We start from the raw sequence: 285,531 nt of genomic DNA, 5'->3' as shown, positions 1-285,531 counted from the left end.
ATTGAGGAGGATGAGGCAGGAGAATCGCTTGAACCTGGGAGACGGAGGTTGCAGTGAGCCGAGATTGTGCCACTGCACTCCAGCCTGGGCAACAGAGCGAGACTCTATCTAAAAATAATAATAATAATAATAAAAGCCATCCACTATTAATTAGGTCTTATAAAGCCACAAAATAATCATGAACTCTTGTAGACCATACAATTAAAAATTTTTTTTTTATTATGGTAAAATACATGTAAAATTTATCATCCTAATCATTTTTTTTTTTTTTTTTTTGAGACAGAATCTTGCTCTGTTGCCCAGGCCGGAGTGCAGTGGCGCAATCTCAGCTCTCTGCAAGCTGCGCCTCCCGGGTTCAAGCGATTCTCCTGCCTCAACCTCCCAAGTAGCTAGGACTACAGGTGCATGCCACCGCACCCGGCTAATTTTTTGTATTTTTAGTAAAGATGGGGTTTCACCATGTTAGCCAGGATGGTTATCTCCTGACCTCGTGATCCACCCACCCTGGCCTCCCAAAGTGCTGGGATTACAGGCATGAGCCACGGCGCCCAGCCCATCTTAATCATTTCTAAGTGTAGAGTTCAGTAGCTTTAAGTGCATTCACATGGTTGTGCAACCAACCCTCAGAACTCATTTCATCTTGCAAAACTGAAACTCTATACCCACTGAACAACTCCCCATCCTCCTTCCTATTACCCCCGGCAACCACCAGAGACTTTCTGTCCCTATGAATGTGACTATTCTAGGTGCTTCTTATATTAGTGAAATCATTTGTCTTTTTGTGCAAGCGAATGCTTTTTTTTTTTTTTTTTTGAGACAGAGTCTTGCTCCATTGCCCAGGCTGGAGTGCAGTGCCCAGGCTGGAGTGCAGTGGCGCGATCTCGGCTCACTGCAAGCTCCACCTCCCGGGTTCACGCCATACTCCTGTCTCAGCCTCCCGAGTAGCTGGGACTATAGGTGCCTGCCAACTTGCCCAGCTAATTTTTTGTATTTTTAGTAGAGATGGGGTTTCACCATGTTAGTCAGGATGGTCTTGATCTCCTGACCTCGTGATCCACCTGCCTTGGCCTCCCAAAGTGCTGGGATTCGGCCTTTTTTTTGTTTTGAGAGAGAGAGAGGGTCTCATTCTGTTGCCCAGGCTGGAGTGCAGTGGTGCGATCACAGCTCACGGCAACCTCAGTCTCCGGGCCTCAAGCGATCCTCCCGCCTCAGGCTCCAGAGTAGCTGGGACTACAGATACATGCCACCAGCCCCAGCTAATTTTTAAAAAATTTGGGCTGGGCGCAGTGGCTCAAGCCTGTAATCCCAGCACTTTGGGAGGCTGAGACAGGCGGATCACGAGGTCAGGAGATTGAGACCATCCTGGCTAACACGGTGAAACCCCGTCTCTGCTAAAAAAAATACAAAAAACTAGCCGGGCAAGGTGGCGGGCGCCTGTAGTCCCAGCTATTCAGGAGGCTGACGCAGGAGAATGGCATAAACCCGGGAGGTGGAGCTCGCAGTGAGCTGAGATCACACCACTGAACTCCAGCCTGGGCAACAGAGCGAGACTCCGTCTCGAAAATAAATAAATAAATAAATAAATAAATAAATAATAAAAATTTTGTGTAGAGATGGGGGTCTCACTATGTTGCCCAGACTGGTCTCAAATGCCTGGCCTCAGGCAATCCTCTCACCTTGACCTCTCAAAGGGTTGGGATTGAAGCAATGAACCATCATGCTCGGCCAGCAAATATTTTTAACCATAATTGTGTTGCATCAAATTCACAGCGAGAAAGCAGAAATCTGAAAATTCGAAGCTTAGCAATAAGTACGTAAACCACACACACACTCACACATACACACATTCACACATGCATACACACATTCACACATATACACACACACTTCCTATAGAACTGAGCTCAGGACAAAATCCAACTGTGGGGGCCACTGATAAGGCCTGTTTTGCAAAACGTCTGCTCCAGTTTTTTTTCATCTTGATGAGCAGAAGAGAAAGACATGCTTGTGGGCCAGGCATGGAGGCTCATGCCTGTAATCCCAGCCCTCTGGGGGGCCTAGGCAGGTAGATCACAAGGTCAGGAGTTTGAGATCAGCCTGACCAACATGGTGAAAGCCTATCTCTATTAAAAACACAAAAATTAGCCAGGCATAGTGGCGCACGCGTGGAATCCCTGCTACTCAGGAGGCTGAGGCAGGAGAATCGCTTGAACCTGGGAGGCAGAGGTTGCAGTGAGCTGAGATTGTGCCAGCGGACTCTGGCCTGAAAACAGAATGAGATTCTGCCTCAAAAAAAAAAGTTAAATAAAAAATACAAAAATTAGGCCGGGCGCGGCGGCTCATGCTTGTAATCCCAGCACTTTGGGCGGCCGAGGTGGGTGGATCACCTGAGGCCAGGAGTTCAAGACTAGCCTGGCCAACGTGGTGAAACCCCGTCTCAACTAAAAATACAAAAAAATTAGCTGGGCATGGTGGCAGGTGCCTGTAATCCCAGCTACTTGGGAGGCTGAGGCAGGAGAATCGCTTAAACCCGGGAGGCGGAGGTTGCAGTGAGCTGAGATCGTGCCACTGAACTCCAGCCTGGACAGCAGAGTGAGATGTGCTCGTGGCCCCTGGGAAAGGTCAAAGTCTTTCATGGACCTGCAGAGAGGGTTCTCACGGCACAACGTGGAGCTGAAACAGGACGTGAAACCAGATCAAACCCAGGGCCAAGATGTGCAAAGGAGGCCTTGGGGCTCAGAGCTCTCGCCTGGGAATTTCACACAAGACTCGTCCAGTTCTGCAGGTTTGGCTTTGAGGATTTGTTCCTGTGCTTCACCGGTTATCTGAACATCGGTGCCAACTGGCAAAAGTCAAGGTAGCCTGGATCCAGGCTGGAACCAGCAGGTGCCCTGAGGACTGCGACAGGAAGCCAATTAGGAACAACTTCTTATTGTCTCCTTGCTGAAAACCACAAGAGTTCTTATCTTCTGAAAACTTTTGCTCTGGGCTGGAAGGCGTGGCTCTGGGCTGGAAGTCTTGGCTGGTGTCAGGGCCAGAGTGGGGACCAGTACTGGCCATTGGACTAAGCGTCCTTTTTTTAATTTAAAAAAGAAAGTTGTGTTATTATATTTTTAAAAATTTTATTTTATGTTAATGTGTTTGGCAGAGTCACCCAGGCTGGAGTGCAGTGGCATGATCTCAGCTCACTGCAGCCTCCATCTCCCAGGCTCAAGTGATTCTCTGCCTTAGCCTCCCGAGTAGCTGGGATTACAGGCACCTGCTACCACGCCCAGCTAATTTTCGTATTTTTAGTAGAGATGGGGTTTCACCATGTTGGCCAGGCTGGTCGCAAACTCCTGACCTGAGGTGATCCACCCACCTCGGCCTCCCAAAATGCTGGGATTACGGGCATGAGCCACCATGCCCAGCCCTCCTGGCTAATTTTTACGTCTTTAGTAGAGACAGGGTTTCACCGTGTTGTCCAGGCTGGTCTCGAACTCCTGACCTTAGGTGATCTGCCGGCCTTGGCCTCCCAAAGTGTTGGGATTACAGGCATGAGCTACTGCCCCTGGCCGAGAGACCCTATCTCAAACAAAACAAAACAGAGAACTACCAAACTCTTTTGGGGTGGGGAGAGTCTCATCACAGACATTCAGCTTCCCTTGATCAGTGGGAGGAATGATGGTGGGAGAAAGCAGTGGACTGTCTGGAAGTGGGTAGGAGGCACATAGGGGGCGTCCCCACATCACTTATCCACATCCCCACAGCTATGTCAAAGCCCAAATCACCATGGCCCCCACTGGCATTCTGAGGTCCCCTCTGTCCCCAACACGTGGGCCAGTTGCAATATTACATGGAACCTGAGAAGCCTTGATGATAATATCCCAGCAAGACAGGGCGCAGTGGCTCGTGCCTCTAGTCCCAGCTACTCAGGAGGCTGGAGTGGGAGGATCACTTGAGCCTGGGATGTCAGGGTTGCAGTGAGCTGACATCTTGCCACTATACTCCAGCCTGGGCAGCAGAGCAAGACCCTGTCTAAAAACGAAGCAAAAAGAAGAAAGTAAGCAGGCAAGCAGGTCAGTGATTACCAGGGTCTGGGGTGGTGGGTGGGGAGGAAAATTAACTAATGAAGAGGGGCACAGGAAACTTTCTAGAACAATGGAAGTCATATATATATATATATATATATATATATATATATTTTTTTTTTTTTTTTTTTTTTTTTTTTTTTTTTTTTGATGGAGTCTTGCTCTGTCGCCCAGGCTGGAGTGCAGTGTTGCCATCTCGGCTCACTGCAACCTCTACCTCCTGAGTTCAAGCGATTCTCCTGCCTCAGCCTCCTGAGTAGCTGGGATTGCAGGCATGCGCCACCACGCCCGGCTAAGTTTTGTATTTTTAGTAGAGATGGGGTTTCACCATGTTGGCCAGGCTGGGCTCAAACTCCTGACCTCAGGTGATCTGCCTGCCTCAGCCTCCCAAAGTGCTGGGATTACAGGCGTGAGCCACTGCACCCAGCCCTGTATCTTGATTATGGTGGGGGTGACACGGGTGAGTGAAAATATTTGCTAAGGCTCCTTTAAGTAAACACATAAAAACGAATGCATTTTATTCTGTGTAAATAAAATACTTGAATAAAGTTGTTAAAAAAAAAAAAAAAAAGCGACTGCTTAGTCCAGCTTCCCTGAGTGGGTGGTGTAATTTCGCCTGGAAGCGGAGGCTGGAATGACAGGCATCTTGGCCAACGTGTTCAGCACGAAGCAGTCAACTGGCACAGAGGGCCCATTGTGATCAGACCACAGACTCTCCAGACAGAGCTGCACCTTCCCCTACGCCCCGGCCAGCCAGCGCCGGCTGTTTGCCATTCCCTCTGCACCCTGTGCACCTTGACTCGGCAGATCTCGGCACAAGCCCTTCTCTTTGCTTCCAGTACCCCCTAGCCCCCACCTTCTTCACCAGGAAAGTTCTATGCATTGTTCAAAGCCTGACTCAAATGTCCCCCCTCCCCACCTCCTCTGGGCTCTTTTTTTTTTTGAGACAGAGTCTCGCTCTCACTCTATAGCCCAGGCTGGAGTGCAGTGGCGCAATCTCCGCCTCCTGGGTTCAAGTGATTCTCCTGCCTTAGACTCTTGAGTAGCTGGGACTATAGGCATGTGCCAACACGCCCGGCTAATTTTCGTAATTTTAGTAGAGACAGAGTTTCACCATGTTAGCCAGGCTGGTCTCAAACTCCTGACCTCAAGGGATCCACCTGCCTCAGCCTCCTAAAGTGTTGGTATCACAGGCATGAGTCACCACGCCCGGCCTTTGGGCTCTTATGACAGGTGCCCTAGTCAGACTGTATTATGGCCTGTTTACAACTCTGTCCCCTAACAAGTCTGTAAACTTTTTTTTTTTTGGGGCAGGGGCACAGAGTCTCGCTCTGTCACCCAGACTGGAGTGCAGTGGCACGATCTCGGCTCACTGCAAACTCTGCCTCCGGGGTTCATGCCATTCTCCTGCCTCAGCCTCCCGAGTAGCTGGGACTACAGGCGCCTGCCACCTCACCCAGCTAATTATTTTTATTTTTGTATTTTTAGTAGAGACGGGGTTTCACCGTGTTAGCTAGGATGGTCTTGATCTCCTGACCTCGTGATCTGCCTGCCTCGGCCTCCCCAAGTGCTGGGATTACAGGTGTGAGCCATCACGCCCGGCCTACTTTTTTTTTTTTTTTTTTTTTGGAGACGGAGTCTCACCCTGTCTCCAAGGCTGGAGTGCAGTGGTGTGATCTCGGCTCAGTGCAACCTCTGTCTCCCAGGTTCAAGTGATTCTCCTGTCTCAGCCTCCTGAGACTACAGGTGCCTACCACCACGCCTGGCTAATTTTTGTATTTACAGTAGAGATGTAGTTTCACCATGTTGGCCAGGCTGGTGTCAAACTCCTGACCTCAGGTTATCTGCCCACTTCAGCTTCTCAAAGTGCTGGTATTACAGGCATGAGCCACCACGCCCGGCCTCTGGGCTTTTATGACAGATGCCATAGTCAGACTGTATTATAACCTGTTCACAACGCTGTCCTCCCACAAGTCTGTAAACTTCTTGAGGTCACAGACAGTAGTACCATTTTTGTCTCTGCATCCCCAAAGCACCTAACACGTTCCCTGAAACACAGCAATAAAACATTCCTTCCATCCTTGTCAAGCAATGGTGTCAGCCCTTTACACGCTTTATTTATTTGCTTATTTATTGACAGAATTTATTTAGAGACAGCCTGTCGCCCAGGCTGGAGTACAGTGGTGTGATCACAGCTCACAGCAGCCTCGAGCTCCTGCGCTCAAGCAATCCTCTCACTTCGGCCTCCTGAGTAGCTGGGGCCACGGGTGTGTGTCTCCAAACCCAGCTAACTTAAAAATTTATTTTGTTGCAGACAGAGGGTCTCCCTATGTGGCCCAAGCTGGTCTCAAATTCCTGGGCTCAAGCAATCCTCCAATCTCAGCCTCCCAAAATGTGGGGATTATAGGCATGAGCCACTGGGACCAGCTAATTTTTTACATTTTTCTTTTTTGTAGCGATGGGGTCTCCCTGTGCTGCCTGGGTTGGTGTCAAATTCCTGGCCTCGAGTGATCCTCTTGCCTTGGATTCCTAAAGAGTTGGGATAACAAGTGTGAGCCACTGTACCTGGGCAACTCAAGTCCCCTTTGCCTTCACTCATTCAGTCAACGAACACCAAATACTTGCTCCGCACTAGGCATGTCCCAAGCTAATGAATGAGGCTTGGTCCCTGACCTTAGTGAGCTTAGACTCACTTAGAGGAAGACTCACAAACAGTGAGTTTTTTGGATGGAAACATGAATTAACGATGAATGAATGAATGAGTGAATACAAGCTGCCTCTCCTCTGCCCTGCTGTCTGGGTGATCATGCAGTATGTGCAGCAGGTGCCTATCCTGTCCCATCCCACATCCACTCTGGAGGGTCCTAATCTAGGACACCTTAGCATATCTCATGGATGGCCAGCTACGGAGCTAAGATTCATTGGGCCAATGGATTTATACTTTTTTGGTGGGCTTATAGTCACAGCTGTATTTCTGTATTTTATTTTATTATGTTATGATCTTTTTTTTTTTTTTTTTTTGAGACAGAGTCTCGCTCTGTCGCCCAGGCTGGAGTGCAGTGGCCGGATCTCAGCTCACTGCAAGCTCTGCCTCCCGGGTTTACGATATTCTCCTGCCTCAGCCTCCCGAGTAGCTGGGACTGCAGGCGCCCGCCACCTCACCCAGCTAGTTTTTTTGTATTTTTTTTTTAGTAGAGATGGGGTTTCACTGTGTTAGCCAGGATGGTCTTGATCTCCTGACCTCGTGATCCGCCCGTCTCGGCCTCCCAAAGTGCTGGGATTACAGGCTTGAGCCACCGCGCCCGGCCATGTTATGATCTTTCATTTTGAATTTGTTTTGAGACAGGGTCTCATTCTGTCACCCAGGCTGGAGTGCAGTGGTGTGATCTCAGCCCACTGCAACCTCTGCCTCCTGGGTTCAAGCAATTCTCGTGCCTCAACCTCCTGAGTAGCCGGGACGCCTAACTAATTTTTGTATTTTCAGTCGAGACGGGGTTTCGCCATGCTGGCCAGGCTGGTCTTGAATTCCAGACATCAAGTGATTCACCTGCCTCGGCCTCCCAAAGTGGCAAGATTACAGGGGTGAGCTACTGCACCTGGCCTGTTTCTGTATTTCATTATCAAAATCTAGTGGATTTTAATAACTAGGCTTATGTTGAGGTCTGAGTGCAGTGCCTCATGCCTGTAATCCCAGCACTTGGGAGGCTGAGACAGGCGGATCACCTGATGCCAGGGGTTCAAGACCAGCCTGGCCAATATAGCGAAACCTCGTCTCTACTAAAAATACAAAAATTAGCCTAGCATGGTGGCACGCGGCTGTAATCTCAGCTATTTGGGAGGCTGAGGCAGCAGAATCACTTGAACCTGGGAGACAGAGGTTGCAGCAAGCCGAGATTGCGCCACTGCACTGCAGCTGGGGCGACAGAGCAAAACTGCGTCTCTAAAAAAACAAAAAACAAAAAACTAGGGTTATGTTGGCATCACTGGCATTTTTTTTTTTTTTTTTTTTTGATACAAGGTCTTGTTCTGTCACCCAGGCTGGATTCCAGTGCTGTAATCGTAGCTCGCCACAGTCTAAACTCCTGGGCTCAAATGATCCTCCCACCACAACCTCCTGAGTAGGTGGGAATACAGGTGCACCCCACGACACCTGGATAATTTGTAAAATATTTTGTAGAGGTTGGGGGTCTCACTATCTTGCCCAGGCTGGTCTTGAACTCCTGGCCTGAAGCGATTCTCCTGCCTTGGCTTCCCAAAGTGCTGGTATTACAGGTGCACCACACCAAACCTGGATTTTCACTTAAATTTGCATTGGGAGTATATAACCCCCATACATGTGGGTAAAGAACCAAACATAAGTTTCCCTGTCAGCTTCTTCTTCTGTTTTTATTTATTGATTTTTTCTTTTGAGATTGAGTTTCACTTTTATTACCCTGGCTGGAGTGTAATGATGAGATGTCAGCTCACTGCAACCTCTGCCTCCTGGATTCAAGCAATTCTCCTGACTCAGCCTCCCGGGTAGCTGGGATTACAGGCACCTGCCACCACGCCCATGCTAATTTTTGTATTTTTAGTAGAGAAAGGGTTTCATCATGTTGGCCAGGCTGGTCTCAAACTCCTGACCTCAGATGATCCACCTACCTTGGCCTCCCAAAGTGCTGGGATTACAGGCATGAGCCACTGTGCCTGGCCCCCTGTCAGCTCCTAAATGTAACGGCTTTCCTGATTCATTGGTGCCTAGAACAGTGCTGCAATTTCTCATGTATTCAGATATCTGTTGTGAATAAGTTTTGTTCATTTTGTTTGCCAAAACTTGATTTTCAGGCCAGGTGCAGTGGCTCATGCCTGTACTTCCATCATTTTGGGAGGCCGAGGCAAGAGGATCGCTTGAGGCCAGAAGTTTAAGACCAGCATGGCCAGCTGGGCGCGGTGGCTCACGCTGCTAATCCCAGCACTTTGGGATGCTAAGGCGGGCGGATCATGAGGTCAGGAGTTTCAGACCAGCCTGGCCAACATGGTGAAACCCCATCTCTACTAAAGATACAAAAATTAGCCTGGTGTGGTGGCAGGCACCTGTAGTCCCAGCTACTCGGGAGGTTGAACCCGGGAGGCAGAGGCTGCAGTGAGCCGAGATCGTGCCATTGCACTCCACCCTGGGCAACAGAGCGAGACTCCATCTCAAAAAAAGAAGACCAGCTCGGCCAACATGATGAAACTCCGTCTCTACTAAAAATACAAAAATTAGCTGGGCGTGGTGGTACACGCCTGTAATCCCAGCTACTCCAGAGGCTGAGGCACGAGAATTGCTTGAACCCAGGAGTTGGAGGCTGCAGTGAGCCTAGATTTCGCCTGGGTGACAGAGTGAGACTGTGTCTCAAAAAAAAAAAAGAAAGAAAGAAAAAAAAAAGAACTTGATTTTCAGGGAATGAACTTTCCTAGTGAGGTTTCTTTAAAAATCTTTAATTTCCTGTGTCTGTCTGCAGTATGTCAGGAGCTGGCTCACAGCTCATTTCACTTTACCTGAAACAAAGTATAAGTTTTCAGCTGGGGAGGAATGTTGCTTGTTTACTCGTTTTCAATTCATTAACAGAAGAGATAAAATTGTGCCTTAGGTTTTACTTCATGGTGCCACCCAGAACAATGCAATTTGGAAATGAGTACACGTTTTAATTATTTTGAACTTTTTGTGTATGTGGAGACAGAATCTCCCTATGTTGCCCAGGCTGGTCTCAAACTCCTGGGCTCAAGCGATCCTCCCACTTCTGCCTCCCAAAGTGCTGGGATTACAGCATGAGCCACCATGCCCAGCCTATATTTTACTATTTTACTTTATTTAGTTTAGTTTCTTTTTTTCCTCTCTTTAAATTTTTTATGCACAAGTAGATTTTTTTTTTTTTTTTTTTTTTTGAGACAGGGTTTCTAGCGCCAGGCTGGAGTATACTGGTGCAATCATAGCTCACTGCAGCCTCTAACTCCTGACCTTAGGCAGTACCTCCTACCTTACATTAGTAACATAATATAGGTTTTTTTTTTTTTTTTTTTTTTTTTGAGACAGTCTCGCTCTGTCACTGAGGCTGGAGTGCAGAGGCGATCTCGGCTCACTGCAAGCTCCGCCTCCTGGGTTCACGCCATTCTCCTGCCTCAGCCTCCCAAATAGCTGGGACTACAGGCGCCCGCCACCACACCCAGCTAATTTTTTGTATTTTTAATAGAGATGGGGTTTCACCAGCTTAGCCAGGATGGTCTCGATCTCCTGACCTCATGATCCGCCTGTCTCGGCCTCCCAAAGTCCTGGGGTTACAGGCATGAGCCACTGCACCCAGCAATATAGGTTTTTATAAGAATTAGGCTGGGCTAAAAATACAAAAAAAAAAAAAAATTAGCCAGGCATGGTGGCAGGCGCCTGTAGTCCCAGCTACTCAGGAGGCTGAGGCAGGAGAATGGTGTGAACCTGGGAGGCGGAGCTTGCAGTGAGCTGACATAGCGCCCCTGCACTCCAGACTGGGCAACAGAGTGAGACTCCAACTCAAAAAAAAAAATCTATTATCAAGCTAGGCGTGGTCACTCATGCCTGTAATCCCAGCACTTTGGGAGGCCGAGGCGGGCGGATCCCCTGAGGTCAGGAGTTTGAGACCAGCCTGGCCAACATGGTGAAACTCTGTCCCTATTAAAAATACAAAAATTAGCTGGGCACGGTGGCAGGCAACCTATAATCTCAGCTACTTGGAAGGCTGAGGCAGGAGGAGTGCTTGAGCCCAGGGCGAGGCTACAGTGAGCTGTGATCACATCAGTGCGCTCCAGCATGGGAGAGAGCTTGAGACCCTGTCTCTCAAAATAAACAAACAAACCACCAGGACTGAATAACAAAGACAGGCAACCCAATTACAAAATGGGCAAGATATGCAAATGACTAATGAGCAAAAGATGCTCCACTTCGTCTGTTATTAGGGTAATGCAAATCAAAATCACAGTGAGATGTCTTTCGTCACCCATCAGCAATCAGACAGGAAAAAGTAAAAGCGGAAAATAAGTATTGACGCGGATGTGGAGACACTGGAACCCCAGTGCATTGCTGGTGGGAGTGGAAAAATCGTGCAGCCACCGTGGCATTTTGATGGTTCCTCAAAAAGTTAAATATAAAATTACCATGCGAGGCTGGGCACAGTGACTCACGCCTGTAATCCCAGTACTTTGAAAGGCCGAGATGGGAAGACTGCTTGAGGTTAAGAGTCTGAGACCAGCCTGGCCAACATGGTGAAATCCCGTCTCTACTAAAAATACAAAAATTAGCCAGGCGTGGTGGCACATATCTGTAGTCCCAGCTACTTGGGAGGCTGAGGCAGGAGAATGGCGTGAACCCGGGAGGCGGAGCTTGCAGTGAGCTGAGATCGTGCCACTGCACTCCAGCCTGGGCGACAGAGCAAGACTCCGTCTCAAAAAATAAATAAATAAATAAATAAATAAATAAATAAAAGAATTAACATGACAATTCTATGTCTAGGTATATATCCAGAAGAAAGGAAAGGGGGTACTCAAAAAGATATTACTTGTACACTCATGTTCATAGCAGCGTTGTTCATAATAGCCAAAATGTGGAAATTTGACCGAAGTGTCCATCAACAGATGAACTGATAAACAAAATGCGGTATATACAGCCAGGCGCAGTGGCTCACGCCTGTAATCCCAGCACTTTGGGAGGCCAAGGTGGGTGGATTACCCGAGGTCAGGAGTTTGAGACCAGCTTGGCCAATACGGTGAAATCCCGTGGCTACTAAAAATACAAAAATTAGCTGGGCATGGTGGCGTGCACCTATAATCCCAGCTACTCCAGAGGCTGAGGCTGGAGAATCGCTTAAACCCTGGAGGCGCAGGTTGCAGTGAGCCGAGATCGTGCCATCGTACTCCAGTGTGGGCGACAGAGTGAGAGACCCCGTCTCAAAAAAAAAAAAAAAAAAAAAAAGTTAAAATGGCAAATTTCATATCATGTCTATTTTGCAAAAAGGAAAACAAATCCACACCACACTGAGGCTTTTTCTTCACTAGTTAGAGTGAGATTAAGTTAGAGGGAAACCTTTTCACCGTTTACTCTGGCTGGCTCAACAGGACTGAGATCAGGATTAGGGAGTTAACTCATGCTTACCAAGCTCCTACAGACTGAACTAGAAAACTAGGGCCCCTCTCCCCCTATGCACGGTTTATAAGGGGAAGCAGAATTGTCAGCTGGACTCAACAGAGCTTTGGTTCTAAGCTGTTTACGTTCTGTTCATCTGCAAACTGCATGCATGGAAATCCCCATAGGGTGGCAGCTGCCCAGGGAAGGGATTGCATTAGGATTTAGCAATGGCATCGGTCCTGTCCCCTGCCTCCTCAGCCAGTACTGGGGTACCCTCCTGAACACTCCCTCGCTCCACATACTTGTAGGATTTCAGAACCAGTGGGGAAGGGCAGGGCTCTGAGTGCAGGGCTGAGGAGGACTTCCACCACCTGGAAACCTCGGGCCTGGGGCTGCAGGGGAAGTGACCAGTGTCTGTGCTGCCAGGGGGCCCTGGGAGGTCGCCGTTTGGAGGAGAGCAGTGGCGGGGGAAGGTGCCCCCAGGCCACGGAAAGCCACAGCAGGCGCAATGGCTTGGGGCCAGGAAGGACAGCCCTAAAGCCACCGTGAAAAGGACAGCCCCAGACAGCCAGGCTGACGCAGGGAGAGAGAAAAAGATCTCAGTGTTGGCAGAGAGAGAGAGAGAGGGAGAGAGAGAGAGACTAATTATTGGGGTGGGGAGGGCATTTCTCACTATTGATTTTTAACACCAAAGACATTAAGAAAAAAAAAATCGTACTCCAGCTTGAGCAACAGTGAGACTCTGTCTCAAAAAACAGGAAAAAAAAAAATTGGTAAGTTTCACTATATAAAAATGAAACTTCAGTATAACAATACAAAAGAAGGCCGGGCACGGTAGCTCATGCCTGTAATCCCAGCACTTTGGGAGGCGGAGGTGGGAGGATCACCTGAGGTCAGGAGTTCGAGACCAACCTGGCCAACATGGTGAAACCCCGTTTCTAATTTAAAAATACAAAAATCAGTTGGGCGTGATGGCAGGCACCTGTAACCCCAGCCACTTGGGAGGCTGAGGCAGGAGAATCACTTGAACCCGAGAGGCAGAGTTTGCAGTGAGCCGAGATCACGCCACTGCATTCTAGCCTGGACAACAGAACGAGACTCTGTCTCAAAAAAAAAAAAAAAAAAAAAAGCCATAAAAAGTCAAAAGACAAACAGCTACACATAACAAACAAAATGCTTTTTTAAAGACAGGGTCTTGTTCTATCACCCAGGCTGAGTGCAGTGATGCAACCTCAGCTTACTGCAGCCTCTGCCTCCCAGGCTCAAGCGATTCTCCTGCCTCAGCCTCCCAAGTAGCTGGGATTACAGACATGCACCATCACACCCAGCTAATATTCCTATTTTTAGTAGGAATTTAGAGGTTTCACCAGGCTGGTCTAAAGCTCGTGACCTCAGGTGATCCGCCCACCTCGGCCTCCCAAAGTTCTAGGATTACAGGTGTGAACCACCGTATCGGGCCTTTCTTTTTTCATTTACAAAACGCTTATACAAGAGAATAAGGGAAAAAAGCAAAAGACTGGGCCGGGCGCGGTGGTTCACACCTGTAATCCCAGCACTTTGGGAGGCCGAGGCAGGTGGATCACCTGAGGTCGAGAGTTCAAGAGCAGCCTGACTAACATGGAGACCCCTGGTCTCTAGTAAAAATCCAAAAACAGCCAGGTGTGGTGGCACATGCCTGTAATCCTAGCACTTTGGGAGGCTGAGGTGGGTGGATCACGAGGTCAGGAGATCCAGACCAGCCTGAAACCCCATCTCTACTAAAAATACAAAAACAAAATTAGCTGGGTGTGGTGGCAGGCACCTGTAGTCCCAGCTACTCAGGAGGCTGAGGCAGGAGAATGGTGTGAATCTGGGAGGCGGATCTTGCAGTGAGCTGAGACTGTGCCACTGCACTCTAGCCTGGGGGACAGAGCAAGACTCCGACTCAAATAAAAAGAAAAATAATACAAAAATTAGCCGAGCTGGGTGGTGCGTGTCCGTAATCCCAGCTAACTCGGGAGGCTGAGGGAAGAGAACCACTTGAACCCAGGTAGCAGAGGTTGCACTGAGCTGAGATCGTGCCATTGCACTCCAGCCTGGGAAAGAAGAGCAAAACTCAATCTCAAAAAAAAAAAAAAAATCACATTCATAGCTGGGCACAGTGGCTCATCCCTGTAATCCCAGCACTTTGGGAGGCTGAGGTGGGCAGATCACTTGAGCCGAGGAGTTCTAGACCAGCCTGGGCAACATGGCAAGACCCTGTCTCTACAAAAAAATACAAAAATTAGCTGGGCATGGTGGTGTGCACCTGTAGTCCCAGCTACTTAGGAGGCTGAGGTGGGAGGACCACTTGAGACCAAGAGGTAGAGGCTACAGTGAGCAGTGACTATACCCCTGCACTCTAGCCTGGGTGACAGAGCCAGACACTGTCTCCAAAAAAAAAAAAAAAATAGAAAAATTAAAATAATATTCATCTTATTTTGTTTTTTAAAAATTCATTCATCTGGCCGGGCGCGGTGGCTCAAGCCTGTAATCCCAGCACTTTGGGAGGCCGAGACGGGCGGATCACGAGGTCAGAAGATCGAGACCATCCTGGCTAACACGGTGAAACCCCGTCTCTACTAAAACTACAAAAAAAGTAGCTGGGCGAGGTGGCGGGCGCCTGTAGTCCCAGCTACTCGGGAGGCTGAGGCAGGAGAATGGCATGAACCCGGGAGGCGGAGCTTGCAGTGAGCTGAGATCCAGCCACTGCACTCCAGCCTGGGCGACAGAGCGAGACTCCGTCGCAAAAAAAAAAAAAAAAAAAAAAATTCATTCATCCTAGGATGGGCACGGTGGCTCACGCCTGTAATCCCAGCACTTTGAGAGGCCGAGGCGGGAGGATCACCTGAGGTCAGGAGTTCGAGACCAGCCTGACCAACATGGAGAAACCCCGTCTGTACTAATAATACAAAATTAGCCAGGCGTGTTGGCACATGCCTGTAATCCCAGCTACTCGGGAGGCTGAGGCAGGAGAACCACTTGAACCTAAGAGGTGGAGGTTGTGGTGAGCTGAGACTGCACCACTGCACTCCAGCCTGGGCAATAAGAGCGAGACTCCGTCTTAAAAAAAAAAAAAAAAAAATTAGCCAGGTGTGGTGGTGCACACCTGTAGTCCCCGCTACTCGGTGGGGGGTTGAGGCAGGAGAATTGCTTCATCCTGGGAGGTGGATGTTGCAGTGAGCCGAGATCATGCCATTGCACTCCAGCTTGGGCAACAGAGTGAGACTTCGTCTCAAAATAAATAAATAAATACACACGTACATAAATAAATAATTCACCCATCCTTTACTTCTCATTATAAATGCTACCTTCTTTCTTTCTTCTTTTTCTTTCTTTCTTTCTTTTTTTTTTTTTTTTTTTTTTGAGATGGAGTCTTGCTCTATCGCCCAGGTTGGAGTGCAGTGGCGCTATCTCGGCTCACTGCAAGCTCCGCCTCACAGTTACACGCCATTCCCCTGCCTCAGCCTCCTGAGTGGCTGGGAATACAGGTGCCCACCACCACGCCTGGCTGATTTTTTGTATTTTTAGTAGAGACAGGGTTTCACCATGTTAGCCAGGATGGTCTTGATCTGCTGACCTTATGATCCGCCCACCTCGTCCTCCCAAAGTGCTGGGATTACAGGCGTGAGCCACCGTGCCCAGCTGCAAATGCTACTTTCTCCATGAAAAATTGTCTACTTTGTGTCTAGCTTTCTTGTGCCATCTTGACACCTTTACCTGAGTGCATATTGTATTTGATTCATTTGTCATGTCTGCTTGAATCAGATGGTTATTGCTGGTGAATGGACAACCGTAGTTAAGAATTCAGGCTTTGGATCCGAGCAGGTTTACATCAAAATCTGATTGTGCCATCTGTGTATCCCAGGCTGAGTACTGAGCCTTTCTGAGCCTCTTTAGCATGGGAGTGGAGGGGCATTCGGTGCACTTGCCACAGAGGCAGCAAGCAATGAGATAATCTATTAAGTGTCGAGCCTGGTGCGTGGCTCTGAAGGACTGCTCAATACATGTGAGCCATGATCGCACATTTCTGGAGGGCACAGATGGTCTTGTAGGCTTTCCAGAATATAGTAGGTGTTCAGATTCTTTCCTGATACTCATTGGTGCCCCTCACTTCCTTCCATGATCCGGGTCAGTCTGAGTTCATCTGGGATTGGAAAACACAGCAGGCTGGTATGAATGAAGTCAGCCTACAGCCCCAGGTACAAGCCAGAGCTTGGTCAGCCCCCTCCCTAGGTTTAGGGGGAAGGCAATGGATAATTAACACCTTCTCACTGCTGGGAAAACAATGAAAAGTACTTGTTACACTGATAGTGGGTTAATTTCTTTTTCTTTTTTCTTTTTTTCAGACAGTTTCACTCTGTTGCCCAGGCTGGAGTGCAGTGGCATGATCTCAGCTCACTGCAACCTCCACCTCCCAGGTTTAGGCGATTCTCCTGCCTCAGCCTCCCAAGTAACTGGGATTACAGGCACCTGCCACCATGCCTGGCTAATTATTGTATTTCTAGTAAAGACGGGGTTTCACCATGTTGGCCAGGCTGGTCTTGAACTCCTGACCTCAGATGATCCATCCACCTTGGCCTCCCAAAGCGCTGGGATTACAGGTGCGAACCACCACATGGCCCGGCGAGATGGTGGGTTAATTTCACTTTGAACAGCATCGTTCTGATTGGCTTTCCCTCCCCCTTCCAACCCATTGTTCAAAAATTCCCTTTATTCTTTGATGAAAACTTCCCCAAGTGGGTCATCTACCTTAAGTATAATAAACACCAGGTCTTGAAGGGGTTGAAAAAGGCTGCTATGATTCACCAGAAAAAGAGGAAAGGCTTGGTAAACGCAATGCTAAAGAATCAAGAAACTGGTGGTTAAGTCCACGGTGGAAACAAAAAGAGAAAAGGAAGGATGCAGGTATTTGTTGTCAGCATTTAACCTAGATTTTTCATCTCTTGATTTTATGAGTATGTTGCAAGGCTATAGGTTGTCTCTATTATATATATCTATAGATATAGTCATATGGAATTGTTCTAACATCTATAACAATATACTGTAATAAAAGTTATGTGACTATGGTCTGTCTCCGTCTCTCTCTCAAAAATATCTTCTTGTACTGAACATAGCTATTTTTGGACCGCGGTTGACCGTGGGTAACTGAAACTGCAGAAAGCGAAACTGCAGATAACAGGGGGAACTACGGTAGACGCCACCCACCCGTTAGTCACTTGGGAGCCGTCTGGGTTATCAGATCGACTGTCTGCAAGTATTGCAGTGTTTGTGTTCAAGTCACCCTTATTTTCTATCATAATGGCCCCAAAGCACAAGAGTAGTGATGCTGGGAATTTGGACAGGCCAAAGAGAAGCCGTAAAGTGCTCCCTCTAAGTGAAAAGGTGAAAGTTCTCGACTTAATCAGGAAAGAAAAAAAATCCTATGCTGAGGTTGCTAAGATCTACGGGAAGAATGAATCTTCCATCCGTGAAATTGTGAAGAAGGAAAAAGAAATTCGTGCTAGTTTTGCTGTCTCACCTCCAACTGCTAAAGTGACGGCCACGGTGCGTGATAAGTGCTTAGTTAAGATGGAACAGGCACTGCATTTGTGGGTGGAAGAGATGAACAGAAAACGTGTTCCCATTGACAGCAACGTGTTGTGCCAGAAAGCCTTGAGCCTATACCATGACTTCAGCAAGGGATGCTCTGAAACTGACACCAAGCCATTTACTGCGAGTAAGGGATGGTTACACAGATTCAGGCATAGATTCTCACATCATTACAAGAAGAAGAAGAAGGGTGAGTACAGTACAAGTTATTTTGAGAGAGAGAGAGAGAGAGAGAGATCACATTCACCTTAGTACTTGCTATACTTGTTCTATTTTGTTATCATTGCTGTTAACTTCTTCCTGTGCCTAGTTGGATTTGGTATTATCCAAGGTTTCAGGCATCCACTGGCAGTCTTGGAATGTGCCCCCCACAGATAACAGGTGACTACTGTATTTACTCTCTCTCTCTCTTTTTAAATTTTTATTGTAGGTTCATGGGTACATATGCAAGTTTATTATACAGGTAAACTTGTGTCACCGGGGTCTGTTGTACAGATTATTTTGCCACCCGTGTACTAAGCCTATCCAATAGTTATTTTTTTTCTGCTCCTCATCCTTCTCCCACTGAGGCGGGCGGATCACCTGAGGTTGGGAGTTCGAGATCAGCCTGACCAACATGGAGAAACCCCGTCTCTACTAAAAATACAAAATTAGCCAGGCATGGTGGCGCATGCCTGTAATCCCAGCTACTCGGGAGGCTGAGGCAGGAGAATCGCTTGAACCCAGGAGGCAAAGGTTGCAGTGAGCCGAGATCGCGCCATTGCACTCCAGCCTGGGCAACAAGAGCGAAACTCTGTCTCAAAAAAAAAGAAAAGAAAAGAAAAGAAACATGGAACATGGACTTTTTTCATATTTAAAAAAAGTTTTGAATGCTAAATAATACCATCTAATATTTATATAACACGTACCCAAGTTCATAAAGTATTTTCATCTACGTATCATCTGATTTCCCCAAATCCCTGAAGGAGGCAGAGAAAATACTATAGAGGTTTTATTTTTAACAACTTAAATTTAGAGCTTTATATTTAAAAACTTAAATTTAAAAACTTTAAAAAACGACAATGTTAACATAATCCTAAATAGCAGATAAAATTCATCTAAATCCTGCTACCCCAACAAAGAAAACTGTTCATTTCAACTGGTGCAACATGAATATTCGTTTTACTGTGTCAGCCAGATGCTCACACAAAAGGCAGAGCTAGAGCTGGAAGGTCTATTTAGATCACATCTACATTATTAATTGTTATGAATAAATTATAACTTGGATTTAGTTTTTTTTTTTTTCCACCTTTGGATGAATTCTAAGAACCATACATACTGGAAAAGGTAGTCATTCATTCAGGATTCAAATTTTTCAAATTATTCAAACAAAAAACTGTTCAAAAACAGTGTTTTATAATCGGTATTAAAAAATATCATTGTGGTTGGATATGCTGGCTCATGCCTGTAATCCCAGCACTTTGGGAGGCCGAGGCGGGCAGATTACGAGGTCAGGAGTTCGAGACCAGCTTGACCAACATGGTGAAACCCTGTCTCTACTAAAAATACAAAAATTAGCCGAGTCTGGTGGCACATGCCTGTAATCCTAGCTACTCGGAAGACTGAGACAGGAGAATCACTTGAACCCGGGAGGCAGAGGTTGCAGGAGCCGAGATTGCACCATTGCACTCCAGCCTGGGCAACAGAGTGAGACTCAGTCTCAAAAAAAAAAGTATCATTGTAAGAACAAAGGAGTTATCTGCTAGAGTGTAGACACACATGTGACAGCCAAAGAGGTCTTGTGACCCCACTGAAGTGATCCGGACAGGATTGTGCAAATCATAAATTGGAACAACGTCTACAGGATCAAAGTATTATCTTACAAATGATATTTTACATCCTGTTCTCTATATAAAGAATGTATAGTGTACTATGTACATTGTAAAGAAAAACCAAGAAATTGGACTTAGAAGATATTGGGCCTGTATCAATCAGAGTTCAATGAAAAAGACCTCTGGTATTCATCAAAAGTCATGCTCTGCTGTGGAATACAGATCTGCCAAGAGTATCTGGGCCAGGCCTGGTGGTTCACACCTGTAATCCCAGCACTTTGGGAGGCTGAGGTAGGCGGATCTCTTGAGTCCAGGAGTCAAAGACCAGCCTGGGCAACACGGTGAAACCCTGTCTCTACTAAAAATACAAAAAATTAGCTGGGTGTGGTGGTGTGCACCTGTAGTCCCAGCCATTTGGGAGGCTGAAGTGGGAGGACTGCTTGAACCTGGGAGTTTGAGGCTGCAGTGAACCGAGATCTCGCCACTCTACTCCAGCCTGGGCAACTGGAGTGAGAGATCCTGTCTCAAAACAAAAAGCAGAAAACAGAAAAACAGAGTATCTGAACTTTCACCAGAATTATGGTTTTGGGCAATCTGAAATATATGACTGAGGGCTGGGTGCAGTGGCTGAAATGCAGTGGCAGCACTTTGGGAGTCTGAGGTGGATGGATCACCTGGGGTTAGGAGTTTGATACCAGCCTGGCCAATATGACCAACACAGTGAAACCCCGTTTCTACTAAAAATCCAAAAATTAACCAGGTGTGGTGGTATGCACCTATAATCCCATCTACTCGAGCGCCTGAGGTAGGAGAACCACTTGAACCCGGGAGGTGGAGGTTGTGGTGAGCGGAGCTTGTGCCACCTCACTCCAGCCTGTGCGGCAGAGTAAGACTCTGTCAAAAATAATAAATAAATAAATAAATAAATAAATAAATAAATAAATAAAATAAATAGAATGTATGAGGGAGGGTGGGTACAAGTGCTCATGCCTGTAATCATAGCACTTTGGAAGGCTGAGGCAGGAGGACTGCTTGAAGCCAGGAGTTTGGAACCAGCCCGGTCAACACAGCAAGACTCCATCTCTACCAAAAAACAATGATATAACAGAGTCACCAAAAGATTATTCAGTTTGGATTCAAAAGAGCATCTTTAAAAAGAGCATATGATCCCAATAACAGAGATCTCAACAAAGTGGCATAACCATCATTGAGTCACCATGGACTTTCAGGGGTTCCTTTCCAGGGTCCCATGATCACATGCTATTTCTTTTTCTCTTTTTTTTTTTTTTTGAGACAGAGTCTCGCTCTGTCACCCAGGCTGGAGTGCAGTGGCATGATCGCGGCTCACTGCAAGCTCCGCCTCCCGGGTTCATCATGCCATTCTCCTGCCTCAGCCTCCTGAGTAGCTGGGACTACCGGCGCCTGCCACCACGCCTGGCTAATTTTTTATATTTTTAGTAGAGAAGGGGTTTCACCATGTTAGCCAGGATGGTCTCGATCTCCTGACCTCGTGATCCGCCCGCCTCGGCTTCCCAAAGTGCTGGGATTACAGGCGTGAACCACCATGCCTGGCAACGTGCTATTTCTTTTTTCTTTTCTTTTCTTTCCTTTTTTTTTTTTTTTTTTTTTGAGACGGAGTCTCACTCTGTCTCCTAGGCTGGAATGCAGTGGGGCCATCTCAGCTCACTGCAACCTCAGCCTCCCAGGTTCAAGTGATTCTCTGCCTCAGCCTCTTGAGTAGCTGGGATTACAGGCGTGCACCACCACGCCCAGCTAATTTTTTGTATTTTTAGTACAGACAGGTTTTACCATTTTGAGATGGAGTCTCGCTCTTTTGCCCAGACTGGAGTGCAATGGCGTGATCTTAGCTCACTGCAGCCTCTGCCTCCTGGGTTCAAGCGATTCTACTGCCTCAGCCTCCCGAGTAGTTGGGATTACAGGCACATGCCACCATGGCCGGCTGATTTTTTTTGTATTTTTAGTAGTGATGGGGTTTCACCATGTTGACCAGGCTGGTCTCAAACTCCTGACCTCGGGATCCACCCACTTCAGCCTCCCAAAGTGCTGGGATTACAGGCATGAGCCACCGCACCAATCATGTGCTATTTCAAAGCAGTCAATGAAGCTCTAAGCCCAGAGTCTAAGCAAAGATGCATTTGAGTTGGTGGAAGTGCTCACGTATGGTCCAGATCCATCTATAGCTTAGCCAAGGCCCATTTGACTTGGCTTTGTCTCCCACCATACAGAAGAATGGAAAAGTAACATCATATGGACGCTTATTTGAAGGCTAAGCTAAACATTAACAAAAAGAGAGGGGGAAATAATGGAAATAACATGGATGGTTCTGCCAGCTGTCAGACTCTGCACTTATGTCCTGACTGACCATGAGCTGAAAGCTGCAAATCTGCTCTTGCTGAAGCCCCAGTCCAGTGTGCATCTCTTAGTATATGCATCCTGTGATTCTAGTCTCTCTCTCTTTTTTTTTTTTTTGAGACGGGGTTTTGCTCTTGTTGCCCAGGCTGGAGTGCAATGTCATGATCTTGGCTCACCGCAACCTTTACCTCCTGGGTTCAAACGATTCTCCTGCCTCAGCCTCCTAAGTAGCTGGGATTACAGGCATGTGCCACCACACCTAGCTAATTTTATATTTTTAGTAGAGATGGGGTTTCTCCATGTTGCTCAGGCTGGTCTCGAACTCCCAATCTCAGGTGATCTGCCTGCCTCGGCCTCCCAAAGTGCTGGAATTATAGGCATGAGCCACCGTGCCCATCCTGATTCTAGTCTTTAAAGGAGGATTTCCTGGCCACATGCAGTGGTTACGCCTGTAATCTCAGCACCTTGGGGGCTGAGGCAGGCAGATCACTTGAGGTCAGGAATTTGAGACCAGCCAGACCAACATGGTGAAACCCTGTCTCTACCAAAAATCCAAAAATTAGCCGGGCATGGTGGTGCACACCTGTAATCCCAGCTACTTGGGAGGCTGAAGCAGGAGAATCGCTTCAGCCCTGGAGTTGGACGTTGCAGTGAGCCAAGATTGCACCACTGCACTCCAGCCTGGGTACCAGAGTGAGACCCCATCCCCCTGCAAAAAAAAATCAATAAATGAAATAAAAGAGGATTTCCTATGACATTATTTTTAGACACAAATCAACTATTATTTTTCATCTGTCGCTCAATCCCCAAAACAGTAATGTGATCCTACATTTGAAAAAAAACCTGGGCCTGGTGCAGTGCCTCACGCCTGTAATCTCAGCACTTCGGAGGCCATGGCAGGAGGCTCATTTGAGCCCAGGAAGTGAAGACCAGCCTAGGCAACATAGTGAGACCCGTCTCTACAAAAAACGAAATTAGCTGAGTGTGATGGCACATACATGTTGTCCCAGGCATTCAGGAAGCTAAGGCGGGAGAATGGCTTGAGTCTGGAGTTGGAGGCTGCAGTGAGCTGTGATCGGGCCATTGCACTCCAGCCTGGGTGACATAGTGAGACCCTGTCTCAAAAATAGGAAAAAAAAAAAAAAAAGTAAAACAAAACCCTACGTTCGCAGAGAGATGGCATCTAAAGTGATTTATAACAATGGCCACAATTAATGTAGCATCTATACCACTAAGATGAAGGAGAAATTGGTCAATGAATAGTGACAAGTGTTCCGACGAGCTGCGAAAGCGGTGAGCCAGACCTTAATGAAGAGAGAACACGCAAGATCTTTTATGACTGTAACACATGAATTTGAGGGTTACAAGCCTTGATGGCAAAATGCTCAGAAAAACGCTTTGTCTGCATACACATTGCCTCAACAGAGACAGCGTTCTGACTAGAGGTAATTCAAAACCAGCTAATGTTGACCTAACCGTTTTAGGAATTGCTTCAGTCTCAAAGAAGTTGGAGTTGTTTATCAAGAGGCAGCAAAATTCCACTGTGGGCCCGGCGCGGTGCTCACGCCTGTAATCTTAGCACTTTGGGAGGCTGAGGCAGGCAGATCACTTGAGGTCAGGAGTTCGAGAACAGTCTGGGCACTATGGTGAAACCCGTCTCTACTAAAAATACAAAAATTAGCTGGGCGTGGTAGTGCACGCCTGTAATCCCAGCTACTCGGGAGGCTGAAGCAGGAGAATGGCTTGAACCCGGGAGGTAGAGGTTGCTGTGAAGATCGCACCACTGCACTCCAGCGTGGGCGAGGGAGCGAGGCTCGGTCTCAAAAAAACAAATTCCACTGTGAACCACTAAACAAATTCACAGAAGAAAGGGACTACCTTCCAAACGTTTTCACGATGATAAGGATCATCTTGGCTAAATACACTTCTGCCTTACTAACTCACTTTGTAACACCCTCCCGAATTCTACTCCATGACTCCACTATACCCAGGAAATCCTTTCCCTGACCCCTCCAGGTGGAGAAACCACTCTCTCAACAAAACATACTCACCGAAGTCCACAGCAGCTGAAATCTGCATCTCACAGGCTGGCTGTTCTTACTAGAGTTATAGGCTTCTCAAGAGTTAAATTTGTTCCTAAATATATGTCAGTGGCACGTGGTATTGGGAATAGAGAATTTAATTAAATATTCCTAAACGTCAATGAAACACAAGTGCAAAAAGAAAGTTGCTCTTGGGCAAACTTAATGAATGGCTTTCGAGACAATCGACAAAGGAGAGTCACAATCTTTTAGGCAAGGACCGAAGGGATCCTAGACATTGTCGGGGAATTCGCAAAAATTCAGGCTGTCTGTAATCAGATTGCTTCTCCGGTGAGCTTTACGCTTTTCATGTATTTTTTTAAAAATCCAACACGAAAATTCTAGAGGAGGCTTTATTGGGTGCGGTCTGTGCAAGAGAGACGATGGGGAATGCCAATCGGAGAACCCAGATTCAAAGGAAAGGTTTTTTGGACCCACATCAAAAGCCTGGCTGCTCGGAAAGTTTTCTCGCTAGCGACAAAGACTTGGAGGCTGGAAAAAGCGTCGTGGTCGCCACCTACCGAGAAGCGGCGGGTCGGGGGAGGATGACTGTCGTGGCCCGAATCCCCAGTGGGTGGTACTGGGTGGGGGGATCAGAAAAACCACTGAATCTCGTGCTTTACATAAACATCTAAAAATCGTCGGCCTCGGGGTTGTAAAGTTTTGGAGTTTAACTTAGGTGAACCGTAGTGTCTCACCATTTTCAAAACCCACCGGCTAATGCAAGTTGAGAAGCAAAAAATAATGGTAGGGGGAGGAGTTTGAGTTAAATCGCATCGCGGTTGACAGAACAAAACAGGAGCTACGAGTCAGGATTTCTGCTCCCACTCCCTTGCAAGTTTCCTTCCAAATCCTGAGGGAGAACAGAGGCGGAGGGTCTGGGGGAGGAATTAAAACACAAGGCCTCCTCCCCTCTCGCCTGTCCAAACTTGGGGGCAACGGTTTCTTTGGAGGACAGCTTGGAAAATACTAGAGAGGAGTTCTTTGTGTCCTGGAGGGTGGTGCAGGGCGGGAGGACTCCCCTTGGCAGAGCACGGAGGGCGACGGGCCGGCCCGGGGCTCCCCGGCTTTTGCAGCGTCCCGGTCTGGCAATTTGCAAGGAATGTGGGGTGCAAGAGCAAGTGGGGGACTTGGACGGCGGCTGTCGCGCGGTGGGGACGAGGCCGGAGCCACCACCCGTCCAGATTTCCGTTTCTGCACCCCGGCTCCCCTCCCCCACCCGAGCGGCCGCGCAGGCCCCAGGTGCAGCCATGTTCTCGCTCCCACCACCCTCGCCTCCATTGACAGCCCTTGCTGGAGAGGGCCGGGCGCCGCGCTTGCCTCGTCCTCGGGTTCGGGGCTCGCTGGAGCGGTGCTTCCTGGGAGTTGTAGTCCCCTGTCCCTGCTGCCGCGTTGATGGGGAACGCATCCGAAACTACAACTCCCGCTGGGCGGCGCTGCGGGTGCGCACGCGCAACGCGCCTTCGAGGAACAAAAAAAAAAGAAAAGAAAAAAGAAAAAAAAAAAAGGAGGAGGAGGAGGAGGGTGAGAGAGAAGCTGGGAGAGCAGAGAAAAGGGGCCACCGGTCGCCCCCCCGCTTCCCCGCACGCGCTCTCCAGCCGCGGCCGCCCGCCTGCCGCGGTCACCCCGGCCTCTGCCTCTGTCCCCCAGTGATCGGATCAAGGCGCTGAGCGAGGCCCTGCCTGCGGGGCGGCCATGCGGCGGTGACAGGAGCGCGGCCGACACGCACGGGCCCCTCGCCCCCTCTCGCCTCCCGCCCGCTCGCCAGCTCCCCTCAGCCGAGGCTGCTCCGCTGCGGCCGCAGCGCGCGCGCGGCCCACACTCGCCTCCCCTCGGCACCCCCGGCCCCGGCGCTGCCTGGAGGCAGCCGCACTCGGGTGAGTCCCTCTCGCCTCATCCCCGTGCCCCCTGCCCCCGCCTCGGGGGGCCATTGCGAGCGGGGGCCTTTATTGGAGACTTTGCCCCGCTGGGGCCTGCAGGGACAGGGGCCTGGGAGCCACGGCCCGCCGCGCGCGGTGTGGGGCCTTGGGGGGGCACCCGTGCCGCCTCCCTTTACCCCCACCCCCACCGCCTCGCCGGGTCTCCAGCCCCGCCGGCCTTGGCAGTGGCCGAAACCAGGCGATGGGGGTGGGGCGGCACGGACGCGGTCGCGGGGGACGACAGTGGCACGCGCGCGCCTCGGTGCGCGTGGGGGAGGGGCGCGCGCGCCAACCGGCGTGGGGTGGGGGGGCGCCTCGCGCGTGCGGTCCCGCGCACGAGCGAGCGAGCGGCCCCGCTGGCTGCGCATGCCCCGCCGCGCTGATTGGCCGGCTAGGCGGTGCGGGGGCGCGCGCGGTGCCAGGCCCGAGCCGCCGTGGGGTCGCGCTCGCCTGGTGTATCTGGGGCTCCTGCGCCGGGGCAGCAGACGCGCGGGATTGGCCGACCGGCGCGGGGGCGGGGCCGCGCGTTGCCTGGTAACTGCGGCGGGCGGGGGAGCGGGAGCGCAATCCCCCGCCCCGCCCCGCTCCCAGGTGGAGCCCGCAGTGGGCTTTGTCCCGGGCCGGCCCGGCGCGCCTGCCCCGCGGGGCCTGTTCTTTGGGGGAAATAAACACAATGACCGGAAGGAAAACCTCAGCCTTAGGCCATGAAAATTAAGCCGTCTGGGTTCGGCCAGCACCCAGACGACGGGAGTGCAGAGGAAGAAGGAAAATGAAATGGAAAAAGCTGTTTTCTTGCCGCTCCCTGGCTCCTCCACTTTTTCTTAATCCAACTTTTGCCTTTTCGTGTAGCGAATTTTGTCCTCCTTAGGTTATGGATTTGCGCTGATTTGCGGCTGGGGATGTTCAGAGGTGGGGTGCTGTTGGAGTAGTGTCCACTCTTGCGGATGCGCAGCTCTTGCCGACTACCGACCTCCTCCTTTTTTAGAAAAAAAAAATTAAATTATTTGTGGAGATGCGTTCTCACTATGTTGCCCAGGCTGGTCCTGAACTCCTAGGCTCAAGCGATCCTCCCACCTTGGCCTCCCAAAGTGCTAGGATTACAGGTGTGAGCCATCGCGTTCGGCCTAGTTTTCTTTTTTTTTTTTTTTTTTTTTTTTACAAACAGGGTCTCTCTGTGTTGCCCCGGCTGAAGCGTGCAGTGGCGCAATCATAGCTCATTGCAGCCTTCAACACCTGGGCTCCAGCGATCCTCCTGCCTCAGCCTCCCCAGTGGCTGGGACTACAGGCGCATGCCATCATGTCCGGCTGATTTTTATTTTCTATTTTTTTATTTTTATTTTTTGAGATGGAGTCTTGCTCTGTGGCCCAGACTGAAGTGCAGTGGCATGATCTTGGCTCATTGCAACCTCTGCCTCCCCGGTTCAAGCCATTCTCCTGCCTCAGCCTCCTAAGTAGCTGGGGTTACAGGCGTGCGCCGCCACACCGGGATAATTTTTGTGTTTTTAGTAGAGATGGAGTTTCACCACGTTGGCCAGGCTGGTCTCCAACTCCTGAACTCAAAGCAATCGGCCCCCCTCGGCCTGCCACCGAAGAACTGGGATTACAGGCGTGAGCCACCGCCCTGGGTCACGCCTGGCTAATTTTTAATATTTCTTTAGAGATGGGATCTTCTTGTGTTGCCTAGGCTGGTTGGGAACTCCTGGCTTCTGGTGATCCTCCCACTTAGGCCTCCCAAAATGGTGGGAGTACAGGCTTGAGCCACCACGCTGGGCCTCATCTCTTTTAAATTCAACTTTGCCGCAGACAATGGCTTGATCAGCCAACAGTGCAGAGGAGAAGTCTCCAGTCCTTCAGGGAACAAAAGGGGAAGTTAGTTTGCAAATGAGAATGTGCAGGTAGAGTGCCCTGCGGAGGCGGGGTCTTCTCCCCTGGCTGAGGCCTATGGTGTGGGATGACCGATTTTATTTCCTGCTACGGGATTTTTGGGGGGCTGCTGCCTTGGCTTTCCTTTCTCTTGCTTCTTGGGATCTTGGCCTTTTGGCTGGAATGACGTTTTTCAGGCTATGGAAATCAATCTTGCTCATATGCAGCTGCTTCATTAAGGTCTTCTCTCTCTCTCTCTCTCTTTTGTTTTTTTTTTGTTGTTGTTAGAGTTTCGCTCTGTCCCCCAGACTGGAGTGCAGTGGCGCGATCTTGGCTCACTGCAACCTCCGCCTCCCGGGTTCAAGCGATTTTCCTGCCTCAGCCTCCTGAGTAGCTGGGATTACAGGGGCCTGCCACCACGCCTGGCTGATTTTTGTATTTTTAATAGAGACGGGGTTTTGCCATGTTTGCCAGGCTGGTCTTGAACTCCTGACCTCAGGTGATCTGCCTGCCTCGGCCTCGGAAAGTGCTGGGATTACAGGCGTGAGCCACAGCTCCCGTCCTGAGGTCTTATATTGTATGGTCAGAGTTTGTTTCTTACTAATCTCCCAATCAACTTGTGTGTCCTTCCTCGCAGGGCACCTTTATTTTCTCATTTCTTTTTTTTTTGAAACGGAGTTTCACTCTCGTTGCCCAGGCTGGAGTGCAATGGCGCGATCTCGGCTCACTGCAACCTCCGCCTCCCGGCTTCAAGCGATTCTCCTGCCTCAGCCTCCTGAGTAGCTGGGATACAGGCGCGCTCCACGACTATTTTCCTCTGCATCTGGCCAGTCACTGGGTGTAGAGCTCATAGGGGCAGGAACAAGAAGCCTTTTCCTCCTTTGTGTTTCTCCCTCCACTTCCCCTTCCAGTTTGGCATCGTCCTAGTGCCTTGCCTGAGGTAACAATGCTGCTTACATTTGAATGTCTTCCTTGCCCCCCATGGCTCTTGAGCGCTTTCGATCTACAGTATTTTTCCTATTTAATCCTTGTGACGAGTCTGTAATTCTATTCTATAGAGCGGAGCAAGTCTAGAGAAGTTGGAGAGTTCTGTACTCTTGCTTACCTAGCACATGAATCTGGCCGGTGTGACTCAACCCTTAAGCCGAGGTTCTGAAACCGCCGAGCCCGGGCGTCCCCAGGAGCGCTGGCATGTGCAGACTCTGCTTGCTGGGTCCTAACTTCCCAGGCTGAATCTGCACGTCTGGGGAGTTGCCCGAGAATTTGCATTTTGATTAGCTCCCCGGGTGGTGTTGATGGTGGCTGCTCCCCGGACAGCCCTTTGAGAACCATTCACAATGGTGCAAAATGAAGGGAGGGAAATTTATCGGAGATGTTTGCTTTTCCTTACTTTAAAATTAGATCTTGGCCGGGTGCGGTGGCTCACACCTGTAATCCGAGCACTTTGGGAGGCCGAGGTGGGTGGAACACCTGAAGTTAGGAATTCGAGACCAGCCTGGCCAACGTGGCGAAACCCCATCTCTACTAAAAATAGAAAAAGTAGCCGGGTGTGGTGGCGTGCGTGCGTCTGTAGTTTCAGCTACTTGGGGAGGCTGAGGCAGGGGAATCTCTTGAACTCGGGAGGCGGAGGTTGCAGTGAGATAAGATCTCACCACTACACTCCAGCCTGGGTGACAGAGCGAGACTGTCTCAAAAAAATAAAAATAAAAATAGAAAATAAAAATAAAATTAGATCTTAAAGAATCAAAAATAATTCGGACGCCTGACCGTAGATTGCTCAGAAAACTGGCTGAGAGTTGAGAATTCCTGTTAGCCATGATTAGAAGTTAAAAGTTGCGTAAATCTCCAGTTTAAAAAGGGGCCATGGTTTAAGTGCGGAATAAAATGGGAAATCTATGGAAGTTTGACTTTTTCCCCACTCTGATTTATTTATTAATTTAGTTGCAGCATGGGCATTTGTTACATTATCTTCTTCAGATGCCCAAAGTCTGCCACACCCACCACACAGAAGGTTTGAGTGATAGGACCACAGCTTGTAGTTTTGGTCCTTGGAGGTATGGGGGTTGGGGAGCATTGTGTGCTGAGGCTCCCCTGGCCCCTCCAACAATTCAGCTTACTCAAATATGACTACAGAGGCTGGCATTTAAATGTAGGCTTTGGGGGTTCTTTTTGCCGGATGGGATTGAGGGCAATTCTTACTGAGAAAGATTTTTAGGTTTTTTCTTTCTTTCTTTCTTTCTTTTTTTTTTTTTGATGGAGTTTAGCTCTGTCGCCCAGGCTGGAGTGCAATGGCACAATCTCGGCTTGCTGCAACCTAACCCACCCCCGCCCCGGTTCAAGTGATTCTCCTGCCTCAGGCTCCCGAGTAGCTGGGATTACAGGCATGCGCCACCACGCCTGGCTAATTTTGTATTTTTAGTAGAGACGGGATTTCTCTGTGTTGGTCAGGCTGGTCTCGAACTCCTGACCTCAGGTGATCCGCCTGCCTTGGCCTCCCAAAGTGCTGGGATTACCGGCATGAGCCACCGCTCCTGGCTGGTGTTTTGTGTGTTTTTTTTTTTTTTTTTTTTTTTGGAGACACAATCTCACTCTATCGCCTAGGATGGAGTGTAGGGGTGCGATCTTGGCTCACTGCAACCTCTGCCTCCTGGGTTCAAGTGATTCTCCTGACTCAGCCTCCTGAGTAACTGGGATTACAGGCATGCACCACCACACCTGGCTAATCTTTTGTATTTTTAGTAGACATAGGGTTTCATAATGCTGGCCAGGCTGGTCTCAAACTCCTGACCTCATGATCCATCCACCTCAGCCTCCCAAAGTGCTGTGGGGTTACCAGCTTGAGCCACCGCGCCTGGCGATTTTTAGGTTCTTAAAATTATAATGTATTTCTTTCTGGGGAAAATAACCGCAGATTAGGTGGGAGGAATGGTTTTAGTTTACAGTTAATGACCCCCCTCCTTTCCCCAGCCTACACCCTTAGGCGAGTTGTACACACTCCTTAGGGGACCCCAACTTCCATGGCCACTGACTGTCCTGCTATATTCTAGTATGTTCGATGACCCATAGGTGGACAGGTTATTATTATCAAAAGGAGCTGAACACTGAACAATTACTAAACACTTAACCTTTTCTGTTATTACTAGTTACCAGCTATTTGCATTGCATTTCACCTAATTCATTTCTACCATTGTTTCATTCTTTATTGAGGACATGAATGTTTTATATAAACATGAGTTTTTGCAGTACGCTTCATAACTGGGGTGGTATAATTAACATGAAATTGTCTTACCACTGGCTTAAATAGATGGATGTCAAAACATTTTTATGTCAGTCTAAGGGAAAGTATGTATGTATGTATGTATTTATTTGAGTCGGAGTCTCACTCTGTGGCCCAGGCTGGAGTGCAGTGGCGCCATCTCAGCTCTCTGCAACCTCGGAGTCCTGGGCTCAAGTGATTCTTGTGCCTCAGCCTCGCGCATAGCTGGGATTACAGGCGTGTGCCACCATGCCCAGCTAATTTTTTGTATTTTTTTGAAGAGATGGGGTTTCACCACGTTGGCCAGGCCGGTCTCCAACTCCTGACCTCAAGTGATCCACCCGCCTCGGCCTCCCAAAGTGCTGGGATTACAGGCATGAGCCATTGCGCCCAGTTCATTTATTGAGTGAAGCTTATTCATTGTTATAATTGAAAGAAAGTAGAAAATACACCTAATCAGTTGCTTATTCTAATTGTAGAGTTGAGATACCTGGGAATCAGTAGGCTTAAACTGGCAGCATAGCTCTATGAAGACTCATACTCATTTAACTAAAGTGTATTGGGGCTACCTACCTGGGGGAGCGAAACGCCTTAGTGTCTTAGAGGATGTGTTTTTTTTAAATTGTATTGTATTTTATTATTATTATTATTTTTGAGACAGAGTCTTGCTCTTGTCACCCAGGCTGGAGTGCAGTGGCGCAATCTGGGCTCACTGCAACCTCCGCCTCCTGGGTTCAAGCAATTCTCCTGCCTCAGTCTCCTAAGTAGCTGAGTCTACAGGCACCCATCACCACACCCGGCTAATTTTTGTATTTTTAGTAGAGACGGGGTTTCACCATGTTGGCCAGGTTGGTCTCAAACTCCTGACCTCAGGTGATCTGCCCGCCTTCGCCTCCCAAAGTGCTGAGATTACAGGCATGAGCCACGGTGCCCAACCTAGGATGTGTGTATCCTGTAAAAATTGCGTGGCTACGTTATTGGAAGAGGTGAAGGTATTTATTGTCTTGATAATTCTTCGTTCTCCATTCTTCCCCTGTGGCCCTTTACTGTTGTCCTTTTGTTCTGGAACTTTCCTTGCCGTCTTCCTGTTTGTTTTCTCCTCTTTCTTTTTTTTTCCTTGTAAAATTCTTGTTTTGGTATTCCATGCCTGTTTCTGGCAGTACTCATTTGCTTTTTACCACTTTGGCCTACTGAGAATGTAAGAGAAAGTTCAATATCGCCAGGAACTGTCAGAGTTGTTGGAGGATTGACTCATTCTTCTTTGGTTGTAACTTGAGTAAAAACTCTATAGGATTTTTTTTTTTTTTTTTTGAGAAGGAGTCTCCCTCTGTTGCACAGGCTAAAGTGCAGTGGCACGATCTCTGCAGTCCCCACCTCCCAGGTTCAAGCAATTCTCCTGCCTCAGTCTCCTGAGTAGCTGGGGTTACAGACACGTGCCACCACACCCCGCTAATTTTTGTGTTTTTAGTAGATGGGGTTTCACCACATTGGCCAGGCTGGTCTCAAACTGCTGACCTCAAGTGATCCACCTACCTCAGCCTCCCAAAGTGCTGGGATTATAGGCGTGAGCCACTGCCCCTGGCCAACACTCTGTGTAGGATTTTTAAAGAACTAATATACTTAAAAAGTATATCATGAGAGGGAAGACAAATTTATAAACTGAGGAGAGGGTTTATAGCTATGACTAGCGACACAAGCTTGAAATCTGACTGCCTGGATTCCAGTCCTGGCCCTTGCCATTTCCTGGCTGTGCGACCTTGGGCATTTCACTTCATCTTTGTGTGTTTCCCTTTTTTTTTGTTTTTAGACAGAGTTTTGCTCTTGTTGCTTAGGCTGGAGTGTAGTGGCGTGATCTTGGCTCACCGCAACCTCCGCTTCCCAGGTTCAAGCGATTTTCCTGCCTTAGCCTCCTGAGTAACTGGGATTACAAGCGCCTGCCACCACACGCCTGGCGTATTTTGCATTTTTAGTAGAGACAGGGTTTCTCCATTTTGGTCAGGTTGGTCTCAAACTCCTCACCTCAGGTGATCTGCCCACCTCAGCCTCCCAAAGTGCTGAGCCACAGCGCCAGGCCTATTTTTTATTTTTATTTTTATTTTTCGAGACAATGTCTTGCTCTGTTACCCAGGCTGGAATGCAGTGGCATCATCTCGGCTCACTACAACCCCTGCCTCTCGGGTTCGAGTGATTTTTGTGTCTCAGTCTCCCAAGTTAGCTGGGATTATAGGCGTGTGCCACCACACCCAGCTAATTTTTGTATTTTTAGCAGAGACAGGGTTTCACCATGTTGGCCAGGCTGGTCTCCCAACTCCTGAACTCTAGTGATCTGCCCACCTCAGCCTCTCAAACGCTGGGATTACAGGCCTAAGCTACCGCGCCTGGGCCCTGTTTTTAAAAATGGAGTTGATGATAATAGAACATGTTTCGCTTCTAAGAGCTGTTGTGAGGATAGAGTTTAAGTGCTTAGGTTGCTGTCTGACATGTAGTAGACACTCAAGAAATAGTAGTCAAAAAAAGTCTATACTATTGTAAAGACTTTTGGGAAATTGAGGAAGTGAAAATTTTACTAGTAATATTGATTACAATGTTAATCTCCAAGAACTCTGGAGAATATGAATTGCAAGGGCAAGGACTTGTTCCTCTGTGGGATTTTTCCCCTGTGACTGTTACATTGTTTTTGTTTTGTTTTGTTGAGATACAGTCTCGCTCTCTCACCCAGGCTAGAGTGCTCATTGCAGTCTCCACCTCTGCCTCGCTGGTTCAAAGGATTCTCCTGTTTTAGGTTCCTAAGTAGCTGGGACTACAGGCGTGCACCACCATGCCCAGCACATTTTTATATTTTTTAGTAGAGAAGGGGTTTTACTATATGTTGGGCAGGCTGGTCTGGAACTCCTGACCTCGGGTGATCTGCCTGCCTCAGCCTCCCAAAATGCTGGGATTACAGGCGTTAGCCACCACGCCTGGCCAGAGCTTGACAGTTTGATTAATGAAACCTGAGAATGTATGCTTTCTATGTATGGTTCATTTGTTATATGTAGATATTTAGCTCTTACTGTTGACTATAACACATACATGACGTGAGCAGAATTTTATCGAGATTGAGTTTTCAGACGGTAATTGGTTTCAAGAAAATAAATAAGGTATTGGAAGTGAACTAAAATTAGTCACTGGCTTTGGCATTAGACTTTATATTGCACTTAAATTACATGATCTCATCTGTGAAATCATTTGACAGAGGATGATGGCATGTATTATATCCATATGAGGAAAGGGCAGACAAATAGACCCTGCAAGATTCAATAGTTTCACTCCTTCCTCCTGTTCATTTTCTTTCTTCTTTTTTCTCCATGGTAAGCATTAAAAAAAATGTTTTTGTTTGGCCGGGTGTGGTGGCTCACTCCTGTACTCCCAGCACTTTAGGAGGCCATGAATCACTTGAGGTCGGAAGTTCCAGACCAGCCTAGCCAACATAGTGAAACCCGTCTCTACTAAAAATATAAAAAAATTAGCCGGGCGTGGTGGCGTGCACCTGTAATTCCAGCACTTTGGGAGGCTGAGGCGGGTGGATCACGAGATCAGGAGTTGGAGACCAGCCTGGCCAACCTGGCCAACATGGTGAAACCCCATCTCTACTAAAAATACAACAACAAAAAAATTAGCCGGATGTGGTGGTACACGCCTATAATCCCAGCTACTTGGGAGGCTGAGGCAGGAGAATCACTTGAATCGAGGAGGCTGAGGTTGCAGTGAGCCAAGATCACGCCATTCCACTCCAGCCTGGGCGATAGAAGAAGACTATGTCTTGAGGAAAACAAACAAACAAACAAAAAAACATGTCTCTACTAAAAATACAAACATTAGCTGGGAGTGGTGACAGGTACCTGTAATCCTAGCTGCTTGGGAGGCTGAGGCATGAGAATCACTTGAACCCTTGAGGCGGAAGTTGCAGTGTACTGAGATCTTGCCACTGCTCTCCAGCCTGGGTGACAGAGCACAACTCCTTCTTAAAAAAAGAAAGAAAGAAAGAAAGAAAATCCTGTAAGATGAATTTGTTCCTTTATGAAGAATAAATTTGTGGCTGCCATTTACACTGTGAATGCCTTTCTTTAGAGTGGTTCCTTATAGTGTTTTTGTTTTTTGTTAAATTGTGGTAATATATACTTAACACAAAAATCACCATTTTAACCTTTTTTTTTTTGGGAGGAGGGATGGGATGTCACTTTGTTGCCCAGGCTGTAGTGCAGTGGTATGGTTTTGACTCACTGTAACCTCCCTCCGTGTCCTAGGGTTAAGACATCCTCCCACCTCAGCCTCCCGAGTAGCTGCGACTACAGGTGAACGCCACCATGTCTGGCTAGATTTTTTATTTTTTGTAGAGATGGGGGTCTCACTATGTTGCCCAGGTTGGTCTCGAACTCCTGAGCTCATACAATCTGCTTCCCAAAGTGCTGGGATTAGAGACATGAGCCACCTTACCCAGCCTGATTTTACCAATTTTTTTTTTTTTGAGATGGATTCTCGCTTTGTCACCAGGCTGGAGTGCAGTGGCACAATCTCGGCTCATTGCAACCTCCGCCTCCTAGGTTCAAGCGATTCTCCTGCCTCATTCTCCTGAGTAGCTGGGACTACAGGCACACACCACCACGCCCAGCTAATTTTGGTATTTTTAGTAGAGACGGGGTTTCACCATGTAGGCCAGGATAGACTCAATCTCCTGACCTCGTGATCCACCTGCCTTGACCTCCCAAAGTGCTAGGATGACAGGCGTGAGCCACCGCACCCAGCCTCAACCATTTTTAAGTGTATCTATATAGTTCAGTGGTCCCGAACTTTTTCTTTTTCTTTCTTTCTTTTTTTTTTTGAGACAGAATCTTGCTCTGTTGCCCAGGCTGGAATGCAGAATATTATCAGGTTCATCTGTGTGTTAGAATTTCCTTCTTATTTAATCCTTTTGGTGGTTTTTGGGGTTTTTGTTTTGTGGCATGGCACAGCACATTGTGTGTGTGTGTGTGTGTGTCTGTGTGTGTGTAAGAAGTATACATAATTATATTATGGTGTACTTGGAAGAGTGTGATCTATAATATAACTGGTTATGCTGAACCTTGTTTAGCAGACAGAGCCTAGGAAGTTTTCTGATTGTATAGGTTCTATGCTTTTGAGAATTGCTGCTTGTGTTTTGATCTCATTTCCATACATAATCCTTAGAAATCATAGTTATTTATTTATTTATTTATTTTATTTATTTTTTTGAGACGGAGTCTCGCTCTGTCACCCAGGCTGGAGTGCAGTGGTGCGATCTCGGCTCACTGCCAGCTCTGCCTCCCGGGTTCCCGCCATTCTCCTGCCTCAGCCTCCTGAGTAGCTGGGACTACAGGCGCCCACAACCGCGCCCGGCTAATTTTTTGTATTTTTAGTAGAGACGGGGTTTCACCATGGTCTCGATCTCCTGACCTTGTGATCCGCCCGCCTCGGCCTCCCAAAGTGCTGGGATGACAGGCGTGAGCCACCGCGCCCGGCTGATTTATTTATTTTTTGAGATAGAGTCTCACTCTGTCACCCAGGCTGGAATGCAGTGGCATGATCTTGGCTCACTGCAACCTCCACTTCCTGGGTTCAAGTGATTCTCCTGCCTCAGTCCCCTGAATAGCTGGGATTACAGACGCCGACCACCATGCTTGGATAATTTTTGTATTTTTAGTGAAGATGGGGTTTCACCGTGTTGGCCAGGCTGGTCTTGAACTCTGGACCTCGTGATCCACCTGCCTTGGCCTCCCAAAGTGCTGAGATTACATGTGTGAGCCACCGTGCCCAGCTAAGAAGGGATCTTTTAAATTTTTAAAAATACATTATTTTTATAGAGATGGGATCTCGCTGTGTTGCCCAGGCTAGTCTCAAACTCCTGGGCTCAAGCGATCCTCCCACCTCAGTCTCCCAAAGTGCTGGGATTACAGATGTGAGCCACCATGCCCGGCCCAAAAGAAGAGATCTTTTATCACGTCGGGAACAGTAACTATTTATTCATTTATTCAACATACTGATGGGCTCGTCATATGAGGCCTCAGAACACAGCATGTTTCTTGGAAAATACTGGCATGGGCAGATGACATTGTTGAGAGCTTCAGGATAAAGAATCTTTTAGTTTACTTTGCATATCAAGACTAGTTTACTTTTTTTTTTGGAGACAGTCTCGCTCTGTCTCCCAGGCTGGAGTGTGGTGTCACGATCTCAGCTTAACGCAACCTCCACTTCCCAGGTTCAAGACATTGTGGTGCCTCAGCCTCCTGAGTAGCTGGGATTACAGGCGTGCATCACAATGCCTGGCTAACTTTGTGTTTTTTGGTAGAGAACGGGGTTTCATCACATTGGCCAGTCTGATCTTGAACCCCTGACCTCAAGTGATCCGCCAGTCTCGGCCTCCCAAAGTGCTGGGATTACAGGCGTGAACCATCGCGCTCCCCCGGAAGGTGACTTTTTTTTTTTTTTTTTTTTTGAGACGGAGTCTCCCTCTGTTGCCCGGACTGGAGTGCAGTGGCGCGATCTCGGCTCACTGAAACCTCCACCTCCTGGGTTCAAGCTCTTCTGCCTCAGCTTCCCAAGTAGCTGGGACTACAGGCGCATGCCACCACGCCCAGCTAATTTTTGTATTAGTAGAGACGGGATTTCACCGTATTGGCCAGGCTGGTCTTGAACTCCTGACTTTGTGATCCACCCACCTCAGCCTCCCAGAGTGCTGGGATTATAAGCGTGAGCCACCGTGCCCGGCCAAAGTGACTTTTTAAAGTTAAATTTTAAAATGATCTTTGAGGAGTAAATTTGACATAAGCAGGTGTTCATGCACAAATGCCTTAAAAGGTACACATATTTCATTTCACAGTAGTTACTTATTTTGACACTTGTCTCATTAATTTTCCTGTTCTCTCAGAAAATAGGTTATTTTATTTAGCAGTGATAATTAAAGCAGTTTGTTGGGAAATAAGCTATTTTCAATTTACCAGGCTTGGATTTGGTGAGTTTTTATGTAAATTAATAGATATATACACATATATTTTAAAAATAACTATTTTAGTGAAGTTTAAATTATAAATGCTTGCTCAGTTCAGTGAATGCTTTTGTGATGCACTTTATTAAGTATTGACATGCATTCTGATAACAACTTTGTAAGGTAAGTATGCAGACTATTGTCATTTTCCAGACTAGTAAATTTGGGATTAAAGAATTCCAGGGTCACTTGTAAGATTGGAGACAGAACTTGAATTCAGAACTTTTGCCTAATTGCAAAGCTCACCCTTCCTAATAGCTTTGCTCTGTTGCCTGCCTTCTGTGAACAGTGCTTTTAAAAAAGTAAAGATAGCCGGGCGCGGGTGGCTCACACCTGTAATCCTAGCACTTTGGGAGACCAAGGTGGGTGGATCATCTGAGGTCAGGAGTTTGAGACTATCCTGGCCAACGTGGTAAAACCTCGTCTCTACTGAAAATACAAAAAATTAGCCGAGTGTGGTGACAGCTACCTGTAGTCCCAGCTACTCGGGAGGCTGAGGCAGGAGAATTGCTTGAACCTGGGAGGTAGAGGTTGCGGTGAGCCAAGACCATGCCACTGCACTCCAGCCTGGACTACAGAGTCTTTCTCAAAAAAAAAAAAAAAAAAGAAAAAAGAAAAGAAAAACACCTCAAGAACAAAGTAAAGATGGACCTTTAGATAATAGCTACTTGATTTTCATTTTCTCTTCCAAAGGGTTTTTCCAAATCCAACTGAGTTTTAAATTTGGAGTCATGTCAAAGGGACATATTCCTTGTGTGCTGGCAGAGCAAGCTGCTGCTGTTTAAAAATCTGGGCTATCAATTTAAAACTATAATTAATACACATGCAAAAATGGTGTCTTAAACTGTACTACAAGGAAAATGTCTTTCTGAATAGCTGATAAGATTTTTCCTTGTTTGTTTTTTAAGGATGTTGTTTTGGCTACTGTGAAACTCAGAACTCAGAGCTGAGCTTGTGATCCACTGATTGGGCAGATCCTTTTTTTTTTTTTTTTTATTTTAATTGAGACAGAGTCTTGTTCTGTTGCCCAGGCTGGAGTGCAGTGGCATGATCTCGGCTCACTGCAACCTCCGCCTCCTGGGTTCAAGCAATTCTCCTGCCTCAGTCTCCCAAGTAGCTGGGATTACAGGCATGTGCCACCACACCTGCCTAATTTTTGTATTTTTGGTAGAGATGGAGTTTCACCATGATGTCCAGGCTGGTCTTGAACTCCTGACCTCAGGTGATCTGCCCACCCTGGCCTCCCAAAGTGCTGGGATTACAGGCATGAGCCGCTGTGCCCTGCTAGATCCTTTCTTTATTATTTCGTCATTCTTTCCTTCACCTGGCTTTTTTAAAGAGTTAAATTTAGCTATTAGCTGTCTGAAGTTTTTTGTTTTTTGTTTTTTGTTTTTTTTTTAATGGGGTCACCATACTATAAAGCTTTAAGTATGAATACAACACAGTTGTAAATCATTTCAAATCTTAACCCTTCAAATTTATTTTTTCTTGAGAGATATTTGTTATTTACTGAGGTAAGTGCCAGCTTCATTTCAGCAGACAGAGATGAACAATTTAGTATCTTAAAATGTCTGCATACGCTGCTAGAAAAATTTCACAGCCGGCTGGCCATGGTGTCTCACACCTGTAATCTCAGTACTTTGAAAGGCCACGGTGGGAGGACTGCTTGAGCACAGGAGTTTGACACCAGCCTGGGCAACATAGTGAGACCCTGTCTCTACCAAAAAATCAAAAGGATTAGCCGGGTGTGATGGTGCATTCCTGTAGTCTCAGCTACTACGAAGGTTGAGGTGGGAGGATTGCTCGAGCCCAGGAGGTTGAGCTATAATGAGCCATGTCCCTGCCACTGCATTCCAGCCTGGGTGACAGAGCAAGACCCTGTCTCAAAAAAAAAAAAAAAAAAAAAAAAATTCAAACCCTTGAATTAAAAATCAATCCTGGCCGGGCACGGTGGCTCACGCCTGTAATCCCAGCACTTTGGGAGGCCGAGGCAGGTGGATCACAAGGTGGATCACAAGGCAGGTGGATCACAAGGAGATCGAGACTATCCTGGCTGACACAGTGAAACCCCGTCTCTACTGAAAATACCAAAAAAATTAGCCGGGTGAGGTGGCGGACGCCTGTAGTCCCAGCTACTCGGGAAGCTGAGGCAGGAGAATGGCGTGAACCTGGGAGGCGGAGCTTGCAGTGAGCTGAGATGGTGCCACTGCACTTCAGCCTGGTGTCAGCGCAAGACACCGTCTCAAAAAAAAAAAAATCAATCCTGATCAAAGATTTGGCTTAGGGATTTCTTATTTTATTTGTAAGTACTTGCCATATATATATTTTTTATATATATATAATTTTTAACTCATATCTGTATCTATGTAGATACAGATATGAGTTAAAAATTAAAGTCAAATGAACTAAAATGGGTTCTTTGGCTCTATTTCTTGTCTGCTGAAGTGTATATGTTAACATACATTAATATAAATTGTGATAGTTTATATCCTGCTATGAAATATTTGTAAAACAGAACCTCTGGCCAGGAATGGTGGCTCACGCCTGTAATCCCAGCACTTTGGGAGGCCGAGATGGGCAGATATTGCCTGGGCTCAGGAGTTTGAGACCAACCTGGGCAACATGGTGAAACCCTGTCTCTACTAACATTACAAAAATTAGCCAGGCGTGGTGGTGCACCCCTGTAATCCCAGCTACTCGGGAGCTGAGGCAGGAGAATCGCTTGGACCCAGAAGACAGAGGTTTCAGTGAGCCAAGATCGTACCACTGTACTCCGGCCTGGGCGACAGAGTCTCACTCTATCTCAAAAACCAAACCAAAAAAAAAAAAAAAAACAGAACCTCTGAATTGCTGACCTAATTTATTTTCCTTGGGAAAATACCTAGTAAGCCTGTGGAGATAAACTCTTAGAATTAAAGTATTGTTCAGTATAAGCAAGGCATACAGAAGTCCTGCCTATTCCAGGTCTAGTGTAGTCTCTGGTGAACTTATCTTTTCTAAGATATTATGTACAGCAAACAGGAAGCTCTCTGTTAGAGAATATGTCAGAGCTGGAGATTGGACTAGAATACCGAAGACAATATCAACAACAATAACTGACATTTTTTGAGAGTTTATGAGTTTACTGGGTTTTTTTTTTCTTTTGAGATGGAGTCTTACTCTTGCTCAGGCTAGAGTGCACTGGCACAATCTCAGCTCACTGCAACCTCTGCCTCCCGGGTTCAAGCGATTCTCCTGCCCCAGCCTCCCTAGTAGCTGGGACTACAGGCGTGTGCCAGCACATCCAGCTAATTTTTTTGTAATTTTAGTAAAGATGGGGTATCACCGTGTTAGCCAGGATGGTCTTGATCTCCTGACCTCGTGATCTTCCCGCCTTGGCCTCCCAAAATGCTGGGATTACAGGCCTGAGCCACCGCCCCCGGCCGAGTTTACTGTTTTAAGTTTTAAGTGCTACCTGCATTAACATATTTAATCCTCATAGCCATCCTGAGATGTGAGGTAGGCACTATTATGATCCCATTTTAAAGTTGAGAAGAATGAGGCTGACAAATCTGAAAAATATAGTAAGGGACAGTGTTAATATAAAACTAGGCAGCCAGACAACTCCTACTCTCAACTGCCATGTGGTTTTTGGCTGTTTGTTTGTTTGTTTGCTTGTTTTTGTTTTGTTTGAGATGGAGTTTCGCTGTTGTTGCCCAGGCTGGAGTTCAGTGGCGTGATCTGACTTTGGCTCCCAGCACTTTGGGAGGCCGAGGTAGGCAGATCACTAGAGGTCAGGAGTTGGAGATCAGCCTGGCCAACATGGCAAAACCTTGTCTCTACTAAAAATACAAAAATTAGCTGGACGTGGTGGCAAGTGCCTGTAATCCCAGCTACTCAGGAGGCTGAGGCAGGAGAATTGCTTGAACCCAGCAGGCAGAGGTTGCAGTGAACCGAGATCGTGTCACTGCACTGCAGCCTGGGTGACAGAGCAAGGCTCTGTCTCAAACAAACAAAACAAAAAAGAAAGAGAATGGGGAATTGAGGTCATCCAGTCAGTTGGATAGATCTGGATTCTATTCTTAGTAATTCTGTGATCTTGGGCAATTTACATTGTCTTTTTAAGTTACCAGCTTTTCTTAGGTTATAAAAAGATCCATTTTGTAAATTATGTCAAGCAGATGTCGACCATTTATAATAAACATATCAAGATACGAAGTTAATTTCTTTGCTGTCATTCGAAAGACAAACTAATAAGGTCAGCAAACTACCTTAAACATGTTCTCATTAAAAAAAAAAAATTAAAAACACGTCTCCTATAGCCAGAGGTGGTGGCGGATGCCTGTAGTCCCAGCTAATTGGGAGACTGAGGTAGGAGGATCCTTTGAGCCCAGGAGTTTGCAGCCATCTTGGGCAACATAGTGAGACCCTTATCTAAAAATAAAAAAACAAACAAAAAAAACCCAACAAAGCACATTTTCTATAGAAGCTACTCAGTGGACATAATTAGAACAAATGGTAATATGTTGAAAAAAGTAAGACACTTAGTGTGAACCACATGTCCAGAAAAAAATTAAATAGAAAACATTAAGACATTTACAAAGTCTGTGTTTACAATCCAAACTGATTATATTAAATGTATACTGACATTTTAGGGATGAATAAATTTCCTTCTGAAAAACAGATTTTAGTTTTGGCTTTTAGTACTTAATAATTATAGGGAGAACATGGAAATATTAAATACCAACAATTTGGCTGGGCGTGATGGCTCATGCCTGTAATCGCACCACTTTAGGAGGCTGAGGCAGGCGAATCACTTGAGGTCAGGAGTTCAAGACCAGCCTGGCTAACATGGGGAAACCCTGTCTCTACTAAAAATACAAAAAAAATTAGCTGGGTGTGGTGGCAGGTGCCTGTAATCCCAGCTACTCTGGAGGTCCAGCCAGGAGAATTGCTTGAACCCAAGAGGTGGAGGTTGTAGTGAGCCAAGATTATGCCCCTGCACTCCAGCCTGGGCGACAGAGTGAGACTCCATCTCCAAAACAAAACCAAAATAAAACAAAAAACCAAAAAAACTCCAACAATTTCAGAGATAAAAAAATTTAGGTGGCCTAAAAGATAATCTAAACTAGTTTTAATGCAACTGAATCCTGGTTTAGAATAAAGTCAGCTGATTCAACTGTTAGTATTAGATCTTTTGCATTTATTTTAAGCACCATTTTAGGACAAAATATCTAACATTTTACTTGATGAATTTTAACTTTTACTTATCACTCATTGTTTTGAAGAAATTACTTTTTAAAAGTTTGTGATGTCACTAATTTTTCCCTTAGCATTAGGAGATACATGAATTCATTTTATTCTTCTGACTGAAAATGTTTCTGTTAGTGTATACATTCAAGAATATGATATGCCATTAGTCATTTGATTTTGTTGAAACTTGGCTTTGGTGGCTGTTAATAAAATGAATTGGTCGGCCAGTTGTGGTGGCTCATGCCTGTAATGCCAGCACTTCGGGAGGCTGAGGCGGGCAGCTCACCTGAGGTCAGGAGTTCAAGACCAGCCTGGCCAACATGGTGAAACCCCGTCTCTACTGAAAAAAAGAAAATTAGCCGGGCGTGGTGGCAGGTACCTGTAATCCCAGCTACTCGGGAGGCTGAGGCAGGAGAACTGCTTGAACCCAGGAGGCAGCGATTGCAGTGAGCCGAGATTGTGCCACTGCACTCCAGCCTGGGTGACAGAGTAAGACTCCGTCTCAAAAAAAAAAAAAAAAAAAAAGTAAATTTGGGTTTTACAGTTTTTCCTCTTATACAAAAAATAACTGGAGACTAGATCTCAAAGAATGACGACAGCTGGAAAGCTAGAAGACACTAGAAAACCAAGAAAGAGAGAACTTCCCTGAAATACTGGCCCAGGCAGAAGCGCATCCATCAGTACTGCAGACTCACCACTGTAGTCCATTTTTTTGGAATAGGGGGTCAAAAACCTAAGTTTGGATGGAAAATTTCTCTGGTAAAAGTATTCTTTCTTTCTGTCTGTCTGTATGTCTGTCTGTCGCTCTCTTTAATGGACACTGGGGCTTGCTCTGTCACCCAGGCTGGAATGCAGTGGTGCCATCATGGCTTACTGCAGCCTTTACCTCCTGGGCTCAAGCCATCCTCCTGTCTCGGCCTCCCAAAGCGCTGGAATTACAAGTGTGAGCTACTGAGCCTGGCTTTTTTTTTTTTCTAACTCTTAAGGCTGTTGAGTAATTACAGAATTGAATATTATTACCTGTCTTAAATACTGTCTTCCAGGGACAATATTCTAATGGTAGTTATTTTAGCTAATTTTGAAGGCTTTTCTCAGTTTTTATTCATCTAAGCATCTGGGGGTTTAGTGATTATTGTTTGAATGCAAAACATTGAGTTAGAAAAGATGCTGATTTCTGCAGTCTTGAAGTTTATCTCGCCTTCCTTAAGTAAAGGTACAGTGTAGATCTTCATTGCTTATTACAAGTAAAAATAGCCTGCAGAAATTTGTGCAGAAGAAAATAAAATAATGGGCATTGTGTTTCTCATCAGTTTAAATCCATTTCACCTTCGTTGAGACTGAGTCTTCAGTCTTTTAGGTGGTGAGTCAAGGTTTTACTAATTTAAACTATTGTCTCAATTGAGGGTTGTCTTTCATTGTTAAAAGATAGTTTGTCTGACAGTACCTGGAAGCAGTTTTTGTGACATAAGTAATGTGTTCACCTAGATAATCGGTCTGTAACCTACTCTTTTTGTTTTGTTTTTTGTTTTTGTTTTTTTGAGACGGAGTCTCGCTCTGTCACCCAGGCTGGAGTACAGTGGTGCGATCTCAGCTCACTGCAACCTCCGCTTCCCGGGTTCAAGCAATTCTCCTGCATCAGCCTCATGAGTAGCTGGGATTACAGGCGTGCACCACCACACATGGCTAATTTTTGTATTTTTAATAGAGATGGGGTTTTATCATGTTGGCCAGGCTGGTCTCGAACACCTGACCTTGTGATCTGCTCGCCTCGGCCTCCCAAAGTGTTGGGATTACAGGCATGAGCCAACATGCCCAGCTATATTTTAAAAAATTTTTTAGTTTTTTGAGATGGAGTCTCACTTTTGCCCAGCATGATCTTGGATCACTGCAACCTCCGCCTCCCGGGTTCAAGGGATTCTCCTGCCTCAGCCTCCTAAGTAGCTGGGGTTACAGGTGCCCACCACCATGCCCAGCTAATTTTTGTATTTTTAGTAGAGATGGGGTTTCACCATGTTGAGCAGGCTGGTCTCAAACGCCTGACCTCAAGTGATCCATCTGACTTGACCTCCCAAAATGCTGGGATTATAGGCGTGAGCCACTGCCATATATATATATATTTTGAACCAAATGCCTTATTTTCTTAGAATGTGATACAGAAAGTTCAGTGTCCACCATCATTTTTGCTTTCTAATGAAAAGTATGTTTATACTTTTGCTTCAGTCAGTTCGTTTATGGTGAGTGGCAGTTAATTCTCTGTTGAAAAGACTGCATAGTATTATAGTTGCAATCACTGTCTAATTATTTACCTTGTGTTGATTCTGTTTTTAAAACCTGCCATTCTTTGATTGTTATTATGCATTAAAAAGGCAGTTTGGTCTTGAACTCTAGACCTCAAGTGATCCTCCTACCTTGGCCTCCCAAAGTGCTGAGATTACAGGTGTGAGCCACCACACCTGACTGTAAAGAGGCAATTTGGAATTTAGAGATTCTAGTCCTTTGTTAAAGAACTAATTGTAGGCTGTGCACAGTGGCTCTCGCCTGTAATCCCAGCCCTTTGGGAGGCCGAGGCAGGCAGATCACCTGAGGTCAGGAGTTTGAGACCAGCCTGGCCAACATGGTGCAACCGTGTTTTTACTAAAAATGGAAAAATTGGCGGTGGCGGGCACCTATAATCCCAGCTACTTGGGAGGCTGAGGCAGGAGAATCGCTTAAACCCAGGATGCGGAGGTTGCAATGTCCAGCCTGGGTGACAAGAGCCAGAGTTCATCTCAAAAAAAAAAAAAAAATATATATATATATATACACACACACACACACACACACACAATTTTTATATATTTATATCTTACAAACATGAAAAAAAAAGGACATGAATGTAATTTAAATAAAAGAGTGTTCTAGCACTTCCCCACTTACCAGTCTGACTGGAACCTTGTTTTGAAGCAGAAATGTTCAGAAGTATTTCAGAGAACAGTATCTTTAAAAATATTAAGAATCTCAGTTTTTGTTAGAGTAATGATAAGGTTTGTAAAAATCTTCAACACGCTCTTCCTTTCACTCACTATAAAATATATTTTTTTGTCTGGGTGCAGTGGCTTATGCTTTTAATCCTAGCACTTTGGTAGACTGAGGTGGGAGGATCATTTGATCTCAGGAGTTCGAGACCAGCCTGCGCAACATATTGAGACCCGATCTCTACTAAAAATACAAAAAATTAGCTGGGCATGGTGCTGCGAGTCTGTAGCCCCAGCTGGTAGGGATGCTGAAGTGGGAAGATCGCTTGAACGCAGGAGGTGGAGGCTGCAGTTAGCGGTGGTGGTGCCACTGTACTCGTCCAGGCAACAGAGTGAGGCTTTGTCTCATAAAACCCAAAACTGGATGTTTTTGTGTGCTGTTTGGTATTAACAGCAAGGAATCACTTAATTAAAGCAGAAGTGGAGTCAAAAAGAAAATTTTTATGGAATTAGTTATTGGCTTATTTTGAGGAAGAATGGATCAGAATAGCAAGGACACGGATAAACCTAATACCTGAAATGTATCTCCAACAGGAAACTCAAGAGGATTTTAAAGAATGGCTAGAGTCTGGTTTCAGAGATAAAGAAGGCATCACGTATACAGTAGCCGACCAGAATCAGAGATAACCAGTGAAACGGCAACAGGCCAGTTGAGTTCATCTTTGAAACTCATGAAGGAGAGTTAAAATCAAATCAGGGAAACGAAAGGTGAAGTCAAAAAACCTTCAGAAGAGAAGAACTGAGGAGATTGAAAAAATGGGAGGCCGGGTGCAGTGGCTCATGCCTATAATCTCAGCACTTTGGGAGGCTGAGGCGGGCAGATCTCCTGAGGTCAGGAGCTCAAGACCAGCCTGGCCAACATGGTGAAACCCCATCTCTACTAAAAATACAAAAATTACCCCGGTGTGGTGGCGGGCGCCTGTCATCCCAGCTACTCGGGAGGCTGAGGCAGGAGAATCGCTCGAACCCGGGAGCTGGAGATTGCAGTGAGCCAAGATTGCACCACTGCACTCCAGCCTGGGCAATAGAGTGAGACTTCTTCCCCCCATCAAAAAAAAAAAAAAAAGTAAAAATCATACCTAGTTGCATTCCTTGTGAGCACAGAGCAAAATGTCCTCATTTTACCTGGTTTAATTCTGTTTGTTTTTTGTTTAACAGCCTCTTTTATTGGGAGACCTCTGAGTTTTGATGTGTCATGACAGATAGGACAGGTCATATCCTGGTGATTTGTGGTTCATTGCTGGTGACATCAGACAGTAAAGTCAACCAGGAAAAGACTCCATGGGCCCGGCTCAGGTGGCTTCTGAAGCACCATCTCCATCAAGGAGCTCTTCCTGGGGTCCATGTGGACTCCATGTTGCCTGCTGTCCCACTCAGGGTTGCTGTGCTTATTATACAAGATGGCCAATAAAGCATGACATATTCAATAAATGTTCATTTCCTTCTCTTTGTCCAACCCTTCTTAAGTTGAGGGGATTCATAAAAGGTATTGAGCATTTCCATTTATAGACGAGGCGACTGAGTACAGCCCCCGAGGGCACGCAGCGAGGTGGTTGTCTGCTGAACCCATACCTCAGCTCTCTCTCTAGGTGTGTGGTCCCGTGAGGACCAGTGCATCAGGTGCTTCCTAAGCTGGCGTCACCTGCCTGGCCCGATGCCTCCTCAGGTGTTCATTGTTAATTAATGCCACCTCCTGATGGCAGTTTTTTTCTGGGAAGAGGAGAAAAGGGAGGGAGCCGTCCCCAAGTGAAGGGTGCAGCGAAGACTCCACGAATAGTTTCAACTAAGGACTGTCCCACGAAGGAACTTCGGGACGAGCAAAGAACAGTGAACTTCCGGTGTGACCCGGATGCACCCATTTCCAGAGAGCAGGAAGCACAGAGAAGGCCCGTGGGTCGCCCCCAGGGTGCCTTCCATCCTGCAGGGCTCGCTGCCTGCTCTGTAAGTTCTGATAAAGACATAGGACCTTCATCACCAGGGGCACCCCATGGGCTGTTGCTGTGGCGTCTGTCCCCCATTTCTTACACACATGGAGTGTGATCGTTACTAATGGAGCGTGTCCAGGTTCTTGGCATTTTGAACAAAGAATTGGACAAAAGGCACAAAGCAAGGAATGCAAGAAGCACCTAAAGCCGAGATTTACTGAAAGTGGAAAGTACACTCCACAAAGAGGGGAGGGGCTAAGCCTAGGGAAGATCCCCTTTACAGAATTTCCTGGGGTTTAACTACCCTCTAGAGGTTTCCCATTGGTTACCTGTTGTACACCCTATGTAAATGCAGTAGTGGCCTGCAAGCAGTCTGATTGGTTGTGAAAAGCAACCAATTAGAGGCTGACTTGAAGTTACAAAGGTTATACCCTATGCAAGCATCTGGTTGTGGAAAGCAACCAACCAGAGACTAAAGTGAAGTTACAAAGTTACAGTTGATGCAAATGACGACTTGCCCTGCCCGGCTCCTATAATCCCAGCACTCTGGGAGGCCGAGAGGCGTGGATCACCTGAGGTCACAAGTTCCAGACAAGCCTGACCAATATGGTGAAACCCCAGCTCTACTAAAAATACAAAAAATTAGCCGGTGTGGTGGCAGTTGCCTGTAATCTCAGCTACTCGGGAGGCTGAGGCAGGAGAATCGCTTGAATCTAGGAGGCGGAGGTTGCAGTGATCTGAGATAGCACCATTGCACTCCAGCCTGGGCAACAGAGCCAGACTCTGTCTCAAAAAAAAAAAAAAAAAAAAAAAAAAAAAAAAAAAAAGGCCGGGTGTAGTGGTTCACGTTTGTAATCCCAGCACTTTGGGAGGCCCAGGTGGGTGGATAACCTGAGGTCAGGAGTTCCAAATCAGCCTGGCCAACACGGCGAAACCCCATCTCTACTAAAAATACAAAAATTAGTTGGGCGTGGTGGCGGGCACCTGTAATCCCACGTACTCATGAGACTGAACAGCAGGAGAATCGCTTGAACCCGGGAGGCCGAGGTTGCAGTGAGCCCAGAACGTGTTGCTGCACTCCAACCTGGGCGATAGAGCGAGACTCCATCTTAAAAAAAAAGAAAAAAAGGCCGGGTACGGTGGCTCACGCCTGTAATCCCAGCACTTTGGGAGGCAGAGGCGAGCAGATCACGAAGTCAGGAGATCAAGAACATCCTGGCTAACACGGTGAAACTCCATCTCTACTAAAAAATACAAAAAATTTGCCGGGCGTGGTGGGGGGCGCCTGTAGTCCCAGCTACTCCGGAGGCCGAGGCAGGAGAACGGCATGAACCCGGGAGGTGGAGCTTGCAGTGAGCCGAGATCGCGCCACTGCACTCCAGGCTGGGCGACAGAGCGAGACTCCGTCTCAGAAAAAGAAAACGAAAAGACTTGGTCGCAGTCAGTCTGATTGGTTGCGGGAAGCAACCATCAGAGGCTGAAGTGAAGTTACAAAGTTACGCTCCTGTGCAAATGTCTGATTGGTTGCAGGAAGCAACCAATCAGAGATACTTTCAATTTTCCGTCTGGGACGCAGCAAAAGTGGGAGTGGTGGTTTGCAAACTGAGTAGCCTCCCATCCTTTTGTTTGTTACTTAAGTGTGGAAAGTTAGGGTTTTCCTGTTGATTTAGTTCTGGAAGTCAGCATGAAAATTGGCCTTAGGTTCCCTGCCTCCAGACCTTATTCTCCCGCCTCATGATGACTTGATAGCAGATTTATGGCGATTAAAGATGAGAAGAAATGGTAACAGCAGTAGGCAGAAAATTGCCCTAGTTTCATGTTCTGACTGTGATAGTGGCTACATGACCTTGACAAATCGCTGCATTTGTAAAATGAGAACACATCTCTGTTTCCTTTCGCTGGGGAATTAAAGGAAAAGTGAGATTATGAAGAAATACCATGAACTTTCAGAAATAATGAAAGTGTATGCTAAGTGAATGTCTAATTATAGAAACATATAATGCCTTTGTTGTCCATTTTGCCCTGAGCCACATTTTAATGCAAATTTACTTAGACTTTGGGGAGAGGGAGAGGGAAAGAAAACCAAACAAATTCACTTAGTCTTATCCAAGAGAAAAAAGAATGGGACCTACCTAGGCTGTTAGACCAAATAATTTCTGTAATTTACCTATTCACTTGCTTGATAACTGCTGTTACTTCCGTCTCTAGTCAGGGAACCTTGTTTTGGGAATCAGATTTGCTTCCGTTTGTTCAAATATATGGGGATAATTGTTTTGTTTTTTTGTTTTGTTTCTTTTTTAGAGTCTCGCTTTGTTGTTCAGGTTGGAGTGCTGTGGCACGATTTTGGCTCACTGAGACCTCCACCTGCAGGACTCAGGTGATTCTCGTGCCTCAGCCTCCTGAGTGGCTGGGATTACAGACGGTACGCCACCATGCCTCGCTGATTTTTGTATTTTTAGTAGAGACAGGGTTTCGCCGCATTGCCCAGGATGGTCTGGAACTCCTGGCTTCATGTAATCCACCTGCTACGACCTCCCAAAATGCTGGGATTACAGGCATGAGCCACTGTGCCTGGCCAAGTGTCAATTATTTTTTGACTGTTGTTTGTATTTATTTATTTATTTATTTATTTATTTATTTATTTTTGAGATGGAGTCTCACTCTCGTCTAGCCTGGAGTGCAGCGGTGCAATCTTGGCTCACTGCAACCTCTGCCTCCTGGGCTCAAGCAATGCTCCTGCCTCAGCCTCCCAAGTAGCTGGGATTACAGGTGCGTGCCACCATGCCCGGCTATTTTGAATTTTTAGTAGAGACAGGGTTTCACCATGTTGGCCATGCTGGTCTCGAACTCCTGACCTCAAGAGATCCACCTGTCTCGGCCTCCCAAAGTGCTGGGATTACAGGTGTGAGCCACCACGCCCAGTCGATAATGGTTTTTATTATAAAGCATAACTTCCTAAGTGTGTATGCTTCATTACTTGTTGATGGGTAATCTGGGCTAGCAATTAATTCACATGGTAACAGATGGTAAAGCTAGATCACAGTCTTTAATAATAGTGAAATAGAGCATCCTCTTTAATAATAGGGAAAAGATTTACTGACATTTTTAGGCATAACAGTTTTCTGCTGACAGCTCCTCAATAGCTTGTCCATGTTCTCCAGAATCCTGGGGCTTTCCTTAAGGAATACTCGGGTGTTGTCAGTAAATTAATTTATGTTTTTACAGTTACTATTCTTGTTTCCAGTGTTTAATTTTTAAATTTTTCAGTTATCCTTCCATATTAAGTTTATTTAAATAATTATTCAATACCTCCCTAAAAGTAGAATTAATTCAACTAAATTAAAAGGGACAGTTTTTAATAGGCACCTAATTTGCATGCTATTTACAGAAAACCTTTTTAGTATTTCAGTTTCAGAAATTTGCTTTAGATTTTGCCATCTTAGTATGTCTTTATGTGGTGTATTGTTCTGGTTTTATTTTGGTAAAATATACATAATTTTTTTTTTTGTTTTTTATTTTTGTGACAAGGTCTCACTCTGTCACTGAGGCTCAAATGAGGTGGGATGATCTCGGCTCACTGCAACCTCTGCCTCCTAGGTTCAAGTGATTCCCCTGTCTCAGACTCCTGAGTAGCTGGGATTACAGGTGCCCACCACCCTGCCTGGCTAATTTTTGTATTTTTAGTAGAGACGGGGTTTTGCCATGTTGCCCAGGCTAATCCCGAATTCCTGACCTCAGGTAATCCACCTGCCTCGGCCTCCCAAAGAGCTGGGATTGCAGACATGATCCACCACAACTGGCCAGTATGTTTTTTTATGGTGTATTGTCTTGGTTTTATTTTGGTAAAATATACATAAGATAACGTTTACACTACTAACTGGTTTTTTTGTGTGTTTTGGTTTTTGTTTTTGAGACGGAGTTTTGCTCTTGTCACCCAGGCTGGAGTGCAATGGTGCGATCTCTGCTAACTGCAGCCTCCGCCTCCTGGGTTCAAGCAATTCTCCTGCCTCAGCCTCCGAGTAGCTCGGATTACAGGCGCCCGCCACCACACCCAGCTAATTTTTGTATTTTCAGTAGAGATGGGGTTTCGCCATGTTGGCCAGGCTGGTCTCAAACTCCTGACCTCAGGTGATCTGACTGCCTCAGCCTCCCAAAGTGCTGGGATGACAGGTGTGAGCCAACGTGCCTGGCCAGAATATGCTGTATTATAAAGAATCTTACATGTTACTTGATGCCTGTGATCTGCTTTCTTAGAAGAGGAACTCTCCACTCAGCCTCAGTTCACTGCACCCACTCTTTTCTGTGTCAGGATGTTCAGGGGAGAAGAGAGCTTGGCACCTCTTTCCTGTGTTGAGTTGTGGTTGCCTGTCACTGGGTTTTAAAGTGCCTTGCCTCCTCTTCCTGTTACTTGGGAGAAATTTCACTGATTCTGGGTGCTACCTGGATTTATTTGGGGTGTGATATTGACCCAATTTTCTGGAAATAACAATACATAGAAAGTTAGGGGGTGGATTCTTTATCTTATGAGGGTGTGGGACAAGTCAAATACTTAGTTTCTGAACCTTATTTTTTTTTTTCCAGTGCAAGAAAACTGCAAATTAGGCCACCCATGAGGGGCCCTCACAGCTTTGGCTGTGGGTTTAGGACACCGATTTTCTACCACTCACTTTCTTCTTACTTCTCTTGCACAGGGATCATGGCCCAAGTTGCAATGTCCACCCTACCCGTTGAAGATGAGGAGTCCTCGGAGAGCAGGATGGTGGTGACATTCCTCATGTCAGCTCTCGAGTCCATGGTGAGGCCTTGTGTTCCATTATTCCATAGTTGGGTAGGCCTGTGCTGTAGATAAGGTTGATTTGTTTTTGTGGAAGATAGAATTTTATGGTGTTTAGTTTTAATGAGTAGTTTTTCTTTTTTTTTAATTTTGAGACAGAGTCTGACTCTGTCGCTCAGGCAAGAGAGCAGTTGCAAGATCTCAGCTCCCTGCAACCTTTGCCTCCTGGGTTCACACGATTCTCCTGCCTCAGCCTACCGAGTAGCTGGGATTACAGGCACCTGCCACCGCACCCAGCTACGTTTTGTATTTTTAGTAAAGATGGAGTTTCGCCATCTTGGCCAGGCCAGTTGGCGTGGTCCACCCGCCTCAGCTTCCCAAAGTGCTGGGATTATAGGCATGAGCCACCACCCCGACCAATGAATAGTTTTTCTTCTTGAATAATAGTTACGGATTTAAGCCTTTCACATCACGTTTTATTATTTATTTGTTTATTTGAGACAGAATTTTGCTCTTGTTGCCCAGGCTGGGGTGCAATGGCACGATATCGGCTCCCTGCAACCTCCGCCCCCTGGCTTCAAGCAGTTCTTATGCCTCAGCCTCCCAAGTAGCTAGGATTACAGGCGCGTGCCACCATGCCCAGCTAATTTTTTGTATTTTTAGTAGGGACGAGGTTTCACTATGTTGGTCATGCGGGTCTCGAACTCCCGACCTCAGGTGATCTACCCGCCTTGGCCTCCCAAAGGGCTGGGATTACAGGCGTAAGCCACCGCACCCGGCCGAAATCACATTTTTATTACCATGCTTCAGAATCTTCTTAACTTACCTAAATGTTTAATTTTCCTATTTAATCTCAAATTTTTTTCTGCCATCACCTTAGGCATTTGTTTTGCAAGTGTTAGCTTTGAATTTATGTATAATATTAGCAATTACTCAGAGTGAGATAGTATACTAGAATATGGTGCTTGAGGTTTTTTGTTGTTGTTGTTAATGTTTGTTTTTTTTTTGATACGGAGTCTCACTCTGTTGCCAGGCTGGAATGCAGTGGCGTGATCTCAGCTCACTGCAACCTCCATTTCCTGGGTTCAAGCGATTCTCCTGCCTCAGCCTCCCAAGTAGCTTGGATTACAGGCGGCTGACTGCCACCACTGCCGGGTAATTTTTTGTATGTTTAGTAGAGACGGGGTTTCACCGTGTTGATCATGCTGGTCTCGAACTCCTGACCTCCGGTGATGCGCCCACCTCGGCCTCCCAAAGTGCTGGGATTACAGGCGTGAGCCACTGCGCCCCGCCTATGAATCTTATTAGGAAGCAAATTTCAGTAGATTTTGAGAATTCAGAGTATTTACTGTCAATGTGTTTTGTTTTTGTTTTTTTTTTTTTACTCTCATGTCTCTGTATCTATTTTGAGAAAGTCATTCAAGATGCACATAAGGCCAGGCGCGGCGGCTCATGCCTAATCCCAGCACTTTGGGAGCCCGAGGCGGTGGATTATCTGAGGTCATGAGTTCGAGACCAGCCTGGCCAACATGGTGAATCCCTGTCTCTACTAAAAATACAAAAAAATTAGCTGGGGTAGCAGCATGTACCTGTAGTCCCAGTAACTTGGAGGCTGAGACAGGAGAATTGCTTGAACCCATGAGGTGGAGGTTGCAGTGAGCCGAGATCACGCCACTGCACACCAGCCTGGGCATCAGAGCGGAACTCCGTCTCAAAAAAAAAAAAAAAAAAAAAAAGCCCATAAATATTTTGTTCCCAGGTTATTATGGTGGTGTTATTTTTAGGGGGGAAGATTGGAATCACCAACCTTTTAAATAATGTTATCAGTAAATGATCCAAGGTATATTCATTAAATAGAATACTATATACTCTATAACGTTTTTAAAGAATATTTAATCTTATAGAAATATACTTAGTCAAAGTCAGTAAATACTCTGCCCACCTAAAAGTGATTCTGGCTGTGTGTACACAGGGGAATACTTCTGGAGGTAGGGATTATGTAATGAATGCTGTAGTGTGGGTTTCAGACCCCTCCTCCTTTTGTACTGATGGCACTTATTGCCGCAGGTGCCATGACTGTTTGAGCCACCTTTCACAAGTTTCTACTCTTTCCTTGGGGAGGGCCACACCAGCTCCTAGCTCTGGATGCAGCTACATCAGTGTTCAGTGCTTCCGCCGTCCAGCCCTGCCTGCATCGCACCTCCCAAGAGCTGTAAGACAGTGACCCCCAGCAAGCCTGTGTAAACTCTCAGTCTGCTTCTCGGGGAATCTGATCTATAAGAGATTACAAGGGAATTCTGCTTTTTTTCCTTATAAATTCTGTGTTGTCTTTTGTTTAAAATCAGGCCAAAAACTATTTTGAAAGCAAAGTACCTTTAAAACATGTTGTTAGATTTTTTTAATTCATCGAGCAGAAACGGTGCCCTTAAATGTCTGCATGTAACATAATATTTGCTGTTTGTATTATAGTGTAAAGAATTGGCCAAGTCCAAAGCCGAAGTGGCCTGCATTGCAGTGTATGAAACAGACGTGTTTGTCGTCGGAACTGAAAGAGGACGTGCGTTTGTCAATACCAGAAAGGATTTTCAAAAAGATTTTGTAAAATATTGTAAGCATTGTATTTTTATCTTTTGCATTTCATTAATTTTAAGCCTAAATATTTATAGGTAAGACAAGTTATATTTTCTTTCTTTCTTTTTTTTTTTGAGATGGAGTTTCGTTCTTGTTGCCTAGGCTGGAGTGCAGTGGTGCAATCTCGGCTCACCACAACCCCTGCCTCGTGAGTTCAAGCGATTCTCCTGCCTCAGCCTCCCTAGTAGCTGGGATTACAGGCATGCGCCAGCATGCCCAGCTAATTTTGTATTTTTAGTAGAAATGGGGTTTCTCCACGTTGGTCAGGCTGGTCTCGAACTCCCAACCTCAGGTGATCCGCCCACCTCGGCCTCCCAAAGTACAGGGATTATAGGCGTGAGCCACTGTGCCTGGCCAAGTTATATTTTCTTCTAAAGCAGGATGAGGTTTAAACTAGAAAAGATTTTCTGAAATGTTTATGGAGACATTTCAAAATGCTCCAAAGGAATCACTGAAATATGTCAGGATAGATACTGAAGAGTTAAGAAAAATGGTAATGTTTATTGTCCAGTGTTCCTTGCCTGGCTTTACTCTGGATTAATGAGATACATTAAGAGAGAAGGTAATGAAGATAGAGAAATTTTGAATAGATTAAAAGTTTTACTTAGGTAAGGAGTTACTTTCTTTTTTCTTTCTTTTTTTTTGTGAGACGGAGTTTCACTCTTATCGCCCAGGCTGGAGTGCAGTGGCGTGATCTCGGCTCACTGCAACCTCTACCTCCTGTGTTCAAGCAATTCTTCTATCTCAGCCTCCTGAGTAGCCGGGATTACAGGTGCCCACCACCATGCCCGGCTAATTTTTGTAATTTTAGTAGAGACAGAGTTTTGTCATGTTGGCCAAGTTGGTCTCGAACTCCTGACCTCAGGTGATCTGCTTGCCTTGGCCTCCCAAAGTGCTAGGATTTCAGGCATGAGCCACCACTCTTGGCCTTTTTTTTTTTTTTTTTTAGAGATGGGGTCTCGGTCTGTCACCAGGCTGGAGTGCAGTGGTGCGATCTCAGCTCACTGCAACCTCCACCTCCCATGTTCAAGCAATTCTTCTACCTCAGCCTCTGGAGTAGCTGGGATTACAGGTGCGCACCACCATACCTGGCTAATTTTTTGTATTTTTTAGTAGAGACAGGGTTTTGTCACGTTGATCAGGCTGGTCTTGAACTCCTGACTTCAGGTGATCTACCCATCTTGGCCTCCCAAAGTGCTGGGATTACAGGCTTGAGCCACCACGCCCAGCCAGGAGTTCTTTTCTAGATAAAAATTTGGTGTGTTGAAAATCATTATTTACTGTGCAAATGAGTTTGTTTAAGCATATGCAAAATTAAACAGTTCTCCTCCATTCCCTCAGTGGAATCACCTTATCACAGTCTTCAGTGAGTTTTGTAATTCTCATTTAGAGCAGTGGTGAGGTTACCTGACGTTGGAACACAGTGTTGAAATTTACTATAGGGTGTTAATACTCACAGCCTTTCACAGTATGACAATTTTCATATCTGTGTTTAACCTAACACTGTTTGTAGGTTTTATGTTAACTGATTGATACAGCATTTTCTTTTTTTTTGTGTTTTTGTTTTTGAGATGGAGTCTTGCTCTGTCGTCCAGGCTGGAGTGCAGTGGCGTGATCTCGGCTCACTGCATACTCCGCCTCCCAGGTTCACGCCATTCTCCTGCCTCAGCCTCCCAAGTAGCTGGGACTACAGACACCCGCCACCATGCCTGGCTAATTTTTTATATTTTTATTAGAGACAGGGTTTCCACCGTGTTAGCCCAGATGGTCTTGATCTCCTGACCTCATGATCCACCTGCCTTGGCCTCCCAAAGTGCTGAGATTACAGGCGTGAGCCACTGTGCCCAGCCTGATACAGCATTTTCTTAAAAATATGGAAAGGGAACAAAAAAGCTAGGGTATCTATAGGCACATAATATATATAAGCATACCTCGGTTTTTTTTGCTGTTGTTTTTGTTTTTTTGAGATGGAGTTTTGCTCTTGTTGCCCAGGCTGGAGTGCAGTGGTGCGATCTCGGCTCACCGCAACCTCTGTCTCTTGGGTTCAAGTGATTTCCTGCCTCAGCCTCCTGAGTAGCTGGGATTACAGGCATGCTCCAGCATGCCCAGCTAATTTTGTATTTTTGGTAGAGACGGAGTTTCTCCATGTTGGTCAGGCTGGTCTCGAACTCCCGATCTCAGGTGATCTGCCCGCCTTGATCTCCCAAAGTGCTGGGATTACAGGGGTGAGCCACTGCGCCCGACTGGGCGTACATCATTTTTTTTTGTGCCTGGCCTGGCAGATACTGCGGTTTGCATAAATTGAGTATTTGTGGCAACCTTTTGTCAAGTCTGTTGGTACTGTTTTTCTGGCAGCATGTACCCACTTGGTTCTCTATGTCACATTTTGTTAACTCTTGGCATAGCACTAACTAGTTCAGACTTTTTCATGACTATTGCTTCCGCTGTGGTGGATATTTTTTTTTTTTTTGAGACGGAGTCTCGCTCTGTCACCCAGGCTGGAGTGCAGTGGCCTGATCTCAGCTCACTGCAACCTCCGCCTCTTGGGTTCACGCCATCCTCCTGCCTCAGCCTCCGGAGTAGCGAGTAGCTGGGACTACAGGCGCCGGCCATCTCGCCCGGCTAATTTTTTGTATTTTTTAGTAGAGACGAGGTTTCACCGTGTTAGCCAGGATGTTCTCGATCTCCTGACCTCGTGATCCACCCGCCTCGGCCTCCCAAAGTGCTGGGATTACAGGCATGAGCCACCGCGCCCGGCCTTTTTTTTTTTTTTTTTTTTTTTTTTTTTGAGACGGAGGCTCGCTCTGTCACCTTGGCCAGACTGCAGTGGTGCGATCTCGGCTCACTGCAATGTCTGCCTCCTTGGTTCAAGGTATTGAGATCAGTGATCTTCGATGTTAGTATTGTATTGGGAGTCCTCAAATGCACGCATATAAGATGGCAAACCTAATTGGTAAATATGTGTTCTGACTGCTTCACTAATCGCCTGGTCCCCCATCATTCCCTCTCCTCAAGCCTCCCTGGTCCCTGAGACACAATATTGAAATGAGGCCGGCCAGGGCAGTGGTAATCCCAGCACTTTGGGAGGCCGAGATGGGTGGACCACGAGGTCAAGAGATCGAGACCATCCTGGCCAACATGGTGAAACCCCGTCTCTACTAAAAATACAAAAGGTGTGGTGGCGCGCACATGTAGTCCCAGCTATTTAGGAGGCAGGAGAGTCACTTGAACCTGGGAGGCGGAGGTTGCAGTAAGCCAAGATTGTGCCACTGCACTCCAACCTGGGCGACAGAGCGAGATTCCATCTCAACAAAAAAAAGAAAGAAAAGAAAAAGAAATTAGGCCAATGAATAGCCCTATAGTGGCCTGTGAGTGTTCAAATGAAAGGAAGAGTTGCAGGCTGCTCACTTAATATCAAAAGCAGAAATGATGAAGCTTAGTGAGGAAGGCATGTCAGCAGGTGAGGTAGGCAGCTAGCTAGCCAGGTGGAGAATGTATAGGAAAAGTTCTCGAAGGAAATGAAAAGTGCTGCTCCAGTGAACACGCAAATGATAAAGCAAAACAGCTTATTGCTGACAGGAAGAAAGTTTGAATGGTCTGGATAGAAGATCAAACCATCCACAACATTCCCTTAAGCCACAGCGTAATCCAGAGCGAGGCCCTAACTCTCTTCAATTCTGTGAAGGCTGAGATGGGTGAGGAAGCTGCAGAAGAAAAGTTGGAAGCTAGCAGCGGTTGACTTATGCGGTTTAAGGAAGGACACAGTCGGCTGGGAGCAGTGGCTCGCGCCTGTAATCCCAGCACTTTGGGAGGCCAAGGCGGGTGGATCGCCTGAGCTCAGGAGTTCAAGACCACCCTAGGCACCCTGGTGAAACCCCGTCTCTTCTAAAATACAAAACATTAGCCAGGCCTGGTGGTGTGCACCTGTAGTCCCAGCTACTCTGGAGGCTGAGGTACAAGAATTGCTTGAGCTCAGGAGGCGGAGGTTGCAGTGAGCTGAGATCGCGCCATCGCACTCCAGCTTGGACTCTTGAGACTGTGTTTCAGAAAAAAAAAAGGAAAGACACAGTCTCTATAACATAAAAGTATAAAAGTGCAAGGTAAAGCAGCAAGTAGCTTGATGTAGAAACTGCAGCAAGTTCTTTAGAAGATCTAGCTGAGTTAATTCATGAAGATAGCTACACTCACAAAACAGATTTTCAGTGTAGACACAACAGCCTTATATTGGAAGATACTGTCTAGGACTTTGCTAGCTAGAGAGAAGTCCATTCCTGGCTTCAAAGCTTCAAAGGACAGACTGAATCCCTTGTGAGGGGCTAATGCTGCTGGTTACTTTGAAGCCATGCTCATTTACCATGCTGAAAATCCTGGAGTCCCGAGGAGTTACACTAAATCTGCTCTGCCTGTGTGTGCTCTCTTGATAGAACAATAAAGCCTGGATGACAGCATATCTCTTGATAGCATTGTTCACCGAATTTTTTTTTTTTTTTTGAGACGGAGTCTCGCTCTGTCGCCCAGGCTGGAGTGCAGTGGCCGGATCTCAGCTCACTGCAAGCTCTGCCTCCTGGGTTTACGCCATTCTCCTGCCTCAGCCTCCCGAGTAGCTGGGACTACAGGCGCCCGCCACCTCGCCCGGCTATTTTTTTGTATTTTTTAGTAGAGACGGGGTTTCACCATGTTAGCCAGGATGGTCTCGATCTCCTGACCTCGTGATCCGCCCATCTCAGCCTCCCAAAGTGCTGGAATTACAGGCTTGAGCCACCGTGCCTGGCCTCACCGAATGTTTTAAGCCCACTTTTGAGACCTACTGCTCAGAAAAAAGATTGCTTTCAAAATATGACTGCTCATAATCACTCACAGAGTCCTGATAGAGGTGTATAAGGAGATGCATGCCATTTTTATTTATTTATTTATGTATTTTTTGAGACAGAGTTTCGCTCTTGTTGCCCAGGCTGGAGTGCCTGGCGTGATCTCAGCTCACTGCAACCTCCGCGAACATTGTTGAAATGATAACAAAGGATTTAGAGTATATGGCAGGGTTTCGGAGGATTGACTCCAATTTTGAAACAAGTTCTACTGTGGGTAAAATGCTATCAAATAGCGTCATACTACAGAGAGATCTTTCATGAAAGCAAGAGTCCATGTAACTTTTATATGCATTGGGAAACCAAAATATTTGTGTGACCTTACTTTATACTTGCGTTATTGTGGTGGTCTGGAATTGAACCTAACAATATCTCCCGCAGATGCCTGTATGCCACTCAGGTCTAAAGTTAAACTTCTGATGTCAGTTTAGATTAAATTGGGATACATTCAGCAAATTATTAGTGAATAAAAAGTTTTGTTAATTCACGAATTTTAATTCCCAATTGTATTTTTCATTTCTTTTAAAAACTATCCCCTGCCACTGTATTCCTCCCTCATCCCCCACCCCCATGCTATAATCTTCTGAGCTTTATGTTAGTAACCTATTTTTAAAATGTCAATATTATAATGTTGAGAAATGTTCAGGCATTGATTATGTTTCTGTGTTTCTTTATATTAATAATGCGGTTTTGATTGTGTGTGTATCAGCTGCCATCTGCCCCACCGATACCATAAGCCTGCCCGCAGCTGTGCTTATTCTCCCCTTCCCTGTCCTGCCTGGCTTACATGGTTCTCCACTGGTTAGAAGTAAGCATTAAGGGCGCTGTCCTCAGTTGCAAGCTGTGGTCACTGTCCATCAGTATTCATACTTTGTTTTCATTGCTAATAATTTTTTTTTAAATTTTTTGTATTTTTATTTTTATTTTTGAAAAGGAATCTTGCTCTGTCATCCAGGCTGGAGTGCAGTGGCGTAATCTTGGCTCACTGCAACCTCTGCCTCCCAGGTTCAAGCGATTCTCCTGTCTTAGCCTCCCGAGTAGCTGGGATTACAGGCACGCAGAGCTAATTTTTGTGTTTTTAGTAGTAGGGTTTTACCATGTTGGTCAGGCTGGTCTTGAAATCCTGACCTCAAGTGATCCACCCGCCTTGTCCTCCCATGGTGCTGGGATTACTGGCGTGAGCCACCATGACTGGTCTCATTGTTAATAATTTGATCCATGGAGAATGGTTTTTGTAATTCTCCTTTTTCTCTCTCTCTTTTATTTTTTAAATTCTTCTTTTTCTCTTTTTTTTGAGACAGAGTCTCACTATCGCCCAGGCTGGGGTGCAGTGGGGCGATCTTGGCTTATTGCAACTTGTACCTCCCAGGTTCAGGCAAGTCTCCTGCCTCAGCCTCCCAAGTAGCTGGGATTATAGATATGTGCCACTACACCTGGCTAATTTTTGTGTGTTTTGTTTGTTTGTTTGTTTGTTTGTTTAGTAGAGACGGGATTTCACCATGTTGGCCAGGCTGATCTTAAACTCCTGACCTCAGGTGATCCACCCTTCTTGTTCTCCCAAAGTGCTGGGATTACAGGCATGAACCACTGCATCCAGCCTAATTCTCAAGTACCTCTTACTTGTTTGTATAAAGTACTTTGCAGATAAAGAGCAATTACTGGCCTTCTGAACATAATCAATAGGTTTAGGAGGCAATCACGGAAATTCTTCAGGAGAATTCTGAGCCCTTTTCTGAGATTTAGAAAAGCGTTGTTCAGCAGAAAAAAGTGTCATGTGAGTTACTCACATAATTTAAAACTTTCTAGTTAGAACATTAAAGAAGAATAAAGAAAAACAAGTGAAATTCATTTTACTGGTAATACTTTAACTTATCTAAAATATTTCAAATGTAATCAATTTAAAAATTATTAATGGGCTGGGTGCAGTGGTTTATGCCTGTAATCCCAGCACTTTGGGAGGCAGAGGTGGGCGAATCATGAGGTCAGGAGATCGAGACTATCTGGCCAACATGGTGAAACCCCGTCTCCACTAAAAATAACAAAAATTAGCTAGGAGTGGTGGTGCGCACCTGTAATCCCAGCTACTCGGGAGGCTGAGGCAGGAGAATCGCTTGAACCTGGGAGGCAGAGATTGCAGTGAGCTGAGATCGTGCCACTGCACGATCTGGTGCCTGGTGACAGAGCAAGACTCTGTTTCCAAAAAAAAAAAGAAAAAATTAATAGATTATTTGTCATACTTTTTTTGTACTAAGTCTTCAAAATCCATTGTGTATTGTACACTCATGAAACATCTGAATTTGGACCAGCCATGTTTCAAGTGCTACTTGTATCTATTTGTTATCCTGCTAGATTTTGTAAGCCTAGAATTTTTGTGTGTTGATAATCTTCTCATTTAAATTTGTAACCAATACAAATTTTCTTTTTAAAACTAGTACAAGGGTACTAGTATGTAGTATTTTTAGCTATAGCTACACTTATTTCAGAGATGGTCACCATTTCATATTACTTTCATTCATCTCATTTACGTATTTTAGATTTTTATTTGAAGAGTTCCCTTTTAAATCTCTGTCTCCCTGCCCTTTATTTTTTATTTTTTTGAGACGGAGTCTCGCTCTGTCACCAGGCTGGAGTGCAGTGGCGCAATCTTGGCTCACTGTACCCTCCACCTCCCGAATTCAAGCGATTCTCCTGCCTCAGCCTCCCAAGTAGCTGAGACTACAGGTGTGCGCCACCACACCCAGCTAATTTTTGTATTTTTAGTAGAGACGGGGTTTCACCATGTTGGCCAGGATGCTCTCGATCTCTTGACCTTGTGATCTGTCCGCCTCGGCCTCCCAAAGTGCTGGGATTACAGGCGTGAGCCGCACCTGGCCTTTTTTTTATGTTTTCTTTTTTTAAAAATTTACGAGACAGTCTCTCTCTGTCACCTTGGCTGGAGTGCAGAGGTATGTTCTTGGCCGGGTCATAGCTCACTGCAGCCTTAAACTTCTAGGCTCAAGCAATCACTTCAGCCCTCAAACAGCTAGGACTGCAGACACGCACTGCTATACCTGGCTAGTTTCATTTTTTTGCAGAGATGGGTCCTTGTTATGTTGCCAAAGCTGGTCTTGAACTCCTGGGCTCAAGCAGTCCTCCTGCTTCAGCCTCCCAAGGTGGTGGGATTACAGGCTTGAGCCCTTGGGCTTAGCCTCTTTTTTGCTTTTATAACAAATCACAAATGACTAATAAATGTTAAAGAATAGTTAAGAAGTATTTTTTCCTGTTAGAATACATGTTAAAAATAGTTTTCCTTGTTAGAATACAGGAAAACGATTTTTACTAAAAAACAAATATTAAGGTAATGGATATGGATCTTTTTATTATTATTATTATTATCGTTTTTTACAGGTGTTGAAGAAGAAGAAAAAGCTGCAGAGATGCATAAAATGAAATCTACAACCCAGGCAAATCGAATGAGTGTAGATGCTGTAGAAATTGAAACACTCAGAAAAACAGTTGAGGACTATTTCTGCTTTTGCTATGGTAAAAACAATACTTAATTTTTCTAAAAGATGTATTATATAATTGAGTTTTCTAAAGGGGAGATTAATTGATTTGAAAATTATATGACGCACATTTTCACTGATTGAATGGATTAGCAATAAATAACCTTACTTTCTTTTTTTTTTTTTTTTTTGTTTTGAGACGGAGTCTCACTCTGTCACCCAGGCTGGAGTGCAGTGGCGCGATCTCGGCTCACTGCAAGCTTCACCTCCCAGATTCACACCATTCTCCTGCCTCAGCCTCCCGAGTAGCTGGGACTATAGATGCCCACCACCACACTTGGCTAATTTTTTTTTTTTTTTTTTTTGTATTTTTAATAGAGACAGGGTTTCACTGTTTAATAGAGATGGGGTTTCTCCTGACCTCATGATCCGCCTGCCTCGGCCTCCCAAAGTGCTGGGATTACAGGTGTGAGCCACCGCGCCTGGCCCTAGCCACCACGCCCGGCCGTAGCCACCGTGCCCAGCCCTGCAATAACCTTACTTTCTTCCACTTCCATTTTGAAGGAACCCAGGAAGAAATGTCACCAGTAGAGCTGTTTCTTTCTTTCTTTCTTTCTTTCTTTTTTTGAGATGGAGTCTCTCTCTGTCACCCAGGCTGGAGTGCAATGGCATGATCTCGGCTCACTGCAACCTCCGCCTCCCAGGTTCAAGTGATTCTCCTGCCTTAGCCCCCCAAGTAACTGGGATTACAGGTGTCCGGCACCATGCCCGGCTAATTTTTGTATTAAATTTTAGTAGAGATGAGGTTTCACCACATTGGCCAGTCTGGTCTTGAACTCCTGACCTCAGGTGATCCGCCCACCTTGGCCTCCCAAAGTGCTGGGATTACAGGCGTGAGCCACCATGCCCAGCCTAGCTGTTTCTTTCTAATATGCATGCTCATCTCTCCAATTCCCTGCAAAGCCACCTTTTGTTATTCTTGTCCCATCATAAAATGAAGCTCTTAACACGAAAACAGTCAAAGGAGGAGACTGAGGTTTTACTGTGGGGTCATAGGTGCAAATCAATTCTCTGGAATGGGATTTTCAGTATGTGTGAGGCTCACTGCCCAATAGGTTGACAGTATATACTCATTTGTGAATGGGAAGCCTGTGTTTACCTGATAAGTTTTCAATGAGAATATTAGCTGAAATATTCCTGATATTTTATGGTAATGGTTGGATGTGCTGGGCTTCTATATTCTGAGGCCAAATTGTACCTGAGAATATGCCAGGAGGGGCCATCTTCAAGAAAGGCAATAGTGCAAGAAACCAGCCATTGCTCTCTCTGTGTAGTTTTTAAAGTAAAATATTGTATCTACTTTTCATTTTGGCCCTTTGGATCAGTTTCAGGTTTAGACCTTCTGCTGATATGGGGAGCTAGAATGCTGTAGTATTAATTAATTTCGAAATCACATATTATAAGAAATCATGGATGTCCTTATTAAGCCACAATAAGCTAGCGATGATTTCGTTTTTTAATCTTACCATTGAATGATGTTCATCTGCTTTTCACCTCCCCCAGGGAAAGCTTTAGGCAAATCCACAGTGGTACCTGTACCATATGAGAAGATGCTGCGAGACCAGTCGGCTGTGGTAGTGCAGGGGCTTCCGGAAGGCGTTGCCTTTAAACACCCCGAGAACTATGATCTTGCAACCCTGAAATGGATTTTGGAGAACAAAGCAGGGATTTCATTCATCATTAAGAGGTGAAGTGCTTTCTCCCTTTGTAGCCATCATCAGTTGATTCATGTAAATTTGAATATTCAGCTTATGTTAATAGAGTTTTAAAATTCATATTTAACACAGAAGTCATTTAAATGTATGTGCTACAATAATTTTGTGTATTCATATGGAGTTTTGTTTTGTTTTGTTTTAATGCAGACCTTTCTTAGAGCCAAAGAAGCATCTAGGTAAGTAAGAGATTCACTTCCTTGATAGCTGGCTGGCCTCCGTTTTGCTAGATTTTAACACACTTCAATGGTTTCTGTTTTATTTTCTTTGAGAATATGATATCAGACATTTTTGGATGGGCTGTTTAGATGTTTATATAATCCACGAAAGGTTCATTGAGCTACAAAAGTGGAGACTTGTTTTTTTGTTTTCTTTTTTTTGAGATGGAGTCTCGCTCTGTCGCCTAGGCTGGAGTGCAATGGTGCGATCTCGGCTCACTGCAACCTCCGCCTCCCGGGTTCAAGCAATTCTCTGCCTCAGCCTCCCGAGTAGCTGGGATTATAGGTGCTCGCCACCACACCTGGCTAATTTTTGTATTTTTAGTAGAGATGGGATTTCACCATCTTGACCAGGCTGGGTTTGAACTCCTGACCTCATGATCCACCCACCTCAGCCTCCAAAATTTCTAGGATTACGGGCGTGAGCCACCGCGCCTGGCTGTTTTTTTGTTTTCAGCTCTGCTGCTTGTTTTCTATAGAAGATCATGTATCTGCCCTCACTTAGCAGAATTATGAGTAGGATTTAATTGACCTAATGTCATTGACTAGGCAAGGCATTGTTGGGCACAGCATTGGGTGGGGAGGGGATACGCATCTGTGTATCAGCATTACAACTTTTGAGAGCTGAGAGTCTCACGGAAGAGAGAAAAGTCTGTAAAGTGAACATGGCAGGAGCATCACATCCCTACTGCAAGAATGGTTCTGAGAAAGGGCTGTGGATGTTACTGGAGGTTAGATTCCTTTATAGTTCAGGGAAGAGTTCATGAGGAAGAGAGCATTTCTATGGGCCCTTGAAGAATGATGAGGATTTCAGCTTCCTTTAGGGAAGTCTAGCCATTTCATGTGAAGGGAAAACAGGATAAAGAGTGGTATCCTTTAGAGCCAGGTTTATTTGAGACTTTCGGAAGTAAATAACCAGTATCACTGGAATACTCTTAACCATGTAAGGATGAAAGGAAAAAATTATATATACATAAACATACACATTGTATTTTCTATTAACCTTTGTTTTATTCTCATTGTGGTGAAAAGATTAATTTTTTAGCAGATTTATTGAGGTATAATTGATATACCATAAAATTCACTTGTCTTATTTTATTATTATCTTTTTGAGACGGAGTCTTGCTCTGTCGCCAAGGCTGGAGTGCAGTGGTGTGATCTCGGCTCACTGCAGCCTCCGCCTCCCAGGTTCAAGTGATTTTCCTGCCTCAGCCTCCAGAGTAGCTGGGATTACAGGTGTGTGCCACCACGCCTGACTGATTTTTTTTGTATTTTTAGTAGAGATTGGGGTTTCACCATGTTAGCCAGGATGATCTCAAACTCCTGACCTCAAATGATCCGCCTGCCCCGGCCTCCCAAAGTGCTGGGATTGCAGGTGTGCACCACTGCGCCCAGACAAATTCACCTGTCTTAAGTATATAATTCACTAATAGTAGATTTATAGTCTTAAAATGGTTTTAAGGGTTTTTCACCCTTCATCACAGTCTAATTTTGGGATGTTTTCGTCATGCCTATCTCTCTTATTTCATGAATGTTGTAGAAACGGAATACGTAGTATGTATCCTATTGAAATGAGCTTTTTACACTGAGCATCATTCATTCAAGGCTCATCGAGCTTGATGGGTGTATCCGTAGTTTCTTTTTATTGCTGAGCACTAATTATTCTATGACAGGAACATATACCGCCTGTTGATCCAATCATCAATTTATAGATATTTTGGTTGTTTCTACTTTTGGGTATTGGGAATAATGTTACAGTGAACATACTTGAGCAAGTTTTTGTCTGGACATATTCCTTGATATCTCTTGGATTTACATAGGAGTGCAATTACTAGGAATAGGGTAAATTTATGCTGAACCTTTTTTTTTTTTTTTTAATGAGATGGAGTCTCGCTCTGTCACCAGGTTGGAGTGCAGTGGCACGATCTTGGTGGCTCACTGCAACCTCCGCCTGCTGGGTTCAAGAGATTCACCTGCCTCAGCCTCCCAAGTAGCTGGGATTACAGACACGTGCCACCATGCCCGGCTAATTTTTGTATTTTTAGTAGAGATGGGGTTTCACTATGTTGGCCAGGATAGTCTCAATCTCTTGACCTCATGATCAAGGGAGGCCTCCCAGAGTGCTGAGATTACAGGCATGAGCCATCGCACCCTGCTACACTGAACTTTGAAGAAACTGACAAGCTGTTTTCCAAGGTGGCTATACCATGTTATATTCTAGCAGCAGGATAGGAGGGTTACCCCCACATTTCTGCCAACTTACTTCTTGATTTTAGCCATTGTAATAGGTGTGACGTGGTATCTCATTTTTGTTTGACTTTTTAAAATTTCTCTAGTGATTGTTGATGTTGTGTTATCTTTTACCTTCTTTTTTGAGACAGGGTCTCACTCTGTTGCCCAGGCTAGAGTGTACTGGTGCCATCTCAGCTCAGTGCAGCCTCAACCTCCCAGGCTCAAGCAATCCTGCTGCCTGAGCTTCTCAGTAGCTAGGACTACAGGCGTGCACCACCATACCCAGCTCATTTCTGAACCTTTTTTGGTAGAGACAAGCTTTTGCGTGTTGGCCAGGCTGGTCTGGAACTCCTGAACGCAAGTGATCCACCTGCGTCGGCCTCCCAAAGTGCTGGGATTACAGGCTTGTGTTATCTTTCATTGTGCTTATTGGTCATCCATACATATTTTTTGGATAAATATCTATTTAGGTCCTTTTAGGTCCTTTTCCCATTTAAAAATTGGGTTTATTTGTCTTTTTATTATTGAGTCTTAAGAGTTTTTTATATAGTCTTGATATAAGTCCCTAATTGATGATTTGTTAATTTTTTTTTTTTTTTCTTTTTGCGATGGTGTCACTCTGTTATCCAGGCTAGAGTACAGGATTTGGGAATATTTTCTCCAATTCTAATAAATCTACATTATTCTTACTGTATAACTTGTCTTTTTCACCTGCTTGGTAGTATCTTTTGAGGCAGAAACGTTTTAAATTTTGATAAAAACCAGTTTATTCTTTTGTCACTTATGCTTTTTTGTTGTTGTTGTTGTTGTTTTTGAGACAGAGTCTCACTGTGTCACCCAGGCTGGAGTGCAGTGGCGTGATCTCAGCTCACTGCAACCTCCACCTCCTGGGTTCAAGCAGTTCTCCTGTCTCAGCCTCCTGAGTAGCTGGGACTACAGGTGCCCACCACCATGCCTGGATAGCTTTTGTATTTTTAGTGGAGATGGGGTGTCACCATGTTGGTCAGGCTATTCTCAAACTCCAGACCTCAGGTGATCTGCCCACCTTGGTCTCCCAAAGTGCTGGGATTGCAGGCATGAGCCACTGCGCCCGGCCCTCACTTATGCTTTTGACTTCATATGTAAGAAACCATTGCATAACCCAAAGGCATGAAGATTTGACTTCTATGTTTTCTTCCGCAAGTCTTATAGCTTTGGCTCTTATATTTAGATCTATGGTTCATTTTGACGTCATTTTTGTATGTTGCACAAGGTAAGGGTGTAAATTCATCTTTTTGCACGTGGATGTCCTTTGATTCCAGGACAATTTGCTGAAAAGACTGTCCTTTCCCTCGGGATATCCTTGTCATCTTTGTTGAAAATCATTTGACCCTATGTTTATTTCTGGACTTTCTGTGTAGGAGATCATGTTGTGTGAGAATCAAGACAATTTACCACTTCCTTTGCAATCTAAGTGCCTCTTATTTCTTATTCTTTTTTTTTTTTTTTTTTTTTGAGAGGGAGTCTTGCTCTGTCGCCCAGGCTGGAGTGCTGTGGCCGGATCTCAGCTCACTGCAAGCTCCGCCTCCCGGGTTCCTGCCATACTCCTGCCTCAGCCTCCCGAGTAGCTGGGACTACAGGCGCCCGCCACCTCGCCCGGCTAGTTTTTTGTATCTTTTAGTAGAGACGGGGTTTCACCGTGTTAGCCAGGATGGTCTCGATCTCCTGACCTCGTGATCCGCCCATCTCGGCCTCCCAAAGTGCTGGGATTACAGGCTTGAGCCACCGCGCCCGGCTCTTATTTCTTATTCTTGTTGCTCTGGCTAGAATATAAATGTCAAATAGCATTGGCAATAGCAGACATCACCTTGTGATATTAGTAGGAAAGTATTTTGACCATGAACTATGATGTTAGTGGTAGGATTTTTGTGTAAATCTCTTTTAAGATGGAGAAATATTTATTTATCATGTTTATGTTAAATTTCAGACTTAAAAGTTTTATTATTTTTATTTATTTATTTATTTATTTTGAGATGGAGTCTTGCTCTGTCGCCCAGGCTGGAGTTCAGTGGCGCGCTCTTGGCTCACTACAACCTCCGCCTCTGGGGTTCAAGCAAATCTCCTGCCTCTGCCTTTCGAGTAACTGGGATTACAGGCACCTGCTACTACACCCAGCTAATTTTTATATTTTTTAGTAGAGATGGGGTTTTACCATGTTGGCCAGGCTGCTTTCGAACTCCTGAGCTGAAGCAATTTACCGATCTCAGCCTCCCAAAGTGCTGGGATTACAGGTGTGAGCCACCGCGCCCAGCCTAATCTCAGCACTTTGGGAGACCACAGTGGGAGTCTCCCTTGCGTCCAGGAGTTCGAGACCAGCCTGGGCAACATAGCAAGATCTAATTTCTACAAAAAGTAGAAAACAATTAGCTAGGAGTGGTAATGCATGCCCCTGTAGTCCCAGCTATTCAGGAGGCTGAGGTAGGAGGATTGCTTGATCCTCGGGAGTTGGAGGCTGCAGTGAGCTATGATCATGCCACTGCACACCAGCCTGGGCAACAGGGTAAAACCCTGTTTCTAAAAAAAGAAAAAGAAAAATGTGTTCGTCATTTATACGTCAGCAGAGTCATTCTCCATTTCCATCTTACTAGACAAATGGTATGTGTCTGCATTTCTCTCACTGATGAAAATAGAGCTTTTTCATTCAAGGAGGGTGTGGTTGGGTGAAGGGATGAAAAGCAATGTTTGTTCTGGTGTGATCCAGAGCTGCAAAGCCTAGTTCTACCCCATTCATTCTATATTTAAAGGCTTTAGAAGTATGATATTTGAAATGTTGCAAAACTAACGCCAATTTTTTTTTGTACGTAGGTGGTCGTGTGATGGTAACAGATGCTGACAGGTCAATACTATCTCCAGGTGGAAGGTAAAACCTAATTTCATTACTGCTGTTTAACTCCCACATCTCACAAAGTTTTAGTTGTTAGATAATTGAAATATTAGAATATTAAAAAGGCCTTATGTCACACATCTTAAAGTTTAATAGGTAAGGATATCATTTGGAGATCTTGTGAATATGCCCTCTTTGACTTGGTATTTCTGAATAGTAGAGTTCCTGGGAAAAGCCAGTGGCATTGGCCGCACTGTGAATTGGCCTTAGAGTGGTATTTGGAAGTTAATATGCTATTCTGTAGTATTGTACTGTTTTCCCCAAAAGATAGATAGAAATTAAAGTACTAAGTTCAGTTGATAACTCTTTTTTTTTTTTGAGATGGAGTTTTGCTCTTTTTGCCCAGGCTAGAGTGAAGTGGCGTGATCTCGGCTCACTGCCACCTCCGCTCCCCGCTCCCCTGGGTTCAAGTGATTCTCCTGTCTCAGCCTCCCAAATAGCAGGGACTACAGGCATGTGCCACCACACCCGGCTAATTTTTTTCTATTTTTAGTAGAGACGAGGTTTCACCATGTTCGCCAGGCTGGTCTTGAACTCCTAACCTCAGGTGATCCACCCGCTTCCACCTCCCAAAGTGCTGGGATTACAGGCGTGAGCCACCGTGCCTGGCCCTATAACTCTTAATATGTTACTCTGTAGTATTTTATAGTACTTTTTTCCCCAAAAGATAGATAGAAATTGAAGTCCTAAGTTCAGTTGATAACTTTTTTTTTGGAAACAGAGTCTCCCTCTGTCACTCAGGCTGGAGTGCAGTGGCATGATCTCAGCTCACTGCAAGCTCTGCCTCCTGGGTTCAAGTAATTCTTCTGCCTCAGCCTCCTGAGTAGCTGGGACTATAGGCGAGCGCCACCATACCTGGCTAATTTTTGTATTTTTAGTAGAGACGGGATTTCACCATATTGGCCAGGCTGGTCTTGAACTCCTGACCTTGTGATCCACCTGCCTCAGCCTCCCAATGTGTTGGGATTACAGGCGTAAGCCACTGCGTCCGGCCCAATAACTCTTATTTATGCAAGAAATAAATATGCCAGTTTTAAGCTGAGTCAGGTTGGCACCTGCCTTGGTCAAGGGAGGGATCTTACACTTTGAGACCCAGAGACTTTGAATGTTGTGGGTGTGACTGTCACCAGCACATGGCTTGATCAGGGCTTTCTTCTCCTTGCAGTTGTGGTCCCATCAAAGTGAAAACTGAACCCACAGAAGATTCTGGTACGTACTAGTGCTTTTAGAATCAATGGTGAAATTAAGGAAGACTTTTCCGTAGTGTAGAAGGTTATAGTTTGACTCAATTATTGCTTTGTTTTTGATAAGAAAGAGGCAGTCACTACTAATGTATTCCAACTGTGACACTGTTTGTTAATGTTATCACATTAAGACCCAGAAAGGTAATTTGCTCAGTAAGTGGTAGGCAGAGTTCTTTGCCAGTTACACGTTTGTAGATAAAGTGTATTGTCTTCTTTTCCAGTTATACAGACATATAATATAAGAGGTCGGCTGTTCTGTAGTGCTTTTTACAAAAATCAATAGAATGCCGCCTTTGTCTCCTCCTTCCCTCTGCACTTCCGTTTTCCCCTCTCCAAGGAGACCATTTTCAATTCTCAAATAAAAGTGCTATTTAATGCCTTATTTGTTTGTTTATTTTTTGAGACGGAGTCTTGCTTTGTCACCCATGCTGGAGTGCAGTCTTGCAACTTCGGCTCACTGCAACCTCTGCCTGTGGGTTCAAGCGATTCTCCCACCTCAGCCTCCCGAGTAGCTGGGATTACAGGCATGCGCCATCATGCCCGGCTAATTTTTGTATTTTTAGTACAGACGGGGTTTTGCCAGGTTGGCCAGACTGGTCTTGAACTCCTGACCTCAAGTGATCCGCCCGCCTCAGCCTCCCAAAGTCCTGGGATTACAGGCATGAGCCAGTGCGCCCGATCCCCTGTTTATAATTCGGTTCTGTCCTAGAACCATGGCATCCAGATGTCCTCAGCATATTTATTTATTTCATCATTTCCCCAGTGTTACTCTGTGTCCCAGTGCCACTGTCAAGCCTCCCGCTGCTCGGCCCTGTGCCCCTTATTCACACGAGATGCTCCTTAGTGGGCTGTCACCACCCTGCTGGCCCCCTCATCTCCCTCTGTCTGCCCAGGCCCTTGGCAGCTTCCCCAGCCCCTTTCCCGGCCCTTCGTCAGCCTTCTCATTCTGCCATGCTTTCTGGGCAGCCACCTACCCTGCTTGACCCCATCTAAGGGCATCTCGAATGAGTTGTTGGGGAGGCGGGAAGGGGGCGTTAACATGTGTGCGTGCATGTGAATGAGAGCTTTTATGTGTGTAAGTATATTTTGGGAGAGCTGCAAGAAAAGTGTTGAATTATCCTTTTTTGGAAAAGGTATTTGAGTCTTTTACACTGTTTGCCGGTTTTACAGAAGGTTTTTCTTTTTTCTTTATTTTCACTCCATAGGAAATCTCACATTTTTGTGTAGTTTTTAGTAGATTGTGCCAAAAAAAAATCATCATTTTGCAAATTTTTCCCCTTAATTCATGTATTCATCTCCTGAATATTTAGTTTGCTTCCAAAAAGAAACATGCTGAATTGGGAAACCCCATGTATTTAATCGAATTCTTTCAACTGTCTTTATGTACGCATCAGCATCATTATAGGTTTCTGTTTTCTCTTTTACACTTTGCATCTTTATATTCTTAATTTATCCTGCAAAGAAGATTTTATTTACATGTATAGCCAGGGTGCAGTCAGGAGACAGAAACCATATCAGTTATTGGAACAGAGAAAATTTAACATAAAGATTGTTGGCCGGGTGCGGTGGCTCATGCCTATTATCCCAGCACTTTGGGAGGCTGAGGTGAGTGGATCACCTGAGGTCAGGAGTTCGAGACTGGCCTGGCCAACATGGGGAAACCTAGTCTCTGCTAAAAATGCAAAAAAATTAGCTAGGCGTGGTGGGCGCCTGTAATCCCAGCTACTCAAGAGGCTGAGGGAGGAGAATTGCTTGAACCCAGGAGGTGGAGGTTGCATTGAGTCAAGATCGTGCCATTGCACTCCAGCCTGGGCAACAAGAGTGAAACTCTGTCTCAAAAAAAAAAAAAGATTGTTAATTAGTTATAAAGTTGTTTAACTTTGTAACCTAAAAACCTAAACGAGAATACTAAAGTTTTCTTTAAAGAACAATTCTAGGCAGTGACTGCCACCCCGTCAGCTTTCCATCTGACTTCTGAGGTGGGGTAGTGTTTGACTGGTGCTGGTGGCTGACAGGCGTGGCGAGGCTGCTTCTGGTAGTGTCAGAGACATTGCCAACCAGGCACAGCTGTTGTGATGGGAGGGCCTGCTTTGGCCAGGCTGATTGAGGATACCGAGGAGTCACCTTTTTGGGATGAGAATGCAGACAAGGAGCCAAAAGGAAGGCCCAGATCCCTTCCCCTCCTCTAGCCTGTCTCTCTGTAGTGTATCCTTGTGGCAGAGACTTACACAGAGGCAGCTGCTGTGCAGAACTCAAGCTTCAGCAGAAACCCAGAGGATGGGTTTGCAACTGAGAGACATCAGTTTTGCGGCTGGCCCAGGCTGTGTTCTCTTTGGCTACTCAGCATATATACACACCCTTCCCTGCACATTTGACCTCCTATACAACAACGAGACAACTCTTCCATCTAAAGAGATGTAACGTGACTTCCTACAAAGAAATCCATTTTTACCCTCTCCTCAAAATGGGGAGACACAGTGTTCCAGCAGTCACACCCATCACTGGGAGACTGACTTAAAAGTCGCGAGCTATATCACCTGCTCTTTAAATGCAGCCCAAACCTAATTGAGTAATCTCTAGTCTAATGGACAAATGGAAAGGAAACCTCCAACCAAACTATTGTGAAATACTACTGCACAGAAGAGAATAGTTAGTATATGCAAACGCATAATCTTTACACAAACACATTTGTAACAGACAAGAAAGAGAGTAGGCATAGTTGCCACAGTCTACGCTTCTGCTGCTTACCAGACTTTTTTTTGGATTTACCTTTTTACTTTATTTATTTATATTTTTTGAGACAAAGTCTCACTCTGTCGTCTAGACTGGAGCACAGTCGTGCGATCTCGGCTCACTGCAACCTCCGCGGCTCAGGTTCAAGTGATCCTCCCACCTCAGCCTCCCGAGCAGCTGGGATTACAGGCGTGTGCCATCCAGCCAATTTTTGTATTATTTATTTATTTATTTTAGTAGAGACGGGGTTTAACCGTGTTGGCCAGACTGGTCTTGAACTCCTGACCTCAGGTAATCCATCCACCTCAGCCTCCCAAAGTGCTGGGATTACAGGCGTGAGCCACTGCACCCAGCCAGTATGTGTGGGGTTCTGCAGCCGATTGGAGTGACCCAAATTTTTATCCCTGAAGGGTCTGAATCCCCAGTGGCTCTGCCTTTTTTGTTAGCTATAATGCTGTAATTTATTGCCTGCCTGCCTGCCTGCCTGCCTTCCTTCCTTCCTTCCTCCCTCCCTGCCTCCCTCCCTCCCTCGTCTTGCTGTACCACCCAGGCTGGAGTGTAGTGGCGCCATCTCTGCTCACTGCAACCTCCGCCTCTTGGGTTCAGGCGATTTTTATGCTTCAGCCTCTCGAGTAGCTGGGACTACAGTTGCGTGCCACCACTCCCGGCTAGTTTTCGTATTTTTAGTAGGGATGAGGTTTCACCATGTTGTCCAGGCTGGTCTTGAACTCCTGACCTCAGGTGATTCGCCCGCCTGGACCTCCCAAAGTGCTGTGATTACAGGCATGAGCCACCATGCCCGGTTGTTAGCCGTAATTTTCTATTCGCTTTTACTGATGGACATGAAAGTGCTAAGTTAGCCCAGAGAATCGCAAAGGTCTCAGATGCAGTGTTGTCTGCCACCACTGTGTAGCAGCAAAACACTTTCCCCTTGGTGATCGAAGGCAGTGGAGTAACTCCTTTGTTTGCTTGTTGCTTCAGGGATGCATACCCTTTGTGTATCAGTTTAACTCTCTTTGAGCTCTTTCTCTAGAGTTGAAAATATTCTTTACAAAGTTGCCCAAGTCAGAGCTCACGATTTCATTCGTGTTAGGGTTGGTATGACTGTGGTTGAATATTTCAGCCTGAAACGTGTATGTGCACCCATGCATTGTTCATTTCCTTTTCTTTCTTTTTTTTTTTTTTTTGAGACGGAGTCTCGCCATGTCACCCAGGCCGGAGTGCAGTGGCACGATCTCGGCCCTTCCCAAAGTCAGCTTTTTAATAACATCGATTGCTTTTGCCTGTTTTGACCTTCCTACGAGTGGAATTTGCACAACATGTACTCTTTTGTATCTGGCCACAAAGGTCTGCTTCAAATCACCTGTCCTAATTGTGGACAAAGCCTTGTGCAGAAAGGTGTGCTTTGTACCCTGGCACAAATCCTTGTAATAAAAGGGATTTATTAGGCGAAAAAAAATCAATGTATTTCGTTATTGAAATTGTTAACCATGATGCTGTCTCTCCTTTGGAATACTGAGTTATTAAAGCTGATGTTTGTAAGTGTGTTTCAATGGTTTATAAAAGTATTTTTAACATTAAGTGAAAAGGGAGTGTGGCAAACTTTTCTTTGATTCTAAAGATAAGAATTTGCTGGCGAAAAGAGCAGCAAATAATTGCAGAATATTAATGAATGGTTAAAATTTTGCGCTGGCTGGGATTATAGGTGATTTTTACCTTCTGCTACCTACTTTTGTCTTTTCAAAGACCTAAAGTCTTTATTTAAAGTAAATACGCATTGCTGTATTTATTGGGAGGGCAAAGAGGATTTCCCTACACAATCTAGCTGTAAGTTCTGACATGCAATCATATCATTGCATTTGCTTTTCTAGGCATCTCCCTGGAAATGGCAGCTGTGACGGTAAAGGAAGAATCAGAAGATCCTGATTATTATCAATATAACATTCAAGGTAAATCGAGTTAATGCAGTTTTTCATTCTAAAAATTATTTGTGGTTAAAGTTAAAATTTGCTCATCAATTGCTTTAATTTCTTAAATAGTATTTTATTGATCAGTTCTTGATTAACATATATATTTATAATTCAGTCACTGGCATAAAACATTTTAAAAATGGGGCTATAAGATCGACTCAGACAATCCATAGGGGATATGTAAAATAGCCATTCATGTTCTTAAAAAGGATGAGCAAAAGTTGTGGCACAATTTAGAATTCAATCCCAGGTTGTAGTGTTGCAAAATAAAATAAACCTATTAGGCAAATGCAGATATATCATCAGCTTAATTTTTTCTCACTGCATAATTATAGTATATTAAACACTTAAAAAAACCTGGTTAGCTTTGCCATGTACATACCTAATACATCATCTTCACTGCATCCAAGATAATGAAATATCTATAACCCCAAAAGTTTCCTGTGTCCCCTTGTCATTCATTGCCCTGCCCAGTATTCAGGCAACACGGATCTGTTTTCTGATTTAGGTTAGTTTGCATTTTCTATAAAGTCTTATGAATGAAATAATAAAATATGGACTATTTTCATAGGGCGGGGAGCAGTGTGGCTTCTTTGATTTCACATGATTGTTTTGAAATTCAAATTCATCCACAGCATTGCATGTATCGGTAGTAGATTCCATTTGATTGTTAATTTGTGTTCTTTTGTATGCCTGGGTCAAAATTTGTTCATCTCTTTGTCTGTTGATAGCCATTTGGGTTCTTCCAGTTTGGGGCCATTACAAATACAGGTACTGTGAACATTTGTGTACAAGCTTTTGTGTGGACATAGGCCTTCATTTCTCTTTTTTTTGTTTGTTTTTTGTTTTTTGAGACAGAGTCGCACTCTGTTGCCCAGGCTAGAGTGCAGTGGCGCGATCTTGGCTCACTGCAACCTCTGCCTCCCGGGTTGAGGTGATTCTGTTGCCTCAGCCTCCCGAGTAGTTGAGATTAAGATGTGTGCCGACACACCTGGCTAATTTTTGTGTTTTTTAGTAGAGATGGGGTTTCACCATCTTGGCCAGGCTGGTCTCGAGCTCCTGACCTCAGGTGATCCACCCGCCTGGGCCTCCAAAAGTACTGGGATTACAAGCGCTACCATGCTTTTTTAAAATGAAATATTTAAAACCTAAAAGTATAGTATCAATCTGCCCAGGTTTAGGGAACCATAGTATTCGTCTCTTCTCTCCTCCCTCCAAGAAGTAACGTGTAACTATTTCATTGAAGCCCTTCTTTGGGCTCTCCCAAATTCCCACTTCTCTCTCTATTCTTCTTAAGTTGACCATGATCTTGAAAACTGAGAATTGTCCTTCCTGATGGTGGTGTTGTGGTTTAGTATGTAAATATTCTTGAAGGACTCTGTGTGGTACACTGTATATGTTGTTGAGTATAGTCTGTCACTCAATTTAAGTTTTCAAGATTTATCTTTTTTTTCTCGGGGGTAGGGGATGGATTTTTGCTCTGTTGCCCAGGCTGGAGTGCAGTGGCGCAATCTCAGCTCACTACAACCTCTGCTTGCCAGGTTCAAGCAATTCTCTGCCTCAGCTGGGATTTATCTATTTTGTCACAACTAGATTTAATCATGTCATCATGGTAGTTACACTGTGTGATTATAATACAGTTCATTTATTCGTTCTTTTACATAAGGACATTGATGTTTTCTTCTAAAACCTTTTGTATTCCAAAATAGGCTTGGATATATTTCTCTGTGCACCTCAGTGCTCCTGTAAAATAGTGGCATTCAAATGTGAGTGTTGGGAATGTGTTGGTTTTCTCAATGATTGGTAGGCACCTCAAGCATTTGAGAGGTGGAGGTTAAGTATGTTTTAGGGTGAATAAAATCAAGTACCATTTTTAGGGTGAATAAAATTCAAATACGTGACATTAAAATAATTTGGAAGTATAGTGATACATGAAGGTAGGCTGAGTAAATACCAACTAAAAAATATATCGTTTAGCAATATTGGAGGCCAAAAACAGTAGCAGCAGGGGTAGAATAAGACTACGTAATATTTAAAGGAATCAGTCACTAAGTTGATACAACAACCATTAGTTTGTATGTGCCTAACAATGTATCCTCAAAGTAAAAGTAAAAATTATTTACAAGTTATAAGTCTCTGTAGATATGTACAGTCATGTGGGAGATTTTAACCAATGATATATGTCTAACTGATGAATACTTTTATAACATTTATATGTTACATAGAGTATTTTAACTATAGTTAATATATTTAAGCTAACTAAAGAAAACTGTGTACCCAGGAAATAAGTTTATTTACAAAGCATGAATCATTTATAAAAATTGACTGTATACTTGTTCACAGGTAGTCTTAATACATTCTCTGAACATACTGAAATTAAATTATTAATAGAAAACATAATACAGTGGGAATCCTAGGAAACATGCTTATAATTGACTTAATGAGGGCCTCATTAAAAATATTTAGACCAGAATATCGAGAATGCCACATAAACTTGTGAGAGCAGCTAAAGCAGTACTTAGAGGTCAATTAGTAGCCTTCACTAACATTGCATTTTTAAATCCTGTAAATAGCACATCTTCCTTTTCACGAGTTCTGTATGTTTTACTCAGAGTCAGAAGACTAGGAAGCAGTGGATCTAGCATTTGAATTTAGGAGTCTACATTCAAAGACTTGCTGTCCTTTGAGATTCCAAATAGAAACTATTTCTTTATTTCTCATGCAATTGATTTTTTTCTCTGATGTGTCCTTTGCCTGTAATGTGTAGTGTGGTGCATCTTTGTGAAATTTCTTAGGCTTTAATGAATGAAGCATTTCAAACGACTTAGGATGTTTTCTCAGTTCTCTTCAGAGATAGTTAACTGATTTGTAGTCTTATTAATGCCAAAATGTGTTTTATGTTAAATAGCCATTGAAAACACCATGTTTTGTTTTCTACTTTAAAACTATTACTACTTTAATCATTAAAAAGTTTGATGATAACATTTAAGTGTGTTGTCAAAATATAGCAGTTTGTGAAGTTAAATTTAACTCAGAGTACGTTCTGTTTTTTGGAAAGAATCTTATTAGAAAAAATGCCCGTGGTGCTGGAAGAAAGGGAAAATGAATTAATAGCTGTTAGTTTGTCACATTTCTATTTGAGTAGACATGCAAGGAGATGGTTTACGTTATTTTAGAGATTCTAAGGAAGGTATATAACATTTGGTTCTGCATTTTTCTTCAGTATGACAAAAGCGTAAGCAAATATTTGCCAAAGAAGAAACATATACACCTGTGAGATAAACCTGCATTTGTAATCTCTATGAAGTAAAAGTTACAGTTTACTGTTATAAACATTGTACTGTTTTAAAAAACCCATATCTTCCATTTTAGACATACCATTCCCATTCAATCCATATGTCCAGTCATCTTCAAAATTTCTTTTGACTGTTTACATATGAATTTACCTGATTACATTTTTCCATTCACCAAGATCATGAATTGACATTGCTCATTTTGTCAGTCTTCTTTAAAAAATTTTTTTCTTTTTTATTTATAAAAAGGCCATTCCATGTATCTCACCCAAATTTGTTGACTGAAGTCATCCCACATTTTTTGGGGGGGGCGGGGGATTACTTTTGAAGTATTATCTTTGTATCCCAAAGCAGGCCCTTCTGAAACCGATGATGTTGATGAAAAACAGCCCTTATCGAAGCCTTTGCAAGGTATAATCTTTTCACTCCCGTTCTCCCACATACTGCTCATATTTAATGTTTCCTTATATTGCACAGACTGTGTTTTAATATTTATAAGTATCGTGTTACTTTTCTAAATGGAAAAGGAAAAAAAATGTATTGGCCTTTTTTTTTAACATATAAATGAACTTCACAAGCAACAATTTTTCAAAATCAATTTTCCCTTTTGTGAATCTAGTAATGAATCTCGAAATGGGTACATGACACACTTTCCTATTGAAGGTAAAGTACACATTTATACCTTATCTCAGAACAGTCAGAAGCCAGGTTACTGTTGTATTGGTTAGCGATGCGAATATTGATAAGGTCATGTTGATACTTAGTATTTAGAAGAATTCTGAAATAGCACTTGTTAATCTGTAAGTTTCAAGTTGATTGCCTTTTTGGCAATTTTTTATAGTGTTCCGAAACTTGATACTCATAGGCTATTAGTAATGGCGTTTACTTCTATCTATTCTGGCTTTGAGTGCATAAGATGTATTATCTTTAGGCTTAGCATATAATGTAAATGTAATTGTTTATTTTGGATTTTAAAAGACATATAGAATTGTTGCTTACACGAACAGTCATCTTAACTGTTACTCTTTGCTGAAATTTTCCTTTTTACCTACTGACCTTGTCGTTTCGCTCTCATTCTTTTGACCTCACATCCCTTTTTTCTTTGACTTTTACAGTCAAAGAACTTAATGCTCCATAAATTCAAATATTAAGATTAAAAAAAGAGAAAGGAAGTATGTAGAGAAAGCATATTTTAAAAATGAATTGAAGATTGACTCGTAGGTATAGGTTTATAGATTTACGTACAGTTTTGAGTTCAGGTGAGTTTTCACAATGCAAAGGAAGTGGAAAAGAATCCCCAGATAATTGTGACATGCTAAAGCTAGATACTGAGAACCAAAAAGATGTGACCTCAGTATGGTACTTTGAATTCAAGGATATTAGCCACCAAATGACAGTTTTTCAGACTGTAAGGATTGCTCTTTAAAAATCAAGATAAAATACATTTATAACTTATATCTTACTTTCAGTATAGCTTCTGAACTTAGTTCTCAATAGATAAGACAAAATAGATGAGCATCTGCTTCCTTTCCCCTCAAGCGATGTATTCTTACTGATAGGTAATATGTTTTTATTGGTACTTAAAGGCAATGTTTTTCCATCTTTTCCATGTTAGTAGCTCAGATCTTTAAGGACAGAGGATACCAGTTAGGGGGCAGCTTGCGTTCTTAATCCTAAGTGGCTCTCTGATGGCTTAGATTCTTTCTTTCCTTTTCGTGAGTAAAACTTCTGCTCTAGTAGGATGAGCCTGTTTACCTTGTGACTGCCTAACTGATCATGCTTTATGTTCCAGTTTTTAGAAGCAGGCAGATTATATTACCTGACTTAAAATGCTTTTGAGACTAAAGGTAGTATCTTAAATTTTAACTTACGAGTTTCCTTTAAGTACAACTTTGATGAAATGACGGGGATTGAGTTTCCATGGCTTTCGCCCTAGTGAAAATGGAAAGCATGAAACGTTTTCCACAGCAAACCCTGAGCTTCCTTACAGAGAGTTAATTACGTGTCTGAGCACAGCAAGCATTGACTCTGATCCGTGTGTGTATGTGTGTCACTGTCAGATGAGCCTGGTGCTTGAAGCATAAATCTACTTCCTCAGATTCCAATATCTAGTAATTTTATCATGTAGTTATAGTAACTAATATTCAATCCCCAAACCTACTTAGGTCTGCTCTGTATTTGTGTTTTAAAACAGTTCTTTTTGCTTCCAAATAGAAGCGTTGTATTCTTTTCTGAATTAGAAAACATTGTTTGACTTAATGGCTAAAGAGTTAGACAACCATTTTGCATATGTTCATTACGTCTTACATTGTTTGCATTGTTACCTAGATTCTCTTTCATCTTTCAGTGTCAGTTTTTACTGGTTTATTATACGTTGTCTATTTTCTTTTTAGGAAGCCATCATTCTTCAGAGGGCAACGAAGGCACAGAAATGGAAGTCCCAGCAGAAGGTTAGGAGAAAAAGAGATTGCATATTTTACACTATTTGTTGTATGTTTATTCTATTTTATAGATTCTATTATCCTTAAAACACCTCATTTGGAAATAAAAGGTGATTCCTTTGGTATGCCTTCCTAGCCAACAGGTTATTTTTTTTTTTTTTAAGTTCTAAGATGTAATATGCTTCTTTGACCATACTGATTAATAAAGCCTATGGGATTGAAAACTAAGTGGTAAGTAAAGCTCTTACATGATGCAAAATGCTACTCTTTTTTTTGTCCTGGTTTTCGTGTGCCATATTAAAGATCTTTTAAGGAAGAATAGCTTCAGTGTTTCAGAATTACAATGACTAGCTCCATTCGTATTTTATTTTCAAACGTGCTGTTTAATACTTCTAGTCTTTCAGTAGGGTAAGAATATAGTCTACATAAAATTTATAAAGGAGAGAGTTTCTCCCTTTATTTTATACCCACAACTACTCCATAAACGACTTTGTCAGTTTACCAGCTCTACAACTTTGGTTTTAGGATGGAACACCTGACTGAGGTACAGTTCTTTTTCTTTAGAATCCTGAGTTAAACTTATCATACAGGGTGACTTCTTACTTCCAAGGGGTTTAAACAGTTCCACACAAATTTTTGTAGATTTCCCCCAAGGAAAATGACTGGTAAGGTATCCGAATCTTGTTTTAGGATTATTTCTCTCATAAATCGGTCACGTTATACCTTATTTTTCTAGAATGAAAAGAGGGGTCTACTGTGTAACTGCTTATATTCCATTGTATTTACATTTGTATTTTAATTAAAATAAATCATTTGTTTGATCTTTTACCTTCTTTGAGGGAAAAGACAATCTTAAAAGTCCCCCAGTAGAGGCTGGTTTCTCCAAATTCAGTTACAGAATTAGGGTTTCTCCCTGGAATACATTTCTCTCAGAAATACTGATATGCTCATTTTAAACCGTTGGTTACATTTCCCTGTCAGCTCTTTTTATAGAAGATTGTGTGGGTGAATGTTGTATGCTTTACCGTGTGGAGGTGGGTATTTTCTCTGTGACAGAGTTTTCAGTTTTGAATAGGCGGGATTTAGAACAACAAGACCTGGGTAATAGATCACAACTTTGCAGTACGAGGGCTCACCGCCTTGCAGCCCCGTCGGCAGGTACTGCATCTTGAAGACTGCGTTTTTAGGACATTTTTACTGTCATCTTCCAGTGTTAACAGAGTGGAATCGAATCTGGGTTCTGGCCTTTATTCCTTTACTAACAAGTAAACATAATCTTTGGCAAATCAATTAATCTCTCGACCTTTGCACAACGAAAGAGAACTAATGAAAATACTCTCTAAGCTTCTAGCACTAACATTCTGATGTACGTTTGTCTTGTGTAGGAACAAATATGAATGAACGTTTTAATTTTTGAAATACGTTGCATACAAAGCCAGAGGATATAGTCCTGTGTGCACTTGTGACACTCAGTCTCTTGATAGGAAAGTCTCCATTGCAAAGCCTGGGTTGTGGTTTTATTGAACAGTAGAAACCACTCCTCACATTTCTGAAAGGAGAGGAGAAATTCTAACCCAAGTAGAAAGCATTTGTTTCTATCCGAGCATCTTCTAGCTGTGGCAGGAAATTCATTTGTGACTTTGTCAGACCCTCATTCCTCCAAGACTATGGGATTTTTTTTGAGCCAATTTCTGCAGGTAACATGTTATTATCTAAATTTTTCCAGAGTTTTTCTAATTTTTGTTTTCTTTTATCCCTATTTATAATGAAAAGGGTCAAATTTTAATTTCATTAATATGAAATGAATTAAAATGCCAGTGAATTTTTATAGTAGGCTGCTTCTGGAGTTATCAAATCAGTAAAATGTTGGAACATATGGAAAAATGCTTAATAATGAATGTCATTTTAGAATTTTATTTTTTTCAAGATTCTACTCAACATGTCCCTTCAGAAACAAGTGAGGACCCTGAAGTTGAGGTGACTATTGAAGGTTAGTTATCTAAAAGCCTTGATTCCAAAGTTTACTTCTGGTCATAAAAATATTTGTCACATTCACATTGCTAAATATGCATTTCATTCATTTTGAAAGGAGACTTGTGGGACGAATACATGTGTTTGTGTGACCAAAGCAGCCCACTCCCCAGCAGTGCACCCCAGTGCTCTGGGAGTTTTAGATGACAGAATGAAGCCGTGAGAATTAGCACTGGCCCACAGGTGGCCCAAGCTATCCTTGCTATCAGTGGGAATTGAGAAGAGTAAAAGAAAATTATGACCAGACTTGATACACACAGAAACAGATTCTATAATCTATGGGGTTGTGATAGAAGAAGACTTATTTGGAGCTGGAATCCCTAATTTCTAATTAAAAGTAAAGTGGAGGAGAAAGTGTTGATAGTTTAGTAAGTAATTTTTAAAGCAAGTTCCCCCCGCCCCGACCCGCAAATACTACTTAAAGGCTGACATACAATTTATCTTTCAGAACTGTTATTCTACAATATTCTTCTATAGCTAAGATTGCTTCAAACCTAGTTTTGTTTTTTTCTCCAAAGATAAGCATGAACTTGATCAGCTGAGACAGTTTATCCTGAATTATTTGAAAATTCAGCTAATAGAATTATTAACTATCACTTCATATTAATAATTATTAAATGAGCATTGCGTTTTTCCTTTTAAATTAATGTCTCACGGCTGGGCACGGTGGCTTGCACCTGTAATCCCAGCACTTTGGGAGGCCAAGGTAGGCAGATCACTTGAGGTTAGGAGTTCAAGACCGGCCTGACCAACATGGTGAAACTCCATCTCTATTAAAAATACAGAATTAACTGAGTGTGGTGGTGTGTGCCTATAATCCCAGCTACTTGGGAGGCAGAGGCAGGAGAATCACTTGAACCCTGGAGGCAGAGGTTGTAGTGTGCTGAGATCACACCATTGCACTACAGCCTGGGCGACAGAGTAAAACTCCATCTTAAAAAAAATAATAATAAATTAATGTCTCACAGTACTTTGGTAAGTTTCTTCCCCTCAAAGTACTTCTTTCTTATGGTAAAATGTGAAAATGGTACAGTAAATTGCACAGTGGAACGTCTTCTTCACCCTCACTCTGCTCCCAAGTCCTAATACCGAGGGATGTATGTCAGCTTATTGTGTCTACTTCGAGAAATAATTGCAGTATATATCTTGATTTTTGCAAAAATACACTGATGTTTTCAGCACACATTACAAAGCAAATTTTAAAATATCACATATTCCATAGGCCTCCCCCTCCCATAACTGTACATCTTGGTGCTTTATTAGTTTTTTTCTAGCTGCTGCGTAACCTTTCTTGGTTTGCTGTCTCTCTCTCTTTCTGTCTTAACAACCTGTCGCCTCCTGATGTCACTTGGTTATTTCTAGTGTTTGACTACTCCAAACTACTCAACGTGTCTGTCTTCATTGCTTCTAAAATATAAGTCCTTTAGTAGCTTCCACCTAATATAAGACATCTTTTCATACTTCATGTGTTAATATACAGATTTCTTTTTTCATTAATATAATTTTTCTAATCGAAAACATTTTGAATTGTTTACAGTCTAGCAATAAATAGTTTAAATTTAATTCCTTTTTAGTTAGAAACCTTATTAACAGGAAAAAAATTTAAGAACATATAAATATTATAAATACTCAGCTGTGCCCTATCTATGGAGATATTAATATAGGAGGTTATTAAAATTATAAAAATAAAGCTTTTAGGTGGGACTAATAACCATTTTGATTTGTCAAATCTTAAAGCAGATAGAGGCTGTATTAAAATGGTTTAGAATGTAAATATTTTAAGAAAATCCAGAAATAAATGGCTCATGAACCTGAAGTGTACATCAGTCTTTTTGAACTTTAACTGTTTTGGATGGAGTAATAAATCTCATTTATTTAATTTAATTTAATTAATTAATTTATTTTTGAGACGGAGTTTCACTCTTGTTGCCTAGGCTGGAGTGCATTGGCGTGATCTTGGTTCACCGCAACCTCCGCCTCGCAGGTTCAAGCAGTTCTCTTGCCTCAGCCTGCCTAGTAGCTGGGATCACAGGCATGCGCCACCACACCTGGCTAATGTTGTATTTTTAGTAGAGACGGGATTTCTCCGTGTTGGTCAGGCTGGTCTCGAACTCCCGACCTCAGGTGATCCCCCCCAACCTTGGCCTCCCAAAGTACTGGGATTACAGGCGTGAGCCACCACGCCAGGCCATTCATTTCTTTTAAACTCAGACGTTGTGCCGGACGCCTGATTTAACGTTCACATTTGTGATTAAGTAGCAGAATTTTGCTATGTAGACTTCTTTCTTTTCAGAAGACCAGTGAAATACCAGGTCTGAGTAAAGTAATTCTTTTAAAAGGTAGCATTTTCCATGTCATATGTGCTTACACATATACACATTTTATATATGTACATATAAAAGACATGTATATTATATAGAAATTATATCAACCATTGTATTCCTAATTTTTTTAGGAAGATAAAAAATTGTCTTGATACAAGGTCAAGTGAGAACTTAGATGCACACCTCTGGTTAATAATGTGTATTGTATATTCTTTCTGAAAAAGTTACTTCCAGATGGTGGGAGCTATTTAGATAGCCATAGTTGGGAAATAAAATTTTGGTATATCTTCATAACAGAAAAATTTATAGCCATTGAAATGCTGATAATGTTTTCAATAAGCTGCAAAAAGATCTCTAATATAAAATGTTCAGTGGGAAAAAAAAATCCTGCCTTAAGAACAAGGCAACTTGAAAAGCAAAAGTGTATCTAGAGAATAATCTTAGTTTTGTTTTGGAAAATACTCGTGCTTGATAGGAAGATGGACAGAAATAAACTGAGATATTCCTACTTGCCTGGAGACGACTTAATTTTAGATATAAATCTTTTCACATTTCCCAAATCATTGATAGAAAAGAAAAAAAAAAACAACAGAACTTTGTCATCAAATAAGTCTGTCCAGGCTGAGCGCGGTGGCTCACGCCTGTAATCCCAGCACTCTGGGAGGCCAAGGCGGGTGGATCGCGAGGTCAGGAGATCGAGACTATCCTGGCTAACACAGTGAAACCCCGTCTCTACTAAAAACTACAAAAAATTAGCTGGGCGTAGTGGCGGGCACCTGTAGTCCTAGCTACAGGGAGGCTGAGGCAGGAGAATGGCGGGAACCCGGGAGGCGGAGCTTGCAGTGAGCCGAGATCGTGCCACTGCACTCCAGCCTGGGTGACAGAGCGAGACGCCATCTCAAAAAATAAATAAATAAATAAGTCTGTCCGATTTTTCACAGTGTTTTTAACCTGGATATCTTCATTTGCAATTATGTGGAGTTCTGAAGTGGCTAATTTGACACTGACATGGACGTGTTCGTGGATACAGGGTCATCACTTAACCCCTTGCTGGTGCGCTCTGAGCTGTGCGCTTCCATTTGTGGCGTTTTATTTGTACTTGGAGTCGGTGGTAAACATTGAAAACATACGTGACTTAGGTTTGGGAAATCAGCCTTGGACTGATAGAACCGCATGCCTCAGTTTTCGTAAACACCGTGACTACATTTCTGGGTTAAGGTGAATTGCTGTCAGGTATGTTATCTCTGATGTGTGCAGAGAAAACCTTATCAGACTTGTTTCAGGTCTGGCTGTCCGGGGAGCGCTAAGAACGGTGTAAAAGAGGTTTCTTTCTTAAGGCCTAGCTTCCCAAACCTGAGTCACTTACCTGTTACCTGTGTGCCTTCTGCTGTGGCCTAACTCTCTGTTCATTACTTAACCTGAATTTTTTCCCTTAAAATGATTTTAAGTAAATTCATTTTGTGATGAATTTTACATCTTCCTAATAAGTCAAACTCTTTGACTTTTTAAATTTCTCATATTTTGAAAGGTGTATGTAAATAATTTCAAATATAATTGACTCACGTGACCACACATGGCACACTTACTGCAGCTGGTACTGTAGGTTTTTTAGGATCTCTGTAACTGAGGAGGTTAGCGTTGGAAAACTTTGTGTTTTTTTATTTTTATAGCTGTGAATCAGACACTTAATGAATACATAATTATATATGTGAAAATAGGAGTTTCAGAGGAATTATGTACTAAGATTTGAATAACACTTTTTTAGAGTTTCAGTATTTCAGTAGGGTTTATGATGGGCAGTTGGATTACCTACCATCTCTTTTTTGTGGAATTTATGTTTAAGATAGTGGCAGATACTTGGCTGCTGCATTTAATTAAGGACTATACTATTCATATATTCATTTAATCACTCCACAAATACTGAGCACATTGTATGTGCCAGGTGCTAAGAATTTTTTGTTGTTGTTTTTTTTGAGATGGAGTTTCGCTGTGTCGCCCAGGCTGGAGTGCAGTGGCTCAGTCTCGGCTCACTGCATCCTCTACCTCCCAGGTTTAAGCAATTCTCTGCCCCAGCCTCCCGAGTAGCTGGGATTACAGGCGCCCGCCACCATGCCCGGCTAATTTTTTTTTTTTTTTTTTGTATTTTTAGTAGAGACAGGGTTTCACCATCTTGGCCAGGCTGATCTTGAACTCCTAACCTCGTGATCCACCTGCCTTGGCCTCCCAAAGAACTGGGATTACAGGCATGAGCCACCGCGCCTGGCCTCTTTTCTTTTTTCTTTTTTTTAAAAGACGGAGTCTTGCTCTGTTGCCCAGACTGGAGTACAGTGACATCATCTCAGCTCACTGCAGCCTCCGCCTCCTGGGTTCAAGGGATTCTCCTGCCTCAGCCTCCTAAGTAGCTGGAACTACAGGCACATGCCACCATGCCCGGCTAATATTTGTATTTTTAGTATAGACAGGGGTTTCACCATGTTGGCCAGGCTGGTCTTGAACTCCTTATCTCAGGTGATCTGCCCGCCTTGGCCTCCCAAAGTGCTAGGATTACAGGCGTGAGCCACCATGCCTGGCCACGGTGCTATGAATTTAGTAGTGAATAATTTAGTAGCAAATCCCCAGGAGTGTTTTGAAAATACGAGTGACACTTTCCTTCACTTCTAGGAACCGTAGCGACTATGTTGAGAAAAGGGGGGGAAAAAAGAAAATACCTACAGCAGTCAATAGTGTTGACAGAAAACTAGCTTGGGGACCTCTTGGAATTACCTAGGGCACAGAGAAGGGTGCTTTAGAGCAGGTTGGTGGCAGGGGAGATAAGAAGTGGTTGATTCTGGGGAGATTTTGAAGACAAAGCCATCAGGCTTTGCTGTTTATTGTTTAATTCTTGTGTTTTCTTAAATGTCCCTGCAGCACTTTTAAAATTGATATAATTGTCAATTTTAGTGCCTAGTTTAGCACTTGAACACTTTGTTTAAAAATTTTTATTGCTGCCAAATAGTCATTTAATGAATACCCAATTGTTTATGTAAAGAGTTTTAGAGGAGCTGTAAGTTGTATCCATGGGTGAAAGAATGCATCCATTTATTTGAAATGTGTAGGGTAATTAATGCCTCCGGGTTTTGAAATAGATACAGTACCTGGTTTTGATTGTTTTTTTTTTTTTAACTTTGAATAGACATCAGATTGTATGATAACACATTACCAGTCTGATTATGTTGAAGATAAGAGTGTCAGAAGACATTGTAACATAGTCTATTTAATTGAGTCACTGGCCAGAATGCAGTGAGAAACAGCTTTCGCTCTGAAGCCTGTATTATCTGTAGGCATATTCGTTAATATGTTGCAAAAAGGAAGTTGGTGTTTTCTAAATACAAATTTTGAGTTAGGGATGGTGTTGCCAACTTGAAGGTATTGGCGGAGCGCTTTTATTACTGTGGGTAGCATAACTATTGTAAATTCATGAATAGCACCTTTTGCATATTAAAATATCTTAAAATGGGCCAGGTGTGGTGGTGTAATCCCAGCACTTTGGGAGACTGAAGTGGGTGGATCATCTGAGGTCAGGAGTTCGAGACCAGCCTGACCAACATGGTGAAGTTCCATCTCTACTAAAAATATAACAATTAGCCAGGCATGGTGGTGGGCGCCTGTAATCCCAGCTACTCCGGAGGCTGAGGCAGGAGAATTGCTTGAACGTGGGAGGTGGAGGTTGCAGTGAGCCAAGATTGTGCCACTGCACTCCCAGCCTGGGTGACAGAGCGAGACTTCATCTCAAAAAATAAAATGAACTATCTTAAAATGAATCTTAAAATCTTTACATTTTGATTATGGAAACACTTAAGAGTTGGGGCTTGAATTTGAAGCATGCTGAAACGTGTGTCTTGTTACACAAAAATGGTTGTTTATACTTTGGAAACAGCAGACTAATTGGAAGAGTAATGCCCAGTATGTGAGGGCAGGCCCTAGAGCTTTAGGTGATGTTTTATGCTTCAGAGTAAAAAGTACTTTTGATCCTTTGTGGAAAGATTTTAGGTCGAGAAACACATTTTTTCTTACTTTCTCAAAACCAATTAATTGCAACAAAGAGTTCATTGCAGAAAAAATTGAGGATGTGGTGAAGTTTATAGCTGTTCTGATGCCTGAATGCCATGTTCCATATGACTTAAAACACCCAAAATTAGTTAAAAAGTTTATGAAACAGGGTTTTTAAAATAGAATATATGGTGTGATGTTTTATCAATAACTACGTTCAGCTGGATGCGGTGGCTCACACCTATAATCCCAGCACTTTGGGAGGCCAAGGCAGGAGGATTGCTTGAGGCCAGGAGTTCAAGACCAGCCTGGGCAACATAGGGAGACCCCCATCTCTATTAAAAAAAAAAAAAAATGGCTGGGCATGATGGTGCAGGCCTGTAGTCCCAGCTATTTGGGAGGCTGAGGTGGGAGGATCACTTGAGCGTGGGAAGTCGAGGCTGTAGTGAGTATTGCCGCTGCACTCCAGCCTGGGTGAAAAAGTGAGACCCTGTCTCAAAAAATAAAGTAACGACATTCATCTCTGGATTTGTTAACATTTAACAGATTGAACTTTATTATTTGTCAGTGAAGAAGAAAATGTGATATCCCTGATCTTTTCAATATTTTATAGTCTTTGTTGTATTAAAAAAGCACTCTAGGAGATTTGCCTTTTTCTCTCTCTCTTTTTTTTTTGTTGATGATCGATTGGATTACCTTCATAAAATATATTTATGCTATTAAATCTTTTGTGTTCTAAAACGTTTGCGTGGCTGAAAAAGTGAAGTCTATTCAGTAAGGAAAACCCGTCTTCCCCTCCCCTGGGCCTCAGCTGTGAAGTTTGGATTTGGACTGAGATTCATGGGATGGAGCTCTCCAGGTGTCCACTCCATTCCATCTACAGCTGTGTTTCCCTTCGCATGTCATTCTACTCTAGCAGCTTTCAGTTTGTCATTCAATGAATGGTCAGTTTAAATGATGATCTATGAGGATACTTAGGAGACCTTAACCTATAGGGGAAATACTTTTATTTTAGAAGTTACTACTTAATGTTTGTAAAAAAAAATAATAACAACAATATTAAGCATTTATAATGCTTTGACAGTATTCATAGGTGAAATGAGTGTATTTTGTTTTAACCTTTGGAAGCCAGCATAAACATACTCTTAAGGTTTCTAAAATATGTATGGGAGTTGGAAAATAGGGTTTTTAAAAAAGTATATTTTCAGAATTGAGGTCCAAACTTATACACTTCTGTTTTCCAGATTGTTTTTACTTAGGGTGGAACCTTAATCTATTTATAGGGTGTCTCGACCATTTTTCATCCTTACAGTAATACAAACCCAGGTGACAGCCAAATCTTCTTTCACAGGTAGTTTGTCATTTTAAAATTGTTTTCTGTCCTAGCCCCATGGCTCATGCCTATAATCTCAGCACTTTGGGAGGCTGAGGCAGAAGGATCACTTGAGGCCAGGAGTTGCAGACCAGCCTGGGCAACATAATGAGATCCTGTCCCTACAAAAAAATTAAAAGAAAAATAGCCAGGTGTGGTAGTTCCAGCTGTTCGGGAGGCCGAAGCAGGAGAATCATTTGAGGCCGGGAGCTCGAGGCTACAGTGAGCTACAGTCATGCCACTGCCTTCCAGCCTGGGCGATAGAATGAGACCCTGCCGAAAGATAGATAGATAGATAGATAGATAGATAGATAGATACCCTGCCGATAGATAGATAGATAGATAAATAGATAGGTAGATAGACAGAATGAGACCCTGCCGAGAGAGAGAGAGAGAGAATGAGACCCTGCCGATAGTTTTCTATCAGAAATTTTTTCCTAGATTTGAACATGTTTTTCTAAAGTAGCGTTCAACACATCAGCATTTTATAGCGTCATTAATTGTTACTATGATTATGTTTTTCTGAAATAGTATCGTTTACAAAAGCACTTTTGTCTTTCTAAGCACATAAATAGGTCCTAAAATGAATTTGTCTGATGTTGGTGGCCTCGGTACCATTTTCTCCAGTTGATTGGCATGGTCAGCCCAGTCAATAATTTCAGGTCACTGTTGGCCTTAGAGGAAGAGCCCAAAGGCAGCATGCAAGGGTGCTGGTGTCCAGTCGCCTTCTAGAAGCATTTTTACCTTCCCTTGATTAATACAGAAGTGTCTACAGAAGTGACCCAGTGCGAGCCCGGGCGATGTTGTATATTAGGCCGAATTTGCATTTCTTACCTTTATGAGACGCACCCTCATAGGCTAGTGGAGTTACACACACAGTCTGGTCTCAGCTGTGCTCTCCAGAGCTACAACACGGTCCAATCAAATAACATTCTCTGAGCGCATTTCTTTAGCTGTAAAACAAGAATAACAATTACACCCATCTAAAAAGATAGCTTATTTTACTCACGTGATCTTTTTTTCCTATGATACTGTCTTTAACACAATAATTATTTTCTTTACCATACCACATTTGTTTTTAAATAAGAATTTCTTAAAATGATGTTTTCAGTATTTTATAAATGATGTTTGAGCAGCAATATTAATAGCATGTTACCTGACACTTTGAGGGACTAGAGATGACAGTGGCAGCTGATTTGACCCAGATGTCTCTAATCCTAACGTGAAGTGTATTGAAGGGTCACAGCAGAGTGAGTTGCTGGTGTGTATCCACAAGGAAATGAACACGGAACTCTCACGACAGCGTGTGTGCTGTGCGCTGTGCTTGAATAGCTGACTGCTCCTTTATACGCAGCCTCTGTGCGGACTGAATCAACAGTATCCATTTCATAATAATGCAGCCCTATTTCTTTAAGCCCATACATTTTGCACTTGTTAAAAGTATTTGAACAGGCCGGGCGCAGTGGCTCACACCTGTAATCCCAGAACTCTGGGAGGCCGAGGTGGGTGGATCACTTGAGGCCAGGAGTTTGAGACCAGCCTGGCCAACATGGCGAAACCCCATCTCTACCAAAAAAATACAAAAATTAGCCGGGCGCGGTGGCGGGTGCCTGTAATCCCAGCTGCTCTGGAGGCCGAGGCATGAGAATCACTTGAGCCCAGGAGGTGGAGGTTGCAGTGAGTCATGATCGCACCTCTGAACTCCAGCCTGGGCAACAGAACAATTCTCTGTCTCAAAAAAAAAAAAAAAAAAAAGTATTTGAACATAGTTACCCAGTTTCCCTTGCTTATGCATGCTTAAATTTTGTATAAGCTTAAATATCTTTTCCATCTAAGCTTTATTTTATCCCCTTTTACTTATTTGTATAACTTTAGGTGGCTGTCTTCATTAAAAGTTTTTTCTTGAAAGTCTTAAAACAATATAGTTCTTGGCAATTTGAAAGTTATTTGAGAAGGGGAAATTTATAATGACAATTCAAATGAAGCAAACTAAAAAATAATGAAGAAAGACAGAGGAAAAAGCAGTATTCACTTGAACACATTCCAAACAAATACAATTTCAAATGTGACTAGGAAAAAGCCTGCTAAAGCTCACAATGCAGAAATAATTATTGATACTCAAAATAGTTTTCAAGTCCCGCTCACCTTTTCAATGTTGGGAATTGACCAGGAGGTGACTGTAACTCTAAGACGGTTCTTCCAGTGATGACCATTTTCTTTTTCAAGATGATGATTATTCTCCACCTTCTAAGAGACCAAAGACCAATGAGCTACCACAGCCACCAGTCCCAGAACCCGCCAATGCTGGGAAGCGGAAAGTGAGGGAGTTCAACTTTGGTAAGTTCTCAGCGAAATACGTGACCTTTTCCTTCATCTTCTGGACTCTCAGTGTGACTGATAAATGTTGCAACACGCTCTGCAGGGGGAAATGCTTTAGCCTGTATTACTGCATTATAATCTCATCTTTGGAAAGCCAGGAGCATTTTGAAAGTTACATTACAGACATTGTTTAAACATAGTTTGGATTTACCAAAGCATAGGACATTGTCTTGTCTGATAATAATTAGTCGGCTCAAGATTAGTGCTAAAGACTTAGTAATTTATTTCTCTTAGCTTTAAAACCTTTATTTCAGAACTATTTCACCTCTTGGTTTTCTGTTTTTGCACCGTGTCCCTGCGGCTGCTAATCTGTGAGCTCCCAATGGATGATGTATCCTAGCAAGCGACTGAATGAGATATTAGTGGCAAATAATGTTGATGATTCATATTTTGAATAAATGGAACATTGAGCTTGTATACATTTTGAAAATAGTACTTTAATATTCCACTGTGTCATAGTCACAATGATTGGATGTGAATTGAATTTTTGTACTTTTTAAATACGTTTTTCTTCTTTATTTTTAATTTTTATTATTATTTTTTTGAGACAGAGTCTCGCTCTGTCACCTAGACTGAAGTGCAGTGGCCCGATCTTGGCTCCCAGCAACCTCCACCTCCCGGGTTAAGTGATTCTTCTGCCTCAGCCTCCCGAGTAGCTGGGACTACAGGCGCCCACCACCACGCCCAGCTAATTGTTGTATTTTTAGTAGAGATGGGGTTTCACTGTGTTGGCCAGGCTGGAATCAAACTCCTGACCTCCGGTGATCCGCCTGCCTCAACCTCCCAAAGTGCTGGGATTACAGGCATGAGCCACTGCGCTTGGCCTGTTCTTTAGCATTCTAAGTTGCAACTATATATCCGTAAAGTCTTATTTCCACACAATTAAGACATGTTTTAGGAAGTATGTTAAAAGACCCCTGGAGACCTCTTTATCGTGGGCTCCCTTTTGCCATGTTTAATTCACTTGATCTTTTCTGCCCGCCTGCTTTTCAGAAATTGAAAGGCTAAAAAGAGGCGCTAAATGTTAAAACTTCTCTTCTAGTCTCCCATGACACTATTAAAAGTAATGGCAAAAGCCACAGTTACTTTTGCACCAACCTCATAATTCTAAGAACCACCAGAAAAAAAGGGAAAGGTCTTTGGAAAGCAGTAAAATGATATGGACAGTTGGGATGTAAAAATGTAGAAAATATGTCATTGTATGTTCGGTCAGCCCAAGACCCTCGTGCTGCCCCGATGGCAGGGACTTCTTAATGGGAATTAACTTTTGCTCAATTTTCAGAGAAATGGAATGCTCGCATCACTGATCTACGTAAACAAGTTGAAGAATTGTTTGAAAGGAAATATGGTATGTCTAAACAGGAAAATTCCTGTAATGCTTTGTTCATGAGCATTTACACAATGGCGTTACTGTTCTCCATGGGGGTGATGTGGACAAGCCCAGCCCAGGGCTGCCAGTGAACCGTGCCACACTGACTTACACGTCTCTCATTGTAAGGTCCTTAGCGGTGTCTGTCTAAATATTAGAAACAGTCTTTGTTTCTAGATTACAGTAGAGATAAGGAAAAGTTGTATTTCTGTAGTTATCAGCTAACATTTCTTTTAAACTTTCAGCATGGATATTTGGGAATGGATTTACGTATTACAAAGCTCCGGATCTTGGGGATTTCATTAAAAATTATTTTTTTAATTGATAGTTTCTCTTAATCTACTGTGTTAAATCCAGTATTCGCTGAGATCCCCCTATTGTCTCTACTTTTACCTTTTTTTTTTTTTTTTTTGAGACAGTCTCTGCAGTGCAGTGGTGCGATCTTGGCTCACTGCAACCTCCACCTCCCGGTTTCAAGCAATTCTCCTGCCTCAGTCACGCAAGTAGCTGGGACTACAGGTGCCTGCCATCATGCCCTGCTAATTTTTATATTTTTAGTAGGGGTGAGGTTTCACCGTGTTGGTCAGGCTACTCTCAAACTCCTGACCTCAAGTGATCCTCCCGCCTCGGCCTGCCAAAGTGCTGGCATTACAGGCATGAGCCACCATCCTGGCCACTGCTTTTATCTTGATGTATAACTGAGTTGATGCTAGATTTCAGTTCCTTCTTTGTCCTTTTACTATTCTATCCTACAGCCACCTTTATATAATGATGAAAGAAATTCGCAATTTATCATTTTTATTTTTTTACAAAATATTTAAAATGATTTAAAAATAAGTCATTTTATTTTTATCATATTTGTTATTTTATTATCATCTGTTAATATCATTTTTATTTGGATGACAACTTTGCCATTAACTAGCAAGCTGTAAAATTGTATGATTGCAGTTTTAACTGAATTGCTATAAGTGAAAATTTAAACACAGTAAGCCATATTGATGGTATTTGTGTTAATAAATTTAAAATGAGCATTTTTTCTTCATCATGAGTAATATGACCTACCCCTCAATGAAAAGCTAGAATTAGAGTAAATTTGCTAATGAATTCAACAAATTTTCCATATTTTTAGCGATTTACTTCAGGTTCTCTTAGTGTTTCTCCCAGTTTTTAATAGCTTACACCTTTTTTGCCCCCTTTTTTGGTTTTGTTTTTTTGTTTTGTTTTTTTTTGAGATAAGAGTTTCCCTCTTGTCACCTAGTCTGGAGTGGCGCGATCTCGGCTCACTGCAACCTCTGCCTCCCAGGTTCAAGCAATTCTCCTGTCTGAGCCTCCTGAGTAGTTGAGATTACAGGTGCCCGCCACCATGCCTAGCTGATTTTTGTATTTTTAGTAGTGACGGGGTTTCACCATGTTGGCCAGGCTGGTCTCAAACTCCTGACCTCAGGTGATCTACCCACCTCGGCCTCCCAGAGTGCTGGGATTACAGGCATGAACCACTGCGCCCAGCCCCGTGTTCTTTATTGGTTCATTCTGAAGCAAAAACCTCATAGCATGTGCTACCTGGAAGCAATGTAACCTAGTGGTAAGATCATAGGCTCTAGGGGGGGTCGGGCGCAGTGGTTCATGCCTGTAATCCCAGTACTTTGGGAGGCTGAGGCGGGCGGATCACGAGGTCAGGAGATTGAGACCATCCTGGCTAACACGGTGAAACCTCGTCTCTACCAAAAATAGAAATTAGCCGGGCGTGGTGGCGGGCGCCTGTAGTCCCAGCTACTTGGGAGGCTGAGGCGGGAGAATGGCGTGAACCCGGGAGGCGGAGCTTGCAGTGAGCCGAGATCACACCACTGCAAATGTACTATATCAGTTTCATAAATGTCAGTGCTTTTCATGAAATCAAACAGGTTATGTTGTGGGGCTTTTGTTGTGATGGTGATTTATTAGATTATTTTGTATACAAGACAATAAATAATGTTCACCAACTGTTGTGAAATTATAGAAACATCTTCACATTGTATAATTTCAAAGCAATATTAATGGTAATTGCCTTAGGGAGTGATATTTTCATTGTGACATATAAATACGATATTCAAGTTTAGTGTACAACAGAGGATATTGACTCTAACTCAATGCTAATGTGTAATATGGTACATTTGAAGTTTCAGTACAAAGATTAATGTTTAGCAAATAGACTTTTACACACAATTATGGCAAAAAAAAATGGAGCTTTTCTGATGGGAGTGCACATGTTGTGTTTGATTTTAATACTCCCCATACTCTTGACTGTTTATAGCTGTTGTATTATTTTACTGTTGGGTAAATAAATGTTAGCAGAGATGTTGTAGTTCAGGAGAATCTTCTGCTTCTGTTATTTATTTATTTATTTATATTTATTATTTGAGACGGAGTCTTGCTCTGTCACCCAGGCTGGAGTGCAACGGCATGATCTCAGCTCACTGCAACATCTGCTTCACAGGTTCAAGCGATTCTCCTGCCTCAGCCTCCCGAGTAGCTGGGATTACAGGCGCCCACCATCATGCCCAACTAATTTTCGTATTTTTTGTACAGACAGGGTTTCACCATGTTGGTCAGGCTGGTCTTGAACTCCTGACCTCAGGTGATTGACCTACTTCGGCCTCCCAAAGTGCTGGGATGACACTCATGAGCCACTGTGACCAGCCTGCTTCTGTTATTTAACAGAAATTATTTTTATAAGTCCAGTAAGGTTACACTGATGTTTATGTTTTTAAAATACTGCTTCTTCCATTTAGTACTATACGTATTAAATGATATTACCTGGTGTGTTTTTCTGGCTTTGTAATATGGTTCAGATTTCTGTAGAAAGTCTGGCTGTATTCACATTGCCTTAAAGTAATGGGATATTTCACTGCAGGCTTTGATAAACAGAATATTAGAATTTTTGGTGTTCTTTCTATTACCCTCATAGTATTTTTCTTCTGATTCAATCACAATAACAAGTAAAGATCAAATTATAAAAGTTAAAGAGCAATACAGATTCAATGATTTATTATTCTTTTCTACAAATCGTGTTTAAATGGTATCTCCTTCTCTTTTTGTCCTTATAGCTCAAGCCATAAAAGCCAAAGGTCCGGTGACGATCCCATACCCTCTTTTCCAGTCTCATGTTGAAGACCTTTATGTAGAAGGACTTCCTGAAGGAATTCCTTTTAGAAGGCCATCTACTTATGGAATTCCTCGCCTTGAGAGGATATTACTTGCAAAGGAAAGGATTCGTTTTGTGATTAAGAAGTAAGACTCTTGTTTCTTTTCTGAGTAATACGTCTTTTTTATTGTTGACAAATATTCATTCACCACTAGGGTTCTATGTGATAAAGTTTGAGTTATTTTGTGTATTTTTATCTTCTCCTTTTTAGCTGATGTGGGTCCAACATTGCATCAGTCATCCAGGGTTGGCATTTGAAGCATGAACAGTGCCCGCACTGGACTGGCATGCAACTGACATTTTCTTTCACAATTTTCTGCTACTTTTGCTAAAGAACATAGAATCCACGCCTTTTTTTTAGGCCTGAGATTTTTTTTTTTTTTTTTTTTTTTTTCCTGAGATGGAGTCTCACACTGGAACCCAGGCTTGAGTGCAGTATCGTGATCTCGGCTCACTGTAACCTCTACCTCCCAGGTTCAAGCGATTCTCGTGCCTCAGACTCCCCAGTAGCTGAGATTACAGGCGTGCGCCACCACGCCTGGCTAATTTTTGTATTTTTAGTAGAGATGGTGTTTCACCATGTTGGTGAGGCTGGTCTTGAACTCCTGACCTCAGATAATCTGCCCACCTCGCCCTCATAGGCCTGAGATTTTTAAAGCATGTGTGGGAATATATGATTGTTTATATAGATATGTGGAGGAAGATGGTCTTGAATGCAATGTGACATTAAAGGATCCCATTTAAGATTTTTGTAATATGCTTCAAAGAGCTGTGGGTTGCAAAGTTATGTCTTTACTTGTGAGGATACCTGCTCCATGAAGCATCTTATTAGACAATTTGCAATTATTATTTTGCATTTTACTCTGTAGAAACCTCAAATTAAGCTTTAGTTGTGGGCTGGGTGTGGTGGCTCACAACTGTAATCCCAGCACTTTGGGAGGCCAGGGCGGGTGGATCACCTGAGGTCAGGAGTTCGAGACCAGCCAGGTCAACAATGGCAAAACCTCATTTCCACTAAAAATACAAAAATCAGCCAGGCATGGTGGCGGGCACCTGGAGTCCCAGCTACTTGGGAGGCTGAAGCAGGAGGATTGTTTGAACCCGGGAGGTGGAGGTTGCAGTGAGTCGAGACCCCACCATTGCGCTCCAGCCTGGGAACAAGAGCAAAACGCCGTCTCAGGCAAAAAAAAAAAAAAAAGATTTAGTTGTGCTCAAGCATCCAGATTATCTTTTCTTTTCAAAACCAGCCTTGCTGACTAAATGTTAAATATGTACTAGTGGTTATTAGTTTGCTGAATATTGCCTAGTGAATATTGAGTATTTATTCTCACCTTTCAGACATGAGCTTCTGAATTCAACACGTGAAGATTTACAGCTTGATAAACCAGCTTCAGGAGGTCGGTCTTCAATCTCAAGGCAGATCAGAAGATTATGTGCAATAATTATTTCACGCTTGACATTGATTTCTTCTTTATGTTACCTTCCATATGAAATAATATGTCTCTAACTATTAATTATGTGCCATTACAGGAGAATTCATGTTGTCAAAATTCTGTCTAATAATTTCTAGAAGAATAGTGCATCTTTTTATTAACCCATTGTAAATACATGTAAATATTGCATTTATGGGTAGACAGAAGTAAAAGAAGAATATGTGTTCTATTTTTTTTTTTTTTGTCTGAGACGGAGTCTCGCTCTGAGGCCCAGGCTGGAGTGCAGTGGCCAGATCTCAGCTCACTGCAAGCTCCGCCAACCGGGTTCACGCCATTCTCCTGCCTCAACCTCCCGAGTAGCTGGGACTACAGGCGCCCGCCACCTCGCCCGGCTAGTTTTTTGTATTTTTTAGTAGAGACGGGGTTTCACCGTGTCAGCCAGGATGGTCTCGATCTCCTGACCTCGTGATCCACCCATCTCGGCCTCCCAAAGTGCTGGGATTACAGACTTGAGCCACTGCGCCCAGCCATGTGTTCTACTTTTGATGCAAGATTTATCTGGCATAATGCATTGAACAGTTTATTATTGAAGTCTACACGAGTCAATGGAACAAGCATTCACTGAATGTCCATGATGGACAGGACATAAGGTTTCCTTTTAGAGCATGGAGCCATTTATATCATCTCTTGATTGTCAGATGTATTTGGTTTTGTTTTGTTTTTTGAGACAGAGTCTTGCTCTGTCACCCAGGCTGGGGTGCAGTGGTGTAATCTCAGCTCACTGCAACCTCCCGCCTCCTGGGTTCAAGTGATTCTCCCGCTTCAGCTTCCTGAGTAGCTGGGATTATAGGTGCCCGCCACCATGCCCAGCTAATTTTTGTATTTTTAGTAGAGACAGGGTTTCACCATGTTGGCCAGGCTGATCTCGAACTCCTGACCTCAGGTGATCTGCTCGCCTCAGCCTCCCAGGATTACAGGCATGAGCCACCGTGCCCAGCCTGTTAGATGTGTTTTAAAAGAAATAGAAATAGAATTGATTTTCTTGCGTGCTTTTGCTCTGGAGTGGAGTGGAGTGGGGACAAAACAGAATGGAATCACACTGTTGATATTTAGTAAGGTGGAAGGATTTCAGCAAGATCATCTCTCTAATCTTCCTGTAGCAAGTGTTACCTGCTAGCTGTTCCTGAATACACTTGAGTTTTGCTTTTTCCTAGCTTTAATGGATGTTCCGTTCTTCCTCTTTTGTACAGTGTCAGCATTGTTTTAGGAATAAATACATTCTAGAATCTTAAGAATAATTAAGAATAATTTTATTATTATGCTGTCTTTTTTGTTTGTTTCTTTTAAAGATAGAGTCTCACTCTGTTGCCCAGGCTGGAGTACAATGGTGCGATCTCAGCTCACTGCAACCTCTGCCTTCTGGGTTCAAGTGATTCTCCTGCCTCAGCCTCCCAAGTAGCTGGGATTACAGGTGCTTGCCGTCACGCCTGGCTAATTTTTGTATTTTTAGTAGAGATGGGGTTTCACCATGTTGGCCAGGCTGGTCTCGAACTCCTGACCTCAAGTGACCCGCCTGCCTCAGCTTCCCAAAGTGTTGGGATTACATGCATGAGCCATCACGCCTGGCCACAAATCTTAGAAATAATTTTAGTCACAGGAAAAGGAAAAGTTATACCTCTTATTTTATAGTAATAATATTTAATATTCAAAGTTAGTAAACCCATTAAATTGAGAAAACTTGTATTACTGTTATTTTGACAGTAAAGGAAGAATGGTATGCCAGAATCACTAAATTAAGAAAGATGGTGGATCAACTTTTCTGCAAAAAATTTGGTAAGTCTGTTTTTTTAAATTACCACTTCAACTAAAATGTATTACTGAGTAATGCTTTTTAAAATGTTGTTTTATTTTAGGAAAGTAAATACAGTGAATAGGACTCAGCTCTAGTATTCTCTGTTTTTTGTTTTGTTTTTTTTTGGTGAGGGAGTCTGGCTTTGTTGCCCAGGCTGGAGTGTAATAGTGCTATCTCAGCTCACTGCAGCCTCCTCCTGGGTTCAAGTAATTCTCCTGCCTCAGCTTCCCAAGTAGCTAGGATTACAGGTGCCCGCCACCACGCCTGGCTAACTTTTGTATTTTTAGTAGAGATGGGGTTTCACCATGTTGGCCAGGCTGGTCTCAAACTCCTGATCTCAGGTGATCCACCCGCCTCAGCCTCCCAAAGTGCTGGGATTACAGGCGTGAGCCACCGCACCCGGCCCCCATTCCATGAATTATTTGTGGGAAGTTATTTCCTTTAAAATGGCATGCTCATGAGTTTGAAGGGGTAAAGAACATTGATCTGGCTGCCATGCAGATGAAACTGTAGTCTGAAATGTGCCAGTCTGCCGCAGCCGATGGAGGAGGGTAATTACGGTCCTGAACAGTTAGTAGCAAAAGGCTGCTTCCAGGTAGTATTTAGGTTGTGTCCTCTATTGTCCATGATGATTTTCTTTCTCTTTTCTTCCTAAGGATGTTGAAAAACAAAGTTTCATCTTTTAACGATCTCAGAGCTATTAAGATTGTCTTAGGACCAGGACACTTAAATCTGCCAAAATCTGGCTGTTGATGATCTGTCATCTCTACTTGTCTTTGCTGCATTAGTGTATTCAATAGTTAATAAATATGTTTCTAGAAAGAGTTTTTTTCAGTTAAAACAAAACGGACCTGTGCCTTTTTTTGGATTGTGCTAAAATCTGATTTCCATACAAATGTAGTCTCCTGAATTGCTTTGATTTTTGTCCAGCGGAAGCCTTGGGGAGCACTGAAGCCAAGGCTGTACCGTACCAAAAATTTGAGGCCCACCCGAATGATCTGTATGTGGAAGGACTGCCAGAAAACATTCCTTTCAGAAGTCCCTCATGGTATGGAATCCCAAGGCTGGAAAAAATCATTCAAGTGGGCAATCGAATTAAATTTGTTATTAAAAGGTAAGAAATAGTTTACCTTTTAATCTGCAGAAATAGTTTCGGTGTCTTCCCTGAGAAGAGGTTAATTTGATGAAGAAGGGCCTTTTGTTTACCGTATCATGACTTCTTTATATTGACAATGAAGGCATTAATATTTAGATTCACTTAGTGAACCAATATTTATTAGTATAAGCATCAGATGTGCAAAATTGGGTCTAACAAGAACGCTGTCATTGGGGCCTTCATACAAAGAAATATGCACTGAAGGCTGGGCGCAGCGGCTTACGCCTGTAATCCCAGCACTTTGGGAGGCTGAGGTGGGTGGATCACTTGAGGTTAGGAGATCGAGACCATCCTGGCTAACACAGTGAAACCCCTTTTCTACTAAAAATACAAAAAAAATTAGCCAGGCGTGGCGGCGGGTGCCTGTAGCCCCAGCTACTCAGGAAGCTGAGGTAGGAGAATGGCGTGAACCCGGGAGGTGGAGGTTGCAGTGAGCTAAGATGGTGCCACTGCACTCCAGCCTGAGGGACAGAGCGAGACTCCGTCTCCAAAAAAAAAAAAAACCTAGCCTGGCCAACATGATAAAGCCCCATCTCTAGTAAAAATACAGAAATTAGCTGGACGCAGTGGCGCAAGCCTGTAGTCCCAGCTACTCGGGAGGCTGAGGTTGGAGAATCGCTTGAACCTCGGAGGCAGAGGTTGCAGTGAGCCAAGATTGTGCCACTGTACTCCAGCCTGGGCAACAGAGCGAGACTCCATCTCAAAAAAAGAAAAATAGAATGAAGTGTTATTGAGCATCTTTAGGGGAGAAGGCGAGGATGGCACACCCAGCTCGGTCACTTGTGCATCCGGAAGGACGGATGGTGTTTCAAGTGAAGGAAATCATATGAGTAGGGGCAGGAGGTGGCGAATATGCCCACATAGCCACATAACTCCCCCATTGTGTGTGGAGTGAGGAGTGCCACGTGGGCGTGATGGGATTGCGTGGATCGGCTTGGGTGGGCAAGTAGAGGAAGGCCTCAGATCCTACGAAAGCAGAGGCAGTCACGAAATGGTCTCGAAGCAGATCCCTCTGAAAATAATTTGGATCCACCCGTTAGAAAGGTAATTCTGGCTTGATTTTGAAGGGCAACACAGTGGGTAGTTTGGGGGCGGGAGTAGGAACAGAAGGCCTCTCTCCACTCATTGAAGGGATGTGGAAGGGTAAACCTTGCTTACTGATTGGGGCTGTGCCTCTGTGTGTTTGTTGGGACTGAGTTATAAGGGATAGGAAACGTTTAAGATGCTATAGCAAGCTGCTTCTGGCTGTGCTAGACAGTTCGTCTAAGATTCAGAAACAGAACTGAGCTGGTTTGGGGGGAAAGTGACTGTCACCTGTTTATCTTAAATATAAGATGACTTTGAAGGTCTCACCCGAATATCTGAAAATTGCCATTTTCAAAATAAACTCAAGTCACAGAAGTGATTTTTTCTCACTATAAAATGAAGGCAGAATGCACCATATTTAAAACGAACTGGCAATGCACAGCTGTGTGAGAAAGGCCCGTGAGTTTCTTCCAAATGCTTTATTACTAATATCAACTCTGTTTTTACAGACCAGAACTTCTGACTCACAGTACCACTGAAGTTACTCAGCCGAGAACGAATACACCAGGTAAACTAGTTGTGAAATCCTTTTTTAAAAACACAGATCAGCCGGGCGCGGTGGCTCACGCCTGTAATCCCAGCACTTCAGGAGGCTGAGGTGGGCGGATCACGAGGTCAGGAGATCGAGACCATCCTGGCTAACACGGTGAAACCCCGTGTCTACTTAACATACAAAAAAATTAGCCGGACATGGTGGTGGTCGCCTGTAGTCCCAGCTACCCAGGAGGCTGAGGCAGGAGAATGGCGTGAACCCGGGAGGCAGAGCTTGCAGTGAGCCGAGATCGTGCCACTGTACTCCAGCCTGGGCAACAGAGCGAGACTCTCTCAGAAAAAAAAACAAGCACACATCAATACTTTTTAAGCTTTTAAAAGTTCATCTTTTAAAATTATGGAAGTCTTCCTTTCCCCGCCTCCCCAAAAAATGGTCTGCAGAAGCTCAGTCCGGGCATTCCTTGATTTATCAATGTGAACACCTGCAGTGCGCGGATAACTCAAGCTTTGACCACAGACCACTGCTGTCCACGAGAAAGACAGTGTGCCCCACAAATGCAAGCCACGCATGTAATCGCCCATGTTCTAGTTCAGCCTGTAATCATTATAAAGAAATACACGAGGAAGTATTTCACGGTCTTTATTTCATGTTCTTTATTTAACAGTTGGCACGTCTTTCATACTCACAGCATATTTCAGTTCCAAGTAGCCACATTTCAGACACTTCAACTGCCCGGGGATAGTACCTACTATATACATTTAGACCTTAATGTTTATTCGTGTGTATCCTGTTCCTAAAATGGCAAAGACTGTAACTCTGACCTGCACACAAATATCACAGCCTAAAGGAAAGATTTAAGAAGTCTGTTCAATGAATGATGTTATTTTCTTTATTAGAGCTCTAAGTGTGCCTTTATTTCTTTCCTTTTTTTTTTTTTTTTTGAGATGGAGTCTCACTCTGTTGCCCAGGCTGGAGTGCAGTGGTGTGATCTCAGCTTATTGGGGCCTCCACCTCCTGGGTTCAAGCAATTCTGCTTCATCCTCCCATGTAGCTGGGACTATAGTCGCAAGCCACCACACCTGGCTAATTTTTGTATCTTTAGTAGAGATGGGGTTTCACCGTGTTGGCCCGGCTGGTCTCAAACTCCTGACCTCAGGTGATCCACCTGCCCTGGCCTCCCAAAGTGTTGGAATTACAGGCGTGAGCCACTGCACCTGACCTCTGTCTTTTTGTTTGCCATTGTGTAATGTCAGAGTAAGTGACCACAATTTGTAGATCATCAACCACCTTAGGACCTTCTGTTGTCAAGAACCCATAAATGGCTATACCCTGGAGTGTGAAGGTTTCTGTTGTCAGGAAATAAGTGTTTGGAATCAAGTATGAAATTTTTGTGTGTATCAGGTGTTTACAGATTTGTACAGTTAAACATGCTCATGAATACTAAGGCGAACAAATGTTTCAAGTTGGGTTCATGGCTGTGCCCTAAAATACGGCTCCTTGAGCTCTCACAGTACCTCGTGGCCATTAGTGAAGGTCAGTCAGTGTGCCAAATAGATGTTGTGTGGATTATGGCATGGAAAGTGGCTGAGAAATTCTGTAGTAGGGTCACAAAATTATCTTGGTCCAGGAGTCCTGCAGTGGAGAAGATAAAAGTCAATGCTTAACTCATAGGTTCACCTCGGCATGCTTTTGATTTGGTCAAGGAATCAAAGTATTGGTGAAGAATTGAAGATTGGAAGTGACACATTTTTTGCTCAGGGAAGTAATGGAGAAAGAAAAATCTTCCTGGAGGTAGATCTTCAGTTTGGATTAATCGGAACGTGATGAAACCTGTAGAAACCCTCATTTCTCAAGACAAAGCTCAAATTCAAGGTTGTGAGGAGTGCAGTCACTGCTTTTGTCAGGGGCGGTTTTGACAGTGACTGCAAAAACTGAGAATGTGAAGCCTGTATTATATAAAGAATGTGCAAGCACCACAGAAGTCACTGCAAGGATTGGGTACCGGAGCAGTGCCGGACCGCCATCGTCACCAGATTGCAGCAGCCGTCACCAGAAGGAGAATCTCCACTCTCGCCATCACTAACAGCACTTGACTTTGTCCCATTCATAAAAAATCTTGGAAGGAATTAGAGGTGCTTAGTGGTTCCTCATTCCAACACCTTACTTGGCCTGCCTGTGTGGAACATGCATTATGAGTCTTTGGATAGGACAATTCAAGTCACAGACCACATGACAAAAGAATTTTGTGGCCATCGGAATTGTCTGCTTAAACCCACCATAGGTGCACATTGTCCTCAGCTTGGTGAAAGGGAGATATCACACACAAGAAGACAGTGGAGCCAGGCACATGATGGAGTGGGAGGTGGCACCTGGCTCTGTGAGGAGGCCATGAAGTCCTGCATGGGAGGAGCAAGGTGGGGAGTGGGGAGCAGGGTAGAAGAGGAGGCTGAGCAGGTAATAGAGGCGCTCGACCTTTGCAGAGGAAGAGTCCGAGGTCTTTATTGGTGGTATTCAAATGTGGTTCATACCAGAGGTATTTTCTGTGGCTGAATGGACTACTCTGAAATCCACAGGGAAAAAACAACTCACATTCAACCCTTGAGATGCTAAGTTTTCTTTTAAAGTAAAGGAAATGCTGCAAGATTTTCTGAAACCACCAGCCTTTAGCGATAACGTCAGACCTTCTCCAACATTTTCCAGCAGTTTGTCAGCAATCAGAGATGACCTCCACACCGAGACGAACCCTCCACCCCCCCGACCCCTTTCCTCTTTCTCTCTTTCCCTCCTTTCCTTATCCAGGAACACTCCAGTCAAACTGCAGTGTCTCCAAGTTGACCTCCGTCCTCATCCACACCTGAACATTCTGTCCACATCAGCGATATTCTACATGTCTTTATAATAACTTTTTTAAAAAAAATTTTCACGTTTAAAAGGTAAAGGTTGTCTTCTGGGTGGGAAAACACGCCCCACTGTCACTGTGGGTGATGCTGAGTGACATCTCCTAGGTCTTTTACCATTGCTTTCTTTTTTTTTTTTTTTTTTGAAGTGGTGTTTCCTTTTATGTCCATTGCTTTAAGCCATTTGTGAAATTACAGTGATTTCTGGGGCGGGGACAGAGGGAAGGCGGTGGTAAAAGTCAGTGGTGCTGTGGCCCGGTTAGGTGGAGGAGGTTTGGGGCAGGGCGGCCTTCACTGGGGCACCTGGAGGAGCACGGACGGCCCTGCGGGCAGGTGGGTGAGTTCTGAGAGCTGGAGGGCTGGTATGTAGCGTCCTCCATGGTTCCAGCTTGTGGCCTTGATCAGGCCGTCACCTGCAGTGGCCACTGAGCTGGTGATGAACTCTGCTGCCCTAGAGTTGCCCTTGGCAGAGACGATGGCCGCCGCCCTCTGCTGCTCAGCCTTTGCCACCACGGATCTGGCCCTTTCCTTCCTGCTGAGCCACCTCTTTGGTTCCACTGCTTCTACCAACTCCTTCCTGAAGGTCAGATCCAAGGTCATAGCATCCAGGAGGAGCCTGAAGGTTGCTGCTTGCTCCAAAGTCTGAAGGTCAGATCCAAGGTCACAACATCCAGGAGGAGCCCAAAGGTTGCTGCTTGCTCCGAAGTGAATTGCTCACGTATCTGGAGCCCAGCTCTCCCTGCGTGATCAGTTCTCCGGCGTCAGCCCAAGCCACCCCCGGCTTGAGGAGCTCTGCGGTGATGGACGGCAGCACACTCTCATTGGCTTCTCCGATAATTGGAAGATGGGAGAACCTGGCCGGCAACAGGCGGGAAGAGGACGCCCAGTGTGATGGTGACAATCTTTGCTCACGGTGATGACTGACGCCTTATGTGTTCAAGAGCAGCAGTCAAAGATAATTGGCTTCTTTTCCCATGGGATGAGAAAGTGAGTTCCTTCCCCTATCACAGTGTCCTGAATGCCATGGAACTGGTCGAAGGTGACAGACAGCTCTCCGTCCAGCACCACATCGTAGAAGGCAGAGTTCCTCACGCCTCCTGCAGCAGCAGCTAAGGCCAGGCCAGACTTGGCAGCTGTGTTTCCGTCTGCTGGACCCGCTCAGGCCTCCGTCCACTCCGGCCCCACATGAATTCCACCCCTTTATCATTGATTTCTGATGAGAAAAGTCACTTTGATTAGTGAAGTGTTGCTTTATGTGGATTTTTAGGCACACATCTGTTAGATAAAACAAGGATTGCCTGTAGAGAAAGCAAATAAAAGCAAAGTCCCTCCTGTTGAAACTGGTGTGGGAGCCCTTGAACCTTACGCAGCTGGCCTCCCTGCCCTGACCAAGTTCGCTGAGGGACTTCTCCAAGGAGGAATGTGTTAGAAGCACTGATTTTGAGCACTCTTTCATGTGGACAAATTTCACTTTATTTGCAATGTCAACTTAAATTTAAATTCTGTCTTTCTAGGCCGGGCACGGTGGCTCATGCCCGTAATCCCAGCACTTTGGGAGGCCGAGGTGGGCGGATCACTTGAGGTCAGGCGTTCAAGACCAGCTTAGCCAACATGATGAAACCCCATCTCTACTAAAAATACAAAAATTAGCCTGGTGTGGTGGCAGGCACCTGTAATCCCAGCTACCGGGGAGGCTGAGGCAGGAGAATCGCTTGAACCCAGGAGGCGGAGGTTGCAGTGAGCCGAGATCACACCACCACACTCCAGCCTGAGCGTCGTAGTGAGACTGTGTCTCTAAATAAATAAATAAATTCTGTCTTTCTGCAGTTTTTCTGATATTTGGCAAGTACCGGAAATTATTCTTTTCCTTAAGGCCCCAAATTTTGGCTTTTAACAAAACTGAGTTAAGAGAATCACTGCAAACAAGGGTACGTTCTAGCGAAATCCATTCTGATTTGCCACAGCACTGATAAATAACACAGTTAATTGGGTTTCTTTTTGTTTTCCAGTCAAAGAAGATTGGAATGTCAGAATTACCAAGCTACGGAAGCAAGTGGAAGAGATTTTTAATTTGAAATTTGGTAAGTAAAAGCCAATATTTATGTCTTTAATAACATATCAACAAAGGGCCATGTCTGAATAGAGGTATGGAAGTTCAGGACCAACCGGGTGCGATGGCTCACGCCTGTAATCCCAGCACTTGGGAGCCCGAGGTGGCCAGATTGGGAGGTCAGGAGATCGAGACCATCCTGGCTAACACGATGAAACCCCATCTCTACTAAAAATACAAGAACATTAGCTGGGCGTGGTGGCGGGCGCCTGTAGTCCCAGCTACTCAGGAGGCTGAGGCAGGAGAATGGCGTGAACCGGGGAGGCTGAACTTGAGCAGTGAGCCGAGATCACGCCACTGCACTCCAGCCTGGGTGACAGAGCGAGATTCTGTCTCAAAAAAAGTTCAGGACCTAAAGAAGGAAGGTCCCAGAAACCGGGTTTCTGTTTCTTTCTACCACTGCACCTGCTACTGAAACCAAGCAGATGACTTCATTTTTCTCGGATTCCGCTTTCTCACGTGTCAGAATGGGAGAGGAAGGGAGGCGTTGGGATAAGTCTCAGTTCCACTGTTTGTACTTCTCATCTGGCTAACACCCATGTGGCAAATAGGTTTCATCATTTGTTTCAGCTTAGATTTGTTGACAGCGGTTTCCTGGAGTGCTGTCTTGAGAACGATTCTGAGGAGGCTCAGCAAGAAAGTGTTTCAGTTGATTGGGTGTGTCTGTCATGGAGAAGGAAGTAAGGAGTGGGCAGTGCTAGCAATATTCCCGGGGCACTCCTATCCATTATCTCAATACCTGGGGTTGACGTTTCCTGTCCCAGATCAGGAGTCCTGACTACCCTGCCTCTGACCACTCGAACTGAGGCTTAGCTGTATCGTAGACGCCACCCGTTTGAACAGACACCCTGCTTCTCGATGATAACACAAAGACCAGCAGGGGCCACTGCTGTGTGGAACGGCCTTCGGTCATTTCTGCCCAGAGCACAGAGGTCATTTTCACTAATAAGTAACTCTCCTTTTGATTGAAAGTGTTAAAATATTCCTCCTAAAAGCACTTATTTTTTAGGCTCGTTCTTCAGATTTGCCCCATATCCTAAGCAAAATGCCTTCAATATGAAGTGGATATTGCTTGATCGTAGGGAGCTTGTCCATACTGTACTCGAGAATGTAGATGCAAAGAAAAGAATGTCCGTGTCAAATGTTATCCTCCCCAACTTATGTTCTCTTGCGCTTTCAGCTCAAGCTCTGGGACTCACCGAGGCAGTGAAAGTACCGTATCCCGTGTTTGAATCAAACCCCGAGTTCTTGTATGTGGAAGGCTTGCCAGAGGGGATTCCCTTCCGAAGCCCTACCTGGTTTGGAATTCCACGACTTGAAAGGATCGTCCGCGGGAGTAATAAAATCAAATTCGTTGTTAAAAAGTAAGTTATTTTGCCACTGTAGTCGTTTCTGGAATTAAAACAGTAAAATGACACTTCCGTTACAATGTTTTTCAAGCTGGAGGTGACAGGCGTGGCTGTTAAGTCCTTGATGGCAAAGCCTGGCTGTGAGCTGCAGTCCTGGTACTGTCCATGGCCTCTGCAGTCCCCCAGCCCATACTCAATCATCTTCATCAGTGCAAGGAAAATGGTGACGACGGCCTCCGCCGCGTCACTGCGAGGCCCCGTGGGGACTCACAGTATGCCTGAATGGAAGTTTAATTTGCTGGCTTTTATCTGCTCTGTTATTCCTGGTCAATCTTGAGAGCAACTAAGTGTCAATGATTGAGTTTTTTTCTCTCTTTTTTTTTTTTTTCTTTTGAGACGGAGTCTTGCTCTATCGCCCAGGCTGGAGTGCCGGGGGGCAATCTCGGCTCACTCAAGCTCCGCCTCCTGGGTTCAAGCAATTCCGTGCCTCAGCCTCCCAAGGACCTGGGATTACAGACTTGGGCTGCCACGCCTGGCTAATTTTTGTGTTTTTAGAATAGACAGAACTTCACCGTGTTGGCTAGACTGGTCTGGAATTCCTGACCTCAGGTAATCCACCCGCCTCAGCCTCCCAAAATGCTGGCATTACAGGCATGAGCCACCATGCCCGGCCTAATGATTGATTTTCTTATCTACATTTCTGCAGAATTTTAGTGGCTGAAGGAAGTACACTAGTTTTTTTTTTCTTTTTTCTTTTTTCTTTTTTTCATGAAAAGAGTCATTTATTTGCTCTTCATAAAATGGCTTTACTAGTCACGGGAAGGAAAAGTCAGGGTCTTTTGTCCACAACACTAGGAATTACTGTTGTGTTACAGGATGATCCTGTGAATGCCTTTAGAAAACAAACAACCCTGGTCACATCACGACCGTTTTACTGGCTGTGAGACCACCACTGTACTGGCTTCTGTAACATTTCTTGGTTTTCTTTCTAGACCTGAACTAGTTATTTCCTACTTGCCTCCTGGGATGGCTAGTAAAATAAACACTAAAGGTAAGAGGCGACGTGTACTCCGTATCCTATTGGTGCGCATGAAGACACCCTTTATCCGCATTCCTTAAATCATATGGAATCGGCCGATATCTTTGTGGGGCTCGTAGTTGTTTACTTTGCTTTTTAAGGTATTTTGTTTTATTATTTATTTATTTATTTATTTATTTATTTTTGAGACAAAATCTCGCTCTGTTGCCCAGGCTGGAGTGCAGTGGCGCAATCTCGGCTCACTGCAACCTCCGCCTCCCGGATTCAAGCCATTCTCCTGCCTCAGCCTCCTGAGTAGCCGGGATTACAGGCACGTGCCAACACGCCCGGCTAATTTTTATATTTTTAGTAGAGACGGGGTTTCAGCATGTTGGTCAGACTGGTCTCAAACTCCTGACCTCGTGATCCACCCACCTCGGCCTCCCAAAGTGCTGGGATTACAGGCATGAGCCACCACGCCCAACCTAAGGTGTTTTATTTAATGGACTTATTTTTCTTTTTTAAAAAAAAAAAAAAAAAAAAAAAAAATTCATTGGAAATGTCACATTTGCAATCCTAGTTCATTTATGTTTTCACAACTTTGTTGAGCCCCTGTGGAGGATTACACTACAAGTTTAATTCTACAGGTTTCTTTGAAAAGAGCCAAACTGTATGAATTTTAATACTCTGCTCTTATAAAGCATCTCCTTCTGGCCGGGCGCGGTGGCTCACGCCTGTAATCCCAGCACTTTGGGAGGCCGAGGTGGGCGGATCACAAGGTCAGGAGATCGAGACCATGGTGAAACCCCGTCTCTACTAAAAAATAGAAAAAAAAATTAGCCGGGCGCAGTGGCGGGCGCCTGTAGTCCCAGCTACTCGGGAGGCTGAGGTAGGAGAATGGCGTCAACCCGGGAGGCGGAGCTTGCAGTGAGCCGAGATTGCGCCACTGCACTCCAGCCTGGGCGACAGAGCGAGACTCCGTCTCAAAAAAAATAAAAAATAAAAAATAAAGCATCTCCTTCTGTATTTTTTTTTCCTACAATATACAAAAGGAAATCTGCTTATTTTACAGCTTTGCAGTCCCCCAAAAGACCACGAAGTCCTGGGAGTAATTCAAAGGTTCCCGAAATTGAGGTCACTGTGGAAGGTAAGGGCCAGTCCTTGGTATGTTTCTGTTCATTCTCTAGTTTACTGATTGTGTCAGTTCACTAGCTGTGTGTTTATACGGATGACGTTAGCCAAACTAGCTTTACCTGTGAACAGCTGCCTGTGATAAAGCTACGTTTTTGAATGTTTCTCATTGAAAAATTTTAAACCATTAATAGAAAAAAGATAACATGGATCACATCATAAACTGCTCCCAAGAAAAGCCCTAAAATGCTTTTCCTTTATCATAACAAATAAGGGTGCAGAGTCACGTGGAATATTTTATCTTGTTTTTTCCTCTTCATTTTTTTTCTATTCTTTTAAGGAAAGAAAGTTTCGGGGTGGTTTAAACAGCAGTGCTTTGAATGAAAGTATTATCTTTTTCTTTTTCTTTTCTTTTTTTTTTTTTGAGACCGAGTCTCGCTGTCTTGCCCAGGGTGGAGTGCAGTGGCACAATCTCGGCTCACCACAGCCTCCACCTCCACCTCCCGGGTTCAAGTGATTCTCCTGCCCCAGCCTCCCAAGTAGCTAGGAGTACAGGTATCTACCACCAAGTCCGGCTAATTTTTATATCTTTAGTAGAGATGGGGTTTTACCATGTTGGCCAGGCTAGTCTCGAACCCCTGACCTCAGGTGAGCCACCACGCCCAACTGGTTCTCATCTTTTCAGGCTCACAGTGTTAAAATACTGCATACAATACTAAAGACAATCTCCAACCAACAGTCAAGTATGGATATTTCTTCCATCTCTTCATAAATGCAGAAGGAAATCACTGCATTAGGATCATTCTCTATATCCCAGGTGTCAAGTTTTTAAGTAAGAGTTTGCAGTACTGGTGTTGAGTGGCACAGAAGTCCCCATTTAGTCATCTGGTATCCTTTCAGAGAGCCTGCTTTCTCCTATGACAGCCAACAGGCATCCTTGGGCAACTTACACCCAATTAATTATTTCTGTTAAAAAATGCCAAGAATTAAAAACATATTGAACCCTTGACTTTCCTCCTTCTGGAAAAGATCAGAGGAAGATCTCTCTTATATACAAGATGCCAGCCTTTCCTGAAGGGCAGATCCAGGTTCACGGGACCTGGGAGGCTTTAAGAATATAAAATTAGGACCGAGCGCAGTCGCTCTCACGCCTGTAATGCCAGCACTTTGGGAGGCCGAGGCAGATGGATCACCTGAGGTTGGGAGATCAAGACCAGCCTGACCAACACGGAGAAACCCCATCTCTACTAAAAATACAAAATTATCTGGGTGTGGTGGCGCATGCCTGTAATCCCAGCTACTCAGGAGTCTGAGGCAAGAGAATTGGTTGAAAACAGGAGGCAGAGATTGTGGTGAGCCGAGATTGCGCCATTGCACTCCAGCCTGGGCAACAAGAGTGAAACTTTGTCTCAAAAAAAAAAGAAAGGAAAAGAAAAATGGGTTTCTGTGGAACTTGCAGGATGACAAGAATACCCATTTCAATTTGAACCTAGGTTTGTTTTCTGGCACAGGCTGGACTTGAAGGTCGTAACCTAGAGACACTTACGTCATTGAATGTGTGTTGATTATCATTATTTTTACTCTCCTTTAGGCCCTAATAACAACAATCCTCAAACCTCAGCTGTTCGAACCCCTACCCAGACTAATGGTTCTAACGTTCCCTTCAAGCCACGAGGGAGAGAGTTTTCCTTTGGTAAATATGCGTTTTATTTTTCTTTCTTTCATCGTTTTAAATAGAATAAGTTAATCATGTTTCCTTTTGCCAGGTGAATTGTTCTTATTGGTGAGTCAGTATATATCCGAGGTTAAAGGAATAGCCCATAGAGCCGGGCTGCCTGAGTTCAGATCTGAGTTCAAATCCGAAGCCACTTAGGCAGGCGAATGCACCCTGCCTCATTTTCCCTTTGTGCAAAATGGCAATAACATTACTTTCTTTCTCATGAGGTTATTATGAGGATTATAAATACTGTCATTTAAAGTGCTTAGAACCATGCCTCACATGTAGTAGACACTATAAGTTATGAAGGCATTTTGGGGGGTTTTCATTTGTTTTTTCTTTATTTCAATATTTGTTCACTTACTTGTAGTCAACATAAAAGCAATGTACTAAAACAGTTTGCTTATGTATCAGGACTGGAGTAGTTGTCAAGTCATATCGTAGTAAAAGATTATGCGTTTTTCATTTCTTCTTAAAGATGCACAAATAAGGCCGGGCGCGGTGGCTCACGCCTGTAATCTCAGCACTTTGGGAGGCCGAGGTGGGCGGATCACCTGAGGTTGGGAGTTCGACACCAGCCTGACCAACATGGAGAAACGCCGTGTCTACTAAAAATATAAAAGTAGCCGGGCATGGTGGCGCATGCCTGTAATCCCAGCTACTCGGGAGGCTGAGGCAGGAGAACTGCTTGAACCTGGGAGATGGAGGTTGCGGTGAGCAGAGATCGCGCCATTGCACTCCAGCCTGGGTAACGAAAGCGAAACTCCGTCTCAAAAAAAAAAAACAAAACAAACAAAAAAAAAGATGCACAAATAAGATGAAACATTCCCGTCTCTGAGTGTGTATGGATGAGTACCGTGATAAGCATTGCAATTTAACTATCTTATGTTTTATATACAGAGGCCTGGAATGCCAAGATCACGGACCTAAAACAGAAAGTTGAAAATCTCTTCAATGAGAAGTGCGGTAAGTCTATTTTGAAACATTCTTACTGCAGCGCAGGGTGCCTTCATGGGAGCAGAAGGGAGCAGAGGGGGATACTGAGCATTGGAGTGTCCCAGTCATTGGCAACGCATGGGTTTTTCAGGCTTGAGTGGCGTCATCGCCCATGTTCTGTTCTGTGTACGCGGCTGTTTTGCAGGGGAAGCTCTTGGCCTTAAACAAGCCGTGAAGGTGCCGTTCGCATTATTTGAGTCTTTCCCAGAAGACTTTTACGTGGAAGGCTTACCTGAGGGTGTGCCATTCCGAAGACCATCGACTTTTGGCATTCCAAGGCTGGAGAAGATACTCAGAAACAAAGCTAAAATTAAATTCATCATTAAAAAGTAAGGAAATTGGATGAAGTGGGATTAGCATGAGTTGATCGTGTTTCACACTGGGAGATGGGTATGTGGGTTCATGTTTGTGGCAGGGCTGAATGAGCTCTGGAGTCAGAAAATCTCCTTTTTATGCTGCACTCTTGTTTATGTTTAAAACTTTCCGGCCAGGTGCGATGGCTCACGCCCGTAATCCCAGCATTTTGGGAGGCCAAAGCGGGTAGATTACCTGAGGTCAGAAGTTCAAGACCAACCTGGCCAACGTGATGAAACCCGTCTCTATTAAAAATACAAAAATCAGCTGGGCATGGTGGCACGTGCCTGTAATCCCAGCTGTTTGGGAGACTGAGGCAGGAGAATCACTGGAACCCGGCAGGCAGAGGTTGCAATGAGCCAAGATCGTGCCATTGCATTCCAGCCTGGGCAGCAAGAGCAAAACTCCATCTCAAAAAAAAAAAAAAAAAAGAAAAAAAAATTTTCCCTATGCTGCTACTAGAAGGGAAGGAGGACTCCTCTATACTGGAGAGATAACGACTTTTGGTTGCTGAATGTTGTTACTGCTTGATGCTGAGGAATCTCAGCCGCTGTTCAGTTTTCTAAAGTCCTTTTATTTCTCCAAATTAATAGAATATTTTAAATTTCTCCTGTTTGCTCAAACATCTGTGGATTAGGCTAACATGATTGAAATAGATAGGAATGGGCCAGGCGCGGCCATAAATCCCAGCACTATGGGAGGCCAAGGCGGGCAAATCACTTGAGGTCAGGAGTTCGACACCAGCCTGGCCAACATGATGAAAACTCGTCTCTACTTAAAATACAAAAAGAAAAAAAAATTAGCCAGGTGTGGTAGCAGGCGCCAGCTACTCGAGAGACTGAGGCAGGAGAATCGCTTGAACCCAGGAGGTGGAGGTTGCAGTGAGCCGAGATTGTGCCACTGCACTCCAGCCTGGGTGACAGAGTGAGACTCTGTCTCAAAAAAGGAATAAGAATAATTGGAGTTTTATAGTACATGCTAATGCGCATGAATTACTTGAAATCAATTGAAATGAATTTTAGGTTTCATTTACTTGGTGTTAGGCTTAATTTTGAGTCACCCAGGGATGCTCTCAAGCAAAGCTGGCCTTGCCAAACATAATGGCCACCTCTTTTTTTTTTTTTGAGATGGAGTCTTGCTCTGTACCCCAGACTGGAGTGTAGTAGTGCGTGATCTGGGCTCAGTGCAAATCCCGCCTCCTGGGTTCAAACGATTCTCCTGCCTCAGCCTCCTGAGTAGCTGGGATTATAAGCACGTGACACCATGCCCGGTTCATTTTTGTATTTTTAGTAGAGATGGGGTTTCACCATGTTGGTCAGGCTAGTCTCAAATGCCTGACCTCGTGATCTGCCCACCTCAGCCTCCCAAAGTGCTGGGATTACGGGCATGAGCCACCACGCCTGGTCAGTGGCCCACCTTTTATACTTTTGGCCAGGTCTGCAGAGGTTTGGCAGCCCCTAAGCCCTCTGCTTCCACTTCCGCAGCGAGAGCCTCAAGTGCTCCTGTTTTCACAGCCCATCTTGTGTTTCCATGCTGCGCACATGGGGCGTTTTCTCTTTCCTTCCTCAAGTCTGGCGCTGATTCTTTTCAGCATACATTCTAGCCTTGGAAAGAAGATGCCAATAAAACCAGCGTAGGGGAAGGGCGGCCAATGAGAGGCAGCGATGGATGTTAAATTTACAATTGTGGGTTGTGTTTTTGGCTGTGGTTCTTTAGATAACCATATGATTTCTGTTCTTCATGACTAAGAATTGAATTTAGACTTTACAGAGTTACTGGTTTGTAAATCTTTGAGTTGTTTACATTTTAACGTCAGAGTTTTACTGTTTGATCAGCACATTTTTTTTTTCTCTTTTGTCTATAGGCCCGAAATGTTTGAGACGGCAATTAAGGAGAGCACCTCCTCTAAGAGCCCTCCCAGTGAGTGTATTTTCTGTATTTTCATTGCTATAGAACACACGCTCTTAGGTGTGCACCGTGCAGCTGTGGTTTACAAACATTGTTTAAAGAATAGCCATTGAGGCCGGGCGCGATGGCTCACACTCGTAATCCCAGCACTTTGGGAGGCCAAGGCGGGTGGATCACCTGAGGTCAGGAGTTCGAGACCAGCTTGGCCAACATGGCAAGACCCTGTCTCTACTAAAAATATAAAAAATTAGCCAGGCGTGGTGGCGGGTGCTTGTAATCCCCTCTACTCAGGAGGTTGAGGAGACAGCAGCATTGCTTGAAGTTGGAAGGCGGAAGTTGCAGTGAGCCGAGATCGTACCACTGCACTCCAGCCTGGGCAACAGAGCAAGACTCCATCTCAGGAAAAAAAGGAAAACGCATTCAAAGTTATAGTTTGGGCTATTTCACAGTTTTCAGTTCTTTAATAATTGGGTGGCTCTGTTTGTGTGTGATGTTCTCCTAAGCACCACCAGGAAGAGAAAACCAGTGAAAAGCAGCCCTTCAGGGGGCGTCATGTCTTCCTGAAATGATGTACCATGGAAAGAAAGAACCTTGAACAGGACTGAGATCAAACAGTCTCAGACAGCATGATTATTAGAAATGTTGACCGTGTTTTCTACGAATTCTGATTTTAAATTTGTATTTTCAGGAAAAATAAATTCATCACCCAACGTTAATACTACTGCCTCAGGTGTAGAAGACCTTAACATCATTCAGGTGACAATTCCAGGTATGATTTCTTTGCTTCCATCATCATTTGTGGGGGTCTCTTCAGGGCCTCTTGGACTCTCCCAGCTAGAGAGGTTTGCTCAGCCCCTCCAGGTACTCGGATACATTACACATTGCCTGGCGCTCCTCCCAGACCCCTGCAGCAGTTGCCTTCCAAATACACTTGCTCTCCAAACAGCTCCCGCAAGTTTTGGCACTTGGCATGAGCTAAATCCTGTTAACCACCCAAATGTGTCTAGTCTGTTCCTTAAAAAGAGTCTGTATAAGGCCGGGCACAGTGGCTTATGCCTGTAATCCTAGCACTTTGGGAGGCTGAGGCGGGAGGATCACTTGAGGTCAGGAGTTCAAAACCAGCCTGGCCAACATGGTGAAACCCTGTCTCTACTAAAAATACAAAAAAAATTAGCCAGGCGTGGTGGTGCGTGGCTGTAATCCCAGCTACTTGGGAGGCTGAGGCAGGAGAAATGCTTGAACTCGGGAGGCAGAGGTCACAGTGAGCCAAGATGGCGCCACTGTACTCCAGCCTGGGTGACAGAGCGATACTCCGTCTGGGAAGTAAAAAAATCTATATAAAACAGCAGGTAAAGGTCTTTATAACAAGAATAAGTTTGTAATATTTTTAGCTAGGCATTATTTTAAACAATTTCAAATTTAATTGAGTTCAAAGTGCTCAAATACTTAAATCATTTAAAAATGGCAAATGCTTGAAAACGTTACACAGAGCTCCTGTAAATTGGGATTAAAAGTGCATCATTGAGCAGCAGCTTGTACCTGTAGTCCCGGCTTCTTGGGAGACTAAGCCAGGAGGATCACTTGAGCCCAAGAGTTCGAGGCCAGTCTGGGCAACATCGTGAGATACCATCTCTTTACCAAAAAAAAAAAAAAAAAAAATACAGTATTTAAGTTTTGGATTTTCTCTGAACTGTTTTAGATGACGATAATGAAAGACTCTCGAAAGTTGAAAAAGCTAGACAGCTAAGAGAACAAGTGAATGACCTCTTTAGTCGGAAATTTGGTAAGTTTTGCATTTGCAAAGTACAGTTGCTGTAAGCAAAGAGCTTTGTTTTAATAAGATCTTTTCAGCAGATGATGGTTAGGTGGTTGTAATCCTCCTATAGAAAAGGAATTAAAATTTAAAAGTAAGTGTTTTGTTTATGCTAAATTTATTTAATAAGATACCATTAGTGTTACATTATCGATTGTCAGTACAAAAGTTCATGAATTTAAGGTTCACTGTCGGGCAGTGTGGCTCACGCCTGTAATCCCAGCATTTTGGGAGGCTGAGGCGGGTGGATTCATTGAGGCCAGGAGTTCGAGACCAACCTAGCCAACATGGTGAAACCCTGTCTCTACTAGAAAATACAAAAAATTAGCCGGGTATGGTGGCGCATGCCTGTAATCCCAGCTACTCAGAAGGCTGTGGCATGAGAACTGCTTGAACCTGGGAGGCAGAGATTGCAGTGAGCTGAGATCAAGCCATCGCACTCCAACCTAGGTGATAGAGTGAGACTCTGTCTCAAAAAAAAATTTTTTTTAAGGTTCATATTTAAATTTGTTTGAAGTGTACAAAGACCTTAGTTAACAGCAGAGACAGTCTTTAAAATAAATGTTGATCTGGTGCTTTTGACAGACTTTTTAAGGCAGTGGGTTCATCTGTGCTGTTGTGCTGTTTGTCTCACTGTCACTGTAGGTGAAGCCATTGGTATGGGTTTTCCTGTGAAAGTTCCCTACAGGAAAATCACAATTAACCCTGGCTGTGTGGTGGTTGATGGCATGCCCCCGGGGGTGTCCTTCAAAGCCCCCAGCTACCTGGAAATCAGCTCCATGAGAAGGATCTTAGATTCTGCCGAGTTTATCAAATTCACGGTCATTAGGTAAGTGAGAGTTTTCTGCTTAGTCACAGGAACGAGTCTGGAGCTCATGAGGCTGACTCATCTAAAACGCAGCCACAGGTAGTCATCGAATCAGGCTACCTATGCGAGGCAATGAACAAATAAAGATAACTTGTTTCATCGTTAGAATGTTAGATGTGCCTCTGCCTAAGCCGACTCTTAATTCTTTGGCAAAGGGTTGGCAAACTAGGAATGTTCACCAAATTCAGCCTGCCTCCTATTTTTGCCAAATTCAGCCTGCCTCCTATTTTTAGAGACTTCCTGAAAAACAGCTACACCCGTATTATCCATGGCTGCTTTCCTGTCACAGTGAGTAAATAGCTGGGACTGAGACGGCATGGCCTCCAAAGTCTAAAATATTTACTCTCTAGCACTTTATAGAAAAACCTTGGCCAGGCACAGTGGCTCATGCCTGTAATCCCAGCATTTTAGGAGGCCAAGGCAGGCAGATCACCTGAGGTCAGGAGTTCCAGACCAGCCTGGCCAACATGGTGAAATCCTGTCTGTACACAAATACAGCAGTTAGCTGGGCATGATGGTGCGTGCCTGTAGTCCCAGCTACTCGGGAGGCTGAGGCAGGAGAATCGCTTGAACCCAGGAGGTGGAGGTTGTAGTGAGCTGAGATTATGCCATTGCACTCCAGCCTGGGCGACAGAGTGAGACTCCATCTCAAGAAACAAAGAAAAACTTTGCCAACCTCTGTCTTAGGGCGCCGTGTCACAGGCTTTGGCTCAGACGGATTCAACCTCACATCAACCATTTGTTAGCCTGGTCACTCTGTTCCTTGTCTGTAAATGAGAGTGACCATTGTTACCACGGAGAGTGTCAGCTCCCTCCCATAGAGCAGGCATGATGATTGTACTCATCCTCTAACACCATTTGAGCTCCACATTTCTTCCTGTGTCCTTGTTACCATAAGAGACGCCCACCTAGGCCGGGTGCGGAGGCTCACACCTGTAATCCCAGCACTTTGGGAGGCCGAGGCGCGCGAATCATGAGGTCAGGAGATCGAGACCATCCTGGCTAACACGGTGAAACCCTGTCTCTACTAAAAATACAAAAAATTAGCTGGGCATGGTGGTGCACGCCTATAGTCCCAGCTACTCGGGAGGCTGAGGCAGGAGAATGGCGTGAACCTGGGAGGCGGAACTTGCAGTGAGCCGAGATCGCGCCACTGCACTCCAGCCTGGGCGACAAAGCGAGACTCCGTCTCAAAAAAAAAAAAGAGAGACACCCACCTGAGCACCAACCCCAGGTTATCTTCCTCTTTTTCTTCCAGCGCCCCAGAAACTTAGCTACAACTCAACCTACCCAATTAGTTCATCATCAAACTGCCACTGTCTCTAGTTCACATCTCTTAGGACTGGCACTCAGAAATCTCATAATAAATCCTCTTGAGGCTTCTTCTCATTCACTCGTCTTCTTCCAACCTTCTTTCCCTCAAAATCTCATATTTTTGTTCCGCTTCACCCACGGTCATTCTCCGTATCATTCCCAGGAGTTACGCAAAAAGCCCCTTGTGTTCTTCTGTGCATTGAACTTAGAATCACTCTGTTCCCTGCTCTGGCGTTTCTGTTTTTTCTTTTTCCTCCATTTACTGCATAACATTTTCTAACAGTGTTCTTATTATGGATACATATCTATCTCTTCCATAAGTTTATAAGATCGTGGATAATACTTCTCACTGTAGTACGTAAATGACATGGGCTAGATATGAGTTGAATAGACAGTTATACCTGTAAATTCTTATAGAGTGAAAATAAATTATTATACTTTACAATTTGTTTCTCTCTTTAGACCATTTCCAGGACTTGTGATTAATAACCGTGAGTATTTTGTGAAGCGTTTTTGTTTTTTCCCCGGGGTCTGACATGTGTGCGTGTGAGTGTGTATATGTGCTTAAAGTATATTACGTTCCTTCACCTACGTCAGCAGCCATGCCAGATACTTATTTTAGCCCTCAGTAAAAACACCAGGCACTTCCAAGTTGTAAAATTCTTCAAGCTTCTTAACTTTTCCTATCCTCGATGCACTTAATCATAAAATGGTAATAATAGCACTGATTCTGGGGGAGTCATTCCAGTAGATGGAAAGCATCTAGAACAAGTGTCAGCAAGCTCCCGCCGAGGTGTGTGCATAAAGTTTTATTGAAACCACCATCGTGTTCATTTGTTTATGGCACCATTGAGAGGTGGCAACAGCAAGTGTGTGCTTGCAAAACCTAAAATGCTTACTAATTGGCTCTGTAAGAAAAGAGTTTGCAGCCCCCTAACCTAGAACAGCGTCTAGCCTATAGTATGTGCTTAGCCTACGGTATGTGCTCAGCGAATACAATCTATATTTATTACTGCTTTTATGACTGTTATAATGACTGTGCTTGGATTTCGTGCCAAAGTAAGTCACTTAATGTGCCTGCTTCTATTACTGTTTCAGCACAGTGTCTGGCACACATTGGGCTTTCAGATATAGGCCGGGCGCGGTGGCTCAAGCCTGTAATCTCAGCACTTTGGGAGGCCGAGACGGGCGGATCACGAGGTCAGGAGATAGAGACCATCCTGGCGAACACGGTGAAACCTCGTCTCTACTAAAAAATACAAAAAAAACTAGCCGGGCGAGGTGGCGGGCGCCTGTAGTCCCAGCTACTCGGGAGGCTGAGGCAGGAGAATGGTGTAAACCCGGGAGGCGGGAGATCCGGCCACTGCACTCCAGCCTGGGCGACAGAGCCAGACTCCATCTCAAAAAAAAAAAACAAAAACAAACAGATATTGCCGAGCGGGCGAACAAATGTCCTTTCAATTCCTTAACGTTGATGTCATTTTCAGTAGTATTTTGAGCCAAACTTAATTTTGCGAGTGTGTTTTTGTTCTCTTAACTTTATTATTAAATGTATAAAAGTGAGGCCAGGAGCGGTGGCTCACGCCTATAATCCCAGCAGTTTGGAGGCTGAGGCAGGCGGATCACTTGAGGTTGGGAGTTTGAGACCAGCCCGTCCAACATGGTGAAAACCTGTCTCTACTAAAAATACAAAAATCAGCTGGGCGTGGTGGCAGACGCCTGTAATCCCAGCTACTTGGGAGGGGTGAGGCAGGAGAGTCACTTGAATCCTGGAGGCGGAGATTGCAGTGAGCTGAGATCGTGCCATTGCACTCCAGCCTGGACAACAAGAGCAAAACTCTGTCTCAATAAATTATTTATTTACATAAATAATACATACATAAATAAAATGTTCTGTTTTGTTCCTGTTCTTGTGCGGTAGTGTGGAATAGAGTTTTATGGTAATTACTATGAATTAGTGATTCTGAGGACCATATCAGAACTCTGAGGTTTGTATCCTTCTCATCTTGAGCAAATGTATGTTAAAATGCTTGTCAAAGGGAACAACACGTCCTTACATTATTAAACCAATCTGCTTCATTTTCAGAGCTGGTTGATCAGAGTGAGTCAGAAGGCCCCGTGATACAAGGTGAGTGAGGCAGGGGAGGGCCGGGAGCTACTCCTGCGGCTCAGTCGCCTGCCCTGAGGGGACTCAGTTACACAGCGCACACATGCTGCTCTCTGGTTTTCACTCCTGGGTTTGACAGCTGATCAAAACATAAATTCAAGCTGTGGGTCCTGATTGAGAACGGGGGGCTGCAAACCATTTGCACCCTCTATCCCAGCTCAGGCCTAACATCAGGAACCCCAGGATTAATGGATAGGATGAAATGGCAGAGAAAGAGGGTCGTCATTTTAACCTGACTCTGTGCTGTCCGTTTCTAATGTCTGCCATAAGTGATTGAGCAAAATGTTCTTGAGTAGAAATGTACAGATTATGCTTTTAAAAAATTCCTTAAAACACAAGTGGAATGGCCCGGTGCTATGTGAGTCATTGAAAGTAATGAGGCTGGGTGCGGTGGCTCACGCCTGCCATCCCAGCACTTTGGGAGGCTGGGGCGGGTGGGTCACTTGAGATCAGGAGTTCGAGACCAGCCTGCCCAACATGGTAAAACCCTGTATCTACTAAAAATACAAAAATTAGCCGGGCGTGGTGGCGTGTGCCTGTCATCCCAGCTACTTGGGAGGCTAAGGCAGGAGAACGGCTTGAACCTGGGAGGTGTAGGTTGCATTGAGGCAAGATCACGCCACTGCACTCCAGCCTGGGCAACAAAGGGAGATCGTGTCTCAAAAAAGCAAACATATGAACAAAAACAAAAAAGTAATGAAAAGCTTTTATTAAAGGGAGTAAACAGAAGGATGAGGAAGAAAGCATAACTAAGGCACTTGTTGTTTTCCTGGTAGAGCTATGTTAAGACTGCTCTTTCAGACTTCAGCTGTATATGTGAACTTAGGACCGCATTTGAGAAACAGAAATTTGAAAGTACACTTGGATAATTGTGTGCTCCACCTCAAGACCGTGGGCATTGTTTCATCATGCGCCTGTGTTTGTACAGAGTCTGGAGGGCTTTTCTCCTCTTCCTCCTCCTGGGTTCTTTCATAGTATAAAGCAGCTGTTGAACGATGTGGAAATCAATCTCTGTGTTTCTCTTTAGAATCAGCTGAACCAAGCCAGTTGGAAGTTCCAGCCACAGAAGGTAAAAGGGTGGGGTGGTCCTGCAAGTCCTTAAGACTTCTTCTTTCTTCTTTTTCTTTCTTTTCTTTTCTTTTTTTTTTTTTTTAAGACAGGGTCTCGCTCTGTCACCCAGGCTGGAGTGAGGTGGCGTGATCTCTGCAACCTCCACCTGCCAGGCTCAAGCAATTCTCCTGTCTCAGCCTCCCGAGTAGCTGGGATTACAGGCCTGCACCACTATGCTTGGCTAATTTCTGTATTTTTAGTAGAAACGGGGTTTCACCATGTTGGCCAGGCTAGTCTCGAACTCCTGACCTCAAGTGACCTGCCGGCCTTGGCTTCCCAAAGTGCTCGGATTACAGGCACGAGCCACCTCGCCCAGCCCAGACTTTTTACCAGGACAAAGGATTGTGTGTTTAAACTATTTCACTAGAACTGAGTGGTGGTTTCGCTCTCTTTCTTCTGGGTGAATTGGATTTGCAGGTTATGCTGTTGCGAGATGACGCATAGCTGCTTTTGCTCCATTTCCCCCAGATGACTTGGTAAATTCTCCGTGAATGACTCTGCTACATAACCTAGATAACATAATGTGTGTCCTTTAAATGCATAAAAGCCAGGAGATGTTTGTTACTTTGAAAACTTAAGTAACACAATTTTGAATGTGTTGCTAAAGAGACTTCTCTCTCTGAAGCTCTTTTGATGTTTGGTGTCTTGTCCTTATTATTATTAAACCATATCTTAGTAAACAGTTTGGTACGAATGGATTTATCATTGAGCAGGTCTGCAAAATAATTAATCGGTACCATTTTGTTTCCATTGATAGAAATAAAAGAGACTGATGGAAGCTCTCAGATCAAGCAAGAACCAGACCCCACGTGGTAGACCTCTTCCCTCCTAGGGTAAATCAGCTTCTGTGTCAGGGATGCCGTGTGGTGTCCATCTGAACCCCCCTGCGTACGCGTAGCTAATGTGATCTCCCCATTTTCACATAAGATGGTGGCCCTGCCTTCAGGGAATGTGGGAGCCAGGTGGGAGCCTTCCTGGATGTTTAAGCTAGAAGACTGAACAGGGAGATTCTCCTTGGATCAATATATGTCTCTCAGTCAAAGATGTAAAAGCACTTTTGCCTTAAAAAGAATGTTGTTTCTAATCTATAGAGTAAACGTTGTCCTTCTCATTGGAATTCACTATGAGTCAGAATCATTAGACTGACTTTTTTTTTTTTCCGTAGTAATAGTATTTTGCAGAGTCTCACAGAGCTGCAGATCTATTGTTCATCTTGCAGAGTTGAGTTCACAAGTCTGATCCTGTTATTCCAGATTTCTTAAATTTGGCCAAGTTATAACAGGAGCAGTAGCTTGAGACCCGAAGTCAGGAAACTTTGACAATGGATTTTTTTTTTTTTAAATCCAGAGACTTGTTGTACTGGAGTTTGCCTTACCCTGTCAGCTCATGGACTTAAGGTTTCGTCCCGCTTTATGAGCGCATCTGAATCCAAGTCACTGTCACCCGAATTTGCAAATTAAGTTGTGATATTCGTGACTGTTAAATTCCTGTAATTAGATTAACCTGTTTGCTTGCTTGTTTGTTTTCTCTCCTATTTTAGCTTAAAGTATCAGTGGTTGAGAAGAGCTTTTCGGACGTGTTACTTCCCCAAGCTGTGTAATATACTTGTATAACAGAAATACCTTCTATACAAACCTTTTTTTCTACTTTTAGATAGAAATGTCTACTTTTTCAGCAGTTCTGTGAATTAAAGAGCAGAGTGACTGTGGGTCTGGAATGGCTGGTGTACTTGGGAATGCATTATCAGGAGTTTACAGCAATGCTGGGAAACGACAGGGAAAATGACAGGAATGAATCTCACCAGATTTTTTATGTACTCAGCAGAGCCTTGAGTTACGGTGTTTATTTTCCAATCAAGTGAAGATATCTCCTACTGGAACATCTCAGCTTCTGCAGTGAAGACAAATTCCTGTGATAGTTCAGTTCTTTAGTTTTTCTATTTGGGAAAAAAAAAAAAAAATCATTTAAATGATCTTTTGTTCACGGCTCTCCTTAATGACTGAGTGAACAGTTCCTATCTGTATATTTGACTAAACCTTTTCCTAAGCTATCTCTCATGGTTCCTATGTTTTTTTTTATCATAATTAAAAGCAAAACCATCTGGATCACCTAACAGTCAGAGGTCAGTATCTCAGCGTGTGAATTACAGAATAAATACAGAGAGAACCTCTTCCACTTTTACTTTTCGTCCAAATAAAATGCATGGTGTACCAGAAGTTGAAGATCGGGTTGAGGATTGGGGCTAGCTCGATGACACTAAGGCCCCGACATCGCGGGACCTGCTGTGGCGTGGATTCTTAGGAACGCGGTTCTAGCCGGCCCCCTCTCCAGGGGTCGCCGTGGCCGGCGTTACTTCCTAGTTCTTCTTGTAACCCTGAGGTGCCAGCACGGGGAGGGAGGAGGGATCAGGGGGCTGAGGATGCAACCTCTGACGTTCTGCGCCTTCCTAGGAGAGTCTTACATGTGTTGAGATTTCACAAGCAATGCGAGTTGTAAAATACCAGCTCTACAAGAAGCTAGGCTCTGTGACAGCATAGTTCTCAGTAGCTTTATCACAATATTCACAATGGAGAATTATATGACATGGTAGCAGAAATAGGCCCTTTTATGTGTTGCTTCTATTTTACCTCAAATTGTAGATATAGGGTAATCAATAAAATCCATCCATGCCTTTCACACACTAAGTCATTGCTCTCTCGGCTGTTTTCATGGTTCTGTCTGGGGAAGTTTGGGGGTGGCTCGGCGTAGGTGGGACGCAGACCGAGGCTGAGGCTGGTGCTGGGCAGGGCCCGCCGGGCCTCCCGGGGACAGTGCCACTTGCAGTGTTTCTCAGACCACTGTTGCCCATCTCTTCTGAGCTGGGCCAGGGCCCCCACCCACCCTTCTATCTGGGCCAGCCAGCTGTGGATGGAGAGCAGCTCACATACGATTTTGGGAGCCAAAAGCCCCTGCCATCGAGGGCTCATGCGGCAGCGCCTCCTGCCTGAACCCACACACTGGCTCTGAGGCTCCTCTTTTCTCAGCGTGGTCCCTGCCTCTGCCGTGCCCCATCCGCATGGGCCAGAAAGGGAAACTGATCTCACGATTCGCCTGCCTGCTAACCTGGGAGGAGACCGCTTCTCTAATAGCATCTCACAGTTCTTTGAACGTATCCTTAAAACGTGCCCTGCCGTGCCACCCTCAGCCACACCTCCCAGCACCAATCCTGGAGAATCAGGGCCATGGCAAGGCTGCTGTTGGCGAAAGCCCAGCTCTTCCATGAATCTCCATTCAGTTACTGGTTTCACATTCATTTGTGAGGTTACAGACTTGCCAAGGAGATTCATGATTCAATCCGTTACAACAATTCTGTGTGTACATAACACATTTTTTTTTCTTTTTCTTTTTCTTTTCTTTTTTTTTTTTTTTTTTGAGACAGTCTTACTCTGTTGTCCCCAGGCTGGAGCGCAGTGGTGCAATCTCAGCTCACTGCAACCTCCACCTCACAGGTTCAAGCAATTCTCTGCCTCGGCCTCCCGAATAGCTGAGGATGCAGGCACCCACCAACACACCTGGCTAAATTTTATATTTTTGGTAGAGATGGGGTTTCACCATGTTGGCCAGGCTGGTCTCAAGCTCCTGGTCTGAGGTATATACACGTATTTTTATTTTTATATATATATATATATATATATATATATATATATATATACACACACACACACACACACACACAGATACACAAAGGATTTGATTTAAGCCGGGTACTGTGGTGTACAGCTGTAGTCCTAGCTACTAGGGAGGCTGAGGTGGGAGGATCACTTGAGCCACTGCAGTGATTACACCACTGCACCCCAGTCTGGGTGACAGTAAGACCCTGTCTCTTAAAAAGAAGAGCCCTTAGCTACCTGCATTAATGAATGAACAGGCAGTGCATTTCTGTGTGGTTTGGTGTGGTTTGGTTTGGTTTGAAAACCGTGTCTCACTCTGTTGCCCAGGCTGGAGTGCAGTGGCGCAATCTTGGCTCACTGTCACCTCCGCCTCCTGAGTTCGAGATTCTCCTGTCGCAGCCTCCCGAGTAACTGGGATTACAGCCACCCACCACCACATCCGGCTAATTTTTGTATTTTTAGTAGAGACGGGGTTTCGCTTTGTCGGCCAGGCTGGTCTCAAAGTCCTAACCTCAAGTGATCTGCCTGCCTCGGCCTCCCAAAGTGCTGGGATAACAGGCGTGAGCCACCGCGACCGACCTCAGGCAGTGCATTTCTAAAAGGCGGATAGTGTGATTCTTCAGAGGGTGAAGGGGAAGTTAAACTTGCCCAGTAAAATCTTCATTAGCCCAGTAGTCTGGATTGAAAAAGCAAAAGTAGGTGTCTTCAGTTGCATTTTGAAGTAGATTGGTCTCTGTATTTCTTTTATTTTCGAGACAGAGTTTCGCCCTTGTTGCCCATGCCGGAGTGCAATGGCACAGTCTCGGCTCACTGCAACCTCCACCTCCCAGTTCAAGTGATTCTCCTGCCTCAGCCTCCTGAGTAGCTGGGATTACAGGCATGTGCGACCACACCTGGCTAATTTTGTATTTTTAGTAGAGACAGGATTTCTCCATGTTGGTCAGGCTGGTCTTGAACTCCCGACCTCAGGTGATCTGCCCACCCTGGCCTCCCAAAGTGCTAGGATAACAGGCGTGAGCAAGTGTGCCCAGCCGTAGGCTGGTTTTTCTGAGCCTCCTCCAGGCCCCCATTTCTGCTTTTTTTTTTCTCTCCAAAGATCGAAAGTTCCACTGGCGAGGAAGATCGAGGGACCAGACCTTTCTAGTTTCCACATTATACTCCAAGCGCTGGTCTTAGTAAATTCAAGGCACCTGGTGGATTTAACCATTTGGGGGCAGATAATTGTCACACACCAAAGGGGCATCTTTTGGAAAGTCACTGCACAGCGACCACTTCCATCTTCTAGAAGGTCGCCGCTCATCTTCCTAAATGGAAGCCCCAGTTTCTGGACTTGGGTGTGTTTTGAGGATTTGATGTTCTCCCAAAGTGCTTCAGTTTCCCTATGATGGGGAAGAGGAAGGGGACAGATTTTAAGAATCCTGGAGGCCGCTGTCCCTGTCCTTAGACCTGCGAGTCCAGGGAGATGACCACAGACAGGGCTGTGGGTCCTTCGCTCTCAAAAGCATCACTTCCCCTGCCTGGAGTTCAGATCCTGCCTGGATTCGTGGTGGGAAGCGAGCTCTGGCTCTCTCTACTTCACCCACGGCTGCCCGCTCTCCTGGCTCACAGGCAGACACGATGCAGCTTGCAGCCGGTTATAGAAATCACAGGTTCTTAGGGGCCTGGTGGCCCATCAGTGACAAAGGGCAGGTGGACCTGGTGTGGCTGCACCAGAGGGGCTTTCTCGCCTTGGGAACTGGGCTAAAAACCAAGCCCAGACTGTGGCCCATGCTTTTGTCCCCCCAGCTGCCTCGAGGTCCCGCCCTGCCTGCCTCCAGCACCCCCACCCCACCTTAATTTTTTTTTTTTTTTTCCCCCAAGACGGAGTCTCGCTCTGTTGCCCAGGCTGGAGTGCAGTGGTGCAATCCTGGCCCCCTGCAACCTCTGCCTACCGGGTTCAAGCTATTCTCCTGCCTCAGCGTCCCGAGTAGCTGGGATTACAGGTGTCCACCACCACACCCAGCTAATTTTTGTATTTTTAGTAGAGACAGGTTTTCCCATGTTGGCCAGGCTGGTCTTGAACTCCTGACCTCAAGTCATCTGCCTGCCTTGACCTCCCAAAGTGCTGGGATTACGGGCGTGCGTGAACCACTGCGCCCAGCACCACGCCTTACTTTTGAGGAAGTGTTGGGAAAGCCGGCTCTGACATAGCTTGTGAGGCAAGCCCAGCTGGGGAAGGTGTTTCCTGCCTGACTTCCTCCCGAGAAGCAAGAGCGGGGCCTGCTGTGGCATCCACTTCCTGCGGGGACTCAAGGCTGCTCACGCCTCAGGCTACATAAAGCAGGAAGGACCCACGCAGGAGGACCCCTCCAGAGGTGTGAGGGCGACTTGGTGGACACAGGCAGGGCCAGCAAGAGAGCAGAGGGCCCACCTCCTAGAGCCCCAGATGTCACAGGCTGAGAAGGTCTAGCTACATCCAAAGGACCTGTTGAACTCCTGCCCCGACTGACTCAAACTGTCCCCTCCTGTACGGTGCCCACACCCTCCAGGGGAAACCCCTGGATAGACAGCAGTCCCTGCAGGTCTCCAGAAAGACAAGGCCGGAACAGGGAACCCGGGGTGCATGTTCATGAAGCTGTGGCAAGTGTGGACACCACAGCCCCAAGTTTCTTTTTCTGGCCTGCGGGAGATGAGCTTCGGTCCCACGGAGGTGACAAGGTTGTCCTCATGCATGATGGGGATCTGCGGTGCCTCTGCACCTGTGTAAGCCCTCAGTGAGTAAGCCGCGTCTACAGGTCCCGCCTGTCTGCGGGCGACCCGCCCCCAGCTCCAGGCCTGTGTGACTTAGCGACTGTCCCAGATCTCCCCAGGGAAGTCGGGCAGGGGCCTGGCCCTTGGCAAGTCCCAGAGGGAGCGCACCACCGCTGACTTCACTGCGCTTCTCGGGGCTGGGGAGATGTGGAAATGGCCACTCCAGACCCGGTGACTGGTTGGCTCTTAGGACATGATTTCCTCGTTACAGAAATTTGTTTCGAGTGTACAGAAATCACCATTGGCCAGGTGCGGTGGCTCACGCCTGTAATCCCAGCATTTTGGGAGGCCGAGGTGGGTGGATCACCTGAGGTCAGGAGTTTGAGACCAGCCTGGCCAACATGGAGAAACCCCGTCTCTACTAAAAATACAAAAATTAGCCAGGTGTGGTGGCGGGAGCCTGTAATCCCAGCTGCTCAGGAGGCTGAGGCAGGAGAATTGCTTGAACCCGGGAGGCGGGGGTTGCAGTGAATGGAGATTGCGCCATTGCACTCCAGCCTGGGCAACGGAGCAAGACTTTGTCTCAAAAAAAAAAAAAAAAAAAAAAAAAATTCACTGAGGCCCCCAGGCGTGGTGGTGCACTGCAGGGTTTAGCCTTCCTGGGTGGCAGAGGGCATCTGGGCCCCTGAGCACGGAAGTGGGGCTCCCGCGGGGGCGGGGCTTGAAGAGTCCCCATTCCTGTGGTGCATATTTGATGAGGGCCCATGTCGTGCCTGGAGCTGGGCCAGAAGCCACAGTGCATGGCCCAGCCTGTCCGTGGGCTTGGTTACTGTCAGCCTGGCCATGTCAGGGAAAGCTTCCAGGCCACCCACGCAGCTGCACCACACCCAGACCAGCTCTCCAAGGGACATCATGAGACTGCCCCCACTGTCAGAGCCCCGGGCCGGTGGTCCCAGCAACTTGGGGTGCCTGCTGTCCTTCGTGTGACATTTTCTTCATTCCAAGGTCAATTTAAACAGCAAGAAGCTGCCCTGCCTCCTATCTGGCAATTTCCCTGCCCTGCAGCTTGGAGGCAGCCCCTGCGCAGTTTGTATCTGGTGATGGCCAACGTTCGCCACCCTAGTACTTGACCCTATTTAATCCTCACGGCAGCTCATCAAGTGGGTAGATTGGTTAGTGCCATTTCACAGATGAAAAGACGGAGGCTCAGGAAGCTTCAGCCACGTGCACAGCTCAGCCATGGCCTGCACGTCTCCCCACACGGCCTGGGCCTCCGTCTGACTCCCCTGAGTTGAATGCCTAGGGCCTGAAGTCCGTTCTCTCATGTCCCTAGGCCAAGGGCTGGAGATCAGGTCTGGGGGAGAAGGGAGTTCCCAGGGCTGTGGTTCAGCTGTGTCCTGGGCCAGTCTCCCACGGGCAGGTCCCTGATTCCCCTCTGCCGAGGCCTCGGGGTCCACCCTGCCAAGCAGAGCCCAGCACAGGTGATTTGGTTGATAAAGGAAGACGGGTCTCTGGGGAGGCAGTGAGTGGCCCACGTTTCTTTTTTGCCTTTTTTTTTTTTTTTTTTTTTTTTGAGATGGAGTCTTACTCACTCTGTCTCCCAGGCTGGAATACAGTGGTGTGATCTCGGCTCACTGCAACCTCCACCTCCTGGGTTCAAGCGAGTCTCCTGCCTCGGCCTCCTGAATAGCTGGGATTACAGGCACCTGCCACCATGTCCGGCTAATTTTTGTATTTGTAGTAGAGATGGGGTGTCACCATGTCAGCCAGGCTGGAGTGGCCAGTTGACACCTGCCTGCCAATACAGGGTCGGTCACATAGAGCCAGCGCCATAGGCACCTTGGGGCCCATCCTGCTGCCCTAGGCAGGAGGGAGAGCTGGTCCTGTGGGCTGGCCCGGGAGGCCGTCACCCAGGGCTGTTCAAGGGGATGGATCTTGGCTGTCACTCACTCAAGAAGAGGCAACAGGAGAGGCTTAGGTTAGACCTGGGAAAGAACTGTCCCACACAAAGGCTGATTTGCTCCAGTCCTAGGAACTGCTAGATTTCCTCTCCTGATAAATTGTGCCAGAGGGCACTGCGTGGATCCCATGCCCTGACGCCAAGCCCCCTTTCTCCCCATATGGTCCCCACTGGCCTGGCCTTGGGGATTTCCTGGTTAAGGAAATGGAGAGCTCAGCCCATCTGGGGAAGGCCAAGTGGCCAGAGGGTGGAGAAGGTGACATTTGGAAAAAGGCCAGGACCGGCAGCTCAGACCTGGAAGCCCCCACTGCCCGCCAGCCTGGCTTGAGGTGACAGCTTCCCTCATGAGCCCCCTTCCCCCACCCATTCATTCGTTCATTCATTCATTCATTCATTCACATCGTTCAAGGGCAAGGCATGAGAGGGCAACAGTTAAATCATGGGCCTGGGTCCAGACTGCCTGAGTCCAATCATGGTTCTAGCCTGGCGCCGTGGCTCATGCCTGTAACCCCAACACTTTGGGAGGCCGAGGCAGGCAGATCACTTGAGGTCAGGAGTTCGAGACCAGTCTAGGCAACATGGTGAAACCCCATCTCTACAAAAAATACAAAAATTAGCTGAGCATGGTGGCGTGAGCCTGTAATCCAAGCTACTGGGGAGGCTGACACAGAATTTCTTGAACTGGGGGGGGCGGAGGTTGCAATGAGGGAGGATTGCGCCACTGCACTCCAGCCTGGGTGACAGAGCAAGACTCCGTCTCAAAACAAAAACAAAACAAATCCCAGTTCTGCATTTACCAGCTGTGGCAATCTGTTTTCCTCTCCGTTTTCCCATCTGTGAAGTGGGAAAAATTGGACCCACTCCCTGATGGCCTCCTTGTGAGGAGAAGATGTGATCGTATATAGAAAGCACCTAGAATAGTGCCTGACGTAGGGCGGGGTGGCGGGGGGCGGGGGTCCTTCCTGTTAGCACTCGGGACGTGGGGGAATTCTTGGGGCCCTGGTATTGTTCTAACACCCAGTGATGGCTCACCAGCTGTCTCCTTTATAATAATTAGGTAAGAGATGCGGTTTTCGACATATTTCACAACACAAACATTTTTAGAAATTCTATTTCCTCCCCCTGAAAAAACTCTCTTATCTCTTTATTACTTCCTTCCTTTTTTATTTTATTTTATTATTTTATTTTATTTTATTTTATTTCTTTTTTTGAAACGGAGTCTCACTCTGTCACCTAGCCTGGAGTGCAGTGGCGTGATCTCGGCTCACTGCAACCTCTGCCTCCCGGGTTCAAGCGATTCTCCTACCTCAGCCTCCCAAGTAGCTGGGATTACAGGCTTGCACCACCATGCCTGGCTAATTTTTAAATTTTCAGTAGAGACCGAGTTTCACCATGTTGGCCAAGCTGGTCTCGAACTCCTGACCTCAGGTGGTCCACCCATCTTGGCCTCCCAAAGTGCTGGAATTACAGGCATGAGCCACTGTGCCAATCTTTTTTTTTTTTTTTTTTTAATTAAAAAAAATTATTTGGACCTTGTTTCATCCACACATGAAATTAAATCCTGGCCAGACACAGTGGCTCATGCCTGTAATCCCAGCATTTTGGGAGGCTGAGGCGGGAGGATCACTTGAGACTGGAGTTCGAGACCAGGCCAAGCAGCATCTCGAGACCCCGTCTCTACCAAAAATAAATAAATAAATAAATATAAAAAGTGGGGAAAAAAAATCCTATGTCTTCCTGAATAAAGGCTGTGAACCTGCTTACAGAGATCATTACAAGGTCAAACTCAAGTTCAGCGCGCTTCCTGCCTTTGCTCACCCAACAAACTTGCGGGATATCCCCCGTCTGCAGAGCACTGTGTGGGAACATGACAGGGTCTCGGGAGGCCACAGGAGGAGAGTGGAAAGATCACAGCCAGGGGTTCAGGGTGTCTACAGGACAAGCACCCTGGCCAGGCAGTTATGCAAGAGTGGAAAGACTGCTAGAGGAAGGGAAGGAAGTGCCGAGGGCCCACAGAAGTCTCTGCTTACAACGATCCCCACTAGAACCTTCCTCTGCCCCGCCTTGACATGCCCAGGTGAGCACCACTGCGGGTCTGGAGTCTGTGCTGAGCCTTTTTTTTTTTTTTTTTCTGAGACAGAGTCTCACTCTGCTTCCCAGGCTGGAGTGCAGTGGCACAATCTCGGCTCACTGCAACCTCCACCTCCCTGGTTCAAGTGATTCTCCTGCCTCAGCCTCCCGAGTAGCTGGGATTACAGGTGTGAGCCACCACACCCATCTAATTTTTGTATTTTTAATAGAGACCGGTTACACCATGTTGGTCAGGCTGGTCTCGAACTCCTGACCTCAGGTGATCCACCCACCTCGGCCTCCCAAAGTGCTGGGATTACAGGCATGAGCCGCCGCACCTGGTCCCACTTGTGGAACTAGCATCTATCTGGAGAAGAAGCAAACATCACCCACCACCTCCCGCTCCCTCCTCTCACTACTGTCCCCACCATCGTCCCAGAGGTCACCCTGGCTTCCAACACCACAGCCTGGCTTGGGCGGTTTTCAAGCCTTGTATAAACGACATCCTCCAGAACATGTGCTCTGTGCCTGCCTTCCTTCCATCAGTGATGTGTCTGGAAGATTCCACGGTGTCGCCCAGTGGGACAGTTCCTTGTCATTGCTGAGTAGGTCCTGTTGCAAATGCCTCTCTCTCTGCATGGAAGGCTCCGAAATACATAGATGGAAATCACCATAGGAAGGGCTTGCAAGGCTGCTCACACCCAGGGCTGGGGACCTCGGGGTGGAGGTGGGAGACAGTAAGGACCAGAGGGAGCAGGTGCCGGCAGGTGATGTGACTTTTCTTCTCTATAAAGAAGCAAAGGCCGGGTGCGGTGGCTCACTCCTGTAATCCCAGCGCTTTGGGAGGCCGAGGTGGGCAGATCACTTGAGGTCAGGAGTTCGAGACCAGCTAGGCAATTTGGTGAAACCCCGTCACTATAAAAATACAGAAAATTAACTGGACATGGTGGTGCACGCCTGTAATCCCAGCTACTTGGGAGGCTGATGCAGGAGAATTGCTTGTATCCACAAGGCAAAGGTTGCAGTGAGCCGAGATCATGCCACTGCATGCCAGCCTGGGGCACAGAAAGAGACTCTATCTCGAAAAGAAAAAAAACAAAAGAAGAAGTGAAGCAGTTGCCAAGCAAATCTTTCAGAGCTGATGGAATGGACCCTACACTTCCTGGATAATAAAAGCAGGAACAGGCCAGGTGCAGTGGCACATGCCTGTAGTCCCAACCTACCAGGGAGGCCAAGGCAGGAGGACTGCTTGAGCCCAGGAGTTGGAGGCTGCAGTGAGTTATGATCGTGCAACTGCACTCCAGCCTGGGGGACAGACAGAGGCCCTGTCTTTTTTTTTTTAAAAAAAAAAAAAGAAAAAAGAAAGGCCCGGCGCAGTGGCTCACGCCTGTTAATCCCAACACTTTGGGAGGCTGAGGCGAGCGGATCCCCTGAGCTCAGGTGTTCGAGACCAGCCTGGCCAACAGGGTGATACCCCTTCTCTACTAAAAATACAAAATTAGCCGAGCATGGTGGTGCACACCTGTAATCCCAGCTACTGGGGAAGCTGAGGCAGGAGAATCGCTTGAACCCAGGAGGCAGAGTTTGCAGTGAGCAGAGATCGCACCACTGCACTCCAGCCTGGGCAACAAGAGTGAAACTTCGCCTCAAACAAATAAGCCCAGTATGTCTCGGCTTTCATCTGCCAGGCTTCAATCCTCACCCCCAGGAGATCAGGTCCGGACCACGAGCTGACCCTGGGCTCGGGCAAGGATGAGTTGGTGCAGCCCCTGGCCTGCTGGGAGGCACAGGCTGCAGCAGGCTGCCTGGGGCTGAGGCTGGGCACTCATGAACTCATGACCTTGAATGAGCTCCAAAAGTTCTGGGCCTCCCAAGCTCTAGGGAGAGTGGGAGAGAGAGGCCTCAGCCTGTCCATGGGCACGCTGCTCCCTCCTCACCTCTTTGTCCCAAATTCCCTTCCTGGCAAAGCTGACAGTCTTATTTCACTCTGGAAGAAACTGAGTCAGCTCTAAGGAACAATTCAATGAACGATTTGCTTACTTGAGGATCGGAACTCAAGTCTCACTCGAAGTCTGTGCCATTTTCATCCCAGCTGTCACTGGCACTCATCTACACATAGCCAAGGACAAGCACCTAGCACTTGCAATGCACACTCCCATGCCCACGTTCATTCACTCATTCATTCACTCATTCATTCACCCATTCATTCACTCATTCATTCATTCACGCATTCATTCATTCACTCCTTCATTCACTCACTCACTCCTTCATTCACTCATTCACTCACTTGTTCATTCACTCATTCATTCGTTCACTCATTCATTCACTCGCTCGTTCATTCACTCATTCATTCACTCTTTCATTTACTCATTCATTCATTCACTCATTCATTCATTCACTCGCTCATTCATTCATTCACTCAGTGAATGTTGCAGTCACAATCCAAATATTTATGGTCTCTGTGTGCCAGGCACTAGATGGAAGGGCTGGGGCTACAGCCCCTGATAACCTGGTCATGCCCTAGTTTTCCTGGGACACACATGGTGGTAAGGAGAGACTAAAAAAAGTCAGGCCAGGCACGGTGGCTCATGCCTGTAATCCCAGCTCTTTGGGAGGCAGAGGCAAGGCCAGGTGTGGTGGCTTACGCCTGCAATCCCAGCACTTTGGGAGACTGAGGTGGGAGGATCACCTGAGGTCAAGAGTTCAAGACCAGCCTGGCCAACATGGGGAAATCCAGTCTCTACTTAAAAAAAAAAAAAAATTAGCCAGGTGTGGTGGCACATGCCTGTAATTCCAGCTACTCAAGAGGCTGAGGCAAGAGAATTGCTTGAACCTGGGAGGTGGAGGTTGCAGTGAGCCGAGATCGCGCCATTGCACTCAAGCCTGGGCAACAAGAGCGAGACTCCATCTCAAAACAAAACAAAACAAAACAAAAACAGTGGGAGGCAGAGGCAGGAGGATCATTTGAGGCCAGTAGTTTGAGACCATCCTGGGCAACATAGCAGGACCCTGTCTGTACAAAAAAAATTTTAAAAATTAGCTGGGCGTGGTGGAACGTACCTGAAGTCCCAGCAACTCCACAGGCTGAGGCAAGAGGATCACTGGAGCCCAAGAGTTGGAGGCTGCAGTGAACTGATCGCACCACTGTGCTTGAGCCTGGATAACAAAGCAAGATCCTGTCTCAAATAATAATAGCAATAATAATAAGAAAAATAACATGCAATTGGTGATGCATCAATGATAATAAGTGCTCTGCAGAAAAAGGGGGCAGGAAGAGGCTGAGGAAGATATGAAGTTTGCTATGCAATGTGAAGTTATCAAGGAAGGCTTCTCCGAAGAGGTGACATTTGGGCAGAGAAATGGAGGAGAGAGTTATGGAGGGAAGACAATGAATGGGGGAAACATGGTCAAGGCGGGAATATGGTCAAGGGGGGAAAGATGGTCAAGGGGACACAGCAAATGCAAAGGCCCTGAGGCAGGAGCAGCTGGGTTCACCCCCAAAACCCATGGGGCCCATGTAGGCGACAGGAAGGACAAGTGTAAACCCTTTTCCTTGTCCCTGCAGGTGTGTGTGAATGTGACTCTGCCCATATTTACACCCTGCAAGCCTGAAGAGTCCCCAGAAACTGAAAGAAGAAGCAAAGCCTTTTCTGTACCCTCCCTGCCCCCTGTCCCGACCGCGACAAAAGCGACTTCCTCTTTCCAGTGCATTTAAGGCACAGCCTGGAAGTGCCAGGGAGCACTGGAGGCCACCCAGTCATGGGGGACACCTTCATCCGTCACATCGCCCTGCTGGGCTTTGAGAAGCGCTTCGTACCCAACCAGCACTATGTGAGTAGCTGGTGGAGGGGATCCCATGGTGGGGATGCGGGAGGGACACCGCGGCCACCCTTACAGTCCCAAGGCCAACCAGCTCCAGTGAGGACTAAGGAGGCAGGGTCTTAGCACCCGGTCCCTGGTCTTTGGGCCTGGATCTACCCCTCTGATCCTGGACTCCACCCGGGGAAGATAGTTCCCTTGGACCCGCCCTGGGCCCCAGCCCTTTACTGTCCCTGCCTGTGTCCCCAGCCAGGCCCTCAGCCTTAGCTAGGAGTCCTCTCTCTGCTCCCCTGCCATGGCCAGGCAGCCTAGCACTCTCTCAGGTCCAAGGCCCACTCCTCCAGGAAGCCTTCCCTGACTAGCCCCGCTATCAGAGAGCGGCCCTCCCAGGAGGGAGGCCTGGAAACTAAAGCTCTCTCTCTCTCCCCAGCTGCCTGTAGTGTCAGTTAGAGTCTTATCCTCTCCAGTAGGGTGACACCATCACAGGGGCCAAGAGTCCTCCCATCTTCCCCCGGGAGGCTGGACAAATACCTACTCAGACAGGCCAGTCCACTGGGTCCCCTAATCCCATAGGAAGGCCAGGGAGAAGCTACATTTAGGAAATTGAATGAAGCTTGTATGGAACATTTAGTCCTATGTGCCAAGACCTTTCTCTTTTTTGTTGTGTTTTATTTTTTGAGACAGAGTCTTGCTCTGTTGCCCAGGCCAGAGTGCAATGGTGTGATCTCAGCTCACTGCAACCTCCATCTTCTGGGTTCAACCTGTTCTCCTGCCTCAGCCTCCAGAGTAGTTGGGATTACAGCTGCCCGCCACCATACCTGGCTAATTTTTGCATTTTTAGTAGAGACGGGGCTTCACCATGTTGGCCAGGCTGATCTCAAACTCCTGACCTCAAAGTGATCCACCCGCTTCAGCCTCCCAAAGTGCTGGGAGCCACCGTTCCTGGGCCTGTTTTTTTGAAATGAGGTCTGGAGTGCAGTGGTGCGATCATAGCTCACTGCAGTCTCGACCTGCCAGGCCCAAGCGATCCTCCTGCCTCAGCCCCTTGAGTAGCTGGGACTACAGGCACACACCACCACTCCTGGCTAATTTTTAAAATTTTTGTAGAGATGAGGTTTCACTATGTTGTACGGGCTAATTTTTTTTTTTTTTTTTTTTTTTTTTTTGAGACGGAGTCTCGCTCTGTGGCCCAGGCTGGAGTGCAGTGGCCAGATCTCAGCTCACTGCAAGCTCTGCCTCCCAGGTTCACGCCATTCTCCTGCCTCAGCCTCCTGAGTAGCTGGAACTACAGATGCCCGCCACCTCGCCCGGCTAGTTTTTTGTATTTTTTTAGTAGAGACGGGGTTTCACCGTGTTAGCCAGAATGGTCTCAATCTCCTGACCTCGTGATCTGCCCGTCTCAGCCTCCCAAAGTGCTGGGATTACAGGCTTGAGCCACTGCGCCAGGCTTGTACAGGTTAATCTTGAACTCCTCGGCTTAAGCAACTCTCTGGTCTCAGCCTCCCACAGTGCTAGGATTACAAGCGTGAGCTACCGTGCCTAGTCACTTTTCTCCTTTTCTTTGTAACTTTCAGTTTTGAAATTTCAAATTTACAGAAAGGCTACTGGGCTTCAAAACAGTACCAACCACTCCAATATTCTTTCCCTCACCTTCATCCACACGCCTCTTTCTGGGTCTATTTTCTGAATTATTTGAGAGTGAGTTGAAGACGTGTTTCTTTACCTTTAAACACTAGTTGTTAGGCATTTCTTAAAATCAAGGGCATTCTCTTACATAATCACAATGCACGTGTCAAAATCAGGAAATTAACATGGACAAAACACCATTATCCACCCAGAGACTTTACTGAGATTCCCCCGATTATCCTACTTGTCCTCTGCAGTAAAAACTTTTTTCAGGTCTAGGATCCAGTCGAAGATCAATGTCACGGCCTTTAACCTTCTTTAATCTGGATTTAATCTGGATTGGTCTTTTTATCTTTTTTCTTTTTCTTTTTTTTTTTTTTTTGACACAGTGTCTCACTCTGTCGCCAGACTGGAGTGTAGTGGTGCAATCTCGGTTCACTGCAACCTCTGCCTCCCAGGTTCAAGAGATTCTCCTGCCTCAGCCTCCTGAGTAGCTAGGAGTACAGGTGCCCGCCACCACGCCCAGCTCGTATTTTCTGGTAGAGACAGGGTTTCGCCATGTTGATTCTGGATCAGTTTTGTTTGTTTGTTTGTTTTTTGTTTTTATGAGATGGAGTCTTGCTCTGTCACCCAGGCTGGAGTGCAGCGGCACGATCTCCACTCACTGCAACCTCCGCCTCCCGAGTTCAAGCAATTCTTGTGCCTCAGCCTCCTGAGTAGCTGGGATTACAGGCATGCGCCACCACGCCCAGCTAATTTTTGTATTTTTAGTAGAGACAGGGTTTCACCATGTTGGCCAGGCTGGTCTCGAACTCCTGACTTCAGGTGATCTGCCCGCCTCAACCTCCCAAAGTGCTGGGATTACAGGCATGAGACACCGCGCCCAGCTGATTCTGGATCAGTCTTAATCAGTCTTTGTCTTTTGCAACTTTGATGTTTTGCAGAGAGCAGGACAGTTACTTTGTACAATGTCCCTTGGTTTGAGTTTCTCTTCATTAGATTCAGTTTGCGCATCCAGGGCAGTGGATCTTAGATGTGATGTTGTCTTCTTTTTAATTTTTTTGAGAGGGAGTCTCACTCTGTCACCCAGGCTGGGGTGCAGTGGCACAACCTCGGCTCACTGCAGCCTGCACCTCCTGGGTTCAAGCAATTCTCCTGTCTCAGCCTCCCAAGTGGCTGGAATTATAACCACCCACCACCACTCCCAGCTAAGTTTTGTGTTTTTAGTAGAGACGGAGTTTCACCATATTGGTCAGGCTGGTCTCGAACTCCTGACCTCAGGTGATCCACCTGCCTTGGCCTCCCAAAGTTCTGGGATTACAGACATGAGCCACTATGCCCAACCTGCCTGACTCTCCCCTCCCCTCCCGACCCAAGCTGGAGTGCAGTGGTGCAATCATAGCTCACACAAGGCTCAAGCAATTCTCCTGCCTCAGCTGGGACCACAGATGTGCGGCACCACACCCGGCCAATTTTTGTATTTTTAATAGATATGGGGATCTCGCTGTGTTGCCCAGGCTAGTCTCGAACTCCTGAACTCAAACGATCTTCCCATCTCAGTCCTAAAAAGTACTGGGATTCCAGGTGTGAGCCACCGTGCCCAGCCTAGGTCCTACTTTTATCTCCAATTTACAGATGAGTCTATTTGAGAGAAGCTGACCATCTTGCCCTGGGTCTCAAGGCTGGAGTGTGTCAGCACTGGGGTCCACGTTTGTGCCCTTTCTGCAATTCTGGACCACCCCAAAGATGTCACTCACCCAATCCTCTGGACTTCCTCCAGGGGGTAGTGGGATCCTGGGTGCACACAGCAAAGCCTCTTTGGAAGCTGAATGGGGTCCCCCTGACTCTGGCCTTCCCCCAGGTGTACATGTTTCTGGTGAAATGGCAGGACCTGTCCGAGAAGGTGGTGTACCGGCGCTTCACCGAGATCTACGAGTTCCATGTGAGTGTGGGGACGGAGGAGGGAGAGGGACCCACCGTTCCAGCTCCACCCTTTGGGGAGGACCTTAGCCCAGGTGGTGCGGAAACTGCAGAATCCAGAATCCCCTCCCAGACCACAGTTAAAGGGGATTTATTTATTTATATATATTTTTGTGACAGTGTCTTGCTCTGTCACCCAGGCTGCAGTGCAATCATAGCTCACTGCAGCCTCAACCACTGGGGCTCAAGTGATCCTGCTGCCTCAGCCTCCTGAATAGCTGGGACTGTAGGTGCGCATCACCGTGTGTGGCTAATTTTTTGTATTTTTTGTAAAGACGGGGATCTCACTATGTTGCCTAAGCTGGTCTTGAACTCCAGACCTCAAGTGATCCTCCTGCCTTGGCCTCCCAAAGCTAAGGGGGCATTTTAAAAAACATTTTCCCCCCCTGAAGCATTTAAGAAGTCTTGCTGAAAACAATGAATAAAATGAGAAACACCAAATTCTCATTTTAAAGTAAAACAGACAGGATCTCCCAGAACGTTCCTAGAACAGAACCATTCTTACCATTTTTGAAAAACAAAGCCGGCCAGGCGCGGTGGCTCAAGCCTGTAATCCCAGCACTTTGGGAGGCCGAGACGGGCGGATCACAAGGTCAGGAGATCAAGACCATCCTGGCTAACCCGGTGAAACCCCGTCTCTACTAAAAAATACAAAAAATTAGCCGGGCGAGGTGGCGGGCGCCTGTAGTCCCAGCTACTCGGGAGGCTGAGGCAGGAGAATGACGGGAACCCGGGAGGCGGAGCTTGCAGTGAGCTGGGATCCGGCCACTGCACTCCAGTTTGGGCGACAGAGCGAGACTCCGTCTCAAAAACAAAACAAAACAAAAAAAGAAATCAAAGCCAAGTTCTAGATCCCGAATAACAAATGCACCTGCTGGTAAACATTCTCCTCGTGGTTGTAGCCCCAATGGTAGTTATTTTCCTAAATTTTACATTTGTATCTTTTTAAGAATGAGTTATCAGTTTTTTAAAAATATTTGTTTTTCTTTTGAGATGAGGTCTTGCTCTGTCGCCCAGGCTGGGGCGCAATGGTGAGATCTCGGCTCACTGCAGCCTCAACTTCCAGGGCTGAAGCGATTCTCCCATCTCAGCCTCCCATGTTGAGATCACAGGCGTGCACCACCACACCTGGCTCCTTTTCCCGATTTGTTTTTTGCAGAGATGGGGTTTCACTATGTTGCCCAGGCTGGTCTCTAACTCCTGGACTCAAGTGATCCTCCCGCTTCAGCCTCCCAAATTGCTAGGATTACAGGTTTGAGCCCCTGAACCTGGCCAACCTGAGTTTTAAGAGGATCCCTCTGGCGACTGGATTGAGGACAGACAAGGGTGGATGGGGGCCTGGTAGTGGCTAGGGCCAGGAGGGTGGTGTTGGTAGCAAGTGGTCAGATCCCAAAGAGATTTGGGGACTGGAAGCAAAAGGATTTGCTGGTGACTTGCATGTGGGAGGCAGAGAGGTCAGTGCCTTTGCTAATCAAGGAATCCAGATTGCCACCGAAATTTCTAGGCCCGAGATATTAAGGCAGTGTCTCACTCTGTCACCCAGGTTGGAGTGCAGTGGCGCCATCTCGGCTCACTGTAACCTCCGCCTCCCAGGTTTAAGCGATTCTCCCACCTCAGCCTCCTGAGTAGCTGGGATTACAGGTGTGTGCCAACACTCCCGGCTAATTTTTGTATTTTTAGTAGAGATGGAGTTTCGCCATGTTGACCAGGCTGGTCTTGAACTCCTGACCTCAAGTGATCCACCCACGACAGCCTCCCAAAGTGCTGGGATTACAGGCATGAGCCACCACACTCAACCTTTTAGGTAGTTTTGAGAGGTATTTAGGTCACTTCCAATCTCGTGCTTTTCCAAGTGTTGTAAACTACAAATATTCCTTCACGTCTTCTTGTCTTTTTAATGTTTAGAAAACCTTAAAAGAAATGTTCCCTATTGAGGCAGGGGCGATCAATCCAGAGAACAGGACCATCCCCCACCTTCCAGGTGAGCGCGGGGCTGAGCCGCCTGTCGGGGGGTCGGTGGCGGGGGCTCACCTGCCCTCCCAGCCCCTCTCGGGCTTGACCTCATGTTCTCTGGTGCCAGCTCCCAGGTGGTTCGACGGGCAGCGGGCCGCCGAGAACCGCCAGGGCACGCTTACCGAGTACTGCAGCACGCTCATGAGCCTGCCCACCAAGATCTCCCGCTGTCCCCACCTCCTCGACTTCTTCCAGGTGCGCCCCAACGACCTCAAGCTTCCCACGGACAACCAGTGAGTGGCCTTTTCACGCTGCCAGGCGGGAGAGGGAAGGGGGTGGGACTTTCCGTGTTTTGCAGATGAGGAAACCGAGGCTCAGAGAGGGAAAGCTGCCTTCTCAGAGCCACACAGCCAGAAAGAGGAGGCAGATTCCACCTCCGGCCCCCGTGACCCCGCCAAGCCTCCACCTTCATCCTTCACACGTCAGGGCACTGGGGGAAGCACTTGGGGCCGGAGGTCCAAAGTCCTAGGTCCTCATCCTGAGCCTGTGGCCACCTGGCCATGGGACCCGGAGCCGGCCACCACTGCCCTCTGAACGCAGGTTCTCCACTTCTATAACGGGCAGTGAGGATCAGATGAAGCACTGGGTGTCTTGCGGAGCTCCCCAGAAGGATGTGGGGTTGATGCCTCTGCTAAGTACTGAGCAGGTCTGGGGTCTCCTGTACCCAGGACCCTGTGTGGAAGGCACCTGAGAGGCCGAGGGACCTCCAGGCAGGCTGCGGAAGTCCCCTTCTCCACCCCTCTCTGGTCACTGAAGCTCAAAGTGGGGGCCGTGAGGACAGGCCGTTACCCCCTCGCCAAGGCACCCAGGCTGCCAAGACAGAGACAGGCAGCATTGCTCCGGCCGGCACTTATTGACCCTTGAAGGTGTCCCCTGGTCCAAGGAAGGGCAGTTCTCATCAGCCTGGGAGGTGGGGGAAGGATGGACTCCACAGTGGGGTCTGCTCCTCATTGCCTGCTCTCTCAGGGCTCCAGAAGGAGGAAGAGTCTGGGCACAGTGGCTCACGCCTATAATCCCAGCACTTTGAAAGGTTGAGGTGGGCAGATCACCTGAGGTCAGGAGTTCGAGACCATCCTGGCCAACATAGTGAAACCCCATCTCTACCAAAAATATAAAAATTTAGTCAGGCATAGTGGCATGCTCCTGTAAACCCAGCTACTTGGGAGGCTGAGGCAGGAGAATCACTTGAACCCTGGAGGCAGAGGTTGCGATGAGCTGAGATCGTGCCACTGCACTCCAGCCTGGGTGACAGAGCAAGACTCTGTCTCAAAAAAAAAAAAAAAAAAAGAAGAAGAAGAAGAAAGAAGATGGCCTGGGAGCTCCCAAGAGCATTTCTCAGGCTTAGGGCATCCTTAGAGTCTGCAGGAGGCTATGCAGTGTCCTCCTCACGTTCCCCCCTTGGGCTGCCTGAGCAGATCCACCCACCCCTGTCACTTTCCGAAGCCCTTCCTCAGCCAGTCTGGTTGCTCTCTTCTCTCCGCAGTGCCCCTTCCCTTCCCCAGGTCCCTTTTCTCTTGGGGAGCTCCTCTGTAAGTCTACCCAGCGCCTCTCCTTCCTCCGTGGGAAGCCGAGGGTCTCACCCAGACTGTTCTCTCCTCAGGACAAAAAAGCCAGAGACATACTTGCTGCCCAAAGACGGCAAGAGTACCGCGGCGGGTGAGAGGACAGTGGGGCAGCCAGGGGCAGGGTCACCCCGAGGAGATCCAGAGTTGGGGGGTGTTCAGGGAAAAAAGCGGGGGCTGGGAGCAGATCGGGAGGGCTCACAGCTACCCTGCTGAAGAATTGGGTGTTTGGGTCGGGTGCGGTTGGTCATGCCTGTAATCTCAGCACTTTGGGAGGCCGAGGTGGGAGGATCACTTGAGGTCAGGGGTTCGAGACCAGCCTGGCCAACGTGGAGAAATCCCATCTCTACTAAAAATCCAAATTAGCCAGGTGTGGTGGCAGGCGCCTGTAGTCCCAGCCACTTGAAGGCTGAGGCTGGAGAATCGCTTGAACCTGGGAGACGGAGTTTGCAATGAGCCCAGATCGTGTCATTGCACTCCAGCCTGGGTGACAGAGCCAGACTCCATCTCAGAAAAAAAAAAAAAAAAAAGAAGAAGAAGAAGGAGAAGAATTGGATGTTTGGAAGGTCCCTGGAGACTGAAAGGAGCCCTTTGCAGGTGGCAGTGCAGAGACCAGCACAGACCCTGGCTCCCGGCAGCCGGGGCAGTGTTTGTGGCTGAATGAATGAACAGGTTTTGGAGGCCGGTGTGGCCTTCAGAGGTGATGCCGGGCTGTGGCAGTTTCTAATATTATTGCACAGTCACTGCTAATAACAACAATAATAATAATAGCTAACATTAATGGAGCACGTACTCTGTGCCAGCCACTATTTTGTTTTTGTTGTTTTCAGTGGCAGGGTCTCTCTTTATTGCCCAGGCTGGAGTGAAGTGGTGTGATTGTAGCTCACTACAGCCTCGACCTCCTGGGCTGAAGCGATCCTCCCACCTCAGCCTCCCAAGTAACTGGGATTACAGGTGTGTGCCACCATGCCCAGCTAATTTTTATTTTTTTGGTAGAGATGGGGTCTCACTACATTGCCCAGGCTGGTCTTAAGCTCTTGGCCTCAAGCAGCCTTCCTGCCTAGGCCTCCCAAAGTGCTGGGATTACAGACATGAGCCACTGTGCCCGGCTTTTTCTTCTTCTTCTAAGGACACCAGGCCTGTTGGGTTAGGACCCATTCTAATGACCTCATTTTGACTTAATTACCTCTTGCAAGACCCTATCTCCAAATACACCCACACGCTAAGGCATAGTGGCCCTAACTAGGGGGTTAGGATTTCAACCTACAAAGTTTGAGAAGACTGATCTCAGCCAATAACAAACAGCATCAGCACCTCCTCAGCTGGATGAAGGGGCTGGTCAGAAATGCACTCAGGTCCCACGGTGGGCCTACTGAACAGGACAGACATTTTAGCAAAATCCCAGGCATTCGAGTGCACCTTAAAGTTAGTAAAAGGCCAGGCGCTGTGGCTTATGCCTGTAATCTCGGCACTTTGGGAGGCCGAGGTGGGTGGATCACCTGAGGTCAGGAGTTCAAGACCAACCTGACCAATATTGTGAAACTCCATCTCTACTAAAAATACAAAAATTAGCTGGGCGTGGTGGCAGGTGCTTGTAGTCCCAGCTACTTGGGAGGCTGAGGCAGGTGAATTGCTTGAACCTGGAAGGTGGAGGTTGCAGTGAGCCAAGATTGCACCACTGCACTCCAGCCTGGGCGACAGAGCGAGACTCCGTCTCAAAAAAAAAAAAAAAAAAAAAAAGTTGGGAAAAGGCCAGGTGCAGTGGCCTGTAATCCCAACACTTTAAGAGGCTGAGGTGGGAGAATCCTTTGAGCCCAGGAGTTTAAGACCAGCCTGGGCATTGTCCCAAGACCTTGTCTTTACCAAAAATTAGCCAGGTGTAGTGGCATATGCCTGCAGTCCCAGCTATTCGGGAGGCTGAGGCAGGGAGATTGCTTGAGCCTAGGAGTCCAGGGCTGCAGTGAGCTGTGATCACGTCACTGTACTCTAGCCTGGGCAACAGAGCAAGACTCTGTCTCCATAAAAGAAACTAAAGTTGAGAAAGGCTTGCTAACTTCATCAGATGAGAACAAGGACATGCTTGAATTGGGAGGCCAAAGCCTGGAGAACGCTATGCTCCCAGGAAAGGCAGGGCACAGAGACTCAGGATGCCAGCACCTGTTCTGGAGGCCCAGATGGGCCCCGCAGTGCCCACTCACCCTGCCCTCCCTCTGCCGCAGACATCACCGGTCCCATCATCCTGCAGACGTACCGCGCCATTGCCGACTACGAGAAGACCTCAGGCTCCGAGATGGCTCTGGCCATGGGGGACGTGGTGGAGGTCGTGGAAAAGAGCGAGAGCGGTCAGACCTCCCGCCCTACAGGGCTCCTTCCCCTGGTGCTCAGGAACCCACAGCCACAAGCCCCCTGCCAAGGCTCAGACAGCCTGGCCCCTGGGAGGACTGTGGCTCCTTTACGGACCCTGAATGTCCTCCCCACACTGCGAGTCGCCCTCTCTCTGAGTGTGCACCCTGCAGTGGCTGTGGGCATCTGTGCATGGCAGGCCGGGGCGGTGCATGTCTGGGTGGGTATGGGACCGTCTGCTCATTATGAAGTGGGCTCAGAGCTACGATTCTGTGAGCATATGTGCATGCATGCATGTGACCTCGTTGTCCAGTGAGGTGAAGGTGACATTTCCAAATCTGAGCATTGGACATCAGTGTGTCTGTGTCCCTGTGTCCTCACCGTCCCTGATGGCGCCTCTGGGTCCCGCCCCTCAGTCACATTCCCGCATCTCTGGCACAGGTTGGTGGTTCTGTCAGATGAAAGCAAAGCGAGGCTGGATCCCAGCGTCTTTCCTGGAGCCCCTGGACAGTCCCGACGAGACGGAAGACCCTGAGCCCAACTATGCAGGTGCCCCCTGCCCTCCCAGGCCATAGGGGTGTGGAAGAAAGGGGCAGGCGGGACCCAGGGATGTTGAGTGACTGCTTTGGAGTCTGGGCTGGTTGCTGGCTTCGCAGAAAAGTCAGGGCTGAGACCTCATCTTCTCTGGCTTGGGGGGCCCTGGCAGGTTGCGATGTCCTTGGTCCGGACAGGGAACCAGGAGGAGGAGCAAACGATGGGGGAGGGTGGGAGGTCAGTTATATCTATGGGTATGTGGTCAGGTCCAGTGGGAAACTGAAGGACGAGCAGACCTTAGGCTCAGGAAGGAGGGCTGCCTGGAGGTGGGGGCGTCATCACTGACCAGAAAGGGAAAACTGGCAGTGCTGGGGCTGGATGGGGCCTGCACTGAGCTTGAAAAAAAGCTATAATAGAATTGGTTACCATTTTATTTATTTATTTATTTATTTATTTATCTTTGTTGTTGTTGAGACAGTGTCTCACTCCCTTGCTCAGGCTGGAGTGCAGTGGTGTGATCTCGGTTCACTGCAATCTCTGCTGTCCCGGGTTCAAGTGATTCTCCAGCCTCAGCCTCCCGAGTAGCTGTGATTACAGGCATGCGCCACCACACCTAGCTAATTTTTGTATTTTCAGTAGAGACAGGTTTCACCATGTTGGTCGGGCTGGTCTCGAACTTCTGACCTCAGGTAATCCGCCTGCCTCAGTCTCCCAAAGGGCTAGGATTACAGGTGTGAGCCACTGCCCCTTGCCTGGTTACCCACATTTTAAAATGGCGTGATTTCACCCTTTTATGTGGATTTACAGCTTTTTTGTTTTTTGAGATGGAGTCTCGCTGTGTTGCCCAGGCTGGAGTGCAGTGGCCGGATCTCAGCTCACTGCAAGCTCCGCCTCCCGGGTTTACGCCATTCTCCTGCCTCAGCCTCCTGAGTAGCTGGGACTACAGGTGTCCGCCACCTCGCCCGGCTAGTTTTTTGTATTTTTTAGTAGAGACGGGGTTTCACCGTGTTAGCCAGGATGGTCTCAATCTCCTGACCTCGTGATTCACCCATCTCGGCCTCCCAAAGTGCTGGGATTACAGGCTTGAGCCACCGCGCCCGGCCTTTTTTTTTTTTTTTTTTTTTTTTTTTTTTTACAAAGTCTGGCTCTGTCAACCCAAGCTGGAGTGTAGTAATGCAATCTTGGCTCACTGCAACCTTCACCTCCTGGGTTCAAGCAATTCTCTCGCCTCAGCCTCCTGAGTAGCTGGGATTATAAGCGTGCACCACCACGCCAGGCTAATTTTTGTATTTTTAGTAGAGATGAGGTTTCACCATGTTGGACAGGCTGGTCTCGAACTCCTGACCTCAGGTGATCCACCCACCTCGGCCTCCCAAAGTGCGGGGATTACAGGTGGGAACCACCTCGTCCGGCCTGTGGCTATTGTTTAAACACTGGGAAGGCCTGCAGCCCCCAGGCCGACAGCCATAGCCAAGCAGTTCCCAGTGCCACGTGGACAGGCGCTCCACCCACCTACTCATGGCTGGTCTCTAGTCATATTTAGGTGTCTGGACAGACCTTCATCATTGTGGAATCTGGTCCCCGGAGTGGGTGGCAATGAATCGGAGTGGACAAGCTCACCTGGGTGTAGGGGGCAGAGGGCAGAAGTCCAGAGTGTGCCTGCAGGAGCTTGCCGAGGGAAACCGGGATGGAGCAGCAGGATGGAGGGAGGAGACTCAGAAGAGGGGAACTGTGGGCCCTGGGTGGGTCTGGAGTGCCTGGAGGAAGCCCAGGTGCAGAGACAAGAAGACGGGATGGGTGGCGAGCCCCGGGCTGGCCAGATCTCACACCGTGCTCTGTGCCCCCGCCGTGGACTAGGCGAGCCATACGTTGCCATCAAGGCCTACGCTGCTGTGGAGGAGGACGAGGTGTCCCTGCTCGAGGGCGAAGCTGTTGAGGTCATTCACAAGCTCTTGGACGGCTGGTGGGTCATCAGGTAGGAGGGCTCCGCTCCATCCAGGGCACCCACCCGAGTCAGCTCCAGCCAGGGTGGGACTGTTTGGGGATCTGGGGTGACTTGTCCCTGGGACTCTGGGTAAGCCACTGCCCCTCTCTGGGCTCAGTTTCCATCTCAGTAGCAGGGAGGGGTGAGCCCACCCTGGCCTGTCTTGTGGGGATCCAATGTCCTTGTCCAAGTGCAGGCATCTTTGCTTTGTGATTTAGGATCTTTCCCTAACCATCTATTATTATTCCTTCTCTGGCAACATGGTGAACTGTTGTATAAATAATTATATTCCCGGCTGGGCGCAGTGACTCAGGCCTGTAATCCCAGCACTTTGGGAGCCCGAGGCAGGACGATCACGTGAGGTCAGGAGTTTGAAACCACCCTGGTCAACGTGGCAAAATCCTGTCTCTACTAAAAATAGAAAAATTAGCCGGGTGTGGTGGTGGGAGCCTGTTATCCCAGCTACTCAGGAGGCTGAGGCAGGAGAATTGCTTGAACCCAGGAGGCAGAGGTTGCAGTGAGCCGAGACCGCGCCATTGCACTCCAGCCTGGGCAACAAAGAGCGAAACTCCGTCTCCAAAAAAAAAAAAAGATTACATTCTTTTATCATTCCTTTTTCTTTTAAAGCTTTCTTGTGGTTCGGTGCAGTGTCTCATGCCTGTAATCCCAACACTTTGGGAAGCTGACGTGGGAGGATCACTCAAGGCTACAAGTTCAAGACCAACCTGGGAAATGTAGGGAGACCCCTGTCTCCACAAAAAAAAATAAAAATTAGCTGGACGCAGTAGCACATGCCTGTAGCCCCAGCTACTCAAGAGGCTGAGGTGACAGGATTGCTTGACCCCAGGAGTTGGAGGCTGCAGTAAGCTATGACTGTACCACTACACTCCAGCCTGGGTGATGGAACAAGACTCTGTCTCTTTAAAAAAAAAAAAAAAAAAAAAAAAAAAAAGCTTCCATTGCAATTCCCATCTGTGTATCCTCCAAATGAATGCAGAAATACTAATTTTTTTTTTTCTTTCTGGTTCTGGGGATCACAGAATTCTAGTGGCTGGTGGAGCCATTTCCCTGGAGCCACAGGGCCTCCCAGGTCCTTTCCTGTGTCTTCAGTTTTTACAAATTTATTTATTTTTTGAGACAGGGTCTTGCTCTGACTTCCAGGCTGGAGCACAGTCATAACTCATTCAAGTGATCCTCCTGCCTCAGCCTCCCAAGTAGCTGGGACTACAGGTGAGCACCACCACATCCGGCTAATGTTTTTTAATTTTTTTGTAGGGATGGGGTCTCACTATGCTGCCAAGACTAGTCTTAAACTCCTGGCCTCAAGAGATCCTCCTGCCTTGGCCTCCCAAAGCACTGAGATTACAGGAATGAGCCTCCATGCTGGGCCTTTGCTGGCGTCTTCAGAGCCCTAGGTCACAGGACCAGCCTGGCGCCCTGCTGCAAGCTTATCTTAAAGCTAGGACCACAACATGCATACCTGCAGCCGGGCTCTGGGCCAGAGGGCTTTGAGGCAGCATTTCTCAGCCTTTTAGACACATACTCCGTTAACCCCCATCCTGTGTCCCTGATAATCTTCTTGTGATCCTCCCATCAGCCAAGAATTAGGGTTTTATGTGAACCTTGTATTATGCAAAGTTTTGGGGTTTTTTTACTCCTAAATATAATATTGAGAATAGAAGGAAAGTTTTTTCAACAAATGGTGCTGGAACAGGTGGATTTCCATACTGAAAAAAAAAAAGCAAAAAACAAACCCAGACCCCTACCTCACTCACACTGTGCACAGATGTTTACTTCAGATGGATCACAGGTTTATCCCAGAGTAAAACCTGAAACTAAAAAGCGTTTGGGGCCGGATGGGGAGCTCACACCTGTAATCCCAGCACTTTGGGAGACTGAGGCGGGTGGATCACTTGAGGTCAGGAGTTCGAGACCAGCCATGACCAACATGGTGAAATCCTGTCTCTACTTAAAAAATACAAAATTAACCAAGCGTGGTGGCACATGCCTGTAATCCTAGCTACTTGGGAAGCTGAGGAAGGAGAATTGCTTGAACTTGGGAAGCAGAGGTTGCAATGAGCCGACATCACACCATTGCACTCCAGCCTAGGCAACAAGAGCAAAACTCTGTCTTGGGGTTGGGCGGGGGGAAAGTATTTGGAAGAAAGCACAGAATTTGGTAGTTTGGAGGTAGGCAAAGGTTCGTAGGAGACAGAAGGCAGTTAACATAAAAGAAAAATTGGCAAATATAATCTGCCAATGTCTTCTTTTTTCTTTAATTTTTTTTGGAGGTAGCAATAGGGGTCTTGCTATGTTGCCCAGGCTTGCGAACTCCTGGCCTCAAGCGATCCTCCCACCTAGATCCCTCAAAGTACTGGGATTACAGGCATGAGCGACCGTGCCCTGCCCATTATTGCCAATGTTTTATAGCAAATACCTGTTCCCTGCGGTGACCTGGATCTGCTAACCTCCACCCCTGCATAGACTGTGGAAGGATTGCCGGAAGGGTCTCAGTTGCACAGACCAGGAAACTGAGGCCCACAGAGGCAGGTGTCCGGTTGTTTGCAACCTCTCAGCCTGACCTAACCCCAATTGTTCAGAGAGAGCCCTGAAACCCCCTCCTCTGAGCGCCCCCCAGATGACTGCCCCAGCCTCAAGGGCTGCCTCTGTTGCAGGAAAGATGACGTCACAGGCTACTTCCCGTCCATGTACCTGCAAAAGTCGGGGCAAGATGTGTCCCAGGCCCAACGCCAGATCAAGCGCGGGGCGCCGCCCCGCAGGTGAGCGGGATTCCCCGGGGCTGGGCGGGGTCGAGGGGGGCGCACCACGGTTTCGCTCTGTCTAGACAGCATGGCAGTGGCGGGGCGGGGGCTCTCAGCAGCAGGAGAGGCAGAACCCTCACCGGGGAAAGGGGCTGGACGCGCCTGGCCGCGGTATGGGGGTCATCGAGTCCCTGGGGGCAGGGGAGCGCTCGGGCTTTGACGACGCCCTGTCCTGCTGGGCCAGGTCGTCCATCCGCAACGCGCACAGCATCCACCAGCGGTCGCGGAAGCGCCTCAGCCAGGACGCCTATCGCCGCAACAGCGTCCGTTTTCTGCAGCAGCGACGCCGCCAGGCGCGGCCGGGACAGCAGAGCCCCGGGAGCCCTCTAGGTGAATGCCTCAGAAGCGGGGAGGCCGGGTCAGCCCTAGGGGCGGAGTCAGCGGGGGTCGGGGCCAGAGGGCGGAATCAGAGGGAGAGGCGGGCACTGGAGGCGGGGCCAGAGGAGGAGCGGGAGCTAGGGAGCGGAGGCGGAGTCAGAGGGAGAGGGACGACCGGGAGGCGAGGCTGGAGCGCGGAGCAGGAGTTAGAGAACGCGGCGGGGCGGGGCCATCGTTCGGGGCGGGGCTTCTGACTCGGCCCTGCTCTGCCCGCAGAGGAGGAGCCGCAGACCCAGCGCTCTAAACCGCAGCCGGCGGTGCCCCCGCGGCCCAGCGCTGACCTCATCCTGAACCGCTGCAGCGAGAGCACCAAGCGGAAGCTGGCGTCTGCCGTCTGAGGGTAGAGCGCAGTCCCCAGCTAGCGTCTCGGCCCCTCCCGCCCCGTCCCTGTATATACGTGTTCTATACAACCTGCTGTCTGGACGCCGAGGCCAGCCCCGGCCCCTGTCCAGCGCGGCTCCTGCCACCCTCAATAAATGTTGCTTGGAGTGGACCGAGGCTCTGCAGGGATGCCGGGAGGGCCGGGCTCCGCCCCAGGGGTATTTCTAAGTTAAGGACAGGAGGTTGTGAGTTCTGCTGGGAGGAAGTTGCAGAAGTCGAGGTCTGGTTGCATATTGCCCTGGCCTTGGTCAAGAACAGGTTTGCACAAGGCCAAGTGCAAGAGGAACTCCCGGTTTCCTGCTGACCGTTTGGTCAGAAACCACCTGCTTGGACTCTGGCGGAAAAGTCCTGAAGATGGGTGGGCACAGTGCAGCGGGACAGCCCTGTCTCATGACAGGAGACAGGCTGCCATCCAGGGTGCATGGGTGACCCTATAGCTGGGATAAAAAAAAAAAAAATGTTATAACTTAGATCTGGGCGCGGTGGCTCACGCCTGTAATCCCAGCACTTTGGGAGGCCGAGGTGGGAGGATTGTTTGAACTCAGGAGTTGGAGACCAGCCTGGCCAACATGGTGAAACCCCATCTCTACCAAAAATACAAAAATTATCTGGGCGTGGTGGCATGCTCCCATAAGCCCAGCTACTGGGGAGGCTGAGGCATGAGCATAGCTTGAACCCAGGAGGCAGAGGTTGCAGTGAGCCGAGATGGCGCTACTGCACTCCAGCCTGGACTACAGAGCGAGACTCTATCTCAAAAAATAATAATAATAATAATAATAAGTAACAGGTACAGGGTGTCCTCTGTTATTCAATGAGACCGTGCCCTGGTAGTGAGGTTGTACCAGAAAGCAAATATTCACTATGAACACATCCTCACCGCTCACCCTAGCATTGCTGCCAGCCCGTAGCCTGAAAGCCTTTGCTCTGAGGGCAAGTCTTTCTGTAAAATGCAGACACGAAGGTGCAAAGTGAAGCTGCCAGTCTTGCAAAAGATGTAACTTGTCACGAAGGCCACGAGTGGCAGGGAGAGCTGTCCCACATATGCGGAAGTGGCTATGTGAGGATGGGGGAGGCAGGTCCCTTAGAGATAAGAGAAAATCATAAGGGGAACAGATATTTGTCAAGAGAATAGGCTGACCATGAAAGGACTGACAGAAGCTTTCAGAAAACCACTGGATGGCTGGGAATAGTGGCTCAGGCCTGTAATCCCAGCATTTTGGGAGGCCAACGTGGGTGAATCACTTGAGGTCAGGAGTTCCAGACCAGCCTGGCCAACATGGTGAAACCCCATCTCTACAGAAAACATAAAAATTAGCCAGGCATGGTGGCACAAGCCTAGAATCCCAGCTACTTGGGAGGCTGAGGCAGGAGAATCACTTGAACCCAGAAGTCAGAGGCTGCAATGAATCGAGATTGCTCCACTGCACTCCAGCCTGGGTGACAGTGCAAGACTCCTTCTCAAAAAAAGAAAAAAAACTTTGGGAGGCTGAGGTGGGCGGATCACGAGGTCAGGAGATTGAGACCATCCTAGCTAACACGGTGAAACCCCGTCTCTACTAAAAATACAAAAAATTAGCCGGGCGCGATGGCGGGCGCCTGTAGTCCCAGCTACTCGGGAGGCTGAGGCAGGACAATGGCGTGAACCCAGGAGGCGGAGCTTGCAGTGAGCCAAGATCACGCCACTGCACTCCAGCCTGAGCAGCAAAGCGAGACTCCGTCCCCCCAAAAAAAAAGAAAAAGAAAAAAAAAAGAAAACCACTGCAGCTCTAAACTAGTTCTGCATTTTTGCAGACCCTGGTTTGCTGGAAAAGCCCAGCATCAAAAGCTATCACACAGAGCTGTGGGAAATTGAATCACCAACCCTCACCCCTTCTGCTTGTTCAGTTGCAGTTATAACCTTTTTATTAAATATAGTATAAAATACCATGCCTCTAATCCCAGTGCTTTGGGAGGCCAAGGTGGGAGGATTGCTTGGGGCCAGGAGTTCAAGATCAGCCTGGGCCACACAGTGAGATCCATCTAGACAAACATTTTTAAAAATTACCCAGGTGTGGTGGCGTGCACCTGTAGTCCCAGGCTGGGTGGAAGGATTGCTTGAGCCCAGGAGTTCGAGGCTGCAGTAAGCTGTGATTGTGTCACTGTACTTCAGCCTGGGTGACAGAGCAAGACCCTGTCTCTAAAAAAACAAATTAAAGTCTGGGCGCAATGGTTCACATCTGCAATCCCAGCACTTTGGGAGGCCAAGGCGGGCGGATGACTTGAGACCAAGAGTTTGAGACCAGCTTGGCCAACATGGCAAAACCCTGTCTCTACTAAAAATACGACAACAAAAAAATCAGCTGGGTGCGGTGGTACATGTCTGTAATCCCAGGTACTCAGGAGACTGAGGCAGGAGAATCGCTTGAACCCGGGAGGCAGAGGTTGCAGTGAGCCAAGATCGCGCCACCGTACTCCAGCCTGGGCGACAGAGCATGACTCTGTCTCAAAAATAAATAAATAAATAAATAAATATATAAAAAATACACATAAAAAATAAAATACTTTTTTCATGATTGTTTCATTTTTTTCCAAGCTGAGGTCCTGACCAAATGTTTTCCCATGGTTTTTGTATATTTCTGGTTTTTTGTTTTTGTATATTTCTGGTTCCCTCAAAGTGGCCTTGCAGCGTGCTGGGGAGGAGACCTCTCAATGGGTGGGTGATTGGGAAGCCACGCCCACAAGGAAGGAAGAAAAAAACTAAAGTTGCCTGCTCTAAGGGCTGCACCTCTGTTTAGCCAACAATTTTCTTGAGGCCAGTCATGGTGCTGGGCTCATTCCATCATCTCTAGTTCTGAGACTGTCTGGTAGGTATTTTATGGATGAGGAAACCAAAGCTCATAAAATTAAGTGGTTTGTTTATGCAGTAATGCAAGAAAGTGACAGTGCTGGGAGGTGGAACCAGGTTTTTTTCTTCTTTTTTTTTTTGAAGGAGTTTCACTCTTGTCACCCAGGCTGGAGTATAATGGAGCAACCTCAGCTCACTGCGACCTCTGACTCCTGGTTTCAAGCGATTCTCCTGCCTCAGCCTCCAGGACAGCTGGGATTACAGGTGCCCGCCAACCCCCTCCGCCCGGCTAATGTTTTGTATTTTTAGTAGAGATGGGGTTTCACCATGTTGGCCAGGCTGGTCTCCAACTCCTGACCTCGGGTGATCCACCTGCCTCGGCCTCCCAAAGTGGTGGAATTACAGACATGAGCCACCGCGGCTGACCCAGGCTTTTCTTTTTGATTCTAAAGGCCCTCCAGATCCAGTACTTTATCCTGACCCTGCAGAGCTCAGGATCTGTGGTTCAGGCCTGGGGCTGAATATGGAATTCATATTCATATGAATATGGCACACAGGTACATTCCAGGCCAAGTGTGAGGGGGGTCTGGCTTCCAGGGCCCGCTGTAGGCCCCTAGTCCCAGGGCCTGTGTTGGAGGAGAGATTGACTCTTTCCTCTGCCCATCCTGGGATGGGAAGTCGGGGCCTTGGGACAGATGCAGTACAACCCCTGCTCCTGGAAACTGATAGAGACCCACCAAATCCAGCCCCTATTCCTAGGCTGGGCCCCTGCCCATCTCCCTGACCACACTGCTCTTTTTTTTTTTTTTTTTTTTTTTGAGACGGAGTCTTGCTCTGTCACCCAGGCTGGAGTGCAGTGGCCAGATCTCGGCTCACTGCAAGCTCCGCCTCCCGGGTTCACGCCATTCTGCTGCCTCAGCCTCCCGAGTAGCTGGGACTACAGGCACCCGCCACCTCGCCCGGCTAGTTTTTTGTAATATTTAGTAGAGACGGGGTTTCACCGTGTTAGCCAGGATGGTCTCGATCTCCTGACCTCGTGATCCACCCGTCTCCGCCTCCCAAAGTGCTGGGATTACAGGCTTGAGCCACCGCGCCCGGCCGACCACACCGCTCTTAAGGGCTCTTGTTTGCAGACACCCGATTGCCCTTCTAAAAACCTCTCCTGGCCAAGCTCAGTGGTTCATGCCTGTAATCCCAGCACTTTGGGAGGTGGAGTTGGGTAGATCACCTGAGGTCAGGAGTTCCAGACCAGCCTGGCCAACATGGTGAAACCCTGTCTCTACTAAAAATACAAAAATTAGCTGGGTGTAGTGGGGGGCACCTGTAATCCCAGCTACTCAGGAGGCCGAGGCAGGAGAATTGCTTGAACTCGGGAGGCAGAGGTTGCAGTGAGCTGAGATACTGCCACTGTGCTCCAGCCTGGGCAACCGAGCAAGACTGTCTCAAAAAAGCAAACGAAAAACCTTTCTCACCCATTCAGTCATTCCCCCAGTCTTAGCTCAGTCCCATGAGTGACAGTGCATGTCAGTGGCCATCATATCTCAAGCCATCCTGGTCCCAACATACATTCCAGGGGAAAGGAGGAATCCTGGGGCCTTGGGAATTGATTCAAAGCAGAACACCTTCATGAATGTCCCGGCCAATGGAAGGCAGCCTAGGCTGAGCCCTACTGTCCCCTCCCTGTCATCTGATGAGTAGACCACCAGGGAGCCACACACATGACAGATGATGAGGGCAGAGGCTGCAAGACAGATACCTGCTAGGTCTCCGTGTCAGGCACAGTGGCTGCTTAGGAATGAAGCACATGGGCCGGCTGTGGTGGCTCACGCCTGTAATCCCAGCACTTTGTGGGGCCGAGGCGGGTGGATCACTTGAGGTCAGGGGTTCGAGACCAGCCTGGCCAACATGGTGAATCCCCGTCTCTACTAAAAAATACAAAAATTAGTTGGGCATGGTGGTACATGCCTGTCGTCTCAGCTACTCAGGGGGCTGGGGCACGAGAATCACTAGAACCTGAGAGGCGGAGGTTGCACTGGGCCGAGATCGCACCACTGCACTTCAGCCTGGGCGACAGAGCGACACTCCATCCCCAAAAAAAAATAAAAATAAAGAGTGAGGCACATGGACTTTGGAGTCCCATGGACCCTGGTTTGAATCCTGACAACTCCTATAATGGCTGTGTGACCTTGAGCAAGCCACTCAGCCACTCTGAGCTTCAGCTTCCTGTCTGTAACAGTGGGGGCTGCTCTGGTCCTGCTGCACGGCCACACCTCTGATATGTGGTGTCAACAAGTGCTCAGTTCTGCCAAGACCTGGGCTTCCCTCCAACTCCCATTAGAAACCAGCCCATCTGGGATTCCTTCTCCAAAAGAGCGCTGAGCTTGCCAGACTCAGCTGTACCTGAAGTCAACGACAGGAACTGCCTGGAGGGGGGTCATTTTCCTGTGTTCGAGGATAGGCACCTCGGCTCCAACTGGGCTCCTGGCCTGGGGGTTGTTCTCTCCCTCCTGCACTCCCTGTCATTTGTATCAAAGTCCTTTTCTCCATTGCTTCCTGAGTAGGTCATTAGGTGGAGATCCACAGCCTTCCTCCATCCTGGTCACATGAATTCCCCCAATCTGGAAAGTATTCACAATTTTGTGTCACTAATTCCAGAGACTAATAGAGATTACACACACACACATACACACGTCTTCAAATGACAACCTGCCAGGAGAAAAATGCTATTTTTTTTTTTTTTTTTTTTTTTTTGAGATGGAGTCTCGCTCTGTCGCCCAGGCTGGAGTGCGTGGCGCGATCTCGGCTCACTGCAAGCTCTGCCTCCAGGGTTCACGCCATTCTCCTGCCTCAGCCTCCCAAGTTGCTGGGACTACAGGCGCCCGCCACCACGCCCAGCTAATTTTTTGCATTTTTAGTAGAGACGGGGTTTCACCATGTTAGCCAGGATGGACACAATCTCCTGACCTTGTGATCCGCCCACCTCGGCCTCCCAAAGTGCTGGGATTACAGGCGTGAGCCACTGCGCCCGGCTGAAAAATGCTATTAAGGGAAAGATATCACTTTGGGAAGCCGAGGCGGTGGATTGCTTGAGCCCAGAAGTTTGAGATCAGCCTGGGCAACAAAGGGAGACCCCTGTCTCTACAAAAAAAAAAACCAAACAAACCACAAAAATTAGCTGGGCATGGTAGCACGCACCTGTAGTCCCAGCTACTTGGAAGGCTGAGGTGGGAGGATCACTTGAACCCAGGAAGCAGCGGTTGCAGTGAGCCAAGGTCGCACCACTGCACTCCAGCCTGGGCGACAGACTGAGACCATTTCCTTGTTTCCAAAAATGAAAAAGGGAAAGATATTATTGGGTCAACAGAGAAAACTAGAGTGTGAACAGTAAACTGGATAAAATAATTGCAACAATGTTCAGTTTACTGAAGTTGGTAAAGGAAACGTGATTGCGTAAGAGAATATCCCTGTTCTCAGAAAATACTCACTGAAGTATTTAGTGGTAAATGATGTATGTAACTTTTCCTTGAACGATCCAGGAAAATAATGCACATCCATTTATATACATATCATAGATACTCATAGACATTTGCTTATACGCACTTACCATAGGCACTGATTATAGACACACATACACACATATGAGTGAGAGGGAGAGGGAGGGAACGAGGGAGGGAGACAAAGTGATTGAATAATGAAACAAGGGTAAAATGTTAACGACTGAGAGTCTGGCTAAAGGGCATGTGAGTATTTTTCATACTATTTTTATTTTTGCAACTTTCATTTTTGAGACAAAGTCTCACTCTGTTGCTCAGGCTGGAGTGCAATGGCACAATCTGACTGCAACCCCGTCTCCTGGGTTCAAGCGATTCTCCTGCCTCAGCCTCCTGAGTAGCTGGAATTACAGGCACGTGCCACCACGCCCGGCTAATTTTTGTGTTTTCAGTAGAGATGGGGTTTCACCATGTTACCCAGGCTGGTCTTGAACTCCTGACCTCAAGTCATACACCCACCTTGGCCTCCCAAAGTGCTGGGATTACAGGTGTGAGCCACGTGCTTGGCCACAACTTTTCTGTAACTATTTGAAGTAAAAAAAAAAAAAAAAAAAAAAAAGATCACCTCTAAACCTCAACTTACTTTGTCTAACTTTTATAGACAGAGCCTATGTTATTTGCTCTGGGGTTTTCCATTTTAAACCTGACCTTTCTGGTTCCGGGTGAAGGCAAAGACAGATAACATAGGATTGTAGTATGTCAGTATGTTTTCAACTATTTCTCCTGAAACTTGGAAACATATTAGACCATGTGGGACACCACGCAGATGGGAACGGGGGATAAATGTGTGTTCATATATACTCCCCCACAAATATATATGTATCGGGCTGGGCGTGGTGGCTCACGCCTGTAGTTCCAGCACTTTGGGAGGCAAAGGCGGGCAGATCATTTGAGGTCAGGAGTTTGTGACCAGACTGGCCAACATGGTGAAACCCTATCTCTACTAAAAATACAAAAACGAGCAGGGCGTGGTGGTGGGCACCTGTAATCCTGGCTACTCGGGAGGCTGAGGCAGGGGAATCATTTGAACCCGGGAGACGGAGGCTGCAGTGAGCCCAGATCGCGCCATTGCACTGAAACCTAGGTGACAGAGTGAGACTCCGTCTCAAAAGAAACCCCAAAAGCTAAAAAGCAAACATACACGTCTCTCTCCCTATTTCTCTGTTGATTGATTTAAACTTCGAGATGCCAACTACAGTGCCTATCAGGCTGGCAGGCAGGTAATGTGAATGAATGAAACAGAGCAGGCATAAGAAAAGTCAAGTACCAATACAACAATAAAACCTTCTTGATTTTTACTGAGTAGTGAGGCATACAATGTCATATAAACAAGTATGATACTGCAGATTATATTTCTGATTCAAAGTGGAAAAAATACTGAAAAAAAAAGTTTAAGAATTCATTTTGTCGGCTGGGCACAGTGGTTCATGCCTGTAATCCCAGCACTTTGGGAGGTGGCGGCGGGTGGATCACCTGAGGTCAGGAGTTCAAGACCAGCCTGGCCAACATGGTGAAACCCCATCTCTACTAATACAAAAATTAGCCGGGCCTGATGGTGCACGCCTGTAGTCCCAGTTACTCGGGAGGCTGAGGCAGGAGAATCGTTTGAACCCAGAAGCTGGAGGCTGCAGTGAGCTGAGATCGCGCCACTGCACTCCAGCCTGGGCGACAGAGCAAGACTCCGTCTCAAAAAAGAAAAAAATAATTCATTTTATCATCTCCTTTGAGCCTAGAAGACTCCAGCCCTTCCCACCATAGGGCCCTGCCAGGAGTTTTCTCTCCCTCACGTTGCGATGTGCAGTACAGAGTCCCACTGAGAATCCTTTAACTGGGAGCAGTATTTTGTTTTGCTCAGTTTCATAATGGAGAAGAGCTGTTCGCAGATGTAGGTGCTCCCGAACATGGAGAGAACCTTTGCGCAGTGGTGCTTGTATTTCGGGTAGCTGCCCCAGAGGTACTTGTAGAATTCTGGTATTCCCACCTTGTCATATTTCGTCTTCAGGACCGTGTTGCATTGCAGGTCGATCACCTCCATCTGGAGCTCCTCGTGCACACTGTCGATCTTCGTGGAGAACGGGGAGCTGAACAGAGCCAGTTCGCTTTCGTAGAGTTTGAAATCGGACAGCCTTTTCTGGAATTCGGCCTTGAGTTCCGCGATTTTGGGGATGTAGTTCAGGCCATCGCTTTCATTTCTAGAAACCGATTTCAGGGTGGGAAAGTGGGCCAGATTATTCCTCGCCAAATGAGTCTCCCAGAGGCACAGTTTTGCTAGGAACGCCCGGATCAAGTCATACATCTGCGTGACGATTTGGGAGTGCCCTTGGAGAGAGATGTTCAAAGTGTTCAGGTGCATTGTCATGTCAACCAAGAAGGCCAGGTCTCGGATCCAATCTATGGAGCTCAGCTGAGGCAGGGGTTTCCCTCTGGACGACATGAAGGAGTCGATTTCTTCCAACGATTCGAAAAATCTCTTTAGCACCAGCCCGCGACTGAGCCACTTAATCTCCGTGTAGTACAGGAGGCTACCATATTGGCTGTCCAGCTCATAGAGCAAGGTTGTGAACTCGCTGTGGTTCAGTCCCCGGGAGCATATCCAGTTCACGGAGTTCACTACCACGTCCATGACGTGGTCCATCTTCAGCTTCTGAGCACAGAGGGATTCCGGATGAATTATACAACAGAGGGACTTCAGTTCCGCACCCTTGCAGAACGTGGCCACCCTGCTCTTCAGTTTTGTGACAAGCCCGTTACTGGCATCCACCATCGCTGGGGTGCCAGTGGAGGCCACGCTTACTAATTTCGACCAGTCGATACAGAACTTTTTCAGACTCTTCTCAACACGCGAAAAGATCTCGTTTCCAGATTTTGTACCCGTCATGGGCACCGTGTCCAGAAGTTCTTCCGACACATCGAAGTTCTCATCGACGCCGCGGATGAATATGGCCAACTGGGTGGTATTATTTATATCCGTGATCTCATCGATTGCGATAGAATATGCCACAAAAGACCTGATTTTTTCACGTAACTTCTCCCATAAGTTCCCAGCCAGGTCCTCCACAGGCTGCACGGGGGATTTCTGGGTTGGACTTGCGTTTGCCAACACTTGTTTTTGCTCGGGACACTCGGTGTCTGACGAGCCTAAGAGATACTTTCTGAGCCCTTTTTTCAGCTCGTGAAGCTTCTCGTCACGCATTCTTTCCGTGTACTGGTCGTAGTGCTTGCTGTGGTTGGTTTGATAGTGGCGTCTTAGGTTATATTCTTTGGACACAGACATGCTTTGTTTGCATATGAGACATGTTGGAATATTCTGTACTTCCACGAAGAAATACGCTCTCTCCCACTTTTCTTGAAACACACGGCCCTCTTGGTCTATCTTTCGTTTTCCCACTTTTGACAGAGACAGGGAGACAAAAATATTTCACTTTTCTCTTAACGTTACTATGAGGAAAACAACAGCAAATGCTTGATGAGACACGTGAGGGAGAAAGCGGGTGGGGCGGGGTGTGGTTAACAGGAGGGTGACCCACCCTGCAGAGAGGGATGGCTGACCCCTCAACTCCAGCAAACTGCTGCCACGCCAGCTGTGGCCAGATGTCGTCTCAAAAAAAAAAAAAAAAAAAAGATTCTATTAAAATACTCCATTCTTCTTCCCGAATGCATCTGACTTTTTTTTTTTTTTTTTTTTTTTTGAGACGGAGTTTTGCTCTGTTGCCCAGGCTGGAGTGCAGTGGCGCAATCTCGGCTCAATGCAACTTCCGCCTCCCGGGTTCAAGCGATTCTTCTGCCTCAGTCTCCTGAGTAGCTGGGATGACAGGTGACCACCACCACGCCCACCTAATTTTTGTATTTTTAGTAGAGATGAGGTTTCACCATGTTGTCCAGGCTGGTCTCGAACTCCTGACCTCAGGAAATCCACCCGCCTCAGCCTCCCAAAGTGCTGGGATTACAGGCGTGAGCCACTGCACCCAGCCAGATCTTCAGGTTTTCTTTAGAAAACTTTTATGAAAGAGTGCCTGGTTTTTCAATGTTGGCTACTATTCCTTGTTTTTTTTTTTTTTTTTTTTTTTTTTTTGGAGACAAAGTCTCACTCTGTCATCCAGGCTGGAGTGCAGTGGTGTGATAATGGCTCACTGCAGCCTGGAACTCCCTGGGCTCAGGTGATCCTCCCACCTCAGCTCCCCAGTTGCTGGGGCTACAGGCATGCACCACCACACCCAGCTATTTTTTCTTTCTTTCTTCTTCTTCTTCTTTTTTTTTTTTTTGTAGAGCTGGAGTCTTGCCATGTTGCCCAGGCTGGTCTGAAACTCCCGGGCTCAAGCGATCCACCCGCCTTGGCCTCCCAAAGTGCTGGGATTACAAGAGCCACGGTGCCTGGCCTCATCCTTATTTTTAAAAATACATGAGCCAAACAAAAGACACTTTTGATGAGGTTCAGCATATAGCTGTGCTTGTTACGTCCAGTTTAAACAGGAATTGTTTGATAATATGTTTGCATTTTCTTTTTAGAGACAGGGTCTTGTTCTGTCATCCAGGCTGGAGTGTAGTGTTGCAATTATGGCTCTCTGCTGTCTCAAACTCCTGAGTTTAAGTGATCCTCCTGCTTCAGCCTGCCAAGTGGCTGGGGATACAGGTATGAGCCAGTATGTCCAGCTAATTTTTAAATTTTTTGTAGAGATGGGGGTCTTGCTATGTTGCCCAGGCTAGTCTCAAACTCCTGACCTCAAGCAATCCTCTTGCCTTGGCCTCCAAAAGTCCTGGGATTATAGACGTGAGCATTTTAACATATTTTTTCATTTGATTCCCAAGAAAACTTTGAAATAACAGAGATGGGAATGAGCACAGAAAAGGCGTATGATTTTTACCTACTGTGAGTCTCAAACGACAAGGGTGACGGCCACAGAACCACACAAAACTCATACATATAAGTGTGTTCAAGTATACAGGGGCTAGTGTTTTAGATTTAAAGAACCTGGCCACCCTTCAGGAAATCAAGGTATTTCCAGAGTACACACACATAAAAGTGCACCTTAAGAAACTCAGGCCCTGTACAGTGGCTCATGCCTATAATTTCAGCACTTTGGGAGTCTGAGGCAGGAGGATCGCTTGAAGCCAGAAGTTCAAGGCCAGCCTGGGAAACATAGCGAGACCCCGTCTCTCCAAAAAAAAAAAAAAAAAAAAAAATTAGCTGGGCATGGTGGTGCTGTCCCAGCTACTCGGGAGGCAGAGGTGGGAGAATCGCCTGAGGGCAGGACTTCCAGGCTGCATTAAGCTATGATCACGCCACTGCACTCCAGCCTGGGTGACAGAGACCTTGTCTCTAAAAAACCCCAATAATAATAACATAAATAAATAAAGCTATTATAAAAGATCAAAAAATCATTTAGCAATCAGATGCATTTGGGAAGAAGAATGGAGCATTTTAATAGACTACTTCGGTTTTCTTTTTTTTCTTTTCTTTTTTTTTTTTTGAGACGAGTCTCGCTCTGTCGCCAGACTGGAGTGCAGTGGCACAATCTCGGCTCATTGCAACCTCCCACTCCCTGGGTCAAGTGATTCTCCTGCCTCAGCCTCCTGAGTAGCTGGGATTACTACTCAGTAGTAGTAGTAATCCCAGTGGTGGCAAGCGCCACCATGCCCGGTTAATTTTTGTATATCTAGTAGAGACAGAGTTTCATCATGTTGTGCAGAAGGGTCTCCATCTCCTGACCTCGTGATCCGTCCACCTCGGCCTCCCAAAGTGCTGGGATTACAGGCGTGAGTCACCGCGCCCAGCCTACTTTAGTTTTCAAATGTTACATTAGGAGGTTCCCTGGTTGACTCACGCTCGTGAGAACACCTCTCCATATTCTACTTGACAGGATACTGATTCACTTGCAAGGGCTCCAGGGAAGATATTAAGAATATTTAACAGGGTGGGGGTAGGTAGGGAGAGGGAGAGCATCAGGAAGAATAGCTAATGGATACTGGGCTTAATATCTAGGTGATAGGTTGATCTGTGCAGCAAACCACCATGGCACACATTTACCTATTAGTTTAACAAACCTGCACTTCCTACACATGTACCCTAGAACTTAAAATAAGTGTTGAAGGGGGAAAAAAAAAGAGAGAACATTTAAGTAGCAGAATGCCTGGGCACTGCTCAATCAGAACAGATGCTGAGCCGGGTGCGGTGGCTCACATCTGTAATCCCAGTACTTTGGGAGGCCAAGGTGGGTGGATTACTTGAGGTCCGGAGTTTGAGACCAGCCTGGCCAACATGGCTAAACTCTGTCTCTACTAAAAAATACAAAAATTAGCCGGATGCGGTGGCACACACCTGTCATCCCAGCTAATCGGAAGGCTGAGGCAGGAGAATCGAATGAACCTGGGAGGCGGAGGTTGCAGTGAGCCAAGATCGCGCCATTGCACTCCAGCCTGGGTGACAGAGCAAGACTCTGTCTCAAAAAAAAAAAAAAAAAAAAGAACAGATGCTAATCTCAGCACTGGAAGGGTTCTGGGGGGCCCCTGCTGTACCAGGTGGAATCCCTTTTGCTTCAGCACTGTAGGGAGGTCAAGCCAAGGTCTAGAGGTGGGGAGGTACTACAGCGGGGCTGGGGGCCAAGCAGGCACTATTTATCAACTAACACAGAGGAGATCGGTACTGTGATCCTGAGCGCAGCTGTGCGGGTGGCCTCAGGGGAGCCCCCACCACACAGCACACTTGAATAGTATGCCACATTGGCCATGCGCAGTGGCTCATGCCTGTAATCCCAGCACTGTGGGAGGTGGAGGTGGGCGGATCACTTGAGGTCAGAAGTTCAAGACCAGCCTGGTCAACATGGCAAAAATCATCTCTACTAAAAATACAAAAATTAGGCCAGGCGCGGTGGCTCAAGCCTGTAATCCCAGCACTTTGGGAGGCCGAGACGGGCGGATCACGAGGTCAGGAGATCGAGACCATCCTGGCTAACACCGTGAAACCCCGTCTCTACTAAAAAAATACAAAAAACTAGCCGGGCGAGGTGGTGGGCGCCTGTAGTCCCAGCTACTTGGGAGGCTGAGGCAGGAGAATGGCATGAACCCAGGAGGCGGAGCTTGCAGCGAGCCGAGATCTGGCCACTGCACTCCAGCCTGGGTGACAGAGCAAGACTCCGTCTCAAAAAAAAAAAAACCAAAAATTAGCCAGGCGTGGTGGCACGTGCCTATAGTCCTAGCTACTCAGGAGGCTGAGCCAGGAGAATCGCTTGAACCTGGGAGGGGGAGGTTGCGGTGAGCTGAGATTGTGCCATTGCACTCCAGCCTGGGTGACAGAGCGAGACTCGTCTCCAGAAAAAAAAAAAAAAAGAGTGTGCCACATCACACGTCACACCCACGGTGTGATATAGATCACGCTCCTTCAGACTGTTGTATGAGAAAAAATGCCTGGTTAATCAAACTCAAGTAACAGAGTTATCTAACTTTATCACATGCAGGAAAAATAAAAGCATGCATCGAAGGCCATGTACTTGGGTCCCAGTCTCAAGGAAGCAAAGACCCTGTGGCGAGCGCCCATCCAGACACTTCCCGCGGCCCAACATTGCCAGAATGTTCTTCGCAGCATGCAGAATACTCACCATTACTGAGCTCAAGCCCTGGAAGCGGCCTGAAGAGAGAGACACATTGATAAATGCAACAAGCTCATGTTTCCTCTTTTGTCTGCTTAGTTTTATTATTTTTTAAATTTTTACTTATTTATTTTTTTACAGAAGAATATTTATTTATTTATTTTGATTTTGTTTTTTTAAGACAGAGTCTCACTCTGTCGCCCAGGCTGGAGTGCGGTGGCGTGACCTCAGCTCACTGCAAGCTCCGCCTCCTGGGTTCAAACCATTCTCCTGCCTCAGCCTCCTGAGTAGCTGGGACTACAGGCACCCGTCACCACACCCGACTAATTTTTTGTATTTTTAGTTTCACCATGTTGGCCAGGCTAGTCTTGAACTCCTGACCTCAGGATATCTACGTGGAAAGGCGTGAGCCACTACACTGAACTTTTTGTTTTTGTTTTTTTTTGAGACGGAGTCTCACTCCATCACCCAGGCTAGAGTGCAGTGGTGTCATCTGGGCTCACTGCAACCTCCGCATTCCAGGCTCAAGTGATTCTCCTGAGTAGCTGGGATTATAGGCACGTACCACTACACCCGGCTAATGTTTATTTTTAGTAGAGATGGAGTTTCACCATGCTGGCCAGGCTGGTCTCGAACTCCTGACCTCAAATGATCCACCTGCCTTGGCCTCCCAGAATGCTGGGATTACAGGCCTGAGCCACCATGCCCAGCCTATTTATTTATTTTTGGAGATGGAGTCTCACTCTGCTGCCCAGGCTGGAGTGCAGTGGCGCCATGTCAGCTCACTGCAACCTCCACCTCCCAGGTCAAGCGATTCTCATGCCTCAGCCTCCTGAGTAGCTGGGATTACAGGCGTGTGCCACCACACCCGGCTAATTTTTGTATTTTTAGTAGCGACGGGGTTTCACCATGTTGGCCAGGCTCGCCTCAAATTCCTGACCTCAGGATCCACCCGCCTCAGCCTCCTAAAGTGCTGGGATTACGGGCGTGAGTCACCGCGCCCGGCCCCACTTAGTTTTATTGGACAAACTTTCGCGGAGTGTTAACTCTGTGCTAGGTGCTGTGTGAGCTAAAACTGGGACGGGCTGCCTGTGATCACTGAGGAACAGGGACATGGATACATCTCAAGGAAACAGAAGATGATGAAGTCACTGCGGGAACAAACCCCCAGCCCAAGTCATGGGGCAGACATTCCTGGGCTGCCACATTCCCACCTTGGGCAAGTCAGAGTCTCCAGATTCATTCTCTTGACTCACTTACCTGATGACTGTGAATTTGATAAACTCAGCTGCCTCCAAGATCCTCCTCATGGAACTGATTTCCAGGTAGCCGGGGGCCTTGAATACCACCCCCGGGGGCATGCCGTCAATCACTACACAGCCAGGGTTGAATGTGATCTTCCTGTAGGGAACTTTCACAGGGAAATCCACGCCAATTGCTTCACCTGTGACAGGATGAGCAGCATAAAACCAGCTGAGTTTGGCTGGGCGCGGTGGCTCACACCTATAATCCCAGCCCTTTGGGAGACTGAGGCGGGCGAATCACTTGAGGCCAGGAGTTTGAGACCAGCTATGGCTAACATGGCGAAACCCTGTCTCTACTAAAAATACAAAAATTAGCTGGGCGTGGTGGCGCGCGCCTGTCATCCCAGTTACACGGGAGGGACCCAGGAGGCAGAAACTGCAATGAGCCGAGATCGCCCCACTGCACTCCAGCCTGGGAGACAGAGCAAGACCCTGCCTCAAAACAAAACAAAACAAAACAACAACAACAACAACAAAAACACAAATAAAACTAGCTGAGTTTGTTCCTTACATTTCCTAAACCAGAATTTAGAAGCATCAAATGACAATACTTATAATCAGTCATTATTATTTTCCAGTGGTACTACGATGTGTGAATATAATTTTAACATTTTCAAATCGGCATGGGTAGTAGGCAAACTCAGTTTCTCCATCCATTACACAGGGTTATCATGGCGCCTACCCAAAAGGTTTTATGTGAGGATTAAATGATCAAACACATGTTGAGCACAAAAAATAATACCCAAAGTGAGCACTCAGTGAAACAAAGATAGCTATTATTATTATTGTAATTAGTCAACGCTACCACGCAAAAGCTCTTCTGTTAAAGACACATTGACTAATTTTTATCATAGCTCTTTCACAAAAAGATCAATTTCTTCTTCTTTTTTTTTTTTTTTTTTTCCTGAGACAGGGTCTTGCTCTGTCGCCCAGGCTGGAGTGCAACGGTGCGATCTCAGCTCACTGCAACCTCCACCTCCCAGTTTCAAGCGATTCTCGTGCCTCAGCCTCCTGAGTTGCTGGGATTACAGGCATGCACCACCACACCTGGCTAATTTTTTGTATTTTTAGTAGAGATGGGGTTTCACCATGTTGGCCAGGCTGGACTCGAACTCCTGGCCTCAAGTGATCCACCCACCTTGGCTTCCCAAAGTGCTGGGATTAAAAGCGTGAACCACTGCCCCCAGCCAAGATCAATTTCTTGTAAGATAAAGTTTTTTTTTTTTTTTTTTACAGACCTGGGGGTCACTTTGTTGCCCAGGCTGGTCTCAAACTCCTGGGCTCAAGTGATTCTCTAGCCTTGGCCTCCTAAAGTGCTGGGATTACAGGTGTGAGCAAATGCACCTGGCCAAGTATTCTTTTAAAAAGAAGTATTTTAAGTATATGAATTCTGGATATAAAAAGATATAAAAACTTACCAAATTTTCGGCTAAAGAGGTCATTAACTTGTTCTCTTAGCTGTTTAATCTTTTCAATGCTTGATAATCTTTCCTTCTCATTATCTAAAAATAATTAAACAAATAAACAAACCAAGGTTATTCATGTATTTTCTCCCAAGAAAGCTGTTGGGAGAAATGCCTGTTAGCCCCTGAGAAAGTGCTTTACCTGGATTGTTACTCAGTTTACTTTTAGCAACAATTAAGCATTTTGGAAATTTGGAAATGGAAGCCATTATGGATAATACAGAATTTTCCAAATCATAACCCTATATAAACATACTACATATTACTTTTAAGGAATATTTTCAATACCATACAAGACAAGGATGTTTACTTTCACCACCACTTTTCAGCCTTAAAATAGAAATCTTAGCCAATGAAATATGACAAGTAAAAGGAATAAGAGGTACTAGGATTAGAAGGAAAGGTATATTTTTATTTTCTTTCTTTTTTTATTTTTCTTTTTTCTTTTCTTTTCTTTTCTTTTCTTTTTTTTTTTTTGAGGCTGAGTTTTGCTCTTGTCGCCCAGGCTGGTGTACAATGGTGCAATCTTGGTTCACTGCAAACTTCTGGGTTCAAGCAATTAATTGCACCCCTCTCAGATTCAAGCTATTCTTCTGCCTCAGCCTCCTAAGTAGCTGGGATTATAGGCGCCCACCACCACACCTGGCTAATTTTTGTAATTTTAGTAGAGACGGGGTTTCACCATGTTGGGCAGGCTGGTCTCGAACTCCTGACCTCAGGTAATCCACCTGCCTCAGCCTCCCAAAGTGCTGGGATTACAGGTGTGAGCCACCGCACCCAGTCTATTTTTCTTTGCTTTTTGTTTGTTAGAGACAGAGTCTCACTGTGCTGTGCAGGCTGGTCTCAAACTCCTGGGCTTAAGTGATCCTCCTGCCTCAGCCTCCCAAAGTGCTGAGATTACAGGCACATGCCACCATGCCTGGCCCTTTTTTTGTTTTTATTTTTTAGATATTTTTCAACACTTTAAAACTTTATTTACTTTTGAATAACTAAAGCAATCACATGGCTCAACGCTGAAGAAGAGTAATATACAGAAACATCTCAAACGTCTCTCTCCCATCCCTATCTCAGCTGTCAGTTTCCTTCCCTGGAGGAACTATGTTATTAGATTCTCTTGTATATTTCCAGATATATTTTACATACACATATTCAGAAAAGAAGACTATTATTATTATTATATTAATTTTTTTGAGACGGAGTCTCACTCTGTCGCCCAGGCTGGAGTGCAGTGGCGCAATCTCGGCTCACTGCAAGCTCCGCCTCCCGGGTTCACGCCATTCTCCTGCCTCAGTCTCCTGAGTAGTTGGGACTACAGGCGCCCGCCACCATGCCTGGCTAATTTTTTGTATTTTTTAGTAGAGACGGGGTTTCACCGTGTTAGCCAGGATGGTCTCGATTTCCTGACCTCGTGATTCACCCATCTCAGCCTCCCAGAGTGCTGGGATTACAGGCGTGAGCCACTGCGCCCGGCAGGAAGATTATTAATGATGGGCAACAAAACATTTCACCTCTGTGGCCAATTCCAATTCAGCCATAGCTGGTGCTCCGTGCTGCCTGCTCTGAGATGCATTTTCCAGGTAATGCCCGGGGTTGGCCAGGAGAAGCAAAATATCTGATTAACAATGTCTGATACGAGCAAGATGCTTGGTGTGTAGCAACTTGCCGCATATTTTATATTCCCGAACTGTCATTTCTTAGTTGTCAGGGTGAACTAAGTGAAAAATGACAGGTCCAAGAGACCGCCCTATGTCAAAAAAGAATTCAGACAAAAGGAAAAATGTAACATTAGTCCATACCTGGAACAGTCACTTGAACGATGTTAAGATCTTCAACACCTGCTGCAGAGTTTGTAACAGTGGATGAATTTGTGTTTCCTTAAAACAGAGGTTGAAATTTAGAATTTACCAGGAATAAAGCCAATTCGCCTTTAAATATGTCTAAGTACTGCTTTGATCAGAAGCCCAGACTGATTTTTTTTTTTTTTTTTTTTTTGATACAGGTTCTTACTCTGTCATCCAGGCTGGAGTACAGTGGTATGATCCTAGCTCACTGCAGCCTCTACCTCCCATGGTCAAGTGATCCTCCTACCTCAGCCTTCTGAGTAGCTGGGACCACATACATGTACCACCATGCCTGGTTTTTTTTTTTTTTTTTTTTTTTGAGATTGAGTCTATCGCCCAGGCTGGAGTGCAGTGGTGTGATCTCAGCTCACTGCAACCTCTGCCTCCTAGGTTCAAGCGATTTCATGCCTCAGCCTCCTGAGTAGCTGGGATTACAGGAGCCCACCACCACCCCCAGCTACTATTTGTATTTTTTTAGTAGCGATGGAGTTTCACCATGTTGGTCATGCTGGTCGAGAACTCCTGACCTCAACTGATTCACCTGCCTGGGTCTCCCAAAGTGCTGGGATTACAGGTGTGAGCCACCACACCTGGCTCTAATTCTTGTATTTTTAGTAGAGATGGGGTTTCGCTGTGTTGGCCAGGCTCGTCTTGAACTCCTGGCCTCAAGGGATCCACCTACCTGGGTCTCCCAAAGTGCTGGGATTACCCAGGTGTGAGCCACCACACCCAGCTCTAATTTTTGTATTTTCAGTAGAGACGGGGTTTTGCCACGTTGGCCAGGCTGGTCTCGAACTCCTGGCCTCAAGGGATCCACCTACCTGGGTCTCCCAAAGTGCTGGAATTACAGGTGTGAGCCACCACGCCAGCCCTAAATCACACTTTCAATTTCACTTCTTTTAGATACTTGCACTTAAACTGACTTCACCAGCTGCAGGCCTGAGCGGTTACTTTTGATATCTGTCTGTCCACTCCAGTAGGAAAGGGGCTATGTGTGAGTGAATCGTCCTTTCCTTTCCATTCTCCCCGCTTATGTACCCTCCACCCTTCATTCTTTCCTTACTTGAACACAGCACAGACGAGGCCCAGTCGTGGGTCAGTGCTAATGTGAAAGACTTTTTAAAATTTTGTTTTAATTTTTATTTTTAGAGATGGAGTCTTGCTCTGTTGACCACACTGGAGTGCAGAGGCATAAACACAGCTCACTTCAGCCTTGAAATCCTGGGCTCAGGCGATCCTCCCACCTCAGCCTCCCAAGTAGTTGAGACTACAGGTGTGTGCCACCATGTCTGGCTAATATTTTTGTTAGTTTGTTTTGAGGCAGGATCTCGCTCCCATCATGCGGGCTGGGGTATTGTGGCACAATTACAGCTCACTGCAGCCTCGACTTCCCTGGGCTCAGGTGATTGGCCCACCTCAGCCTCCCAAATAGCTGGGACTACAGGTGTGTGCCACCATGCCCTGCTAATTTTTTGTATTTTTAGTAGAGACAGGGTTTCACTATGCCCAGGCTGGTCTCAAACTCCTGGGATCAAGTGATCTGCCCACTTCAGCCTCCCAAAATGCTGGGATTACAGGCATAAGCCACCATGCCTTGCCTAATTTTTTTTTACTGTTTATTTTTTGCAGAGACGGCGTCTCACTATGTTGCCCAAGCTTATCTAGAACTCCAGGGTTCAAATGATCCTCTTGCCTTGGCCTCACAAAGTCACAAAGTGCTGGGATTACAAGCATGCACCATCATGCCTGGTTATTATTTTTCTTTTCTTTCTAATTTTTTTGCACAGCTAATTATGTTGTGGCCCTAATGGGAATATGGGCTGCTCTATTATATATACACACATTAGAGATTTCAATCTCTTCCTCACAATTCTTTTTTTTTTTTTTTTTTTTAAGATGGAATCTCGCTCTGTCACCCAGGCTGGAGTGCAGTGGTGAGATCTCGACTCACTGCAACCTCCACCTCCCAGGTTCAAGTGATCCTCTTGCCTCAGCCTCCCGAGTAGATGGGACTACAGATGTGTGCCACCATGCCTGGCTAATTCTGTGTTTTTAGTAGAGATGGGGTTTCACCGTGTTGTCCAGGCTGGTCTCAAACTCCTGGGCTCAAGCAACACACTTGCCTTGGCCTCCCTAAGTGCTGGGATTACAGGCTTGAGTCACTGAGCTCAGCCATCCTATTCGCAATTAATCCTGTTAGAATGAAAATCATACTTGGCAATGGCGCGTTTGGCAACTAACCTTCGATTTTCACCTCGGCTTCAGGGTCCTCATTTGGTTCTTCTGAAGGCACCAGAGGAGTGGAATCTTGAAAAAAAAATTTCTAAAATGACATTCATTATTAAGTATTCTCCTCATATTCCAACACATTACTGCTCCTATACCAAAAAAGTAGCTTATCTTGGCATTTTAAATACATTTCATATATAATAAACATAATTTTAATTTTATAAGCAATAATAATAGGATAATAAACAGTAACTCAGCCGGGCACGGTGACTCACACCTGTAATCCCAGCACTTTTGGGAGGCCAAGGTGGGCGGATCACTTGAGGCCAGGAGTTGAAGACCAGCCTGGACAACATGGTGAAACCTCATCTCTACTAAAAATACAAAAATTAGCCGGGTGTGGTGGCTTATGCCTGTAATCCCAGCTACTCGGGAGGCTGAGGCAAGAGAACTGCTTTAACCTGGGAGGTGGAGGCTGCAGTGAGCTGAGGTCGCAAGACTGCACTCCACCCTGGGTGACGGGGTAAGACTGTCTCCAAAAACAAAAACAAAAACAAAAACAAGATCATTTTGGTAATCCGTGTGTTACTATCTCTCTAAGGCAGGTACACAACTAAAAGTAAGGCCACATTGCCTGTAAATGGACAAAGATGTCCCATGCCTCTAGGTTTGGGAAGAAAATCTTTATTATTATTATTATTTTATTATTATTTGAGACAGTCTCACTCTGTCACCTAGGCTGGAGTGGAATGCTGTGATCTCAGCTCACTGCAGGCTCCGCCTCCTAGTTTCAATCAATTCTCGTGCCTCAGCTTCCACAGTAGCTGGGATTACAGGTGCCCGCCACCACACCTGGCTCATTTTTGTATTTTTAGTAGAGACAGGGGTCTCACCATGTTGGCCAGGCTGGTCTTGAACTCCTGATTTCAGGTGATCTGCCCACCTCAGCCTCTCAAAGTGCTGGGATTACAGGCGTAAAGCCACCATGCCCAGCCCTTTTTTCAATTATTAATTTTATCTTGGACATACATAAACCACCTTAGGAATTTAGGCTTTATTCATATGATGCTCAAGATTTATATATGAATGGAGGGAAGTATTATCAAATTTTACTTCTAATGCAAGAATTTCCTAAAATATTACTCAACTCTGTCCAAAAGTATTCTGTCATGCCATGCAAAAGACAAAGCAACAAACAGCAAGTTAACTTCCATACTCAAGTGCTTTAAGTAGAATTACTCTGTGTTTTATAACATCACAGATCAGAAGTACAAGAAGAGATAGAGCCCTTATTACTATATCTTAGGACAAGAACTCAACCATTAGTAGTTTTCTGAGAAGACAGGCATGCCAGGAAATCATCTTCTTTATTATATATAAGTGCATGTATAAAAGAGTATGTTCTCTGTCAAATGCTATAAACTTTCAGCTGGGCATAGTGGCTCACGCCTGTAATCCCAGCACTTCGGGAGATAGAGGCGGACGGATCACTTGAGGTCAGGAGTTCGAGACCAGCCTGGCCAACATGGTGAAACCCCGTCTCTACTAAAAATACAAAAATTAGCTGGGCATGGTAGCGGGTGCCTGTAATCCCAGCTACTCAGGAGGCTGAGGCACATGAATCACTTGAACCCAGGAGGCAGACGTTGTAGTGAGCCGAGATCGTGCCACTGCACTCCAGCCTGGGTGACAGAGTGAGGTTCCCTCTCAAAAAAAAAAAAGAAAGAAAAAGAAAGAGTATGTTCTTTGTAAAATACTATAAACTTTTTTTAAAGAGAGAGAGAGGATGCTGCATTTTTCTAACCTTCCATTGGTAATTCCATTTCTATTACTTCATTGCTTGTGGAAGAAGGGTGGCTTCCTGAAAGAAAAATAAATAATATAGAACAAAGGGAGAAATATAAAAATGAAAAAAGAAATCATTGAATACAATGCAAACAATTCAATATCCACACAGGAATACACTTGAAATACTTCTGCCCCTTGAAATAAAACTGGCTGCGCGCGGGGGCTCACACCTGTAATCCCAGTACTTTGGGAGACGGAGGCAGGTGGATCACCTGAGGTCAGGAGTTCGAGACCAGCCTGGCCACCATGGTGAAACCCCGTCTCTACTAAAAATGCAAAAATTAGCTGGGTATGGTGGCAGGCACCTCTAGTCCCAGCTACTCAGGAGGCTGAGGCAGGAGAATCACTTGAACCCAGGAGGCAGAGGTTGTAGTGAACCGAGGTCACACCACTGCACTCCAGCCTGGGCGACAAGAGCAAGACTCCACCCCCCCCAAAAAATATAAATAAATAAATAAACCTCAACCAAATGATCCTTTGTTTACTTTTTTATTATTTTATTTTGGAAAATTTGAAACATACCAAAGCAGAGATCATACAGTGAAGCACCCACGACCACCAGCCCATGTAACCTTGTTTCATGTGTACCCACCCCACCCCTGTGCCCACTGGGTGGGTAAAGGGAAGTCCCAGCGGTCATAGAATTCCACGTGGTAATACCGTAGAATGAATAAGTAAGATATAAGGGCTTGTCTTCCTTTTGCATTACCATAATATCACGATTACCCTCAAAATTAACAATCGTTCTTCATCCCCGTCTGATATCTAGTCATTGTTTAAATTTCCCTAGTTGTCTATTTATTTATTTATTTATTTATTTATTTATTTAGAGACAGGGTCTCACTGTGTCACCCGGGCTAGGATGCAGTGGCGTGATCTTGGCTCACTGCAACCTCCACCTCCTGGGCTCAAGAGAGTCTCCCACCTCAGCCTCCCAGGTAGCTGGGACTACAGGCACATGCCACCATATTCGGCTAATTTTTTTTTTTTTTTTTTTGAGACAGAGTCTCGCCATGTCGCCCAGACTGGAGTGCAGTGGCCGGATCTCAGCTCACTGCAAGCTCCGCCTCCCGGGTTCACACCATTCTCTTGCCTCAGCCTCCCGAGTATCTGGGACTACCGGCACCCGCCATCTCGCCCGGCTAGTTTTTGTATTTTTTAGTAGAGATGAGATTTCACCGTATTAGCCAGGATGGTCTTGATCTCCTGACCTCATGATCCGCCCGTCTCGGCCTCCCAAAGTGCTGGGATTACAGGCTTGAGCCACCGCGCCCGGCCTACTCGGCTAATTTTTAAAATTTGTTTGTACAGACAGGGTCTCCTGTGTTGCCAAGGCTGATCTTGAACTCCTGAGCTCAGACAATGTGCTCACCTCAGCCTCCCAAAGCACTGGGATTAGAGGTGTGAACCACCATGCCCAGCACATAAATGTCCTTTTTTTTTTTTTAAGTTTTTATTTGGAAAATGTGTTTTATGTTTTATATTATTATTTTATGTATTTATTTTATTTGTATTTATTTTATTTATCTTACTCTGTTGCCCGGGTCGGAGTGCGGTGATATGATCAGGATATCCTGCAGCCTGGACCTCCTGTGCTCAAACAATCCTCCCACCTCAGCCTCCTGAGTAGCTGGGATTATAGGCATGCAGCACTGAACCTGGCTAATTTTTATTTATTTATTTGAGACAGAGTCTCACTCTGTCACCCAGGCTGGAGTGCAGTGGTGCAGGCTTGGCTCTGCCTTCCAGGTTCAAGCAATTCTCCTGCTTCAACCTCCTGAGTAGTTGGGACTACAGGTGTGCGTCACCACGCCCAGCTAATTTTTGTATTTTTAGTAGAGACAGGGTTTCACCACGTTGGCCAGGCTGGTCTCCAACTCCTGACCTCAAGTGATCCACCCGTCTCGGCCTCCCAAAGTGCTGGGATTACAGGTGTGAGCCACTGTGCCCGTCTAATTTATTTTAATACTTTTTTTGTAGAGATGGGGTCCCACTGTGTTGTCTTGAACTCCTGGGCTGAAGCTATCCACCTGCCTCAGCCTCCCAAGTGACCCCAAGGCACTTTTCCCAGTGCCTGCACCGGAAACTTCAAATTTACAGAAAAGTTGCAAAAATAAAAGAGTACAAAGATCCATGTACCTTTTTCCCGGATCACACAATGTTAACATTTTACCCCGTTTCCTTGATCATCGGGATGTCTTTCCCTCCCTCCCTCCCTCTCCTCTCCCCTCCATCTGTCATCTATACACATACTTTGTAATATTTTTCCTGAACCATTTGAGGGAAAGTTACATACATCATAGGCCTTGATCTCTAAATAATTCAGTGACTGTTTCCTAAGAATAGGGACATTCCTTTACACAATCACAATAACGCTTTTAAACCAGGACATTTAGTTGCAAGACGACACCTGGATTCGTTTTTGCATGGGTATTGCAATTTTCTCAGCTGACTCGAATGTCCTTTAGAGCTTTTCTCCTTTCAGTACAGGAGCCAGCTTCGGGCGAGGTAGTGTTTCCAGTTGTCGAGTCTTTTAAATCTTCTTTAATCAGGAATGGTTCCATAGTCTGTCTTTGTGTTTTATAACGTTGACATTTTTTACGAGTAGAAATCCCCTCCTCGGCTGGGCGCAGTGGCTCATGCCTGTAATCCCAGCACTCTGGGAGGCCAAGGCAGGCAGGTTGCCACCACCTGAGGTCAGGAGTTTGAGACCATCCTGGCCAACATGGTGAAACCCCTTCTCTACCAAAAATACAAAAATCAGCCGGGCGTCGTGGTACACGCCTGTAATCTCAGCTATTCTTGAGGCTGAGCCAGGAGAATCACTTGAACCTGGCAGGTGGAGGTTGCAGTGAGCCACAGTCATGCCACTGCATTCCGGTCTGGGCGACAGAGCGAGACTGTGTCTCAAAAAAAAAAAAAAAAAAAAAAAAAAAAAGTAAACCAATTAATTTCTCTGAGTTTCTCACATTCTGGATTTTATTGACTATGTCCTTGTGGTGATGTTTTCATATGTGCCTGTATTCCATGTATCTCCTAAAAATTGCTGGTTAGTTCTAAAGGCTGGATCAGACTTAGGTCTGACTGTGTTTTTTTTGTTTTTTTGGTTTTTGTTTTTTGAGACACAGTCTCACTTCAGCACCTAGGCTGGAGTGCAGTGGTGTCATTATAGTTCGCTGCAGCCTTGACCTCCCAGACTCAAGCGATCTTCCCACCTCAGCCTCCCAAGTAGCTGGGGCTACAGGCGTGCGCCACCACGCCTGGCTACTTTTTGTACTTTTTGTAGAGATGGGGTCTCACCATGTTGCCCAGGCTGGTTTGAACTCCTGGGCTCAAGTGATACACCTGCCTTGGCCTCCCAAAGTGCTAGGATCACAGGTATGAGACACTACACCTGGACTGGTTTGATTTTTTTTTTTTTTTTTTTTTTGAAGAATCCTTGACAAAAGTGGTGTGGTGTACCTTCTGCTGGATCCCATCACGAGACCAGTGACCAGTCAGTTCAGGAACTGTCAGTCAGGTCTGTCCATGATAAAGTCCCCATCAGACTTTTATAAAATGGTTGTAATGGCGACTGACAATTATTGCCAAGACACATTGCTTTATTAGGTGGTACAAAATCATGACAGTCGTGACAATTTATGACTTCTTTTTAAAAGCTTTATGGGCCGGGTGTGGCAGCTTATGCCTGTAATCCAGCACTTTGGGAGGCCAAGGTGAGTGGATCACCTGAGGTCAGGAGTTCGAGACCAACCTGGCCAACATGGCGAAACCCCGTCTCTACTAATAATACAAAAAATTAGCCAGGCATAGTGGCATACGCCTGTAATCCCAGCTCCTCAGGAGGCTGAGGCACAAGAATCATTTGAGCCCAGGAGGCAGAGGTTTCAGTGAGTGGAAACAGCACCACTGAACTCCAGCTTGGGCAACAGAGTAAGATTGTGTCTCAAAAAAAAAAAAAAAAAAGTATGTGGATTTAGGCCAGGCATGGTGGCTCACGCCTATAATCTCAGGACTTCTGGAGGCCAAGGCTGGAGGACTACTTGAGCCCAGGAGTTAGAGACCAGCCTAGGCAACAAGGTGAGACCTCATCTCTATAAAAAACAAACAAGAGTACGTGGATTTAGGTTAAATAGAATCTATTTCATAACTGTAGGATTATTTACTCTAAATGGTAATATGCTAAAACCTAGGTAAACATACATGGGTGTTCACCTGTTTTTCAGACAGGTAGGAATTAAAACCTTCCATCCCAAATAACTTTTGGGGAAGAAAATTATCATCAAACAGTATTACCTTGCATATTATAGTGATAGTAATTAGGATCTTCTGATTCTTTCTTGACTGCGACAGCTTCTGCTTTCAGTGAAATGCCTTAGAATGCAATGGAAATTATAAAATTGTATGTTAGGTTAAGTTTGCCAACAGAGAATATGACTAGCTAATATAAGTTGATTAATACAGCAGTGTTACAATCAGCAAAATAACTTGTAGCTCACTCACTATGAACAAATTTGACCTCTTGATACAAAAATAGAAATACTATAAATATAAAATAATGTACATATAGAAAACATACATTTATGTATTTAGGTATATTTATACAAAAATCATATCAAATGTAAAATCAATAGAAAAGGAAAGAAGGAAGGAGGGGACCGGGCACAGTAGCTCACGCCTGCAATTCCAGTACTTTGGGAGGCCGAGGCGGGCAGATCACTTGAGGTCAGGAGTTCGAGACCAGCCTGGCCACCATGGTGAAACCCTGTCTCTACTAAAAATACAAAAATTAGCTGGGAGTGGTGGCTGACGCCTGTAGCCGCAGCTACACGGGAGGCTGAGGCAGGAGAACTGCTTGAACCCAGGAGGTGGAGGTTGCAGTGAGCTGAGATAGAGCCACTGTACTCCAGCCTGGTTGACAAAGCGAGACTCTGTCTCAAAAAAAAAAAAGGAAGGAAGGCGAGGAGGATGAAGGAAGGCATCATGAAGGTGGGAGACCTTAGTTCTGGTTCTAGTCCTAGTTTTGGGAGATTTTCCCCTTCATGGTGGCTGAATATCCACATGCATTTACATGAAATGCTGTGAAGATTATTCTGTCATGGAGCCTGAACTTACATGTACAATCTTTTTTTTTTTTTTTTTTTTTTTTTTGAGACAGAATCTCACTCTGTTGCCCAGGCTGGAGTGCAGTGGCATGATCTCAGCTCACTGCAACATCCACCTCCCAGGTTCAAGGGACCCTCCTGCCTTGGCCTCCCAAGTGGCTGAGACTTACAGGCACGCGCCACCACACCTGGCTAATTTTTGCATTTTCAGTAAAGATGGGGTTTCACCATGTTGGCCAGGCTGGTCTCGAACTCCTGACCTCAGGTGATCCGCCCACCTTGGTCTCCCAAAGTGCGGGGATTACAGGCGTGAGCCACCATGCCCGGCCAGGCACTTAAGTTACCCACTACAATGGAATGGATTTCAAAACCTGGAGAAGCTACACTAGTAAAACCAAAGGCCTTTATCAGAGAAAGGTGTGGCTGGCTGCAAAAACAGGCTCGAGACCTCTCCCATCCCAGGATGCACATTCCTTTGCAATTTGACTCTCCCATGCTTCTTTTCTAGAAGTCTGTTTCTCTGCCATTTTGTTATTATTTTTTGAGATAGAGTCTCGCTCTGTCACCCAGTGGAGTGCAGTGACGCGATCATGGCTCACTACAACCTCTGTCTCCCGGGCTCAAACGATCCTCCTGTCTCAGTCTCCGGAGTAGCTGGGACTACAGGCATGCATCACTATGCCTGTTTAATTTTTTATTTTTTGTAGAGTTGGAGTTTCACCATGTTGTCCAGGCTCATCTCAAACTCCTGGACTCAAGCAGTTTGCCTGCCTTGGCCTCCCAAAGTGTTGGGATTACAGCTGTAAACCACGGCGCCAGGCCATTCTCTGCCCCTTAATCTGGCCCTGGCTGTGTGACTTGCTTTGGTCAATGGGACATCAGCAGATGGGATGCAAACAGAGGCTTGAGAAGAGTTTGATCATCTGTGCCTCCTGCTTCTAGAACCTCATCACCATGGGAGCCGGCCTGGGGTGCTTCCTATAGGGTATGAGGCCACGAGGAGAGAGACCCGGATGTCCCAGCCAAGGCCTCAGACACACAGCCATCGGCCCTTGCTGAGCCAGTCCAGCCAACACACAGAAATGTAAGAGAGACTAAATATTCCATTCCATTCCAGCCATTCCATTCCATTCCATTCCAGCCATTCCATTCCATTCCATTGGAGTCCTTCCCCTTCCCCTTCCCCTTCCAGCCCAGGCTGGAGTGCAATGGCACGATCTCGGGTCACTGCAGCCTCCACCTCCCAGGTTCAAGTGATTCTCCTACCTCAGCCTCCCAAGTAGCTGGGACTACAGATGTGCACCACTATGCCTGGATAATTTTTGTATGTTTAGTGCAGACGGGGTTTCACCATGTTGGCCAGGCTGGTCTCCAACTCCTGACCTCAGGTGATCCACCCGCCGCGGACTCCCAAAGTGCTGGGATTGCAGGCACGAGCTACCACACCCGGCCTCATTTCAGGGTATGTTTAAATACAGCAATAGATGACCCATACTAAAATATACATGTAACTTAACCATGAATGTTTATTCGACTTTTTTTTTTTTTTTTTTTTTTGAGATGGGGTCTGGCTCTGTCGCCCAGGCTAGCGTGCAGTGGTGTGATCTCGGCTCACTGCAAGCTCTGCCTCCTGGGTTCATGCCATTCTCCTGTCTCAGCCTCCCGAGTAGCTGGGACTAACGGCACCCGCCACCATGCCCGCCTAATTTTTTTTGTATTTTTAGTGGAGACTGGGTTTCACCATGTTAGCCAGGATGGTCTCGATCTCCTGACCTTGTGATCCACCCGCCTCCGCCTCCCAAAGTGCTGGGATTATAGGCATGAGCCACCGCACCCAGCCAACCATTTTGTGTTATAATAGCAACACAAAAAAACTGTGGCACAGCTTGGGGTTCATTGTTTAGCATAATTTATAAGTTCTGAGGGGTCGTCTGAAAACCTTTAACAGCTCTGTTGTTATAAGGATAGTGAAGCTAAACATTTAAAAATCTGATTGTCAGCCGAGGACGGTGGCTCAGACCTGTAATCCCAGCACTTTGGGAGGCTAAGGTGGGCAGATCACTTAAGCTCAGGAGTTCAAGACCAGCCTGAGTAACAGGGTGAAACCCCGTCTCTATTAAAAATACAAAAACCAGCCAGGCGTGGTGGCGGGCGCCTGTAATCCCAGCTACTTGGAAGGCTGAGGCAGGAGAATTGCTTGAACCTGGGAGGTGGAAGTTGCAGTGAGCTGAGATCGTACCACTGCACGCCAGTCTGGGTGACAGCGAGACTCTGCCTCAAGAAAAGAAAAAAACTGGCCTGGTGCGGTGGCTTATGTCTATAATCCTAGCACTTTGGGAGGCCAAGGCAGGCAGATTGCCTGAGCTCAGGAGTTTGAGACCAGCCTGGGCAACAGGGTGAAACCCCGTCTCTACTAAAATGAAAAAATTAGCCGGGCGTGACAGCGTGTGCCTGATTCCAGCTACTCAGGAGGCTGATACAGGAGAATCACTTGAACCCAGGAGGTGGAGGTTGCAGTGAGCTGAGATTGTGCCACTGCACTCCAGCCTGGCAAGACTCAAAAAAAAAAAAAAAAAAAAGACAAGAAAGACAGAAAGAAAGAGAAAAAGAAAGAGGGATGGAAGGAAGGAAGGAAGAAAGCGAAAGAAAGAGGGAAGGAAGGAAGGAAGGAAAGAAAGAAAGGAAAGAAAGAGAGAAAGAAAGAGAAAAAGAAAGAAAGAAAGGAAAGAAAGAAAGAAAGAAAGAAAGAAAGAAAGAAAGAAAGAAAGAAAGAAAGAAAGAAAGAAAGAAAGAAAGAAAGAAAGAAAGAAAGAAAGAGAAAGAAAGAAAATTAAAACCAGGGAGATGTTTCTTCTACGTAGCAAATGCTATCACAAGAAATAAGGAGCAATTGAGGATCGGCTTGCAGGAGCCTGCCGGCAGCTGGTACCAATCCGTATCGCTTCATGAAGTCTACAGTAGGAAGTTTTGTGAATAAGGAAGCATATTTTTGTTCAAATGAAACCACATCTCCAACAAAGGCACGTGGGAACCACACATCTAGCCCAACAGCTGGTGAGGAAGGAAACTCAGTCCCTGGGGACACTGATCACTTCTCACTCTCACCCCTTTCATCTTCCCAGGTTGTTCTTCTTCTTTTTCTTTTCTTTTAGAGACAGAGTCTTGCTCTGTCACCCAGGCTGGAGTGCAGTGGTGCCATCTTGGCTCACTGCAACCTCTGCCTCCTGGGTTCAAGCAACTGTCCTGCCTCAGCCTCCTGAGTAGCTGGGATTACAGGCGCCCACCACCACGCCTGGCTAATTTTTGTATTTTTAGTAGAGACGGGGTTTCACCATGTTGGCCAGGCTGGTCTCAAACTCCTGACTTCAGGTGATCCGCCCACCTTGGCCTCCCAAATTGCTGGGATTACAGGCATGAGCCACCGTGCCTGGCCTCATCTTCCCAGTTTGTTTGTGGAGCCTGTGGCTTGGGGTATTTTTTTAAATTCTCTGTGACCAGGTAAGACACAGGCAGAACATATCTGAGCTCTGAAAACATCCCAGGCTAAAATTGAGTGGGCAGGAGTTTGAGGCCTGTCAGGTCAGAAACGAGACTAAGATTCCACAGCGGACCTGTGCTCACAGCTGAATTGTGATGAGCTGAAATACTGTGCCCGTTTCTTTCCATTCAACTTGTCTTGGTTTGACTTAGAACCACTGCAGAGAAGCATTCTCCTGCTTCAGCCTCCTGAAGTGCTGAGATTACAAGCATGTACCTTTCCACTTTTAATGCTTTCAGTATTTTCCCATCCCTTGATTAAACATCTGGGTTTAAATTATTTTTGTTGTTGTTGTTTCTTTTTGAGACTTTTTTTTGTTCAGACTCTCATCTGAAGCTGGAGCTTCTGCTAAGCATCTGTTTGTATGGGAATGGAAGGGACATGAGCACCGACAGTTGTGGTGAAAACATCCCTGGGTGTGACAAAGGAGGAGCTGGGCCAAGGAGACCCACCCACTGTGTCCCTGGACCTCCCAAGGAATCCCAGGAGCCTCCAAGCATAAACCACATCTTCACTGTCTTAGAGACGCTGCTGTCCTTACTTCATTTTACTCATGTTAAGGCTCTGTTTTTCCTTTTTCTATATCTTTCTTTCTCTCTCTCTCTCTCTTCCGTTCGTTCTTTCTCAGACGGATTTTCACTGTCGCCCAGGCTGGAGTGCAATGGCACAGTATCAGCTCACAGCAAACTCTGCCTCCTGGGTTCAAGCAATTTTCCTGTCTCGGCCTCCCAAGTAGCTGGGATTACAGGTGTGAGCCACCACATCTGGCTAATTTTTGTATTTTTAGTAGAGATGGGGTGTCACGATGTTGGCTAGGCTGGTCTCAAACTCCTGACCTCAGCTGATCTGCCTGCCTCCCAAAGTACTGGGATTACAGGCCTGAGCCACTGGACGCAGCCAGATCTTTGTTTCTTAACACAGAATATTGTTTTTCTTTTGGATTATGATTATTATTCCTTGGAGCTAGGGTCTCGCTCTGTCACTCAGGCTGGAGTGCAGTGGTGCAGTCATGGCTCACTCCAGCCTTTATCTCCTGGGCCCAGGTGATCCTCCAACCTCAGCCTCCCAAGTAGCTGGGATTATAAGTGCACGCCACCATGTCTGGCTAATTTTTTATTTACAAGTATTTTTTGTAGAGATAGGGTCTCGCTCTGTTGCCCAGGCTGGTCTCAAATTCCTGGGCTCAAGCGATCCTCCTGCTTCAGCCTCCCAAAGTGCTGAGATTACAAGTGTGAACCTTTCCACTTTTAATGCTTTCAGTATTTTCCCATCCCTTGATTAAACATTTGGGTTTAAATTATTTTTGTTGTTGTTGTTTCTGCTTGAGACAGAGTCTTGCTCTGTTGCCCAGGCTAGAGTGCAGTGGCATGATCTCGGCTCACTGCAACCTCCACCTCCTGGGTTCAAGCGATTCTCATGCCTCAGCCTCCCGAGTAGCTGGGATTACAGGCACCTGCCACCATGCCCAGCTAACTTTTTGTATTTTTAGTAGAGACAGGGTTTCACCATGTTGGCCAGGCTGGTCTCAAACTCCTGACCTCAAGTGATCCGCCTACCTTGGCCTCCCAAAGTGCTGGGATTACAGGTGTGAGCCACTGTACCTAGCCTAATTTTTTTTTTTTTAATCTTAACCTGTTAACATTTTTCCTCTAATTAATGCTGGTTTTTTTTCATTGAGGAGGGAGGAGAAGCAAGAATGGGGTCAACTACTCTCATCCACTGAAGAGGGATTTTTTTTCTAGCATACACTGTCATAGTAATGTACCTATATTGTAAAACATGTAGAAATGACAGAAAAGTCCAAAAAAGCTGTAAAGTATGTCCAAAAATGAAAACACTGCTCTATTTGTGAGTCAAGTAATAATTCCAATTTTATATTCAAAATGTTTTACTCATTTCAAATTCAGGTTCTAATTCAACTATAATTAAAATAATATTTTGTCCACAAATATGTGTATTTAATAACGTCTTAGTCCCCAGTATTTACTGAATTAGAAGGTTCTCTCTCTCTCTTTTTTTTTCCCTTTTTTTCTTTTTTGAAACAACGTCTCTCTCTGTCACCCAGGCCGGAGTGCAGTGGCATCATTATAGCTCACTGCAGCCTCGACCTCCTGGGCTTATGCGATCCTCCCACCTCAGCCTCCTGAGTAGCTGGGATCACAGGCAGGCACCACCATTTTTTGTATTTTTTGCAAAGATGAAGTCTCACCATGTTGCTCAGGCTGGTCTTGAACTCTGGTGTTCAAGCAATTCACCTGCCTCCGCCTTCCAAAGTGTTGGAGTTACAGTCATGAACCCCCCCACCCTGCCAAGACTCCGTTTTCTAGATATTTGAGTAAAATAATGGTTCTTCTGCAAATGAGGCTCCATTGAGGTTAATTCGTGCCCTGGTCTTTATTTATTTATTTATTTGATAAAACAAAAGAAAGGTGTCAAATGATAACCTGCTAGATACTTGTTTTTGTTTTTGAGACAGAATCTCACTCTGTAGCCCAGGCTGGAGTGCTGTGGCACCATCTCAGCTCACCGCAACCTCCACCTCCCAGGCTCAAGCGATTCTCATGCCTCAGCCTCCCGTGTAGCTGGGACTACAGGTGCACACGACCATGCCCAGCTAATTTTTTGTATTTTAGTAGAGACAGGGTTTTACCATGTTGGCCAGGATGGTCTTGAACTCCTCAGCTCAGGCGATCTGCCCGCCTCCGCCTCCCAAAGTGCTGGGATTACAGGCGTGATCCACCATGCCCAGCCTTGTTTGTTTTTTTGAGACAGGGTCTTGCTCTGTCACCCAGGCTGGAGTGCAGTGGTGCCAACTCAGCTCCCTGCAGCCTCAGCCTCCCGGGTCCAAGCAATACTCTTGCCTCAGCCTCCCGGGTAGCTGGGATTACAGGCACGCATAGCCACGCCCAGCTAATTTTTGTATTTTTAGTAGAGACAGGGTTTCACCATGTTGGCCAGGCTGGTCTTGAACTCCTGACCTCAAGTGATCCGCCTGCCTCGGCCTCCCAAGTGCTGGGATTACAGGTGTGAGCTACCACGCTTGGCCGATTCTTGATTTTAAAAGCATCATGGTACCCACCAGAATCTTCCATGGGTTCAGTTTTCACACTGATGGGGCCGCAGCTGCAAGGAGAAGGGAAACCTGGTCAGGATGGGCAGGGTGAGGACCAGGCAGAGCCGCCTGGACACGCTAAGCTCAAATGCCCTGGACCTCCGTGGCACCAAATCCCCCTCCTCCCATCAACCAAATGCAACACTGCCTCCACTCTAACATTAACGTTCTTAATAAGTTGTTCCAAAATTAAACGTGTCTACTGAAAATAGTCTTCTAATTCCAAAGGTCTTTCTGGACAAAGAATAGGATAGAAAATAAGGAAGACAAGAAGCACGCTAACCCTTTACACTGCACTTAAATGCTGTAAGGAGGCCTGTCATCCAAAAACGAACACTGCATAGTTGTGGATTTTAGTTGCTATGATTGATCTTTTACCTTTCATTTGGTGGTACGATGGATCTCTCAGCATCTGTTACCATCCCAGGGCCACCTGTGGAGGAATAAAAAGACATACACCAGTCCCTTTTAGCACCTTGGAAAATGACTAACATCCGAAGGCCCAGAAATTGACAGCAAACACACAGAAAACGGAACTCCCAGATCGAAGCCATCGTGGAAAAGTCATTGAGAGAGAAACCGACTCAAAGCAGCCGCTGTGTTCCGGGGCCATTTGTGTGGGCAGGATGGGGATTACCGAGGAGCGTTTTGGGGCCAGAGCATGGACATGGGGCCGAGCCTCAGCTCACCAGCTGGGCTGCCTCCAGCAACTCACTAAACCTCCCTCGGCCTCCACTTCCTTGTGAACACGGTGGTTGTGGGAGGATTCATGAATATATGCAAAATGACTACAACAGTGCCTGTACATTGTAAGCACTAAGTTACAGCTGCTATGACACGAGCTTCCCCTTGATCTGTGGTTTCGCTTTCCTCAGTTTGTTCCCCAAGGTCAACCAAGGTCTCCAAAGAGTAAACGGAAAATTCCAGAAATAAACAATTCAGAAGTTTGAAATTACACGTTGTTCTGAGCAGCGTGATGAAGTGTGGTGCCATCCTGCCTGGACGTGACTCATCCCTTTGTCCTGCGATCCACGCTGTCTACACTACTTGCCCATTAGTCACTGAGTAGCTGGCTGTTATCAGACTGATGGTCCTGGGAAGGCTGGGGTGCTTGTGCTCAAGTCACCTTTATTTGACTTCATAATGGCCCCAAAGTGCAAGATTAGTAATGAGGGCATATTGTTATAATTGTTCTATTTTATCTTTAGTTATTGCTGTTAATCTCCTACTGTGCTTGATTTATTGATTTACTGAGATGGATCTTGCTCTGTTGCCTGGGCTGGAGTGCAGTGGCACGATGTCGGCTCACTGCAACCTCCACCTCCTGGGTTTAAGCAATTCTCCCGCCTCAGCCTCCCGAGTAGCTGGGACTACAGGCGCACACCACCACGAGTGGCTAAATTTTGTATTTTTAGTAGAGACAGGGTTTCACCATGTTGGCCAGGCTGGTCTCAAACTCCTGACCTCGGGTAATCCACCCACCTTGGTCTCCCAAAGTGCTAGGATTATAGGCATGAGCCACCACGCCCGGCCTGTGTTTGATTTATAAATTAAACTTTCTCATAGGTGTGTATGGATAGGGAAAAACAGTATATGTAGGGTTCTGTACTACCCATCAGTCTGGGCATCCACTGGGGGTCTTGAAGCATATTCCCCAAGGATAAGGGGGACCACTGTATTATTGTTTTTCTGTGATGGTGATATAAGTCAGTTGGGACAACAGTCCATGGCCACCTGCCACCCTGCCCCCTTACTTCTCCTTTAAAGTGAGTTAGAGGATGACAGGAACTCACCATCGCTCCCGAAACAGACTTGACACTGTGTTTAGTCCCCGGCTAAGAAGAACTGGAGCATGTCATACACCCAGCAGGTGCCTTGTGAACTGTGCCACCCCCGACCCCTGCCGTCTCCTTACTCTACTTAGGCAGTCTCAGCAAGACATCCTCTTATTTATTTATTTATTTATTTATTTATTTATTTATTTATTTTTGAGACAGAGTCTCATTTTCTCACCCAAGCTAGAGTGCACTGGCACAATCTCAGCTCACTGCAAACTCCACATCTCGGGTTCAAGCGATTCTCCTGCCTCAGCCTCCTGAGTAACTGGGATAACAGGTACCCGCCACCACGCCTGGCTAACTTTGGTAATTTTAGTAGAGATGGGGTTTTACCATGTTGACCAGGCTGGTCTTGAACTCCTGACCTCAAGTGATCTGCCCACCTCTGCCTCCCAAAGTGCTGGGATTACAGGTGTGAGTCACTGCGCCCAGCCAGGTTTTTTTTTTTTTTAATAGCTACAAATGTATTTTTCTTTTCTTTTCTTTTCTTTTTTAAATTTATTTCTTCTAAAAAAAAAAGGGCGGGGGGAGGAGGGAGATACACGTACAGAACGCGCAGGTTTGTTACCTAGGCTCATGTGTGCCACAGTGGCTTGCTGCACCTATTGGCCCGTCCTCTAAGTTCCCTCCCCTCACCCGAATTCAAGTTTTAATGAAGAAGAAGTGGTTCAGCAGCTCAGAAGAGCCACCAAACCGGAGAAGCTGTCACTTACCCAGCTGACTCTCTGGTCCGAGGAAGGGTCTGGAAGAAAAGCAACACCGTTACCCAGCATGGACATATGAAAAAAGAATGACACGTCTGAACAGTCAGCTCTGAATCGCAACAGGCGGAATGCACGAGTGAATTAAAATTACGCGATCAGTTTCATCTTTAAATGAACTGAGGGGGTGGGGGTGCAGAGCGTGTCACCTATTTATGATGAATGAAATCCCTGCTTTGTTCTCCAAAATCCATTTCAGGGTTTCAAGGTTGTAATTCTCAGGATGTTGAAAGGCAACGCCTTCCGGAAGCCCCTGCACTACCACAGCCGACTGGTCTCGCAGCATCTTCTCATAGGGAACAGGCACCATCACCGTCGTCCCTAAGGCTTTACCTACAAGAAGATGCAAACGTCTTTAGATGGTGTGAACCTAATGTTCCACCAGTGGTTTTTTCAGGGTTTTTTTTTTTTTTTTTTTTGTAGAGACGGCGTCTCACTCTGCCACCCAGGCTGGAGTGCAATGGTGAGATCTCGGCTCATCGCAACCTCCGCCTCCTGGATTCAAACAATTCTCCTGCCTCAGCCTCCCGAGTAGCTGGGACTACAGGCACACACTACCACACCCAGCTAATTTCTTTTGTATATTAATAGAGATGGGGGTTTCACCATGTTGCCCCAGACTGGTCTCAAACTGCTGAGCTCAGGCAATCCACCCACCTTAGCCTCCAAAGTGCTAGGATTACAGGCATAAGCCACCGAGCCCAGCCTAGTTTTTTGTTGTTGTTGTTGTTGTTGTTTTAATTAAGAGACAGGGTTTTGACTGGGCTCACTGCAACCTCTGCCTCCTGGGTTCAAGCAATTCTCCTGCCTCTGCCTTCTGAGTAGCTGGGATTACAGCTGCCTACCACCGTGCCCGACTAATTTTTATATTTTTAGTAGAGACGGAGTTTCACTATGTTGGCCAGGCTGGTCTCGAACTCTTGATCTCAGGTGATCCACCCACCTCAGCCTCCCAAGTAGTTGGTGTGAGTCATCACGCCCGGCCTGTTATCTAGCTTTTTAAAACACTGCAAAGGATTTTTGAAAATTATTTTTATTTTATTTTGTAGAGACAGGGTCTTACTATGTTGCTCAGTCTGGTCTCAAACTCCTGGGCTCAAATGATCCTCCCACCTTAGCCTCCCAAGTAGCTGGGATTATAGGCTCAAACCACCATGCCCAGTGTGTGTGTGTGTGTGTGTGTGTGTGTGTGTGTGTGTGTGTGTGTGTGTGTTTAAGTTCCCATCTTCATGCCTATGGCAAGACATGGGTAGGTGGAGCAACAGCTGAGGGGTGAGGGAGGTGACTGAGCCAACATTGACTATTTTTAACAATACACTGGCCTTGATGTGAGGGCTTTCTAAAGTGGGATCAAGGAAGAAAGACTGATTAATACAGAAGATTCCACAGAGCAGAAGATCCAAGATCCACATCATCTTTTATAAGAACACTTCAAGAACTGGTGACTAGGCGCGGTGGCTCACACCTGTAATCCCAGCAATTTGGGAGGCCAAGGTAGGAGGATCACCTGAGGTCAGGAGTTCGAGACCAACCTGGCCAACATGGCGAAACCCCGTCTCTACTAAAAATACAAAAATTAGCTGGGCATGGTGGTGGGCACCTGTAATCCCAGCTACTCAGGAGGCTGGGGTGGGAGAATTGCTTGAACCCAGGAGGCAGAGTTTGCAGTGAGCTGAGATTGCGCCATCGCACTTCAGCCTGGGCGACAGAGCAAGACTCCCTCTCAGAAAAAAAAAAAAAAAAGAACTAGCTCCTTGCTTGATAAGCATATGGGTTTTGAAATGTTCAAAACATTCTAAGTAGTCATGGCAATAAGACTGTCTGTGACACTGTCCTACTCCTGGGTGAACCACTTGGAGAATTCATGCTTGGCTGGGCACGGTGGCTCACACCTACAGTCCTAGCACTTTGGGAGGTCTAGGCAGGCGGATCACCTGAGGTCAGGAGCTCGAGACCAGCCTGGCCAACATGGTGAAACCCCATCTCTACTAAAAATACAAAAATTAGCCGGATGTGGTGGTGGGCGCCTGTAATCCTAGCTACTTGGGAGGCTGAGGCAGGAGAATTGCTTGAACCCCGGAGGCGGAGGTTGCAGTGAGCCAAGATTGCACCATTACACTCTAGCCTGGGTGGCAGAGCAAGACTCTGTCTAAAAAAAAAAAAAAAAAGGCCGGGCACGGTGGCTCAAGCCTGTAATCCCAGCACTTTGGGAGGCCGAGACGGGCGGATCACAAGGTCAGGAGATCGAGACTATCCTGGCTAATACGGTGAAACCCCGTCTCTACTAAAAAATACAAAAAAACTAGCCGGGCGAGGTGGCGGGCGCCTGTAGTCCCAGCTACTCGGGAGGCTGAGACAGGAGAATGGCGTAAACCCGGGAGGTGGAGCTTGCAGTGAGCTGAGATCCGGCCACTGCACTCCAGCCTGGGTGACAGAGCGAGACTCCGTCTCAAAAAAAAAAAAAAAAAAAAAGATTCATGCTTAAAATGAACGTTACCATAACAAAAGCAGAAATAGTCCTCCACTGCCTTCCTGAGTATTTCCGTTTCTCCGGAGTGGACCTGCATCCCGTTCACAGGGCAGGGAGGTTTCACCTCACGTAGCCCCTCTGCAATGCCTGCAAATGGATGATTGGCATTAGGTCAGTATCCAAGCATTTGTGCTGTACACTTCCGTACTTTGTTTCTGGTATTGAAAGAAAAAAGGGGGAAAAAGTGAATAAATATAAAACAAGATCTTTTAAAGAAAGACAATAAAAATTGTATTATGATAAACAGGTTAAAGAACTATAAAAAATCAACATATAAAGAAATAGTACTAGTTTAAGGAAATTATTATTTTTAGAGACAGGGTCTCACTCTGCTGCCCAGGCTGGAGTGCAGTGGGATGATCAAAGCTCCCTGCAGCCTCAAATTTCTGGGCTCAAGCAATCCTCCCACCTCTGCCTCCCAAGTAGCTAGGCTTACAGGAGTGCACCGTCACACCTGGTTAACTTTTAAAGTTTTTTTCAAGATGGGATCTCACTATGTTGCCCAGGCTGGCCTCTAACTCCTGGCCTCAAGCGATCCTCCCATCTCAGCCTCCCAAAGTGTTGGGATTACAGGTGTCAGGCACTACACCCAGCCAGAAATTATCTTTATAACAGAAATTTGATTTGCTATACCATTGAAAAGTGAAAATAATTGTATAGGAAGACTATACCCCTGAACCCATTCAAGACCAGCCCCGGAATCAACTGCTCCTCCAAAAGTTTTAAAACTGATTGTTTTAATCAGTCTAGTCAGGAGAGAGAAACCACACAGTAATCTGAAGACAGAAAAGTTTTTTGTTTTGTTTTGTTTTGTTTTTTTATCAATGTAAGTGGCACAAGTATAGTTTTCTTTTCTTTTTTCTTTTTTCTTTTTTTGAGACAGAATCTCACTCTGTCACCCAGGCCGGAGTGCAGTGGCACAATCTCAGCTCATTGCAAGCTCTGCCTCCTGGGTTCACGCCATTCTCCTGCCTCAGCCTCCCGAGTAGCTGGGACTATAGGCACCTGCCACCACACCTGGCTAATTTTTTTGTATTTTTTACTAGAGACGGGGTGTTAACCAGGATGGTCTCAATCTCCTGGCATCGTGATCCACCTGCTTCGACCTCCCAAATTGTTGGGATTAACAGGTGTGAGCCACTGCACTCAGTCAGGTATAGTTTTCTTACATGGATATACTGTGTCATTAGTGAAGTCCGGAGTTTTAGTATACTCATTACCCAAATAATGTACATCGTACCCATGAAGTAATATATCATCCCTTACCTGCCTCCCCTGCCTCCCACCCCTCTGAGTCTCCAATGTCTCTTATTTTACACTCTATGACCATGTTTTTGTTTGTTTGTTTGTTTTGAGACAGAGTCTCACTCTGTCGCCCAGGCTGGAGTGCAGTGGCACAATCTCAGCTCACAGTAACCTCTGCCTCCTGGGTTCGGGAGATTCTCATGCCTCAGCCTCCCTAGTAACTGGGATTACAGGCGCCCGCCACTACACCAGGCTCATTTTTGCATTTTTAGTAGAGACAGAATTACATCATGTTGGCCAGGCTGGTCCTTGAACTCCCGGCCTCAAGTGATCTGCCCACCTTGGTTTCCCAAAGTGCTGGGATTACAGGCGTGAGCCACCACGCCCAGCCCCACACTGTATGTCGATGTGTACCTATTATTTAGCCCCTCTTATAAGTAAGGACACGTAGCATTTGACTTTTTAAGTTAATTGATAAAGACAATAGCCCCCAGTTTCATCCATGTTGCTGCAAAAGACATCATTCTTTTTTTGTTTGTTTTTTTGAGAGACAGTCTCTTACTGTCGCCTAAGCTGGAGTGCAGTGGCGTGATCTCGACTCACTGCAACCTCTCCCTCCCGGGTTCAAGTAATTCTCGTGCCTCAGCCACCCGAGTAGCTGGGATTACAGGCATGCGCCACCATGCCCGGCTAATTTTTGTATTTTTAATAGAGACGAGGTTTCACCATGTTGGCCAGGCTGGTCTAGAACTCCTGACCTCAAGTGATCCATTGCCTCAGCCTCCCACAGTGCTTGGATTATAGGCGTGAGCTACCGCGCCTGGCCATTTCATTCTTTTTTATGGCTCAGTAGTATCCCATTGTGTATGTACCACATTTTCTTTATCCAATCATCTGGTGATGATGGATGTTTAGCTTGATTACATATCGTTGCTACTGTGAATAGTGCTGTGATGAACATTCAAGGCAGGTGTCTCTTTGATAGAATGATTTCTTTTCCTTTGGGTAGATGCCAAGTAGTGGGCTTGCTGGATTGAATGGGGGTTTATGTTTAGTTCTCTAAGAAACCTCCATGCTGTTTTCCATAGAGGTTGTACTAATTTACACCAACGGGTGAAGCTTCCTAGTAATCGTCAACTGGTAACATGGGATTAGCTGCTAGAGGGAGCGAGGACTCTAAAGAGAACCATAAGCAGCAGGTTGCAGGAGCATCTGTAACTGCTGGACTGAGGCAGGGGACCCAGGAGGGAGCAAATCCAGGAATGGGGTGGCCCCCCAGGGCCGAGATTCAGACCTTATTAAACAGGATTTGGCCATGGTCCACTGCATAGTGGGAAAGCCTATGGGGGTACCCATGTGGTGGCTGGCAAGCAGGAGCCTGCTTTCTGGGGGTGCTGGTGGAAATCACTAGACAGTTGCCCTGTGGGTGCCTGCAACACTTTCTGGGCATTATAAGGAAGATGCCCTCTAGTGTGCCAGTGGAACTCTCTGGAAGCTACCTGGAGGGTGATGCCAAGAGAATTTGCTGGGAAGCCATGCTCTGGGGAACTGGTGGAACTCCCTGGGAAACTGCCTGTGGGTATGGCATCACTGAAATTCACTGCAAAACCTCCTTCTGGAATTTTCTTTCTTCCTTTTTCCCTTCCTTTCATTTTTTTTTTTTTTTTTTTTTTTTTTGTCTTGCTCTGTCACCCAGGTTGGAGTGCGGTGGCATGATCTTGGCTCACTGCAACCTCCACCTCCTGGGTTCAAGTGATTCTCCTGCCTCAGCCTCCCGAGTAGCTGGGATTACAGGTGCCCGCCACCATGCCCAGCTAATTTTTGTATTTTTAGTACAGATGGGGTTTTGCCATGTTGGCCAGGCTGGTCTCGAACTCTTGGCCTCAGGTGATCTGCCAGCCTCAGCTTACCAGAGTGCTGGAATTACAGGCGTGAGCCACTGCACCTGGCTGATATATATATTTAAAATAATAATAGAAAAGAAAAAAGGCCAATGTAAAAATGTATATATATATATGTATTTTGTAGAGACAGGGTCTTGCTATATTGGCCAGGCAGGTCTCAAACTCCTGGGCTCCAGCGATCCTCCCATTTCGGCCTCCCAAAGTGCTGGGATTACATATGTGAGCCATTGCGCCTGGCCCCTTCTGGAATTTTCTGGGACTTTGATGAGACTTGCTGGGAAACCAGCTGGAGTATCAGTGGAAGTGACTGGGAAGCTGTGTGTGGTGGGGGTGTCACTAAAACTCACTGGAATGAGTGCCACACTGGGTATCCCAAATGCTGTTGGTCAGCACAGGCAGGTGAGAGCTCGCTGCAACCTCCGCCTCCTGGGTTCAAGCGATTCTCCTGCCTCTCCCTCCCAAGTAGCTGGGATTACAGGCTCCTGCCACCACACCCAGCTAATTTTTGTATTTTTAGTAGAGACGGGGTTTTTCCGTGTTGGCCAGGCTGGTCTCGAACTCCCAACTCAAGTGATCTGCCCTCAATGCTGGGATTACAGGCGTGAGCCCGGCCCCAAGTGGAATTTATTCCTCAGACACAAGGATGGTTCAACATATTTAAATCAATCAGTATAATGTACCACATTGACAGAATAAAGGACAAAAGCCACATGATCATCTCAATTGCTGCAGAAAAAGTATTTGACAAGACTGAATATTCTTTCATGATAAAAGCACTCTACCGACTAGAAGTGGAAGGAAATGACCAATGTAATAAAGGCCATTGATAAAAAGTCCATGGCTAATATCACTCAACAATGAAAGACTGACAGCCAAGATGAGAAATGACAAAGATGGGCCAGGTGTGGTGGCTCACCCCTGTCATCCCAGCACCTTGGGAGGCTGAGGCAGACAGATCACTTGAGGTCAGGAGTTCCAGACCTTGCTGGCCAATGTGGTCACATCCCACCTCTGCTAAAAAAATACAAAAATTAGCCAGGTGTGGTGGCGCACACCTGTAATCCCAGTTACTCAGTAGGCTGAGGCACAAGAATCACTTGAACCTGGGATCCAGAGGTTGCAGTGAGCAGAGATCGCACCACTGCACTGTGGCCTAGGCAACAGAGCGAGACTCCATCTCAAAGAAAAAAAAAGAAATCGCGAAGATTCCCTGTCTCCCCACTTCTGTTCAACACAATATTGGAAGTCCTAGCCAGAGCAATTCAATTAGGTAAGAAAAAAAAAAAAGGCCTCCAAATTTGAAAGAAAGAAGTAAAATTATCTCTGTTGATAGATGATACATGATTTTGTATGTAGAAAACCCTAAAAATTCCACACAAAAATCTATTTGAACTCGAACAGATTCAGCAAAGTTGCAGGATACTACATCAACACACCAAATCAATTGCATTTCTATACAGTAACAATGAACAATCTGCAAAGGAAATAAAGAAAACAATTCCATTTACAATAGCATCAGAAAGAATAAAATCCTTAAGGATAGACCTAATCAAGGAACTGAAAATCTATATGCTAAAACAATAAAACTGCCAGGCCTCTGAGCCCAAGCTAAGCCATCATATCCCCTGTGACCTGCACGTACACATCCAGATCACCTGAAGCAACTGAAGATCCACAAAAGAAGTGAAAATAGCCTTCACTGATGACATTCCACCATTGTGATTTGTTTCTGCCCCACCCTAACTGATCAATGTACTTTGTAATCTCCCCAACCCTTAAGAAGGTTCTTTGTAATTCTCCCCACCCTTGAGAATGTACTTTGTGAGATCTACCCCCTGCCGCAAAACACTGCTCCTAACTCCACCGCCTATCCCAAAACCTGTAAGAACTAATGATAATCCACCATCCTTTGCTGACTCTCTTTTTGGACTCAGCCCACCTGCACCCAGGTGAAATAAACAGCCTTGTTGCTCACACAAAGCCTGTTTGGTGGTTTCTTCACACGGACACGTGAGACAAAAACACTGCTGAAAAAAATTAAAAGAAGGGCACGGTGGCTCATGCCTGTAGTCCTATGATCCCAGCATTTTGGGAGGCTGAGGCAAGCAGATTACTTGAGTTTAGGAGTTCAAGACCAGGCTAGGCAACGTAGCAAAACCCCGTTTCTACTAAAAATACAAAAATTAGCTGGGTGTGGTGGTGCATGCCTGTAGTCCCAGCTATTTGGGAAGCTGAGGCAGTAGAATCGCTTGAACCTGGGAAGCAGAGATTGCAGTGAGCCGAGATCAAGCCTCTGCAGCCTGGGCAGCAGAGCAAGACTCCGTCTCTCCAAAAAAAAAAAAAAAGAGAGAAGAAATTAAAGAAGACTGAAACAAATGGAAAGACATCCCATGTTCATGGATTGGCAGGCTTAATATTGCTAAGATATCTGTACTACCAAAAGCTATCTATCTACAGAATTATTGCAATCCCCATCAAAATCTCAAGGGCATTTCTTGTACAAATTAAGAAATCCACTCTAAAATTCATATGGGGCAGGGCGCGGTGGCTTATGCCTGTAATCCCAGCACTTTGGGAGGCCGAGGCAGGCGGATCACGAGGGCAGGAGATCGAGACCATCCTGGTTAACATGGGGACACACCATCTCTACTAAAAATACAAAAAAATTAGCTGGTCATGGTGGCAGGCCTGTAGTCCCAGCTATTCAGGAGGCTGAGTCAGGAGAATGGTGTGAACCTGGGAGGTGGAGCTTGCAGTGAGCCAGAATGGCGCCACTGCACTCCAGCCTGGGCGACAGAGCGAGACTCCATCTCAAAAAAAAAAAAAAAAAAAAAAAAAAAAAAAAAAATCATATGGAACACCAAGGGCCTCTGAATAACAGAAACAATCTTGAAATAGAGCAAATTTGGAGGTCTCATACTTCTTGATTTCAAAACATAAAGTAATCAAAACAGCGTGATACTGGTACAAAGACAAATAGAACTATGGAATAGAGAGCCCAGAAATAAACCCTTGATCAAAATACTTAGCATGCATGCCAGGTGCAGATCTCAGCTACTTGGGAGGCCAAGATGGAAGAATCACTTGAACCCAGGAATTTATGACTGGCCTGGGAAATATAGCAAAACCCTGTCTCAAAAAAAAAAAAAAAAAAAAAGCCGGGCATGGTGTCTCACGCCTGTAATCCTAGCACTTTGGGAGCCAGAGGTGGGCGGATCACCTGAGGTTAGGAGTCTAAGACCAGCCTGGACAGCATGATGAAACCCTGTCTCTACTAAAAAATACAAAAATTAGCTGGGTGTGTTGGCAGGCACCTGTAGTCTCAGCTATTTGGGAGGCTGAGGCAGGAGAATGGCTTGAACCCAGGAGGTGGAGGGTGCAGTGAGCCGGGGATCACGCCACTGCACTCCAGCCTGGCCGAAAGGGCAAAACTCTGTCTCAAAAAACAAAAACAAAAACAAAAAACCTGCGGCCATAAAAAAGAAAGAAATCATATCCTTTGCAGTAATGTGGATGCAGCTGGAGGCCATTATCCTATGTAAATTAATGCAGGAATAGAAAACCGAATGCCACACATTCTCACTTATAAGTGGGAGCCAAACCTTGGGTACACATGGACATAAAGATTGGAACAATAGACACTGGAGACTCCTAGAGGAAAGAGGGAAGTGGGGACAAGGGTTGCAAAATGAACTATGGGGTGCCATGCTCACTACCGCACCCCAAACCACAGCATCACGGAATATACCCATGTAACAAATCTGTACACGTACCCCCCAAATCTAAACTAAAAGTTGATGTTATTGAAAGAAAAGAAAATATAAAAAGATTATCACACCAATTTCAGAACAGGTTCATTACAAGATGAATACTAAAGAAAATATTTGTGACAACGAAATTAACACGCAACTACAAATCTTACAAAAATCTACAAGTAAATTTCAAAATTTCAATGATTAGAAATTCAACTGGCATCTGACATTAATGAATTGGGAATACCCTTCTTGTGTATCAACTACACACTGACTATATTCTTTAAAGATGGCTTCATTTTTAAATCTATCTTCTTGATAGTGGAGATCTTAATTTGGGATCTTGGAAATAAATTTGAATCAATCTATCACTCAATTCCCCCCTCTCTTTATCTATCTATTCTATCTATCTATCTATCTATCTATCTATCTATCTATCTATCTCCCTCCCTCCCTCCCTCCCTCCCTCCTCCTGAGGCAGGAGAATGGCTTGAACCCAGGAGGCGGAGCTTGCAGTGAGCTGAGATCGCACCACTGCACTCCAGCCTGGGCGACAGAGCGAGACTCCATCTCAAAAAAAAAAAAAAAAAAAAAAAGGAAAAAAGGAGTAATTGTATAATGGTTATTAACAGGTGGTAACACACAACAAGCTCTGGAAAAGCTTTTCCCCTTCCTTTGGAAAGGACTAAAGTAACAGTATTTTGTAAAATGTGTGCTTATTTTAGGAATTAAAGATAATTTGTTCTATGTCCTTGAAATTTATTCTAAGAAACCAGCGTACTGCTGAGGACCTAGCACAAAATAAAATGACCATTTGTCTTGGACTCTGCAGTGTTAAGCAGTGTTTATTTGGTAAGCTGAATCCAAGAAGATGTGTTAGGATCCTTTCTAGGAGAATGCTTATGATATCTTAGAAGACTACGGAAGTCTTGCCTGCAATCCTTTTGAGATTGGGAACACAAAGGATAAAATTACAACACCTACAGTATTTTGCAAAATCTTTCTGAAAATCCGTCCTGGCATTAACAAAAGCGCATCCTCTCTCGGTTCCGACGACAAACACGTCTGTTTCGTACACTGCGATGCAGGCCACTTCTGCCTTGGACTTGGCCAGTTCTTTACACTGAAACAGAAACAAAAGGGGTTGTATTATCTACAAAGGCAGATCCAAGTTCACGGTGCCTGGGAGGCCTGCTTTAAGAATACAAAATTAGGACCGGGCGCGGTGGCTCACGCCTGTAATCCCAGCACTCTGGGAGGCCGAGGCGGGCGGATCACGAGGTCAGGAGATTGAGACCGTCCTGGCTAACACGGTGAAACCCTGTCTCTACTAAAAATACAAAAATTAGCCGGGCATGCTGGTGGGCGCCTGTAGTCCCAGCTACTCAGGACGCTGAGGCAGAATGGCATGAACCTGGGAGGTGGAGCTTGCAGTGAGCCAAGTCGTGCCACTGCACCCCAGTCTGGGGGACAGAGTGAGACTCCATCTCAAAAAAAAAAAAAAAAAAAAAAGGATACAAAATTAGGTCGGGCGCGGTGGCTCACGCCTGTAATCTCAGCACTTTGGGAGGCAGAGGCGGGAGGATCACGAGGTCAGGAGATTGAGCCCGTCCTGGCTAACAAGGTGAAACCCCGTCTCTACTAAAAATACAAAAAAAAATTAGCCGGGCCTGGTGGCGGGTGCCTGTAGTCCCAGCTATTTGGGAGGCTGAGGCGGGAGAATGGCGTGAACCCCGGAGGCGGAGCTTGCAGTGAGCCGAGATGGCGCCACTGCACCCCAGTCTGGGGGACAGAGCGAGACTCCATCTAAAAAAAAAAAAAAAAAAAATTAAGTAGCAAAAGGAATATTTATTTATTTTATTTTTATTTTTATTTGTTTTTTTGAGACGGAGACGGAGTCTTGCTCTGTCGCCCAGGCTGGAGTGCAGTGGTGCGATCTTGGCTCACTGTAAGCTCCATCTCCCGGGGTCACGCCATTCTCCCGGGGTCACGCCATTCTCCCGCCTCAGCCTCCCAAATAGCTGGGACAACAGGCACCCACCACCAGGCCTGACTAATTTTATTTTTTAAATTTTTAGTAGAGATGGGGTTTCACCGTGTTAGTCAGGATGGTCTCGATCTCCTGACCTCGTGATCCTCCCACTTTGGCCTCCCAAAGTGCTGGGATTACAGGCGTGAGCCACCGCACCCAGTCAGAATATTTATTTAGAATGAGAAAAATCACCGAGAAAGGAAACCAAAACAAATCAAGCAAACATCATAAACATCATAAAACCCAAAGAACATATTTTTATTGACTGCCTGACATGGGTCTCCAATACGATTTTTCCCTACATTTTTGGCTGCAGACTTTCTGGTTACCTCTTCATATACACAGGCCTTGTATTTATTTATTTATTTATTTGTTTATATTTTTTAATTTTTATTTTTTTTGAGACAGATTCTTACTCTGTCACCCAGGTTGGAGTGCAGTGGCGCTATTTCAGCTCATTGAAACCTCTGCCTCAGCCTCCCACGTTAGCTGGGATTAAAGGTGCCTGCCACCACACCCAGCTAGTATTTTTGTATTTTTAGTAAAGACAGGGTTTCGCCAAGTTGACCAAGCTGGTCTCAATTCCTGACCTCAGGTGATCGAGCCATCTTCCTCGGCCTCCCAAAGTGCTGGGATTATAGCCACCACACCCTGCCTCCTTTTCTTTATAATATTTTATTTACTGATAAGAAACACACACATAGAATTTATTGTTTTTTTTTTTAAAACAAGGTTGCACTCTGTTACCCAACCTGGATTGCAGTGGTGTGATCATGGGTCACTGTAGCCTCGACCTCCTTGGCTCAGGTGATCCTCCCACCTCAGCCTCCCAAGTAGCTAACACTACAGGCATGCGCCCCCATGCCCAGCTAATTTTTGTATGTTTAGTAGAGATGGGGTTTCACCATGTTGACCAGGCTGGTCTCAAACTCCCGACCTCGTGATCTGCCTGCCTCGGCCTCCCAAAGTGCTGGGATTACAGGCATGAGCCACCACACCTAGCCTAAAAATTTTTTTAGTAGAGATAAGGTCTTGCTATGTTACCCAGGCTGGTCTCAAAACTCCTGAGCTCAAGCGATCCTCTGGTCTCAGCCTCACAAAGTGGTGAGATTACATGAGATTACAGGTGTGAGTCACCCTGCCTACCCCTAATGCTTTCTTTTAAAATTAATTCCAATTTGCAGGGTTTTTGTTGTTGTTGTTGTTGTTTAGAGTCAGGGTCTTGTGTTGTGCCGGCTGGAGTGCAGTGTCATGCTAGCTCACTGCAGACTTGAACTCCTGGGCCCGAGCAATCCTTCCACCTCAGCACCCCAACTAGCTGGAACTATGGCACCATCCCCTCTAGCTAACTTTTAAAAAATAGTCTTGTACGGCCGGGTGCGGTGGCTCAAGCCTGTAATCCCAGCACTTTGGGAGGCCGAGGTGGGTGGATCATGAGGTTAGGAGATCGAGACCATCCTGGCTAACATGGTGAAACCCCGTCTCTACTAAAAATGCAAAAAAAAAAAAAAAAAAAAAAAAAAAACTAGCCGGGTGTGGTGGCGGGCACCTGTAGTCCCAGCTACTCGGAGGCTGAGGCAGGAGAATGGCATGAACCTGGGAGGCGGAGCTTGCAGTGAGCCGAGATCGCGCCACTGCACTCCAGCCTGAGCGACACAGCGAGACTCCATCTCAAAAATAAAAAAATAAAAAAATAAAAAAATAGTCTTGTAGAGATAAGGTCTTACTATGCTGCCCAGGCTGGTCTCCAACTCCTGGCCTCAAGCCATCCTTCCATCTTGCCTCCCAAACCACTGGGGTTACAGGCTGACTACACTAATTTTGATCACTCGAATGATGTGGTGTCTGTCAGATTTCTGCACTGTAAAGTTACTGATTTTCCATTTTTAATCAATAAATATCTTCTGATCAGATACTTTGGAGTTATGTAAATTTCTCATCAAATTTTCACCCACCAGGTAAAGTTTACCTTTTGGGTGTAAATAGATATATAGAAATAGGTTATTTACTTTTTTTTTCTTGAGACAGAGTCTCACTCTGTTGCCCAGGCTGGAGTGCAATGGCACAATCTCAGCTCAATACAACCTCCGCCTCCTGGGTTCAAGTGACTCTCGTGCCTCAGCCTCCTGAGTAGCTGGGAATACAGGCGTGTGCCACCACACCCAGCTAATGTTTCTATTTTTAATAGAAACAGGGTTTCACCATGTTGGCCAGGCTCGTCTCCAACTCCTGACCTCAAGTAATCCACACGCCTTGGCCTCCCAAAGTGCTAGGATTACAGGCATGAGCCACGGCGCCTGGCCTATTTACTTTTGAATTTAGATTTTTAAAATATTCTCAAACATGGTAACAAAGGTTACCATTCATTACATTTCAGTTCTGGGAAGCTTAAGTTTATATAATTGCATCCATAATGTAATATACAAACACATAAATAATCTGACAAGCCCATTATCCTCTATAAAGAATACCCTTATACAGATGTCAAGCAGAAGGCAAACATCAAAAGTGATACTGAAGCAGCCGGGCACAGTGGCTCACGCTTGTAATCTCAGCACTTTGGGAGGCCGAGGTGGGCAGATCACCTGAGAGGTAAGGAGTTTGAGACCGGCCTGGCCAACATGGTGAAACCATCTCTCTTAAAAATACAAAAAATTAGCTGGGTGTAGTGGCGGGCACCTGTAATCCCAGCTACTTGAGAGTCTGAGGCAGGAGAACTGCTTGAACCTGGGAGGCAGAGGTTGCAGTGAGCCGAGACCATACCACTGCACTCCAGCCTGAGCAGCAGAGCAAGACTCCGTCTCAAAAAAAAACCAAAAAAAACAAAAATTAGCTGGACGCGGTGATGGGTGCCTATAATCCCAGCTACTCGGGAGGGTGAGGCAGGAGAATTGCTTGAACCTGGGAGGCAGAGGTTGCAGTGAGCCAAGATTGAGCCACTGCACTCCAGCCTGGGCGACAGAGTGAGACTCTGTCCTGAAAAAAAAAAAAAAAGGGATACTAAAGTGTTTCATGATTCTGTCGTTTTGACAATGATCCATCTATGGAATGTCAGACAAGTGTCAGGCTGTCTCACCATGGACTCGAGGGCAGACACGAGGAATGTCACCACCATTCTGCTCTCTGAGGAGGACTCTTCTTCAACGGGCAGGGTGGACACTGCTACCTGGGCCATGATCCCTGTGCAAGAGAAGCAATAAGAAAGTGGCAAAAATTCAGAGTCTGAAACCCACATTTAGAGCTGTGAGGGTGCTCACAAAAGATCTAGTTCAAACTTTCCTCTCGAGGTGAAGAAACTGAAATGTAAAGGCATTTAGTGACTTGCCCATGAGCTCCTGAATAGTAATGCTAACTTATTTTATTTTATTTTGAGACAGGGTCTTGCTCTGTCACCCAGGCTAGAGTGCAGTGGCACAGTCACAGCTTACTATAACCTCTGCCCCCTGGATTCAGTCGATCCTCCCACCTCAGCCTCCCCAGTAGCTGGGACTACAGGTGAGCACCACCACACCTGGCTAATTTTTGTAGTTTTTGTAAAGATGGGTTTTTGCCATGTTACCTAGGCTGGTCTCAAACTCCTGAGCTCAAGCAATCTGGCTTCCTTGGCCTCCCAAAGTGCTGGGATTACAGGTGTGAGACACCGTGCCCAACTTTTTCTATTTTTTTTGGACACTGAATTTCACTCCTGTTGCCCAGGCTGGTGCAACGGCGCGATCTCAGCTCACTGCAACCTCCACCGCCTGAGTTCAAGTGATTCTTTTCTGCCTCAGCCTCCTGAGTAGCTGGGATTACAGATGTCTGCCACCACACCCAGCTAATTTTTGTATTTTTAGTAGAGACGGGGTTTTGCCATGTTGGCCAGGCTGGTCTCGAACTCCTGACCTGAGGCGATCCGCCTGCCTTGGCCTCCCAAAGTGCTGGGATTACAGGCGTGAGCCACCGTGCCCAGTCAACTTTCTTTTTAAAAAACTATTTATTTATTTAGACAGAGGGTCTTGCTCTGTCGCTCAGGCTGGAGTGCAGTGGCGCAATTTCAGCTCACTGTAGGGTCCCAAGCAGCTGGGACTACAGGCACACACCATCACACCTGGTTTTGTTTTTTGTTTTTTGTTTTTTTGTAGAGACAAGGTTTTGCCATGTTGCCCACACTGGTCTTAAATTCCTGGTCTCAAGTGATCCGCAATCCGTCTGCCTCGGCTTCCCAAAGTGCTGGTATTATAGGCGTGAGCCACCATGCCTAGCCTCTTTTTTTTTTTTTGGCGGGGGTTGTGGGGGAGGTACGGAGTCTTGCTCTGCCGCCTAGGCTGGAGTGCAGTGGCACAATCTCGGCTCACTGCAACCCTCTGCCTCCCAGGTTCAAGTGATTCTCCTGCCTCAGCCTCCCAAGTAGCTGGGGTTACAGGATCCCACCACCACGCCTAGTTAATTTTTGTATTTTTAGTAGAGACGGGGTTTCACCATGTTGGACCAGGCCAGTCTCGAATTGCTGACCTCAAGTGATCCACTTGCCTAGGCCTCCCAAAGTGCTGCGATTACAGGTGTGAGCCACCGCACCCAGCCTTTTAAATTTATTTTTATGCTAACTTTACAGCATATATTTTCCACTAAACCTACACATGGCCTCCCCATAAAACAAACTCAGATATTATGTGACAGGAGCATGTTCTTTCCCAGCTGAGGAGAAGAGGATTTCTATCTTATTGATCCAATGATGTTTAGTCAGATTTCAGCATGGTTGTGACAGCTACCATCCTGTTTCACTTACACATAGAAAGGATATAATGGGTTTGTGTACTAAAGATAGGAAGAGAAAATTCCTTCTTTCCCTCTTCCCTTTGGACTTCTGTCTCCTAAAAGCTCACTCTAAATTTTGCCAAGCTTTTTTTTTTTTTAGCTTTTTGTTTGTTTGTTTTGTTTATAGAGACAGGATCTCACTCTGTCACCCAGTCTGGAGTGCAGTGGCACAATCATGGCTCACTGCATCCTCCAACTCCCAGGCTCAAGTGATCCTCCTCCCTTACCCTCTGCAGTAGCTGGGACTGCAGGCATGTATCACCAGACCCAGCTATATTTTTAAACATTTTTTTGTAAAGATGGGGTGTTGCTCTATCGCCGAGGCTGATCTCAAATTCCTGGGCTTAAGCCATCCTCCTGTGTCGGCCTCCTTAAGTGCTGGGATGACAGGCGTGAGCCACTGTGCCTGGCTGATACATTTTGCCAAGCTCTAAATGAAGTTAGCTTTAAGAAATTTCTTTGAAAAAAATTATCTGAAATCTTAAAAACAACTTTTTGAAATGGAACATGCAAAAAAAAAGTACCCGTCAGCTACCATCATATTCCTCCAGTATTTGACTGAATTCTATTTGTAAGCAAAAGACAAACAGATCACATGAGGGTACATGTGGAAGACAGAAGATTTTTTTTTTTCTTTGAGTTTTGCTCTTGTCACCCAGGCTGGAGCGAAGTGGCGCGATCTCGGCTCACTGCAACCTCTGCCTTCCAGGTTCAGGCGATTCTCCCGCCTCAGCCTCCTGAATAGCTGGGATTACAGGCAGCCGCTACCACACCCAGCTAATTGTATTTTTAGTAGAGACGGGGTTTCATCATATTGGTCAGGCTGGTCTCAAACTCCTGACCTCAGGTGGTCTGCCTGCCTTGGCCTCCCAAAGTGCTGGGATCACAGGCGTGAGTCACCGGGCCCAGTCAAAACTAAAGATTTAAGGGAGCGAAGTGTGGAGGTTACAAGGGGTTATTTGGAAATATTCACAAACGTCTCTTTCGGATCAGGTGGTTTGGTTTCTTACCCATTTGAATGTGGTGTGGCCACATGACTTTCGTGGACTGAGGATGTCAGGGAAGTAAATTCACTTTGCCACACTCTCTCTTCCTCCTCAGTGGCCACTGGGAACGTTTCACATGGGACTGCCACAGCAGCCTGGGTTCCAAATTGCGGACAACGTGAAACAGACTCACAGCCAATGCACAACAGACTTTTAGTGCGACCAAGAAGTAAGTCTTTGCTCCTTTAATCCTCCAAAGTCTGGTGTGGTTTGCAACCACAGCACACCCTAGCCAGTCTGGACAGTTACGGAAGGTTGAAAAGAAATTCTAAAAATGCAACTATCTATCAAAATTCTTTGAAGACACTTGAGGATCCCCTAGAGTTAGAATCTTTCTGAGAACATTAGCTATGCTGAACCAGTAGGATGCAAATTGTTATCGTTAAAAATTTTTATAAATCTATGTATCTCTATTATTATTAAACAGAATGGTAGGGGGAAGGGAAGGATAGGGAGAGATTTGGTTGTTTTTTTGAGATGGAGTATCACTCTGTCACCCAGGCTGGAGTGCAGTGGCACGATCTCAGCTCATTGCAACCTCTGCCTCCTGGGTTCAAGTGATTCTCCTGCCTCAACCTCCTGAGTAGCTGGGATTGCAGGCATGAGCCACCACACCTGGCTAATTTTTGTATTTTTGGTGGAGACGGGGCTACACCATGTTGGCCAGGCTGGTCTCGAACTCTTGACCTCAAGTTATCCGTCCGCCTCGGCCTCTCAAAGTGCTGGGATTACAGGTGTGAGCCACCACTCCCAGCCAGTTTTTTTTTTGTTTTTTTTTTTTTTAAGACAGCATCTTGCTCTGTCACACAGGCTGGAGTGTGATCACGGTTCACTATAGCGTCCGTCCGCCTCGGCCTCTCAAAGTGCTGGGATTACAGGTGTGAGCCACCACTCCCAGCCAGTTTTTTTTTTGTTTTTTTTTTTTAAGACAGCATCTTGCTCTGTCACACAGGCTGGAGTGTGATCACGGTTCACTATAGCGTCGACCTTCTGGGCTCAGTTGATCCTCCCATTTCAGCCCCCAGGTGACTGGGACTACAGGTGCATGCCACCACACCTGGCTAATTTTTGCATTTTAGTAGAGATGAGGTTTCACTATGTTGCCCAGGCTGGTCTCCAACTCCTGGGCTCAAGCGATCTGCCTGCTTCCGCCTCCCACAGTGCTGGGATTACAGGTGTGAGCCGCCACGCCCAGCCAATATTGTTTTTCATAGCAAAGACTGTTCTGGCAACAGAGCTGGAGTCAGAAAAAGCAGCTCAATTGCCTCTTTGCTTTTTGGCTAAGTTGAAGAGTAGAAAAAGCAGCATCCAGCCAGGAGACGCGTAGGTCCTAGAAAGTCTTTTCTTGAGCATTCTAGATTCCACTCACCAAGCAAATGTACATCAAAGAATATATAACGGCAAAGGTGTGTTATGTTTCCATTCACTAGAACACTCCCTTAGATCACGCTCCATCCTTATTCTTTTGGAAGCTCAGAGAATTTCCATTCATAATCTTTGCTTTGTCTTTAGCATCCCCGGGAGAGAAAAGGGCGTAGAAGTATTCTTATTTTACAACTTAGCAAGTTGTCCAAGCAAAGCTAGAACTTACACTAGGACAATTTTTGCCTAGCGCTATTTCCACTTCTTCACACCTTCAGTTGCCATTGATCTATGACGTCATCACACTCAATGTGTATTAAGAATTGGGGCCGGGGCCGGGGCCGGGCGCGGTGGCTCAGGACTGTAATCCCAGCACTCTGGGAGGCTGAGGCAGGCGGATCACAAGGTCAGGAAATCGAGACCATCCTGGCTAACACAGTGAAACCCCGTCTCTACCAAAAATAAAAAAAAATAGCCGGGCATGGTGGCGGGCGCATGTAGTCCCAGCTATTCGGGAGGCTGAAGGAGGAGAATGGCATGAACCCGGGAGGCGGAGCTTGCAGTGGGCCAAGATGGCGCCACTGCACTCTAGCCTGGGTGATAGAGCGAGACTCTGTCACAAAAAAAAAAAACAAAGAAAGAAAGAAATGAGGCCAGCATGGTGGCTTACGCCTATAATCCTAACACTTTGGGAGGCTGAGGCGAGTGGATCGCTTGAGGTTCGAGACCAGCTTGGCCAACACGGTGAGACTCCCTTCTCTACTAAAAATTAGTCAGGCATGGTGGTGGGCGCCTGTAATCCCAGCTACTCCGGACCAGCTACTCCGGAGGCTGAGGCAGGAGAACTGCTTGAACCCAGGAGAGGGAGGTTGCAGTGACCCAAGATTATGCCACTGCCCTCCAGGTGGGGCAACAGGGCAAGATTCTGTCCAAAAACAAAAATCCCAGCACTTTGGGAACCCGAGGTGGGCGGATCACGAGGTCAGGAGATCGAGATCATCCTGGCTAACACGATGAAACCCCGTCTCTACTAAAAATACAAAAATCTAGCCGGGCGAGGTGGCGGGCGCCTGTAGTCCCACTACTCGGGAGGCTGAGGCAGGAGAATGGCGTGAACCCGGGGGGCGGAGCTTGCAGTGAGCCGAGATCCGGCCACTGCACTCCAGCCTGGGCGACAGCGTGAGATTCCATCTCAAAAAAAAAAAAAAAGGGTGACCCTACAGCAACAGCCCACAGGGCGCCCTTGGTGAAGAATGTCCTATGTCATTATCAGAAATTTCAGGGCAGGCCGCGAGCCCTGCAGGATAGAAAGCACCTTGGGAACGGTGAGCCACTCGCCTTCTCTGGGCATCCTCCTCTCTGGAAATGGGTGCATCCAGGTCACACCGGAAGTTCACTGTTCTTTGCTCGTACCGAGGTTCCTTACTGGGACGGTCCTTAGTTGAGACTATTCGTGGAGCCTTCCCTGCACCCTTCACTTGGGGATGGCTCCCTCTCTTTTCTCCTCTTTCCAGAAAGAAACTGCCATCAGGAGGTGGCATTAACAATGAACACCTGAGGAGGCATCGGGTCAGGCAGGTGATGCCAGTTTAGGAAACACCTGATACACTGGTCCCCATGGGACCACATGCCAGGAGAGCCATGGGCTGTACTCAGGCATCTTGTTTATTGAAGAAGATACTAAATCAACTGCTTATTTATTTATTTATTTATATATTTTTTGAGACAAGGTCTTACTCTGTTGCCCAGGCTGGAATGCAGTGGCACAATCTCGGCCCACTGCAACCTCTACCTCCCAGGCTCAAGCAATTCTCCTGCCTCAGCCTCCCGAGTAGCTGGGATTATAGGAACCTGCCATGGGGCCCAGCTAAGTTTTGTATGTTTTAGCAGAGACGGGGTTTCACCATGTTGGCCAGGTTGGTCTTGAACTCCTAACCTCAGGTGATCCACATGCCTCAGCCTCCCAAAGTGCTGGGATTACAGGCATGAGCCACCGCGCCCAGGGTTATTTTATTTTGACATGGAGCCTTGCTGTGTTGCCCAGGCTGGAGTACGGTGGTGTGTCTCAGCTCACTGCAACCTCCGCCTCCCGGGTTCAAGCCATTCTCCTGCCTCAGCCTCCCAAGTAGCTGGGATTAGTCTGCCACCATGCCCAGCTAATTTTTTGTGTTTTTAGTAGAGATGGGGTTTCATCATGTTGGCCAGGCTGGTCTCGAACTCCCGACCTCAAGTGATCTACCTGCCTTGGTCTCCTGAAGCCCTGGGATTACAGGCATGAGTCAAAGATCCTGATCGGCTTTTTTATTTTTAAGAGTCAGGGTCTCACACTGTCACCCAGGCTGGAGTGCAGTGGCTCAATCATGGGTTGCTGCAGCCTCCAACTCCTAGACTCAAGCCATCCTCGCCCCTCAGCCTCCTGAGTCACTGGGATTACAACTGTGAGCCACTGCACCTGGCTCAGTCAACTACTTCCTGTGATTGTTTCTTTCACTTCTGACCTTTTATGAATCCCCTCAACTTAAAAATCCAAAGGAATCACATATTATGTAATTCCATTCATACTAAATTTCTAGAATAGGGAAATCTATAGGAACTGAGACTAGATTAGTGGTTATTTGGGGTTGATAGCTAAAGGGTAGAAGGTTTCAGAGTGATGAAAATGTTCAAAAATTGACTGTGATGGCAGGGTGCCGTGGCTCACGCTTGTAATTCCAGCACTTTGGGAGGCCGAGGCAGGCAGATCACAAGGACAAGAGATCGAGACCATCCTGACCAACATGGTGAAACCTCGTCTCTACTGAAAATACAAAAATTAGCCAGGCGTCATGGTGTGCGCCTGTAGTCCCAGCTACTCAGGAGGCGGAGTTTGCAATTAGCTGAGATCCCGCCACTGCACTCTAGCCTGGTGACAGAGCCAGACTCCATCTCACAAAAAAAAAAAAAAAAAAAAAAAAATTTGACTGATGATTGTCGTACAACTCTGTGAATATATTTTAAGAAACCACTGAACGGTACACTTTTTTTTAATTGTCTTTTTTTTTTTTTTGAGATGGGGTCTTGTTCTGTCTCCCAGGCTGGAGTGCAGTGGCACAATCATGGTTCGCTGCAACCTCTGCCTTCTGGGTGCCTCAACCTCCTGAGTAGCTGGGATTACAGGCGTGCACCACCACGCCCAGATAATTTTGTGTATTTTTAGTAGAGATGGGGTTTTCACCATGTTGGCCAGGCTGGTCTTGAACTCCTGAGCTCAGGTGATCCACCCTCCTCGGCCTCCCAAAGTGCTGGGATTACAGGTGTGAGGCACCGTGCCCACCACTATTTTTTAAATTTTTATTTATTTTTCTGACAGGGTCTCATTGTCACCCAGGCTGAAGTGCAGTGCCATGATCATAGTTGGAGCACAGTGGTGCAATCACTTGACCTCCTGGGCACAAGCAGTGCTCCTGTCTCAGCCTCCAGAGTAGCTAAGATGACAAGCCTGTGCCACCACACTCAGCTAATTTTTTATTTTTGTAAAGAGGTCTCACTATGTTACCCATGCTGGTCTCAAACTCCTGGGCTCAAACGATCCTTCCACCTCAGCCTCCCAGAGTGTTGGGATTACAGGCATGAGCCACCATGTACAGCCTGAACTGTACACTTCAAATGGGTGAATTGTATGTGAATTATATCTCAATAAAACAGTTTTTATTGTATTTATTTATTTGTTTTTGAGACGGAGTCTCACTCTGTCGCCCAGGCTGGAATGCAGTGGTGCAATCTCAGCTCACTGTAACCTCCACCTCCCAGGTTCCAGCAATTCTCCTGCCTCGGCCTCCCAAGTAGCTGAGACTACAGGCTGGGGTCACCATGCCTGGCTAATTTTTGTATTTTTAGTAGACACAGGGTTTCATCACATTGGCCAGGCCAGTCTCAAACTCCTGACCTCAAGTGATCTTCCCTCCTTGGCCTCCCAAAGTGCTGGGATGACAGGTGTGAGCCACTGCGCCCAGCCAAAGAGATTTTAAAAAATCAAATAAAAGAGAGGTTGGATGGAAAAAAAGAAAATGAACATGTACTGAACTACATTCTACATGCCGATGCTTTTTATAATCACCCAATTTAAAACTCACATACCCTCCAAGGGAAATATTATTTTCCATGAAAGGACAGAGAGAGCATGGGAGCCTGCTGGGGGGTGTACAGATGGTTTAAGGAATGGCAGAGGCTGCAACCGCAGTGGAAGAGCAGAAGGGCAAACAGAAGAAAGGCCCCAGGAGGGGAAAATAAAGCGGGTGACCACATGTCCTAGGTGGGGCAGTCCCAGCCCATGCCCGCCCTGCCAGTGAAATTATAACAGTAGTCTCTTCATTCTCAAGTGCCTGGAAGATGAATTATAAGATATTTATGTATGGGTTGTTGTGTGAAATGCGCGCAGACACACACACACACAATTACTAGAATCATGGCACCCCGCGTCCTTAAAACAACCTCCAAGCTCAGAGACGTCTCTCCCTGATGCCGACCAAAAGGCAATCAAAACACCGATCTCTTAACTCAATGCTTAAGTCTGCGTACCTTATTTAGCATGAAGAAAAATGGTCAAAACAATCATGCAATCCATTTCCTGTGAGATTTAAAAAAAGATAAAAATTCTTTTTTTTTTTTTTTTTTGAGATGGAGTTTTGCTTTTGCTGCCCAGGCTGGAGTGCTGTGGCTTGATCTTAGCTCACCGCAACCTCCGCCTCCCGGGTTCAAGCGATTCTCTTGCTTCAGCTCTGAGTAGCTGGGACTACAGGCACGTGTCACCGTACCCAGCTAATTTTTTGTAATTTTAGTAGAGACGAGGTTTCACTGTGTTAGCCAGGATGGTCTCGATCTCCTGACCTCGTGATCCGCCCGCCTCGGCCTCCCAAAGTGCTGGGATTACAAGCGTGAGCCACTGCACCCAGCCTAGTTTTTGTATTTTTAGTAGAGACGGGGTTTCACCATGTTGGCCAGGCTGGTCTTGAACTCCTGACCTCAAATTATCCACCCGCCTTGATCTCCCAAAGTGCTGGGATTACAGGCGTGAGCCACCTCGCTCAGCCTAACATAAAGGAAACAGTTTTTAAATAAAAATTCTTTTATCTGATGTAAACCAGACTAGATAAGGATATGTTTCATTTCTTTAATTATAAAGGTGAAATACTCGTTTATGTCACTTAATGTTTTTTTCTGTACCCTGTAGAGCAGGGCTGACACGTAGGTAGTGTGCTCAGAGTCAGCTAAAAATGATTTAATATTTAACTATAATTTTTTTATAGTAAAGTTCACCCTTTTCAGTGTACAGTTCTATGATTTTTTTTTTTTTTTTTTTTTGAGACAGGGTCTCACTCTGTCACCCAGGCTGGAGTGCAGTGGAGCACTCTCAGCTCCCTGCAACCTCCCCATCCCGGGCTCAAGCAATCCTCGTGCCTCAGCCTCCTGAGTAGCTGGGACTACAGGCGTATGCCATCATGCCCAGCTCATTTTTTGCATTTTTTTTTAATAGAGAAGAGGTTTCACCATGTTGCCTAGGCTGGTCTCTAACTCCTGACCTTAGGTGATCTGCGCCTTGGCCTCCCAAAGTGTTGAGATTACAAGTGTCAGTCACCCGCCTGGCCCCTATGAATTTTGACATATATAAAGTCATATAGCTACTATTAAAATCAAGGTATAAAACAGTTCTATCACCCCCAGAACATATATATTTTTTTTGAGACAGAGTCTCACTCTGTTGCCCAGGCTGGAGTGCAGTGGTGCAGTCTTGGCTCACTGCAAGCTCCACCTCCCAGGTTCACGCCATTCTCCTGCCTCAGCCTCCCGAGTAGCTGGGACTACAGGCGCCCGCCACTACGCCTGGCTAAGCTTTTGTATTTTTAGTACACGGGGTTTCACTGTGGCCTCGATCTCCTGACCTCATGATCCGCCTGCCTCAGCCTCCCAAAGTGCTGGGATTGCAGGCGTGAGCCATTGCACCCGGCCCACCCCCAGAATATTATACCACAGTAATCCCTAAACAGGCTCTGATGCCGAAAGTCTGCTTTTTAACAAAAAAGAAAATAAAAATAAAAACACAAACAAAAATAGAAATTAAAAAATTGAAAAAAAGAATAAAATAATAGGCAGGATGATACCAGGTGGAATTCAAAAAAAGATACTATCAGTTGGCGTCAACTATGCTACCAGTAATCATTGAAAAAAACAAGTGTTTCATAATAATTATCATCATATTTTGAGGCAGGGTCTTACTCTGTCACCCAGGCTGGAATGCAGTGGTGCAATCACAGCTTACTGCAGCCTCTGCCTCCTTGGGCTTAAGTGATTCTCCCACCTCAGCCTCCTGAGTAGCTGGAATCCCAGGCATGCGCCACCATGTTCAGCTAATTTTTGTATTTTTTGTAAAGAGGGGGTTTCGCCATATTGCCCAGGCTGGTCTCGAACTCCTGGGCTTAAGTGATCTCCTGCCTCATCCTCCCAAAGCGCTGGGATTACAGGTGTGAGCCACCGTGCTGGGCTGAGTGTTTCATAATTATTGTACTTTCTTCGCATTTTGTACATAACAACAAATGGAGGCAGGAATGTTGTCTTTTATATTTTATGATTTGGAACACAGCATGCATTAATAGAGAATTGAAAATAATGAAATATGACTACAAGCCAACACAGTGTTTCCCGTCCCAAGTACATTTTCCTGAGAAAATTTCACTGCACTCTAATAAAGCTCAAAATCCTTGACCATAAGAACTTGTACCACAGAATAAAATCTCCCAAAGCTGATATGGTTATTAACCATTTTCCTACTCACATCTGAAGTGCCAGCACCATTTATTGAGATGACAGATTTTTACACAGTACTTAACTTTTTGCTCTTTTATTTTGAGATGGAGTCTTGCTTTGTGGCTCAGGCTGGAGTGCAGTGGCGCAATCTCAGCTCACTGCAACCTCTGCCTCCCGAGTAGCTGAAATTACAGGTGCATGCCACCACACTCGGCTAATTTTTGTATTTTTAGTAGAGACAGGGTTTCACCATGTTGGCCAGGCTGGTCTCGAACTCCTGACCTAAGGTGATCTGCCTGGCTCGGTCTTCCAAAGTGCTGGGATTACAGGCATGAGCCACCGTGCCCAGCCCTTTTTGCTCCTTTAAAACTGTAGATGTAAACTCCAAAATCTTCCAAATCTCATTTTGTTTTCCCAGCAATCCTGGAGGACCTTCTGTCCTTCTAATGTAATCTTTTACTAATGAAAAGCAAGTACCTAGAAAAATCTCCAGCCTACAGGTCAAATCCAGACTGCAGCCTATTTTTGTAAATTAAGCTTTGTCAGAACACAGTCACATTCACTTGTTTACATCTTGTCTACAGCTGCTTTCCTGCAAAGGAAGGTTTGCATGCATGTGACAAAGACCCCATGTCCCCAAAGCCAAAAATATTTACTATCCTTACAAACGAGGTTTGCCCATCACTGATCTAGAATCTGTATCTACCCCTTACAACCTTTCATCACTTGGAATGTCATCCACTCCCTTTATGAAAACTCTGAACTCTTGAAATAGAGGCCTGGTTTATTTTTAAAAACCATTTCTAGATTTTCCTTTCCAAAGGTTAACTTTTCAGGTTTTAAAGGGCTTAGTTTTCTGGTTTTGTTTTGGTTTTCAGACAGTCTCGCTCTGTCCTCCAGATTGAAGTACAGTGGTAAGATCACAGCTTACCATGAACGGCTAATTTTGTGATTTTTTAATTTTTATTTTTTTGTAGAGACAAGGTTTCACTACGTTGCCCAGGCTGGTCTTGAACTCCTAGGCTCAAACCATTCTCCTGCCTCAGCCTCCCAAAATATTGGAATTACAGGAATGAGACACTGCGCCCAGACTCAGGGCTTGTTTTCTGTTTTGTTTTGCTTTTTTCTTTTGAGATAGGGTATTGCTGTATCACCCAGACTGGAGGGTAGTGGCATGATCATAGCTCCCTGCAGCCTGGGATTCCCAAGCTCTAGTGATCTTCCCACCTCAACCTCCCAAGTAGCTGGGACCACAGGCGCACACCACTGTACCCACCTAACTTTTGTATTATTATTATTATTTTTTTGGTAAAGATGGAGTTTTGCCATGTTGCCCAGGCTGGTCTTGAACTCCTGGACTCAAGCGATCCTCCTGCCTCAGCCTCCTAAAGTGCTGGGATTACAGGCGTGAGCCATCACACCCAGCCACAGGGCTTAGTTTTAATTAATAAATTCTACCTGCTTCACAGCTCAGCCTACAAGTACAAACTCAAGAGTATACGATTCACTATACAACAAAAATGTATTAAGCACCTGCAATGTAAAAATGTATACTAGTGGCCAGACGAGGTGGCTCACATCTGTAATCCCAGCACTCTGGAAGTCAGAGGCGGGCAGATCACCTGAGGTCAGGAGCTCCATACCAGCCTGGCCAACATGGTGAAACCCTATCTCTACTAAAAATACAAAAAAAAAAAAAAAAAAAAAAAGGACAGGTGTGGTGGTGGGCGCCTGTATCCCAGCTACTTGGGAGTCTGAAGCAGGGAGAACTGCTTGAACCCAGGAGGCGGAGGTTGCAGTGAGCCAAGATCGTGCCATTGCACTCCAGCCTGGGCAACAAGAACAAAACTCCATCTCAAAAAAAAAATTAGCTGGGCATGGTGTCACGCTCCTGTAATCCCAGCTACTCAGGAGGCTGAGGCAGGAAAATCTCTTGAACTCAGGAGGCAGAGGTTGCAGTGGGACGTGATCGTGCCACTATATTTCAGCCTGGGCGACAGAGCAAGACTCCATCCCCACCCCCCCAAAAAATGTATACTGATGGCAAGGACTGTAGGGGAATCACAAGCAATACAGTAAAAGAAGCCAGACACCCATGAAATGGCCCCAGGGCATGTAGGAATGCAGATGAATCAACTGGGAGGACAAGATAAACGAAGGGCCAGGAGTCTCCCCCTTATCTTCGGGGGACTCGTTCCAAGACCCTCAGTGGATGCTTGGAACTGTGAATAGTGCCAAACCCTACATCTATTATGTTCTTTTTTTTTTTTTTTTTTGAGATGGAGTCTTAGTCTGTCGCCCAGGCTGGAGTGCAGTGTCGTGATCTGGGCTCACTGCAACCTCTGCCTCCCAGGTTCAAGCGATTTTCCTGCCTCAGCCTCCCAAGCAGCTGGGATTACAGGTGTGCACCACCATGTCCGGCTAATTTTTGTATTTTTAGTAGAGACAGGGTTTCACCATGTTGGCGAGTCTGGGCAATATAGTGGGACCAGCCCTGCAACATAATGGGACTCTGACTCTACAAAAAAATTAAAAATTAGTCAGGTGTGGGGGTGCAGGCCTGTGGTCCCAGCTATTCAGGAGGCTGAGATGGGAGAATTGCTTGAGCCCAGGAGTTCCAGGCTGCAGTGAGCTGTTATCCCACCATTTCAACAGGGCGACACCCTGGGCAACAGGGCAAGACTCTGTCTCAAGAGAAAAAAAAGAAGGCCCGCCAGGCACAGTGACTCATGCCTGTAATCCCAGCACTTTGGGAGGCTGAGGTGGGTGAATCACCTGAGGTCAAGATTTTGAGACCAGTCTAGCCAACATGGTGAAACCCCATCTCTACTAAAAACATAAAAATTAGCTGGGCGTGGTGGTGCACGTCTGTCATCCCAGCTACTCTGGAGGCTGAGGCAGGAGAATAGCTTGAATCCGGGAGGTGAAGCTTGCAGTTAGCCGATATCGCAATACTTCACTCCAGCCTGGGTGACAGGGCGAGACTCTGTCTCAAAAAAAAAAAAAAAAAAAAAGGCAAAGGTGACAGGTATGGAATTTTCAACTTGCATCAGGTCAGCATTCAATAAGTTTTGGATTTTGGAACAGTTCAAATTTTGGATTTTTGGATTAGAGATGTTCAACCTGTACATACACACCTACGATGAATTTTAGTTTATAAATTAGGCACAGTAAGAAAGTAACAATAATAAAATAGAATAAGTATATCAAGTACTGTAATGTTATGTGAATGTGATCTCTCTCTCTCTCGATCTCTCTCTCTCAATATAACTTGTTGTAACGTACTTACCCTTCTTCTTGTAATGATGTGAGAATCTATGCCTGAATCTGTGTAACCATCCCTTACTCGCAGTAAATGGCTTGGTGTCAGTTTCAGAGCATCCCTTGCTGAAGTCTTGGTATAGGCTCAAGGCTTTCTGGCGCAACACGTTGCTGTCAATGGGAACACGTTTTCTGTTCATCTCTTCCACCCACAAATGCAGTGCCTGTTCCATCTTAACTAAGCACTTATCACGCACCGTGGCCGTCACTTTAGCAGTTGGAGGTGAGACAGCAAAACTAGCACGAATTTCTTTTTCCTTCTTCACAATTTCACGGATGGAAGATTCATTCTTCCCGTAGATCTTAGCAACCTCAGCATAGGATTTTTTTTCTTTCCTGATTAAGTCGAGAACTTTCACCTTTTCACTTAGAGGAAGCACTTTACGGCTTCTCTTTGGCCTGTCCAAAATCCCAGCATCACTACTCTTGTGCTTTGGGGCCATTATGATAGAAAATAAGGGTGATTTGAACACATACACTGGGACACTGGGACGGTCGATCTGATAACCGAGCCAGCTACTAAGTGACTATGGGTGCGGAGCGCCCACAGCGTGGGGACGCTGAACAAAGGGGACGATTCACTGCCAGGCTGCACAGCGCGAGATTTCATCACAGCGTGCAATTTAAAACTTATGAATTGTTTATTTCTGGAATTTTCCATGTAATATTTTCAGACCACAGTTGATCTCCGGTAACTGAAACAGCGGGTAAGGGGGGAAAACTGTACTTCCAGGTTCCGCAGCCTGAGAATGAGAGAAGGGACTGTGCGGGCTGAAGGCGTGGGGGAAGAGCCAGGGCCCTAGGGAGCAGACGTCAGGGACTAAACAGGCAGACAGGCAGGAAGAACCGTGACCCACTCCAAATCGCCACTGAAGATTGATCCCAACTGCAAGCTGGTGCCAAGCCCCGCGTCCACGGAAGTCACACAGCCCGTGATGCCTTCCTCTCCAAATGGAAGCAAAGAGGAGAAAAGGCTGCTGGAGTCTTCAATTGCAGCCGTGAGCAATCTCCAGCTGGCCAGTTTCCAAGCTTATATCTAGACATCTGCTTACTTCAAATTACCAGCACGAAACTAAAACACGATTTTTTATTTTCCTTAAAACACAAAGCTTGGCCCAGCAATTCCAGTCCTTGGTATACACCTATGAGAATTGAAAACAAATGTCCGCACAAAAACGTGTACACCAATGTTCATACCAGTATTATTCATAACAGCCAAAAGGTGGAAATGACCCAAATAGCCATCAATGGATGGAAAATCAAAATGCTGTGTATTCATATCATGGATTTTTATTCAGCCATTAAGAAGGAAAGAAGCCAGACATACAAAAAACTTGGGATGATTCTATCCACACGAAATGTCCAGAACAGGCAAATCCATGGAGACAAAAGTGATTGCCACGGGCTGGGGGTAGGGACAGGGTGGGGACCGGGGAATGACGGCCTAATGGGATTGGAGTTTCTTCTCCTCGGGTGCTGAAAACGTTCTGCAATTAGTGGCAAAGGTTGCACAACTCTGTGCACTGAATTATTCACTCTTAAAAGGTGAATTTTACAATGGATCTCAACGAAGCTGTTAAGAAACAAGAAAGTGTGGGCTTGAGGGGTGGAGAATACAGCCCTGCGAGCCTTTTTCCCCCTTGAACTCGAAACCAGAATTGCAACGGGAAATTCCCGGGCCTCGGCCTTTTTCCTTGGGAGTCTGGATTGGTTTTTCGCCAACAGATCCCCGGAGACCGTCGCGAGGACCATATCCACGGACAAAACCCACAACCTGGGCCTTTGGGCACGCGTGACGTCAGAGGGCGGATCCGAGGCGCAGTTGCCCGGTAACGGCGGCGGCCCCGCCCCCTCACCTAACCAATCAAGCGCGTCCGCACGCAGCGCGAGCGACCCACGTACGCCGGGCGGAGCGTGACGTCACGCACACCCCCGCTCGGCCAATCAGGAAGGAGAGGGATGCGCGCTCAGTGCGTACGACCATTGCCCCCGCGGCAAGGCTTCCCCGCCCCCACCCTCACATCTCTAGTCCTGCCCACGGGGACCGGGGTTGGGGGGGGGGGCCTCACCTCGGGGCGCCGGGGTGTGCCGGGGTGCCACCTCCCGCTGCGGCTGGGTGGCCTCCCTTCCCCAGGCCCTCGGGAGTAGGACGTTCCGAAAGGCAACCCGCCCTTAATGGCGGCGGCGACGGCAGCGGGGGCGGGGTACGCACCTGAGGGCGCCGGGCCGCGCCGGGCCGGCCGCGGAGTCAGAGGCCTGGGCCACCTGGGAGCGGCCGATGGCCGAGGGCTGCGGCCAGGAGCCCTGCGCGGGGGACGGCACGCTGCGGGGCGTGTGGGCGGCGGCCGAGGCCCCTGCTCGCCACTCGCCCTCCTTTTTCTCTTTCTTTCTTTCCCCCCCTTTTCCCCCCTTTTTTTGTTTGCTTCCTGGAAGGCAGCCTCGACTCGTGTGTCCGCAGCGCCCCAAGTGGGAGTCGCCGTTTCCGGTGCTGTCGAATCCAATATAGCGGCGCTGTGCATTTGCTTGGAGGCGTGCAGCCCGGTCCTGCGAGGTCCAGACTCGCTCAGCCATCGCTGATTGTGGCATGGATTGCTGGCGGGGCCTTTCTCACCCCGGACACCGCCCTCAAATGTGCATGCAGTTGCTTGCTGTTATTTAATTTTCTTTTTTTTTTGGGACGGAGTCTCACTCTTGTTGCCCTGGTTGGAGTGCAATGACGCGATCTTGGCTCACTGCAAACTCGGCCTCCCGGGTTCAAGCGATTCTCCTGCCTCAGCCTCCCAAATAGCTGGGATTACAGGCACGTGTCACCAAGCCCGCTGATTTTCTGTTTTTAGTAAAGACAGGGTTTCTCCATGTTGGTCAGGCTGGTCTCAAACTTCGACCTCAGTTGTTCCGCCCACCTCGGCCTCCCAAAGAGCTGGGATTACAGGCAGGAGCCACCGTGCCTGGCCTTTTCTTCTTCTTCTTCTTCTTCTTTTTTTTTTTTTTTTTAACGTGATTGCAGTTTGTACTTGCAGAGCAGATCACCACGAGTAACCAGTGAATCTGGGCCTTAAAGTCCTCGAGTTGTTTATGATAAACTGCAACATCGTGTCCTGACCCTTTCTGATAGGGTGGGTGGCATCACCAGCCAGTCATGGGCATAGTCGGACATTATAGTAGTCTGACTGAATTTTAATTATATACATATATTTTTTTCTTAGATAGAGTTTCATTCTTGTTGCCCAGGCTGGAGTGCAGTGTCACCATCTTGGCTCATTACAACCTCCACCTCCTGGGTTCAAGGGATTCGCCTGCCGCAGCCTCCCGAGTAGCTGGTGTTACAGGTCTGCACCATCACGCTGTGCTAATTTTGTATGTTTAGTAGAAACAGGGTTTTACCCTCTTGGCCAGGCTGGTCTCCAACTCCTGACCTCAAGTGATGCGCCCACCTCTGCCTCCCAAAGTGCTGGGATTACAGGTGTGAGCCACCGTGCCTGGCCACATATTTATTTTTAAATATCTCAAAAGGAGAATAAGAGAAATTGTTTACCCGTGGCTCAGAATTAACATTTTTTTGCCTTTTTTTTTTTTTTTTTTTTTCTTTTTGCTTTCTTTTGGGACAAGGTCTCTGTTCCCCGGGCTGGAGTGCAGTGGTGTCATCCTAGCTCAGTGCAGCTTCAGACTCCTGGGCTCAAGCGATCCTGCCTTGGCCTTCCAAAGTGCTGGGATTACAGTGGCTAATTGTTAAATTTTTTGTAGGGACAGAGTCTGTGTTCCCCAGGCTGGTCTTAAACTCTAGGCTCAAGTGATCCTCCCACCTCAAATGCCTGAGTAGCTGGGACTACCGGCATTCACCCCCAGGCCCGACTAATTTTTTAAAAAATTGTAGAGACTGGGGTCTTGCTTTGTTGCCCAAGCTGGCTTCAAGCTCTTGGGCTCAAGGGATCCTCCTGCTTTGCCTCCGAAATTGTTGGTGTTGCAGGCATGCATGAGCCGCTGCACCCAGCCTGCTTCATATTTAAAATTTTTTTTTTTCCTTTTCACATAGGGTCTTGATCCGTTGTCCAAGCTGGAGTGCAGTGATGTGATCATAGCTCACTGCAGCCTCAACCTCCCCAGCTCAAGAAATCCTCCCACCTCAGTCCCCCTGAGTAGCTGGGACTGCAGGCATGTGCCACCATGCCCAGCTAGTTAAAATTGTTTTTCTAGAGAGGGATCTCACTGTGCTGCCCAGGCTGGTCTCAAACTCTTGGGCTCAAGCGATGCTCCTGTCTCTGCTCCCAAAGCGCTGGGATTACAGGCATGCAGCCCCGTGCCCAGCCCGCTTAGTCCTTGTTGAAACGTTGCTGGGTGTTCTGCCTACTTTTGTGGCTGCTGCTGGTCCTTCTCTTTTTCCCAGCCTTTACATGGTGCAGGTGTAAGAGTTCAGTGTTGGATCTCTCTGCTGTCTGCTCTCACTCCTTAGATGAATCTCCTCCAGTCTTAGAGCCTTAAATACATTTTAAGGTTACATTTTCATATCGTTATGACTCCCAAATATTTATCTGCAGCCCAGACCATTCCCCTAAACTCCACATCTACTCCACTGCCTGCTTTGAAATCTTCACTTGTACAGTGACTTAAGAAAAACTTTTTTTCTCTTGGAGAATAGGCATCCCAAGAAGAACATGTCTCATGCTCCCCACACTTCCTCCTGCAGTCTTCTCCAGCTCAATGAATGAAACTCCATTCCTCCACTTACTCAAGCCAGAAGGCTTGGAAGCATCTTATTCCTCCCACACCCCACACCATTCCTTCAGACACCTCCGGCAGCTCTAACTTTGCCCAGATTCTACCACTTTCTCTGTCTCTCTCTTTCTTTTTCTGCTATGTGTGTTGGGGGGAGAGGGACTTGCTGCGTCACCCAGGTTGGAGGGCAGTGGTACAATCATAGCTCACCGCAGCCTCAGCCTCCTGCACTCAGGCAGTCCTCCCACGTCAGCCTCCCGAGTAGGTGGGACCCCAGGCGCACATCACCTCACCCAGCAAATTTTTAAAATTATTTGGCCAGGCACAGTGGCTCACGCTTGTAATCCCAGCACTTTGAGAGGCCGAGGTGGGTGGATCACAAGGTCAGGAGTTCAATACCAGACTGGCCAACACGGTAAAACCTTGTCTCTACTAAAAATACAAAAATTAGCTGGGCATGGTGGCAGGTGCCTGTAATCCCAGCTACTCGGGAGGCTGAGGCAGGAGAATCTCTGGAACCCGGGAGGCGAAGGTTGCAGTGAGCCAAGATCATGCCACTGTACTCCAGCCCAGGCAATAGAGTGATACTCCGTCTCAAAAAAAAAAAAAAATTATTTGTAGAGGCTGGGTGTGGTGGCTCATACCTATAATCCTAGCACTTTGGGAGCCCAAGAGGGTTGGATTGCCTGAGCTCAGGAGTTTGAGACCAGCCTGGGCAACACGGGGAAACCCCGTCTCTACTAAAATACAAAAGAAATCAGTGGCGGCATGCGCCTGTAATCCTAGCTACTCAGGAGGCTGAGGCAGGAGAATTGCTTGAACCCAGGAGGTGGAGGTAACAGCCGATATCGCACCACTGCACTCCAGCCTGGGTGACAGAGCAAGACTGTCTCTACAAAAAAAAAAAAAAATATATATATATATATATTTGTAGAGACAGGGTCTCCCTGTGTTGCCCAGGCTGATCTCAAATTGCTGCTCTCAGGGGATCCTCCTGTCTCCTTCCTCAGCCTCCCAAACTGTTGAGATACAGGCATGAGCCACCGAGCCTGGCCTCTACCACTTTCTGATGGCCCCCACTACCACCTCACGAGTCCAAGCCAACACTGTCTCTTGCTATAGACTCCTAATTTCTCTCCTTAATTCTGCCCTTAACCCTCTTTCATTCTCAACACAGTAACAAGAAGAATCTTGTAAAATGTAACTCATTTCACTCTTCTCAAAAATGTCCATTTCAGAATAAAGGTCCTAATTTGCACCTTCTGTCCAAGACGAAGTAACAAAGACCAGATTTACCCTCCCAGCTGCAACAGTAAACAAAAAAATGCATGAAACAATGTGTTTTTCAAGACACTAGACATCAGGTGACAAAAGATAGTGTTGGAGAGATGGTAAATGTGAGGTGAGCCCTGCAATTGCTTAGCTGGAGAACTAAGAGGCCAGCTGACTTCCTTGGTTGTAACAGAGCTGAGTCCAGAAAGAACAAGGTTAACTGCAGCTTATAAGGAAGGGTGCCACAGAGAGAGTTCTGCACAGAGAGAGAACCCTAGAGATCTGCAGAGAAACCCCTGGATATGTAGCAGAGTACATCAGCACACACGTGTGACATAATTACTTGCTTCCAGGGAAAGAACCATCTGAATGCATTAGAATAGTGCTTGACACTCAGGGCCAAGAATGGTGCCTGTTCAGAATTCACAGGTCATTGGGTAGAGGACTAAGCAAGGTCTTGCCTCATTAGAGGGGAAAATTAGCGTTAGATTGCACACTGCCTAATACCCACCTAACAGGGCATAACAGCAAGACTTGAATGCATCAAATGGTTCCCAAGTAATTTTTTTTTTTTTTTTTGAGACGGAATCTCACTGTGTCTCCCAGGCGAGAGTGCAGTGGCATGATCTCGGCTCGCTGCAACTATTGTCTCCTAGGTTCAAACGATTCTCCTGCCTCAGCCTCCCTAGTAGCTGGGATTACAGGTGTGCACCACCATAACCAGCTATTTTTTTTTTGTTTTTTTGTTTTTTTGAGACAGAGTCTTGCGCTGTTGCCCAGGCTGGAGTGCAGTGGCTCAATCTCAGCTCACTGCAACCTCCGCCTCCCGAGTTCACGCAATTCTCCTGCCTCAGCCTCCCGAGTAGCTGGGATTACAGGCACATACCACCATACCTGGCTAATTTTTTGTATTTTTAGTAGAGACAGGGTTTCACTATGTTGGCCTGACTGGTCTCAAACTCCTGATATCGTGATCTGCCCGCCTTTGGCCTCCCAAAGCCAGCTAATTTTTTTGTATTTTTAGTAGAGACAGGGTTTCACCATGTTGACCAGGCTGGTCTCAAACTCCTGACCTCAAATAATCCTTCTGCCTCTGCCTCCCAAAATGCTGGGATTACAGGCATGAGCCACTGTGCCCATTTCCAAGTAACTTAACTGTATTCCAGAACAAAGCTCAAGAAGAGTTATGGTAATACAAATATATCCAGCTTCAAGAAAGGTAAAATTCACAGTGTGTGGTGTCCAAGCAGATTACTGACATACAAAGAAACAGGAACATGTGACCCGTAATGAGAAGAATAAACAATGTAAATCAACCCAGAACTCACCCAGGTATTAGTATTAGCAGAAAAGGACATTAAAACAATCATTATAACTATTTCAAATGCTCAAAAGTTAAGTAGAGGCGTGGGAAATATTAAGAAGACCCAAATTGAACCTCTATAGATAAAACCTACATGAGATTTTTTTTGTTTTTGTTTTTGTTTCTGTTTTTTGAGACACAGTCTCGCTCTGTCGCCCAGACTGGAGTGTAGTGGCACAATCTCGGCTCACTGCAACCTCTGCCTCCCGGGTTCACGCCATTCTCCTGCCTCAGCCTCCCAAGTAGCTGGGACTACAGGCGCCTGCCACCACGCCCAGCTAATTTTTGTATTTTTAGTAGAGACGGGTTTCACCATATTGGCCAGGCTGGTCTTGAACTCCTGACCTTGTGATCCGCCTGCCTCAGCCTCCCAAAGTGCTGGGATTATAGGCGTGAGCCACCGCGCCTGGTCAAGGTTTTTTTTTCTGCAACAGAGTCCAGCTTTGTTGCCCAGGCTGGTGTGCAGTGGTGCAATCTCAGCTCACTGCGTCCTCTGTCTCCCAGATTCAAGTGATTCTCCTGCCTCAGCCTCCCTAGTAACTGAGACTAGAGGTCATGCCACCATGCCCGACTAAATTTTGTATTTTTTAGTAGAGATGCGATTTCACCATGTTGGCCAGACTGGTTTCAAACTCCTGACCTCAAGTGATCCTCCCACCTCAGGCTCCTAAAGTGTTGGGATTATAGCTGTGAGCCACTGCACCCAGCCTACAACGAGATTTTTTTTCTAAAAAGTACACTGGATGGGATTAATGACAAATTAGACACACAGAGAAAAAAGAATTAGAAAACAAAAAAAGCATTAATGAGCTTTGGGACAACTTCAAGTAATCTAATACACAAATGAAATCTGTAGCAGAGAGGAGAGACAATTATCCGAACATAATAAAAACTATAAACCAGGCCAGGTGCAGTGCCTCACGCCTGTAATCCCAGTACTTTGGGGGGCTGAGGCGGGCAGATCACTTGAGGTCAGGAGTTGGAGACCAGCCTGGCCAACATGGTGAAAACCCGTCTCCACTAAAAATACAAAAAATTAGCCAGGCATGGTGGCATGCGCCTGTAAGTCCCAGCTACTTGGGAGGCTGAGGTGGGAGAATCACTTTGAAACTCAGGAGGTGGAGGTTGTAATGAGCCAAGATCACGCCACTGTACTCTAGCCTGGGGAACAGAGTGAGACCCTGTCTCAGAAAAAAAAAAAAAAAAGAAAAAGAAAGGTAAAGAAAAGGAAAGAAATTAATAACAGAAGATGCTTGACAAATCCCCAAATATTTGGAGACCAAATAACACACTTCTAAATAAACTATGGAATAAAGAAGAAATGAAAAGGGATATTAGAAAGTCTTTTGAACTAAATGAAAATAAAAATCACGCACGTCAGAATTGGTGAGATGCCACACAGAACACCTATATTAGGAAAAAGGAAATGTCTTGAATTAATAAATCCAGCTACTTAAGAAACAAGAAAAATAAGAGAAAATTAAATACAAATTAAAAAGGAGAGAGAAGAGGGACTAATAAAGGTAAAATCTGAACTCAATGAAACAGAACACAGAAAAAACAATAGAGAAAATCAGTGAGCCCAAAGCTGCTTATGTGGGATGGTTTCTGAAACTGACAAACTTCTAGCTAGACTGGACAGAAAAGAAAATGAAGACACAACTTACCAATTTTAGGAATTAAAGAGATGAAATCACTACAGATTCTACAGACATTAAAAAGATAAGGGAAAACTATAAGCAAGATTATGGTATTAAGTTCAACAACTTAGATGAAATGGACGTATTTCTTGAAAGACACCAATTACCAAAGCTCACTCAAAAAGAAAAGAATAACCTGAATAGCTCTATAACTATTAAAGACATTGAAATTATAGTTAGGCCAGGCATGGTGGCTCACACCTGTAATCCCAGCACTTTGGGAGGCTGAGGTGGGCGGATCACCTGAGGTCGGGAGTTCAAGACTAGCCTGACCAACATGGCAAAATCCCATTTCTACTAAAAATACAAAATTAGCTGGGTGTGGTGGCACATGCCTGTAATCCCAGCAACTCAGGAGGCTGAGGCAGGACGATCGCTTGAACCTGGGAGGTGGAGCTTGTGGTGAGCCAAGATCGTGCCATTGCACTCCAGCCTGGAAAACAAGAGTGAAACTCTGTCTCAAAAAAGAAAAAAAGAAATTATAGTTAAAAACCTTTCTACAGGTCAGGCTCGGTGGTTCATGCCTGTAATCCCAGCACTTTCGGGAGGCTGAGTTGGGCGGATCACTTGAGGCCAGGAGTTTGAGACCAAACTGGCCAATGTGGTGAGACCCCATCTCTACAAAAAACAAAAACAAAAATTAGCCAGGCATCGTGGTGGGTGCCTGTAATCCCAGCTACTCAGGAGGCTGAGGCACAAGAATTGCTTGAACCTAAAAGGCGGAGGTTGCAGTTTGCTGAGATCATGCCATTGCACTTCAGCCTGGGCAACAGAGTGAGACTCTGTCTCATAAAAAAATGTGTATGGAATCCCAAGGGATGATGAATAGCCAAAATAATTTCTAAAAGAAAAAACAAAATTGAATGATTCACAGTTCCTGATTTCAAAACTTACTGCAAAGCTACTGTAATCAAAACAGTTTGGTACTGGCATAAAGGCAGATATATGGAATAGAATAGAAATCCAGGATATAAACCCTCACACATATGGTCAGATGATTTTTGACAAGGTTACCAAGACCATTCAATAGAGAAAGGACAGTCTTTTCAATAAATGGTGCTGGGAAAACTGGATAGCCATATGCAGAAAAATGAAGTGGCATCTTTACCGTGAATGATATACAAAAATCAATTCAAACTGGGTGAAAGAGCTAAATGTATTAGCCAAAATTACAAAACTTTTTTTCCTTCCTTTCTTTCTTTCCTTCCTTCCTTCCTTCCTTCCTTCCTTCCTTCCTTCCTTCCTTCCTTCCTTCCTTTCTTTCTTTCTCTCTTTCTTTCTTTTTTCTTTTTTTGAGACAAGGTATTGTTCTGTCACCCAGGCTGGAATACAGTGGCACCATCATGGCTCACTGCAGCCTCAACTTCCCAGGCTCAAATGATCCTCCCACCTCAGCCTCCTGAGTAGCTGGGACTACAGGTGTGTGCCACCATGCCCAGCTAATTTTTGTTTTTGTTTTTTGTAGAGATGGGGTCTCACCATGTTCTCAACACTGGTCTTGAACTCCTGGGCTCAAGTGATCTGCCCACCTTGGCCTCCCAAAGTGCTGGAATTACAAGCTTGAGCCACCATGCCCAGACTATAAAACTCTTAAAAGCAAATGGGGGAAATTTTTGTGACATCAGATTTGATATAGGTATATTGAACTTCATCAAAATGGAAAAATTTTGTGCATCAAAGGACACCATCAACAGAGTCCCACAGGATGTGAGAAAATATCTGCCAATTATATATCTGATAAGGGATTAATATCCAGTATATATAAAGAACTCCTATAACTCAACAACAGCAGAAACAACAATACCCTACACAACCCAATTCTAAAATGGGAAAAGGGGCTGGGAACGGTGGCTCACGCCTGTAATCCCAACACTTTGGGAGGACAAGGCAGGAGGGTCACCTGAGGTCAGGAGTTCAAGGCCAGCCTGGCCAACATCGTGAAACCCCATCTCTACTAAAAATACAAAAATTAGCCTGGTGTGGTGACTCACGCCTCTAATCCCAGCTACTCAGGAGGCTAAGGCTGGAGAATTGCTTGAACCTGGGAGGCAGAAGTTGCAGCGAACTGAAATTGTGCTGCTGCATTCCAGCCTGGATGACAGAGTGAGACTCCGTCTCCAATAAAATAAAATAGGCAAAGGGCCAGGTGTGGTGGTTCACGCCTGTAATACCAACACTTTGGGAGACTGAGGTGGGCAGACCACTTGAGCCTGGGAGTTCAAGGCAGGTGGATCGCCTGAGCTCAGGAGTTCTAGACCAGCCTGGGCAACATGGCAAAACCCTGTTTGTGTTTAAAAATACAAAATTAGGCCGGGCGCGGTGGCTCAAGCCTGTAATCCCAGCACTTTGGGAGGCCGAGACGGGCGGATCACGAGGTCAGGAGATCGAGACCATCGTGGCTAACACGGTGAAACCCCGTCTCTACTAAAAAATACAAAAAACTAGCCGGGCGAGGTGGCGGGCGCCTGTAGTCCCAGCTACTCGGGAGTCTGAGGCAGGAGAATGGCGTAAACCCGGGAGGCGGAGCTTGCAGTGAGCGGAGATCCGACCACTGCACTCCAGCCTGGGAGACAGAGCGAGACTCCGTCTCAAAAAAAAAAAAAAAAAAAAAAAAAATACAAAATTAGCCTAGCGTGGTGGTGCTTGCCTGTAGTCCCAATGACTCGGGAGGCTGAGGTGGGAGGTTGGCCGGGAGTGGTGGCAGGAGACCGGGAGGCAGAAGTTTCAGTGAGCTGAGACTAAATAAAAAAAGGAATGAAATTGTGCTACATCTTACAACATGAAAGCACCTTGACAGTATTATGCCACATGAAGTAATACAGACACAAAAGGACAAATGTTGCTTTGGGAGGCTGAGATGGGTGGATTGCTTGAGGCCAGGAGTTTGAGATCAGCGTGGGCAACATAGCGAGATAACATCTTTACCCCTGCAAAAACATTTTATTTATTTATTTATTTATTTATTTATTTATATTTTTGAGATGGAGTTTCGCTTTTGTTGCCCAGGCTGGAGTGCAATAACATGATCTCGGCTCACTGAGGCCTCCGCCTCCCAGGTTCAAGCAATTCTCCTGCCTCAGCCTCCCGAGTAGCTGGGATTACAGGCATCCACCACCATGCCTTGCTAATTGTTTGTATATTTAGTGGACATGGGGTTTCATCATGTCGGCCAGGCTGGTCTCAAACTCCTGACCTCAGGTGATCTGCTTGCCTCCACCTCCCAAAGTGCTGGGATTACAGGTGTGAGCCACCATGCCCGACCAAAAAAATTTATTTTTAAAGTTAACTGGGTGTAGTGGTGTGTGCCCATAGTCCTAGCTACTTGAGAGGCTGAGGTGGGAGGATCCCTTGAGCCCAGGAATTTGAGGCTGCAGTGAGCTATGATTGTGCCACTGTACTACCTGAACAACAGAGCAAGACCCTGTCTCTTTTAAAAAAAAAAGAAAAAAGTGTTACTTTACTTATATGAAGTACTTAGAATAGGCAAATTCAGAGACAAAAAGTAGATTAGAGGTTACCAGGAACTGGGTAGAAGAGGAGAAAGGAAATTGTTGCTCAATGATTACAGAGTTTCTATCTTGGTTTTTTCCCCGACTGGTCTCGAACTCCTGGTCTCAAGAGATCCACCCACCTCGGCCTCCGAAAGTGCCAGGATTACAGGCAGAGCCACCACGCCGGGCCAGTAGGTACCATATTTCTGAATGGGAAGACTGAAGATTGTAAAATGTGATTTTCCCTAGTTAATTTCTCGCAGTGAGCCTATGAATTTAATGTCATTTCAATCAAAATCCCAGTGGGATTTTTAATGCAGTTTGTCAAGATGATTTAAAAATTTATATGAAAGTAAATGTTATGAATAGCAAACTCATTTTTGTGAAAGAATAGACAAGAACAAAGAAGACATTTGACTGAATAAAAATCAGAACATATTATAAAGTTGCAGCTGTTGAAACCTCATCACATTAGTATAAGAATAAAGCAGTAGAAATAGATAGTTTCCATAAAATTGACCTATGTATTTTTGGAAATTAACCATATGTTATAAATGGCCTCTTGCATCTTCAGATAAAGTCCTTGCTAGCCAATACATTATTTTGGACAATCTGATATGCCTTTGGTAAAACTATTAATAAGTGTGCTGCCTGGCATCATGCCATTCATAAAAGTCAACTCTAAACCTGAATGTAGCCAGGCGTGGTGGCTCACACCTGTAATCCCAGCACTTTGGGAGGCCAAGGTGGGCGAATCACAAGGTCAGGAGTTCAAGACCAGCCTGGCCAACATGGTGAAACCCCAACTCTACTAAAAATACAAACTATTAGCCGGGTGTGGTGGCGGGCGCCTGTAGTCCCAGCTACTCAGAAGGCTGAAGCATGAAAATTGCTTGAAGCCGGGCGTCAGAGGTTGCAGTGAGCCAAGATCACGCCATTGTACTCCAGCCTGGGTGACAGAGCAAGACTCTGTCTCAAAACAAACAAACGAAACCCTGAATGTAAAAAATGAAAGTAGGTCAGCCACAGTGGCTCAGACCTATAATCCCAACACTTCGGGTGGCCAAGGTGGGAGGACTGCTTGAGCCCAGGAGTTTGAGACCAGCCTGAACAACGTGACGAAACCCTGTCTCTACAAAAAATACAAAAATTATCTTTATACATTGGGTAATAGACATTCTTCATTAACATGATACAGAAAACCAAAATGCTAATGAATAGGATTAATAATGCTGACTACATCATCAAGATAAAATTTTCTATGACAAGAGACAACATGAATTAAGTAAAAAGTGCTGGGTGCGGTGGCTCGCACATGTAATCCCAGCACTTTGGGAGGCCAAGGTGGGCAGATCACTTGAGGTCAGGAGTTCGAGACCAGCCTGGCCAACATGGTGAAACCCGTCTCTACTAAAAATACAAAAAAAATTAGCTGGGCGTGGTGGCGGGCGCCTGTGAACCCAGCTAATTGGGAGGCTGAAGCAAGAGAATCGCTTGAACCCAGAAGGCAGAGGTTGCAGTGAACCGAGGTCGAGCCACTGCACTCTAGTCTGGGCAACAGAGTGAGACTCCATCTCAAAAAAAAAAAAAAAAAAAGTAAAAAGACAAGAGAAAATATTTAGACAGGTAACAAAGGGGTTTGTGCAAATATATCAAGTACTCCTACAAAGTAATAAGAGACAAACAACCCAGTCTGGGCATGTTGGCTCATGCCTGTAATCCCAGCACTTTGGGAGGCTGAGGCAGGCAGATCACCTGAGGTCAGGAGTTGGAGACCAGCCTGGCCGACATGGTGAAACCCCATCTCTGCTAAAAAATACAAAAATTAGCCGGGCGTGGTGGTGCACACCTGCAGTCCCAGGTACTTGGGAGGCTGAGACATGAGAATCGCTTGAACCCATGAGGCGAAGGTCATGGTGAGCCGAGATCGGCACTTCAGCCTGGGCGCTGGGCCGCAGAGTGAGACTCCGTCTCAAAAAAAAAAAAAAGAGACAACCTGATAGAAATGTCACCAAGGATATGAGTAGATTTGCAATTCTCAGTAGAGGAGACATGAAACTATAAGATGTTAAACTTTTCCAGAGATTACAGAAATATAAAGTAAATAAAAAATGAGATATGTTTCAGGTAGCAGACTGGCAAACATTTAAAAAGTGTGGGCCGGGCGTGGTGGCTCACGCCTGTAATCTCAGCACTTTGGGAGGCCGAGGCGTGCGGATCACGAGGTCAGGAGATCGAGACCATCGTGGCTAACATGGTGAAACCCCGTCTCTACTAAAAATACAAAAAATTAGCTGGGCATGGTGGCGGGCGCCTGTAGTCCCAGCTACTCGGGAGGCTGAGGCAGGAGAATGGCATGAACCCGGGAGGCGGAGCTTGCAGTGAGCTGAGATGGCACCACTGCACTCCAGCCTGGGCGATAGAGCGAGACTCTGTCTCAAAAATAAAAAAAAGTGTGGGCCGGGCACAGTGGCTTATGCCTATAATCCCAGCACTTTGGGAAGCTGAGTCAGGAGACTTGCTTGAGCCCAGGAGTTGGAGTCCAGCCTGAGCAACATAGAGAGACCCCCGTCTCTGCAAAAACTTTTTTAAATGTCCGGGTGTGGTGGGGCGTGCCTGTAGTCTTGTAGCTACTTGGGAAGCTGAGGTAGGAGGATCACGAGAGCTGGCGAGATTGAGTCTGCAGAGGCTGCAGTGAGCTACAATGGCACCACTGTACTCCAGCCTGGTTAACAGAGTGAGACCCTGTCTGGGAAAAAGAAAAAAAAAAGTCGAGTATCAGGTTTTTTGGGGGATATGTAAAAACAAATCCCACTCATAATATTGAAGCACAACTTATGAAAAACAAATGGAAAACATCTGTTAACATTTTAAAAATTATTTTTATTTTTTGGTCATCTCTTAGAATATGTATATTAACATGTTTATTTATCATTATTTTTAAATGTTTTATTTTACTTTATTTATTTAATTTTTTTTTTTTTTTTTTTTTTTTGAGACGGAGTCTCACTTTGTCACCCAGACTGGAGTGCAGTGGTGCGATCTTGGCTCACTGCAAGCTCCACCTCCCAGGTTCACACCATTCTCCTGCCTCAGCCTCCCGAGTAGCTTGGACTACAGGCGCCAGCCACCACGCCCGGCTAATTTTTCTGTATTTTTTTTTTAGTAGAGACGGGGTTTCACCATGTTAGCCAGGATAGTCTCGATCTCCTGACCTTGTGATCTGCCCACCTCAGCCTCCCAAAGCGCTGAGATTACAGGCGTGAGCCACCGCACCTGGCCTATTTTACTTTATTTTTTGAGATGGGAGTCTTGCTACGTTGCCCAGGCTGGTCTTGAACTCCTGGGCTCAAGCAATCCTCCTGCCTGGGCTTCCCAAGTAGCTACAGGCACACACCATCACACTAGGCCGATTTAAAAATTTTCTTTAGGGACGGAGTTTCACTATTGCCCAGGCTGGTTTCAAACTCCTGGCCTCAAGCAATCCTCCAGCCTTGGCCTTCCAAAGTGTTGGGATTACAGATGTGAGCCATGACACCTGGCCAAAATAATGTTTTTTATATGGCAAGATGTATATGTGAGACTGTGGTTAAAGGAGCCTTTTGCCATACCCATATATAAGGTTTTAAAATTTATTATTATTATTATTTGAGATGGAGTCTTGCTCTGTCGCCCAGGCTGGAGTGCAGTGGTGCAATCTTGGCTCACTGCAACCTCTACCTCCCAGGTTCAAGTGATTCTCTTGCCTCAGCCTCCCAAGTAGCTGAGATTACAGGCGCCCACCACCACGCCCAGCTAATTAGTGCATTTTTAGTAGAGACGGGGTTTCACCATGTTGGCCAGGCTGGTCTTGAACTCCTGACGCAGGCTGATCTGCCCGCCTCAGCCTCCCAAAATATTGGGATTACAGACATGAGCCACTGCTCCCGATCAATTTATTATTATTTTTTAACAAGGAACTGCATGATACATTAATTGTATAAAGTTAATAATAATACAAATTAAAACATGTAAGGTTAGGCTGGGCACCATGGCTGAAGCCTGTTATCCCAGCACTTTGGGAGGGCAAGGCTGGTAGATCACTTGAGGTCAAGAGTTCAAGACTACCCTGGCCAACACGGTGAAACCACGACTCTGCTGAAAATACAAAAATTAGCTGGGCGTGGTGGCAGGTCCCTGTAATTGCAGCTACTTGGGAAGCTGAGGCAGGAGAATCACTTGAATCCTGGAGAAGGAAGTTGCAGTGGGCCAAGATCCTGCCACCGCACTCCAGCCTGGGCAACAGAGTAAGACTCTGTCTCAAAAACAGACAAACAAACAAATGTAAGGTTAGCTAAGTTCCCTCTTTCCCAGACTAGAGAATTTCAGCTACATCAAACGTCAAAATAATTAGAATGCGTACAGGAAAATATCATCATAAGTGGTGAAGAAATCAGCTTGGCTGACATTAGCAGACATTTGGATACTCTGAGATAGCTGGTAGTTTGACAGTAGTACCATCTTTTCCAAGCAAAAATTTGGACAGAAATGCAAGTATTTTCTAGCATAGAACTAGTCTATAAAACTAGTCAAGTTTTTTTTCATTTTTGTTTGTTTGTTTTTGAGCCAGAGTCTCTCTCTGTCACCCAGGCTGGAGAGCAGTGGCGCGATCTCGGCTCATCACAACCTCTGCTCCTGGGTTCAAGCATTTCTCATGCCTCAGCCTTCTGTGTACCTAGGATGAAAGGTGCCTGCCACCATGCCCAGCTACTTTTTTTTAGTAGAGATAGTATTTTTAGTAGAGATAGCATTTCATCATGCTGGCCAGGCTGGTCTCAAACTCCTGACCTCAGGTGATCTACCTGCCTCGGTTTCCCAAAGTGCTGGGATTAAAGGCGTGAGCCACTGTGCCCAGCCAGAAAAGCAAGTATTTTCTAGCATAGAACCGGTCTTCAAAACCAACCAAGTTTTGATAGCAAAATAGAAAAGCCCAGTTGTGGCCACAAATCCAGCTCTTTATTGGCCAAATAGACGTTTAGGATGTTTTATCCGGTCTTAGGAGACAGAATTGGTGGGTAAGTATTGCCACCCTGTGGCTGTCATTCACATTGCAGTTTGTCCTTTTGTCTTCAAAATACTAAACCAAGGCTTGTGTCCTTTGGATATCCCTTAATAGTAAAATGTTTTAGAAATTTGAGAGACTCACATAGGGTTATTAAAATATTGACAAATTAAAAAAAAAATTAAAACCTACTATCCTATCGTCATTATGAGTTTGTAAAAGACCAGACGTTGGGCCAGGCGTGGTGGCTCACACCTGTAATTCCAGCACTTATGGAGGCCAAGGCAGGTGGATCACCTGAGGTCAGAAGGTGGATCACCTGAGGTCAGGAGTTCGAGACCAGCCTGGCCAATATGGCGAAACCCTGTCTCTACTAAAAATACAAAAATTAGCCAGGCGTGGTGGTGGGTGGCTGTAATCCTAGCTATTCGGGAGGCTGAGGGAGGAGAATCACTTATAACCCAGGAGGCGGAGGTTGAAGTGAGCTGAGATTGCGCCACCACACTCAAGCCTGGGTGATAGAGACTCCATCTCAAAAACAAACAAAAAACACAGATGGCACATTTGACACAGCAACTATGAGTTGGACCATGCACTTATGCACTCACCTAAATGTATGGTGGTCCCTTGTTCCCTACCACAATCCATCTTTTTTTTTTTTTTTTTTTTTTTTTTTTTTTGAGACGGAGCCTGGCTCTGTCACCAGGCTGGAGTCAGTGGCACGATCTCGGCTCACTGCAAGCTCTGCCTCCCGGGTTCAAGCTATTCTCTTGCCTGAGCCTCCAGCATAGCTGGGACTACAGGTGCACGCCACCATGCCCAGCTAATTTTTGTAGTTTTAGTAGAGACAGGGTTTCACCATGTTGGACAGATGGTCTCCATCTCTTGACCTTGTGATCTGCCTACCTTGGCCTCCCAAAGTGCTGGGATTACAGGCGTGAGCCACTGTGCCTGGCCAATCCATCAGTTTTTTAGGAGCCAAACAGGTGAACTCAATGGAGAGCCACCCATTGGATAGGAATCACCACCCCTCTGAATCCTTTACATCTTTGAAGGTGGCACTGGCGTCTACAATTCCATGTGGCAAACAGTGTGTGTTCTGATTGAATACTGGCTGGGTTGAGACAGAGTAAGGGGACCAATGTGAGCGGCTAAGTGTATCTATCCCAAATGTGTCCTTGGATGCCAGGGAACTTACCACCAGGTGGGTCCATGGACACATTTATTTTTACTTTTATATTTACATTTAATTTAATTTTTTTTTTTCAGAGACAGGGTCTCACTCTTTTGTCCTGGCTAGAGTGTGGTGGTGCAATCATGACTCACTGCAGCCTCAAACTCCTGGGCTTAAGCCATCCTCCTGCCTCAGTCTCCCAAGGAGCTGGCACCACAGGTGCACACCATCATGCCAAGCTAATTTTTAAATTTTTTTGTAGAGAAAGGGTCCACTATGTTGCTCAGGCTGGTCTCCAACTCTCAAGTGATTCTCCCACCTTTGTCTTCCAAATTGCTGGAAGACTTGGTCTGCTGCAGAGAAGAGATTTCATAGCCAGGCAGACTGGTGGTTTCAGTGCCTTCATGAATTTTACTCCCTGTAGTAAGAGGCTTTCCATGAGCAGTCTTGCGGTCACCACATTTTATCAGTGGGTTTTCCCCAGTCACCTTCCATAAAACAGGCCTGCACAGGCCGGGGGCGGTGGCTCACGCCTGTAATCCCAGCACTTTGAGAGGCCGAGGTGGGTGGATCACTGGAGGTCAGGAGTTCAAGACCAGCCTGGTCAACATCGTGAAACCCCGTCTCTACTAAAAATACAAAAATTAGCCGGGCGTGGTGGCGTACGCCTGTGGTCCCAGCTACTCGGGAGGCTGGGACACGAGAATCACTTGAACCCGGGAGGGGGAGGTTGCAGTGAGCTGTCTGTCTAAAGGTGAGTAATAGGTTTGAGGGGGCCTGGGTAGGGGAAGCGAAGGCAGCAGGGAATCGCCCACTCCAGCTCGCTGCGGCTGGAGGACGGCCTGGAGCGGCGTGGGAGCAGACAGGAGCGAGGACGGCTGCAGCAAGGCCAGGTGAGAAGTGTCGAGGGGCAATAGCAAGGGAGCAAAACAAGACACGGAGTTTTCCTAAGGGACAAGAATCCTAATCCCGCCCCTAACCCCGCCCCTCATCATCGCCACGCCCCCCAAGCCCAGCCCCGCCCCCCTGAGCCTTGGGGCGCCGTCAGCGCCTTTGCCTTCAACCAGGAGTAAAGGTGGCCGCAGCCTCTTCCGCCGAGGCGTGGTGTCAAGGGTCACGCAAGATGGCGGCGCCCAGAGGCTGCTGAGGCGTGGAGCGGAGGATGGCGCTGGTGGCGTTGGTGGCTGGGGCTCGGCTGGGGCGGCGGCTGAGCAGGCCGGGGCTGGGGCGAGGGCACTGGACGGCGGCCGGGCGCTCGCGGAGCCGGCGCGAAGCGGCAGAAGCCGAGGCCGAGGTGCCCGTGTTCCAATACGTGGGCGAGCGCGCTGCCCGCGCCGATCGCGTCTTCGTGTGGGGCTTCAGCTTCTCCGGGGCGCTGGGCGTGCCCACCTTTGTGGTGCCCAGCTCCGGGCCCGGTCCCCGCGCCGGCGCCCGGCCGCCCCGCAGGATCCAGCCCGTGCCCTATCGCCTGGAGTTGGACCAAAAGGTGCGGGCCGCGGCTTCCTCCCTCCCTTCCTCTCTTGCGCACTCCCGGCCTCCCTCGACCTATTCGGTTCTCTTCAAGAAGTTGGCTCTTCAGGGTGGCCAGACTTCGGGGAGGACGACTCTCGAGCTGGCTGCAAGCCAGGGAAGGGAAGGCGTTAGGGGTGGCTATCAACATTTATTCGGTGGCAGTGCCAAATGTTGTGCCGGGTCGTGTCATTCGCTTTGCACCCACTGAGTCGACAGTTGTTATCCCCAATTACAGGGGAGGAAGGAGAGGCCCAGAGAGGTTGAGGCCCGAGGCCCCACCGCTGCTAGCTGTTTATATGTGGTGGGATTCTCAATTAGGCCAGCGTGACTGCAGGAGTTCTGATGTTAGGAAAGCAAAATTCGAAAGTCCATTGAAAATGTATACCAGCTGAGGTGTTTCAATGAACAACTCAGAAAGGGGATTTTTTATTTATGTATTTAATTTTTAGAGACAGGGTCTCGCTCTGTCACTCAGTCTGGAGTGCACTGGTGTCATAGCTCATTGCAGCCTCGACCTCCTGGGCTCAAGAGATCCTCCTGCCTCAGCCTCCCATGTAGCTGGGAATACAGGTGTGCGCCAACATGCCGGGCTAATTTTTAATTTTTTTTGTAGAGATGGGTCTTGCTATTTTGCCCAGGCTGGTCTCGAACTCCTGAGCTCAAGTGATTCTCCCGCCTCAGCCTCCCAAAGTGCTGGGATTATAGGTATGAGCCACTGCACCTGGCCTTTTTTTCTTTGTTTCTTAGACTGGCCAATCTCAGTTGGTCTATTTTCAAGTTCACTGATTCTGATTCTTTCTTTTGCCTGGTCACATCTGCCGTAAAGCTCATTTAGTAATTTTGAGGTTTTTTTGAAACAGGGTCTCAGTCTGTCACTGAGGCTGGAGTAGGGTGGCTTGATCTCTGTTCATTGCAGCCTCTGCCTCCTGGGCTCAAGTGATCCTCCCACCTCAGCTTCCTGAGTAACTGGGATTGCAGGCGCATGCCACCACACCTGGCTAATTTTAAATTTTTTTTAGAGATGTGGGGCGGGGAGGGGGGCGGGTCTCATTATGTTGCCCAGGCTGGTCTTGAACTCCTGGCCTCAAGTGATTCTTCTGCTTTAGCCTCCCAAAGTGCTGGGATTACAGGTGTGAGCCACAGTGCCTCGCTGACTTTCCTCTTTTCTGTGTTTACAAATGCATGGCAAGGGGCTGTCTCCTGCCTCCCACATAGATTGTTTTGGTGGTGCTGGAGCCATTCCAGAGGTGTAGGGGGGCTCTAGGAGGCCCGAGAACTGAAGTTTTTTTGACTAGCACAATTATGCAGGACTATCGTGTTCCAAATGCGTATTACAAGGGAAAATGTCACCCTTGGATGACTTGATTAAACAAGGCGTCAACACGTCAAATTTAAAGAAATATTTAGCTGGCTTTCTTCAAGAAATGCTGGAATGAAAACAAAGAGTTCCCAGCGTTTGTTCATGATTAGTGCTGAAGTGGCGTTTTCCAGCAGGCATTTTGGTATGGGTTTACCACTGATCATGTTAGGATTAGGTTAGATTTACATATGGCCCCTGAGAGACACTACAGAGGCATCTGATCAACTGTAAGCAGCCAAGAGGTAGTAGGGGATGGTTAGTGTGACCATATAATTTGTCATCCAATTTGAGAGTGAACATTGGGACATTGGCTGTAAACTGGGACTGCCCCAGGCCAACTGGGAATATGGTCTCTCTGGGTGGTATGGAAAGAGGGTTTATTTTATTTATTTATTTATTTATTTATTTGAGATGGAGTCTCACTCTATCGCCCAGACTGGAGTGCAGTGACATGATCTCTGCTCACTGCAACCTCCACCTCCTGGGTTCAAGAGATCCTCCTGCCTCAGCCTCCTGTGTAGGTAGCTGGGATTCCAGGCGCCTGCCACCTCGCCCAGCAAATTTTTGTATTTTTAGTAGAGACGGGGTTTCGCCATGTTAGCTAGGCTGGTCTTGAACTGAACTCAAGCGATCCGCCCGCCTTGGCCTCCCAAAGTGCTGGGATTACAGGTGTGAGCCACTGTGCCCGGCCAAAAGAGGGTTGATTTTAAAATCAAACCATCTTTGGTCTGTATCCAACCCCACTGGAAGCCCCGGTTCTCTCATCGGGTCAGTGAAGGCGAGGATTGATGAGAGTGTAGTTAGAACACCCAACAAAGACCTTGGGGTTGTCACTGTGTTAAATTCACAGTAGCTGTAGTACTGAGTTTTCCTTTTCATGGTAACAGCCTGAGACTGTAACAGTGTAGTGTCAGGGTGAAAAGCATGTCGTCAAGTTACTCAACCTCTAGGAGCTACAGTTTCTCATGTGCCTTATACTACCACTGCTAACAGCAATAAGAAATAGAACGTAGAAAAATAAAAAAAGCAATTACCAAAAAAACCCTAAACAACAACAAAGAAGAAATGTAAAAGATAGGCCAGGTGCGGTAACTCATGCCTGTAATTCCAGCACTTTGGGAGGCCAAGGCGGGAGGATCATTTGAGCCCAAGAGTTTGAGACCAGCCTGGGTAACATAGTGAGAACCCTATCTCTCTCTCTCTCTCTCTCTCTCTCTCTCTCTCTCTCTCTCTCTCTCTTTCTCTCTCTCTCTATATGTATGTTCTCCCTCTCTATATGTATATATGTGCATATATACGTATATGTATACATATGTATATGCATGTGTGTATATGTGTATACATGTGCATATATACACAAATGTATGTGTGTATATATACGTGTGTGTGTATATGTGTGTATATACACATGTGTATATTTATACCTATATGTGTGTATATATATAGCTTTTTTTTTTTTTTTTGGATCTGGCTGTGTTGCCCAGGCTGGAGTGCAGTAGCATGATCATGTGTCACTGCAGCCTCGATCTCCTGGGTTCAAGGGATCCTCCTGCTTCAACCTCTCATGTAGCTGGGACCATAGGCATATGCTACCACGCCCAGCCTAAATTTTGATTTTTTCGTAGATACAGGTTGTCACTTTGTTGCCCAGGCTCAAAATATAGCTCTTACATTGAGTCAGGTACTATTCTCTATAAGGGCTTTAGCTTTTTTTTTTTTTTTTTTTTTTGAGAAGGAGTCTTGCTCTGTTGCCCAGGCTGGAGTGCAGTGGTGCGATCTCGGCTCACTGCAAGCTCCGCCTCCCAGGTTCACGCCATTCTCCTGGCTCAGCCTCCTGAGTAGCTGGGACTACAGGCCCCCGCCACCATGCCCGGCTAATTTTTTGTATTTTTTTTAGTAGAGACGGGGTTTCACCATTTTAGCCAGGATGGTCTCGATCTCCTGACCTCGTGATCCGCCCGTCTCCCAAAGTGCTGGGATTACAGGCTTGAGCCACCACACCCGGCCACCTGGCTTTAGCTATATTAACTCGTTTAGTCTTCACAACAGTTCAATGAGAGAGATGGTACTATTATCATCTTCACTTTTTAGAGAAGGAGAACAGATATAGAGATAAAGTAATCTACTTCAGGTCACACAGTTGGTCAGGATAGAGGCAGGATTCAATCTAAGGAGATCTGTCAACTTACCTACCACGGTAAGAGATGGTGGTGTTTTTTTTTGTTTCGTGTTTTTTTTTTTTTTTTTGAGACAGAGTCTTACTCTGTCACCCAGGCTGGAGTGCAGTGGCACCATCTTGACTCACTGCAACCTCCACCACCTGGATTCAAGCCATTCTCCGGCCTCAGCCTCCCGAGTAACTGAGATTACAGGCATATGCCACTATGGCTAGCAACTTTTTGTATTTTTAGTAGAGATGGGGTTTCACCATGTTGGCCAAAGTGGGTCTCGAACTCCTGACCTCAAGTGATCTGCCCGCCTTGGCCTCCCAAAGTGCTGGGATTACAGCTGTGAGCCACTGTACTTGGCTGCTAGATAGTGTCTTGGTTTTGGTGAATGGGGATGGTAATATCTAGTGGTGAGCTGACATTTACCACTATATTTATCGTCTACTTGTAAATCACCCTTCATAGAGTGATTATAAAGATTAAATGAGATAATACTTATCAAACATATAGTAAATGCTCAATAAATGCTAGTTGCTGTCTTAATATGTGTTCTTAGGCCAGGCACGGTGGCTGATGCCTGTAGTCCCAGCACCTTGGGAGGCCAAGGTGGACAGATCACTTGAGGCCAGGAGTTCGAGACCAGCTGGGCCAACATGGTGAAACTCTGTCTCTACTAAAAATTCAGAAGTTAGCTAGATGGGGTGCACACACCTGCAGTCCCAGCTACATGGGAGGCCTGAACTTGGGAAGTGGAGATTCCAGTGAGCCAAGATCGTGCTGCTGCACTCAGCTTAGGCGACAGAGTGAGATTGTCTCAAAAACAAAAACAAAACCCCCCAAAATAGTCTGTGTTCTTGGATTTGATAAATAACCTGTCACTTATTACTGAGCAAACTTGACATTACCAATCAGTTCATGCTTTGTGGGAACTGCTTTTCAGATTTCGTCTGCTGCTTGTGGCTATGGATTCACACTGCTGTCCTCTAAGACCACAGATATTACGAAAGTCTGGGGGATGGGACTCAACAAAGATTCTCAACTTGGATTTCACAGGAGCCGGAAAGATAAAAGTGAGCATCCCTACCTTGTCTCCTCTCTGCTGGGATTGGTCTGAGAAAGTTCTTTTTTTTTTTTTTTTTTTTGAGACAGAGTCTCGCTCTGTTGCCAGGCTAGAGTACAGTGGCAAGATCCTGGCTCAGTGCAACCTCCACCTCCCAGGTTGAAGTGATTCTCCTGCCTCAGCCTCCTGAGTAGCTGGGATTACAGGCGCACACCATTATGGCTGGCTAATTTTTATATTTTTAGTAGAGATGGGGTTTCACTATGTTCACCAGGCTGGTCTCGAACTCCTGACCTCAGGTGATCCACCCTCCTCGGCCTCCCAAAGTGCTGTGATTACAGGTGTGAGCCACAGCACCCAGCCCTCCCTTTAGTGTTCAAGAACATGGTTTCATAAACCAAACCATAGCAAAAAAAATAGACGAAGACTTAAAGGGATGTTGTTTGAAACCATCTGGGCTAGATTATTTTTTAGCCTCTTTGGTATCGATGTTGAACCATCAGGCAAAGGGCAAGCACCTGGCCTTTGCAGATAAGTAAAGATGTCCTTTTGTGGCCTAAAAGAGATGACCTTTTTTTTCCTAGCTTGGAGACAGGCAGGCTGATGTACTCTGCAGTGCCTAGAATATGTTTTTGGGGGGAAAAGGCAGTGAAATCGTTAACATGGAGGCGTTAGTCCAAATGTTAGGGCCTTGGATTGTAAAAATGTTAGAAATAACTTATAATGGCATTTTAAAAAGTAGACATTAGCCTGGCTAGGCGTGGTGGCTCACGCCTGTAATCCCAGCACTTTGGGAAGCCGAGGAGAGCGGATCACTTGAGGCCAGGAGTTGGAGACCAGCCTGGCCAACATAGTGAAACCCCATCTCTACTAAAAATATAAAAAATTAGCCGGGCATGGTGGCACGTGCCTATATAGTCCCAGTTACTTTGGAGGCTGAGGCACGAGAATCTCTTGAACCCGGGAGGTGGAGGTTGCAGTGAGTCGAGATCATGCCACTACACTCCAGCCTGAGTGACAGAGTGAGACTGTCTGAAACAAACAAACAGACAAACAGAAAAGTAGAAATTAACTAAAAATTACTATGAGAACAGTAAGAAATATTTCCTAGGCCAGGCACAGGGGCTCACGCCTGTAATCCCAGCACTTTGGGAGGCCGAGGTGGAAGGGATTGCTTGAGACCTGGAGTTCCAGACCACCCTGGGTAACATAGCGAGACCCTGTCTCTAAAAAAAAAAATGAAGAAGAATTAGCTGAGCATGGTGGCATGCACCTATAATCCTGGTTACTCCAGAGGCTGAGGTAGGAGGATTGCTTGAGCCCAGGAGTTTGAGGCTGCAGTGAGTGGTGACTGCGCCACTGCACTCTCGCCTGCGCAACAGAGCAAGAGCATGTCTCTCAAAAAAAAGAAAAAAAGAGGCCAGGCGCGGTGGCTCAAGCCTGTAATCCCAGCACTTTGGGAAGCCGAGGCGGGTGGATCACGAGGCCAGGAGATCGAGACCATCCTGGCTAACACGGTGAAACCCCATCTCTACTAAAAAATACAAAAAAATTAGCTGGGTGAGGTGGTGGGCGCCTGTAGTCCCAGCTACTCGGGAGGCTGAGGCAGTTGAGAGGCGGAGCTTGTAGTGAGCTGAGATCCGGCCACTGCACTCCAGCCTGGGGCACAGAGCCAGACTCCATCTCAAAAAAAAAAAAAAAAAAAAAAAAGGAAAAAAGAGTTCCTAAAATATGGAGGAAATTACCCAGAAATACATACTGGACAAACCTCTCATTTTTATTTTTTACTGTTCCCTTGTTCACAGACAAATACATTTTTACATAATTTTAATCGTAGCATATATTTTGTTTTCTGTCTTTTTTCATTTATTTTATATCAGATGTCTTTTTTCTTGTTTGAGATGGAGTCTTGCTCTCGCCCAGGCTGGAGTGCAGTGGCATGATCTTGGCTCACTGTAACCTCCACCTCCCTGGTTCAGATGATTCTCCTGCCTCAGCCTCCTAAGTAGCTGATACTACAGGCACCCGCCGTCACACCTGGCTAATTTTTGGATTTTAGTAGAGACGGGGGTTTCACCATGTTGGTCAGGTTGGTCTCGAACTCCTGACCTCAAGTGATACGCCTGCCTTGGCCTCCCGAAGTGCTGGGATTATAGGTGTGAGCCACCACGCCCAATCTATGTATCAGATGTCTTTTATAAGTCAGTATTGAAGTCTTTATTAGCTATAAGATGTTACATTACATTTTTTTTTGAGTCAGAGTTTCACTCTTGTTGCCCAGGCTGGAGTGCAGTGGCATGATCTTGGCTCACTGCAGCCTCCTCCTTACTGCAGCCTCCTTCTCCTGTGTTTAAGCAATTCTCTTGCCTCAGCTTCCCGAGTAGCTGGGATTACAGGCATGTGCTACCACACCCGGCTAATTTTGTATTTTTAGTAGAGACGGGGTTTCTCCATGTTGGTCAGGCTGGTCTCAAGCTCCCGACCTCAGGTGATCTGCCTACCTTGGCCTCCCAAAGTGCTGGGATTATAGGCGTGAGCCACTGTGCCCGGCCCGCATTACATTTTTTATACCTTTTATCCAGAGCAATTTTAGATGTCCAGAAGTGTACAGAGGCTGGGCGCAGTGGCTCATGCCTGTAATCCCAGCACTTTGGGAGGCCAAGGCGGGTGGATCATGAGGTCAGGAGTTCAAGACCAGCCTGGCCAAGATGGTGAAACCCCGTCTCTATTAAAAATACAAAAAAATTAGCCGGGCGTGGTGGCAGGCGCCTGTAATCCCAGCTACTCCGGAGGCGGAGGCAGAGAACTGCTTAAACCTGGAGGGGCGGAGGTTGCAGTGAGCCGAGATCGCGCCACTGCACTCCAGCCTGGGCGACAGAGCGAGACTCAGTCTCAGAAAAAAAAAAGTGTACAGAGTAGTATGATGTAGCATCACCAGCTTCAGGCGTCATCAACTCATGCCAGTCTTGTTTTCTTCATTTTTCCCACCTTCCCCCTCAGTAAATTTGAAGCAAATTCCAACAGTTTAATTTTTTGGGGGGTGGGGGCCAGGGTTTTGCCCTGTCACCCATGCTAGAGTGCAGTGTCATGATCACTGCTTACTGCAGCCTTAACCTCCCTGGTCCTAGTGATCCTTGCACCTCAGCCTCCCAAGTAGCTGGAAGTGATCCTCCCAACTCAGCCTCCCAAGTAGCTGGGACCGTAGGCATGCAGCATAATGCTCAGCTGATTTCTGTACTTTTGTGTATGTGTGTGTGTGTATATATATATATATATGTATAGTTTTAAACTGTGTCTTGCTCTGTCTCCCAGGCTGGAGTGCAGTGGTGCAATCTTGGCTCACTGGCAACCTCTGCCTCCTGGGTTTGAGCGATTCTCCTGCCTGAGCCTCCTGAGTAGCTGGGACTACAGGTGCCCACCATAATGTCTGGCTAATTTTGTATTTTTAGTAGAGGCGGGAGTTTCACCATGTTGGCCAGGTTGGTCTCGAACTCCTGACCTCTGGTGATCCGCCCGCCTTGACCTCCCTCCCGTGCTGGAATTACAGGCATGAGCCACTGTACCCGGCCAAGATTTATTTAATAAGAAGACCAAGTATGCTTCCCCACCCCCCCCTCCCCCCACCACCCGCATGAAGTCTTGGCTCTTTTTCCCCAGGCTGGAGTGCAGTGGCACCATCTCGGCTCACTGCGACCTCCACCTCCTGGGTTCAAGCAATTCTCCTGCCTCAGCCTCCCAAGTAGCTGGGACTACAGGCGCCCGCCACCACCCCAGCTAATTTTTGTATTTTAAGTAGAGACAGGGTTTCACCATTTTGGCCAGGTCGGTCTCGAGCTCCTGACCTCAGGTGATCCGCCTCCCTCGGCCTCCCAAAGTGCTGAGATTACAGGCATGAGCCACTGCGCCTGGCCAGAAGACCAAGTATGCTTTTCTGGAACCTGCTTTGTGTAACTCCCATGGCATGAGCTGGGAGTTGGGCTTCTGGTCCTCGCTCTGCCCGTAACTTACCTGCCTTGATGAGTCTTTCCTACCTCTGACTCTCTTTTTTCCAGTGTAGTAGTGTGGAGTTGGACAGTGTGATTCCCAGTGTTAGAAATGCATGCCTCTCAATCAGTGTCCTGTGTCTTTTCCAGCGAGGGGCTATGAGTATGTGTTGGAGCCCTCACCCATCTCCCTGCCTCTGGACAGACCTCAGGAGACACGGGTGCTGCAGGTCTCCTGCGGCCGAGCTCACTCTCTTGTGTTGACTGACAGGGAAGGAGGTAAGTTGACCTACTGAAGGGTGGTGGAGGAGTGTGGGTACCATTTCACTATGAACTGGAGCCTCAGATCAGCCTGAATGGCTTGTTTGATTGAACCACATCTAATGAGTGAACCGTGGCGTTTCCTGAGCAGATCGGTGGGATTGCTCAAGACAGCTGGGCACAGCTTGTTGGTTCTTATGTGGTCCACTCTCTGGTTCTTGGAAAATCATATGTATTTATAAATATAACTGCACACAAGGCAACCTGATCCATTTGCTATGAAGTCACTGAACTGGGTGGTGTGTAGAGTTGGCTTTTTCTATTTTTTCCTTTTTTTTTTTTTTTGGGACAGAGTCTCGCTCTGCTGCCCAGGCTGGAGTGCAGTGGCATGATCTTGGCTCACTGCAACCTCTGCCTCCCGGCTTCAAGTGATTCTCCAGCCTCAGCCTCCCGAGTAGCTGTGATTACAGGTGGCCGCCACCACGCCCGACTAATTTTTGTATTTTTTATAGAGACGGGATGTCACCATGTTGGCCAGGCTGGTCTTTAACACCTGACCTCAGGTGATCCGCCTGCCTTGGCCTCCCAAAGTGCTGGGATTACAGGTGTGAGCCACCATGCCCAGCCAAAGGTGGCTTTTTCTATTGGTATTGAAAGATGCCTGTTTGCTAACACATCTTCTAAGTGGTTGGGGGCTTTCAGAGTCTGGGCCCCTGGGTAACATGGCCCCTTTTTAGAAAAGGGGTTATTTCCAGGGAAGCATCAGTGTGATTACATTTTTCACGTTTCATTTTCTTTTTTTCTTTTTTTTTTTTTTTTAAATCTGTGACTGTCGCCCAGGCTTGGAGTGCAGTGGCAGGATCTCGGCTCACTGCAGGATCTCGGCTCACTGCATCTTCTACCTCCCGGGTTCAAGTGATTCCCCTGCCTCAGTCTCCCAAGTAGCTGGGATTACAGGCACCCACCACTGCGCTCAGCTAATTTTTGTATTTTTAGTAGAGACAAGATTTCACCATATTGGCCAACCTGGCCTTGAACTCCTAACCTCAAGTGATCCACCTGCCTTGGCCTCCCAAAGCACTGGGATTAGTCATGAGCCACTGTGCCTAGCTTCAGATTTCATTTTCTGGCTGAGTGTGCTCTGTAGGAGGCAGAGGTGGCGTTTAGAAGCTCTTTCTAGAGGGGATTGGTGTTAAAGGCAGCCTGGTGACAGGTACGGGGAGTGCAATTCTAGCCTCAGAAGGTGGAATTCCCAAGAGGTGGATCCAGGGCCAGGAGGGGAAGGTAGATCTAGACCCCCACACGCCTCTTGGGAGTTTCTGCAGAGCCTGAGAAAGTTGGAGAAGGAAACCCAGGGGCTGTTGGAGGAGGGGGGCGAGCTAACCAGGACGGGACCACCAGTGAGACCCCTTCCAGTCCTCACATTTTAGGATCCCACAGACCTGCAGAACTGATTTAATCAGTGGTGTTATTTTTAGTCTTCAGCATGGGAAACAATTCTTATGGACAATGTGGAAGAAAGGTGATCGAAAATGAAATTTACAGGTGAGTTCCCAGAAGGCCTACCCCTTCCCCATGTTGGGTTAAATGTCAAACATTTCTAGGGAGATGACTGTGGTAAACCCATGGGGCGGTCAGAGGCATGCCTGAGAGGGAGCCGTGAGAACTCAGCAGAAAGCTGGGGGAGTCCTGTCTGTTTCAGGTTGAGCGCCATGCATTAGCTTGGTGGGAGAAGAGGGGGCGTGAGCATTGGTTTTGATGTGTAAAACTTCTTTGGATAAATCTTTTTTTTTTTTTGAGATGGAGTCTTACTCTCTCGCCAGGCCAGAGTTCAATGGCACGATCTGGGCTCACTGCAACGTCCGCCTCCCAGGTTCAAGCGATTTTCCTGCCTCAGCCTCCCAAGTAGTTGGGACTACAGACACACACCAGCACACCCAGCTAATTTTCGTAGTTTTAGTAGAGACGGGGTTTCACCATGTTGGCCAGGATGGTCTCCATCTCTTGACCTCATGATCTCCCCACCTTGGCCTCCCAAAGTGCTGGGCTTACAGGCGTGAGCCACCGCTCCTGGCCCTCTTAGGATGAATTTTTACAAATTGAATTTTTATTTTATCAAATTGATTTTTAAACATTCCCCTTTATTTCAGGTTTTTTCATTTTATTTATTTTTTGTTTGTTTGAGACAGAGTCTCACTGTGTCACGCAGACTGGAGTGCAGTGGTGAGATCTCGGCTCGCTGCAACCTCCACCTCCCAGGTTCAAATGATTCTCATGTCTCCGCCTCCCGAGTAGCTGGGATTACAGGCGCCCGCCACCACACCTGGCTAATTTTTTGTATTTTTAGTAGAGATGGGATTTCGTCATGTTGGCCAGACTGGTTTCAAACTCCTGACCTCAAGTAATCCGCCCGCCTCGGCCTCCAAAAGTGCTGGAATTACAGGCATGAGCCATCGTGCCCAGTCAATTCTTTTCATTTTAGTGTTTAAAAACATTTCCCTCTAGTTCCTTGTATGGTGTTGGAGGGCCTTAACACCACTCTCGACTTTGGCCGCGTGTCAAAATCACCTAGGATTTTCTTTTGTTTTACTTTCATGCCCAGGCCTGACTTGGCCTCAGATTTGACCTTGAGAGTTACCCTAACAGTTACTGTGTGTGCAGAGGGGACAGACCATCAGTTGGGGTGAGAGGGAAAAGGCTGCGCAGTGCTTGTCGTGACCACATCCTTTGCTTCTTCCCAATTTGTTCCTGGCTGTAGTGAAAGTCACAGAGTCCACAGAATGCAGGACTTCGATGGCCAGGTGGTCCAGGTAAGAGAGATGGGCCGAGAGCTGCTTATTCTGTTCCCGGGGTGCTTTTGAAAAGTTGAGATTTGGGTCGGGTGATGGCAAATTTGTTAAGGGAATTTTCCGAATTAAATTATAAAAATTAGTAAAAATTATAGCCTACCTACTATAGGCCAGGATTTATGCTAGATTCTAGGGATACCAAATTTAATAAGATTTTGGGACCAGGCGTGGTGGCTTATACCTGTAATCCCAGCACTTTGGGAGCCTGAGGCAGGTGGATCACGTGAAGTCAGGAGTTCCAGACCAGCCTGGCCAACATGGTGAAACCCCATCTCTACTAAAAATATAAAAATTAGCCGGGTGTGGTGGCGCATGCCTGTAATCCCAGCTACTCAGGAGGCTGAGGCACAGGAATTGCTTGAACCTGGGAGGTGGAGGCTGCAATGAGCCAAGAGATTGCACCACTGCACTCCAGCCTGGACAATAGAGCAAGACTCTGTCTCAAAAAAAAAGATTTTTGGGGATGACACTCTAGTTGGTGAACAAGTTAAAAAGCTCACTGAGGCCAGATGTGGTGGCTCACGCCTGTAACCTCAGCATCTGGGCAGGCTGAAGCAAAGGTTTCACAGCACTTGCTGTATTCATGCATATATACATTTAAATATTTATTATGGGTACCTACCATGAGGCAGGCACTATTCTGGGGATGATAATAAAATGGAGAGCAAAATACAGCTGGCCTAGAACATCACAGCACTAATTATACTGTGATATGGCTTTTTGGTTTTATTTGAAAAAAATTTTTTTTTTTTTTTGAGACGGAGTCTCGCTCTGTCGCCCAGGCTGGAGTGCAATGGCGCCATCTCGGCTCACTGTAAGCTCTGCCTCCCGGGTTCACACCATTCTCCTGCCTCAGCCTCCCGAGTAGCTGGGACTACAGGCGTGCACCACCACGCCTGGCTAATTTTTGTATTTTTAGTAGAGACAGGGTTTCATCGTGTTAGCCAGGGTGGTCTCGATCTCCTGACCTCATGATCTGCCCGTCTCGGCCTCCCAAAGCGCTGGGATTACAGGCGTGAGCCACCACGCCTGGCCATATTTGAAAATTTTTTAGAGGCAGGGTTTCACTGTGTTGCCTAGGCTGGAATGCAGTGGCGCGATCATAGCTCACTGCAGCCTTGAACTCTTGGGCCCAAGTGATCTTCTTGCCTCAGCCCCCTGAGTAACTGGGTCTACAGGCATGCATCATCATCCTCAGCTAATTATTTTATTTTAAAGAGAGAGATTCTCACTGTGTTGGCCAGGCTGGTCTCAAACCCTTGGCCTCAAGCCATCCTTCCGCCTTGGCCGTCCAAAATGTTGGGATTACGGGTGTAAGCCACCATGCCGGGCCTCCTTCACCTATTAGACTGAGTGACTTTGCGTAAGTTACCAGAGATCTCAGCCCACAGCAACCTCTACTTCCTGGATTCAAGTGATTCTCGTGCCTCAGACTCCCGAGTAGCTGGGATTACAGGCTTGCGCCACCAGACCTGGCTAATTTTTATATTTTTAGTAGAGATGGGGTTTTACCATGTTGGCCAGGCTGGTCTTGAACTCCTGGCCTCAGGTGATCCACACGCCTCAGCCTCCCAAAGTGCTGGGATTACAGGAGTGAGTCGCTGTGCCCAGCTGAGATTCAGTTTCTTACTCGGTGGTTTTGGATATTGACTTAGCACAGTGCCTGGCATAAAAATCGTTCAATAGATGGCACTTTTCATTAGGCAGTGAGAAAAATGAGTCTGGAACTGGGGAGAGTGGTTGAGACCAGAGATCACAGTGCAGAGGCCACAGTTAAGCATTGGGAGTGGCTGCCGTCTCCCAGGGTAGCATGAGGAGTGAGGAGAGAGGAGGGCAGGAGACAGACCCTGGAGAGAGATCCCAACAGCAAAGGGTCTGAAGTAGAGGCTGAGTGCGCGAGCAAGGCTGGAAGCTATGAGAGAGTAGAAGAGAGGGCTGGGAGGAGAAGGGTTATGGAGGAGGGGTGGTTCTTTGGAGATAGTGTGGGATGGACGGCAGAGCTCTTGGATTTGCCCCTTTGGAGATCTGCATTTTACTTTAACAAGAGCAGTTTCAGTGCAGTGGGAGACTGGTGGATTGACAAGGAGTAAGATGAGCATGGAGCAGTCTGCCCGGACCATGCTCCAGGTGCCCAGGAGTGGCAGGCAATGGTGCTGGTCCTTCTTTGGATGAGGACTCCAGGGTTCTAAGCATTTCTTCTCATCCCCCTTACCTCTGTTTGTCTGCTAGGTCGCCTGTGGTCAGGATCATAGTCTGTTCCTGACGGATAAAGGAGAAGTCTATTCTTGCGGATGGGGCGCTGATGGGCAAACAGGTAGAGTTCTTTTCATGCACTGGGGTTGTGAAAGTTCTCAGTCCATGTCATGTGGAGCTGTGAGCTGTAGGGCATTTATGGGCTAGAACCCTTCTTCCTTAATTCAGCTTTTACCTCTTATCATTTTCTGAGGAACACTGTTCTTGGCTCCATCGCCCAAGCTGGAGTGCAGTGGTGCGATTACATCTCACTGTAGTCTCAAACTCCCAGGCTCAGGTGATCCTCCCACCACAGCCTCCAGAATAGCTGGGACAACAGGCGTGAGCCAACAAGCCCAGCTTATTTTTTGTAGCAACAGGGTTTCGCCATGTTGCCCAGGCTGGTCTTGAACTCCTGACCTTAAGCAGTCTGCCTGCTGTGGCCTCTTGGTGTGCTGGGATTCCAGGTGGGAACCACTGTGCCCTCCTATAATACTATTTTTTTGCATCTCTTCCATTCCCCTCAGCACTGGCTCCCACAGAAATAAACTGAGAGAAGGCTGGGTGTGGTGGCTAACACCTGTAATCCCAGTACTTTGGGAGACCGAGGTGGGTGGATCACTTGAGGTCAGGAGTTTGAGACCAGCCTGGCCACCATGGTGAAACCCCATCTCTACTAAAATTATAAAAATTAGCCGGGTGTGGTGGTGCATGGTTGTAATACCAGCTACTAGGGAGGCTGAGGCAGGAGAATTGCTTGAACCTGGGAGGCGGAGGTTGCAGTGAGTCAAGATCATACCACTGCACTCCAGCCTGGGCAACAGAGCGAGACTCCATCTCAAAAAAAAATGAACTGAGAGAGCATTGGGGTATCTTTGGCCACTCAACAGGGGAGTTCTAAGTCTTTTAGCAACAAGAACAAGCTGTTTGAGGCTTTAAAAAAGTTTTTAAAATTTTATTTATTATTATTATTATTTTTTTTTCGAGACAGTGTGTCACTCTGTCGCCCAGGCTGGAGTGCAGTGGTGTGATCTTGGCTCTCTGCAAGCTCCACCTCCTGGGTTCACGCCATTCTCCTGCCTCAGCGTCCCGAGTAGCTGGGACTACAGGTGCCCGCCACCTCGCCCAGCTAATTTTTCATATTTTTGTAGAGACGGGGTTTCATCGTGTCAGCCAGGATGGTCTTGATCTTACCTCGTGATCCGCCCGCCTAGGCCTCTCAAAGCGCTGGGATTACAGGCATGAGCCACCATGCCTGGCCCCAGTCTTTTTACTGTCTCCATAGTTTGTCTTTTTCAGAATGCCGTATAGCTAGAATGCTATAGTATGTAACCTTTTCAGATAAGCTTCTTTTAATCAGTATCATGCATTTAAGTTTCCTCCACGCCTTTCCATGGCTTGGCGGCTTACTGCTTTTTAGTGCTAAATAACAAACATTACATTGTCTGGATGCACCATGGTTGATCCATTCACCTGCTGAGAAACAGGTCCATCCCTTTGAGGACCTTGGTTGAAGGCAGGAGTCTACAGTTCAGTGTTCTGCCTTGGGCTGCTGCCCAGGGGTTACCCCCATAGCAAGTGTTGATAATGACATTTGCTTTTGGGCAGGTCCTGCCTGTCCTTTTCTCTGCTGTTTTTGTTTGTTTGTTTGTTTGTTTGAGACGAAGTCTCGCTCTGTCGCCCAGGCATGATCGTGCAGTGGCATGATCTTGGCTCACTTCAACCATTGCCGCCTGGGTTTAAGTGATTCTCCAGCCTCAGCCTCCCGAGTAGCTGGGATTACAGGTGCCTGCCACCGCACCCGGCTAATTTTTGTAGAGATGGAGTTTCACCATCTTGGTCAGGCTGGTCTTGAACTCCTGACCTCATGATCCACCCACCTTGGCCTCCCAAAGTGCTGGGATTACAGGCGTGAGCCACCGTGCCCGGCCTCTCTGCTGACTGTTAACCATGCCATTTTAAGTTCCCTGTTACTTGGGAGTGGTGTTGGGGATGGCATGGGCTCTTAGAGATTTTCTTTATTTCTAGCAAGACCACCAGTGCATTAGAAATTGCTTGTTGTGATCGGGCAGGTGACGCACACCTGTAATCTAAGCACTTTGGGAGGCTGAGGCAGGAGGATTGCTTGAGCCTAGGAGTTAGATACCAGCCTGGGCAACATAGTGAGACGCCGTCTCTATTTCAATTAAAACAAAAATTTTAGACCAGGCTCTGTGGCTCAAACCTATAATCCCAGCATTTTGGGAAGCTGAGATGGGCGGATCACTTGAGGTCAGGAGTTTGAGACCAGCCTCGCCAACATGACAAAACCCCATCTCTATGAAAAATACAAAAATTAGCTGAGTGTGGTGGTGCATGCCTGTGATCTCAGCTTCTTGGGAGGCGGCTAAGTCACAAGAATTAAAAAATTGCTTGAACCCAGGAGGTGGAGATTGCAGTGAGCTGAGATCGTGCCACTGCACTGCAGCCAGGGCAACACAGTGAGACTCCATCTCAAAAATAAATAAATAAATAAGTTGTATGAGCATGCAAATAAGCAGATTAGGATTTCCTTCCTTCCTTCCTTCCTCCCTTCCTCCCTTCCTCCCTTCCTCCCTTCCTCCCTTCCTCCCTTCCTTCCTTCCTCTCTTTTCTTTTCTTTCTTTCTTTTCTTTCTTTTTTTATTTTTTGAGACAGTCTCACTCTTGCCAAGGCTAGAGTGCAGCGGCACAATCTCGGCTTAACTGGAACCTCCACCTCCCAGGTTCAAGCAGTTCTTGTGCCTCAGCCTCCTGAGTAGCTGGGATTACAGGCACGTACCATTATGCCCTGATAATTTTTGTAATTTTTTTTTTTTTTAAATAGAGACACGGTTTCACCATGTTGACCAGGCTGATCTCAAACTCCTGACCTCAAGTGATCTGCCCACCTCAGCCTCTCGAAGTGTTGGGATTGCAGGCGTGAGCCACTGCGCCCAGCCCCAGATTAGGATTTCTGAGCTGATATTTGTTAAGTGCTTAAAACTGCACTTGGCGTATAGTAAGTCTGTGTATGTGTTTGTTAAAAGAGCAAATAATTAAAAATCCGTCTTTTCCACCGTGTTAGGTCTGGGTCACTACAATATCACCAGCATGCCCACCAAGCTAGGTGGAGACCTGGCGGGAGTGAACATTGTCCAAGTTACCACCTACGGTGATTGCTGCCTGGCCGTGTCCGCTGACGGAGGACTTTTTGGTTGGGGAAACTCGGAGTACCTGCAGCTGGCCTCTGTCACTGACTCCACACAGGTTTGCGATCACCGAGGGCGTGGTGCTGGGAGGTTTGGAAACATTAAAGTGTTAAGGGGCTGGGTGTGGTGGCTCACACCTGTAATCCCAGCACTTTGAAAGGCCGAGACAGGCAGATCACTTGAGGTCAAGAGTTCAAGACCAGCCTGGACAACATGGCAAAACCCCATCTCTACAAAAAAAATACACAAATTCGCCAGGTGTAGTGGTGCATGCCTATAATCCCAGGTACTCAGGAGGCTGAGGCATGAGAATTGAATCGCTCAGAGAGTGCAGTGAGCTGAGATCGCGCCACCGCCTTCCAGCCTGGGTGACAGAGCAAGACTCTGTCTCAAAACAAAGCAAATAGGCTGGGCATGGTGACTCATGCCTGTAATCCCAGTACTTTGGGGGGCCAAGTCGGGCGGATCACCTGAGGTCAGGAGTTCAAGACCAGCCTGGCAAACATGGTGAAACCCCGTCTCTACTAAAAAAAAATACAAAAATTAGCCGGGTGTGGTGACAGGTACCTGTAATCCCAGCTACTCGGGAGGCTGAGGCAGGAGAATCGCTTGAACACAGGAGGTGGAGGTTGCAGTGAGCCGAGATTGCACCATTGCACTGCAGCCTGGTGGACAAGAGTGAGACTTCGTCTCAAAAAAAGAAAAAAAAGGACAAGTAAAGGAATAAAGAATGACTACTCCATATCAGGGCAGCCGCCCCACACTTTTTTTCTTTTTTTTTTGAGACAGTGTCTCACTCTCTTGGCAGGCTGGAGTGCAGTGGCGCAATCTTGGCTCACTGCAACCTCCACCTCCCGGATTCAAGCAATTCTCCTGACTCAGGCCCCCGACTAGCTGGGACTACAGGTGCCCGCCACCATGCCTGGCTAATTTTTGTATTTTTAGTAGAGACAGGGTTTCACCATGTTGGCCAGGATGGTCTCGATCTCTTGACCTCGTGATCCGCCCATCTCAGCCTCCCAAAGTGCTGGGATTACAGGCTTGAGCCACCGCGCCTGGCCTGTATTTTTTTTAGTAGAGACAGGGTTTCACTGTGTTAGCCAGGATGATCTCTATCTCCTGACCTCGTGATCCGCCCGCCTCCGCCTCCCAAAGTGCTGGGATTACAGGCATGAGCCACCGCGCCCAGCCAGGGTTTACATTTCAACATGAGATTTGGCTGGGGACACAGATCCAAACCATATCAATTGTGTAACTAATCTCTTTCGTCCCATCACTCATGTTCCACAATTACCAACTAACGGCCAATTCAAAAAATAGAGATATGATTCACACACCGTAATTCACCATTTTAAAGTTTACAATTTAGTGGATTTTAGTATTAACATATTCACAAGGCTGTGCAACTGTTACCACTATCTAATTTCAGAACATTTTAATGACTCCTCCAAACAACCCCATATTGCTAATGGCTAGTTTTTTGTTTATTTGTTTGTTGGTTTTGGTTTTGGTTTTTTTTAGACATAGGGTCTCACTTTGTTGTCCAGGCTGGAGTGCTATCATAGCTCGCTGCAGCCTCGAACTCCTGGCTCCAGCAATCTTCCCAGCTCAGCCGCCCTAGTAACTGGGACCATAGGTGCACACTATCACACTCAGCTAATTTACAAAAAATTTTGTTGTAGAGACAGGGTCTCACTTTTTTGCCCAGCCTAGTCTCAAACTCCTGTCCTCAAGCGATTCTCCCACTTCAACCTCCCAAACTGCCGGGATTATAGGCATGACCACTGCTGTACCTGGCTGGTGCAGTGCTGCGGTTTGAGGTTGCAGTGTCTTGTGATCATGCTGCTTGTGAATAGCTGCTGGACTCCAGCCTGGGCAACATAGTGAGATCCCATCTCTAATAAATAAACATATTACATTCCTTGATATGATCAAATTTCTGACAACATACAGCAGGGTTTTAAATATGTGTTAATAGATAGCGAAATCTGCACAAAGGGAAAGTAAAGGTCAGCTAATAAGATTTTTAAAAGCCTCCCCTGTGGTCAGGTACAGTAGCTAGAAGTGGTTGCAAATTTGGCTATGAGCTTCCTAGTAGGGAAAGCAAAGAAGAAACATGGCCATTTAAATGATTCATTGTTTCCATAAGATAAACAGCAAATAAGGTGTTGGGGAGAAGTATGGCTCTCCCAGCTACCAAGGCCTGAGAGAAATGTCACCCATGGCCTTCCTGTGGGGGACAGATCCAGTGGCATGCCATTGTTATATATTGCCACATAACAAAAGGCCCCAATACTTAGTGGATTAAAACAATACACTTTATTTATTTATTTAGAGATAGGATCTTGCTGTGTCACCCAGGATGGAGTATAGTGGTGTGATCACGGCTCACTGTAACCTCCACTTCCTGGGTTCAAGCGATTCTCCTGGCTCAGCCCTCCGAGTAGCTGGGACTACAGGCACTTGCCACCATGCCCAGCTAATTTTTGTATTTTTAATAGAGACAGGGTTTCACCATGTTGGCCAGGCTGGTCTCGAACTCCTGATCTCAAGTGATCTGCCTGCCACAGCCTCCCAAAGTGCTGGGATTACAGGCGTGAACCACCACTCCTGGCCACAAATGTCATTTCATGTTAACTTTGGTTGACATCTGCCTCCTCCACTAGACTACAACTCTCTGAGGGTGGAAACTGGGTCTCTTTTGCTTACCATTATACCCTAGTCCCTAGTATAATGCTTGGCATGTGATGTTCAGGAATTATCTCTGGAGTGAATGAATGAACTGGGACTCAGCTACTCTGTACCTAAGACTAGAACACTTCCCATTCCTTACTGGTTTGCTTTCCTAACAGTGTGGCTCCTTTCTTTGGTTCAGGTGAATGTGCCCCGGTGCTTACACTTCTCAGGAGTGGGGAAGGTGCGGCAGGCTGCGTGCGGTGGCACGGGCTGTGCAGTGTTAAACGGTGAGGCCTTCTTTCCGGTGGTTCATTGGGAAGCTGTAGGTGGATTGCATAGGGAGTGGTCAGTGTCTATTGGATTTGCAGGCTATAGACCTCAGCCTCAGGAGGGTAACATGGCTGGGCGTGGTGGCTCACATCTGTAATCCCAGTACTTTGGGCAACTGAGGCAGGAGGATCACTTGAGGCCAGGAGTTCCAGACCAGCCTGGGCAACATAACGAGACCCCGTCTCTACCAAAAAGTGGAGAAATTAGCTGGAAGGCTGGGTGTGGTGGTTCACACCTGTAATCTCAGCACTTTGGGAAGCCAAGGCAGGTGGATCACCTGAGGTCAGGAGTTCAAGACCATCGTGGCCAACATGGTGAAACCCTGTTTCTACTAAAAATAGAAAAATTAGCCAGACATGGTGGTGCATGCTTGTAATCCTAGCTACTCGGAAGGCTAAGGTGGGAGAATCGCTTGAACCCAGGAGGCAGAGGTTGCAGTGAGCCGAGATCGCGCCACTGCACTCCAGCCCAGGTGATAGAGTGAGACTCTGTCTCAATAAAAAAAGAAAAAGAAAAAATGAAAAATTAGCTTGGCATGGTGGTGCACGCCTGTAATCCCAGCTACTCAGGAGGCTGACGCAGAAAGATCTCTTGAACCCAGGAGTTTGAATTGCAGTGAGCTATGATCATGCCACTGCACTGGGCAACAGAGCGAGACCCTGTTTCAAAAAAGGAAGGAACTATGGCCATGGGAAGATGTCGTTGGATTGAGCTCAGTCATTACAGGGTGTGAATAAAGTTCTTAACAAAAAGCAAATAGCCCGCTATTTATCTGTAGACACATGACCACAGAGCTGAGTCATCCTAGAGCAAACCTCTGGAGTGGAGAGCGAACTACTTCATTCCCCTCCCTTAACTGGGGCCAGAGAGACTCCAGCTCTGCCTTCTCCAGCCAAAAAAATCAAAGGCAGATGGGAGAACAGCCTTCAGCTTTGGATAGCGATGAAATGTCTGGCACCACTGATGAATATTAAACTTTCTGTATCCAAAACATCATTTCTAAGAGTTTTAAGAATCTGGCCAGACATTGTTGATGTGTTTGGCTTTGCTCTTCCGATCAGTGCGAAACACAGAGCTGTCATTAGGCGGAGAAGACATCCTCCATTCTCTGGTATTCGTATGGGTTTTCTGGCTGATTTCTGCACTGATCCCCTCCAGGTTACTAACCCTCAAGATGTGGGAAGTTTGTGTTCTGAGCCAGGAGAGCTGGCGAGACAGACTCCCCCAGCAAGAATTTAAGCAGGGGGGAGTGAATTATTCTAAACCTCTGTCTGCACATTCTTGCCAAGCAAGGAGGAAAAAAAAAAGAACAACAAAAATCGTGTGGATGTCATAAACCTTGGTGGTGTAGTTGGAGTTTCTGGTGAGGGAGGGTTCTTACTTGAATGGACTTACTGACCCTTGTTTTTACTGTAATGTAGGAGAAGGACATGTTTTTGTCTGGGGCTATGGAATTCTTGGGAAAGGCCCAAACCTAGTGGAAAGTGCTGTCCCTGAAATGATTCCACCCACTCTCTTTGGCTTGACGGAGTTCAACCCAGAAATCCAGGTTTCCTGCATCCGATGTGGACTCAGCCACTTTGCTGCACTGACCAGTAAGTGACCAAGCCCGACGGCCCCGGTGTAAGCCCGGCAGAGGTTCTCTCTCTCTCAAGTTCAACCCCAAACTTCCACCCATCCAACAGAACGGCGCCTTTGTACTGATAACTCAAGCGAGGGCTAAACGAGAAGTTGTTTGCCTCGAGGTTGTATAATGTGTCCTGTTTTCCCCCTTGGAGGTTTGGGTTGGGTTCGTTTGGTTTGTGGGTAGGCTGACGTGAACATGCGTATTCTCCAGAGAGCACCCGTCGGTGGTAGGAAGGGGCACCGCGAGTACGTCGGGTGCCGGAGGAAACCGGCAGAGGCTTGGCGGATCCACGGGTGGGTGATTAGGAAGTGATTGTGTGGGGCTTAATGCCACTCCCCGGCCGAGCCCAGACCCTGAGCTGACCCAGGATATGGGATGGCAAAAGGCCGATTTGTCAGACTGTCCCGTGGTTTCACGGAGGTAAATCTACTGGTTTCTCCAAAGTGCTGGGGCAGAGAGTGATGAAAGGGGAGAGCGAAATGGAAGTTTTTCCCAAAGGCCTGCCAGATCACAAGGCCACAGAATATCCGCCTACCCTGCAGGGTAAGGGTAAGGACTGTGTCCTGTTCTTGGTTAAATCTCCTCCACTACGGTTACTGTGGATTCAATTTGCTGCTCTCTAGTTGACTCGAATAGTCAAACTGTCCTGAATTAATTTCATTCTGTGATTCTCAAGTAAATTAGAGATTTCCTTGCAATTAAAAGAATCTTTTCATCTCATGGCAAGTAATTGTTTTCTTTTCAAACATCTGGGCCGGAACAGTCAGTTCGTGTCATCTTCCGTTGAGTTCTCTGGCCTCATTCCCACGTGGGGCCTGTCCCAGTTGCCCGCCCTCTGTACCGGGGTCCTGACTGCTATTCCCTTGTTGTCTGAATTCCAGGCTTCAGAGGCCGTCAGACAGGCAGGCCGGGGTTGTTACGGCTGTCGGCTGGAGTTTTATCTGGATCTAGGTTGAAGCACTGAAGTCGCAGTGGTCATGACTAAGCCAGAGAATTCCTTGCCACTGCCCAGCCAGAGCGGCCACTAGCATTTGCAGCTGAGTGTTGGTCTCATGAATTCTGTTTTTTTTTCTTTTTGAGACAGAGTCTCACTCTTGTCGCCCAGGCTGGAGTGCAATGGCACGATCTTGGCTCACCACAATCTCCACCTCCCGGGTTCAAGCGATTCTCCTGCCTCAGCCTCCCGAGTAGCTGGGATAACAGGCACCCTCCAACATGCCCGGCTAATTTGGTGTCATGAATTCTTAAAACTATTTTGATTTGGCAAGTAAGAGTCGTACGGACTAATTTTTGGAGAAACAAATATCTACTTTCCGGAAAGTTCTTAAGGCCTAAACTATGGGCAGAGTCATGTGTTTAGAAATCTGTGTGAAGTGTTTGATTAGAGCAGAGGCTTTTCTATTTGCCCTCATGCCATGTAGCCATTTCAGGTCACAGCGAAATGAAATTCCTTTCTGGATTTCTCCCCGAGACCCAGCAGGCCTCCTTCTAAGGGTGAGTTACTGCCTGTTGGTAGACAGAGCGTAGCTGTCTTCCTGCCTGTGTGCCTGGCATTTGCAGATAGCCATCTGGGAATTGGAGTTGGTTGGTTTATGCTGTGGTCTGCTAGCATTTTGGGGAGCCAGACCAAATTGTTCTGTTAAACACCCGAGGTCTAGCTGGGTGCAGTGGATCCTGCTTGTAATCCCAGCACTTTGGGAGGCCAAGATGGGAGGATCCCTTGAGCCCAGGAGTTCGAGACTAGCCTGGGCAACATAGTAAGATTCCGTTTCTACAAAAAATACAGAAATTAGCTGGTTGTGGTGGTGCACGCCTGTAGTCCCAGTACTCTGGAGGCTGAGATGGAAGGATTGCTGCTTGAGTTTGAGACTTCAAGGCTGCAGTGAACGGTGTTTGTGCCACTGCATCACAGCCTGGGCAACAGAGTGAGACCCCATCTCAAAAGCAAACAAAAACACACACATAAAAAACTATCTGAGGCCGGGCGCGGTGGCTCACGCCTGTAATCCCAGCACTTTGGGAGGCCGAGGCGGGCGGATCACAAGGTCAGGAGATCGAGACCATGGTGAAACCCCGTCTCTACAAAAAATAGAAAAAATTAGCCGGGCGCGGTGGCAGGCGCCTGTAGTCCCAGCTACTTGGGAGGCTGAGGCAGGAGAATGGCGTGAACCTGGGAGGCGGAGCTTGCAGTGAGCCGAGATTGCGCCACTGCACTCCAGCCTGGGCGACAGAGCTAGACTCCGTCTCAAAAAAAAAAAAAAAAAAAAAAAAAAAAAACTATCTGAGGTCTGAGTGTGGAGGACAAGGGGCACGCTCAGATCAGGGGGGCTAAGATAGCTTGTAATTATTCCGTACTTCATCAACCCCGGGTCTTGTAGTCTTGGCTTTTCCACGTCACTTCCTCTGCCCCCCATGACCCAAGCCTTTTGCCCGACAGCTGGTGGTGACATGGGCCCAGGAGTGCCCCAGCTGGTGCAGACAGAGTCCCACCTGAAGGCCGGGCTAAGAGAGGCCATCTCCTGGGTTGACCTCTTACAGCATCCTGTACTTTTTCTTCCTGACAGTTTTTACAGTTTGTAAACATATATTAAAATCATCTGTCTGTTCCATCTCCAGCCTGTCCCCTGCTCCTGAAACACAGACCTAGACCCAGCACAAGCAGGTCATTAGATGTCCTGTGGCCAAATGCTCCCAAGATATGGACAGTCAATCCAGGAATGACAAATTGTCCTACTTTTCACTGCCAAATCGGGAAGCCCAGGGTGTGGAGGGCGGAGTTTGGTGGCACATGATTGTAGGCGGGGCACAAGGGGTGAGCAGAGTGGGCTGTGTGCACCAGTGACCTTCAGCCCCGTCCACTACCCACAGACCCCAGCTCCATGCACCACCCCCAGCCTCGTGCGCCACCCCCAGGCCCCAGCTCCGTACATCACCCCCAGCCCTGTCCACCACCCCCAGGCCCCAGCTCCACGCACCATCCCCAGCCCCCATCTTCATTTACGTGCTCATCTCCCACATGGGTGGATACAGCAGAAGTCCTGGGCGTGGACCTGTTTTCGATATGGAGGCAGCATCTCAGACCCTTACTTTTGCCTTCAAAGAAAGCATGAACACCTGGTGAAAGCTGAACGGTGGGCTCTGTAGGTATCTGGTTCTAGAAAGCCTGTTCTCATGACCCATCCTCTCCTTGGAGACTTGTTCTTCACACAGTGCCAACCAACCCCTGTTTTCCTCCCTTTGCAGACAAAGGAGAGCTGTTTGTATGGGGCAAGAACATCCGAGGCTGCCTGGGAATCGGTCGCCTGGAGGACCAGTATTTCCCATGGAGGGTAAGGCTGACCGGGGCGGTCTGGAGAATGGACGCTGAGAGTAGAGTCGCCTGACGTCACCGCAGGCACCTCGCGTGCAGCTGGGCCAGGACGAGGGCCACAGGACCTGCTCCCCCTTCCGGGTCCTGGCTACGCTCCTCCAGTGCAGCGTGCCACGCCATAGCACACTCTGGTGACACCCATGAGATACCCGTGGGACATCTGCATGGTGTGATGGGTGGGGGAGTGACACCAGGCTCTCGGGATACAGGAGCTGGGTCAGCCCATCCCGGCCCGCTGAGTGGGAGGTTGGAGGCAGTGGCTCACCCAAGCATCCAGTCCTGTAAGAAGGCCTGTTGGAGGCCGTCCTTGGGGTGGATCGGGGAAACAGAGGCACGATGGTGCAAGGCTCTGGCAGGGTGCCGTGAGGCTCCAGAGATGGGGAGATACTCGATGAAGTCAGCACACTAGGAGCTGTTTACAGAAGCCCACATAGGGGAATGCTTCACAATGAATTTAAAAGAAAGCAGGATGTTTAATATTTAGATGGTCCAACCGCAGCCATGAAGTGAAAAAATACAGTCGCTTCCTTAGGGGCGGTAGTATGCAATTAGACAAAAAGGCTCCTTCCAGAATTACAGGGGAAGAGAGACTCGTTCTAAAATTGTAGTTTACCTTTGCGTTGTTTACTAAGTCAGTTCTTTAAGGCATTCTAAAAAAGGAGGTTTTTGGGGTTTTTTGAACATGAAACATATGTTCATGGTACAAAACACTATACTATGGAAAATAAGTCTCCCACCACCCAGTTTTGTTCCAGAGTTTTTGTTCCAGTTTTGGTCCTGGTTTCTTTATGTTCTTTTCCAGAGATAGTCTCTGCATAGAAACTCGTATGCGTGTGTGCGTGTGTATGTGTGTGAGTGCATGCATGTGTGTGCAGTATGCATATGGGTGTACTTTATCAGAAGGTTGCATTTTAATTTGTTTTGAAATTGTGAAAAGCATTTTTAAAAAGGACTTGCACCGGGTGCGGTGGCTAACACCTGTAATCCCAACGGCAGGCTGAGGCAGGCAGATCACAAGGTCAGGAGTTCGAGACCAGCCTGACCAACATGGTGAAACCCCGTCTCTACTAAAGTACAAACAAATTAGCCAGGCGTGGTGGCAGGCGCCTGTAATCCCAGCTACTCGGGAGGCTGAGGCAGGAGAATCACTTGAACCCGGGAGGCGGAGGTTGCAGTGAGCCGAGATCGCACCACTGCACTCCAGCCTGGGCGACAGAGGGAGACTCTGTCTCAAAAAAAAAAAGGACTTGCAAAAGAAATGTGTGTATGTGTATATATATATATATATATGTATGTATGTATATCTGTGTGTGTGTGTGTATATTTTTTTTTTCAAGACCATTGGTGGGGGCTCTGAGAGAGCAAGTCGAAATGGAGACTTTAACTTTGTTTTTTATTTTTGCTTTTTATGAGACAGAGTTTCACTTTATCACTCAGGCTGGATTACAGTGATGTGATCACAGCTCACTGCAGCCTTGACCTTCCTGGGCTCAGGTGATCCTCCCACCTCAGCCTCCTGAATAACTGGGACCACAGGCATACACCACCACACATGGCAAATTTTTGTATTTTTAGTAGAGATGGGGGTCTCGCTATATTGCCCAGGCTGGTCTCAAACTTCTGGCCTCAAGCAGTCTGCCTCCGTCAGCTTCCCAAAGTGCTGGGATTATGGGCATGACCCATCACACCTGACCGACTTTAGCCTTGTTGGAAAAGTGTTTGTATAATAGAGTTGTTCCCAAGGTGGTGGGGCTTGCCAGCTTTCTCCTGGGCCTGGAAACCGCCGGTGTGAGGAACGGAGAGTCGGGCAGTGGACGCAGCTCAGATAATGTGAGCGTCAGTCATCTACATGCCCACTGCTTTCTCACTAACTCCTCTCTTCTCTCACTTAGCCCTTCCTTTTGAAAAGGACTTCCTTCTGAGGGCGGGCTTGGGAAACAGTTAAAGCAGCCGGGTTTTGGGTGAAAGAATGCTGACGAGGGTCTGCCCCCTGCCCTCATTTCCTTCAAAGCAGAGTGATCAGCCTGAGATTTGACTCAGGTCATGTTGCCCCTGCCACAAGGGGCTTGTGCAAAGCACTGGTCCCTGTGCGGGCAGGGAGTGGCCGGAGCCCGATCCCCTTGACATTCCATCTGGGTCACTTGCCCTGATGCTCCACGCACCAAGTGTCCTTCTGGTCATTTGCTTTATATTTTTATTTTATTATTATTTTTTTGAGATGGAGTCTTGCTTTGTTGCCCAGGCTTGAATGCAGTGGCACATTCTCAGCTCACTGCAACCTCCACCTCCCAGGTTTAAGTGATTCTCCTGCCTCAGCCTCCCTAGTAGCTGGGATTACAGGTGCATGCCTGGCTATCATTTGCTTTTTTTTTTTTTTTTTTTTTGAGACGGAGTCTCTGCCGCCCAGGCTGGAGTGCAGTGGCCAGATCTCAGCTCACTGCAAGCTCCGCCTCCCGGGTTTACGCCATTCTCCTGCCTCAGCCTCCCAAGTAGCTGGGACTACAGGCGCCCGCCTCGTCGCCCGGCTAGTTTTTTTTTTTTTTTGTATTTTTTAGTAGAGATGGGGTTTCACCGAATTAGCCAGGATGGTCTCGATCTCCTGACCTCGTGATCCGCCCGTCTCGGCCTCCCAAAGTGCTGGGATTACAGGCTTAAGCCACCACGCCCGGCCTATCATTTGCTTTTTAAACACATTTGTACCGTCGGGAAAAGAGCACCCCAGCCTGTCCCCATGATGGCGGCATTTGGCGCCAAACCATTGTCCTGCCTCTTGCACATTCAGGGAGCCCCTAAGCGTTTGTGCAGGGAGTGGCCTCGACCCCTGTCCTCTTTGGATTGGGGGTGGGAGGGTCCAGTTCCTTCTGATGTCTCACTTAAAAAAAAAAAAATTACAAGTGATTTTTCTTTTCTTTGTTTTGTTTGTTTGTTCTTTTAGACAGGGTCTTGCTCTGTCACCCAAGCTGGAGTGTGGTGACAGGATCTCGGCTCACTGCAGCCTCTGTCTCCCAGGTTCAAGTGATCCTCCCATCTCAGCCTCCCGAGTAGCTGGGATTACAGGCTTGCACCACCACACCTGGCTAATTTTTGTATATTTTGTAGAGATGGGGTCTTGCTGTGTTGCCCGGGATTTTTTTTTTTTTGAAACAGGGTCTTGCTTTGTCTCCTAGGCTGGAGTACGGTGAGATCACAACTCACTGTAGCCTCAAACTCTGAGGCTCAAGCGATCCTCCTGCCCCAGCCCCCCAAGTAACTGAGATGTGGGATGGGATGACAGGCACGTGCCACCACACCCAAATAATTTTTTTTTTTTTTAAGGGATGGGGTCTTATGTGTTGATCTCAACCCCCTGGGCTCAAGTGATCCTCTTGCTTCATTCAGCCTCCAGAATAGCTTAGATTACAGGCATGTGCTACCACACCTGGCTTATTTTATTATTTATATTTATTTGTTTTATTTTATTTATTTATTTAAGAGATGGGGTCTCACTATATTGCCCAGGCTGGTCTCAAACTTCTGGCCTCAAGCGGTCGTCCCACCTTGGCCTCACAAAATGTTGGAATTACAGGGGTGAGTCACTGTGCCTGGGTGATCTTTATTCTTTAAAACAACTGTGTTCAAATTAATGGTCCGTAGGGGATATATTACATCATTTAAGAAGTATTCCAGAAAAGAAGAGAAAAAAAAGAGTAAAACTTCACTTGTAGCTCGTACACTGGTACCAACTAGTTATTCTTAGACTCACACAATTTGGCCTTTTCTGAGTATGTGGGCCCGGGAGGCGACATCTGAGCCACCTGATTCAAACCTTTGCTTCCAGAACCTTTCCAGGACCTGTTTTTTTGCTACATGTTGAGACTCATCACTCAGAGAGGTTCAGTGGTTCCCCCAGGATCACACATCTAAGTCGGAGTCAGAGCCAGGATTTGGACTCAGTTACCTCTGAGTTTTAAGATAATGGTCTTTCCGGCCGGGCGCGGTGGCTCACACCTGTAATCCCAGCACTTTGGGAGGCTGAGGCAGGTGGATCACAAGGTCAGGAGATCGAGACCATCCTGGCTAACACGGTGAATCCCCATCTCTACTAAAAATACAAAAAAAGTAGCCGGGTGCGGTGGCGGGCGCCTGTAGTCCCAGCTACTCGGGAGGCTGAGGCAGGAGAATGGCGTGAACCCGGGAGGCAGAGCTTGCAGTGAGCCGAGATCGCACCACTGCACTCCAGCCTGGGCGACAGAGCGAGACTTCGTCTCAAAAAAAAAAAAAAAGATAATGGTCTTTCTACAGTCACCCACCTCCCTGGGCAAACCTGAAGCTGGTATGGAGATAAGGCAGCACGCAGTGGCAGGGAACATTCGACCAGGTGTTGTCCGGCCTTTCAGGACCCTCCGACCTAAGGGGGGTGCCGTGGACCCATGGCAGGCGAAGAGGGGGTGTGGAATGGCCTTCACCCCTCATCCCCCAGGGAGCGCCCTGGCTTTCCACAGACAAGCATTCCAGCCTGGCTTCGGGGAGGGCAGGGCATGGACAGCGTGCTGGGCACCTGACGTCCATTCTCTCTCATCCTCCAGACACCTTGAGGGTGGGGTTGCTCCCTCCACAGTGCGCATACGGGGACACCGATGTCAGGAGCGAAGGGGCTTGCCCCAGGTCTCACGGCCCCTGAGCGGATTGGGTACAATTTGAACCTGCGACTCTGCCTATAGACAGTGCTTCCCCTCCCCATGGGCCCTGCAGATCAGGATCGATGGGGTCTGGAGACACAGCTGGGGAGCTCGCTGACTTCCAGCCTCACTTATACGACTGCCTCCCTGGCCCCGGGTCTTAGGTGGTGGTTCTTTTTGTTTGTTTGTTTGTTTTTTGAGACGGAATCCTACTCTGTCACCCAGGTTGGAGTGCAGTGGCACGATCTTGGCTCACTGCAGCCTCCGCCTCCCGGGTTCAGGCGATTCTCCTGCCTCAACCTCCCCAGTAGCTGGGATTACAGGCATGTGCCACCATGCCTGGCTACTTTTTGTATTTTTAGTAGAGACAGGGTTTCTCCATGTTGCCCTGGCTAGTCTCGAACTCCTCACCTGCCTCGGCCTCCCAAAGTGCTGGGATTATAGGCGTGAGCCTCTGCTCCTGGCTGGTGGGTTTTTTTTTTTTTTAATTATTGGCCAGGTACGGTGGCTCATCCCTCTAATCCCAGCACTTTGGGAGACCGAGGCAGGCAGATCACGAGGTCAGGAGTTCAACATCAGCCTGACCAACATGGTGAAACCCCATCTCTACTAAAAATACAAAAATTAGCCAGGCATGGGGTTGCACACCTATAATCCCAGCTACTCAGAAGTCTGAGCAGGAGAATCACTTGATTCTCCTTGAACCAGGAGGCAGAGGTTACAGTGAGCTGAGATTGCGCCATTGCACTCCAGCCTGGGTGATAGAGTGAGACTGTCTCAAAAAAAAAAAAAAAAAAAAAATTTTATTTATTTGTCTATGTATGTACCCACCTAGGTGGTTCTAACTAAGCAGGAGAGGAGTGAGGTTAAAAGCTGGGCACAGGCCAGGCGTGGTAGCTCACGCCTATAATCCCAGTGCTTTGAGAGGCAGACGCAAGAGGATTGCTTGAGGCCAGGAGTTCGAGACCAGCCTGGGCAACATAGTGAGACTCCATCTCTACAAAACGCAAATGACCCAGGTGCAGTGGCGTGTGCCTGTAATCCCAGCTCCCTGGGAGGCCGAGGCAGGAGGATCACTTGAGCCCAGGAGTAGGAAGCTGCAGTGAGCTATGATCACACCACTGCACTCCAGCCGGGGCAACAGAGCACGACCTGATCTCTAAACAAAAATTTAAAAATACAAAAGCGGCCGGGCTCACGCCTGTAATCCCAGCACTTTGCAGGGCTGAGGTGGGCGGATCACGAGGTCAGGAGTTTGAGACCAGCCTGGCCAACATGGTAAAACCCTGTCTCTACTAAAAATACAAAAATTAGGCCAGGCGTGGTGGCTCAAGCCTGTAATCCCAGCACTTTGGGAGGCCGAGATGGGCGGATCACGAGGTCAGGAGATCGAGACTATCTTGGCTAAAACGGTGAAACCCCGTCTCTACTTAAAAATACAAAAAACTAGCCGGGCGAGGTGGCGGGCGCCTGTAGTCCCAGCTACTCGGGAGGCTGAGGCAGGAGAATGGCGTGAACCCGGGAGGTGGAGCTTGCAGTGAGCTGAAATCCAGCCGCTGCACTCCAGCCTGGGTGACAGAGCGAGACTCCGTCTAAAAAAAAAAAAAAAATACAAAAATTAGCCAGGTGTGGTGGCGCACACCTGTAATCCCAGCTACCTGAGGGGCTGAGGCAGGAAAATTGCTTGAACTCGGGAGGTAGAGGTTCCAGTGAGCCGAGATCGCGCCTCTGCACTCCAGCCTGGGTGACATTGAGACTCCTTTTCATTGAAAAAAAAAAAAAAAGTATATATATATGCAAAAGCTGGTGCCGTTGAACTGCAGAGCTGGGCGCCAGAGCAGTCTCCCTTTCCCGGGCTCTCTTGTCCCCACGAGGGACTCACCGCTCAGGGTTCCTTCTTCCCGCACCCCCGTCTTTCACCTGGTGGGCGTTTGTTTTAGCAACTTGTAATTGTGGATAGGAATGTTCCTAAATGGATTCTGCTGAGACTTTTAAGAGAGTCACCGAGGCTAAATATGGTTCTGGTTTTTGGAGCTGTTTCCCTCAGCAGTGGAGCTGTGAGTGTAAATTGGCTTAAAAGAAAAACGCCATTTAACCTTGCCTAGGACAAAAATAAAACATGGCTGAGGGCAGTCTCCCCTTGGACTCAGTTCAGAGACCATGTGAGATTGTCCGCCAGGGGGAGCTGGAACCTTGGGGAGCCTCACACTGGTCCCCAGGGAGGGCTCCCAGGAGCCGAGCCCTCGCTGCCCACACCAACCACAGCAGAGACCATCCTGGCTTCCTCTGCTGTGGGCTTGAATGGCCAGAGCCCTAGGGGAGCAAGGACCTGGGGGCTTAAGTGCAGCCGATGAGTGAGGAAGCGCACTTTCCCGGGAAAGGTAAATAGAGTGCTCCCTAATGGCTGGGGAGGTTGCTAAGAGGCGGTGGGGGCCCAGTCACCGCAGAGGCAGCCTGTTGTCTTCTCCCGCCGGCCTCGGCCTCGCAGGCTTTTTGCATCTCCGTGCCTTTGTGATTCACTGGGCCCCGTTCTTGTTTGTTTAGTGATTCCTGTAATAGGTTCTGCTAAAGACATTCATTTGTTTAGGGACAGGGCCGGGGGAGGACAGCATGACTTGGTTTCCAGCATCCATCTGCCTGTGGCCAGGAGTCCCTAATGGTCTTGTCTCTCGGCGTAGGCGCAAAGCTCCAGGGTCAGCGCCTGCTGCCTCGGCTTTTAGGGCCAGGCCATCTGGATTAGGCGGTTTCCCTCTTAAGCTCGGTAAACTCCACAGACTGTGACAGATCCCCTTTCCAGCTGTCACACCACCTGGCTGTGTGCTGCCACCAGGGGAGGGTGGTCGAATTTGGACCTGGTCAGTAGATCAGGTGCCAGCATCCTGGCAGGCGTCTTCGGGCCAAGCCAGGCAGGGGCACTTTCTTTGCAGTCGGCACTTAAGAAAGGAAGAGAAGGCCGGGCACGGTGGCTCACGCTTGTAATCCCAGCACTTCGGGAGACCGAGGCAGGTGGCTCACAAGGTCAGGAGATCGAGACCATCCTAGCCAACATGGTGAAACCCCATCTCTACGAAAAATACAAAAAATTAGCTGGGCATGGTACTGTGTGCCTGTAATCCCAGCTACTTGGGAGGCTGAAGCAGGAGAATCGCTTGAACCAGGGAGTCGGAGGTTGCAGTGAACCAAGATCGTGCCTCTGCACTCCAGCCTGGCAACAGAGTGAGACTCCGACTCCGTCTCAAAAAAAAAAAAGAGACGCATATCTGCTTCTGTGCATAAAGAACCTCTGGAAGGCCAGGCCTGGGGGTCACGCCTGGAATCCCAGGACTTCGGGAGGCTGAGGCAGGAGAATCACTTGAGCCCAGGAGTTCGAGACCAGCCTGGGCAACATGGCAATACCGTGTCTCTACAAAAAATACAAAAATAAGCTGAGCGTAGTGGTGCACGCCAGTAGTCCTAGCTACTTGGGAGGGTGAGGTGGGAGGATATCTTGAGCCCAGGAGTTCGACATTGTGGTGTGAGCTACGGTTGTGTCTCTGTACTCCAGCCTTGGCAACATAGTGAGACCCCTGTCTCTACAAACAAACAAACAAAATTAGCCAGGCATGGTGGCACGTGCCTGTGGTCCCAGCTACTTGGGAGGCTAAGGCGGGAGAATCGCTTGAGCCCAGGAGGTTAAGCCTGCAGTGACTGCACCACTAGACTCCAGCCTGGGCAATAAAGTGAAGCCTTACCTCTTTTTTGTTTTTGAGCCAGAGTCTTGCTGTGTTGCCCAGGCTGGAGTGCAATGGTGCGATCTTGGCTCACTGCAACCTCTGTCTGCTGAGTTCAAGCAATTCTCCTACTTCAGCCTCCTGAGTAGCTGGATTACAGGTGTGTGCCACCATACCCAGCTAATTTTTGCATTTTTAGTAGAGACGGGGTTTCACCATGTTGGCCAGGCTGGTCTCAAACTCCTGCCCGCCGTGGCCTCCCAAAGTACTGGGATTACAGGTATGAGCCACTGCGCCCGGCCTAGACCCTGTCTCTTAAAACGAAAACAAACCTCTGGAAAGTTATTAAGAAATCAGTTAAAAGTAGTTTTCAGTTCAGAGGCAGATGGGACTGGGGCAGCTGGTGATAACGGGTGGTAATAGAATAATTTTTTTTTTTTTTTTTGAGACAGTCTTGCTCTGTCGCCCAGGCTGAAGTGCAGTGGTGCAATCTCAGCTTACTGCAATCTCCATCTCCTGGGTTCAAGCGATTCTCCTGCCTCAGCCTCCCGAGTAGCTGGGGTTACAGGCATGCGCCACCACACCCAGCTAATTTTTAAATTTTTAGTAGAGATGGGGTTTCACCATGTTGGCCAGGCTGGTCTTGGACTCCTGACCTCAAGTGGAGTCTGCCTTGGCCTCCCAAAGTGCTGGGATACAGGTGTGAGCCACTGCGCCCAGCATAAAAGCCATTTAATAGCTTTTTCTTCTTTTTCACTGAATGTCCTTTTATCTTGCAGCTATGTGAATGCACTGTCTAGTCATAATAAACAAGAAAGAGAAAGCAGAGCACCCCTTTCCTGGATAGCTGGCTTGGCCATGACCCTGGGCACACTTGGAGTTGTTGGGGGTGTCTGTTTCCATGGCGAGGTTATAGAACAGTGGGCGCCCTTCAAACGGGCTAGAGCCTCCATGTCTCAGCGAGGCCGTCTTCTTGCTCCCTCAAGGTTTGGGCTGTCCTCTGATGCCATGTTGTCAGCCCAGACAGGCAGTGTGGTCAGGGCTCCTGGCAAGGGCCTTTGAGACACAGCCACTGCCCCTCCTTAGTGGTGGTGACTTGGGACGCAACCTGCCTGTGACTGGAGCTGGGGTGACGGGTAAGATGAGTGGAGATGTGACCTGGCGTGGGGTCTCACGCCTGTAATCCCAGCGCTTTGGGAGGCCTAGGCGGGCGGATCACAAGGTCAGGAGATCGAGACCATCCTGGCTACCACGGTGAAACCCCATCTCCGCTAAAAATACAAAAAAATCAGGAGATCGAGACCATCTTGGCTAACACGGTGAAACCCCGTCTCTACTAAAAATGCAAAAAATTAGCCAGGTGTGGTGGCGGGCGCCTGTAGTCCCAGCTACTCCGGAGGCTGAGGCAAGAGAATGGCGTGAACCCAGGAGGCGGAGCTTGCAGTGAGCCAAGATTGCGTCACTGCACCCCAGCCTGTGCAACAGAGCGAAACTCCATCTCAAAAAAAAAAAAAAGAAAAAAAAGAGATGAGTGGAGATGCTGGGCCAGTGAGGTCTGGTTCCCAGACTGGACCTGCAAAGCAAGAGAAAGGGTTTCTGGAGCTTTTTTTTGACACGGAGTCTCACTATAACCCAGGCTGGAGTGCAGTGGTGCAATCTTGGCTCACTGCAGCCCTCCACCTCCTGGGTTCAAGCGATTCTCCCACCTCAGCCTACCGAGTAGCTGGGATTACAGGCGCCCGCCACCACGCCTGGCTGGTCTCACAACTTCTGACCTCACGTGATCCTCCTGCCTCAGCCTCCCAAAGTGCTGGGATTACGGGTGTGAGCTCCAGCGCCCGGCCCCTGGAGCTTCTTAGTGAACCATAGCAGTGGCTCCTAGGAGAGGTCTCTGAACACCTGGTCTGGGGCCATGGAGCCTGGTGGGGTTAGGGTCAGAGGGGAGCAGCCCCTGTGGGGCATGCAGGTTCCAGGGATGCACACAGGCCTGTGTTCCTGCCCAGCGTGGCCTCTCAGGCTGATGTGAATGGCGATGGCTGCCGTTGACTGGAGGGAGTTGGGATGGCCTTGTCCACATGACAAAATGCAGTTGTCCTGATGGACCTGCTGGGGAGGCGTAAGCGCCCCCATTCCCGGAGGGGAGGGAGCCACGGCTCAGAGAAACCGTCTCCTACTGAGAGGTAGGGCCAGTTGGCCAGCACCAGTGCCTGCCTCCTCCGGGTGCGCCACTCCCACTCATGGTATGCTGGGTCTTATTTTTCAGGTGACGATGCCTGGGGAGCCCATGGATGTGGCATGTGGTGTGGACCACATGGTGACCCTGGCCAAGTCATTCATCTAAACCTCCCTCACCTGCTTGGGTGGCCCTGGCCTGGGAACCACTGGCACTGCTTGGCAGAGGCCAGCGCGTGGCCAGCCCCCCGGGGTTCTTGGATGGTGGTGGCAGAGGACCCTGCGTGCAGTGTGATGCTGTCTCCTGAATCCCTTAGCGGGTACCTCCCAGGAGGATTGGGGGAAGGTCCCTCTCCAGTCGCGGGTGAGGCCTACGGAACTCAGCATGGGACAGCAGCCTTTGGTGGGCCGCTGTGGCCCGCGCATCTCTGCTCTCTCTAAGTAATATGCGACGGTGTCTGGTGTCACGTCTGGCCTGAGAAGCCTGTCTTAGGAAAGCTTAGCTTGAAGGCAGTGCTCAGGAGGTTTCTCCTCCCTCTGTCATGGCAGTCTCTTGGTTTGTGTCTGGCTAAGGCCATGCGTGTGCTTCGGACCGAGCCCCAGCTTAGGCGAGGGAGCCAGGCTGACTTCGGCCCTCAGTTTTCATTCAAGCCAGTCTGCTTATGGCCCTTCCTGGCTGCCTGCCGCACTGCAAGCTCACTGGGGGGACACCAGAAGCACCATGGCCTGGGATTCCATCTGGAGCTATCCGCGGGCGCCAGCCCCAGCCTCCCACCACGCTCACTGCCTGGCTTGGAAAAGTTAAGAAGCCCCTCAGGAAGAGAATCGAGGCCAAGTTCCTGTGGGCCAAGGGCCCCGAGCACATCCGCCAAGGCTCAGCTGCAGTGCCAGGCGGAGGAGGGAGATCCAGAAATTGTGAACAACGTTTGATTTAGTAGCGTGACTTGCCTTTCCCTTTAAAAACATCTTTTACAAATCTGTCTTGGAATAAAGTCTATTTTCTGTCGTTTGGTTTTTAAGATCTGAGGAGGTCTTCTTAAAATTTTACTTGATCATTTAGAGTTTTGCTTTTATAAACAAGCCTTTTGATACAGAGGCAGAAGCCAGTGAAAAATACTTTTATAGAGATGAGGTCTTTTGATTTTATTTTTTTTATAGAGACAAGGTCTTGCTATGTTGCTTAGGCGCAAACCCCTGGCCTCAAGCCATCCTCCTGCCTAGGCTTCCCAGAGTGCTAGGATTATAGGTGCAAGCTACCGTGCTCAACTGAAAAATAGTTTAGAAGACAGTCCTACTTGACAAATATTTTCTTTTTTCTTTTTTTTTTTTTTTGAGACAGAGCCTTGCTCTGTTGCCCAGGCTGGAGTGCAGTGACTCAATCTCGGCTCACTGCAAGCTCCGTCTCCTGGGTTCAAATTATTCTCCTACCTCAGCCTCCTGAGTAGCTGGGACTACAAGTATGCGCCACCACACCCAGCTAATTTTTTTTTTTTTTTTTTTTTTTTTAAGTAGAGATGGGGTTTTGCCATGTTGGCCAGGCTGGTCTCGAACTCCTGACCTCAGACAATCTGCCTGCCTTGGTCCCCCAAAGTGCTAGGATTACAGGTGTGAGCCACTCCACGCAGCCATACTTGACACATATTTTCTGAGCAGATTCTACTCCCATAATTCAGTTGGAAGAAAATATTTGGTGCTCCTGTCACAGGCTGGACTCCCATGCCCTGTCTGCCTTTATCCCGTTCCTTTTATGCGTTCACAACAGATACTTGTCGTGTGCCCCTTCGGTGCCCGGTACTGTCCTCATGCTGGGGATTGTGGTGACAAAAATCCCTGCACCATGAAGCTTACATTCTAGGGAGGGAAACAGGAAAAACGAGAAGCAGCGTGTGAAATGATTCTGTGGTCCATGGAGAGAAAGCAGGAGGAGGGGATGGGATCTTGGGAGGGCTGCACTTTATTTATTTATTTATTTATTTATTTATTTATTTATTTACGAGATGGAGTCTCTCTCTGTCCCCTAGGCTGGAGTGCACTGGCACGATCTCGGCTCACTGCAACCTCTACCTCCCGGTTCAAGCAATTCTCCTACCAGTAGCTGGGGTTATAGCACCCGCCACCACACCTGGCTAATTTTTGTATTTTTAGTAGAGACAGGGTTTCGCCGTGTTGACCAGGCTGGTCTTGAATTCCTGACCTCAGGTGATCTGCTCACCTCCGCCTTGAAAAGTGCTGGGATTACAGGCGTGAGCCACCGTGCCCGTGTACAGCCTAGAGCTGTACGTTAAAGTGGAGTGCTCACCCAGCCAGCGGTGTCCTTCTCGCGGCCATGAGAACTAGCTACTTAGATATCCAGGCCAGGGGCCCTGCACCGGGGCTTGAACCCTATTCTTAGGTTTATTACAGTCAAGTTTTCTCATATACTTGAAATGGAAATTAAAAACCGTGTGTCATTTTTCCTTCCTGAAACTCCAACTGGGGCCAGGTCTAAAGTCGCCCCTGCCGTGAAGCAGGGTAATCTGACCTCAGTGAAATTCAAGCCGCGAAGCGAAGCAGGTATCCATCTAGAGATGGTAAGTGCCCCTGGAGGTCAGATGCGGGTCACACTGGGCGGGGTTCAGGATGGCAGGTGAGGATGGCGGATGGAGGGTCTCTGGAGAAGGTGGGTTTTTAATCCTCCCACCCTAATGGCAACCAAGATACAGATCTAGTAATGATCTTTTTTGTTTGTTTGAGACAGAGTCTCTCTCTGTTGCTCAGGCTGCAGTGTAGTGGCGTGATCTCAGCTCACTACAACCTTCGCCTCCTGGGTTCAAGCGATTCTCTTGCCTTAGCCTCCCGAGTAGCCGGGACTACAGGCATGCACTACCACGCCTGGCTAATTTTTGAATTTTTAGTAGAGATGGAGTTTTGTTATGTTGGCCAGGCTGGTCTCGAACTCCTGACTTCCAGGGATCTGCCCGCCTCGGCCTCCCAAAGTGTTGGGATGACAGGCGTGAGCCACCAGGTCTGGCCCCAGTAATGATCTTGACTTCGGACATAGCAACCAGTGTAGAAGCAGGGACGTCCTTGAGTTTGTCTTTTCTTTCTTCCAGCTGGGGTCTGTCTGCCCAGGAGGGCTGCTTGGCTGTGCCCTCTGTGGGTCACGAGGGCTCCTGGTTGGAGCTTTTCTGCCGTGGACCAAGCCCTCTCCCCAGTTGTCACCGGTGCCTGCATCTCAGCGTCTGTCCTCTCTTTCCCTAGTGCCCGCCCCCCGGCCCCAAACCCCAGCATTTGACACACGCATCCATAGAAACCCTACTATGCCATTAGCTCCGTTGCTAGGCTCGATCATCGTGTTCCCGTGAAAAATCAGTGTTTGCAAGCTCCCGTCTCCTCTCGCTTTAATGAGCATGTGAACAGCACCCGAGATGAAGTGAGCCTTGTACCAACCCCATGTGTCCCCAGGCCATTCTCCATATATGCGGACTCTGTCCCTTTCTCTCTGATGGGGTCGGTAACCAAGGTCAGAGAGGCACCCGGGTGGAAGACGTAGCGTGTCCTGGTTGTCAGGCTTGAGGAGGCCACCCCCATCTCCCTCGGACAGTTTGCAGGGGTCGTAGGTCCAGTTTTCCATCCTCTTCGCCCCTGCAGGTATGTAGACCGCCACTCCATGCTGATTTCTGCGGGGAAGAGATGGGCCTCACTGGCATGAAAACCCTTCACAGCTAATCAAAACTCAGGTTGTCAACCTCAATGGAACGCTGTTGTCACTTGTTTCTTGAATATATGGTCAGCTCACATTTTCATTAATTCAGGAAATACTTATGCGCTGACTGTGCTCTGCATGACAAAGTCAAATCCTGACAAATACGCCCTGAGGACAATGCTCGGGCACAGCCCAGCAGGTTGCAGTCCGAGGCCAAGTGCTCGGTACCGTGCCTGGGCCAGGATCAAAACTCAGGATGCGCTTATGAAATCCCACATTTCTCTCGCCTCCCACCCGGTGCCAACATCTAAAGGAGGCCTGGCCTTCACCTGGACGGCAGCAGGAGCTGCTTAAACTGTTACAGGAGGCCCGGTGCAGTGGCTCACGCCTGTAATCCCAGTACTTTGGGGGTCCGAGATGGGCAGAGCACTTGAGGTCAGGAGTTTGAGACCAGCCTGGCCAACATGGCAAAACCCCGCCTCCACTAAAAATACAAAAATTAGCTGGACGTGGTGGCACGCACCTGTTGTCCCAGCTACCTGGGAGGCTTAAGCGGGAGAATCATTTCCCTGCTCTACTCCGCTCTTTGACCTTGGGAAGAGGCGTTGCTCTCCTGAGACTGGGTTTCCCCTCGGAGGCAGGGTGTCATCTGCCACTGGCACAGGCAACTTCACAGGGCTCAGTGAGCTGCCTTCCAGGGACCCTCCCTTGCCATGGAGCCACGTTCTGAGCTCTTCAAGGGCCGCCTGGTGGGTGCCAGTCTAACCACTGCAGCATCCGAGGATGCAGTCACCAGACTACCCACAGGCCCTGATCCAGTTAGTCCCAGCTCACGGGCTGTCGTCCATCCACCCCTGCCTGGTCTGAATTCCCATCTAGGCACTCCTGTCCCTGCCCATAGAGTAGGAATAAACACTGGTCTGTGCACAGAAAAAAAAAAAAAAAAAAAAATGGCAGGAGGCGGAAGTTGCAGTGAGCCAAGATCACATCACTGCACTCCAGCCTGGGTGACAGAGCAAGACACTGGCTCTAAATAAATAAATAAATAAATAAATAAATAAATAAATAAATAAATAAAAATTAGCCAGGCATAGTGGCATGTGCGTGTAATCCCAGCTACTCAGGAGGCAGAGGTGGGAGAATTGCTTCAACCGGGGAGGTGGAGGTTGCAGTGAGCCAAGATTGCACCACTGCACTCCAGCCTGGGTGACAGAGCGAGACTCTGTCTCAAAAACAAACAGTCCGGGCGGGGTGGCTCACTCCTGTAATCCCAGCACTCTGGGAGGCCGAGGCGGGCAGATCACAAGGTCAGGAGATCAAGACCATCCTGGCTAATGTGGTGAAACCCTGTCTCTACTAAAAATACAAAAATTAGCCGGGCGTGATGGCGGGCATCTGTGGTCCCAGCTACTCGGGTGGCTGAGGCAGGAAAATGGTGTGAACTGAGGAGGCGGAGCTTGCAGTGAGCCGAGATTGCACCACTGTACTCCAGCCTGGGCGTCAGAGTGAGACTCCGTCTCAAACAAACAAGCAAACAAATAAACTGTTCTGGGGTCTCCTCTATGCAATCCATGGCACCAGGACTGACCTAGTGGCCCATCTTAACCGCCTGATGGGACAGACCCTTTCAGAGATGGCCATGAGGGCAGCACCCGGCACTGACCTGGCCCCACCCCGGGCAGCATCTGCTCCTGGCCCTGTCCTGCCTGTGATCGTGCACCAGGTACCTGTCCCTGCTTCCAGGACCCCATACTTGCTTTCTCTCTCCCAGGGGGCACAATGCGGCTACCCGAGACACTCCTGCAGCACCAACCAAGGGGTCCGAATTCATTAAACACCAGCCCTGATATTTAACATGGAGACAGCAGTAGCCCGGGTTAAGCCTGAGCTGGAGACAGTGTTAGGAGTCCTGATAGCTGTGCTTTTCTAGGATCTGGCGCCAGTGAGGTGCATCCTCTGTGGTCATGTTTAAGCAGTTAAACCATGGCTGGGCGTGGTGGCTCACACCTGTAATCCCAGCACTTTGGGAGGCTGAGGCGGGCTGATCACGATGTCAGGAGTTCAAGACCAGTCTGACCAATATGGTGAAAGCCCGTCTCTACTAAAACTACAAAAATTAGCTGGGTGTGATGGCGTGCGCCTGTAGTCCCAGCTACTTGGGAGGCTGAGGCAGGAGAATCGCTCGAATCTGGGAAGTGGAGGTAGCAATGAGCCAAGATTGAGCCACTGCACTCCATCCTGGGAGACAGACCGAGACTCCATCTCCAAAAAAAAAAAAAAAAAAAAAAAGGGATAAACCATGGCTGGGCTTGGTGGCTCACGCCTGTAATCCCAGCTACTTGGGAGGCTGAGGCAGGAGAATTGCTTGAACCAGGGAGGTGGAGGTTGCAGTGAGTTGAGATGACACCACGGCACTCCAGCCGGGGTGACAGAGCGAGACTCTGTCTCAATAAACAAACAAACAAATAAATAAATGGGTAAACCTAGACACTGTTGTCACCTCCAACCAGGAGGCAGCTGTTTTGCTGGGGAAACATCTTGCTCTTGTGCTGGTAGTAGGTTGCAGCTGAATGCCAGGAAGCCAGAGTGGAGCATATGAAGTCATACCAGTCGGAAAGATGCCCCGTTTGAGGTCCTTCCTTGGGGCCTCAGACTGATTAGGCTCAGGCTAACGGTGGTAGCTGGTTCCACAACTCCAGCAGTTGGTGTGCATTCCAGGAGGAAAATTACATATATATATTTTTGAGACAGAGTCTCACTCTGTCACCCAGGCTGGATCAGTGAGATCGCAGTGATGCAATCTGAGCTCACTGAACGCTCTGCCTCTGGGGTGGTTCAAGTGATTCTTCTGCCTCAGCCTTCCGAGTAGGTGGGACTGCAGACGTGCACCACCAGGCCCAGTTAATTTTTGTCTTAATATTTTTAGTAGAGATGGGGTTTCACCATGTTGGCCAGGCTGGTCTCGAACTCCTGGCCTCATGTGATCTGCCCACCTCGGCCTCCCAAAGTGCTGGGATTACAGGCATGAGCTACCGCACCTGGCCCCAGGGGAAAATACTGAAGATGAAGAAGATGATTGATAAACCACGTGCTCCCCAGCACATCCTGTATGCCAGGAGCTGCAGATCGGGTGGTGAGAAGGATGCCTGCATTCAAGTGTGTGTGTCTTGGGGCTGGTCCGCCACCTGCCCTGCAGAGCAGCCAAGGCAATGGTGTTCATAGGAGGGACTTTGGGCAGGGTGCGGTGGCTCACGCCTGTAAATCCCAGCACTTTGGGAGGCCAAGGCGGGTGGGTCACCTGAGGTCGGGGGTTCGAGACCAGCCTGACCAACATGGACATGGAGAAACCCCGTCTCTACTAAAAATACAAAATTAGCTGGGTGTGGTAGTGCATGCCTGTAATCCCAGCTACTCAGGAGGCTGAGGCAGGAGAATCTCTTGAACCCGGGAGACGGAGGTTGCAGTGAGCCGAGATTACGCCATTGCACTCCAGCCTGGGTAACAAGAGCAAAACTCCATCTCAAAAAAAAAAAAAAAAAAAAAAAAAAGTGACTGGGATTCCTCGGAGCAGATTCTACCCCTCAGACCTGGGATTCTCATTCTCAACCCTGCTTGTATAATACTATATCATAGAATCATCTGGAAGCTTTTATTTTTTGAGACAGTCTTGCTTCTGTTGCCCAGGCTGGAGTACAGTGGCACGATCATAGCTCACTGCAGCCTTGAACTCCTGAGCTCAAGTGATTGTCCTGTCTCAGCCTCCTAAGTGGCTGGGATTACAGGCACACTAGGCCATGCCCGGCTAATTTAAATGTAGAGATGGGGGGACCTCACTATGTTGCCCAGGGTGGTATTGAACTCCTGGGCTCGAATGATTCTCTTGCCTCAGCCTTCCAAAGTGCTGGGATTGTGGGTGTGAGCCACCTCGCCCAGCCTTTTTTTGTTTTGTTTTAAATA

The 285,531-nt window shown here is 46.7% G+C and overlaps 4 protein-coding genes across 15 annotated transcripts; 3 read left to right on the top strand and 1 right to left on the bottom strand.

Annotated features, from left to right (window-relative positions):
* The first annotated feature begins 25,574 nt into the window (after positions 1 to 25,574).
* GTF2I (general transcription factor IIi) lies at positions 25,575 to 129,028 on the top strand. 6 transcript variants are annotated; one of them, XM_037990519.2, is made up of 35 exons: positions 25,575 to 25,935; positions 52,998 to 53,101; positions 55,550 to 55,688; positions 63,964 to 64,098; positions 65,625 to 65,808; positions 65,984 to 66,012; positions 71,128 to 71,182; positions 72,372 to 72,415; positions 77,055 to 77,132; positions 80,798 to 80,857; positions 82,840 to 82,896; positions 84,815 to 84,877; positions 94,870 to 94,980; positions 96,305 to 96,370; positions 99,475 to 99,658; positions 100,911 to 100,969; positions 102,767 to 102,838; positions 103,788 to 103,971; positions 105,549 to 105,607; positions 110,499 to 110,570; positions 111,780 to 111,963; positions 112,941 to 112,999; positions 114,039 to 114,113; positions 115,689 to 115,790; positions 116,715 to 116,780; positions 116,956 to 117,139; positions 119,029 to 119,084; positions 119,761 to 119,841; positions 120,772 to 120,855; positions 121,531 to 121,714; positions 123,530 to 123,558; positions 125,154 to 125,195; positions 126,262 to 126,303; positions 127,102 to 127,177; positions 127,885 to 129,028. In XM_037990519.2, exons 2-34 carry the CDS (start codon positions 53,003 to 53,005, stop codon positions 127,158 to 127,160), a joined length of 2,997 nt encoding a protein of 998 aa, XP_037846447.1. In that variant the 5' UTR covers positions 25,575 to 25,935; positions 52,998 to 53,002; the 3' UTR covers positions 127,161 to 127,177; positions 127,885 to 129,028. The 6 variants fall into 6 exon arrangements, with proteins under 6 accessions (XP_037846447.1, XP_008016505.2, XP_037846449.1 ...); XM_008018314.3 differs by lacking the exon at positions 127,885 to 129,028 and adding an exon at positions 127,692 to 127,799; XM_073012677.1 differs by lacking the exon at positions 25,575 to 25,935 and adding an exon at positions 50,710 to 50,728.
* An 11,296-nt stretch (positions 129,029 to 140,324) lies between these two features.
* On the top strand, positions 140,325 to 156,313 carry NCF1 (neutrophil cytosolic factor 1). Its single transcript, XM_008018313.3, has 11 exons — positions 140,325 to 140,585; positions 144,061 to 144,141; positions 146,085 to 146,160; positions 146,260 to 146,425; positions 147,793 to 147,848; positions 149,974 to 150,096; positions 150,539 to 150,646; positions 152,489 to 152,606; positions 155,291 to 155,395; positions 155,622 to 155,767; positions 156,032 to 156,313. The coding sequence occupies exons 1-11, from the start codon at positions 140,514 to 140,516 to the stop codon at positions 156,151 to 156,153; spliced, it is 1,173 nt and encodes a 390-aa protein (XP_008016504.2). The 5' UTR covers positions 140,325 to 140,513; the 3' UTR covers positions 156,154 to 156,313.
* LOC103246613 (general transcription factor II-I repeat domain-containing protein 2B) lies at positions 156,307 to 224,409 on the bottom strand. Of its 7 annotated transcripts, none has more exons than XM_037990529.2 (17): positions 224,172 to 224,387; positions 221,928 to 223,101; positions 207,733 to 207,836; positions 203,609 to 203,747; positions 195,691 to 195,810; positions 193,343 to 193,526; positions 193,146 to 193,174; positions 190,973 to 191,027; positions 190,562 to 190,605; positions 183,136 to 183,213; positions 178,796 to 178,852; positions 177,004 to 177,069; positions 174,718 to 174,795; positions 172,877 to 172,960; positions 171,415 to 171,598; positions 170,164 to 170,192; positions 156,307 to 156,633 (listed from the first exon to the last, which is right to left on the bottom strand). In XM_037990529.2, exons 2-17 carry the CDS (start codon positions 222,400 to 222,402, stop codon positions 156,509 to 156,511), a joined length of 1,851 nt encoding a protein of 616 aa, XP_037846457.1. In that variant the 5' UTR covers positions 222,403 to 223,101; positions 224,172 to 224,387; the 3' UTR covers positions 156,307 to 156,508. The 7 variants fall into 7 exon arrangements, with proteins under 7 accessions (XP_037846457.1, XP_037846458.1, XP_037846453.2 ...); XM_037990530.2 differs by lacking the exon at positions 156,307 to 156,633 and adding an exon at positions 159,838 to 161,638; XM_037990525.2 differs by lacking the exon at positions 156,307 to 156,633 and adding an exon at positions 163,852 to 165,958 and having other exon boundaries at positions 224,172 to 224,384.
* A 17,358-nt stretch (positions 224,410 to 241,767) lies between these two features.
* On the top strand, positions 241,768 to 278,908 carry RCC1L (RCC1 like). Its single transcript, XM_008018308.3, has 11 exons — positions 241,768 to 242,199; positions 246,694 to 246,823; positions 250,947 to 251,075; positions 252,536 to 252,602; positions 253,816 to 253,867; positions 256,136 to 256,220; positions 259,223 to 259,404; positions 262,222 to 262,309; positions 263,774 to 263,947; positions 267,223 to 267,308; positions 277,981 to 278,908. The coding sequence occupies exons 1-11, from the start codon at positions 241,876 to 241,878 to the stop codon at positions 278,056 to 278,058; spliced, it is 1,395 nt and encodes a 464-aa protein (XP_008016499.2). The 5' UTR covers positions 241,768 to 241,875; the 3' UTR covers positions 278,059 to 278,908.
* The last annotated feature ends 6,623 nt before the right edge of the window (positions 278,909 to 285,531 follow it).

This window comes from Chlorocebus sabaeus, chromosome 28, assembly GCF_047675955.1.
Source record: "Chlorocebus sabaeus isolate Y175 chromosome 28, mChlSab1.0.hap1, whole genome shotgun sequence".
In the NCBI taxonomy this organism is placed as follows: domain Eukaryota; kingdom Metazoa; phylum Chordata; class Mammalia; order Primates; family Cercopithecidae; genus Chlorocebus; species Chlorocebus sabaeus.
Note: the sequence above shows the minus strand (reverse complement) of the source record. Positions and strands in the feature narration are given on the sequence as shown.

Coding starts and splice junctions, on each gene's coding strand:
- GTF2I (XM_037990519.2), top strand. CDS start 53,003: ATGGCCCAAGTTGCAATGTCCACCCTACCCGTTGAAGATGAGGAGTCC. Junction 102,839..103,787: donor ACTTTTCTGCAAAAAATTTG/GTAAGTCTGTTT, acceptor ATTTTTGTCCAG/CGGAAGCCTTGGGGAGCACT. Junction 103,972..105,548: donor ATTAAATTTGTTATTAAAAG/GTAAGAAATAGT, acceptor CTGTTTTTACAG/ACCAGAACTTCTGACTCACA.
- RCC1L (XM_008018308.3), top strand. CDS start 241,876: ATGGCGCTGGTGGCGTTGGTGGCTGGGGCTCGGCTGGGGCGGCGGCTG. Junction 251,076..252,535: donor GTTGACTGACAGGGAAGGAG/GTAAGTTGACCT, acceptor TGTTATTTTTAG/TCTTCAGCATGGGAAACAAT. Junction 267,309..277,980: donor ACCAGTATTTCCCATGGAGG/GTAAGGCTGACC, acceptor CTTATTTTTCAG/GTGACGATGCCTGGGGAGCC.
- LOC103246613 (XM_037990525.2), bottom strand. CDS start 222,402: ATGGCCCCAAAGCACAAGAGTAGTGATGCTGGGATTTTGGACAGGCCA. Junction 191,028..193,145: donor CGGACCAGAGAGTCAGCTGG/GTAAGTGACAGC, acceptor ATTCCTCCACAG/GTGGCCCTGGGATGGTAACA. Junction 174,796..177,003: donor AGCCGAGGTGAAAATCGAAG/GTTAGTTGCCAA, acceptor CTCTGTTTTAAG/GAAACACAAATTCATCCACT.
- NCF1 (XM_008018313.3), top strand. CDS start 140,514: ATGGGGGACACCTTCATCCGTCACATCGCCCTGCTGGGCTTTGAGAAG. Junction 140,586..144,060: donor TCGTACCCAACCAGCACTAT/GTGAGTAGCTGG, acceptor GCCTTCCCCCAG/GTGTACATGTTTCTGGTGAA. Junction 150,097..150,538: donor CGTGGAAAAGAGCGAGAGCG/GTCAGACCTCCC, acceptor TCTCTGGCACAG/GTTGGTGGTTCTGTCAGATG.